The sequence below is a fragment of the Botryllus schlosseri genome, chromosome 5 (assembly GCF_051294905.1).
Source record: "Botryllus schlosseri isolate E-star chromosome 5, Bs_hap1, whole genome shotgun sequence".
Taxonomy (NCBI): Eukaryota; Metazoa; Chordata; class Ascidiacea; order Stolidobranchia; family Styelidae; genus Botryllus; species Botryllus schlosseri.
The window spans coordinates 18,023,317-18,298,978 of record NC_137240.1 but is presented as its reverse complement, the minus strand read 5'-3'; the positions used below and the strand labels follow the sequence as shown (position 1 = coordinate 18,298,978).

At 39.6% G+C, this 275,662-nt stretch overlaps 7 protein-coding genes and 2 long non-coding RNA genes across 17 annotated transcripts in view; 8 read left to right on the top strand and 1 right to left on the bottom strand.

Moving 5' to 3' along the window:
• The first annotated feature begins 15,979 nt into the window (after positions 1–15,979).
• On the top strand, positions 15,980–32,936 carry LOC145439307 (uncharacterized). The gene is made up of 9 exons (XM_080316814.1): positions 15,980–16,382; positions 16,851–16,929; positions 19,690–19,818; positions 20,957–21,055; positions 21,245–21,361; positions 24,091–24,245; positions 24,491–24,629; positions 32,101–32,283; positions 32,793–32,936. Exons 1-9 carry the CDS (start codon positions 16,173–16,175, stop codon positions 32,795–32,797), a joined length of 1,116 nt encoding a protein of 371 aa, XP_080172940.1. The 5' UTR covers positions 15,980–16,172; the 3' UTR covers positions 32,798–32,936.
• A 6,885-nt stretch (positions 32,937–39,821) lies between these two features.
• LOC145439304 (microfibril-associated glycoprotein 4-like) lies at positions 39,822–54,354 on the top strand. Its single transcript, XM_080316805.1, has 9 exons — positions 39,822–40,055; positions 43,304–43,429; positions 46,071–46,136; positions 46,211–46,276; positions 46,516–46,602; positions 46,669–46,820; positions 49,944–50,040; positions 50,517–50,616; positions 53,105–54,354. The coding sequence occupies exons 1-9, from the start codon at positions 39,938–39,940 to the stop codon at positions 53,424–53,426; spliced, it is 1,134 nt and encodes a 377-aa protein (XP_080172931.1). The 5' UTR covers positions 39,822–39,937; the 3' UTR covers positions 53,427–54,354.
• A 6,062-nt stretch (positions 54,355–60,416) lies between these two features.
• LOC145439306 (contactin-associated protein 1-like) lies at positions 60,417–168,945 on the top strand. Of its 8 annotated transcripts, none has more exons than XM_080316810.1 (9): positions 60,417–60,669; positions 63,387–63,465; positions 66,507–66,635; positions 81,275–81,370; positions 159,603–159,719; positions 166,783–166,937; positions 168,338–168,476; positions 168,555–168,737; positions 168,823–168,945. In XM_080316810.1, the coding sequence occupies exons 1-9, from the start codon at positions 60,445–60,447 to the stop codon at positions 168,825–168,827; spliced, it is 1,128 nt and encodes a 375-aa protein (XP_080172936.1). In that variant the 5' UTR covers positions 60,417–60,444; the 3' UTR covers positions 168,828–168,945. The 8 variants fall into 8 exon arrangements, with proteins under 8 accessions (XP_080172936.1, XP_080172932.1, XP_080172934.1 ...); XM_080316806.1 differs by having other exon boundaries at positions 168,555–168,752; XM_080316808.1 differs by lacking the exon at positions 159,603–159,719 and adding an exon at positions 81,868–81,984 and having other exon boundaries at positions 168,555–168,752.
• On the top strand, positions 112,629–120,796 carry LOC145439312 (uncharacterized). Its single transcript, XR_013915138.1, has 2 exons — positions 112,629–114,987; positions 120,595–120,796. It is a non-coding gene; the product is annotated as an uncharacterized LOC145439312 (long non-coding RNA).
• Positions 139,454–140,661, bottom strand: LOC145439299 (uncharacterized). The gene is made up of 2 exons (XR_013915134.1): positions 140,491–140,661; positions 139,454–140,115 (listed from the first exon to the last, which is right to left on the bottom strand). It is a non-coding gene; the product is annotated as an uncharacterized LOC145439299 (long non-coding RNA).
• A 14,822-nt stretch (positions 168,946–183,767) lies between the features above and the next one.
• On the top strand, positions 183,768–201,103 carry LOC145439310 (contactin-associated protein-like 5). Its single transcript, XM_080316816.1, has 7 exons — positions 183,768–183,854; positions 185,255–185,390; positions 188,777–188,872; positions 191,491–191,607; positions 194,158–194,312; positions 194,571–194,703; positions 200,360–201,103. The coding sequence occupies exons 2-7, from the start codon at positions 185,321–185,323 to the stop codon at positions 200,584–200,586; spliced, it is 798 nt and encodes a 265-aa protein (XP_080172942.1). The 5' UTR covers positions 183,768–183,854; positions 185,255–185,320; the 3' UTR covers positions 200,587–201,103.
• A 4,855-nt stretch (positions 201,104–205,958) lies between these two features.
• Positions 205,959–209,024, top strand: LOC145439311 (uncharacterized). The gene is made up of 4 exons (XM_080316817.1): positions 205,959–206,177; positions 206,352–206,444; positions 206,623–206,840; positions 206,921–209,024. The coding sequence occupies exons 1-4, from the start codon at positions 205,973–205,975 to the stop codon at positions 207,113–207,115; spliced, it is 711 nt and encodes a 236-aa protein (XP_080172943.1). The 5' UTR covers positions 205,959–205,972; the 3' UTR covers positions 207,116–209,024.
• A 35,841-nt stretch (positions 209,025–244,865) lies between these two features.
• On the top strand, positions 244,866–264,813 carry LOC145439302 (uncharacterized). The gene is made up of 11 exons (XM_080316803.1): positions 244,866–246,158; positions 246,460–246,585; positions 255,400–255,465; positions 255,539–255,604; positions 255,732–255,818; positions 257,468–257,596; positions 261,718–261,813; positions 262,378–262,494; positions 263,079–263,233; positions 264,201–264,339; positions 264,420–264,813. Exons 1-11 carry the CDS (start codon positions 246,023–246,025, stop codon positions 264,608–264,610), a joined length of 1,308 nt encoding a protein of 435 aa, XP_080172929.1. The 5' UTR covers positions 244,866–246,022; the 3' UTR covers positions 264,611–264,813.
• Positions 264,814–275,346: 10,533 nt separating this feature from the next.
• Positions 275,347–275,662, top strand: part of LOC145439297 (uncharacterized) — a 6,836-nt gene continuing 6,520 nt past the window's right edge. The window contains exon 1 of one of the 2 annotated variants that reach the window (XM_080316799.1): positions 275,347–275,662. This exon is cut by the window's right edge and continues 80 nt beyond it. In XM_080316799.1, coding sequence (XP_080172925.1) covers positions 275,538–275,662 — 125 coding nt within the window. In that variant the 5' untranslated portion in view covers positions 275,347–275,537. The other variant, XM_080316798.1, reaches the window with a different exon arrangement.

The following is a 275,662-nucleotide window of genomic DNA, read 5'->3' as shown; positions in this document are numbered from 1 at the left end:
AGTTTTTGACCGTATGTCTCATAGGTCCCATGGTCGTGTGCCTTTGGACCCACCTGTGGGGGACCGATGACACGTTCGAGCAACAAATTTCAAACGTTCATAAATATTTTTTAAAAAGGCGGATATTCATGTAAATGTCCGCGATAGTTAGAGCTTGTATCAAAGTGTTGAGACAGCAAAAGATCCGCTATTCTCGGCTGAAGATTTGAGGGCCAGAGATCATTTTGCAATTTTTGATCCATCGGTACCACATCTCCCCTACTTAAATTTATGCATTTGAAGTAAAGCGATTGGTATATATTCTGGTAAGACTATTTGTTAGTTCAAGCAGTACTATTTGTCTGTTGTGGAGCCTGATTTTCTATGGAAGATATGACTGAAGCAGCCGGGACCCGCAAGGATCAGGATATACTGTCTGCTGGTTTGGGTGCTTGCGTGCCGCTATAAAACAAATGTCGCTGAGCACATCGGAAGTATCTTTTGGGAGAACCTGCCATCAAGACTAAGCAAAGCAGTGCACTTTATTGTTGCCTTATACAATGCCGATTTTATTAGCACTACTTCGCAACTGCGATTGAAGTGGATTTGGCAAATCACACGCGATTTTGATGAATAGTTGATGTCACATATGTGCGCTATTTAGCGAACTAAGGGAAGTAACTATCAAATAACTCTTAGAGCAGCTCAAACGCAGTGACAAGATCGGTCATCCTATACCCAGAGGTGGTCAACGTGGTCATTGTAGGGAACCGAGTAGAAGTAATGCCTTAATTTTAATTTATACTCCTGTACAAGTAGCACTAATTACTTCCAGGACATGTCCAAAGTACTTCAAGTGGAAGTAGAAATGAATTTCTGAAAAGTAGTCAAAAAATTCGTTACATGAAGTGGATTTGGTTGAGGGTCACTTAGTTTTAGAAATTGATGCCATGTGACAACTGTAAACATTGCATGTTGCATCTTCTTGATCAACGCAACAGGGTGGTGACACCACGAATAGGTGCAATTTTCAAAAATTAATTTTCTTACCGTGGTACTGGGGCTATTTTGCCCAGTTTTTATGACAACCTCACGCTTGAATGGGATGCAATCATGCGCCAAAGCTACTTTCTAGTTGACAAAATCCCAAACCTGACTAAAAAGTACTACCTAAAAAGTGTCAAGTAGAAGTGGAAGTAACCTAAACTCATAATGAAGCTAGTACTCAGGTAAAATAGTACTTCGTTGCTGACCCCCTCTGTGTATTGGTTCAACCAACTCAGAAACATCCTCTACAGACGACTAACATTGTTTCTTTTGCATTGACTCCGTAATATTCTGAACTTATGGTATTCTTTGATTCATTGAATTTACAAATAAACTTGCAAAGAAGTGCAATTTATTAATTTTTGTGCATTCGATACCCAGAGCATAAGAAATAGTTGAAGAAAAATGCATGTTAACCTTATCAAGTTCAATAACTGCCGAGAATCTTATGCCTATGTATTTTCCTCTACCTCCATAGCCACCTGTCTAGACATATTCATAGCATCCACGGAAGAGCGCTTGTCTTGCTTTACACAAATGAAATATCATTTTCAAAGCATACATCAACATCGGGAAAGAAGTTCAGGACAGTTAGTCAGTGGTCAGATCATCTGCTGACATTTTCTGTTGGCATGAAACCACGCTGCCTTCTACCGCATGACCGAATTTTATGTGGTGATAATAATTGGCTCCATGCTGAATTCTTGACGAGGGCATCATCAATTTCTTAGTTGCCTATGTTCGGCTGTCTTGGGATAATCCATCAGATCATTAATTCGTATACATGTGGTATAGCCATGTCTTGAAACTCAAGATATTTGCACTGTGCCATAGAGTGAAGTAATCCAATCCAGGCAATCAATCAGGTAATCCAGGCCTCGGGACAGTTTGTTGCACCCTCAATGGAGCTGATGATCATTTTTCGTCGGGTAGTGGCACTTGGCAGCATGACAGAATGATCAATAACTTGTAATATAGGTGTAGAGGTCTAAATATTTTGAATTGTTTAACTGAGAAGCCATACAATAGCATAGGATGTTTAATATATATATGGTATGTAGCACATTGCATGAATTCATAACACATCAACGTACTGGCACTGGCAGTCATTGTCTCTAGGCTTAAAAATAGCAGTATCCTATATATATTGCAATCGATATCTATCATCAAAATGCTGCAATGATTACCAACTACCACTACAATACAACTATAGTATAGTATACTATCCACACCTAACTTAATGCTGCAATAAACATCACGCAGTCAATGTCCTGCAATGTCGAATTTTGTGTCATAAAATCATATTTGACTACCAAATAACGGCTACAATGTCGATCATTTTGACGCAAGGAGTTTACATAGTTCATGAATCAAAGACATCCAACATATTATAATCCTTGCGCATTTCCATGACACTTGCGTTTTATATAAAACGTTTACAGCCCGAAAACGATAATATACTGTATCCGAAATAAGGCTACGAACGACGGATTTCTGCGTAATTCTGACGATATCATTCTATGTGCTTTGTACAGGATTGACATCTAGCACAGGTAAATCTCTGATGACTTCTACAACAAATTTCCGAAACGTTTACAACCAGAAATCAACAGTACACTATGCGATATTTAGCATTGAAGCAGGTGCGCGAGAAAGTAGCTTGCTAACCAATTTGTGGTTGCTATGCGTATCTAGTCACGTGATCGAAGTCCTGCAAACGGCCTATTTCATCCATAGGTTCATTTTGGCTTTACCCAATTTCTCTATTGGTAGGACTTGAAATTATCTGCAGTGCACTGAAATCAATCTTATGTCCCAGGAACTTCGAGGCAGCTTGCGCCACTATATCAAATACGTTAGCGCTTCCCTCTCTAAGAGGCGGAAAGCGTCGCCTGCACTATTTCGGCAACGAGGGCCAAAATACTGATCGGGTCAAGCTGGTTTGTCTGGCCGAGACCAGGGTCGTCCGCAGGGGGAGGGGGATGACGGCCTCGGGTGTTGTGGAGTGGTCAGATGACGTCCCCTTGAAGTAACGTAAATCCCCGTCATTCGGGGCGGATGTGATAAATCGGTCTGCGGATTTTGTTCACACTGCTATTCCCTTCTCGTGACACTTTTTGTGCATAAGATACCCGACTCGGGGTGGCTCCGATAACGGACTGGGAGCGCACGTGTTTTTTCGCCTCAGGGAAAGATAAGGTTGACGTCTCTTTCAAAATCTGTATTTTTGCTTCCTCGTTATATGCGGGACAGCCACCGTAAGCGACACTATGCAATTGGTTGCAATTTATGCACTTTCTTTCGTTAGGGCATGCCTCATATTTGTGCTCCTTGCTACCGCACTTTGAACAACTAGTTTTTCCGCGACAAGATTGTGCAACGTGTCCATATCTGTTGCAACTGAAACACCTGGTTGGCGGAGGATTATACCGCTTGAGGGAAGCGAAGATATCCAAAGGTAAGATGATTTGGAACCTCTTTACAACTGAAGCCGACGAGGACTGAGAGACTATATTCACCAGTCCTGTTTTTGATCTCATTTTCAATCGTTTCAGGAGTACGACGCTTGCCTCTGACATACTAGCTAGTAGCTCTTCCTCTGAGATTTCCAGAGGGACACATTTGATTACGCATCTGCTTACATACGCTTTGTGCTCAGCGAGTGGCGTGATCTTCACTGGGATACTAGTTTTGGTTACCGAATCTTGAATACTGTCACACGATAGCAATTTCTTGATTTGTTTTTGATTATGACACGTTCCCTTCAACACCCCTGATCGCAGAGGTTTGGTACTTTCGTAGTTGCCTCCGTACGCTGACGACCTCCGCACTCGACGACGGTCTGAAAGCAACTGGGCTTGGTGTATAAAGTAGTCGCCTGTCATCAAAAACATTTTGTATGCAGATTCATTTCCTCTGGCAGATGAAATGCATAATAGACGAACTTATATTCAGGGGTAATTTCATCTATTATCCACAATAGCGCATTATGTACAGCTCATATTATCAGCTACTCTTGACAGTCTTTCCTTTTCACCGATTGCTATGACACTTCAGTCCCATTCTTTATCAGGAATGAGTATTTAAATTTATTTGCTGACAGTGTTTTCTCGCTGCCACACATGTTAGATAGATTAGGTCCGTCATTACTTGGATTCATTGTGAAACTATATATAGCCTCTAATATAGTTTTTTTTCTAAATATTCATCCGCAACGACGGTACTCAGGTTGAAAAGGTCGAAAAACACTGACTCAACTAATCATTGGTGCACAATATGGAGTTGTATTTAATTAAGGCGTTTCGAATAACATATTGGTTGAGTCACTGGATCGGAATTGTACATCATATATTTCACTGTATTACCCATGCTGCAGCCTAATTCACTAATACGCAACGTTGTAGTATAAATTCAACTCCTGTCATCCAAATTCTTTTGTATACAGGTGTGTCGGTTGTCGTAGATAAGTTGCAGATTTTACTGTGATTTTTATAGGAAAATTACCAAATGTACGCAAATTACCAAATGCAATTAAGAGCGTTTTCCTTACCGCCATTTTGATGACAGTTCAGTGCTATTCCGCATTGCAAAAGAGAAATCTTCATTTCTATGCTAACAGAATTTTCGGGTTGTCATGATATGCAATCCACTATATTGTTTCATCAGTAATGTCAGCTGCATGCACTTATTCCTTACATTTTCAATGTTAGCGATATTTCGAACGTACATAGTTGGCGAGTAAAGGCCCCCTGCATATCTGGTCTGATATTCGACGACCTAGAATTATGTCACATACCGATTATAAAAACATATACGTCAGTGACATTATTGAAGAAACTTTCCAACGTCGGACCTCACTAAAAGAAACGTGTCCAAACAATAATACACGCAACATATATATGTTGAAATAAACCCGAATATTTTCGGTTGGTGGCACTCGTCTGGATTATATATTCCATATTCAGATCCAGCTATATAAATGGACTATTTTGTGAATTGCACATATACTCTAGCCTATTCCACTCCTACACAATATTGGAGTATAAAGTTATCGTTTGTTATAAAAATCATTCACTATGCAGATTTGTCTCATCTAGCACAGTGGTTTTTAACCGGGGGTCCGCTAAACCTCTAAATTTGAACAATGATTGTTAACCTAAATGGTATTTTTATAAATTAGGAATACCACAAGCCAGTTTCGCTTCATAGCTGCTAAAATTCTACGACTCACATCAACAGAATGATCATCTGATATGAATTACCCTACTGTGCAAACTCATTTGAATTGCCAATATAGTTACTGATACAAACATCTTTCTGTTTAGAGATGTTTTGTTGCGGTTAGCGGAGAAAATAATTGAAAAGTTGGAGTAGCAAGGTCAATCAGGTTGATTCGAAATGTTTGCAAAACATTTTGGATTTGAAGTTGTCATTCACAGCATATTAATGAACGTTTGAAATATAAATTCCTGAAGTTTTTTCGTAATTGACCAAATTAAGGATTGAAACAATCCATTTTCTGCATGATATAGCCCAGTGGTTCTTAACCTTTTTTCTTCCAGCGTCCCCTTTCAAAAATCATCGTGCTCCAGCGCCCCCCCCAACTTCATATTGTAAGGAATGTAATAAAGACAATGAGTATGAGGGAGGGCCGTAACAGCACTTGGTCAACCCCAAAAAAACGATTGCCTTGCGCACCCATAGCGTGATAAACCGAACTTCTGAGGGCTTCGCCCCCACGAATCCCATATCGTGATTTTGATGGTCAGCAAAGTTTGTGTGGCCTGGTCGCCCTAGGTACCAAAATTTTCTATAATGCATGAATGAATAGGTGGTAATTACATACATAAGTCGTTATAAACTTTTTATCCTCTCAGCCCACGTTATCAGATTTACCAGTAGCTCTGAGTGAGCTGTTGTATAGGAAAATAAAGGGCACGTAATTAATAATTAAACATATTCGGGCGTGCCCGCAGGTACAATTATTCGTTACCAGGGCCGTAACAGCACTTCGTCAGCTCCTACCCAAACAAAAAACGTTGGTCCTGGGCCCCCATCGGGTGATAAACCAAACTTCCGGTTACTTCACTCCCAGACCCCCATTAGGCTGTCCGCTATTTGCTGATAGCCTATTAGGTATCTACATTGGGTGTCCATTTACTGAGGCAGCAATTCTCGCCTAGTCGCGTGAAGTGGGAAAAATTTCACTAATTAATGATTGAATTGGTCAATATCATCGGGAATTGCATGTAAATTGAGATCAATTTTTATTTTCTCTCTGCTCACGTAAACACATTTACCGATAGAGCTGAGTGAGGTGCAATGTTCCCTCTAAGCTGCGCACGTGCGCAGTGCTGACACGGTCTCTGCGCACATAAAATCTACGTTGCGCACAACAAATCCGGAGTTATTACCTTTTTTTAATCGTTACGCACTGTTGTCCAAGGGTCAGCGCAGTGAGTTGTTGAGTGTGCGCAGACTCATCAAAACTAAAAGCGAACATTGTGAGGTTTCTTGGAAACTGTAGGGCCCGGTACTAATAATTAAACATATTCGGGGGGGGGGGGGCGAACCCGTTGGTATGACTTCGTTGCATGATGTTATTTCGTGACCCCCTGTCTGCAATATCCAAAAATATAGAATCGCTCAACGGGGATATCGCCCAACAGGAATATCCCTGTCGCCCAGTCGTACTAAACTAAAAGACGCACACGATTTCAGATTGGTATTTCTTCACTGGCATATAATTTTTCCCTGCCAGATGGAATTCGTCTTCTGGGGTTCAGATTGCCAAGACAGGAACATTCGGTGTCAGTCATTTAGGCGCCCCTGGACAATTAAACCTATATGTATTTTGAAGGCTATATGTAACGAAGTTTTCGGTGTTAATTTGCTCTGAATTCTCATTAAGGATATGTCCTATCACCACATCATCTACTGCGAAGCCATTTTCTCTAGCGCCCCCCATACCGCCCCCCTGAGCCCAGCGCCCCCCATACCGCCCCCCTGAGCCCAGCGCCCCCCATATCGCCCCCTGAGCGATTCCGCCCCCCTTCAAAATCGCCAGCGCCCCCTGGGGGGCGCTGGGGGCAAGGTTAAGAACCACTGTATAGCCTATATACAACTTCTATTCCAGAATAACTTCAAAAGGAGCAGCTGGATAAAATGACTAGGCTGGACGTGTTGTGTTCATTGAAATAAATCCGTTTCTCAAATTTCGTGAGCCATATATTTTGCGATCACACTCAAATATGTCGTCGGAAGCGTCGCGTTATTTTTATATTCGGATCCTGCTATATTTGTAAAAATAGATTTTCGGCAATTGGTCATATTGAGTCGGGGGCTTGGATTTTTAAGGCGTTACCACATATTTCAAGAAATACAGCTGCCGAATTCACTTTGAAATATTATAATTCTGCCCAATTTTTACATTTGGTAAGATGTTATTACAAAGAAGATCATCTTGTTGCTCTTTGTTGCTCTTTGTTGCTCTTTGTTGCACCAGAAAGATGACGGTTGCACGATAGTTGAGCTAAATTTGAACTACAACTTGAGGGGTATGCAGGGGTCTGTGACGGCTCAGAAGGGGCCCACGACGACAAAAAAGTTGAGAACCTCTGCTCTAGTAGATGAGTTGCATATAGTTGATCTTCTGCTAATAAGAAAATCCATCTATTCGCAAGAGAGCATATGTACAGCTAGATATTTCAGCTTCGCAGTGATGTCATGTTCTGATTGCTATGACACTTCAGTCCCATTCCGTATGAGGAATGAGAATCCACATTTATTTGCTGACAGAATTTTCCACTGGTCTACAATTATCGGGATTCATTGTGAAACTATGAGTTTCTAACAAAATATTTTTATAGATATTCATCCGCACACATCGATGTCATAAATATATATTTAGCAAATTTATATACTCCATTATTCCACGATCAGGTGCATGTGATGTCTCAAGACGACGTTCAAGAAGTATATATAGGTGAAAATGAAGAAGTGACTTCCCAACGTCGACCGAAATTACAAGATGCGATTCCAAGATATACAGGACTAGTCGTGAAAGCTCTTGTTTAAAACATGTTTTTTATTGTTTTTTAAAGCCATGACGTCACTATTATTCAATTGTGACTTCATAGCGGATTGGCACTGACAATTTAAAATATAGGGTAAATGTGGCTCCTTTGACGAAATATCAACGTACAAAAGCTGTTGAACCGACATTTTTAGGGTTCCAACCATCCCATATCGTGTGCGTCGGCAATGACGGGTGGTAATCGTCCGTAGGCTGATACAAAATTTGTTTGGAAAGTATTTACATTGATGCACTGTATATACTGTTTGAAAAAACACATTTTTTTAAATGGCCTTCGTTTAAACACCGTTTAAAACATGTTTTAAACAACCATTTGACTTAAATGCAACCCCATAGATAGACATATACAATAAAAATATATATAATCTTTATCATATTTGTATATACGTTCCATCGCAACTCGCTAGGTGCACCTGTTCTGAAAATTAAAAAGAGATTCACCGGAAATATCGCCACTGATCTTGTTTGTTAGTAGGGTTATTCATTAGTGTTTTTCGACTGCATTGGTCATTTACACCAGGCCGATATTCGTTATTTTGATTCCGTAGCTGCCAGGGATGGTGTGAACCTCTGAAAGATTCGTGTGAACGCGAACCTTTTTGAAAGGTTCTGTGTGTCTAACGTGAACCTAGTGACGTCATAATGCTAAATCTAACCCTACATTTCAGTGAAGGGATAGCCTATATTTATGTACACGATACCTAGCGACGACTCAGGCCACATAATGCCATTATGCTGAAGTACAAATTGACATTTTAAACGTCCGCAAATGTATCAACTGGGACAATCAAATGGTGTAATAATCCCATAAATTCAATATATCTCGTCGAATACAGTCGAATCCGCCTAATCCGTCATGTCTGACGAACGCGATATCAAATTGGAGTAAATCACGTTCGTCAGCGCGTCTACTGTCTACTAGTGATGAGCGGAGTCTGCTTTTCGAGACTCCGAGTCCCTCCGACAACTTTGGTCTCTGAGGCAAAGTCCCTCCGACTCCGGGGATCTCAATCCCAGACTCCGAGATAACCCGAAGAATCTTGTCCAGTCCCCGAAATATATTCAGACCATTGTCGAAGAATCCCAATCGATGTTTTCGATAGCCTGTCTGATATTCATACCAGTTATTTTAGTATCCGTGAATTGCCGAACAGTCGCAACATTACTTCTGAGAGTCAAGTTCTCTCCAACAAAATGGACAGTCAAGCTAATAGAACTGCGACCCTTTAGATCGGTCCACATATCTGTGGTGATGCCAGCCAGCCCATAACACTTGATAGCAACTCTTAGTTCCTCTGACAGCTACTGCTTCAAAGATGAAGCCTCCTCATCGAACTTACGTTTCACCGTAAATCTGGATGGCAAAACGTCTTCTGCACAACACCCCGGCAAACCGGCACTTCTTCGGTATTCTCCACCCGGCGATCAGTGTTCCCTATGATCACCTTCTCCTTTGATTACTCGCTTACTTGCATTTCAACTGCGATCAATTCTTCTTACAAGCTTCGATATGTCTTCGAAGATGCGACGTACCACTTGTCAACTTGTGATGCTTTAGCTGAACATTGCAATTTTGACATCTCGTAAACCCAGTATACTGGCCGTTATTATCATGCAGCATCAGAGTGAAATCCTTCCACACGTCACTCTTTTTTGCGTCTTAGTGAGTAACCCACTTGACGTCGACGGTGCTTCAGCCATTATATTAAAACGACGAAGGAAGACCAGTCAGTTCGAACTAACTACCACTAACACCACTGAAATCGACGATCACATCACAGGTTTCAGTAAATTAAGTTCCGCATCGCCATGAAACTATGGAATGTGACATTCTATAATGAAACCATAGTGTCCTATATCGTGTCGACACAAGCAAATCGCACGGTTCAAAGAAATTGTATCACGTCACAGTTTCCATTTGGCTACAGGCAATTTGACGGTGATTTTTGACCGACTTGCCGAGCATTAAATTTGATGAATCGGGTATCAATCGAAAGCTGACGCTGTACTGCTTGCGAAAATATAAATTTTATTCCACTCATGGCCCTGGAACCCCCACAATCAGCCCCAAATTATTCATTGTCGAGTAGATTGGCAGTGTGACGCAACAATGCTGTCTGGCGAAGCGAGAGACTAGCTCAAGAGCAAGGATGCGGCCGAGCGGCGAGAGTGGGATCAGCTGACGTCGCGGCAATAGCAATGTACAACCGCGCCACAGAGAAACGCTGCGCTGTTGATACTTTTTCTATGCTCTTCGGTACAAGCGAGCACACACCAGCCTTTCCTTGACTTGTAAGGGTATAACTGGGTCCACAGAATGTATTAGGGCCCTACCAATTTTCGCGCAATATCCTTCAGCTGATAGAGATATGTAGGCTACGTCTAAGTAGTCTACATTAAATATGTCAGATTATTATGATATCGATTGCCTTATCCCGCTTGTTGAGTAGCGCTCCAGAGACATGCCGCGTTGTTGATGGCGGGTGTCGATACTTTCCATAGTCGCTTTTATGGTCAAGTATGAGCAAGGAGCATTGAGCATGAGCATACCGTACATTACAAGCTTTTATTTGATCCGTCTGGGTAGGACTTGGTCCGCGAATGCAGCAGGTAAAATGTCGAATGTTGAATAAAGTTTAACAGCAGGAGTGTCGAATTAAACTGGTATCGATGTCCGGATTCAATCCGTTACCAGAAATCTTGCGGGCCATACCTGCCAAATGATTCCAAAATGTTACCACCAAATTCATACCTTTGTTTTTCACTGGAATATATCTGATATCACTATAAACGTTGACGTTGGAATTTGGTTTAGCATTTTTCAATCACCAAACAGTTTTTTTGAATGCCGGGGACCTTTTGCGTCAAAAGTAATACAGTGGTATCACAGATATTTGAATTATATTCATTCTGTAGCCTGTATTTATATTCGTAATGTAACTTACGTAAAACGGATTTGCATTATTTTTTCGCATCTGTGAATAACTGAATGTCCATTGTCCATTCGGCCCAACAGAGTTTGCACTTTTATGCCTTCTCGGAATTTGGTGTCAAGGTCACCGACGTGGTGCTTATGGGGACTAGAAGAGTGAAAACTCAACACTGTAGTTGTATTACTACAATATGATATATTTGCATTATCTAAATTTGCTGTCTTGAGTGAATCTTATTACTTAAAAGTATATTTTCCTACTAGAAATATCTCTATCAGCTGAAGGATATTGCGCGAAAATTGATAGGGACCAAATACATTCTGTGGACCCAGTTCTACCCTTACAAGTCAAGGAAAGGCTGGTGTGTGCTCGCTTTTAGCGAAGCGCCTATAGAAAGTATCAACAGCGCCACGCATCTCTGGAGCCCTACGCAACAAGCGGGACGAAGCGCATAGAAAAAGTATCAACAGCGCAGCGTTTCTCTGTGGCGCGGTTGTACATTGCTATTGCCGCGACGTCAGCTGATCCCACTCTCGCCGCTCGGCCGCATCCTTGCTCTTGAGCTAGTCTCTCGCTTCGCCAGACAGCATTGTTGCGTCACACTGCCAATCTACTCGACAATGAATAATTTGGGGCTGATTGTGGGGGTTCCAGGGCCATGAGTGGAATAAAATTTATATTTTCGCAAGCAGTACAGCGTCAGCTTTCGATTGATACCCGATTCATCAAATTTAATGCTCGGCAAGTCGGTCAAAAATCACCGTCAAATTGCCTGTAGCCAAATGGAAACTGTGACGTGATACAATTTCATTGAACCGTGCGATTTGCTTGTGTCGACACCATATAGGACACTATGATGAAACAGTTGATGGAACTGCACTGCACTAAACATACATGATGCATCACTGACGCACCGATCGACGCTCCTTGAAGTTGACTAAATGACTAGTGACTTCCAATTTTGAAGCTGATACATGATATCTGGAATTTGGAGTCTGAGACAGATCAGCAGCAGAAACTTGATTGCGGTGCTGATTTTTCATATCACATCAAAGTCATTTCTCAATCAAACCAAACATTACATGACGAAAATTCAGAAGAGTTCTGGATGACTGACTACGTCAATCAATATTGAAGGAAGCGTAGTTGAGTTGATGCGAGCACAGCAAAGCAGACGGTTGTAGTTGTTTAGTGTGGATGTTCAGAAATTCGGAATATTCTGTTTTTACAGGGTAAGATCAGCTTACCTTAGTGATTTATGTATTGTTGAAATCTTTAAAGCGGGCTTAGATGCTGGTATGCCTCTGTGAGCGGATCTTACTAGCGAAAATTCGTCGCAATGTCATTAAATCATGTAACACATTGCATAAGTTATTATTGTTTCCATCCAGATACTTGCTTGTTATTGTATGTATATTTCTCACAGATATAAAGGTAATATTGATGTAACACTTATTATCGATATCTCTCACTGCAAATTGCAAGTACGATGAAAGTTGCGAAAAGTAATCACAAAAGTGGTATCGGATATTATCTTGTTTCAACTGATACCAACGTTGGGAATACATTTTCACAAAATGGACCTATTACTATATTGAATGTCATCAGGATAATGGGATATATTCCGTTATGATCATCAACTTGCTGGAAGAATCAGGGTAGCCAAAGGCTGTACCATAGGGAAGCCCCGCTGTATGTTGCTGATTGTAAATGTTTCGCACAATTACTGGGGTAGCATGAAAATTAGTCACGAAACAAATACGCAAGGAGGAATATGATGTGACTATAGAAGACTGTAATGACAGCAACGTGGAAGATTCTGGAGATCTTATCTCATAATATGGTGACATTCAGCAGTGGATTCAAAGACTGCATCTCATTGCAGGGAGAAAATGATGCGCTGCGAACGATATTGGGTGTCTTCAAGTTTGTGAACTACAGACACTGCTCAGCGGAAATGCCTTGCTAGATCACTAGGTTACTCTCCAGTCCCCAATTGCAGTGCAGATGGCTGATTTTTATGCACTTGTAAATCATTTTTGCATGTTACCGGTCATATTACAACTTTACAAGGTGTCAACTGTCTGTGTTTTGGTTTGTAATCAATAGTGTCTTCTGGTCAAAGCTATCGAAAGATATCGGGGGCAAAACTAACAATACTCCGGAAAACTCCGGAAAAATATCTGTTGTAAACTCCGACTCCACTCCGGGTATCACAAAATTGGCAAAACTCCGCTCCGACTCCACTCCGACTCCGCTCCGGTGCTCATCACTGCTGTCTACTGAGATTGCGAGATAGGTATCGCCTCCTCCTAACTAAATAAAGACTGCGTGAACATTGGTTCATATATCAAGAAGCTCATGATGAAAAATTGTGATGTAGGTATACAACATGGTCAGAATGAAGCAACACGGCGTGTCAAGTGTGAACAGCAGTGTACGCACAAGTTCAATGTTGCTGTTGCGCGTTCTGTCTCCATTCTTTGCAAGCTACTTAGTTAGGAAGGACAGACACTTTCTACCCGCGAATGTGGGAAAGAGTAGTTCAATACGACTATGCACTGAAATGCGTCCGTAGGCGACATGAGTAATCTAAATGCGGCCATAAATAACGACGACAAGGTTGGCCACCCCTGAGATATATATAAGAATATAGGCTATGTGATATCAAATTATATCATTGGTTAATCAATTACAGTCAGTTGGAATCTGATCAAGGATATCAAATCATATTTATTTGGTGAATTGCCATCGGAGCGGTTTTGGTTCAATTTCGCCTAGCCTTCGTGAACCAGACAACGCCACCAATAGATTTGGGTATATTCTGGATATTGGTCATCGAAAATCTACTCTAACAGCTGAACGCATCGATGTCACGTAAATCGCGGAAGTTCATGAAACTAACGCAGACTATTATTCTGGTTTGGAGACGTACTCTAACTTTTCAAATCCGAATATGTGGAAAAGTGACGGCTACAAACGACGGACAAAGATTACAAGTGTAGTTTCACGTTCAAATTAAGCTTAATAATTAATTCAGAATATTCACGGCGGATATATTCTATAATACCAGCGGTTTCAGCAAATTTTAGTACGCTCATTAATATCATGAATCACTCAATACGACAGTTTCTGTCCATCAAACGCTTTTCCAATAATATTGTTTATGCAATTCCCGCTGATGGATTTATCTCATCTTATCTTATCTTAAGTCATATGATTTGAACAAACGATCAAATCAGATGATCACGACCTTTCCATAGTAATTTCGTACGACGATCACGAAGCTTATTAGGCAGTTACACCCCTACGGGATTCGTTCCACTATGTGGAGATCAATAGAAGATCATGTATTGCGGTTGTATATCGTATATGTCTCGATTTGACTATACGTTTCTGCATTGCGTGTATATCGCTGGCACTCGCCGACAATCGAAACCGTTTTGCGACAGAATATCGTATGTTATGTACTTGCGACGCGAAGTGATGTACAGGGCGGAAAAAGAGCCTCCATACTAACTGAGATGAGCCAGGTTGATGATGGTTTATTGAAATTGCATGAAGATCGATTGCATACCTACATCTAGGGTTGCATTTAAAACAAAAATCAATTTAAAACAAACCTTTTTAAAACAAGGCCTTAATTTAAAACATGTTTTTATTGTTTTTGTTTGTTTGTTTTTTAAGGCCATGACGTCGAGAATATCAATAGCGACGTCATAGTGGATTGACATTGACAATTAAAAAATAGGATAAATGTAGCTTCTTTGACGAAATATCTGTACTATTAATGTTGAAACGACTATTTTGAGAGTTCCAACCATCCCATATCGATATACGTCGGCTACATCGGGTGATAATTGTCCGTAGGCTCATACAACATGTTTTTTTGGAAAGTTGACACAATGATGGCAAAATTTTACAACTTCAAAAAAAAACATTAAAAAAAAGGACTTCTGTTTAAAACACTGTTTAAAACATGTTTTTAACAAAGTCTTTCAAAACACCGTTTGTTTCAAATGCGACCCTACTTGCATCCAAGTAGGTTGTTATTCGCATTTCGTTCCACAGTATAAGCAGTGACTAATCCCGACTACGTAATCAGTCATAATTATCAGGTACTGAGATAGATGACCATAAATGATGAATCCTGCCGCACCGCGTACACAGCGGAGTAGGACTACTTCTGCAAATTAATCATCATTTTAATGTTGACGTATTCACGAGGCATGAAGTGTCTGAGCTGCCTAAAAATTATTCCACTTGCAGAATTGGTTAGATCGAGCAAAGGACTTTATTAAAAAAAAAACTATTGTATAACCCATCTTCGATTCATCGAGGAGAATGGTAAAACATGATACTTCAATTACCAATCCGCTTATGCCTCATGGTGGTCTATTGCTGATTATTTTGCAGGCATGAACACAATGGTGGTGACGTTGGTTCAATATAGATACACCTCTGATTCTGTCGAGTTTGAATAAAAACTAGAATAAAGTTTAAAAGCACTTATGTATTTCTGAGAACGTTTAGAAACGAACTTTCACGTTCGTAAGAAACTTTTATTTAGATTAAACTAAAATAACTTGGTTGTGGAAGATGAAACATCATTACAAAAAACTAAATCTTTAGAGAGAAAATTATTCAAGTTAAGAAAGGTCTAAATTCATTGTGCAATAAATTCATATCGTTTAATGTCCGATTCAAGCTCGGCCTGATTTCATTTCAAAATATCGCCCGGCCTAACCAGACTACCAGATCTGGAGGTTTGATCAGACCAGATATTTTAGTTTATGTGTTATGCTATTTTAGCAGATTAAAAACGAGTTATTGATTCATATTGATGGCACAGGAAATTTATTGAAATTGTACCAGAGACTGCATTATGATAGTCCGATGACTATCTGTCACAATAAAAAGGCAGGTTTTAGCTTCAGATCAGGTTGACTGGATGAATTATATGCATCTTTTCACGCCGGATAGATAATATATTCTCTAAATTTGACTTAAATGGGAGAATCGGAGGCTATAGTGAGTAAACATTATACTCGATCATTCACAGTTGAGTTTGTTCACGGTTACTTAATCCTGAGTTTCAAATCATTTGCGAGGATTAAATGGATCTCCTATTAAAAAGTAACGTTTTGTTTCTTGTCATGGCGGCGGTTTCTGCGCAGACCGTTCACTCGATAAAGGGCTCTGATTCAAACTCTTGCAACGTCGTAAACGTCCATTTCGAAAACAACGGGGATGCTTCCGACGCCACCGCTAACATGAAGATCGGACCACCAGGCAAGCGTGGTCCCATTGGACCAATAGGCCAACAGGTTTGTTTGTTTGTTTGGGGTATTAATTATGTTTGTCGACTACAATGGTCATTTACACCAGTCCAAATTTCTGCATTTTTGATTACGTATCTGCCGACTTGCAGGACGGCCCACTTCTAGGCTTTTTGTAAGACACCGCTTACGCGGATGAGATAGTGAGGAGAAGCCTAGATAAATTTCCAACACTTGAGTAGGAATTCTGGAGTCGACCTGGGTCGGACTCTAACCTGCAACCTATTGGTGGTGGATTACGATTATACCACTGTGCTATCTCGACACCAGATATGTGCTATGTGCCGCGTGGAGTTAGGTCTTCATGGCTCGCTATTTTGCTTGCCAATTTTAATGACTTTCCACAGCGTGCCACTTAGTCACGTTAGTATTTTCCATAGAGATATATCACAGAATAAATACTTATGTTGATGAGATGGTTGGTTACACACCAATCACTCAGTTTTCTGATTATAGGGGATCAAAGGGGACCAAGGTCCCCGGGGGCCTTCAATTGATGTGACGTCGTTTGAAGCGGCAGTGCTCAATGCAGTGGGTGAGTAATGATGCCTTCATCGCTTGCCAATAATTGAAGATTTTGACTGCCTGCTATTTTGAGCTTTTCGTTTGATCATTTAACTTTCATATTTCTGCTTTACTGCTCACTTGAGATATCCACAATGAACAACTAAACTACTAAGCAGCAAAAGTAACCATCCTTCGCTATTAGTCCGTGGTCTATACTCTGCACAATATTTGTGCCAGACTGTGTTTGAGTCATTTCCTCATGATTTGGGGGCGCTGATTCAAGGACTTACTAGAGTAGTCATGCTTTCAGCCTATTTCCGGTTCCACAGCAGATTTTCGGCCAAATTATGTACTTGAAAAGTATAAAGTAGTTTTGACATAAAATAGCATCATATTGATGAGTTGAGTTATCATATGGACCACGTCAAATACACATACTGAAACAAAACAACCATAATAAAAGTATGCAACGCCGTAGTGACCAAATATACTTCTTCAACACTTCAGATTTTGGAAATTTTCAGATCCTTCCTTTGCGACTTCACCTCGAAGTAGTCATGGAATTTTCAATTTCTACTTGCAATTGAGCGACGTTTTCCAGTATTACTTCTAGTTCTACTTGTTTAGCAACACTTATTACTTTGACCAACGTGGATGATAGTATAATATTACTGCAAATAATAAATAACCTTGAAATATCAAGTTTACTATAATCCGGACTGCTGGGGTGTTTAATCATGTAACACGAACACAAAGTCTATCAATCATTTAAAAACATCACTGAAAATTTAACAATGCATATTTCCGGCTCTTGAATAGTAGTTTCATATTGAAATGAACCCGGATATTTTCGGCTGACACTCGTCAGGGGTAATTGTCAGCAACTAGTATAGAATTGGAAAGAACATTGTATATCAACAATCGTATCACAAAATATGACGTCACCAGCATGAAATTTCGAGAGCGTTCAATGTACTATTTTAGATAGCACAAAAACTCCTTCTGTTTTTGTTGGTTTACAATGTTCTTTCCAATTCTCTACTAGTTGCTGACAATTACACCTGACGAGTGTCAGCCGATAATATTTGTTTTCATTTCAATATGAATATACTATTAAATTGTATATTAAGGTTCTGCACCTCCGGAAAGCTCTTCAAATTTTTGACCCAGTTTTCCCAGTCGCATATAAACATGGTTATTTGAAGGAGGCCTGACAACCTTGCAGTCCCAATATAAAGTTTATGATTTTATTGTCTAGGCATGATCCCCACTGATGATCAGTGTATTTTAGTGTTTCTAACGCATCCATATCTTTCAATAAAAGCCTTTTCGGGTGTTACAGAATATCATCTGTGGAGTCTAATCGAATTTCTTAGAATCATTACATATTTATTTTTATTGTGACGTAACACGCTCTTAGCGTTCGTTGTGACGAGTCCATATATACTTTTAATATCAGGTCAATAAACCAAAGATTTAATTTTAATGGGTTGTTACATCCAGACTGGAGAGAAATTAACACGTTGAGTACACGCGTCGGAGCACGGTAACCGGATTAAGGATGATGGATACCTCAAGTTATCATGATTTGGTTTTTGGATATAAGCAGACATCATTTATAGTTTTAAAGCAAGCTTATAGGACCACACATTTGGGTCATTTGCGAGTGCTTACATTTTCCCATTTTATAGGCCCATACGAACAATGTAGGCTGATGTTCATTGCCAACAAAGTTTTCGTTTTACTAAATAGCAGGGCGCTATCACAAAAAGCCGACTAAGTCTGCAGGACTGATGTACACAGATAGCGATGAGACTTATGCACACGACCTAAGAACCAAACGCGATGCATAAGCATGATAACTGCTACCAACTAAAAGATTAATGCGTCCACACTCCACATACATTTTCGGAAGCTGAAAAGAGGTCATCAATGATAAAAATATTGAGAACCGTTGGATTAAATTGTACCGAAAACTCAATCATACAGCAGAGGTTTCATCATAATTTATTTCAATAAAAATATTTGATCTCTTGCTATTATACAAACACCAAAATGTTAATAGCATAAGTACAATAGAAGTTTGATTGTAGGAGCATTGTACTCTAAATATGATGTTGTCTCAAAATAAACATTAATTCGGGAAGAAATTTTTGTTCGTAACCAATTTCTTCAGAAAGCCACCATACTGGAACTGCAGCCAAACGAATATTCCAACTATCCCCATTTCACGCCAGTTGAACAAATAGGCTACAGTTCGGTGATGGCGCGACTGCGACTCTCCGCGGCAACCCGTCGCGAAATTGCTGGCATTAGACATCACCAATAGCTATATCTCTCCTACATTACAAAATATCACATTTCGCCACTAGTCCAGGAGTCGTTATCGCCAGATATCGTCCCGGGGTAAAAAGCCTAGTAGCTAAACCCCATTCTCCCTTCATACCTACTTAGCTACATTTCGCCATGCAAGGCGATTTCTGTTTCATTCTAACCATGGGAGTTCTGTAGCTACGATTTCGAATTAACAAGTCACGAAGCACATAACCTCTGTAACGCTGAAAAGTGCGTCATTTCCAACATCAACTACGCTGTGTTGCATAATATACCATGCTAACATTATCTGCGATTTGAAGTGAAGAAGGGAATTGACCTAATATCTAACATGCTTGCACTGTCAAGACGTTATATGCATCATGGAACAGGTCAAGGTGGTAAAAATAAACATTCGATCACTCGACCAACTTCTTCCAGTCGTCATTAAATACGGTACTTTTTGAACGATTAGGCGCACGAAGCTGCTCAGAACTGAGGGACGCTCACGGAATTTCAACAACGGGCTATTATTTGACTAGAAGCAATCCACTACATGCACAGAATGGAGCTTACATTTACTGTGACTTTCGCGTGTATACAGGTAAACCCACATAACAAATAAATCCCTCGGTGCCACGACATATGTAATGTAGGCCTCTCCCACTAAAGAGTTGGTTAGCCATATTTTCCTTGATTATGCTAAAATATGTCAAGAACACGTTTATATATATATATATATGATATGTATAAATGTAGAGCTGGTAAGTGTAGTTATTGATGTTACCTATAAGCACGCGTATAAGTGATGTCGTCTTGTCATGACTCATGACTTTTGATGTCGACTAGTCTAAAAACGTAAGTAGAAAATCTATGATAGTGGTCTGATATTGAGCAAATATCAGCATCCAATATTGGCATGAATTCAAAGATTTTTTAATTGGGTTTTTGGAGCCCTTAAACCTCAGGATACGCTACTGTTTTGACATCATAAAAAGTCTAGTCTCACAGTGACGATATTAATTTCTGCCGTTATGAAAATTTATCAAAAACATGCGGCAATATTATTGAATAAAATGCGAATAAGGTGCCGAATTAGAAATTAATAAAGAGCCATTTTTATCATCAAAAGAGCCATATATGGCTCGCGAGATATAGGCTCCCGACCCCTATGGCCTATGTACCACATTTTTCGCCCACAGTCTCTTCGTATATCATGGGGCCAAAATCTAACGGCCGGGGTAATCCAATTAGGAAATAGATTTTGTAAATCGAGTGTTTACCCATGTCTTCGAATTGCATGCTGATGACGTTTCAATTATGAGATTCTCGTGGGATGAAACGATCTAATTCCTATATTGGCTACTCATATCTAAATGAAGATGCGTGTTCCTTATTCGCTTATTATTATTGTTATAAAATGCTCACCGCAGTTTCTCGTACGTTTCTGTGAAAGGATTAAAATAGTGAAGAACGTCAGCTGTTCCGTCATATTTTCTGCTACACCATAAATTACAATATGCACAACATCAGATCAGTAAAAGAAGTTTTTTAACAAAAAATTGAGAAATTTTGCTTGTGCACTCAGTTAAATTATGTTGGGTTGTTCTCATGTTAAAAGTACCTGGTGGGCCTGTTGCGTACATATTTAGAAGTATAATTTCTGTTGAATGATGTAGGATTGTAGGATCTCTATGCCGTTGATCACTCCAGACAAATATCGAACACGATATACTGCACAGGTGTCTCTACATGCGCAGAATTGACATCCCAGCACAACGTAACTACCTACGGTTACTACCTTCTCGGGAGTTTTCGGAATGAATTTCGGTATTGCCCAGGTAAGCAGAAAAGACATCGTTATTGTTTTGATTTCACTTCGTGATCTTAGAGATCTGTAGTCACTAGGTCCATACCTTTGTTTCCTAATCCAATGTTAGTAAGTTATACCGTGACCACTATGCCTCTAAGGTTTTTTCAGCTACAGCCCACGTGGCCCTATGTGGTTAACGGTTCTTTTCATGCGGTAGACGTCTACACCTGTCATCATCTCGTTGAACGAGACGGAATCACCGAATCCGGATTTTATGAAGTCGGAATACCGGGCAATCTGTTCAAAGTATATTGCAACCTGAACATGGGCGTTGGTAAGTAAATTACATTAGGAATATTTCGAATCAAACATCTTGGTTAAATATGTATACTCAGAGCATTATTCGGTATTGATGATATATATCAAAACTTCCTTGGATCAGCCAGTGCCTTATGCCTTGAAAACGTTCTATTCCAGCTCAGTTTCGATTTGCATCACGTGCTGCAAGTGGCTGTTGGTCTGAAATCAAACTGGATAGAACTGAAGTATTCCCCAATAATGAGATTTTCTTAACACCTAAATGCAGAGGTGCTTCACCATTTTGCTATTCACGGCCGGATTTCGTTTTATTCAACCTTGCATCGCACGGTCACGTGCCAGAAGACATCCACAAAGCATCATCATGACATCAAATACTCATGTTTCATTGGCTACTGTGAGACTTCGCATCGCGGACAGCCCTTGTGTATCATTGTCTACTACCAAAACGTTCATACTAAAAATATTTCTAAAGAATATTTCAAACGCTGTATAATTATGCCATATTTATGTGAATAGTGTGGTAAAATCATCTAATATGGGCCTACGGACGATTTGCACCAAATATAGTCGACGTACACGATAAGTAGGCTAATGGTTGGAACCATCGAATTCGTCGTCGGTTCAGCAGATATAGCAAGCAGATATAGCAAGCAGATATAGGTCATTGTTACGGAATGGGTGTTCTGATGATGATGACCGCCGACCGTAAAATTGCTGCATAACGATGTAGTCCTGGTTAATGATATTTTTGGTCAGTTTATGACAGGGTCGCAAGCCATTTTCGTCAAAGTAGCCAGTTTTACCCTGTATTTTCAATTGTCAATGTCAATCCACTGAGACGTCACAGAGGAATATTAGTGTCGTCATAGCTAAATTAAAAACTTAAAAACACAATAAAAACACGTTTCAAACAAGGGACATGTTTTAAACATGTTTGTTTTAAATGCAACCCTATAACACGCCCATCACGCTGGAGGAAAAGGTCGCCTATGATTCATAGGAAGAGGCAACGGTCATGAATTCTTCTATTGGCAAACATTTGGTGGATACTTCTGTTAGTGCGAAAAATTATTGAGACGACAGATGTCACCTCTTCAGGAGAGGCCGTTCACAATTTCTTTTGTGTGCCTTTAAGTAGATTTTATCAAAATAAAAAACCTTGTTTGTGCCAACAGAATGAGTTTGTGTGTCATCTAAAATAGAACGTTGAGGATAAGTGATTGTTTTGCCCCAATTACTCGAAATTTTATGCCGGTAACGTCGTATTTGGCAGGGTTGTAACCAAGTCACAAAGCTCCGAGTCACAAGTCGATCTCTTTTTTATAGTTTTGACTCAAGTCAAGTCGAGTCATTTACAATTCACCACCGAGTCAAGTCCGAGTCGAAGTCATCGATCAGACGTTCGAGTCCGAGTCATGGTATTATGACTCGAGTCCGAGTCCCGGTCATTGTGTTGACTGCTCAGTTTCCAGTTAAAGTCGTATTAAACCCACTGTTTATAACTCTGTTTGAGGACACCGGGTGTTTCGCATTTATAATATACCAATTTTCCTCACTTTTAGCAGTTTCTGGTCGCATATTCAAGTACCACTACCAATAGAAGATATCCCAACAGGGTGGTTACTTTACTTTTCTTCAAAATTACAATGAAATGTTGGTCTTGGCCGTCTGAGTCTCGAGTCATATGACTTGGTTCGAGTCATGCGCAATGACTCGAGTCCAAGTCGAGTCAATACGCAGATTGAATCGAGTCGACTCGAGTCATTTCCGTATTTTGAAAAAATGACTCGAGTCATCGGAAAATCGTGACTCGATTCTGACTCGAGTCGAGTCATGACTCGTGTCATTACAACCATGGTATTTGGTGATACGATTGTTGATATAGAACAGGGACGGGAAACTTCTTCAGTCTGCAGGACTGATACGAGAAAATTAAGTACTTGGCGGGCCGGATTCCTGAATCAATACATTATTCACTTATTAATTGTATTTATTGTAAACTCTACGTTCAAAGCATTGAGACCGAAAACACTATTCAATGAATTTATTAACGTATTATACTTCAATATAGCACTTGAAGCCCATGATACATCTGTGGTCGATCAATGTTGTCAACACGTTCTTTATATGCTGGCTACATGTTGAACATAGATACCATTGTTAAAGATTGTACGAAATGTTTGCTAGTAAATGTATGCAGACCCTAACAGAACAGGTAGTTTCATAGCCATCTTTTTCGAGTTGACAAACCTGCATTCAATTAGTAAAACATAAATGCACAATACAAAGAAAAAAAAGAACTAAAGATTAACCTACAGTAACCATAATTTGACGTAGGAAGTAAGCAGTGGGTATTTCGGCAGACTGTGGCCGCAGGCCACATTGCAATGTAAGAAGGGAAACTCTTTGTGGGCCGCCCAAAATCCCGTCGCGGGCCGTATGCTGCTCACACCCCTCGCATCCAATGTTATTTTCAATTCTCTACTACTTGCTGACTATTACCTAAGTCGAGAAAAGTGCGGTAACTAAAAACGTCTCTTCAAATATCTATCAATAATGTTGCGCATGCGCACTGCTATGAGTTTCCGCCGAACACATGCTGTAACTGCCCACGCCCTAAATTTCCATATTATAGTGTAATTGCCACCATTTCGAAGGAATTACTAACAATGCCTAACGAGGATATCACATTCAATTAAAAGTTTTTTTAATAAGGGTTATAACCAAGTTATTTTATTTTAGCTGTTACTGAAATCTGGCACAACTCCATGGTCGAGAAGCAGGTAACTACTTGCACCGGAGCAGCTTGCTACTCCCACATACCGCAGTACCATATTGCCATGGACACAATCGTGCAGATTATTAATAATTCTAAAGAGTGTCATCAGTTCATTAAGGTGAGTCAATACACTGTGACATGCAGTGCATCGAGGCAACTTTTGACACACGAAATACCAGTTCGACGTTTATTTACCCACGTGTTTTCGGATTACAGTATTGATTAGATTCATGTTTAAGTATAATATTAACTTGGCAATATTCCGTGTAAGAGCAGCATGATTATTTGGGCGCAATGCATGTATTAATTAGGGGTGGTATGAGTCCGTGGCCAATGAAATCGTCAACACTCGTTGCCATTTAGTACCGATGCCAAGCTACTGTTTTCCTAAACGAAGGAAGTACCATGTACGCTTACTGGTCATCAAGGGATGGTGAAAAAATGCAATATTGGGGAGGCGCTTCATCTAAAAGATCAGGATATTGTGCATGTGGGGAGACAGGTAACTGTCGAGTTACTTCGGCGTCTTTGGTACCTAGTTGAAGTTATGGACTCTCTCGGTGTCATTGGATTTGCAGTACTGTAGATATCCTCCACCGCGTCGTTGTTTCTCACTGACATTTTTTTATACGATGACTAGAATAGCAGCTAAATCTGTATAAGTGCAGGGCAGTGGTTCCTTGGGTGAGCAATATCGTCCCCTTGGAACGATTGAGAGAGACGAGCACTGCGAAAAAATATTAAGTGACCTATTAAGGGAAGAAAGCGTACGAAGTGGCAAAAATTACAACGTTTAGTTAATCATATTTAATGAAACAAGATCAATTTACCATTGATCGACGTTGATATAAATTAGTTCAATGCTTTCTCATCCTATCATGTGTTGGATGAAAATGATAAAATAGGGTAAATTTGCTTCACATCAGTGTTGGGATCAAGTCACTACCTTCGCGTCACGAGTCATCTCGAGTCATTGCAGTTTTTCACTCGAGTCAAGTCAAGTCAATCGACTTTTGAAGGAGACTCGGGTTAAGAGATGTCACTTTATTTTTGGAGGTTATTCGATTCAAAGTCAAGTCACAACTCAAGTCAAGTTCATTTTTTGCAGTGCGAGTCTTAATCAGTTCATTACATTTCGATACCTGTTTGAAAGTTGTCATCATTTAGTTTGAATTGAGGAACGAGAGTCGAATAAACATGTAAAAAGGCGTCGTATCGCTCTCGCATACGTAGACATATAATTATCAATTATCATCAGTCTATAATTATCAACCAAAATAGAGAATAGAATGAATTGAAACTTCAGAATATTGAAAGGAATATATACATGATGGAGTGAAGTAGCCACTGGGGATGGTGTGAACCTCTGAAAGGTTCAGGTTCGTGTGAACTCGAATCTTTTTGAAAGGTTCTGTGTGAATGCAAACGTGAATCTCATGACGTCACGTGACGTCATATTGCTAATTTCAACCCTACATTTCAGTGAGGGGATAGCCTATAATAATATACACGATACCGGGCCACATAATGCCACAATGCTGAAGTACATACCGACGTTTTAAACGTCGCCAAATGGTAAGGAAATCAACTATAGGGAAATCTAATGATATAATAATCCCATAAAATCAATATCTTCCGTCGCTTTGCCAGTACGAAAGAGAAATCGACAAAGTCTGTATGAATTATGACTAAACAAATGTTTTACAACCTTTCTGAGAAGACGATTGTTGAAGATGAAACTTAGTTCGTAGTCAAGAAAGCTCGCCAAATTCAAACTCCAGTAGCCGCGATTAACGGAGTACATAGGCCAGTGACGTGCGGTGAGGTTCATGGCTGGTGAGGCACGGACACCCCCCCCCCCCCCCGCGCCCACACACACACACGCACACAAACACGCACACACGTAAACTACCTGATAAAGAGACCCAAAATGTGAATAACAACAACAACGGGTATAGACGAGCATTTTCTTTGCACACTGATAGCCGTTGCAATTCCACATTCTACAATACATGTAGGACTGGGGGCTATTGTGCTAAATCAGTGGTTCCCAACCTTTTTCGACTCATCGCCCCCTTTTCAAGCTCAAAGCCGATCATCGGTCCCCTGATTCTGTGAACCGAAAATCGGTATACAATCTGTAATCATCGACGGGTTGACTAAAAAAAGATCTAGTTTTCGGCTCGTTGTCTAATATTACACTTTTGCAACAAAACTTCCGTGGGTTGACTAAAAAAAAGGCCATTTCTCCGACTTGACTCCAATATAGCCGTTTTGACGCTTCTTCGCCCCCCTATCACCCTCTTCGCTATTTTCGCCCCATGTCGCCCCCTTTGACTATTTTATTCCCCCTATCCCCCCCTTCGTCATTTTCACCTCCCTTGGCCGCCACGTCACGATATCGCCCACGTTGGGAACCACTGTGCTAAATGGACAAGTTTAGACGGATAATAATTACTATCTCTTCAGGTACCGGTATAAATTATCCGAAGCACATGAAAATAGCATCCTTATTTACGAATATTTTTTCGGTAAAAAGCACTAGATTTGCCGAATTTCGAAGGAAAATACACTAGGACACTAGGTCAAGTCAAAATACACTGGATCTAGTGTAAAAATACTAGGAGTGGCACCACTGACCACAAACAACGGCAACGCAGGCTATGTAAGTATAGCTATCACATGCCACAATTAGGGGTTATAGGTATTGTAGTTGAACACAGCCTAAAGACCACAAATAACGACAATGCAGCCTATTCGAGTATCTGTCACATACCACAATTTAAGGTAGCTATGGATGGAAAATACATAACAGCTATATAAGTAAGGGCATGTATTTGCTCCACATTACGTATTGACCGTCGCTAATGTGTAATTCCTACAAGACTGTTGTATTCCGAAATCGATAGCGTGTTTCACAGTGCTGCGATTGTCCAATTGTTAGCGAATAGTGCATGGGGCAGACTCGTTTGTGTCTCAGCTGGCCATTGTTTCTCTGCGATGGCATTGTCTGTAATAAAGCCGAATGTCACCTTCCTTGGCGATTTTGGAGGGGTTCTGGTGCTCTGATACTGTCAATATTTGGATTTTTGGAATCAGTGTGACTATAGCACTTGATTGATTCCAGTTAATATGAATTCCGAGCTATTTATGATGAAATGCATTGTCGCAGGTGAGGCACGACCCGCCCGTGCCCCACCTCTCCTTACGCGCAGTATCTTTGAGTAATAATTATGCAAAGTGATGGTGTTGTGTGAAAAAAACGTTCAAATTTCGTTATTTATGAACATCGATGTAAAATATTAATATAATCATCTACTTATGGAGGGTTTTCACAATTTTCACCAACTCACCCTGACGACAGGTGAGGCACTGTCTCACCTGCCTCATTGGACCGCGCGTCACTGATATAGGCTGATGTCAACTTCATTTGAGGAAATTTCCGATATTCTTTGAAGATTTAGAGCAATTCCCACGTCTCAGTCATTCATTAATTCATAGCTTTGGCAGTATAGCCTGAAGCTCGGTGCGCTGGGTAGCTGCTGGTAATAACTGCCAAACTGCACTGCCTAAAGACAGACTTAGATGCAATATTGGTTGCCCGGTTTCGGTCTCAATTAGGCTATCCTAAATCAACACAATTTAATTCAACTCCGAAACTGATCAAATTTAGCATGGCAGTACAGAACGACGCCGTGCTCTCTGTAGTCACTACCAGCATATTGATTAGTCTCAGTGCAACCTACCTTGAAATAAAGTGAAATCCTGTTCAATGCTTTTTGCTATTTTCAACAAAGTTTGGGGAAATTTGTCAGAAATGTTAAAGTCTCAACAAATGGTATGCGGATTCAAACTTGGCGTAAGATATACCATATGTATACTATTAGATCTGGGATGGGCAACCTGCGGCCCTAGAAGGTAATTTGTACGGCCGTCGACATCTACTTAAATTAGTGTGTGTTGGCGGCCGTCGAGATGCAAATTGAAATTACGAATTCACTCCCGAATTCCGCGCAGTTCAACATTACTCCATATTTCGATTTTAATATAGTAGCGCCCTTCCCAATTTGAGGCGAAATCGGAATCCTGTGCTCCTAACGAAAGAAATTTGTTTATGGTACATTTGGGCGATTTCAATATTTTTCCACTACCGATACAATCGACAATCCTGATGGGTCAAGAAATAACAGCATTCAACAAAGTGAATGATACCAATAGGCCCACCCGAAGAAGCATTATCATTTTTAACTTGCCCGAAATTTTCGAAAGCACTACGTCCATAAACTCTCCCGGTGAAACTGATCAAATGAGCTGAGAAAGGATAAATATTTGATAGTGATACTTCTACTATTAATTATGGAATTCATAAGTGAATCTGAAAAATCGTTGCGCCCCGCGACAATATCCAATCCCAGCAAGTATTCATAACATTGCCACTCGCGATTTCGGTGCGTACAATAAGCCGTTGTGAAAAGTAGAATGGTCCAGAGTTCATCGGAAATGGATACGGATAGATTGACATAGGTGTTTGCGTCCAGTTAGTTCATTACGGCTATGCCCTGGAATGCGGCCTTGGGCTAAATAAGTGATCGAAATGCGGCCGTGATTAGCAAAAAGGTTGCCTACCAATGCATTGGATGATGTGCTCTTTTTGACATGACGATAAGTGCAGGGGGGTCAGGGGGCGCAATTTTTTTGACCATCGACAAGGGGGGCACATGTCCAACAAGGTTGAGAACCGCTGCCGAACAAGGTGAAGCATTATCAGCAGACTTGTTCATTGTACAAACTACTCCTTTAGTTAGTTGACGGTCAACTAACCAAGTTTTTTTTTAGGTTTTTCTCGTTCTAGTTCTTGTTTCGGAGTTTGTAATTGAGTAGGGGAGATGTGGTACCAATGGATCACTGGGACCCAAAATACTTGAAAAATTAATAATTAATAATAATTCCATGATTACACTCCGTAAATTTGTCTACAATTACATGCTGACAGAATCCTTCCTCACAAACAAAAAAATTCGACCTGTGTGAGTTATGGGGTCTGTGACGAATGATTTACGTTTTAGGGGGTGTAAAGTAAATTTGGATCGACATTTTCATTTTTTTATATCACCTTTCAGACTAACAAACTCGCCATAATTTTTGATGTGAAGTATAGGGTTTGTATCAGGGTATATAATGGCACATATTTTTGGAATCAATACCATCCTCGAGTGGACTATTTTCAAGTCAATTACCATATTTACGGGGTGGGGGACTTATGGTACCATAGCAAAATCAAGCGAAATAGATGGACCAACTAATCACTTAACAACATAAACTCGCCTACATATATATAGGCTGTAAATAATAGTTACCACTGGTGTTTTATCGCTATTACGAGGTATTTGAAAGTCAAAATGTCGATTTGCGGGTAATATGTATGTGGCAATAATTTTCTAAGTTGAGGCGTAAATCAAAACATGATTTTATGCCACCGTTTGAGTTGATATAAATTATTTTATTCTTGAAGGTCGCGACGAAACATTCTTCATTGGCTTGCTGTAGCTTAGCTTATAATACACAACAAAACAAGTCAACAAATTTGAGTTTTTGAGCGTATGTCTCATAGGTCCCATGGTCGTGTGCCTTTGGAGCCACCGGGTGGGGACCGATGACACTTTCGAGCAACACATTTTAAACGTTTATAAATATTTTTTGAAAAGGCGGATATTCATGTAAATGTCCGCGATAGGTAGAGCTTGTATCGAAGTGTTGAGACAGCAAAAGATCTGCTATTCTCTGCTGAAGATTTGAGGGCCAGAGATCATTTTGCAATTTTTGATCCATCGGTACCACATCTCCCCTACTTCTAGTTCTAGTTCTAGTTGCGGATACTCAAAAGTGGGTAGTTCTAGTTGCACATTTAAAATAGATATTAATTGCCGAACAACTAAAAACCACGTGTCGTTGTTTTGCGTGAATCTATAGATACGGGTGTTCTGTTGAAAGATGTTAGTGCGTGCAGCCATTGCTAGCTCAAAGGACACACCACTAACAGTGGCGTTGCCAGCGGATGGGGTTTGGGGGTATGAATCTCTCTCATTTCAAAATCGAAACCCTTTCCTTTTGAAATGTCGATTCTATATCTGAATTTTCCGATGAAATAAAAATTAATGTGTTTCCCAGGAGAATGAAATTCAGTTCAGTACGGTTCTTAATATTTATTGACTTGGGAACCTCCACCACAGAGGAGGGCATATATTTTTCTGAGAATAGAAAGCAGAAAATAAATTGGCGGGCAAAGTTAAAAGTTTGTACTATATTCTGTGGTATGTTAATTTCATATCATTTATATAAATTGGAACCACTGAATTATACGTTGTTACCACAAGCATCTGATTGGATGTGTTACTATTAGGCAATTAGGAAATTACGTACAAAAATAGATTTCATCCTACGTAATAATTCAAAACATTGGTAAACAAGAAACATTGGTAACTGTTTTCGATCACAGCAGCCCCAAACACGTCCTTCTATTGAGACACCAAAATGGATGGAATATTACAGGGAGTCACGACTAGGGCTGGGCAAAATCGAGTACCCGAGTGATTCGATTCTGAGCCACGTATTACGCTTCGAGTTGAGTCGAGTAATCATGTGTCACTCATTATGATGTCACACCATCATGGAATATATTAAAGCTCAAATATGTAACCTTTATGCCACCACAAACAACATAAGGCCTGCTGTCTGACACATTAAATATACTTTGGTATTTTTCGACCATACCGATTTCATTGCACTTTTTGACAATTTTGCGGAATGATCATGACTTTAGAAATGTGTTATTTCGAGTAACGTTCGTAGCTTTGTACTATGTCTGGTATGCTGCGACACGGCCAATGAAGGTTGCAAGGCTTTTCTCAGTAGAAAATAGTATAAAAACTATAACTCTCGTAAGTAAGGTAACTTTCAGTAGAGTGTAGCGTATAATTTCAGTACTCGAAAAAATCGTCTTTACTACTCGATTCAAATCATTAAAATTGATACTCGATTCAGATTCGAGTACTCAACTCATTGTGCCCAGCTCTAGTCACTACATGCCGAGATCTGTGTAGCTTGGTGAAATTGCCATATTGTTTTGATAGTGACGCTGGCTGGTTTTCCGAAATTCGTCTTTTAGCTAGCCTCGGCTGAGTGACTGCTTGTTTATGTCATATTCCCAAACTAAATTAATCCATGTTATGTCGACTTTATTTTAAATCTATATCAGTGGTTCTCAACCTTTTTCACCTCCCGGATCGGTAAAAATTTCAAAAAATATTAGGAGGACCGGTAGATCTTCAAAAATTAAAATAAACCCAAAATGTAAAGTATGCAACCGTTTGTTTGCAAGTATCGTACTCGAGCAGGGGTGACCAACCTTTTTGCTATTCACGGCCGCATTTCAATTACTTATCTGGCCTATACAGCCGCATTCCAGGGAGTATAGTCGTAATGAACTAACTGAACGCCAAATACCCATGTTAAACTGTCCAATGTGTCCATGTCAATTTCTGGTAAAGCCTACTGGCAATAATCTCCTTTTTCATATCGGTCAATGCTTGTGATTGGTGATAGACGGCGTCCGGAGAATTGTTTCAACGATCGGCCATAAAACTTAGTTGAGGACTATACTATGGAACAATGTTTCCTCTAACTTTTCGCGAGTCTGCAGAAACACACCAGCTCATTGCGCGGTCCTTGGACAACAGTGCGTGTGTCCAGTCAATTCAAGCCACATTATTCATTGACAGTATCCCATTTATAGGATTACAGCATTTACATTTCGACACCGTATAATCACACTGCACTGGGAACATTTAATTTTGAACGAAAAATTTCTTGACCTAAATTTTGCACTTGATTTATGCTAATTTTTCTGATTCCAAAAATGATGCTGGTGTTCATCTATCCCGTGAATAAAATCCACAAAATCACCACTGTTACAGGAACATGTGACAACAAACAAAAGAAATGCAACTGCGATAAAAATGCACCACCAATGACGGAAGATGAAGGCTATTTGACCGATAAATCGAAATTACCCGTAAGTGAAATGCGATTCGGTGACACCGACGCATCGAACGAATTCGGATATCACACGCTGGGAAAATTACAATGCACTGGATCAGGTAAGAATGATTCCATGCTTGGACATTGTTGATTGTATGCAATGAGAGATACATCCTTCCAATTTGTGAATTACGTCCATTGTGCAGTTTGATTACAAAAGTTATCATTTGCTGCCGTCGAAGTCATGATTTTCCCTCGGTTTCCCTTTTAAGTTTACTTATCCACAAACCAATCATTCGCGGCAAGCTCAGACTGGCGTTGTAAACATCCGGATCTAGAGTTAATGTCCAAGGAGGTGGTAAGCATACATTTGGCTGCTGGTATAACTCAATTATACGCATGGTCTCGTTTGTACCTCCATGTTACTATAACGAGTATAACTATGACGATATGCACGGTATCCTTATTTCGTGGAAGGCAAGCGAAAAGCAATAATAAGATTCCAAAGAGTCTTCCATTCACGTTCACCATGAACGCATAAGAGTACCCTGGAGTCCATTGATGGGAACCAGATTAGCGGAAGTCGTCGGTGGCCTAAGTTAAAAAGTACGTTTTTTATATCTTTCAGCATAGATCCAGTAAAGAATCAAGCAAGTTGGGTATCTGGGGCTGCAATCGGATAAGAATCTTCTTCTCGCAGTGTTTTCGGGAGACCACGTTCGATAAAATTATGTACAAACTCAATTTGAAGCAATAAAATCATTTCGCGAGATCATGCGTAGATGCTCAATGTCATATAGGTTTGGAGAGAACTCAAATGACAGCACAGTGGGCAATGTCCAAATCTATCTACGTTGGGCTGCATTGGAAAGTGATGGAAGCGATTACTCATACGATATTATATAGATGGGAAGATAATGCAGAATTCTGATAAAGTGTATCTGTCAATTTTTTTATGGCGGTTGGGTTTGCTTAGGAGACAATTTGGCGATGATGCAGTGAGTATTTTGTACCCCCGATCTTGACAGAATGGTTAGATGAAACTCACGTTTAAAATCGATATAGTTCTAACATGCTACATAAATGTATTTTGTTTTAAATTTCTTTTCGCTCGCTTGAACTAGCCTCTTGAGGTGGTAAAAGTAGTTATGAAAGCCATGTTACTAGGAGTACAAGTATTGTATTTCGAATCAGCCCTAAATTACGTCAAGCAGAAGATGAGTTGACTATAATGAACTAATTGAAGGGCGTAAGCAGTTTTGAAAAACAGTCAGAGATACGTTCCAGATAAAGTTGGGAACAGACCTATATACCATCGGTTTAGAGAGAAAGGTTCGTGTTGCTACATACCAGGATATAAACTGTCAAATGCATAAGAATGCAGCCGCATCATGCGATGCAAATAATATATTTGCTGTAGGACAGTGGCTAATAAACTTTTCAAACCAGTTGCCGCATTCCGGAGAATATCCTGGTAGAGTATCATCCCGCATATTCGAAGGCACGTACTAAAGACGACGAAGTTATTAGCGGATACTAAATTAATACTTTGCAATTTAGAAGGTTATGTGAAAATATATTAAAGAATAATGATGTGTTTACAATTAACAGACTTGATCAACTAGATAGTTCTATATTTCTCTTAGACCACATGAGAGCGAAATGCAAATATTATAATTCTAATCTAATAAGTGAAATGTTTCTATGCTATAATTTTAAGTCTGATATAATTTATGCTTTTCCTGAAAATGCATATTTGTCCGCATTTTGCAGCAAGTTAACAAGAATACCCATCTGGCGCAGGGAAATCCAGTGCCAAGCAACCATGGCATTGCTTACACCGTTAAGTCATTAAATCCAATGTGATGAATAATACTCTCTGCGAACATCCTTCCAGTTTCGATCACAAACATAATAGCGGCTTGTCCGACTACGAAGAAGAGAGATTGATAACACCGGTTTGATAACTCTTTCACGCACGCAGCTACCCTACATCAAGAAAATCGAGGGGGATTGCTTCGGACGTAACTAAAGAAAATATATTAGAAGATGAAATGGAAATATATTTTGCATCATAGCGTGAGAGCATGCGGACTGTAATGTTTCGAGTTGCTGGAGAAGTAACAATCGTCTTCCTCATCTCGAAGCTGCTGCTCGAGAGCGCTTTGCCATGACTGCTACACCAGCTTCCCGGAAATAGTTTTCAGCCTAGCAGCAAGGCTGTAAAGTGCGAAATGAGCCAAGCGTGGTGTACAGACGTTAATCAGTCTCATACTCATAAGAATTAACTCTTATTTGATATTAACTAAACTTGAATATATCTGCATTTCCTTCTAATTCGGCTTTTCAATAAAGTTCCGAGTTTTTGAGAATTTGGTTACTTCAATCCTAATCTAATTTGAAAAAAAATATGAGAATATAATTCTAATTCTAATCAAAATTCGGATGAAATCGTGTATAGCTCTAATTCAATTCTAATCTAATCTTCAGAAAATAAAAAACTGTCCAGTTCTAATCCTAATTCTAATGTAATTTGAAAAAGCTGGAATTTTGCTAGTCCACTTCTGCACTAATGCAATACGAGTACAAATATAGTTGAACAAATCGTAAAACTATATCTATGTACCAGAAAGTTTCAACGGTGGTCTGCTGAAACAGAGACCTCTTTTTTTATCAGATTAGACAAGTCCATTTCTGTTATAACGAGAGTTCGTAGACTGGCACGCGTGGACTCGACTATACTCTTAGTTTTAAATTCATTGAAATTTAAACTCGTGTTAGCTCACATGCATGAAATGAAAACGAGAATACACCAGATTGATGTTGTGAGATAGCGTAGTGGTTTAATCCACAGCTACAACACCAATGGGTTTCGGGTTCGAGTACGACCGAGGTCGACTCCATAATTCCTACTCAAGTGTTGGAGGTTTATCTAGGCTCCGTCTCGCCCTCTCATCCGCGTAAGCGGTGTCTTCTAAAAAGCCTAGAAATGGACTGTGCTACAAGTCGGCCGTTACGGAATAAAACTGAAGAATATCAGCCTGGTGTAAATGACCATAGTAGTCGACAAACACCACGAATACCACAAACAAACTAACAAACACCAGATTGATCGAACAAAATCAGGGGGTGATGACGGGCACAGGTGGAATCAGTGATGCCCTTTAACCACAAACAAAAAATAAAAGGTATTCGTGAAGACATGCATGACATTACCGATTTCATGAACTGCGTATTTTCTACACCCTATAGACTATAGCCTCTTTTCACTGTTTCTTAGCCAGGCGGGCGAAACCTCATTTGAGATCATCACGTCGTAAATTTTAACTCATTTACGAGAAGAAGTCGTGAAAGGCTACTTCTATGGCAATAGAAAATGAAGGTGGTAGAACAGTGATTGTTAACCGCTGTTCCAAGGAATAATATGGCATTTCGCGAACGAGATTCAAGGGTTCCGCGGAATTCAAAAGGCACACTCAACTCATAGATATGATTCGTGATTATACGCCGGTCTCAGCCATCACGGATAGCAGGTAATCAGGCCCCATCAGTGGTTGAATTGTGACAGTCGTCGTGGTACGCTGAGGAGGTTGGGTTCGAAATCAAATTTGCGTCTTTAAATCCCTATTATATCCCCAATATTTATAAGCTCATTTGTACTTAAGCAATTGGTTTCACGCACTATCGTTTCAACCGAACAATCCGATGACAGTTTCCAAGGTGAATACTTGTACAGCAGAACATCATAACAGCAGAACAGCAGAAATCACACTTATTTGCAATAACTATTCATCGACATGTTTTCGTTTTGTGTGAAAGTAATATCTTGATGGTGATATTCTTTTAACAAATTGTTGATGAACTAACCTATCTATTTTGTACACCAGTAACCGATAGTAGCCCTACTGTATTAGATGTGTAGTTGGATGAGTATTGTGGTATATTTTTATTATGATGACTCACCGAAAATTTGGAGTTCCGCGAAGGCTTGAAGACAAGAGTAAGTGTTTCGCGGGATTAATAAAGGTTAAGTACCGCTGCCTTCGAAACACGAAAGTAGTTTAAAAACGTACATCTGGTCGATGGGCGGCATAATTCTAAATTCCGGGACATAATCGAAGGTGGATAGTGGATATTATCAAGCTCGCAAGATGGATGTTCCCGAAAAACGGAAAATGACTAATAACGCTACAGGTAGACGCAATTGTCGAAAATATTTTCATGTGCTGTGATACAGGAGCTGTTTCGCATAGTCTTTACAAACAATTGGATCGGTACAGTGACAAAGGAATATCCATCCCTAAACTACTTGGAAGTCACAACAATATTTCGGCTGAAATCGCAATGCTTGCAAAACTTTATGGATTTGAAACTGTCAGTTCCTTTCAAATTAGTAAACATTCACTGTCGCTTGATAATGAATTCCGAAAGAAGTCTCCTAGTATGTCCCGAGGGGCTTGAACTGTAAACAATTCTACGGATTTCATTATCTCCTGCTAGATACATAGGCACTATTCCGGAAGAACTTCAAGATGAGCTACTGGATTGAAATGAATAGGCTAGAGACGACATGTTCTTTAAACATTCGTTGTCTCAATTTTGGTGCTTACCCCGTTATGCGATCTGACATATGACCCAAAGGAACTGTCGGAAGCGATGTGCGTTGTTAAGAATTCACATGGTTCTGTGTAACGAGTAACTTTCGTAGTTTTGATTCGAGGCAAGTCGAGTCATTTTCGATTCACCGCCGAATCTATAGTCGGAGTCAAAGTCATAGTGTTCACTGTTCAATTTTGAGTTCAATTCGGGTTCAACTAACTGCGGTGAAACTCTTGGTTGATATGGCAGGCTTCGGATTCATATTATACTCATTTTTCTTGCTCCTAACATTTTCAATAAAACAGACAGTTTCTGAGTCTGCTTTTCAATTATCTCTGCTAATACACGAGACTTGAATCAAATCATATAACATGTCTCGAGTCACGCGCAATGACTCGAGTACAAGTCGAGTAAATAAACAATTTGACTCAAGTCTAGGTGAGCCATTTGCAGTTTTTAGGAAATTGACCCGAGTCAAGTTTAGCCGACGAAAAATACTGACTTGAGTCGAGTCATGACTGAAGTCATTACAACCCTGTCTCCAATCCGGATCGAAACAGCACTTCGTCATCCTCCTCTCCAATAAAGAAACGTTGGTCTTGGGCACCGCGTAGGATGATCTACCAACCTTATGTGAGAAAGGTTCTATGTGAACGTGAACTTGAACACTAAACTATGACGTCATACTGCTACTTTTAACTCAACATTTCCGTAGCGAAATATATAATATTGTACACCAGGTATTCCCAACCTTTTTATGATCGCGATTCCAAATTGCGACTTGAGAATATTCCGCGACACCTCTCTCAATTTGGCACGCGGCAAACTTGCAAGAAAGTTTCCTAAAAGTCTATTCACGTGTTAATGCGATGGCCATGCCTGTTTATGCAAACATATCTTCGACTGAAACGATATTTAATTGTTGACAAACATACTCACCTTTCGTCGTTTTTAAAGCACTATCTCTCGGTTACCGATTTTTATTTCCGTCAAAACGAAAAAAAACATGTTGATATACCCATTCAGGTGCAAATGAAAGTAAAATTTCGATTGATCTAATCATGGAATGGGATTTGAAAGAAGACATTCAAAACATTTCGCGAGACCATAATTTTAAAAATCTGGATTTTTCCTATATCAATGAGCATTTCTTCTTCTGCAAAACGGATTCTTGATTTATGACAATATCCTCATAATTTTCGGCAAGATTTCTTGGTGATGAGTTGATTTGAAACGAATCAAAAGAATTTTATCCAGATTTAGCTGCCCAAGTATGATATCTATAGCCTCATAAAAAGTAGAGGGAATTTTCTTTTATATAGACATTTCAGTAATAATTCAGTAATAAACCATCATTTACTGAAATAAGTCTGATTGTTATCGCTATATTAAGATAACGGTATATTACGAGAGACGGTTAAGAAGGCCGTTTGGATGATTTAGTCAAGGACAGTGTTTCTAAGTCAGCCGGTTGTTTTCCTTTTTTCCGGGAGTCGGGAAGATGTTGGACCTAATCAGCTTCCAAAATAGGTGATGAGTAAGTCTGAGCAAAGGTGGTGACCTTTTTTGATAATAAGCAGCTTATCAAATTTTGAACTGGACCACGGAACATTTTCCAATCCATAAAGGTGTCGCGACCATAAAATGTTTGTCACCACCGGATGTGCAGCCTGCTGGCGCCGACCGTCATTTCGGCTCATAAATAGTCTTATTCGTGCGACATGAACATGACTTAATGACGCACAATTACGATCGCGGCGATTTCGAAGACATCATCCTCCACCAGCTCTACCGCAAACTCCCAAACTTGGGCGGAGAGAGGATCGAAATTTTCTAGTAATATGGAATAACGAATATTATTGAAAGAATTCATTCACAAAATTTAACAACCATAGATGCATATAAAACCAGATGCATATAGTAAGCCCCACAGAAGTTGCATCGATTACCCTATGGTGGGATCATGATCACTTGATCAGTGTTTCTCGGGCGGGTGGAGGCTGATAAAATGTTATTTCAATCCTGGTTACAACACACAACCACATAAATGCAGCGACCTAATATCATAGCACGGCTGTCAAACACACGACTAGCGGGCCGGAAACGGCGCGTCAGACGATTTCATCCGGCCCATGAAGAAATCTGTTACAGACCAAATGAGAATACAGTACAGCAATCACCAGAGCTCACATTAAAGATGGCCCAATTCAGGACCTTTGTTCCACTCTCGGATACAGTTGATAGGCAAAGCTTTAATAGAGTGACGTCATATTGATGGGCGATATGTTCATTTCACACCTCATTTTAAACTCCGCTAGTGGGCGCTAAAGAGGATCTGAAACTCGTCCAAAAAATATGGTAACCCAATGCTAAATAGAATTATCATAAGAAATATCGCCCCGGGGTAACATGGTGAATCTATAGTGGAAACATCATGAAGGCTACAGCAACGAACAATCATCAAACAAACATACATCGGTAGGCTGAATCAGAGCTGTGCATGTACATAAGTCACTAAACTCACTATGCTTATGACGAAATAGGAAACAAGGATTACAGGCTACATGTCGAGCATAGGAGTAATTGTGACACCGTTTATAATGATGCTATCTTTGTAAGGAATGACTCTACCGCTTATCGGTGCAAACGTTATGAGACGGATTTGAGGGCGTATCGAATGACTTTAATACTTGCGTCACAGAAACAGAATTGTGCATCATACATTTCTCATTGAGTAGCTAAATTAACAGTGTTTTGCCATATTGCCCATGCGATAGCTCAATTCACTCCTACGCACCGTTGTAGTATAAATTAAAGGCCTGTCGTCAAAATATTTTTGAATGCAGATGTGTTTACTCTCTTGCATATGGTTGGTGTGATATTTGTAGGTAAACTCGTATGTACGCAAAACCGCTTGTCTACAACTGAAATTAGCAGCTACGCTTAACAGTGTTTCCTATATTTCCATTGTGGTGAGTGGTGACACTTCAGTATCGAGAAAGAGAAATCCTTATTTTTCTGCCTACCAAAGTTTTTGGCTGTCATGACACGCAATTCTATTTTTCTGTCCTATATATATAGCAACTATACTCACGTATCTTATGTATAGTACTAACGTGCTTTCAAAAATAAATAGTTGGTAAGTATATCGAAACTGGCATTCCACGACCGAGCATGATGTCGCAGGAATATGATAAACACATATATCAGGGTGACGATATCGCCATAAAAGAAGCGGATCTAAGCAATTCGGGACAAGTCGTGAAAGCAGCGTCAACTTGGAATGGTCAAGGTAACTGCATTTCACAACGGTATACTGACAACCGATGCATGCAGAAATAGAGGCAATAGAGACAGTCTTTCCAGTATTCGTTTGCCGTGTTAATTGTGAGATCATCATGTTGCAATATCAAATACACAGCCGACCAGTATCTGTAACACTGCGGCCAACACAATGAGGAACAAATAACTGCAAAGTTATTTCAGTATTTTATGTGGATACGTATGCGTAAACGTCTTCAACGAGGATAGTTCTAATAGCCTAAGACTTTGTGATATTACTGTATTATGATTTAGAAATGTCTTCATCGTTTACAAATAACGATTAAATTTAGTTTCTGATATTTATGGTACCACGGAGGCGTCTTATCAAGCGCATAAGGCTCACATATGAGATTTCAGTTGAAATAGGCCCATGGGGTATATCTCCATAACTAGAGCCCACTTGAAACAACTATAAGATCATATGTGGAACCAGCACACTTCAGAACCCAGGAAAGCATTGTTAAATTTTCTACCTATATGTGACCAGTGTAACTAACTTCAGTAAAGTAGGCTATACGTATATTCGATGCTGAATATTTCCATATCTATATCAATACTACACTGTAAAAAATAAAAACCTCGATTTACCGCGAAATGTTTGGAAGCACGGTAGCCAGACATTTCGTGGTAATCTAACATTACCGTTAGTCAATTTAAATTTAACTTACACTCGTCCGGTAATCTCACTTTACACGCCAGACTGTAATGTTACAGTCACCTCCGGTATATCTAATCTACATGTTCTCCTGTACATTTGCGATCGAGGCTGTCATTTTACCGCCTACCTACCTACATGCTGTTCCTGTAAATCAGGATTACATACCAGCTTGTAAATTCACGTACATCCATACCTATCGCAAAGCAACCCGATGCAAAAATATCGCAACATTTTCTTCACATCCACAAAACGACATTGGAATAAACTGTATATTCATTCATGATATCACGATGAAGTGGTTATCGATGGAAAAATATTGCTGCTGGAGGTCTAATTCTTCTTTGGGAGACATGCAGTAACACGAGTGGTCTCAAGAAAACGTGAATTAATTCCACCACCGGCCAAACTTCCAATTGTTTCTTTTTCTCGTTCTCATTCCTTCTGTGTAAGTAGTATCTTGCAGTTCCACTAAAAAGAATTCGTGCGTAAGTAGCTATATAAAGCAAAGTTCCTAACCTGGACAGAGGACATGACATTATAAAGACTAAGACAAATAGGCTAACAAAAATATAACATGTTTTGAAGTACCGGTACTAGCACATTGTGTGATGACGGCTCCGCCTTTTACATGACATAGCAGAGATTCATGACTTTATCTCTGTATTGAAGCAAAAGGTTCCTAAGTTAAGGTGGCATGTGTGGCAAACAAATCCAGCAGTGGATGAAAACATATCTATGCTGTGGCCCGAAAATGACATTACCAAGCCAACAGTTTCAACTCCTCCGCAGCGGAGTATATGTGGTCACTATATAAGTCGACAAATATCCCAAAATAGAACAGAGAATGCGGCGAATGAAATATATCAATCATGAAATCTAAGTCATCGAGGGCTGGTGTACATAGTCAGATATTCACGGTAACAAATACTATGTAGTGCTGTATTGCCTTTTAAGATGCGTATGCCATTCAGCATTCCTAGGAATCTTCAACGATCGTGTTCACTTTCTTCAAGCACAAGCTTCGCTCCACCCTTTGCTCAAATCTCACTAATGGCCACTGGCCAGACGACACTCGAACGATTTCGAAATAAATGGTATTCATCCGCTGACACATAACACCAATAATATTTACTGGCCACGTTATAATGTTTGATCTGGGTCTTTTTTTCCATACAGAAACATTTATCATTGCATCTAGTCCCTTTTTTCATCTAATTTCGTATAAATTGATGTATATTCCATGTGTTGTTCACTACTTACTGTACTTACCTAACCAGACGCTGCTTGTGATGTCACAGTTGTGCGTTGGTTGTTTACTACGAATCTCAGAAAAAGCAGTCACCTAATGTAACCTATTACAGGTCGCCTTGTCCGCCATTAACAAATGGTTAGCTGAGCATGCGGTGCTGATATTTCTAGTTTCCCCGAGCAATATTATACATCCTGAACTAATTTTTTAACTTATCAGCCTTATCCGTGACAACGAATGTAACCAGCGAGACTGGCCGTACAGCCATTGCCTTATAATATAATATGGCTACGGTGTACCACATTAGCTACGATCGTCAGTTATTTCTTGTACCCTACTAAGCTTAAATTGATACTAGGGCCAACAATTTCGGTATGACAGACCCCAGTCTCGCAAACGAGGTTCAATCAGGTCAAATCACCTCTATAGAATGATATATCAGTAACATTCAGTTCTACGTATACATTGGCTGCAGCGATTTTGAAGCTAATCAATTTTGCCAATAGCCCGGTAAACTGCAGTAACGAGTAACTGTCAGTAATTTTGCGAAGAAATTCTGGTAACTTACTTTACAGCTATATTAAGGTAATATTACATATCAAAATGTAAAATGACAAGCTACGCACAGTAATTGACTGTGACCGATAATTTGTGGTAAAATTTACAGAGATTTCCCAGTAAATCTACCAGATTTTTTACAGTGTACCAAAGGAAGCTTAAACTGGATTATTAGTAGAAAAACTAATTTTGCTATCACACTTAATTACAATATACAATATGATCACATGCAACGTTTAGCAATATGACAACTTAGTTTACATTATTGGTATCAGTTCGATTTAAATATAAAAAAATATTGGTATGGATGGGGACGAGCACAAGTTATACTCTTTTCCCTAATGTTAAATTTTGACATCGTGACATCACCATTTCAGAAGCGTCGGTAGTAAATTATGAATTCATTAGATTTGCCTACGACATCCTGACAATTCCTATCTGAATTACAGTACTTCTGATGTTCACTGCAATTACCCATGTGTGGGCTTGGGTATAATATAAGCCAGTTTATTTCCGAATGTTTCCAATCTATCATTGAGAAAATAACATCTATAGTTCTTATAGTACTTTATCGGCTCAACTAATATATGCATTAATTTCTATCTTAACACAGTATGATATCAATACTTTGAAGCAATCGTCCGCATGCAACTGCAGTTTAAAACTCGTCTTGAACGCATCCCTCCATAAGCGAATGTTATGAATTCAGGAACTTATTGTCGACAACGATATTCACATTGTGTTTTGGCAGATATCACCAGGATCAACAACAAATTCAAAGTCATCTTCTCAATAGTGGCCGTCCTCCTCGTTGCGATATTGGTCTTATTCGGAATGCTAGTACTCTGGAGTTCCCAATCCAACATTCAGGATAATGGTATCTAAAACGAATTTGGTGTTTTTCTGCATATGAATTAGTGTTTTTCGTTATTTGGGCTGTGAAAGTCGTTTATTATGATGAATGGATGTAATCATTTTCTGATATAGCTGTCACAATGCGATGGAGCATGATCCAAGAGTAATCAATGGTTTCTGCTCGAACGCGATTGCTCATGTCGCTGCAGTTTCATAATATGCTATGTTTGGTATGGTTCAGGACACTTTCCAATTATACACTTGTCAACAGCACATTTGATTTTGGGACGAATGTGGACAATGCTGGCTAATTCGGGGGCGCTGAGCACGAATATCCACTAGAAATTTGTTGATTAGTTCTAGTTTTCAAGTTATCGCACCATGTCAAAATGTGCTGACCATATCCACTTACTATAGTAGGCTATGATGCCATGTGAGAGGTCGGACTCAAACATTTTTTAGTCCGTTCGATCACAAATGTCATATTTATTAGACGGTTCCAGTACTAAAAGTCATTGATTGAAATCGGTGACGCTAAACGATTTGCTGATATAACGAACATAGTGTGAGACGGTTCCATGGAGCTGGTGCGAACCGGCAGAATCTGACCTCCCGCTTTCGGAGTTAATCATGGGATCGCAAGTCCCGCTATTGGAGTTTGACATATCACCATGCACACACCGTTTAGCATTGCTCTTGAACGCGGGTACATGTGCACCATAGGGTGGTATGCGGATTCAAACTTGGCGTAAGACATATTACATGTATACTATTATATCAGAGATGGTCATCCTCCAGCCGTATGACGAATTTGTTTGGCCGTTGTTACGTAATTCAATTAGTATGTGTTGGCGGCCCGTCGACATTCAAATTGAATTTACGAATTGACTCCCGAATTTATGCAAGATTTTAATTAATCTTGAAATTAACTTGGCACTAACCGCGTTTCAATGCTACTTCATTTTGCGATTTTACTGTAGTAGCGCTCTTGGCACTTTGAGCTCCACAATACAGATGCAAACTGCTTAGAAATACGGTGCACCCATATGTAAATACCAACTTGGAATCGTAGGATCTTTACGAAATGCATTTGTGCATGGATCTGAAGACGTTCTTTTGCTTTGCGTGACCATGGCGGATCCCAGTAACGTTTCATGACAAGAACACTCGAGATTTCGGTGCGTATAGTAGGCCGGTAGGAAAAGTAGATTTTCCCGCAAATGGACATGGGCACTGGTCAGTTTAACATGCATATTTGGCGCCCAGTTACTTCATTACGATTATGCCCTGGAAGGCGGCCGTAGGTTACATAAGTAATCGAAATGCGACCGTGAATAGCAAAAAGGTTGGCAACCGCTGGTCTTAGCAGATGCTTTCACAAAATATTTATTAAGCAAATATTCCAATTCATTTCAATATTTCAACCTTTAGTTTATAGTGGATCTACCACAGTCATTCAAGATTTGATTGATATGCAATCGAATTTCAGTATGGAAATATTATTTAAATATACAACATATACTGAATTTCGGGTGCGCTTGCTAATTGCACCAAACATTCCGTGCGGATTGATGCTAACACGTCATTTATGCTACGAGAGGTTTTTCTTGTTTGTGTGATATCCCGGAAGAAACATTCAATGGCACACATCGATTCATTGATGGCGGGCGTATTTTATTATTATTCGTTCTTCGCAAAGTGCTTCAAGACAAATGCATTAGCAGCACTGCGTAGGCTCACTAGTGCGTGAGCCGCAGGTTTTTTGTTGTTACTGGGTGACGACCCGTCGTACGCCCAACGTCGCGGCAGTGCAACTATACAAGGTGCGGTACAAATTAGTCTGCCGCTTAGATTGTTGACCTAATAATAGGTCAACTGGAGAGCAGTAAGACAACGGGCAGTCAAATTTGTTGACCGACCATGCAGTATGAATTGTGAAGTTACTGCGTTCAACGTATAGTGCAGAGCAAATAACCAGTACGGTATGCATTTTTCATGTATTTTCCATACGCAACTTCGATAGTTGATACATATTGTATTTTCTTACGTATAGCCTGCGTGTGTGTGATTTAATTTCAAATTTCTACTATCCGTGTGGTATCTATAGTCAGCTATAGCTGAAGCTGCTGACAATCGTTCCGTAAATGCTAGGAGTTCAAGCGGTTCATAGTTTGGTTATATGATAAATAGCCTACTTTAAGATGTCTTCTTTCCATCAGCCATATTTTTTCTAACAAAATCAAGGTATCGACTATGTAACTCAAAAGAGGCCAAATTTTCGGTACTGAACCGCAGACCAACCAAAACCACGAAAAGGTGAACTACGGAGCCGTAGGTCAGACTTTGCGGAGCACTGCCGTATTCGGTACTTACATCATGACTGAATAGAGAATTAAATTTAACTGGATTGAACTGGAGTTCATTGAATCATTTTACTACCAAATTTCCAGTATCATAACCATGCAACTCGGTCTCATGTGTAAGATTGTTGATTTATGATATATCAATTGATTAAATTAGTATGAGACCACTCTTATCGAAAAGAGTGTGTATTCACACCTGTATATACCACCTATAATATACGTGTGTTAATATACACCCATCTTACATGAAACTAGAATAAGCCTCTAATTTTTGCTGAATTCGTGATCTTTGTAATACAGAGCTGAAAGAGCTGATAGCTGGAGAGAGGGGAATACGCGAAAGAAATCTCATCAAAAGTATAGCAGGTAAATAACTTTATCTTCCTGGAATCTAACCTCATGGAGGGATTTATCCCTAACATTATATTTGTCGCAAATAGAGCTGAGAAATGAATCCAGGAATGAGACAAGGACATCGGAGCGTAATCTCATAGCCATTATGGAAGGTATGCACATATTTGGTTTGTAGTGTAGGTCCAGTACTATTCTTCAATATCAATTCATCTGATGTTATCCATCCGACTAAAGACACCAATTATATATGTTTTACAATGGCGACATATGAGAAAACCCTGGATTTCAAACACAAGTCCTGATGAATCATACCATAATGTTTTGGATCAAACAATGTATTGCGCGTAATGTTGAATTTTCAATACGATGTGGTGTTTCTAACGTTGCCCAGATGCTATATCGTCATTGAACCAGAGTGGATATGAGTTGACGAACATCGTCAAAGATTACAAAATGGAACTTGACATGTTGCGTAGAGGTGTGTTGGTTATTACACATCACGTAAATTATATATATTTATTATATGCGTTTTGATGGTATTTAGAGTTCAATAAACGGAGTGTGACAGACTGTAGCAAAGTAGATCCATCTAACTACAAATCCGGTAACCAAAGTCGAGGAGTTTTTGAAATTTATGTGTCTGGACAACAAATCGACGCATTTTGTGATCTTACTACAAATTCTGGTAACTGGACAGTGAGTATAAGCTTTCGAAATGACGACAATAGGATTGACATTTCAATTCACTGCTAATCGTTGATGATTTATTATAGTGCGAGCTCCGGCTCCGTTTTATTCGATTTCGATTTTAATGTAAACGTTACACATAGTGATGTTTATCCCCGCTGTAGGCCTAGTGAGTTACGGACTATAAATAATATAGAATGTTTTATATATTAAAGCTGTTAAACGAACTTCTAACTGCCAATAACGAATTCACCGACTGGAACATATTAATAAATAAACCAAGGGTATAGTATCTAGGATTTCATTTAAAACAAACACTGTTTTAAATAAATGCAATTTAGAAAAAGAACTTTTTTCAAATGTTGTATAGTTAAGCAATAATTGTATAAATACTTTCTATTAAACAAGTAGTATGAGCATAAGGACGATTTGCACCCAATTTAGTCGACGCATACGATATGGAATGCCTGGAACCCGCGAAATCGTCGTCGGTTCAACAGTTATAGCAAATCGATATAATGGGTGTTCTGATGATGATGATCGCCGACCGTAAAATGCTGCATGAAGAGGTAGACCCGGTTAAAGATATTTGAGGTCTGTTATTGGCCTCGGTCGAAAGCCTTTTTCGTCGAAGGAGTCACACTTACACTATATTTTTGATTGTCAATATCAATCAACTGTGACGTCACCATTATAGATTCGTCGCGTCATGGCTAAAAAAACATGTTTCTAGAAAAAAGCCATGTTTTAAACATGTTTGTTTTCAATTGACTCTGGTTTTAAATGCAACCCTAGGTGTAGCTGTCCATAAAGAAGGGGTGAGCAAATTGTTCAGCTCGTGGGCCGCACTATAAAAAATTGGGAAACGAAGCCAAAATTCAATATATACAATCATGTTACCTATAAATACGCTTCTACAATATATAAATATCAAAATTTAAATACTGCTACACCAGCGGTGACCAACCTGCGACCGCAGCACAATAATTGTGCGGCCTTCAACACATAATTAAATTAGCGTGTATTGGCGACCTTCAACATGCAATTTGGATTTGCGAATTTTAAGTCAACTTGGATATTTTCTTCCCTTTTCGCGCGATTTTGTCCGTATTGGTCTTTCGATTTTAATACAGTCTTGTCCTTACAATCTGAGCATTCACTGTACAAATGTGAACCGCAGAGGAAAATCACGCCCCTCGCCAAGAAACAACAATTTGGAATCGTGCGCATCTCATACATGAAGTGTTTTTCTGTTACTTTTGGAACATTCCAATATATATTTTGAATATTCCGACAATCCTGAAGGGAGGTAAATAAATCCCAATATGAAGAAAAGTATCTAATACCAATCCGAAGATTAATCGTGATTAATTTTGGGCCCACAATTATCGAAGCTTTACCGGTTTATTTCAACACCTGGCCTGAGAAAAGATAAATATGTGATAGAAATATATGTGACTAGCATTATCATCGACGAAATTGATTCATAAAGGTGAAAATATATTGGTGCCTTGCGCGAGTAGACGGCTATTTCCGGTAACTTTTCAGATCTCCAACATTCGCGATTTCGGTGCTTAAGTAAGTCTGAGGAGGTGCTACTATTAACAACTTTCATGCGCAAGTTTCACAAGTAAACAGTGATGACAAAGAAACTGCATGGGATGTCTGCGATGCGAAGTCCCCCAGTAACCAATTACCAGCGATATTTAGCGTTCAGCAGACCCATTACTACTGTTCCCTTGTATACAGCAGTTCGCTATATACGTAATCGGAATGCGGCCGCGAATAGCGAGAAGATTGAACACCCTTGCGCTACACATGCATGGAATGAATCGATGTTTCAAACTCGCAAGTTGGTTTTTTCGAGTGCAGCACTAAAAGTAATAAACTTGCTTGCGTTGCCAATCTAAAATCACACTTGGTGTGAATGAAGCCAATACGTTTCTCTTTCTGTGATGCCTAGCAATTGAAAACTTTCAAAATGCATCAGCCACGAGGTTGGGTGATTGTGCCACCAATAAAATAAAAAAATATACCTGGGTAATAATATACAACCGATCAGTATCATGTTGAAATATCATAGGAAAAAGTTTTGATCAAGTACCCACAGTAATTTGATTTACAGTAGGCTACGCATTTTACCAATATTTTATACCGTTTCTTGAGGCTTTCGCGGGCCGCACAAAATGGTGCTGCGGGCAGCGTGCATCCCACTGGCCGTAGTTTTCCCACCCCTGGCACCCCTGGTGTACGGTAGTCGACTAGAAAGGTCTCTAATAGTAAAGCTCAGGATAACGCATCAGAAATTGCCCTAAAGCTTTTTCCTCGTGACACATGTCGCATTGACGAGAATATTTACAGTTAGGCCTAATTCCAATCAACTGAGTTGCTGGTAGAATAAGTGCAAACCTCGATAAATCTGAAGATTTCATTCACGAACGAGCCTTGACATATATAGGTTTTAACTGGTGAACATTTTAGTGGAATGAAATGTAGTTCCTGTAATCTCAGCATCGCGGTTCTAATCCCGGTTCATCATCCCGGTGCTGGGATGAGGGTTTCTTGCAAGCCAAATAAAGGTGATGTCAGATCTAAAGCAATGACGCCTACGAGCTACTCCAAGTAGGCTATATAACATTATTATCGGTAAGACCCATGTTACGAAAGGCACCAAGCGCATTTTATTGTCGACAACATGGTATTCTGCAGAGAGGCGCTTGGAAAAAACTCTTGGTGAATTATTCTACCATTGGGTTCAAGAATAGAATATCTATTAATGTTACTAAATATGCGCACAATTACACATAGTTATGTATGTAGGCTACGTACGTTTTAACCTACATGAATGTAGTCAAGATAGTAAACGAGCTCAAAGGTGACCATCCAGATTTAGGGTGAAGGTCTTGTGATCCCTTCATAGTCTCGAATGGCACAACTACAATTTGATATAATTGCGTTTTGGAGAACTGCGTACTTCGTCTTTTGTCCTTATGTACTTACGGGAAAGTGGTGTGGTGTACCGCCGCAAGGTGTACGTACGACGCTCTTGTAAATGACAAGAAATGGGTGATCTAGGAATTAAATGTCATATTATTTCCCTATTGAGGCGAATTGGTAGCTGCATTTTTCTAGGTTATTCAAAGGCGGACGGATGGAAGCGTGGACTTCTTTCGCAATCATGCTGAATATGTCGTAGGATTTGGGAGTGTTGTCAGAGAATACTGGATAGGTATAACATATAACTCTACGATACGTTTTGTTGAATTAATCAACGGACCACCGTCAAATATTTTGACTAATTTGTAAGATTTTGTGACTTGAACGAGTCACACTAATATTTCGGACAAATCGTAAGAGTGACTGCTTATTTGAGTTTTATGTAACAATATTATTTGTTCTGGTGAATTTGCATCATTTCTTATGTAATTTTTTCTTTGTTCAAATATCAGTCACCCGGAACACATGAGAATTATAGCCATGTCTATGCCTCTGTACTTCAAGAAATCATAAAATACTGAAAACAATTTAAGTATTTGGTTAAAAAATTAACACGGACAATGTGGGACAAAGTTGCGAATTCTTGTCGCGGCACGTGAGTTGGTGACCACTTGCCTACGTCCATGTGCTTCCTGCGTCTTTGATCTACGCGTGACTTGTATATAGATCTCGATCACTCTCATTTCGACCATTTTATTTGAACTATAGGACTGCAGAACCTTTACAATATTTTACAATCGTCTGAAAATTTCGAATTACGTATCGACATGGAAAATTGGGAGGGCGTGAAGAAATTTGCGAAGTACTCGTAAGTATGAAAAAGAATAGATGAAGACAACAATATCCACGCGTTCGGATATACAAACAGTTTGTGGTAAAGACATCGTGGGGTGTATGTATTTGTAAAATTATCGCCCATAATCGAATCTTCCAAGGTGTAGGCCTATAACGTATCTTAGTTCAAATATTGACACTTTCCATGTTCTGTCGCTCGTCGTACCCTGCCGACACAAATAAAAACAAGTCACTATAGAAGATCCAAATTAGTCATATTCATCCATGCTCAAATTGAACATAAAGGCTCATACTTGCAATACCCAAATTTCGAATGAAATGAATTCAGTTTAATAGTACAGAGGTTGTCAACCATTGGGCGACAGGAGCATTTGAAGTGGGCCACAGAGCGGTTTAGAAAATTTTAGATTTAGTGAAAGTTTCGTCATATTTGTTATGTTATTCTCTCAGAACATATATTCATATTATAGAATTATACGTAAGCTACATCAATCTTTTCAGTAGACTATGATGAGGCTTTGTGACATGTATGGAGTCACAATGTACAATTTGAAAATGACGGGGCGTGTTTCCACAACGCACTCCACTCCACGACTGTAAGCACTCCAAAGAACAATAACAAAAGTTGAGGTTTTCAGTAGGAATATTTACAAGCAAATAGTCCCTCAAGACAACACATGTCGAACATGTTGGCCGCATTTTAACAAGCCAACGACGGTGTTGAGATTTTTCTCCATAGTCACCATTAGGAAAAAGTCGGTGATATCGACGCGAAATTTCGAGAAGGAAAAAAGTGCACACTCTGTTCAGAGTTTCTGAAGATGAACCAATTAACAGCGTGTAGTTGTAGGCGAAAACGCCAATGAGGAACCGTTCTATATGTAAGTTATATGGATAAACGAATAATGATATAATAATAAAGAAGCAAATTCGTGTATCCGCTTTTACCGCTATATCTCATGTAGTTCTCATAATCCATACGCATGCGCACGGCCAACGTCACATCACTACTAAAACATAGAGACCATAGAGATATTCCCAATTACACCCCCAATAGGACCTCTGTTTTCGTGGTTTATAACTGTATTCAATCTGCCAATCATCGCATTTTTGCGATTTCCGTTGTTTATGAATAAAGGTATTGATAGAATTGAGTCCCGATGATCCGCAATATAGCCTACTGCATAGCACTAATACGCATAGACTTGATAATATAGCATTCCAGTAAAACAATAAAGGAATGAATTTGGAAGTAGCATTTTTAAATCGTTTGGCTCGCCCGGCCCTCAAGCGATCAAAAGGTTTCAATCAGGCCCGCGACCCAGGCTGAGTTCAACATCCCTGATCTATGGTATTGCAGCCAAAGGTAGGTCAATGTTTCTTCATTGTAATATATTATTATTTATCAGGGGCTTCTTCACGCCCGGTTTATATGGAGATGTCTGTCACAAATGTGATGTAAATCCATTCCGCAACTACTTTCCACTTGACGATTTGCAGTTCAGCTGTGATCATCTTTCAAGAAAAAGGAAATAGAAATACGCTAATAGTTTGTACACAAGCGTACAGTAGCTTTTGGTATAGTTGTCTGCCAAATCCTACACAAAGGATGCCGTGTCTATAGTATCACGGATACAGTGATTTTTAACTTCGTATAAGGATACAGCCGGACCAATACAACGTTCTGCAAACATGGCCTGGATGGTATTTCGCAATAAGTTTATAGGCATACCAAATCGGACGGACAACATAATGCTACTTTTAGGCATCGAATTACTTATTGGCAAGACGACCGCTCGAGCTATCCAAAGTTAAACACACGAAGGAAATTATATAGATTGATATAACATCGTAAATTGTCTACTAGCATGTTCCCAACACAGAACTCAAGTCCCGTTATACTCACAAAGTCCTATAACGCGTTAGGTATGCTACTCATCACCCGCGCTTATTCGTTCGTTTGTGGACTCAATTGATGTGCGTTATATGTGGTTGCTGCCTTATCTCTCTCTTACACTCACAGATACGGCCTACGAAATATAACCCAATTAGGTAAATAACAGGACAAGCCATCGCGGATCGATTACTGTCTCACTTCTTTACAATGGTGAAGTAGAATATCGAGAATTTGTAGTTCAAGAAGCTGAATGATCCAGCGTGAATTCAACTCCGCCGGTTAGAAGCTAGAGCTGGACAAAAAGTTGACTGGAGAATTATGCGCGAATTATAGTTTTGTAATACAGAACTTCGCGGATAGCGATGTTTATGACGCAGACACTTGACGTTTTCTCTCCAATCCTACGTTTTACGGTATATCAATTTCATAGGTAAAATGCTCCCAAAATCATCGTTAATTCGTTGAGGGTTTTGTAATCGCGATTGTCCGTTTCTCTCGAATCGTGACGGCAAATATGATTACGCAGTGCGGTAGTTGATTTCCAATGCCGCTCGTACACCCAAGTCAGTCTATATATCTATTCAACTCCGTGTAAATATTTCAGAAAATTTGATATCGGCCCGCCTCAAAATGATTACGTCCTCAGTGTGTCCGGGTACTCCGGTACGGCAGGAGATTCGTTAATTGGACACCACGGATTCAAATTTTCTACGAAGGATCACGACGTCGACACTCATTCGTCTTTAAACTGTGCAAATGCCTACAAGGGTGCGTGGTGGTACTCGACGTGTCACAGCTCCAATTTAAACGGACGCTACTACAAAGGAGCGCACTCCTCGTTAGCGGACGGAGTTAACTGGCACTCGTGGACTGGATGGCACTATTCCCTTAAATTTGTTGAAATGAAAATTAAACCATTGAGATAAACGATCAACTCTTGAAAAACATATATCCGTTTTCTAATGTATACGTACACATACTACTAGCTCTTGAAAATAATATAAGCATTTGGTGTTGTGTATGTATAGGCCTAGTACAAGCTCTTCTAAGCCATTATGTCTTTTGCAGTGTTTATTTAGGCCTACTACTAACTTGTGCAAATCATATCTGCCTTTTGTTTCGTATATATTTAGACCTCTACTACCATCTCTTGAAAATCCCATCTTTTTTTGTCATGTAAATGTAGCCCTACTGCTACTACTGAACTAATATAATGTTGCATGACAATAACGGCTTCTGTGATACTGATGTCCAAAATGATGAGTTCATCATGAGATCGCTCACTCGTAGTCACTTAAGTTCACTTCGGTACTCTGGCGAACATGAGTGTCTGGGGCTGACCTGGATAACTAGAAAATTTTCAGCTTTTCCAAATTAGATTAACATTAGAATTAGAGATACACAGTTGTTTCCAAATTAGAGTATAATTAAAATTAGAGCTACACATTCTTTTCAAAATTAGATTAGAATTAGAATTACCAAATTCAGAAAACTTGGAAATTGAATGAAATTATTTCTGAGAAAGAAATACGGCAAAAATCAAGTTCGGTTCATATTAAATCACAGTGCATTCGGATAAGCATAAGAATGGTTCTGTTCTGTTTGTGATCAAAAGTAGAAGGTTGTTTGCAGACTACAAACTTCTATGCTAGCAAGGCTGCTATTCGCCACAATAACTACTATGACTGTACGGTGCAAGTAATGCGATGGCGACTTGAATTATCTGCGCCAGAGGGATATTCTTTTCTTGTTAATTAGTTGCAGAATGCCGCGCACAAGAAGGCCTTTTCCGGAAAACAAAAAAGTAGATTATCATCGAAATTACAGTGTGGAAACATTTAACAAAGTAGTTTAGATTTACAATTAGAAATAGAGCATAGAAACCTTTCACAAATTAGATTAACATTAGAGTATACTGGCATATTGCTCTAATTTAATGAAATTACACAACTAGAATTATCCAGTTATCCAAGTTTGGTATGTGGCAGTCAGCGAGGGAATGTTTGACTGATACTTGCTGCTCACAAACAGTCCGACCTGAATGCCTCCTATTCTAAGGGTGGAGCCCAATTTCTCTGCTGAGTGGCGATTCTCTACTCAGCAACGATTTCGTTACTCAACTCACGCCAAAAAGTATACTCACACTCAAATGCGTCCAGATCGGCACTCAAATCTAAATCAGCGCACCACCAGACTTAAGTGTCAATTTTCACGGTCGAGCAGCTAACTGCAGGCAACACCCGCCAATACCGGAGTACCGGTATTGTCGTAATAGGTACACTATTTCGTGATGTAAGGTTCTGCTGAGCGAATGACATCAGTGGCGCTTGGACGGATGTTGTGTTTGTAATTGTATTTGTAATTATCTTCTGTACCCTTTCGACTTCTTGTCGTACGGCATCTCGGTATACCGGAATGGTAACTTCTGCAGTTTCAATGCGCTAGCATCCCCGCCGTCGCCGTTCTTACGGGGACAAAAAAGCCCAGAAAACGACCCGACGAAAGAAAGCACTCACAAGGAATGGAAAAAACTAGAAAGGGCCGTGGCTTCAAAAAGATCAACATCGAAAAGAACTGTGACATCGAGCACTCTAGGCCGAGCCGCCGAGGTGGATCTCAGTATAAAAAAAAACGATCGCAACTGTGTGTCGTTCGATATCCTCATATCTGTTCATTACATCGCATTGTGTCTTATCGCATTCTACATTGTGTGTGACTTGTTCAGATGAAAAATATAACTTAACGCTTATTGTTAATATCACGCATGCTCTTTCCACAATTAAATAGACGACGCATCTTGAACAGACCCCTAGCATGAACCTTGATCAGCTGATCGAGTTCCTACATGGTAATATCGGTATTGGGATGGAGACGCTATACCTTCAAGCCAATTTAGACGATAGCAGCAATAAGCTACTGGAAACAAGAAATACTGAATATTTAAGGGAGAAAATGTCGGGTGGGTCTGGATATTTCGGGAAGTTAAATGGTATAGGGGCAAAATGAATGGTTCAAAGAGAATTGGAAAGAAATCCTGAAAATATGTTAATTTTTCAATTTGTTTTCACGATATAGATGCATTTTTTGTTCTTTCAGGTCTGCACTTACGTGATCGCCTGCTGTGAAACTTATGTTCATAAATTTCGAATGGGTTTGTAGCGTCTTGTAAATATACTTCTGTGGGGCATAGGAACGTTCCGGGTATCTTCAAGGATTTATATATTTCTATTGAGTCATCTTCAAAGAGTGTAGATCAGCTGAGGCTATTCATTGCATTGAGATAAATCAGTGAGAACTGCGTCTACTTTGTAGGTCAGTGACGAAATAGGGACGACAGCGTCGTGTTGTCATGACAAAATCGTTCACGCGTGTCCGGTCGAAGGCGAAAAAAAATCTGGCAACGCTATCTCGGAAAACGACGTCAGGAAATCGATACTTAACTGAGCAGAGAGAATTGGCGCGCACTCAACGCTGAGTACCAATCGATTTGTAGTTGAGTGGAGATTCGCATTTAAGCAGTACTTAGTTGAGGAGAAGGATTGGGCTCCACCCTCAATAAGGGGTGGGCAAGTCGGAAATGCCCCCTTTGTAGATGGGTGAGAATTGTCAATTGAGTTATTGATGACAATATGCAATTGAATAATATGTTCATATTGAAATGAATCAGAATAATTCGGATTACACTGGTTAGAGGGGTTGTTGTTTGTGGTATTCATGGTGTTTGTCGACTGGTCAATTTTATTTATCTTTATTTCGCAACTGCCAACTTGTAGCATGGCCAACTTCTAGATTCTTATAAGACACCGAGTACAGTGATGAGATGGCGAGGAGGAGCCTAGATAAACCTTCATCACTTAGGTGATAGGAAGTCTGGAGTCGATCTCGGTCGGACTCGAACCCGCAATCCGTTGGTGATGCAGCTGTGGATTATACCACTATAGGCTATCTCGCCGCACTATTTAGCGGTATTCATCAGCAAGTAGAGAATTTATGATTGCAATTGCTGATTGCTTAGCGTATCAAAAGTTGTATTACCAATTATGACGTCACCGTAATCAAAAGTCGCATGCCACATTCAAGGTGGCCCTTGACACTTTTAGTTCAATCAATATCACTATGAATATGAACATACAATATATTATCTCGTGTTCAGGCCTTGTCGTAGACAGCAATGCGTTTTGAAATGTTCAATGTATTAGAGAGGTGCGTGGTCGACATGTCAGTCTTGCGTACTTGCACTCTTATTCGTTCGTGCTTTCTTTCGCGCGTCTATATTCGGGTCGCTGCTGTCGACATTGTTTCAATCACCCAGATTCTGGGCTTTTCAAGACACTCTGAATGCTGCGGGATTTTTGGTGAAAAGCTCGGATGGTGGATGTCATTGTGAGTGTAGCCCTAATGTAAGTCAGTTGAAAAATCCGGTTCTCTACATTTTCCATTTGTAGGAGGCGTATACACAGGCACCTTATAGCCCACTTTATTGTGAATATATTGCATTTAACTCCCAGCCGTGCTGTAAGCAGGCAGCAGAGATTCGGATACGGACGCATTGAAGCGTGCGAGATTATGATATAAGAATGCGCGTTAATAGAGGCGTCAAGGAATTTCATCAAGTCGAACACCGAATGAACAGTACACATTTAACGTCGTGGAGTACAACCCCTTAGCATCCTGAAACGCAGCAGCTACCAATCATACAATTCTAAATCAGTTTATAATCAATTACATGGTACTGAGATAGCAGACACCTGTTCGAAAAGTGATTTATCCTGCCTCGTACATAGCAATACACTGCTCCGAATGAAGCACCAGAACACTATGTCTGCATTGTAAGCAAAGCGCGCAGTGACGCACCGTCCTCATCACAATAGAGAAAGAACACGCTCCTTCAAGATTCAGCAGGTTACAGGTTATTTATATCGAATCGAGCAGCGTCATCACGTCGATTGTGAGGTTGTTTTCGAACAGCAGCATAACGACCTTTGATGACGGAATTTAAATGAAGTAGCAAGACTATTGAGGAGTTAGACATTAGCATGATCATTAGCCTATTCCGATGTACATGAATGATATATATATATTATATATATATATATATAGAGAGAGAGAGAGACAGAGAGTGAGAAATGCCAAGGTTTGCATCACAATTCGATATAAAAAGATATATTAATATTACAATGTCATATTGGTCTCAAGATTTAGTTAATACGATGCAGCATGAGCGTAAGGTATATACTTGTACTAGAATTCCGTGACTGGTATACGATAAAAATACAATGGATGTCATAGTTATATCAGTAGTTACGGTACACCGACTACCTTCCCCGTTGGTGGACCTAGTATGAATAAATGGAATATTTGACATGCTAGATCAATGGCGGTAATTTTCCAGAAATTGTTTGATATCACAAATTCCAGTGACTTTTCTAGGAAGAATTAAGGAACTTACTACTAAAAGCATGACGCCCTGAAGAAAACACCTTAAATAGTGAAAACCAGCTATGTCACAAGGGAATCATAGTTTCAGCACCCAAAGAAAAGACATTTTTTCGGTCAGTAAAACGAAAGTAGAACTGTTACGTTTGAGCTTGATGATGTTTTACATTTCCCCGGTAGTTGCAGACAAAAGTCACAAATCGAAAGAATAGCGAAATTGAAAAAACAGTCACAAAAAACTTGAGACAGAAAAATTTGAGACAGATTCTTGCATGTAGAAAGGTGCAGATATTAAAGAGACCGTCGATTGCAATAGCAATCAAGAAGGTCGGGCTGGTTGGGCAAGTTGTTGGAAAGCCTGTTTAAACTGGCAATTCAGCATGTGTGATAGCTACAGTATTTTTTTAATTAATACAACGTCTCGCTTAAAAGTCTCGTTAGAAGTACAAGTAATGCGAAAGGGGAAATTTGAGCATTTCTGAGCGTCCCCGGAGGACCATTCCATTTTATTGAGAAAAGAGGACAAATCCCCCCTCCCCCAAAAGAGGAAATATGGTAGGCCTAGTTGACGTATACTTTGCTTGTTAAGACAGGGTAGCCTACCCAACCAGGCCCCGCAGGAGACAGAATGGCTTGAGGAATTCTCTTTCGCAATGAACGGACTCGACATTAATACCATAACTCCAATGTAGAGAGCTATAGACGATATCCGTCATTACCGAATCGTACTTGTCAAGTTACGTTGCATATACATATCTAGCTTGATACCGATAACGGTCTACAAAGGCACCATGCGAGAAATGATTTTCACACGACTACATGACAAATTTTCCGTAAAGCAACATATTATTTACACAAAGCATTGCTTTTTGGTTTCGGTGGTGACTTTTCTTCGCGATATAACGACTCTGTCCGTCAGTTGTTAATCGGATCGCTTTGTTTTCAAAACCACCAGCATTTTGGTAAAAAAATTTCACCTGAAAATGATTGTTTAACGTCAACCACAGTGAACGGAATTATATGGCTGTTTATTGTTTATATAGCTTATGACAGCCGCAAACACTAGAAAAATGTAAATCTCTCTGTAGTAGCCTATGCTTGTCTCAAATCAGATAGGCTAACACGTTAAGTTAAAACAGTATTATACGTATATATTATATATACAAGATCAATCAGTAGTATATAATGTATGATGGTTAGGCAATATGGCATAGATATCAAGATGGCGTGTATATGTGTGGGTGTCGCAAAGCTTTATTCGAGACGGCCTCCCACATATATTTGCAAGCTGTATGAATGCAGATTATGCTTCAATACAGGAGGAAAACAGAAGACATGTCAAGGGAGATTTATAGGCTTCAGTAGCGCAATGTCTGCCAGTTTACTTAGCTGTGTTATGACGGCCGAATGCCGATTTGGCCTCTCTCTAATCTCGAATCCACTGAAATAACATACCAGCGTCAAACGAACTCAAAATAAACTCGCCTTCTCTCGTCTGACAATACAATGCAGCGGGCAGGCACACGTAACCAATAGAGCAAGGACATTAACTTGAACCTTACCACAATATTATATCTCTGGTATTTCAAACTCAAGTGTATATAGGGTTCGATTCTGCTGTTTGGTGAATGATGCCTGTCCGCACGATAACAGAGTCAAATTCACGGGCTATGAGATACTCTTTTTTATCAAATATGGAACGACAATGAGATCGAGTCAATAAGCTCAGTGATTACTGTGAATTGAATATGATGGGGGGATAATTTGCAATATCTGTAGCTCTGTAGTATCGGCGATAAAATGTCACCGCCGAATACTTTGAGGATTGAGAAGTCGATCAGTATCTAGATTTTCAGAATCGTTACAGTTACATTCAATTAATGTCAATTTTATTAAATTATAAGCTATTCAAGAGGAATTGCGTTATCAATGGTGAGGCTCGTCTGTGCCTTACCTCTCGATTCGCGCTTTATTTCCGTACAATAAATATGCAAATTGTGTGATTTTGAAAGAAAAATGTTTGAAATCTTGTCATTCATGAACATCGATAGAAAATACCAATAGTGATTGAAGGTTTCACAATTATCGTTCACTCATCTTTGCGATAGGGGAGGTACTGCCTCATTTGCCTTCCCTGACCCGACGTCACTGATGTATCACAGCTTGGAGTGGACTGTTGCAGTGACCATGCTAACTCCAACTGCGCACGTGATCACGGGTTCTCGCATTTAAAAGTAGCATCACGACAAGCCTACGTTCTCGTAACTCAAGTTTCGTAAGCTCAAATAAGGAACCGAGCATGATTAATACGAGTTTTTACAGAAAAAATGTGGCGCACATGAATTTCCCATTGAGGCGTAACAGTTGATTGGCATGTACGGCTCTTTATGAGTAAAAATGGAAAAATATGGCCAATATGGCTCTTCAGGCAGTAATGGTTTCCGACCCCTGCTGTAGGCCTAATTGAATAATAATTTTGTCATATTTAGTGCTACTCATATATCCGTGATGCAACTGTTGTATATAAAAAGCGCTTTGTGGCTTCTTAGTCTACTGGCCGTTGTATGTGCTCAAACCGTGCGTTCCGTGAGAGGGGCGAATGACAATTCGTGCAATGTCGTGAATTTTCACTTTAGCGGCAGCGATGAATCTGTGGATGAGTCAGCTGGTGCAAATGCTGGTCCTCCGGGCAAACGTGGACCTGGTGGGCCTCCTGGGATCGCAGGTCAGAAAGTAAGTGGATATGGTTCTCGAACTCAAGTGTATAACGGTCACTCTCATTAGCGGATAACATTTATTATCGTATCTCATGAATAGTCCCAACCATGCCTGAAAAAAACCTAAATAGGCTATATCAGTCACGCATCAGACATGGGGTAATCGCGATTAGTAATCGTAATCGATTACGACGATTACAGCATTTTGAAGTAATCGTAATCGCAATCGATTACATTCGAAAAAAATCCGAAGTAATCGTAATCGTAATCGACTACTTCCCATATCTAATCGATTTTTTTGTGAAAGAACGATTACTTTTTGTTTGTACAAGGACTATGGCATAAACTGAATATTCGTGAACAAGAATGAGATAATATACCACGTTAGCGAAAGCACAAACGTCTGTTTTCAAACGCCACTGACTCATTATTACGTCAGAAGTATTAGCTCCGCTCGTCATTGCGTATGAAGTATCCACACATAGTAAACAGACATGCGATGGACATTGTAGTGTGCTTGTAAGAACACCCCCCGTGGTGTATATCAGGTTATCAATACACTACAGAAGCCCCTACCTCGCAGCAGGATATTGATCACCACTCTGCCTATAGTTTCAAATAGTAACTTTTCTATTGATGTTCGGTTGTGCTTAGTTAAACGCAGTTTACCGTTGCTGCTTGGCGAGTAGGTGGCCTACGTACGCACGTGCACCCGATGAAGATTCGGAATTTTGTACTCGTCGAATAAAACATTGCAGTTTCCACAACGAAGCATTACAAATAAACAGCTGCTGATATATATCGTAACCGAGCCGTGCTCGTAACACTCGTAACAGCAGCTCGCAGTATATGTATTAAGTTGAAGGCAGAATTTTTATGTTCACTATATCTTATTCTCATATAACTATACTTGAAACGGGCGTCAATCGTTATTTCACAGTTCGTTACTTAGCATTTGGACCTGCCGCCATAACCATCCGCTTATATAGCCTGACATGTTAGCGTGGGTTGTAGCTAGAATCACCAATTCAGCCAAAACAGCAATTCGTCCCCCTGTCCAACCGTTGGTCAATTTTCAAAACTGAATTTAATCAATAATATTGGTAATTGCATTATATTACTATTCATTTATAACCTCTCTCAGCCCCGAGTGTCAGATTTACCTGTAGAGCTGGGGCACGTAATTCATAATCATAGCATCTCGTATGTTGTTATAATTACTTTATTGTATATTGTTAATTCGCGACCTCCAGTCTGTTGTATAATCAAAAGATATTGTACTCGCCCAAACGTAGCAGACTAAAAGAAAATCTTTTGTGAGACGCACACACAAATTGTCATGGCTTTATTCCTTTGTGGATGCGCCGGGTGGCATTTGCATTGTGGGCCCAGATTGGAAGGACAGGAGTTATTAGTCACGCCCACCCAGCGCGGCTATTGACAATGGACGAATACCGTAAGTTTCGGCCAAGGTATTTCTTTGGTATCACATCCCGTGGAGTTGCGTGTTGGCCGAAACTGCATGCATGTCTTTTGGTGTGTTGTGGGATCGTGGCGCGGTAATGACCGGCTCCGAAATGCCTGTTCCCATAAAATAGCCAATGCATGTTTTTTCTTGAGGGGAAGAGGTATGCATTTCAAACCCAGCTATCTACTGGAGCAGGGGTAACCAACCGTTTTGAAACAAAAAGCTACTTCTTTTGTAGTGTGTACTGATTATTGCGACGACCGACGGGTTGCCACTTACTCCCGCCGTTTATCCGTGTTCCGTTGGATTTCTCCACTTAGAGTAAGACAATCAGAGCACTGGGCCGGGTTTCCGCCCCTTACCAAGAACAAAAAAACGCTCACTCGCCGGGACTCACACCAGCTCCTCCGGGCTCAGTTGCGTTGCTGGAGTGCGCGCCGAAGCGCCAATCTCCGCGTCGAGACTCGGGAATATTAACTATAGATTCCCATTGAGCCGCCGCGTGGGCGAAGACAAGCAATGCCCCTAGCGACTGCGCTCGTATCTTCTCTGGGGTCGGCCGACCCATGTTCAACTGCTGCTCATATGAAACCAGCTTCAACTTTCAAATCTCTCATTTGGATATTTGCTACAGCGACCGCGGGCGACTCATTTGGTCCGCGTTGGTGACCCCTGTACTAGAGACATTTGAATCGCAAAGCTCGAAAAACATTTTTAAGAATTAATTAAATTCTCGAAAATACTCTATAATTTATGTTGGTTTACGAAATACTTTTGAGTCCCCTTCGAGCACGCTCCCCACCCTATTAGGGAATTTGGGGTGCGGCAGGTAAAGACCTGGCGATAATGCAAATCGTTGGATGCGATAAATCATCCACTATAAAGTTGGGCAATTGGTATATTATGACGTAATAAGCAAATGACGCATGATGTATGAAGAGAGTTGATATCTCATTAAGCCTTTTCATCGCAATCCTTGTATTGTCTTCCAATGTATCATTTAAGATTATAGTCCTAAGAAGCAAAACAAATGTAATCGTGAGTAATCGTGATTACTTTTCCAAAGCAATCGTAATCGTAATCGACTACTTCCTGATTTTGCGGTAAACGTAATCGTAATCGTAATCGCGTGATTCCGAAGTAATCGTAATCGCAATCGATTACATTCATAAAGTAATCACCCCATGTCTGTCACGCATGTCTTGTAGGTTGTCCAAATCTTTATGTTTGTGAAAGTTCGTAAACATCAGCGTCTTCAATTGCAGGGAATGAAAGGAGAAGAAGGGGAGCGAGGACCGTCTGTAAACCTGGTTTCCTTGAAATCGGAGATAGTCAGCATATTAGGTAACTGAAACCACCTAAACATAGGAGGTTTAGTATAGACCGTGTAATGTAAACACCTAATTTATACAATAGGATGTCGTATAGACTTATACTGATGTGAACAACAAGCTTGTAGTGTGAATGTTTTCATGGCGCAAGTTCAGAATTAATACGATTTAGACCAGTCGTTCCTAACCTATATTCCTGCAGCGCTCCTTTCGAAAATGGTTTGGTACCCCCATCTTTTAAGAAGGTAGTAAAAACAAGGGATAGGAGTTCGAAGGCCGGTCTGTCTTGTCGACATGGGACTTCAGTATTGGAAATAGCTTGAATCGCGCCAGAGGACCACTCGACTAATTAACGCTGTAATAATTGTATGTGCTGTTTCCGGAATCAAATCAATGTTGTTATAACCAAAATCGGGTACGAGCTCGTACCATCTGGTTTGTGCCCTGTGTACACATCTCGAATTCGCCTCTGAGATTGGCAAAACGGGGACCTTAATTAGGGTTACCATACGTCCTCTTATTTGAGATTATGTCCTCTTTATTGAGAATTCTGGACAAATTTACGGCCAAATTCGACTGAGATGCCGTAATTGTTCATTTGGACGGGAGGGGGATGAAAAAATGCGGTTTCGGTCCCGGTTACACAACACACAGCCACGTACTCCTGAACTGAATCGTGACCACCTCTGGTCTATAAGCAAAGCTTCGCTAGTGTGACGTCGTATTGACATACAGTGGGCTCATAACTCATTTTGAAATCAACTAGGGGTGCTAAAGAGTGTCCGGAATTTTGGTCACAGAAATATGGTAACACTACCCGAGCTAGCGTGACGGAAGTGTGATTACCGTAGAATTAGCGATCAAAAAGTATGCGCAATTCATTTTACATGAATTTTTATAAACCACTGCCTTCATAGAAACATTATGCAAACCATGTCGGTGTATATTTCACGCCTAGCGCAACGAAAAATTTCGAGTTTTGACATACTTATTCGAATGTTATTTTGCTATGAGAAGTCATGGATATATAGAACTGTTGGTTGTTATCTATATAATCATATGTTCTTACTGCATCCTCTACTGCGACTCCATTTTTCTTCAGCGCCCTCCCCCATACTGCCCCCTGGGCCTATCGCCTTCCATATCGCCATCTGAGCGTTTCTGCCCCCTTCCAAATCCAAATCGACCGTAGGGGGCGCTGGCAACCAGGTTAAGAAACACTGATTTTGATCAGTGGTTCCCAACTTGTGCGATATCGCCCCCCGTTGGCGATTCTGAGAAACAAGGGGGCCAAAATACCAAAGGGGGTGACTGGGGGACCATAGGAAACAAAATGTTAGAACATCCAGTGAGATACAACACTTTCAAAAATGCACGTGAAGATGGCTTATTCTCAATATGACGGGGAAAGGTCAACTCAACGGCAAGTAGACACGGAAACCGGTTTTCCGAGCACTTACCACCTCGAAAAAGGTCCTTTTTTAGTAAATTATCTGGCAATCAGAGTTAGGTTAATAAATTCCTATTTTATATGTCCTATTTTTCGGATCCGTAAATATAGCGGACGAAAATTTGTGTCGAGATTGATAAGGGGGCGATGAGTCAAAAAGGCTGGGAACCACTTATTTAGACCATGGAATATGGACGAATGAAGTATTGCGCTGCAGTAATCGCTTTGACATATTTATCCAAATACACGAACATACAATTATGACGCATTTTTTGTATAAATTATGCTCGTTAAGTGGTCACACATACAACGATTTTACATTGGTGGTTTTCCCTCTGTGAACAAGTAGAGTCTGGTCAATTTTTTCCGAAAACTTCAAACTTAATGTACAAGTCTTAATCATCCTGGGAGTAGGTGTCGATGTCACGACTAGTTACGGATTGTGACTCGAGTAAAAACTCAATATTACCTTCGAATGGTCATAATCTGGCACATGAACATTTAGGAAAATTGATGTCTCAAGGGATCATCTACAACGGGGACGCATTTGTCAGAAATACCACTTTTTCATAGGAATGTGCAGGATAATATGACCATTTTATCATTTACTCACCATATATTTGACGACTGCTGTAAAGTGTGGCAAGACGCTCCCCCTAGCAATTATAGAATTTGACGATCACGATGACACCTCAATTTATCTTTCGCGTCTAATTGGTGTCATGTTTTCGTCTTTCTATCTCACGTAAATAAAGCGAGGCAAACGGCAACTAAGGTTTTGATGCTTTTACGAAGAGATCAGTAATTTGATGTAGCGCTAAAGAACACTTCCCGCACCGTCTACAGTCTGTGGACCAGCGTTTGCCGACCACTGGGCAAAGAAACTTCAACTTACCGAATTACAGCAATATCTCGAATCTTCAACAAAAAGTCATTTCCTAAAATACAGTATAATAAGGGAACTATGTATAAATTTGTAAGAATATTTCCAAATGCTTCACAGTAATAACAGCAAGCAAAGCAAAGTATATCTCATCATCGCCAATCAAAACATATCCATCCATTGTGTACAATTGTGATTGAAAAATAATGAAATTTCTTCAAGTCGAAGAAACCGTTAATATTTGAGTCATTCTGACCGCATTGTTCCATACCTCTGCTGCAAAGCGTAAACTATGATGCTATGCTGCAAACATGAAATAGCAAGGAAATTGAGCCTGGAATATGTTTGATCTGAAACGATAAAATTCTACTAAAATTCATTATTTTTTAAAACGTTCAGAGGGATGAACCTGGTAAAGTTTTATTTTCGTGGCTGCGAAGTATGATCACTTTGATCAGCTTTCGCTTACCAAATGCGAACACATTGCTTTGGCTCATCTCATTCTCAAAGATTGCGTCACTTTGTACCATTTTTCCTGTCGGTTAACAGATACTTCAATGGGTACAGGCAATGAACTCCGTATATCATTATTCATTAATCACATTTTTCGAAAGCATACCTATGGATAATAATTTTGAGGCACCGACTCTCCATAGCGTTTCGGGAATAAATGTATAGTTAACCGTAATTTAACTTCTGAAATATAGTATTGTATCAATAGGTGCTAGAAACTGCTCACAGCTGAGGGACGATCATGGGATTTCAACAACAGGTTACTATTTGATGAGAAGCAACTACTACGGAGGGAATCAGGCGTCGTACGTTTACTGTGATTTTAAACAGTATACAGGTATACATTATAAGTATTTGCAATATGCTCGTACATTAGTAACGGTGTTTCGTTGAACACTGGGGATTCGTTAAGCCGATCCCAGGAGTTCCCCGGAGGTCAAGACACACACTCAACTCATATATATGTTATGTTGTTGTATGCCAGCCTTTGCCATCATTGGTTGGAGATAATTATTCCCGATCAGTAAGTCGAATTGTGACTGATGTGGAGCTAGTGGGGATACGTGGTGTGCAGTGACGTACGCAGAGAAGGTCGGGGTTCGAAATCGAAATCTCGTCCTTCTGAAATTTCAATTCTATCACCAATATTTATTAGCTCATTTGTAATTAGGCAATTGATATTCACGCTCTTCCGTTTCGGCCGAACAATAGGATGACACTTTTCGAGGTGAAGCCTCGCATTTGTCGACTGGTATAAGAATAGAATAGCGGAAGTATAACACTGATTTGTCATAAATGATAATTATAATGTTCCGCGAAGTCTTGCTGATTAGCTTCGGTGTCTTTCTTACTCTTGCTGATTAGTAAAGGTTAAAAAAACACTGCTCTCGAAATATTTGGCATTGACACCACGTATTGGTACATAATGTACGAGAGTGTAGCTTCAATGATGGACATATTATACATTGATTCAAGGTTGGTTCGAAGTTAATATATTATGGAATAGTATCTTGATCAGACATGGGGTAATCGCGGTTAGTAATCGTAATCGATTACGACGATTACAGCATTTTCAAGTAATCGTAATCGCAATCGATTACATTCGAAAAAAATCCAAAGTAATCGTAATCGTAATCGACTACTTCACCTATATAATCGATTTCTTTGTGAAAGAACGATTACTTTTTATTTGTACAATGAATATGACATTACCGAACATTCGTGAACAAGGAAGAGATGTTATACAAGGTTATTGATAGCGCAAACGGTTGATTTTCAAACGCCACTGCTCATTATTACGCCAGAAGTATTAGCTTTGCTCGTCCTTGCGTAAGAAGTATCAACACGTAGTAAATATATATTCTATGTACATTGTTGTGTGATTGTTAGAACAGTGTAAGCCAGGGGTGGGCAAACTACGGCCCGCGGGCCGCATGCGGCCCGCAACACCGTTCTGTGCGGCCCGCGAGAGTCTAAAGAAACTTTTTTTAAAATATTGATAAAATGCGTACTAAAAATCGTAATAATGAAGGGACTTGATTAAAGTATTTCTTAGTTTATTTCACCATGATAATTCTAGGACAGTGGTTCTTGAACTGGAGAGCGTGAACGCATCAGAAGTGGGCCGCGAAGCTGAGCTGACTTGAAAAAATTTTTCGCGCTCCGCGCAATTTACCAACAATTTCATAATTGTTGCTCTGTATTTAGTCTGAATTTCACATTTTAAAATCTCTCATCCATAGTCGTCACCTTCCATGCCATCAAACTATCCGTTAGGTTTGCTAGCAACCTAGTTTCGTTTTGTGATATGACGTTAAGGGGGCGCGAAATCTTTCACCATTATAAGTTGGGGGGCGTGTCTTAAAAAGTTCGATAACCACTGTTCCAAGGTATATACTTCATATATTATTTTTTATGTTAAATTTCTGGCGCGACAGCCCGATCTTAAGGCCCACACAGTTTGGAAGGTATGAACTGCTAAAGATCACAGAAATCCTAAACGATATTGACATAATTCGGATCACGAGTGGGATTTCAGATCGGCCACTCCAGTTTCAATTATTTCAGTGATGCGCTTACCAAAACCGATTCGCTAGTGTCTTAGGTAGATTCGTTCTCTGTATGCGTAGAATTGGGCATTTATATTTCATCTACACATAGTAAAAGCGTGTTTGAAGCTAACATAGTTATGATTCTGTGAGCATTGTGTATCCTTTGTTCTATCATACATTAGCTCCGGCTCCAGCTCCGGAGTCGCATTATTACCACTGCTCCGGCTCCGACTCTGAAAACTATCGAAGGTGTCTGTCTATATCAGGGGCGCTGGGCAACCCGCGACCTGCGGACCATATGTAGCCCGCGAGAAGGTTTCAAGTAGCCCGCGAGCAAATTTCCCATTATATTATCGAAATTCTGTTATCTTATCGAAATTGAATTGTTCAGATTGTGAACTTGCTAGGCCAACCAAAAATATATTTAGTATTGCCGCGACACTTGGGATGATGATGACTAAAATATCAGTACCGACGCATTGGCAGATCCAGGGTCAAGCAGTCACATTTTTAGTAAATCGTCGTACATTACAATAAACTAAAAAAGTAGTACAATTTTTCTTCATGCTTCGCATGTTTAATTGTCACACGATTTCTTTCTCTGTAGCCTAACCCCACCTGAAAATGAAAAAAATGCCTGACTTAGCCGATTGAGTCTATAGCTATATTCGCAATTACGAGAGAAAGTATTTTCGCGTTTACGGTCGCAGAAAGATTGTCGACGATGAAATGTAGGCACAAAATGATTGTCGTATATTAGCGGAAATCTTCGATATCGAGATGTCCAGATGCCTAATAGTCCTGTCCTTGCAAACTGATCCCAGCGGGCGGTATACAGTCGACCCGCAATATACCCAAATAATTATAATATATTTACTTGGAAAATTTTACGCGCCTGGTGCGGCTAGTGGGCAACGCACTCGTTCGTCAATTTCATGTGGCCCTTTAGCCGAAAAGGTTGGCCTCCTATGCTCTATATAGATTACTAATTTACCTGTTGGTTAGTTATCTATGGTGATCTAGAGCAGTGGTTCCCAACCTTTTTCGACTCATAGCCCCCTTTTGAAGCTCCACACCGATCATCGCCCCCCAAATATTGGGAACCGAAAAACAGCACTTCGTCAGCCCCCCCCCCTAAAAAAAAAACGCTGGTCTTCGGCCCCATAGGGTGATAAACCAAACCCTAGACCCCCTCAGCCAGTGGGCTATTTGTCGCTACATATCAGCTATACCTTGTTTCATGTACTGTTTGGCGAGTCACCGTATTTCGTCTAAACGCGCGAAGCGCGACAAATTTATATAATTCATGTTTGAATCGGTCAATATGGTCGATGTGGTATGTTGGAAAAGGTAGGACCCCTAAATATGAATTAAACATCTTCGGGCAGAATCGTTGTTATATTGACTTCTTTACATAATGCTATTTTGTGACATCCTATATCTGCAATGTCAGAAAATATGGAAATCGTCAAAACGTACCAAACTAAAAGACGCACATGGTTCCCTATTGGTATTTCTTTACTGGCAAATAATTTTTTCCTTGCGGGATGGCATTTGTCCTGTAGGGTAAGGTCGCCAGGACAGGAACATTCGATGCCAGCCATTGAGGCGCCTATGGACAATTAAACATATTTGTATATATATCGAAGTTTTCGGTCAGCACAAGGGCATTCTTCTTCGGCCAAGGTCTTCTCGCTGCTGATCGTTCTGGCACACTTCTCGGAGTCGCATGTTACATGGCCTCTAACTTCATATATCTTGATGCGTCGTGGCGCAGTAATGGCCGACGCCGAAGTCTCCTATTTCCATAAATCATGCGTAGTTTTGTTGGGTGACGGGGCCCCCAACATAAAGATACATGAGACTATGAAATCGCGCACAGGAATTTCTAAAAAAATACTCTATCATTCATGTTAATTCATGAAATAATTTTGGGCTTCCTTCGTTTTCGGGCCCCCCACTCCCATTTGGATGGTCTGGGGTGTGGTAGTTACGGTCCCAACTCCAATATAGCTGTTTTAACGCGCCATCGCCCCCTTATCACCCCCTTCGTTGGTTTCGCCCCCTACCGCCCCCTTCATCCGTTTTCGCCCCCCTATCGCCCCCTTCGTTATTTTCGCCCCCCTACACCGCCAAATCGCCCACGTTGGGAACCACTGATCTAGAGTCTGTCCGCCGTTAGTATCATCGGATACAGCAACGAAGACATAGGTGCCGCCGTGCCGGCTTGTGACGACATAATGAATACTTGTTAATTGTCCATAACATCATAGTTGCACTGGAACGCACTTTACTCTGTGCCATTGCTGTGTACAGCATTAAAATTCTGATGCGGCGTTTTAACACTGGCACTGTACTCGTTAACATTAAGCCATACAGCTCAATTCAATCTTTAAATGTGCGATTATTATTCAACTGTAACTGCAGTAAGAGCAATATGGGCGGATATAACGACGTGATCAATAGAAATTCGTTTTGTACCAAATGGCCAATGGTTTGACGTTCGATATTGGTGCACTCGTTACCAGTCCATCCGGTGTCGAACAAGTTTATCGGAATATAATATTTTCCTGAATCGAATAATCGAATTAAACACTGCACCATGCTCAATGCACATTGCGCCATGCCTATAACGAATTAAACTATGCAGTATGCACATTGCACATTTACAAGTTTACGAAACAGATGATTACAAATTGGAAATCGCGTATCAAATCAGTAATTTGTCTCCAACATAAAATACCATGGGGTTTTGAGCTACTCCTCGGCCATCCCTATTTACGCTCGAAAATCTTTACTGGAGTGAATGACGATAATGCGCAGTATTGAATTCCAAATGGCATGCATAATTGCATACTCAATAACACTGTCCAATTTCGCAGCCCGATCACGAAAGAACGAATATTTGCTCATCCAATTCAAAGCAACGATGAGATGGAATTTCTCGGCTCGTGCTCGTCATATCGACATGTGGAACGAAATCACGTTTTTATTAGGGATGGTGTGAACCTCTGAAAGGTTCAGGTTCGTGTGAACGCGAACGTGAACCTCATGACGTCACGTGACGTCATATTGCTAATTTCAACCCTATATTTCAATCATGTGATTGCCTTATTAGCCTATATTAATGTACTGTACATCGTACACCTCGGGCGGGCAACATACGGCCCGCGGGCCGGATCCGGCCCGCGAAGGGATTTTGTCGGGCCCGCGGACAGTTTTCCGTCTTACATGATAATGTGGCCCGCAGCACCTGTCTGCCGAGATTCCCCACTACTTGCTTACTATGTCAAATTTTGTGACTGTATGTTATTATATACGTGAATTCGCAGCGTGCGAGAGTGGAGCTTACGCATAAGTTCGTTGAAGCGAGAAGACTTGCATTATCGGCATTTACGATGTACTCAGCCCTAATGTCGTTTGTGGTAATCATGGTGTTTGTCGATTAAACTGATCATTTACACCGGGCTGATATATCATATTTTTCAATCCGTAACCGCCGACTTGCAGCACGGCACACTTCTAGGCTTTCGTAAAACACCGCTTATGTCAGGGGTCGCCAACTCAAAACGGGCCGCGGGCCACTTTTCAAATTTCGTGGAGGACGGGGCCGCATGAATTCAATATCGAGATTAATTAAACCACACAGTTGAACAACGACGCTATCTGGTCACCTACTCAATCCTAATAAATTAATATCTTGGTAAATTTGGGGTACCGGGCTTATCGAACGCGTTGAAATCTTAATTAGGAATTGCACCGTGTGTTCATTGATCAGCTGGAAGCAGACATGACGACGCCTGTATGACAATGCTATTCTCAAATCCACATTGTCTTCGTCGTTATCGGCGAGAAATGGTTTTGAAGTGACATTGCTGTCGTTGAAATACATTCAACAACTACGATTTATTCCTTGTATACGTGGATAAATGGGCGAATAATGCATCGATTCAGCAATCCGGCCCGCCAAGAAATTAATTTTCCTATATCCGGCCCGCCGACTGGAGAAGTTGCCCGCCCCTGATGTACACGATACCTAGCGACGACTCGGGCCACAGAATGACACAGTGCTGAAGTACATATTCACGTTTTAATCACATTCAATCAATATCTATTCCGTCGCTTTGCCAACAATTTCGACGACGACTTGCCATAGGGAATATAAGCTGACACCTTAACGGTCTAGGTCTGACCAGACAATGTATTCGACGTCTGAGTATTGCTACACGGATATTGAGCAGAGTGTAAAACGGGTTTCTATACTTGCTGCCGATATTACCCCATTAACAAGTTATACAGCAGTAGCCAATACCCCAATCGCACGGATTTGGTTTTTATGATACAGTATACATATGAAGTCAAGATTGACCCCGTACGCCTGCTATATTTTTTCATCAGAAAACGATATCAATCTCATTGATTGGTTGAATAATCATCATTCGGTGACTACCTACATGCAGTATATTTCGCTCTTGATGTTATGTGATTGCGGGTCAAGCTCACAGCAAAGAGCCACTAAATATTCACAAACGGCAAGCTGGATATTTCGAGCAAACTTTGGTAACAATGCAAGTATAAAATTTTTGAGATTGCATAGAGTGGCCCGCAGTTGAAATGCAATAAATTTGAACCAAAGATGTTATAATGAAGTGAAAATTGCAATATATGAAAAGGGTTCACAGTGCAGAACCTATCCAGGTTCGGTGTGAACGCGAACCTTAAAATTTTCGAGGTTCACACACAGAACGCGAACGCGAACCTCACGTTCACAACATCCCTAGTTTTTATCCTCTCTCCCATTTCGCGTAATACATAGTGATCATTATATATTCGAACCGTATACAATTGGCCAACAAGGTTGTGCTGATGATGAAATTGCGGGTATGCCGAATACCCACAATATTCACAGGCATCTTTCGCATACCAGGTTTCGGCACTAATGTATGAAAATTGAACATTGAACATGCGACTGCTCTGCTGTTAAATCCCCAGGAACGTGGTTAGTCGGAAAAGGTAGCGCGAAAGAGGAAACGATTCTTAATTTCGCGAAGGCCTGCTGTTGAATTATGTGAACTCAGCAGAAATGGTTGTTGCATATATAATAGCATCTTATGAAATATACGTCGGAGCCGGAGCTACCCCTCAAATAACTGGCTCCAGCTCCGGCTGAATTTTATGTAGAGCTCCGGCTCCGGCTCCAGCTCCGTTAATATTGCACGGCTCCGGGGCTCCGGCTCCAAAGCCCTGGTCCTGGAACTGAACCAAAAGTGAAATTAGTAAATCTATGAACAGATCGCTGCTCACAGATTTAAATTTCAATCCTGTTCTAAGAATGGGGACAACCGACTTTCATCTCTGTAGTTTTGACAAATTGGTTATTGAGGTCGACCAGCCTATGAAATCTCGCCATTATCTTTCGGACGCGTGTACGATATCATCAAAGCAATGTTTGTTTTGTTTTAAGTAAGCAGATATATTATCTCCATGTCCTCACTATATAATCAAATACCAATATTGCGTTTTGGTTTATGATCCCAATTTTATATAGTGCGGCCCGCGAGTGGATTCAGATGTTGGATGCGGCCCACGAGCTCAAAAGTTTGCCCAACCCTGGTGTAAGCCATATTGTATATCAGGTTATCAATACACTTCAGACGCCACTACCTCGCAGCAAGATAATAATCACCACTCTGCCTAGTTTCTAATAGTAACTTATGTATTGATGTTTCGTTATGCTTAGTTAAACGCAGTTTGACCGTTGCTGCTTGGCGAGCAGTAGGCCTATCTATGTAGTATACGTACGTATTGTACGTAAACCGAACAAAGATTTGAAATTTTGTACTCAAATGAAACATTACGATGGTTAAAATCAACAGCTGCTGATATATATCGTAACCGACCCGTTCTTTGCTGTTTCTCATAACGGCAGCTTTCAGTATCTGTATTAAGTGTAAAGTAGAATTTTAAGTTCACTTTATCTTATTCTCATATGGCTCTACTTGAAACGGGCGCCAATCGCTATTTCATAGTTCTTCACTCGAGATTTATACCTGTCGCCATGGCCATCCGCTTATACACCATGTTAACGTAAACTGTAGGTACAATCAGGACCAAAACAGCAATTCGTCCCCCACTCCCAACGTTGGTATTGGTAGGGTTGTAACCAAGTCACAATGTTCCGAGTCATAAGTCAATCGCACTTTCATTGTTTTGACTCGAGTCAAATCGAGTCATTTCCAATTCAACCCCGAGTCAAGTCCTAGTCCAAGTGAGCTAGTATATGGACGAGTCCGAGTCATAGTGTTTGACTGGCATACGGTGCCAAGTCGTTATGTTCACAGATCAGTTTTCAGATCTATCCGGTTGAACCCCCTTTTTCAACTCTGCTAGAGTGATATAGAATGGCTCGTATACATAATATAGTAATTTTCATCAGTTTTCACCGTTTACGGTCCTATCTCCAAGTATCAGGACTGATAGACGAAATACAAATTATGTGGTAACTTTACTATTCTTCGAAGTTACGTGGAATGTCTGTCTTGGCCGTTCTAGTCTCGAGTCATATGACTTGGTTCGAGTCATGCAAAATGACTCTAGTACAAGTCGAGTCAATACAAAAATTGACTCGAGTCGAGTCAATTTACGCATTTGAAAAAATGACTCGAGTCAATTCTAGTCACCAAAACATCGCGACTCGAGTCAAATCATGACTCGAGATATTACAATCCTGGGTATTGGGGCCCCATGGGGTGGTCAATTTTCAAGTTGATGACTGAATTTCGTCAATAATATTGGTAATTACATTATGTTGCTATTCATTCAGATTTACCGGTAGAGCTGGGGGCACGTAATTCATAATTATAGCATCTGGTATGTTGTTATAATTACTTTATTGTATGTTGTTGATTCGTGACCTCCCGTTTTTTTATGTAATCAAAAGATACTGTAGTCGCCCAAACGTAGCAGACTAAAAATAAAGTTTCGTGAGACGCACACACAAATTGTCATGTCTTCATTCCTCTGTGAGTACCCCGGGTGGCACTTGCATCATTGGGGCTCAGATTGGAAGGAACGGACTATTCGTCACGCCCACAGAGCACGGCTACTGACAACGGACACATACCAAAAGTTTTGGCACGAAGGTCATTCTTTGGTAGCACACTTTGTGGAGTTGCATGATGGCCGAAATTACATACGTCTTTTGATGTGTCGTGGCGGAGCAATAACCGCCACCGAAATGCCTATTCCTATAAATTATGCTTGCTTTTTTTCTTGAGGGGGAGAGGTAAGCACTTCAAAATCAAACTATTTAGAGATGTTAAATCCCGAAGCTCGAAAAAAATTTTCAAGGTAATTAACTCTCTTGAAAATACACTATAATAATTTATGTTGATTTACGAAATACTTTTGAGTCCCCTTAGAGCTCGCTCCCGGTCCTATTGGGAAGTTTGAGGTGTGGCAATTACGGACCTGGCAAGAATGCAAATCGTTGGGTGCGACGAATAGTCCTGCATAGAGTTGGGAAATGGGTACATTATGACGTAACAAGCAAATGACGTGAGATTTATAAAGAAAGTTGCTATCTCATTAGACCTTTTCATCGCAAGCCTTATATTGTCTTCCGATATCTCTTCTAAAATTAGTTCCAAGAAGCAAAACAAATGTAATCGTGAGTAATCGTGATTACTTTTGAAATGTAATCGTAATCGTAATCGACTACTTCCTGATTTTGCTGTAATCGTAATCGTAATCGTAATCGCGGGATTCACAAGTAATCGTAATCGCAATCGAATACATTCGTGAAGTAATCACGCCATGTCTGATCTTGATGTTATTAAACCCAAATGTTTTCGGCTGACAATATCAAGAGTAATCGTCGTCCACTGAAAGATGATTTAAAAGAATTGTACAGTGTACAACAAAAAATCAATCTTCAAATATGACGTCACCGGAGTGAAAACTCGAATAATGGAGGCGAACAGATGCATTGGGTGTCGCACAATTTCACATGATGCTATATACTTAGTATCGGTGAGTCACGCTTATTGGTGTGATTTACCACTTGTAAGGTATTACTAGCTATAGTTCATGTGACAACTGTAGATGCGGCTCTAGTATATATTGATGGCGTCATTAATTGGGTTTCGACTGCATCATTGTCTAATAGCCTAATTCAGGTGGACCACTTATAGATAGACAGATATATCCATTCATTGTATTTGTCACACCGGTGAATATCTGGTACGGACCAGGATGACTAGCGAGGTCTCAGTACACTGTCACAACTTTCCGTTTTAAAAATATCCGGTTGGCCACTTCTTCAAGTTTTGTTCGACATTTAAAAATAATTATGTCTTTGTGACACAATAGTGATGACTGAATGAGGTATAGTCGACTCAGCTTCATTCGAACATACTGCTTCCGCTCGCGTTTGGCCGAATCAGCCGAATCAGCCGAATCAACGGCTTTGTCCGAATTAAGGGAGAAAAACATCGTTCTTTCCTCGTTGACAGCGCATTGAAATACTGTTATGCTGCGTAATAAATGAATTACAATCGCGATATACTGAAGGCACAGATCGCACAACCTTCAGGCAAGTTCATTTGTACAGTATTCCGATACCAATCGATTCAACAAATATACTGTATTACTGTGTAACACACACGTTTTTTTAGGTTTTAAAAAGTACTGTAATTCTTCAAACAAAGTACTAATAATCTATGCTGTAAGGTTAAAAACTACATTTTCACTTGTTGAAAGTACGACACGAAACAGTAGCATTTATAGCAAGAAGTAGGGATTATGTGAACCTCTGAAAGGTTCAGGTTCATGTGAGCACGAACCTTTTTGAAAGATTCTGTGTGAACGTGAACCACATGACATAACGTGATGTAATATTGCCAAGTCCAACCCTACCTATCAGTGAATTGATATATTAATGTACGTACACAATACGCTACCTAGCGACAACTCGGGCCATATTATGCCACAATGGTGAAGTATATACTGACGTTTTAACCGTCGCCAAATGTATCAACTGGATCATCAAATGATAACATAATCTAGAATTGCCATATTTTTATGATTCTAATTCCGGACATTCGGTATCGCTCACTAGCGGATTCCAAAATGTGTTATGAGCGCATTGTCTGTCAATATGACGTCACACAAGCAAAGCTTTTGCCTATAGACCAGAGGTGGTCACTTTCCCGTTCAGGAGTATGTGGTTGTGTTTGGTAAGCTGTAACCACTAGCGAGGACTGACACCATATTTTTCAGTCCCCTCCCGACCAAATAAACACTGTTCCTGAGCCCACCATAGGGAAATCGATGCAGCTTCTAGGAGGCTTGCTATATGTATCTAGTCGTTAAATTTTTTGAATGAATTCTGTCAATAAAATTGGTTCTTTTTTATATTACTATATAGTTTTAATCCTCTCTCCGCCCACCTATCAGAATTAGCGGTATAGCAGGTGGAGGGTGATGACTTCGATAATGCAGGGAGCGTAATTGTATATCATTTAGTCATGTTCATGTCACACTGATAAGATTATTTATCAGTCTAATGTCGGTGCGCACTGCACCACTGAGCTATATAAATACCACGCATCCGATGGTTTCCAGCCTCTTATGGGCGCGACGTCATGTCCAAAGAGAAAATGTTTCATAGCCCACCTCAACATGCTGATTCGTACATCTGAGTATTGGTACATGGATATTGAGCAGATTGTAAAACGGATTCTATACTTGCTACCGATATCACCCCATTCACAAGTTATACCACAATTGCCAACACCCCAATCACACGGATTTTGTTTTCATGATACCATTAAAAATATAAAATCAAGAAGAACCCCAAACGCCTACTACAGTTTTTAGATTAGACAACTATGTATATTTTACATAAATTTCATTGATTGGTTGAATAAGCATAATTCACTGACTGCCTACCGTATTTCACTCTTGATGTTGTATGATTGCGGTTCAAGCTCATAGCGGAGCGCATAAAAATTCATTAACAGAAACTTGGATATTTCTAGCAAACTTTTGTAACTAAGAAAGTAAAATTTTATAAATTGTCAAGAAGCATGCTCGTTTAGTGCTGACTTTTTATGCTGCCAGCGCCATGCACAGAGTGGCCCGCAGTTAAAATGCAAAGAATTTCAATGATAAATGTTATAACGACGTGGGAAAATTCAACATATGAAAAAGGTTCACAGTGCAGAACCTACGAAGGTTCGTTTGTGAACGTGAACCTCTAAATTTCCTCACGTTCACACCATCCCTACATTCTATTTTACAATATGGGCTCAACTGTACCTCAGTAAAAGCGACGACGAATATTATATGAGTTCATGCTCGGATATTCGTTGTTTTATTCATTTTGCGCTTGTACGAACGAATTACTGTTTATTAGGGATGGTGTTAACCTGTGAACGGATCAGGTTCGCGTGAACGCGAACCTTTTTGAATGGTTCTGTGTGAACGCGAACGCGAACGCGAACGTGAACCTCATGACGTCATATTGCTAATTCCAACTCTATATTTCAGTGAAGTGATAGCCTATATTCATGTACACGAAACCTAGCGACAACTCGGGCCACATAATGTCACGTTGCTGAAGTACATATTGACGTTTTAAACGTCGCCAAATGTATCAACGGGGCTATCAAATGATATAATAATCCCATAAAATCAATATCTTCCGTCGCTTTGCCTACAATTTCGACGAGGACTTGAAAGGGAATATAAGCTCACACCTTATCGGTCCAGGCCAGAACGGACAATGTATTCTGCGTCCGAGTATTGCGACTTTGACATTGAACAGAGTGTAAAACGGGTTTCTATACTTGCTGCCGATATTACTCCATTAACAAGTTATACAGCAGCAGCCAACACCCCAATCGCGCAGATTTGGTTTTTATGATACAATAAACATGAAGTCAAGATTGACCCCGCTCACCTGCTAGATTTTTTACATCAGACAACGTTATCGATTCTATTGATTGGTTGAATAAGCACTATTCTCTGACTACATGTAGCGTACTTCGCTCTTGATGTTGTGCCATTTCGAGTCAAGCTCACAGCAGAGAGTCACTGAATATTCACAGATGGAAAGCTGGATATTTCGAGCAAACTTTTGTAACAAATCATGCAAAATTATGGAGATTTTGAAGGTGCATGCTCGTTTAGTGTTGATTTTTTTAGGCTGCCAGTGCCATGCATAGAGTGGCCTGCAGTTGAAATGCAATAAATTTCTAGCAAAGCTGTTATAATGAAGTGAAAATAGTAATATATGAGGAAGGTTCAAAGTGCAGAACCTACCTAGGTTCGTTTGTGAACGCGAACCTCTAAATTTCTGAGGTTCACACACAGAACGCGAACGTGAACCTCACGTTCACACCATCCCTACTGTTTATTGCAAGGGTCGTCTATTATCTTCCGCGACGGGTCAAATAACGAGAAGCAGAGAATATGTTGGCGAGCCTAGTCAAAATTTCAAACTGTATTTTGGATCGAAATTATTTTATTACAAATTTAACACGGTGAAGTACATGAGTAAAACAGGCTGCTCAGTGGCTGCGTTGATATTTGGTAATTGGAAAGTCATGTCCCGTTCCGTTTATACAGCATATGGTTTTGGCATATTCATTACATTCAAATGTAGGTTTTATAGTCTATTTTGTAAGCAGCTTTTCCCGGGCTGGTCAGAATCGCATCAAGGGCCGAATTCGGCCCTCGGTCCGTAAAATGCACAGGTCCGTTTCATCGTGTCATAACCTGACGAAAAGAATTGCGAGTCTGTTTTTGAATTACGTGGAGGACGTTACGTGCTGTTCTTACTTTTTTCAGTTCGCGACCATTTTGGACGAATACCGCGGTTGTCTGGGTGAATCGATGTCCGAAATAAGCGGTTTCAACTGTATTATCATTGAGCATTTCACTACATTAGTTTTTATTAAATTCTGCCGATCGTGTGATCCTCCGTCGATGCCCTTCATTACTATGATTTTTGGATCCTGCTTATGCGGGTAGCGCTACAGGTCGAGTTATCTGCTCTTCTCCACCCGTTACCCCATTTCGTTGGTATTATAAGCAAGTTGTAAGTGACATGCATTTATATACCAGACCTATTGTAAAACGGAAGAGTTACGATGCTTTTTATAAACTTCCTAACCACACTAATAAATATGGTAACAAAATTCAGTAACGCTCATCGTTTGACAGTCATTTGAAACACAGCTGTCTTGTGGCAATGGTGTTTGTATCAGAAAGGTGCATGAATTTTGTCGTAGATGTTACCGGCGAGCTTTCATGTTCAATTCACGAGCCTGTGTACTGGTTAGCAATGCCTCGGAGAGGGCAAATACTTCCCGTATTTAGAATTCGGCTCATCTAATTCACTGATGCTCTTTCGTGACGAGAGTCAGCTAAAACCTTTAGGTGGGATGAATAGCAAAAATAGGGGTGTGCGTTACTTTAATATACAGAGAAACAATATACTTTTCCATAGCTTCATGTATTTCTGTAAAAAGGCCAATTTTTAAAAATCTTCAGACTTACAATAACGTAGTAACATTCGGAAATATTGGTAAACTTATTGCGAGTTTGTAGTTGTTTGAAAAAAATTAAAGGTCAACATTTTGAGTCAACTCCCGAAAGACCCGCTGCACCGTTATTTCAGTACTAATGTTCTATATATCAGTTGAATTTTAACATACGTTTGACAAAGATTAACAAAGAGAGGATATTTGGGCGTCCTCCGTGGACACTTTCAAAAATGTCAAAAAAATGACAAATCCGCTGAAAAGAGAACGTATGTTAACGATATCTATGACCCACTGCAACATAATCACGTGGCCCACTGGCCAGAAATCATCAACTAATTTGCTAGAAATGACATTTTGACGTTTTCAATTCTCAGGTGTGTCAACATGTGCCCATTTAACTTCGAATTATAACATCACGACCTACGGTTATTACCTTCTGGGGAGGTCTACGAGATTCCAGTATTGTCCCGGTATGCAATCTTTTCAAGTACATTCGTTTGTTCAAATGTCAGACTCTTACCATTTTTGGCAATCAACCATTTCACTATAACAGAATCAATAGGGAAGATTACACACATCCACCGTGTTACATACGAGCTGCATATTCCAACAGTGTAGCACCTAGCCATTTGTTATTTGTTTTGAATCTTTGATATAATTATGGACGATTTATTCGATCTTTGTGTGTCGTGCATATGTAATAGTTCCATCCGTACAACTGGATCGTTATAATATCCGTTGAGGAAATTGAAAAAAATATAATTATCATATGCCCCATGTCTTTGGGAATAGAGGTACCCTTCTTACTTTTTGGTATGTTTTCCGCCATACGTTTCGAGTTATCAATATAAAATTCAGCAATAACGTCTGTACATTGGACCTAAGTCGGGAAATGTCAGGAATGCTATGGAAACTTTATTAATATGCATGGACATTGAAAAATTGGTGATTGGGAGTATATTCGCAGATGTATACACATGTCACCAGTTGATGCATCGCGACGGGATCACCAAATCCGGATTTTATCAAGTGGGGGCGCCAGATGATCAATATCCAGTGTATTGCAATCTGTCTCCAGGTTTTGGTGAGTGAGATCTTGGATAGACAATGTCAAAATGAAAGTAGTCGCATGATATTGCCAAGGCATCAAAGTAAATATAATACCGTGAAATTTCACCCACATTCGTGTGATAACAAAGACATGACATGAAATAACATAATTAATTCTATCAGATTTGAATGAAAGTAATTTAGGACGTATGTTAAGAAATTACTTTCAAATTTGATCGTGAGGCCAATACGGAGCAATGGGGTGTAATAAGTAGGGATGGTGTGAACCTCTGAAACGTTCAGGCTCGTGTGAACGTGAACCTTTTTGAAAGGTTCTGTGAGAACGCGAACGTGAACCTCATGACGTCACGTGACGTCATATCGCTAATTTCAGCCATATCTTTCAGCCTAAATTAATGTACCGATACCTAGCGACGACTCAGGCCACATAATGCCACAATGCCGAGGTACATACTGACGTTTCAAACGTCGCTAAATGTATCAACCGAGGCAATCAAATCATATAGTAATCCCATAAAATCAATATCTTCCGACGCTTTGCCGACAATTTCGATGGGGACTTGCCGGGGAATATAAGCTTACGTCTTAAAAGTCTAGGCCAGACCGGACAATGCATTCGGCGTCTGATTATTGCTACATTGATATTGAGCAGATTGTAAAACAGGTTTCTATACTTGCTACTGATATTCCAACAAGTTATACAGCTGTAGCCAACACCTCAATCGCACGGATTTGGTTTTAATGATATAGTAAACCTGCTATATTTGTTACACCAGAAAACGATATCAAACTCATTTATTGGTTGGATAACCATCATTCGCTGACTACATGTAGTGTATTTTGCTCGTGATGTTGTGTGAGTGCGGGACAATATCACAGCAGAGAGTCATTAAATATTCACAAACGGAAAGCTGGATATTTCGAGCAAACTTTTGTAACAAAGCAAGAAAAAATTTTGAGATTGTCAAGGGGCATGCTCGTTTTGAGTTGATTTTTTTTATGCTGCCAGCATCATGCATAGAGTGGCCCGCAGCTGAAATGCAATAAATTCGAACCAACGATGTAATAATGAAGTGAAAATTGTAATATATGAAAAAGGTTCACAGTGTAGAACCTACCAAGGTTCTGTTGTGAACGCGAACCTCTAAATTTCCGAGGTTCACACGCAGAACGCGAACGTGAACCTCGCGTTCACACCATCCCTAGTAATAAGTACCAGCCAGGGCTGTGGAGTTGGTAAATTTTACCACCGACTCCGGCTCCGATTCCACTATTTTCCTCCGACTCCAAAGGTACTATAAATTTATTTCGGAAATGAAATGTTACAGTGACGGCTAAATGACTTTCATATAACCATAGGACATATACAGACATATCATTCAAGATAGCATGGAAAATTGTTTCATTGTGGCACAGCTCGAAATATTCATTCATTAACTAACATGAAGTAATAATTTCAAAATAACCTTTTTTTGTCATATGTTTTAAGTTTTTATAACGTATTAGGCAAGCCACGAATATTCTAATATTTATGAATCATCCAATATTCGTCGGAATATATTCTCATCTGCCCAAGACATACACAAAATGTACAATTGGGAACATACTAGACAAACAATGCGATGTAATGATTAGATAAGAGGATGCCGAACGACCATTTCTGGTCTCTTAGACTGGCACTACGGGATCACTGAATCTAGATTTTATCAAGTTGGGGCACCGGATGATCAATATCAAGTGTATTGCAATCTGTCTCAAGGTTTTGGTGAGTGAGATCATGTGATAAACCATGCTGAAATGAAAGTGGGCGTTGGTGCATGATAATTCCAAGGCATCGAAGTAAATCGAATACCGTAAAACTCAACCCAAATCCGGTTAATACCAAAAGCTAATCGTAATTACTTCAATCAGATTGGGATGAAAGCTGCTTCGAATGTAAGTTAAATGAGTACTGTCAAAACTTAGTGTGAGACCATACGGCAAAATGAGTTTAATAAATAAGAGCTGGATAAAAATAGTATAATGCGAGTAGGCTGTCATATTTGAAGCGATTGTAATCAGGTTTAATAGTTTCTGATTTCGTTCGATCTCTTTGGGCACCTTTATTACCATTTTGGAAAATGAAATATCTGATCAGACTTGACATAAAGTTATCAGATGAACGTAGTGAACATAATCGTAGGACGCGCTCGACTTTGCTTTATATTTAAGTGGAAATCGTTCCAAGTCTAGACTATAACATTGGATCGTATTTTTCCGAATTCTAAGATAGCAGATGTTAATCGAAACACAATAATTGCAACCTCATATCGGTGTTCTTCTAGCTTTTTAGAATCGAGGCACATTTCATTAACTTTGAACTTGTTAAACAACAAACCAAGCTTTATCAATAAAAATTTCACTCAAAAACAGCGGTCAGCGTTCTGCTAAGACAAGAAAAATGTACGCATATTTGACACAATTGTATGCGTTTAAAAGCCCAAATTATATGCAAGTTCGTGAATTTAGATATTGTATTAAAGTGATGAGAAACTTATTTTAGTGCAGGATTGGGATCTATAACTTTTTATATGTAATTTTGAAAAATGTTGATTCACACATTCACATTCAGCATGTCACGTGGTTAGTAAATATATACTGTAGACCGTGGTTTTAGAGTAATTTTGATGAGAAACCAATTGCGATAGATAATATAAAAAGAAAATTCATGGTTTGGGCATGGAATTAGGAAATGTGTTTGAAAAGAAAAATCCGGAATATTATTTGGATATTGATTTGGATAATGGCATCTGTAGTACGAAATATATTCAAGCTCTGCATTTGAATTTAACATGTTTTTGAATTTGAACATGGCCTTTGGAATGATTAAACAAATAAATTCACAATCTGTAATTGCAGTTCAATTACGGATCATGATTTGAATTTGGTGTGCCCACAACCTGTAATGTGTGTTCAATTTCAGATTGAACATATTTTTTCATAGTGTCTCATAAGCTACTGCTACTGTTGAATCAATAATAATCACCAGTACCACAAACGCAGTTGTTTATTATTTTGGCATGGCGAGCTAACTATACTACTGTACTACTGATCTAAAAGACTAGTGATGACATATAGACCAACGAAGTTCATTGTTAATCTGACGTGGTAATTACAGTGGATCGTTCGTCAATTACTTTTGTAACGTCATTGATGATGAGCGATTGATTGTGCTAGACAGCATCCTTAAGTGTTGCCTCTTTTTCGTTATTGTTCACGTGCTGTTTTGCTGTCTGACTATTCATTGTTTTCCGCTGCTGTGCGAGGAAATTGCGTTGTTGCTTAGACAATAAATCAGCTCACTCTTGGTTGTTGTAGCGTGTCTGCTGTTAGAATTCAAAATTATTTTGTCGTAAAATAAAATTTAGTCACGTTCACTGATCGTTAACTCTTTTTGTGACGGTATACGCGAAACTGCATGTACAACTATTGCAATATCCTAATTATCACGCAGACTACAGATCGAAACCCACTGGCATATATCGTGTTCAAGAGTTGCTTATCGGTTGTGTGTGCTGGAAATGGATTGTTTTCAGTATTCATGGTGATGCGACTTTAGCGATCATTTCACATCAATCCGATGTTCTTCATTATGATACCTGAGCTGCCAGCTTTTAGCACTTTATTTCTAGATTTTTATTGGTCACTTACTTGTCGCTTCATAAATATTAATGAAAACATCAACTACATCGGTTTTCATCATAATAATAATGTTGGGGGGGGGGGCGAACATATTGCTTACGTTGCACGGCTGCAACACCAATGGGTTGCGGGTTGGAGTCCGACTGAGGTCGACTACAGAATCCCTGTCTATAATTATTGGATGCTGATCTAGGCTCATCGTCACCATCTGGTTCGTGTAAACGGGAACCTTTTTGAAATGTTCTATCTGAACGCGAACGCAGACACGAACCTATGACGTCACGTAACGCCATATTACTAATTCCTATCGTAGACCAACGCCAGATAGTGTTTGCAATATCTAGCGACGACTCAGGCCACATCCTGCCATATTGCTGAAGTACATGCTGACTGTTTAAGCATCACCACACGTATCGACTGGGACATTCAAATGCCACAATAAGTCCATAAAATCTATCTTCTGTCGTTTTGACAATAATTGCGGCTGGGACTCGCAAGGGTATATAAGCTTACGCCTTAGTGGTCGAGGTAATCCTGGAAATTTAATTCCAAGGGTCTCAAAGTATTTTTATATTGATATTATCCATAGTGCAAAAATCGGTTCATATACAGAAAATACCAAGTTATACAGTAGCCAACTGTAACAGTTACTTTAGACCAGGGGTTCTCAACCTGGGGGGCACGGGAGGCTCTCAGGGGGGGCGCGAGAAATTTTTGTCAATTTTGTCAATGCCTGTATAAATTGTGACTAAACATGTGTATCACAATCATTCTGAAGAGAGACGATTATTGAGGATTAAACTTAATTCGTATTCTAGAAAGCTTGCCAAACTCAAACTCCAGCAGTCGCGCTCAATGGAGTATAGGCTGACTTCAATTTCATTTGAGCAAATTTTTGATATTCTTTGAAGATTTAGTGAAATTCCTACGTGCAAGTCATTCATTCCTTTATAGCAAGGGTCGGAAAACTACGGCCCGCGGGCCGGATCCGGCCCGCCAAGCGAAATCGTCCGGCCCGCGACATAATAATTAGTTATCACAAGAATACGGCCCACCTTTTCATAATGAGTTTCAATCTGCAGTGCGGCACTGCATGAAAAAATGCGGCATTTCTACGATATAATAGTAGCCTACATCGTATTAGTCTATTGTTACGCCATAAAACGAAGGTGGTTGAAGTAGGAGATGGAGATAGACTAGACTGGATCAGTGCTTATCAATCGGGTGTATATCGCAACCGAAGGTGTTCCATACTTTTTTAAACGGTTTACCACTCTAACGGGGTGTGACAATAAAGGTGTTCTTACTTTGCCTCAAAAACGCTTGGAACATCTCAGACGCAATGACGGAATCTCAAATTGTTCAATTATAGATAACTAGCCTCCGTATGTTAGTTAGCCTGTCTATAGTTTAATTTTCCACAAGGCATTGTGTGCCAAGACAAAAAACCTGAATAGTGTTTTGGCCACAATGGTGAAAACTGTTAATATTATTTTTGTCTCAATAACTGAATCAGTTACGCCAGATATTACTAGATGCATAGAAACAATATGGTGATGTCGTGCAGTCCTATATCTGTCATGTTCGCTCATTGAGTCGAGCAGCTATGCTTACACGAGGGTATGAACTGAGAAATGAAATAGCAACTTTCCTCGAAAACACAAATATCGCCGACTCATAATCTTGTAATCGAAAATGGGTATCTCATCTTGCTTTCCTGATACATTTAACGTCACATCTGAACAAATTGAATTTGCAACTCCAGGGGAAAAACAACTAAATACATGAGATGTTGAGGCACATTCAAAACAAATCTGTGACTCTGGAAATGTCAACAGTACAAAGAAAATTATGCTCACTTTCCTATACTGGAGGAGAGAGAACCTAGTACTAACACTACATTTGTAACTGTGATACAAAATTTAACTACTGAATATTCACCCGCTTTGCCGACATTCCTTCTCTACAAAATGAGTTCTGACTATTCAGTACTCTGTTTAACCGTTTGGCGCCGGCGTGGGTATTTTTACCCATTGCCGTTAGAGGGAAGAGTACTGTATCAGAACCACTATATATTCCGTTCTAATCGTGCTAGGTCGTTGCTGTTTATTTCTACGGATAGATATTGTTTGTGCAAGTTCATTGATACCATAATATTTGATATATATTATATCTAAGACGTCGAAATCTGATATCAAATACCGTAGATAAATATGTTGCAAAATACACTCTTTCGGCAACGCGCGCGTCATTGACCACTCTCACATAACGTACTGTATGTTTTGTTCTAGCCGTCTTAGAGCATAGTTGTTTCTTTCTGTGAAAAGCTAGTGTCCATACAAGTTCAGACATATCTTCGTATCTGATATTAGTTACATATAAGGTGTTCAAAATCTATGTGATAGGCGCGTGACAAAGATATCCGCCGACCGCATCATTTCGCGGAAACGTGCGTTCCCGATACCCGTCATATACCCTGTCGTATATTTGGTTTTATTAGTCATAGCCAGTTGTTGTAGTTTGTTTCTATGAATAGTGCTTGTCAGCTTCTGATTTTCTTGCTAAAACAACGATACTAGTTATGTCTGCATCGCTCAAGGTTGCATTTGAAAACCGGGAAGAGAATTCTTGCAGCCTACCGTACCAGCTTCAAGCAGATGGATGAATACTGGTCACATAACGGGATATGTATCGAGTTCTAATAGTGATATACCTTCATAGATTGTGTCTGTGAATAGTTGTTGCCTATACGATTCTAAATAATGTCTTATAGTCAAGTATAATTCGGGCTAAATACAATATTACTCAGCGCATATACCTACGCAAAAGTGTTCATCTGGATATACAAAGAGCTGTCGTGTAACGATATATATCTTTTGTTGTAGTAATGAAAGGCATTTGCGGATTGTCTCTTTCAATAGAACTAGCCAATCTCCACCTTCAAGGCTAAAATAAACAACATTAGTTATGCCTATGTCACCCCAAGGCCGCTTCTAAAAATCGTGAAGAGAATTCCTGCAGACTACCACACTAGTGTCAAACGCAGGGACGAATATCCGTAACATAATGTGTTATATCCTGAATTTTATCGGTAGTAGACATTCTTAGATTGTTTCTGTGGAGAGTACATGCCCATAACATTATATCTACATCAGACTAACAGCTAATAGTGATGTATATATCGCAACAAGACCAATTCTACACGCTGTGTATTCCCCGCAAACGTGTGTATCATGTTTGTATGAAGTGCTACCACCTAACGTCATAAACCTTACGTAGTAGTAAGATATGCGTTTGTGGTTTGTCCTTATGGTTAGGTCTTGACAATCTCCGTTTATCAATACTAAAGTGACCCATTTACGTACTCTATAAGCTTTGTAAATGCCCTGGAAGGCTACGCTACCTAATAAATACACGCGCGTCACTCGCTCACTCGCCGATGACTCATTCACTCTGCGGTCTGGCGCGTGTTTATTGTGCAAACCCTCAGAACTGTATCTATTGGATAATGGCGATATTAGGGCGTATTAGATCGACTGAGCCATCTCCATGATCATGATTTCCTCGCCGATATGATTCACAAGAAGCCTATGTCACCAGATATCCATGTTAAGGTTTATAAACAGTACAGTAAATGTAATACGTTTCTCATCAACGAATTCTCGGCTTGCTCTCGATATAAGTGGCCAGACACAGTGCTCGAAATGATTTGAGTGGCGCAATCGGATCCGCGTTGAAGTTCTGAATCCAACGACACCTTGTTTAAGGTGTTCGAATCCCATTAAGGTACAGTTTTTCGATTTTGAAAATTGAAGTAAAATTTTTCGAAAATTGCAGCCGGCGCCAATCGGTTAATGCGGACGCCAATACCATTGCCTGAAAATTTCAAATGGGCCTTTCTGAAATGCGATGCAGTTGAATTGAATGACAAATTTCATACAAAGAGCATATCGCTGCATGACATTGACAAAGAGTACGTTCTTGAAATTGGTCTTTATCCCAGCTTGACCAGCAATGCAAAAGAAATTGCATCAAATTTTGGAAGCACGGACGCATGTGAACAATAGTTGTGAACAATGAAATTCACGAAGAGTAAGCTAAGATCACGTATTTCTGACGTCCATTTTGAATAGGGTCTGATTCTTGTTTCATCTGACTTGTTACCAGAAGTTGAAAACCTTTCATAGAGCAAGCTGCGTCAATTGTCACAAGTATTCTGTGTTGTTAAAGTGTAAATACATGTGTCTTATGATTGGTATGATTGAGATTGCAGCAATGTAGGATAATATACCGAAGTGAGCGTACAATATAGTACTAAGAAAAATTCCGGCTCGCCAAGAAGTTGTACACCCGAAAAATGGCCCGCGACTAGCAAAAGGTTGCCGACCCCTGCTTTATAGCTTTGGCAGTAGCCTAAATCTCCGTGTGCTAGGTAGCTGTTGTTGTTAGCTGGCGAACTGCACTGCCTAAGACAGACTTAGATGCAATATAGGTTGCCCGGTTTCGCCCTCAATTTGGCTATAAATCAACACAATTCAATTCATTTCCAAAACTGATCAAATTTGGCATCGCAGCACACAACGACGCGGTGCTCTCTGTAGTCACTACCAGCATCAGGGATTAGTCTCAGTACAACCTGCCTTGAATTTAATTGATGTGCTTTTCAATGATTTTTTGTTGTTGTTATTTTCAAACAAGTTTGGGGAAGTTTGTCAGCAATGTAAAAGACTAAACAACTGGAATGCGGATTCAAAATTGGCGTAAAATATACCTTATGTATACTATTAGGTCAGGGGTGGGCAGCCCGTACGGCCGGATGCGGCCGTAGAAGGGAATTTGTGCGGCCGTCGACGCCTAATTCAATTGGTATGTGTTGGCAGCCGTAGACATGAAAATTGCAATTACGAATTCACTCATGAATTTTCGAGAGATTTTATTTAATCTTGAAATTTTCTTCGCGCTCCGCGCAATTCAACGAGACTTCATTTTTCGATTTTAATGCAGTAGCGCCCTTCTTAATTGGAGCAGGAATGGGAATCCTCAAGAAATAACAATTCATTGGCGGCTCTGAAAAATTTTCGCGCTCCGCGCGACAATATGCACTCCCAGCAACAATTCATAACATTGCCACTCGCGATTTCGGTGCGTACAATAGGCCGTTGTGAAAAGTAGAATAGTACGGAGTTCACCGGGAATGGATATGGACAGTACACCATAGGTATTTTGCGTCCAGATCGTTCATTGCGGCTATGCCCTGGAATGCGGCCTTACGCTACATAAGTTATCGAAATGCGGTCATGATTAGCAGGAAGGTTGCCCACCTCTGTATTAGATGATGTGCTCTTTTTGACATGACGATAAATGTAAGGGGGGGTCAGGGGGCCCGATTTTTTGACCATCGCCAAGGAGGGCGCGTGTCAAAAAAAGGTTGAGAATCGCTGCTTTAGACGATTGGAGTCGATTGTAGACTGCTACATTAATGTAAGTCTGCTCAGCGGTCATGATGCTAACACGTCTCTCTTGGCATCTTTATATCAGTCATTGAACGGTTTATGATATTTAATGAAAACGGTTAACAATAATTTAACTCGCTCTAAACGAAAACAATATAAACAAATTAAAGACAATCCTTCGGAAACCACACATTTCCTGGGCCCAACACCGAAAACATGTGCGGGGAAAACCCCGGCACGTGACTGCAGTTATTCACCCGCTACACCAACACCCCAATCGGTTTTTATTATACTATAAACCAGTGATTATTAACCCGCCGAACACTTACGATAATCTTCAAGCTTCGCCAAACGCCAACGTTTTGCTTAGGTATAAGAAAAAATATACCACAATACACATCCAATACAGCATGGAACATCGGTTAAGAATCCCTGCAATGAATAATTGAGATAGTAGCGGCATTTCAAAAATACAACTCGGCAACTGATCGCGCCGAATCGCCTGCCACCAATTATGACTTGTCATCACAAACCATAGGTATGAGTTTTGCGTGTCTTGACCTTCTGTGGAACCCCTGAGACTGACTCGTGGAATCCCTGGTGTTCCGTGGAACACCGGTTGAGAACAACTGCTACAAACATATATAGATCCCGTACGCCTACTGGATTTTTACTATATAGACAACTATAGACAACTAAAACTACATTCTTTAAATCAATGTCGTGATATAAATAATATGCCTAATTCGCTGGCTAACTACAGGTACTGTATTTCGTTCTTGGTGTTGCGTGATTGCAGGTTATGTTCACACCCGAAAATCACTAAATATTTACAAACAGAAAGCTCAATATTTCGAGCAATCTTTTCCCACAAAGTGAATATATTTTGAAATTCGCAAGGCTGCCATGTAGGGATCGCGTGAACATGAGGTTCACGTTTGCGGTATGTGTGTGAGCCTCGGAAATTTAGAGGTTCACGTTCACAAACGAACCTTGGTAAGTTCTGCACTGGGAACCATTTTCATATGTTACATTTTTCACGTCGTTATAACAACTTTAGTTGAAATTATTGCATTTCAACTGCGGGCTACACCATGCATGGCGCTGGCAGCATAAAAAATAATCACTAAACGAGCATGCTCCTTGACAATCTGAAAAAATTTACCTGCTTTGTTACAAAAGTTTGCTCGAAATATCCAGCTTTCTGCTTGTGAATATTTAGTGACTCGCTGCTGTGAGCTTCACAATCCGCAATCTCACAACATCATGAGTGAAATTCACTACATGAGTATTCTGAGAATGATGCTTATTCAACGAATCAATGAAATTGATATCGTTGTCTGATGTAAAAAATCTAGCACGCGTACCGGCTCCATCTCATCCGCTATAAACTCTGCTCAATTTCAAGCAACACCCAGACGCCGAATACATGGTCCGGTCTGGCCTAAACCGTTAAGGCGTAAGCTTATATTCCCTGACAAGTCCTCGTCGAAATTGTTGGCGGAGCGATGGAAGATATTGATTTTATGGGATTGTTGCATCTTTAGATTGCTTCAGTTGATACATTTGGCGACGTTTAAAAAATCAGTATGTACTTCAACATTGTCGCCATTGTGGCCCGATTCGTCACTAGGTATCGTGTACGTTAATATATATCACTTCACTTAAATGTAAGGTAGAAAATAGCAATATGAAGTCACGTGACGTCATGAGGTTTGCGTCCGCGCTCACACAGAACCTTTCAAAAAGGTTCTTTTTCACATGAACCGGAACCTTTCAGAGGTTCACACCATAACTACTGCCATGTAATGCAGAGAACGTTCCGAAGCTGACATTTATATAATTTAAACCAGAGATGTTATAAAGACATCTGAGAATAATTTTAATGAATGAAACAGGTTCACAGGGTAGAACATACCACGGTTCCTTTGCGCACACGAACCTTTAAATTTCTGAGGTTCACGCACAGACCGTAAATGTGAACCTCACGTTCACACCATCCCTACTAAGCAGCGTTGTACTTACCCCTAAAACGAAAGTAGGTCTTGCTATAAGTCAACATATTATGATTTATAACATAGATCGGCCTGGTGTGAAATAGTTACATCTATCAATGTACTTAGAATGCCGAAATCAAACAACTTAACGCGAATACGCTGCTAATCCATTATATCAAAGGTGGAAAATTATTTTTCTCCGCGAGCCAAATGAGAAGCAGAAATGTGTTGGCGGGCCAAGTCAGAAATTTTAGAATTTCCAGCGTATTGATTTTATTTCTAAATTGGGAGCAGTGAATTACACGAATTGGTACTCAGTGGATGTGTTTATATTGGGGAATGATAAAGTGACGGTTAATTACCCAAAAAAAATATTTATTTGCCGTCATATTTTGAGCCAATATTACACATGAAACATTTTAAAGTCTCTCTAAACCCCTATCCGCGTTTTTCTATCAATATATTAAAATGTATTTGGATTGGCCGAAACAACCTTTCGTCATCCCCCCAAACGTTGGTCTTCCCCCCCCCCCCGTAGAGTTATAAACCAAGGTCCTGGGGGCTTCGCCCCTAGATGAGCCCCCATCAAGATGCACGATATGTCTTGTTCGCACTAATTGGTAACGTTTACGCCCTAATCGCGCGAAGCGCAGAATTTTTTTATGACTGATGATTCAATCGGTCAATAATATTGGGAGTTGCATACATATTGCCATATTTTTCAACCTCTCTCAGCCCACGTAGTGCCCTACTCAGTTTTACCGCTAGAGATGAGTGAGGTACTGTCTTGGAAATATTCGGGAGGGCCAGTTGGTTTAATTACTTCGTTACATGTTGTTATTTCGTGACCTCCCGTCTGCTATGTGAAAAATATTGAAATCGCCAAAGCGTACCAAACTAGAAGACGCACACAATTCCCAATTGGTATTTCTTCACTGGCATATATTGCCTATGGAGAATTGGACATCGTGGTTTTCGGTCAACATAAGAGTAGTCCTTTTCGGCCAAGGTTTTCTCGCTCTCGAGCTTTTTCCCCTTTACTTAGTTAAGTTGATCAGCAGTTGCAATTGCAGTGCCTTCTCGGAATGCCGTGTTGGCCCGAACTTTATATATCTTGGTGCGTCGTGGCGCGGCAATGTCTGACACCGAAATGGCCAATTCTATAAACCATTGATCTCCGAATCGCGCCCAGCGCGAGTAAAATTTGAAGGAAGTTGCTTAAATTTTCAAAAAATACCCTATAATTTATGTTCATTCACGAAATAATTTTGGGCGCCCGTCGAGCTCGCCACCCAACTGGGGGAGTTACGGTCCTCATAAGGATAATATATAGCTTATTGTCCTGGTAGCAGGTATCCGAGACGTGTGCACTGTGCAGCTTGCCGAAATGACCTCGTTGTTTAGCCATGGTTGCAGTTATTAACCATCTTTGAATTTCAACTTTCGGCTTTCTTTTTTGACATCCATTATGGGTGGTGATATATTCATAGAAATTATGAGCACTGACTCACTTGTTTAACGAATTATGGATTTGGATACACATCACGTAACAATTTGAAACTAATGTGACAATGGCAAAAAAGAAGGTTTGGTGACTTCGTGTGACTTTAATTCTAACGGCATAATTTGCTACATTGACTTTACTTTGATTCTGGATGAGGCATGTGATGCACGTGTACGACTGTACAGTGTACGTATAGGCTGCGTAATCACGGTATGTTAATGAACAGGCTTGATAGTAAACGAATTTCCGGCTCAGTTTATACTTCCCATGATTTTAGTCCACGCAGCAACACTAAAAAGTAGGTTTGATATTTTAAATTTCAAGCAACCTTTGGCGGGCCGCACTTTGCCCAGGCCTGTATTATATCGACTATAGGCTGCGAATGTTCGACACGCGATCATTCAGTCAATTACCTCTATCCGCCCTCGACTTGGTAATTAGCCGCCCTGAGATTCAAAGCACCTATTGTTGCGCATCATCGCAATCGCTCAATATTTCAGCCGTCACGGAAATCTTGCACGATTCCATGCCAGAAAAGGATGCTACCGGTTGTGAAAGCGAAGGCTGCTACTCACATCGACCTCAGTACTCCATAAGTATGGATAAAATTGTCGCGATTGTGAACAATTCCACGGAGTGCCAACAATTCATCAAGGTACAATCAATATGTTTCAGTATGGATTTGCGATCTGTATTGATGGTATGATATAATCAGTGGTTCTTAACCTTTTTTCTTCCAGCACCCCCTTTCAAAAATTATCGTGCTCCAGCGCCCCCACCTCATATTGCCAGAACTGTAATAAAGACAATGGGTGGGAGGGAGAGAGCCATAAAGACACTTCGTCAGCCCCCCTAAAGGAACGATTATCTTAGGCACCCATAGCGTGATAAACCAAAATCATGAGGGCTTCGCCCCCTAGAACCACATATAGCGTGATTTCGTGCGACGACATGCGACGACATGATAATTCGGCACGAGCGATTTAAGCACCTAGGGAAATTAGACTTATATACATCGAAGTTTACGCTCAACATAAGGACAATCCTCTTCGGCTAAGGTTTTCTCGCTGGCGATCTTTTTGGCACACTTCTTGGAGTCCCATATTCACCGGAACTTCGCATGTCTTCGCGCATCGTGGCGTGGTAATGCCCGACGCCGAAATGCATCTTTCTATTTTCTATGATTATGCGTATTCTTCCGTGGGGGAGACGTCAGAACATGATGTTTAATTTTTATGTTCATTCACCGAAATAATTTAGGGCACCCTTCGAATTAACTGATTGGGGGTTTGGGTTGCAGCAGTGTCGGTCTTGGTAAGAGGTCAAAGTTCAGTCGGTCTTTTTGGAACTTGGGTATTGGAAATATTTCGCGCTTTAATAGCGCTCGAGAATTAGTCGACTATATTTAACCATATAATAATTGTACCCAGTTATTAATTTTAACATGAATGTATTCCAAACAAAGCAACTCATATTACACAACGTTCATGTGAGGTTGTGAACCACAACACGAGATAGTATCATCCTTTATGATACGATGAAGAAATATTCTGACGATTTAATTTTGTAGCTCTCAATTACAAGTATATTTTGTTATTCATTTCGTGCACAAAGCTTCAAAACTTATTTTATGTACAAGGGGCTCTCACTATCAAGCGTGATATACAAGGCCTCATTCTTCGATTTCCACACGCTGTGCGATGCGGGATATAATACCTAATGCGAAACATTTTGTTGAAAATGACCCTAGCAAGCGTGACGGCAGTGTTTTACATAACGGGAAATTGGCGATGTAAAAGTAGCCTACGCGCAATTCAATTTTTATGAATAATAATAACCCCCTACATTTATGAAAACATATGTAGCAAACAGCGTCGCCTAACGTGACCACAAATTCCGGGATTTGACATGTTTTGTGGAATGTTAATTTGTTCTGAATTCTCATTAAGGATATGTCCTACTACCACATCATCCACGGCGAAGCGATTTTTCTTCAGCGCCCCTTATCGCCCCCCCGAGTCCAGCGCCCACCATATCGCCCCCTGAGCGTTTCCGCCACCTTCAAAATCGCCAGCGCCGCTTGGAGGCAAGGTTAAGAACCACTGATATAAATAAATGTTCTGTGACTGTGAAATTTCCTCGATACATGCCGATGACGTCATATTTTGTGAATCGATTTTTGATGTACAGTTTTCTTTCCAATTCTCTATGTTAGTTGCTGACGATAACCCCTCCTCACGCATATTAGCCGCAAATATTCGGGTTCATTTCAGTATGAATATATACTATTCAATCATATAATGTTATATCTAAATTCTCTGTCAATCTACATGAAGTTTATATGGAAATAAATATAAGATATACAGGTAATCTTACACATGTATTGGTAGTATAAGAAGCTTGTTTTATTCTTATGATATCGAAACAAAATATATCAGATAATTCCCAACATTTACTTCGCATTTTTACAAATTATTCATACAAAAGATCTCAGATAATTTCAATAATTTGCTTGGCATATTTACAAATTATGCATACAAAAATAAATATAACGCCTGTAGTCAGCATCATATCTCCGTAGGGAAAGCAGTTGCTTCTGCTGGTTCATTATCGCGCTTAAACCGAGTCGCCGGTACTAGTTCTATTTCAGTAACAGTCCCAAGCCCAGATAATTCGGTAACTGTTCAGTATAGTAGACATCAGACGCACAACCTATAATGCAGATAACTCATTCCAGTCGTCAACGAGCATAACGGAGTTAAAACGGAACACGATTCAATAAAATACGGTAGTATACATGACTCGAAAGATTACAACAACAGTCTTCATTATCCAGTTCAGATGCCTGTCTGCAATGTTGATCAATTCCATCGGCAATCCCTACGGATACTGGTTATCAAGGGAAGGCGAAAAAATGAAATACTGGGGAGGTGCTTCTTCGAGAAGACCTGGATACTGTGCTTGTGGCGAAGCGGGTATGACAATAGTAGACTATAAATGTATTCATCATTCCATATCTACCATCGTACTCATAAAAACTCTTGATAAAATAGGAATTTGTGACAATAAGTCGAAGAAATGCAACTGCGATAAAAATTCAGCTCCAATGACATCCGACGAAGGGTATTTGACGGATAAATCTAAATTACCGGTATCCAAAATTCGTCTTGGTGATATGGGTGACGCATCCGAGAAAGGTTATCACACATTGGGAAAATTGGAATGTTTCGGGGCAGGTGAGTGATCTTACTGTTTTAAGGTCAGCTCTAATTACAATTATCTAAACACTGACTAGAATTAGATGGGGAATTCTTTTAACAGCATGAATCAAGTTGCGTGTATGGAGTCGCATCGTCACAATCGTCTCCGATATTCTATGAAGAAATGCAGTTTGCTTCGATTTTCAAAACTAAACATGCATAAAAGCTATATTAATCTGTTATATGTGAGTTGTCTCCGGTGTATAACATATCATAATTGTCGCATCCAGCTGCTGCCTGTTAGACAGACAGAGAGTGAGCAGACAAATATTATAAAGACAGTTATTCGGGTGAAATGTGATAGGAGATATAGTTTTACCAGTGTTGGAATCAAGTCACAAGTCAAGTCACGCAAATTTTCAAAGTGAGTCGAGTCAAATCAATCATCTCAAATTTCCACATTCCAGTCAATTTGAAATCCTCAAATATGTTCCGTTCAAGATCTTTTAGTGTGCGGATTGAGATGAATATGCATAATGTAACCAGAGGTGGTCAGTAACGAAGTACTTCTACTTTTTGAAGTACTTGAAGTAGATTTTTCCGACTCACACTACTTTTTAAGTAGTTACGATTTTAGACTACTTCTACTTCTACTTGACAGTTTTCAGTTTTGTAGGCAAAAATAAGCGTAGAATACCTACTTACTTACTTACTTGTGATCCAACACTCCTACTTCTACTTGAGTAGAAATTCAGGCACTACTTCTACTTCTACTTGAGTAGCGACGGTGACTACTTTGACCACCTCTGAATGTAACCAGCATGGCCATTGGCCAATACTTTTTTTGTGTAGGGGAACACGGTGATGTTTCGCTTCTATATAGCCATGTATTCCCATGGTCAGGGTCATAATATGCCATATTTCGTTCAAACTGGGGCATTGTCTAAGGCGAGCTCGGGCGGATAATCCGAGAATTATCAACGAAAAACTCATTGTCACTCCGCTTCTACTGGTTTCACTACTATATACTTTACTACTATAGTTTTACTAGTTCTACTACAAATTTGTTTTGCATCATCTTTGAAGACAACTCAACAATTTCATGGGGTTTACAGGAATATTAGAATTTTTTTTCCCGAATAAATTAAAATTTTTAATTGGATCTTCGGAGTCTTATACTTGTTAAAATTGAACCAAATTTAGTATGCAACGTTTTCAGGGTAACCTGATAATTTAATCAGTGAATGGCTGTAATCCAGAAAAAAATAGTTTTTTTTAACTGCCATAGTGCACTCTATCCGTAAGGAACTACAAGTCCGGTGTCACGCGATTCATGAGTCATCTGTTTCTCTTAGCACACTATACGCAGTAAAATCGGTATATTTATTGGAATTAAAAATCTGTGAGTAAATTATTTAATGTTATCAAATTGATTTTTGAAAAATTACTTGGTGAGCAACTTGGATCCGCCCCTTCTCCCGCAATAAGTTCAGATTTGTCGTTGGAGCAGAGATAGGTGATGTCTTCGATAATTCTAATTAGGTCTCATGACATTGCCACTCCATGCTCTTGCCACTCCATTATGACATTGCCACTCCATGCTCATGCTCATGCCAATCCATTAAGACTATCTATGACAGGGGTGGGCAAACTTTTGAGCTCGCGGGCCGCATTCAACATCTGAATACATTCGCGGGCCGCACTATATAAAATTGGGATTATAAACCAAAATGCAATATGGGTATTTGATTATATAGTGAGGACAGGGAGATAATATTTGTGCCAAACATTGCTTTTGATGATATCGTATACGCGTCAGAAACATAGTGGCGAGATTGTATAGGCTGGTCGACCTCAATAACCAATTTGTCAAAACTTTCGAGATGAAAGTCGGTTGTCCCGATTCTTAGAACAGGATTTAAATTTAAATCTGTGAGCACTGAGCAGCGATCTGTTCATAGATTTACTAATTCCATTTTTGGTTCAGTTCCAGGACACACAATGCTGACAGCATCATAACCATGTTAGCTTCAAACACGCTTGTACTATGTGTACATAAAATATGAATACCCCAATTCTACGCATACAGAAAACGAATCCACCTAAGACATGTGCTAATCGTTTTTTTTATAAGCATATCACTGAAATAATTAAAACTGGAGTGGCCAATCTGAAATCACACTCGTGAATCAAATTATGTCAATCTCGTATAGGATTTCTGTGGTGTTTAGCAGTTCAAACCTTTCAAACTTCGTGGGCCTTGAAATCGGGCTGTCGCCGCTGCCCCAGAAATTAAACATATAAAATATTATAGGAAGTATTTAACCTTAGAACAGTGGTTCTCAAACTTCTTAAGACACGCCACCCTTACGATGGTGAAAGATTTGGCACCCCCGTATCGTCATATCACAAAACGCAACCAGGATGCTAGCAAACCTAACGGATAGTTTGATGGCATGGAAGGTTACGACTAGGGATGGGCACAATGATTCAAGTACTCGAATCTGAATCGAGCATTAATTTTAATGATTCGAGTCGAGTAGCGAAAGACGATTTTTTCGAGTACTGAAATTATCCGCTTCTCACCACTGAAAGTTAATTTATCAACGAGAATTATAGTTTCAGTACTGTTGGAGCCTTGAAACCTTGATTGGCGGCATCGTAGCATACTAAACATATCGTACAAAGCTACAAAGGTTACTCGACGTAGTCATGATTATAAGTCATGAATATAAGTGGAATGAAATCGGTATGGACAACTAGATAATTCTAGTTGACTAATTTCACTAAATTAGAGCGAAATGCCAGTATAATCTAATTTGTGAAATGTCCGTATTCTCTAATTCTAGTTCTAATCTAATTATTGTTTTCCTGAAAATGCTTCTTTGCACTATTGCAGTGAGTTAACAAGAATATCCCGCTTGCGCAGGGAAATCCAGTGCCAAGCCGCCATCGCCTTTGTTACACCGTGCAGTCATTGTAGATATTATGACGAATAATAGCCTGCCATAGTAGCTTGTAGTCTGCGAACAACATTCTAGTTTCTAAAACTTTACGTTAGTACATCGCCATTCTGACTAACATGGGCGATGCCCACGGTTACCATAAAATAAGTAATATTTTAGTAAAGTAAAAATCGAGCCAAGCTTGGTGTACAGAAGGTAACCATTCTCGTGGTTATGGGAATGCACTGTTGTTGTTGCTTCTTAAACAAAAATATCTGGCGCTTATCGCCCCACGGCCTTTTGCACCACGCACTGTGATTTGATATGAACTGCATTTTGCTGTATTCATTTCCCATATACAATTTCATTCAATTTCCAAGTTTTTGCGAACTAAGTAGCTCTAATTCTATTTCTAGTCTAATTTGGAAAAGGCTTATAGTAGCTCTAATTCTAATTCTAATTCTAATCTAATTTGAAAAAAGCTGTGTAGCTCTAATTCTAATTCTACTCTAATTTGGAAAAACTGTGTAGCTCTAATTCTAATTCTAATCTAGTTTGATAAAACTGTGGAGCTCTTATTCTAATTCTAATCTCATTCAGAAAAGCTGAAAATTTTCTAGTTATCCAAGTCTGGATGGTCGAAAAATACCAAAGTATGTTTTAATTATGAGATGGATAACGGACATTATATTCTTTGTATAGTGGCATAAACGGTACATATTTGAACTTTGACATTATATTATGGCGTCATAATGAGTGGTACTCGAATACTCGACTCGACTCGAAGCATATTGCGTGATTCAGAATCGAATCACTCAGGTGGGCCTACTCGATTTTGCCCAGCCCTAGTTACGACTGTGGATGAGAGATTTTAAAAAATGAAATTCAGACTATATATTCAGAGCAATAACCAAGAATTTAATGTAAATCGGAATTGGATGTAAATTTTTTTAGTTGAGCTCAGCTTCGCACCCCCTTCAGATGCTTTCACGCCACCAAGGGGGGTGCGTCCCCCCAGTTTGAGAACCACTGCCTTAGAATTATCATGGTGAAATATATTAAGAAAAAGTTTAATAAAGTCCCTGCATTATTTCGATTTTGAGTACACATTTTATCAATATTTAAAAAAAGTTTCATTAGACTCTTGCGCGCTGCACAGAACGGTGTTGCGGGCCGCATGCGGCCCTCGGGCCGTAGTTTGCCCATCCCTTATCTATAAGGTTTCGCGGGGTAGCATCGAGTAGCCCCGTTGCCGATAATAACTTTGCAGCATGTAGTCATTTCATTAGGCTACCTCTGGTAAAGATCGTCGCGACCAAAAATATGTTCGAATAACTCACACGTAGAGCCTACCCCACCAAACTATATGATCAGGAACAGAAGGAAGTATATTTTATCCTTGATGCTTTTTGCGGCATAAGCACCGACTCATGATATAGCCTACTGACACACGCTATCTGCATACTGTATATGCATACCATGAGTGCATGATGTGCATATGCGGACGGACAAGGAAGGTACAGATATAGCGGTGTAAGGCGTTACAAGACTCGCACCACCCTTCTTGCTATATCTGGTAATGCTGAGCGCCAAGCGATGAAGCCATGGATACCAGTGTGACTGATCAACTATTTGATTCGACCCGGCTGAGAATTGAACTCACGAATTACAGATCTAGAAGCCGGTCGCTCCACCATTACGTTATCTTACGCTATATGGCTCTTTTTGTGGCACGCACCCGACTTCTAACAGTCATTTCGTCACGCATGCTTTGTTTTCCGCACATCACTACCGCGGGACACGGGACTATAGTCGGTCCCTATACCATTTCGGCACCCTGAAATATCAACATCGAAGGTATATTCGCCAACATGCGGTGGCCATTTTGGTCGAAGGTTTTATCGTCTATCTGTTTAACCACGATCTTAGTGTAGCAGTCAAATATTAATCGACAATTTTTATCTAGGTTATGGACCCAGCGCCGAACGGCTGGCACCTTTCCGCTTCCAGAAGTCACACACCCTTTACTAAAGCATCGCAACGTTCTCTAACGACATCAAGCGATACTAGAAATATGCCGTTTCGTCGTAGTTATTTCTGTACATTGTTCCAGTGTTGGGATCAAATCACTACCTTCGAGTCACAAGTCATCTCGAGGCATTGCACATTTTGACTCGAGTCAAGTCAAGTCACTCGATTATTTGGAGGTGACTCGAGTCAAGTCAAGTCACGAGTCAAATCACAATTCGAGTCAAATCACAATTCAAGTCAAGTTGGACTTTTGAATTACGAGGCATGATTGAAAGTCATTGCATTTTATTAGCTGTTTCAAACACAGATTGTTCGCTAATCATTGTGACTGAAAATTATGTAAGCAACTGTATATAGTCACTCTGATTATTATCAGTCAATAAAAAGCAGGGGTCTCGGACTTGAATGTGCTCGCCGGTCCATTTCCTGGTTTATGATGGCGCCGCGGGTCGCCGCACCAATTGGGGCATTCCATGTGTTTCCAGGTTAGCCTTATTTGACGGGACATTTTATGAATACTTGAATAAAATTGTTGTTGTAAATTTTTCCCGACTTTGTGGTTGGTTAACTAAAAAAAGTCGTCACTTTCGTTCTAACCACGAATTTCCTATTTAGCGTCATTTATGCCCATTGTCACTCGGATCTGTCAAATACGGTAGCTCTAAAAGCTGTAAAGAAGGACGAATTCCGAAAAAGGAGGACATTTTCAAAAACCCTAAAAAGGAGGACAAGTCCTCCTAAAGGATTTGTCGTATGGTAACCCTAGGGACGTATGGTAACCCTAAGTTATAAAGCGATTTTTAGTTTATAAAATCTGAAATATACTATGTGGCAGTTAAATATTGTCGAATAGGCTACTACAATATCCAAAATGCCGACGGGGGCTGCACAAAATGATCTCAAGCATCGCATGCCTACTGATATAGAGGATAGCATACGAAACCTCAATGTTGATCCAAATTAATATGATGCAATAGATCAATGGTTCTTAACCTTGCCACCAGCGCCCCCGAAGGGGCGCTGGCGAATTTGAAGGGGGCGGAAACGCTCAGGGGGCGATATGGGGGGCGCTGGGCTCAGGGGGGCGATAAGGGGGCGCTGAAGAAAAATGGCTTCGCCGTATATTATGTGGTAGTAGGACATATCCTTAATTAGTATTCAGAACAAATTAACATCCAACAAAACATGGCAAATCCCGAAATTTTTGGTCGCACTGCGTGACGATGTTTGCTACATATGTTTTCATAAATGTAGCGGGATGTTATAATTCATATAAAACGAATTGCGCTTACTTTTAGATCGCCAATTAAATCGTCGAAATATTTCTTCATCGTATCATAAAGGATGATACTATCTCGTGTTGTGGTTTACAACCTCAGATGAACGTTATATCATATGCTTTGTCTGAAATACATTCATGTTAAAATTAATAACTGGGTACAGTACTAAATTCAATGTGAGCAGATATATGCATCCAATTCTCCGTTGACTTACTTATAGTTACACAAAGCACTAAGACAAAATCCAATACCATTAATTTACCCGTATTGCCAATCGCCGATGTGAATTCCGGAGGGTTCAAACCACAGGGTATGAGACTGCGCCCGATTGTTGATATAACAACCTCGATTTGACCATGAATATACCACACACAAATATTATATTGTTTATTATAGTCGAATGGTGCTCGAGCGCGATTGAAGCCAATACCAAAGTCCCAAAAAGGCCGACTGAACTCTGACCTCTTACCAAGACCGAAACTGCTGCTACCCAAACCCTCAATCGGTTAGCTCGAAGTGTGCCCTAAATTATTTCGGTGAATGAACATAAATTGAACAATGAACATCATGTTTTTACGACTCCCCCACGAAGAATACGCATAATTAGAAAAATAGAAATAAACAATTCGGCTTCGGCCATTACCACGCCACGATGCACAAAGGCATATGAAGTTCCGGTGAATATGGGACTCCGAGAAGTGTGTCAAAAGATCGTCAGCGAGAAAACCTTAGCTCAGCGTCGGGAACCTATGGCTCGCGAGCCATATATGGCTCTTTTGGGTATAAGATATGGCTCTTTGCCAAATAAATATTTTTTTACTGAATTGATCAATATTGCAGCAACTTGTTAGTAAATTTTCATAACGACCACAATAATTATTCTCGTGAGCGTATAAACATGTCTTTGAGAGGTAAAGACAACGCCGTCTTCAGGGTTAGGGGCTCGGACAGCCCTTTTCAAAATCCCCAAATTGAAGTTACTGTCGCCCCGGCGACCAATATCACTCGCGAATTCGATGTACCCGACTCGAAATCTTGGATTGCACGATACGTTGATTGATCAAAGAGAATAGCACACATGGTGATGCCCATAAATGACAACGTAGTTATCAAATAAATATACGCACCGTTTTCCTGATCTACGGCGCGAAATGAACTGCCGCGGAAGTGACATTCACAATTACAAACAACGCCATAGCTATCCACGTTCCTAGTTGGTATGTCGCTTTGTGACACCAGCGATGAAATATAGGCATGTAGCGCAACGTTATGTTCTTACCAAATACTTTCAGAATTGAGAAGTCGATCAGTATTTAGATTTTCGGAATCAGTGCAACAGTTACATTGAGTTCACATCAGTTATTATAAACTCTTAGCTATTTACGATGAATTTTGGTATCAATGGCGAAATTTGGCCCGTCTGTGCCTTACCTATCGCATCGTGCTGTATTTTCGAATAATAAATATGCAAGTCGTCTAATTTTGGGAGGAAAATGTTCAAAATTCGGTTATTCATTAACATCGATAGAAAATACCAATAGTAATTTAAATTTTCACAAATTTTGTTCACTCATCGTAGCGACAGGTGACGAACTGCCTTGCTTGGCACCCCTGACCCCATGTCACTGATTTATCACACCTTACATTGGGTATATACGGCTGTAGCGATCATGTTTGGCTCCATTTACGCATGTGATCAATGATCATGGGTTGTCGCATTTAAAAGGAGCATCACGACGAAGCTACGTTCTCGTAACTCAAATTTCGCATGCTTGAATACGGTTACCAGCATGATTAGTAGAAATTCTTACAGAGAAAATGAGGCAGACACGACGAATCCCATGTGCTACCACGACGTCACAAATTTTCAATTGTGACGTAACAGTTGATCGACATGTATGGCTCTTTGGGAGTTAAAATGGAAAAAATTGGGCCAATATAGCTCTTCGGACGAAAAAGGTTCCCGACCACTGCCTTATCTGAATAGGATTGCCCTTATGTTGAGCGTAAACTTCGATGTATCAGTCTCATTGTCCATAGGTGCCTAAATCGCTCGTGACGAATGATCTTGTCGTCACAAACTGCTCCCCACAGGACGAATAACATCCATCAGATAAAATTATTTGCCAATGACGAAATACCAATTTTGAATCACGTGCTTACTTCAATTTAATACGATTATGCGTTTCAATAACTTTTGACTATATAGCGGACAAGAGGTAACAAAATAACGTAGTAACATAGTAACGATTTAATTGTACCAACGGGCACGCCCAAATATGTTCAATTATTAATTACGTGGCCGTCATTTTCCAATGCAACAGCTCACTCAGCGCTACTGGTGAATCTGATTACGTGGGCTGAGAGAATAAAAGTTTATAGTGACATATATATGCAATTATAACCTATTTCATTCATGCATTATAGAAAATTTTGGCTCCTAGGGCAACCAGGTCACATAAACTTTGCTGACCATCGAAATCACGCGACGGGGTTCTTGGTGGCCAAGCCCTCTCATGAGTTTGGTTAATCGCGCTATGACTGCCCAAGACAATCGTTTCTTAGGGGGGCTGACGAAGTGCTCCCTGTTACCCATTGTCTTTATTACAGTCCTTACAATATGAGGTGGGGGGCGCTGGAGCACGATAATTTTTGAAAGGGGGCGCTGGAGGAAAAAAGGTTAAGAACCACTGCAATAGATGAATAGCAGTGGCGGCTCGTCCTATAGGGCAACTGGGGCATTGCCCCACCTAAAATTCTGTTCAATAACAATTTAACCATTTATAGACGCACAGCAATCAGTATATACCGAGATCACGGCGAAACCCGCATTATTCTTGTGCTTTCGCTAACAAATGCCCATACATAGCGAAGTCTCTGCGAAAATCGAATTCTCTTCTGTGTTTTCGCTTTGTGAATGCCTAGCCGGGGCTTGCCCCGGTAGCGCTCATAACAAGCTTTCACTATCTATTCTCTCAAAGCCGCGCACAATAAAGAAACGGTGATTTACTCTCTCCTATTCGTAAAATGGCCGAGCAAGTGGGGCAACTATGCCTGTCGCCCTTAAGGTGTGATGTAACAATCGTATCTATATCTGAACTCGGTTACCGTGATATGCGTTGACTCGACCTTTGCTGGTATATGTCGATTTTGACGGTGTTTCGCACCATGATAATTCTTGAAACTTGGTACGATATGTCGTGAAGGTAGTATTTAGCACTGCTCCAAGTTTCAGGCTTGCTACTCAAAGATAAGGGTGGTAATTTCGTTTCCGAAGTTCAGTGTGTGCTGATCTATCATGTACATTGTACAGCAAACAGATTTTACTCAAAAGCCGGTACTGGTCTCCATTGATTTTGACGATGTTCCATACCGAGATCGGTCATGATATTTGGCACAGTAAGTCTTAATGTTAGTATCGACCGCTGTAATAAGTTTTAAGTTTGTCACTGAACTATGTGGGTGGTAATTTTGTTTCCAAAGTCGGGTGAGAGCTGACTCTTCATTTATCGCTAACAGATTTACGCAAAAGCCGTTATTGGTCTCCATTGATTTTAACGATGTTCCATACCTAGATCTGTCATGAGCTTTTGCACGGTATTTCTTGATTTTAGTATCGAACGCGGTGCCAAGTCTTAAAGTTGACGCTCAATGATTGAGGCAGTTATTTCGTTTTCGAGGTCGAGTATGGTAGAGATGCGCGCTGATCTGATACTTAGCCTACCTACATCATTGCGGATCTCACGGAAAAGCCGGTGTCTGTCTGTGCTAATCTAGTCTGCGTTCCATAACGAGATCGGTGATGATATTTCCAATGTTATATCTCGATGATCGCATGAAACAGCTAACTAAGATTCTCGGTTTGCATTCAAATATTCACATAATTTTATGTTCGCCAATGTGCATTTCACTGTGAAATTGTGGCCTTCAAACCATTTGCTTACAATCCCCTGTCAAATGCGATAGCTATTTCATTTTCGATGTCGGCTAACAGCTGATCATTCGATCAGCCTATTCCTCGATCTATTTTACTCAAAGTTCGGTGTTCGTCTGTTTGTATTGATTTTGACAGTGTACCATGCCGGAATGGGTTATGAGATTGCGAATGCTACTTCTCGATGATTTCATGTAACAGTATGCTAAGTTTACGGCTTTCATTCATGTATTTATTGATTAATATATTTTCCAACGGCGATTTGGCAGCAGACAGTAAGCCGTATGTGTTGCGTCACAATCTCCAGTTTCAAGGCCAAAATGTACTATGTTGTTCCGAGACCGAAGTTCCGAGGCTGCTGTCCTTAGTTCTTCAAAGACCATTCAAATTGATGTTCTGGATTCAATATGACAGGCCCAATCTATGAGATAACAATTGCGTATGTGTCCGAAGTCTGGTCAAGTCAAGTGCGAACATGAATCGTATTGAATCTTTGCTCCGTACGTAGGCTAGTTTACGCAGTTGCCTTTAGAGCGAAAATTAAAGGTCTAGAAGACTACTCCTTGTCGCTTCGACATATTCCTGTCTTTTCATTGTATCGCATTTTCGTGGTGTATTGAACTGATAAAATTGCTAATAAACCAATGATGATGATGATAGAAATTGTCCAGTCCATTGATCCAATCGTACGCCGGATACCTCCGCTTTGGTTGCCTATCACCTGGTCGTAACTCGTAACCACCAGCTCAGTGGTCGTAACACACCAGGATCGTGTACGAAACACTTTCGGACGGCCTATCGATTTGCGTAATCTCTAACTCTACCATGAAATCATAACGCATGCTACTAAGGATGACCTGATAATTGATTCGTGGCATAGGGACGATTCTTACTTCACGTACATTATGTAAAATAATCCTTTGATTAAAAAAAAATGAATAAAACATTTGTTACCACACTTCAAGTCACGGCTCACCGGCAAACCTCTCGCGGCACCTACGTTAAAATCACTGTTGTCGGGAAATTCATGTGACCATCATATTAAAGTTACTTTTTTACGTTGGAAAACGCCATTGTGACGTCATGTTGATAAAAGTCGCTCGCAGCCCTTGCCCCACCACCCGATATTGTCACGAGCCGCCACTGATGAATAGACTACCAACCTGCGCAAGTGCTCATCCACGAGATACAATTCAAGCCGCATCCAGCGTAATATAAACGTACGAACTATGTTCGTTCGATTTATATCAGTCACGAGTGTAGGTTAAGGTGAGCAATGTGAAGAATCTATAGAACAGAAATAGGCTACATAGCTAGTGGATTACTTTACTCCCAGTTTACGACAACATAGGCTGTAATCTTTTCTCACTTTGTTTGCGATCAATTCATTTGTGATATAACAATAATGGAGGCTTATTGAAACGCACAATATTGAATCCAACATTCCTAACAATATACAAGCTATACAGCTATTTAATCAAGACCGATTATACTTGATGAGTGCTCCGAGTCTCGAGTCAATCCTCATATTTGAAACGCCGTGTCAAGTCTAGTTAAACCAGCGGTTCCCAACCTGTGGGTCGCGACCCCAACTGGGGTCGCCTGACAATTTGCCTGGGGTCACCTGAGGCCTTCTGAAAAGTTTAGAATTTCATTAGTTTAGAAATTTAGAAAGTTAACTCTTAAAGGTCAACTGCATCTTCATGACAACTTTGCGGAATCATGTTCAGAATTTTTTTTCATGACGAAATTATACCGACTTTCCGTGTTTCAACTCAATCGGAAATTGCCGTAATTTTGACTGAAAGTTCCAATATTGGCATGTTTACAGAAAAGGCAGAATGTGCATTGTGACGTCAAGTGAATGACACATATTATCAACACCGGTCACAGCGGCTGTTTGTGTTCTCGCAGTTTTTATTCTAGCTAGTCAGTAATGGCCGAGGTTTCCATTGTAACGGATTTGCCAAGTGATATTGAGACTGAGTCTGAGTACTCCGATGTCGAATGTGAGTATAGTTTTTGCACGTACTTACAAAATTACCGTTAAAATGCCGGATTGGTTCAGGTGTTGATGCGCTCGATCCCACGTCAGTGGAAGCCCTTGCAGCTTCATAATAATGATTGGTCATGAACACTGAACAGCCTAGCTTGCTCAGCGCAAGCCGCTCGTCGAGACTACATGAAATACAGTTGTATATATAGTATGTAGTGTAATAGCTCGTTTCAGTCATGCATCTTGATAAGTTTGTGCTGTAAGTGGGTTCCGAGAGTTACTGACAGAAATAAAGTGTATCACAGTTGATAGCCAAGGCAAGCCAGTGTAGGCTTACTATTGAATTCCCGGCATCAACCATAGGTAGCCTACGATAGCTAGCTAGCTATTTTGTAAAATTTCAGATTTCCCATGATGAATCGAGAGACAAGTATTAGGCCTAGGAAAAGAAAATATTGTGAGGAATTTTTGAAGTATGGATTTACTTTCATAGTTGACGCAGGAATTGAACAGCCACAATGTGTCATTTGCAACACAATTATGTCAGCCGAATCGATGAAGCCCAACAAAATGAAACGCCATTTTGACGCTAAGCATCCAAACTTTGCGGGCAAGGATGTCCAGTATTTTAAGAACAAAGCTGATTGTGTCAAAAAAAACAGGCTGGATTCTGGCGGCAAGTACCCACAGCAAAATGTGGCAGCCATTGAAGCTTCATATTTGGTGGCTCTCAGAATCGCCAAAGCCAAGAAACCTCACACCATTGCCGAGGAGTTGCTGCTGCCAGCAACCAAAGACGTTGTTCGAGTTATGCTTGGAGCTGAATATGTTAACAAACTGAATACAATATCCTTGTCTAATAACACCGTCAGTAGAAGAATAGACGACATGTCTGCTGATATTATGGAGCAAGCAATCCAGGAAATGAAATCAGCTCCACTTGGAATATTTAGTATCCAGCTTGATGAATCAACAGATGTGGCAAACTGTTCTCAGTTACTGGTTTACGTGAGGTACATTTATGAAGGTGATTTCAAAGATGAGTTTCTTTTTTGCAAACCACTTGAAACGACAACTACTGCACGCGATGTCTTTGACACAGTTGGATCATTTCTGCAAAATCATGGCATTCCTTGGGAAAATGTTTGTGGTGTTTGCACAGACGGTGCTCCAGCAATGCTGGGATGTAGGTCTGGATTTCAACGTTTGGTAATCAATGCATCAACGAAAGCCATCGGAACTCACTGTATGATTCATCGACAAGTGTTAGCAACGAAGACTTTGCCACAAGAATTCCAAGATACAATGAAAAGCGTTGTAAGTGTCGTGAATTTTGTAAAAGCTAGTGCTTTAAACAGCCGCCTATTTTCAAAAGTTTGCAGTGAGTTGGATGCATCCAATAATGTTCTGTTATTTCACACTAGTGTGAGATGGTTGTCCAGAAGCAAAGTTTTGAAACGTGTTTTTGATCTTCGTGATGAATTGAAAACATTTTTTAATCAAAAATCTAAACCACAGTTTGAAGCACTTTTCGGCGACAAAAACCAACTTCACAAAATTGCTTACTTGGTTGACATCTTTGCAATCTTAAATGAGTTAAATTTGTCTCTCCAAGGACCAAATGCAACATGCCTAGATTTGTCGGAAAAGATCCGAGCATTCAAGTTGAAACTTCAACTTTGGCAAAAAAAATTGGATGAAAATAGAATTTACATGTTGCCGAACTTATCTGCTTTCTTTGAGGAAAATGATATTGAACAGGAAACAATGAATAGAACAATACTTTCTGTCAAAGAACACTTCAAAATTCTTGAAGAAGAAATTTCAAGATATTTTCCTAATTTACCTGACACACCATTTGCACTTGCTAGAAGCCCATTCACCATCAGAGTTGAAGATGTTCCTGAGAATGCACAAGAGGAGTTCATTGAACTCATTACCAGTGATGCAGCACAAACTGATTTTTCTTCATTGTCAGTTACCAAATTTTGGATCAAGAGTTTGCAGTCATATCCCGTTCTGTCTGAGATCGCATTGCGCCTGATTCTTCCTTTTCCAACAACATACCTTTGTGAAACAGGCTTTTCAAGCTTGTTGGTTATCAAATCTAAATACAGGAGCAGACTTGATGCAGAAGATGATCTGCGTTGTGCTCTTGCAAAGACTGCTCCAAGGATTTCAGATCTGGCTAAAAAGAAGCAAGCACAGCCTTCTCACTGAACAAATTGTTGTGTTGATAAGTTGATTTGTTGTGTTGTTTATTTATTAAGAAGTCAAATTTAATACATAGCCTAGTAGCCTACTAGTTAGCTCCAAAAGTGCAGTGAAGGAGGATCAACTCAACTAATTTTATCCTTGGGGTCACCGCAACTTGGCAAATGTTATAAAAGGGTCACGGCACCAAAAAGGTTGGGAACCGCTGAGTTAAACGAAAAAGCTGAGTCGAGTCAAGTAATGACTCGAACCATACCATTACTGCATTTGCGTATTTATAGAGAATAGTGAGTGATCACGCTAAAAGTCATCTCATCGCATATATTAACGTTCATTTACGGGGATTCGGCCAAAAATTTAAAATCTTGATATAAAATGGATTTAGCACAATGATGAAATATTTGCCGAAATAATGAGATAAACAAAACGAGGCTTTGATACTTGAATTATCATAAAGACCTCGTCAAAATACATCATTTTTATCCAATGCTCAAGTTTCGGTCAGTTTAGGAAACCACCGCGACAACGAAAATAAACAATGCAAGGGCACAATGCGTTACAACCAATGTACATGAGAGTGTATCTAAGAAACAAGTAGGCAAAGTCGATCAATCATAGATCATGTCCAGCCGGTACATTCATACTGCCCGACATATCAGTGTGATTGCGTTATAGTGCCCTGTTATACGTCTTATAATGGGCAAAATAAACATACATCATCCAGTCTCATTCGATTATGTTGCATTTGAAACAAAATGTATTTGAAGTAAACATGATTGTATGGTTGTAGTCGAAACAACCGTGGCTGTATTTGTTTTCCTTTTGTTTTACCAGGGATTTCTTACGGACAATCAATAGCATTTTTATTTGCACAGTGCTGCGCGCGAGTGCGAGGCGTGACATGATTGAGAGCTTCTTGTATTCAAGAAATGTTTCCAATCGGGGATTTCACCGAGAGAAGTTGCCGACCGACTGAGTTGCATAGAGTAACAACAGCGAGACCTTACGCACATTCTCGTCAATGTTTCCCACAAATAGGTCAACCTGTGAATAGATGCTGTATGTTGGGCATTTGACGATGATATTCGGGTAGGATGACCTCGTATTCAAGTATGATAAGGGCGGATAATTTTCCAGACAGGCTGAAATGATGTCCAACTTTACCGCGATTTAAAACCACCTCCGCAGTTCTGGGTACAGTTCTTACAGTTTAAAAATGGAATTTCCAACTGTTGGGTGTTTAATGACAAGGGGATTTCTGATATTCAGGTAACGGCATGTACTGATCGAACCGTGACGTCACAAAGTTCGACGACATCGTTTGATTATTGCTGGTGTTTTAATATGACATATCAAGTTTTGAAAACATGATACATGGCGCACGTACAACTAACTCCATATATAGTGAACTTCGTTTTCGGATAAATATGTGGTGATGAGTAAATTCGACAAAGGCTTATGTTTTAAACATTCGATAACTAAAGACTAATAATAAAGCAAGTGAGCAACCATTGCCAACATCCATAAAATATATTCCCATTGCAAACCCTCTTAAACTACCGTTCGGACCCAGTTTAGAAACCACCGGTCTATCTTGACGGCCTTTTGTATAAGTTCATCCGGGACTTTCACGCGATGACGCATATTGCTGCAATAAAAACGATAACGGTCGATGAAAGTGGGCTAGATTCAATCGGTACATCTTCAACGCAACATCAGAACGATGAAAGGAGTAATCTGCTAGAAATATTGATTACGCGATGAAGTTCTCCTTTATAGAGCTTACAACTGCAATATATCTATGTTTCATTCTCATTTTATTCAATATTTTGAGTGCGTGAAAGAAGGTTAAGAACAGTTTGTTCAGCGTAACGATAATTACATATCCGTCATTCATTATCGCAAGCCTGCGCTGCGACGAAAAGACGTGATTTAATAGTCGAAAAGTCGATCAATCAGACACCAACGTCAACCTATCGCTACTAATGAAAAGTCAATACCGTTGATGATATGCAGGAACACCAGTACAGTACGTGCGACATGATGGTAACTAAGTTTATTTTTGCTTCGCGCATCACATAATTTCGGAATTCTTGCCTTACCAATCAATTACGAATTCGCCGCGCATCTCCTATGGTGATACAAGAGACATTTCGTTCATGCCATTCTGGGCGCTAGTTCGACAGCTGTGTGTGGCTACCGTGGTCGCGTATTGTGCATCGTTCCACTCTTACCGTCTTGTTATAACGCAAGTGTTCATGCTATAGCCTCTTTTGCGCGTCTATCTTACGCAAATAATGTTCAATTGTGCAGTGATGGACCCTTCAACACATTTGGATAGTGTGATTACATTCGACTGCACGTAGATTGTTTCAAGTGTCTGTGGATACTAATTTGAAGAGCAACTGCGACCTCAATAGTAATATCTATGGAATTGCGATTGTAATGCGTCAATAGTTGAATGATTTTCTAAATTTTATATTTGTACTTGGCTGTAAGATACATGTATCAGTCCTCTCGTAAACTTGCAATCTAATTCAATAATCATCAGCACACACAAACGTGTATCTTATTTTTAATATCCATAAACTCTCTGGAATAAGTAGTTAGCAAGTATATACTCTGCTATTCGACGACCGGGCATGATGTCGCAGGACGACGATCAACACATATACGAGCGTTACGAAGAATCAACTTTCCATCGTCAAGCAGCACCAAGGGTGACGTATCCACAAACTTCAGGACAAGTCGTGAAAGCGACGACAACTAGGAAAGATGAAGGTGAATAAATTTCACCATTGTAATCTGTTATTCGATGCATATCGGGAATAATGCAATAAAGACATTTCTCCGAGTATACGTTTGCGATGTGGAAGAACAACATTAATATGTGGCGACATAAGACATGCATCTTCATATATAATAAACTTCGAAGGGCGTTCGCATATTTTAAACCATAAATGTCTTATCGTATCATTGGAAGATTTAGTTGGATTAGCTGATTGCAACATTTCATTTTCACACTTTATTTGAATATATTCGTCATGCAGTCTGACCTCATACGAAATTTACCTATATAGCAATGCTGATCAAGTCATTTTTATCGGTTTGGCTCATGTGGAATCATATAATGGTGTACAACTAGTCGCGCAGAAAGTACACCCGTCCCATATTTCCGATTTTGGCACCGTTAACTCACAATTTCCGAAGTATCAGAAGTAAATATCAAGATCATTACATATTCACTTTCGTCAGTTTATATCAGGGGTGTGCAATCTTTTTGATAAGCGGACCAGGTAGGACTAACGTGTACGGAGGTGTATTTTTTTGAAAACACCAATGACGAATTGCGTAGCAGTCCAATAACAGCGCAACTAATGCCGAATCAGCAAGTATGGGCACAGGTAGGGTTGCATTTAAAGCCAACGGTGTTTTAAACTGTGTTTCAAATGAAAGCCTTTTAAAAAAGATTGTATTTTTTTAAGTTGTAAAATTATGCCATAATTGTGTAAATACTTTTCAAAAAACATGTTGTATGAGCCTACGGACAATTAGCCCCCGATATAGCCGACGTATATCGATATGGGACGGTAAAACCCTCAAAATAGTCGGTTCAACATTGATAGTACAGATATTTCATCAAATGAGCTATGTTTATCCTATATTTTCAATTGTCAATGTCAATCCACTATGACGTCACAATTGAATATTCGTGACGTCATGGCTTAAAAAACACAATAAAAAACACAATAAAAAACATATTTTAAATTAGGGCTTGTTTTAAAGATGTTTGTTTCAAATGCAACCCTAGGCTATGGATAACTAACATACGGTAGGTTAGGTCGGTTAGGTCGGTTAGTTATCTATATCTAGGCATACGCATAGGAAGAGAGTAGTTTGCAAACGCTGCAGATGAACGGTAGGAACGCAGAACGAGGTCGACCACAAACTTTCTTGATCGATAACGCTGACGTCCTAGTAGTTCATAAAAATAATATTTACTAATAACTCCAGGCATATCACGCGAATACATATTTCAGGTGATCGAAATCTCGTGAAAAATATCAAATCAGCGACGTACTTATACAAAATCCCTTTATTATGTACTACGGAGCAGAACGCCGTGTCGACTTGATCCTACAACGAACTTGTTGACAGACTGCATTAATATGGTATACCCATACCGCCTTGTAACTATCAAAGATCATATAAATAAGCACATGGCAAATATTGTTTCAAAATAAACTTGAGTAGCTAAAATTGCATCGAATTGTAGAAGTATATCTAAATATATGCATGACTAACTATATAACGAAATGCAGTCTTGACTGAAACGAAATGACACACTTTCGGTACAGCTCATCAAAGTTCCCCCACTCAATAGATCGAACTACCAGCACTTAAAGTTCAATGAATTCTGCGAAAATGTATTTGAAAGATTTCAATAGAACTGCTTTACAAGTGTCTAGTGGATTTAGTATAACAGGAAGTTCTAAAGTGTCAATAGGTCTAATGCAAGCATAGTGATTAGTGCGCGATTTCCTAGGTTGGGCATACTCGGACCGGACAATACTTGGTACGTATAGCAATATATTAGAGAGGATCATCTGATAGAGTGAGAAAACATAATATTCGAATCAACAGTCGTACAATATGCAAGATAATAACTCACATTAGGCGTCACTCATGTGCCGGACTGCTTGGGATGATTTCGACCGATGAATCCTTTCAAATATAGTTATAGGGGAAGCGAGTGGCGCAGTTGGTAAAACACTGCAGTCACGAAACCAATGGAAGTGGATTAGAATCCCGGTTATCACCATCTTCTGCGTGTTGGAGCTCCTCATCTCCGATACCACTGCTATCGTAGTGTATCGAAAGGTCCAGACTGAAAGTCGGCAGCGGCGATCACGATGGGGTCGCATGGAAGTGAGAGAGACTGACGTCTGAGTGAGAGAAAGATTGAAAGTCGTCCTCAAGATTACGAAAAGCAAAGACATTTGAACATTACAAAAATTCGTGCCGTGGCGCACGAAGCCTGAAAAAGGCGATAAACGCCACTGTAAATGTGCCAATAATTAGAATATTAGAAATATAGTAGCCGATTTCCAGTGACAATCTGATACAAATAAGATTAATGTTTATCTTGCATCCTCCATCAAAATATATCAAAGACTATAACAAAATAATAGCTCTCTATGAAACAATTTGACGTACATTTGGTACATCACTTCGACATTTGCCTATTCAATAAATAGAACCAATCCCATTATGTTTCTATTTCGCGAAATATTAATTTAATTGTTATGAAAATAAATGCTGATACAAGCGCTTCATACTAGTATATTGAAAACCGCACAATTTCAATGGTTGGGCTGCTCAGACTAGAAAGCTTTGGAACATTGGATTTGTTCTTTGACGGATATGCAAAAATATAATATTCGATTCGACATAGCCAACATTAGACGTTATTCTAATGCCAGAGTGGTGGTGATAATATCGACTGCACATGAATAGTAGACATGTTCATGCATAGCTTAAATATTCTTCGTGAATGGGTTACTCTTTTCTTGCAATCTTTGCAATTCAAGAGGCATTCGAATACAAGCTGTCTCATACTATATTCCATTTTCAATATACCTTGCATTTTGAGAATACTGATGATTCTAAATTTATAAGATACTAAAATCTATAGCATTCTAGTTAACGCAGGAATAGATCCTGAAGCGGTGTATGTATGTATAAGGTGGGATAAGTATAAGAAAAATATTTTCAGACTATAGAAATACAATATCTGGGACGGATGGTGAAAATAACTATATCAAAATTCGTTTACGTTGACCGAGTTGCAATATATGATTTATGGCGTGGAGTTTGATTGCAAATTTTCCTTCAAGAATTTTTTCAACTTCAACTTCAAAATTGTCAAATGCATCTTGCTAAAGGATACAAAAACGTATTTATGCTACAATGCGATATGAAACATTGCATCGTTTTGCTTCCACGGATATGGGAGATTACAATGGCAATGCCAAAACTGCCTGAATTAAAACCTGAAAAATGCCAATCAGCAATTTTTGGTATATTTGGCATTTGTCAAAAATAACACGGCCTGGCTATATGGCTTGTTTACGGCATTTGTACATTGATATAATGTTTTTAATAATCGGTCGTTATATAAATCATCTAGTACTACTTGATATCAATTATGATAGTGTGGTGTAGCCTTATTTATCTTGATATAATATTAGTACCCGTACACTAATTTATCAATATCAAGGTAAAGGTCTTTGAATAAATGTGTTTAATTGCATTCTAGGGAATATTCACAGATTGTCTTTGACACGTGTTATTTTCTTGCTAACAGTCTCCAATTTTTTCAGCATCATCGGCATGAATATCCCTCTTGAATATGCTTTACCTTGCTAAATGTAGTAGTAATTTAAAGGTAATTACTAATCAGTAATCACTAATGCATTAAATTCTGCGGGAGATTAACCGTCACTGCATTGTCAAATTAAAATTATCAATACTCATTTTGTCCACTGCAGGATCTATGCTGCTTTGATGTTAAACTCTGCATGCGGCAAGGTGGTGAACTAGCGATTCTTCGTATAACTTGATATAACTGTAGGCCCAATTTCCTTGTCGGATGATGGCATAATTTTGAAAATCAAGTTTCATTTGGGGTTTACCACTAGCGAAGTGGTTCCCGACCTTTCCTTATTCAAATACTGTTGGATTTACCACTATTTTATCGAACATTTTGGTAGCCTACGCACGAGTAATGCCATGTTGCGGTTGTCTAATTTTGTGTAAAACTGCAGTGTTAATGTGTAATGAGTGTCTCAGATATCATGCAACAATACAGTGGTAAATATCACTAAACAAGCTAATGCAAAATCCACCGAAACATTCAAGCAGCTGGCAGTGCCATGTACGACAGCATGGGTGTCAGACATACTGCCCGCGGGCCGCATTCGGCCCGCCAAACGATTTCATCCGATTCTGAGTAGATGAAAATGCGTGTACTAACCAGGACATTTCTAACCAATGAAATACCTCCATTAAATAATATCCCACAATGTCATATGTAGAGTATTTCATAGGCATAGGACGCATTATAACCATCCGAGAGCGGTGTGGTGGTTTTATCATCAGGATCAAGTCGCTAATATTGACACCCATTTCCGAGATAAGGCAAAAAGGTTCGTCGATTACGCCGTTTTTGATAATGCGAAAAGCTGCGTCACTGTCCGTATTCCGAATGAATTTCGCGTCTTTCTGAAGAAAACGATATAAGGAAACGGCTTTATTCGTGAAATTAGGAATAAACGGTCAATTTATTGACTTTGCTCAGGAATGCCTGTAGCTGGCAAACATCCTGACGTTCAGGCAATTGTTTGATTGCTTCAACGGATTCCACGGATCCGAATGGAGGCGTGAGTTCGAATCCCACTTCTTCCGCCAATAGTAATGTTCTAATCTTCTTAGAATAAAACTCGTACGGCGATTTTGCAATATGAAATCAATGTATTGACAGCAGAACAACATTAAGACAGAAGATCACGATCCTGAGTTGGCCTACAGGTAAACGAAATGCAGGTAGATGACAGAATACAAGGTGTAAATACAACGAAAGGAACGCGAGGAAATAATGATTGGTGGAAATTACTAGTCCCATAGAAATCGAGTTAAACGACACCAAACGTAAGTGCACGAACATAACACAAAGTTCATAGTTTTATGGAAAAAATGGTCCCAAAACTAGATGTTCACAGAAGCAAAAACACCAATGCGAAGCCGATCGGTTACATTGAAGAATAGTTCACAGAAATATCATTCAAATATCTGTGGTCGCACTGCTGCATCACTTCTAATTCAAAAGGTCACAGGCCTTTAAGAGAAACCCGAATCGCGATTTAATAATCCGTCCGCGTTTACAATTGAATGTCTTAATTGTATTCCTCAAAACGCATACGCAGGATCGACGCCAGTATACGACTAAAACAAAGGGAGCAGCCACTGTTTTTGCAGTTTGTGAATAACCGTATTCACCTACCCAGTCATCGTATTATTGCCAATTCCATTGTTTGCGAATGATGGTGCAGCTAGAATAGAACCCCCATGATACGTAATATAATGTACTATACTATTGTGTATAAAGGCTTGATAATAAAATATTTTAATAAAATACAAGGGCATGGATTTGTAGGTAAAATTTTGAAATCATTTGACTGCTGCGGCCAGCGAGCGATATGAAAGTTTAAATCCGACCCCGGACGCAAGTTGAGTTTGACACCTCTGTAGGCTACTACAGGCAATCTTATGAGTTAGATATACAAACTCTAATATTTATTGAAATTTATTCACATTCTGTTTTTCCAGATATCACCAAGATTAATTCCAAAGTCAAAGTCCTCTACTACGTGGTGGCGTTGCTCGTCATTGCGATATTGGCCGTTTTCGGAGTGCTAGCTTACTGGATTTCGCGATCGAACGTTCAGGATACCGGTATATGCTGACTGATTGTGGTGTTGTTGAGCATGAAAATAAATATTTATGGTTATATTGAATATGACAGTCGTTTACGATCCAGTGTTGGGATCGAGTCACTATCTTCGAGTCACAAGTCATTTCGAGTCATTACACATTTTGACTCGAGTCATGTCAAGTCAATTGATTTTCGAAGGTGACTCGAGTCAAGTCAAGTCAGTCGATTTTTGGAGGTGACTCGAGTCAAGTCGAGTCAAGTCAAGTCAAGTCACGAGTCAAGTCACAATTCAAGTCAAATTGCCTTTTGAGGTATGAGGCATGATTACGTCATTGTATTTTCTAGCTGTCTGAAATACAGATTAAGTGGTCATTGATTTTGAACCGATTAAGGGATATAGAGTTAAATATACACGCAAGTGACGCGCTGTATCGCTCACATACAAATAGAACTAATAAACTACGTAAGTAATTGCAGAGCCTCAGTTTATAGTTACCAGTCAAAATAGAGAATAGAGAAAAGAATTGATAAGATGTAATACATTACCCTTTTGCAAATTGATAGGATACGATTCGAGCCTGCGCTAATGGTTAAGGACTATATAAATTATTTTCAAATTCAATTTCAATAAAGCAAGAGGTTAGGTTGTTAAGTTAAGAGAACAGAACAGGAATAGACATTTTGGTATTAAATTACTTTTCTATACTATAGTTAAGACAACGTAGGCGGTAAGCTTCGATCACGTCGTTTGCGATCAATGTATTTGTGAGAGGACAATGGAGGCTCAGTAAAACGCACGATCATTGAATGATTGGTCGCTCTCACGGGTTACACCAGCGTTGAGCGAGCAATCCGAACATACGCATTGACTTTTATCGACACCGATTACTTGATGACTTGAAATTGACTCGTGAATTTTGCACCGAGTTACGAGTCAATTCACATTTCTGATACGCCGAGTCAAGTCAAGTCAAGTCATTTTAGCAAAGTGACTCGAGTCAAGTCAAGTCATACGAAAAAATGACTCGAGTCATCCCAACACTGTTACGATCACGCATAGACTTATTCATTCTGATATAGCTATTGAAATGAGGGATAGGAGCTTTATCAAAGAATTACTTCTGTTACCACTGTAGCTTACTGTCTTAAAATCTAATGGAATGTAGAAAATGCTGGATTGCAAATACACCGCTTGAAGAATCATGTCATGAGTCGACCAAGAATTATGATATTGAGCCTAATGATAAATCGCCAATACTTATTCCAAATCATTTGTAAAGGTGCTGCATCTTTCTTGAATCAAAGTGGATATGATCTGACGGATATCGTCAGAGATATCAAAAAAGATATTGTCATGCTGCGAAGAGGTGTGTGTGCACTTAGGCTACATAGCATACACTTATAGAATAGTCACCTGATAGGCGGTTGTCACAGTTAAATAATCGGTCACATTATTTGAGCAGTTGACTCTCAAATTCGTATATATAGTCTGCTCTAGTCCACGAAAGTTATTGATCATGAGTTGATCGCCGACCACCGAGCTGAGAGACGTCGAAATCACCGAATCTCAGCAACATCTCGATTTCTCAACAATAAGTCATTTCCTAAAATAAAGTATAATAAAGGAACTGTAGAAATCTGTAAGGATATTCCCATATGCTTCACAGTAATAACACTAAGCCTCGCAAGTACAGCCCGAACAGTAATAAAGTTGCTCGTGTTGCCAATCTCAAATCGCACTCGTGGTCCAAATTTAGTCATTCACGGTTCACTTTCTGTAACGTTTAGAAATCGAGACCTTTCAAAATGCATGGGCCGCGAAGTCGAACTATCGCGCCATCCATAAATTAAAAAAATACAATATGGTTAGAATATACCTTATCATTATGATGTTTAAGTATACATTAAGAAAGTTTAATCAAGTACTTACATTAATATGATTTTATCAATTTATCAATATTTTACAACGTTTCTCGAGGCTTTCGCAGGCCACGCAAAACAGGGTTGCGTGCCGCATGCGGCCCGTGGGTCCTAGTTTCCCACCCTGATTTATAGGGGCATGTCAGGGGCGCTGATTCCAAAAATGTCCTTACTTTTGCCGAATTGGCTTTATTTTTTGAGATATTGCTTCCTCCTACATATGCCATGAAAAATAGTATGTTTGTGGGTAACATGGGATATCTCGCGAAGGAAGTGAATATGGACTTAGATGAGTTCATATCATCAACTTTCTAGTGCTAACACGTGTGTTGTAGCGCATTGATAAATCAATAGTTTGTTTTATTCTGGAAATTATAATTTAGAGACTACTTTTCGGACAGATTACGTTAATTGCGTCTTCTCCTCCCGCCTGATTTAGGCTACAGAAAGATTCAAATGACACTTATCTCATCACAGATGATCATTGGACTCAATTTTAACACGCTTTCCGACTCTTTTTAATATTAGATACTGTCCCTTGATTACATTTTCACAAATTTCAGTTCATTTGTGTTTTAAGTATGCAATGAAAATGAGTGATGTAGCGAGACAGAGAAAGTGTCGTAATGGCCTAGATTTGTTTTGCTACATATGTTACGAGAACACGTTGAACATGAAGCGATTCCATATGTGAAATGTCACCAAGTGCACTTACAAAGAGTACTTTGGTGTGACGTTGGGAGATCCAGATCGATTCGGTCACCGCAAATGGTCCGACAGCATCAGGCTGAAACTTCGCGCTTATAGACTCAAGGTAAAGTCTAAATCAGGGGTAGCCAACTCAAAACGAGTCGCGGGCCACTTTTCAAATTTGTGCTGTAGCAAATGCATTAACCCCAAAATCCTAAACATTATTACGACCAACATCATTTACTCGAGATCAGCTAAACAACAAATGTATATTGAGTTGGGTTGAGGCGACAAAAAGAAAGTATGGGGATAACGCAGACGAACGTTCACGAACGTTTTAGGATCAAGAATAAGCATGTGCATAAATGTTCGGTATCATCTCTTCTCCTTTAAACCTTCTAAATGTGAGTGAGTAACGAGATGGAAGGTTTCCTCTATGAATCAAATAAATGGAAGAGAGATATCAAGTTAGGGGGGATGCTCACATTATGACTGATTACTGCCATCTGCATATATTGCGAATCTGTCCCCATGAAAATCGTACAAGAGGACTTTCCTTCAGATGACTTCAAACTAATTTGAGTTAATAACAGAAGTGGCATCTAAGAACTTCACTATCCCGACATTGATTTATTTCTACGAGAAGATTCGAATGCTGCTTGGTTAAGAAAAATATCGCTTGCTTACTTATTTCGTCTATGTTTACAAATTATCGCGTTTTTCTAAGCTCAGTCATACTTGGTTCGTGAATACCGAATTACTGCTATTTGTTGTTCACTTCAAGCTCATTTGTCGATACAGGAAGCTTATTGTCACAAATTACAATATAATATGAGAATCACATGAAAATACGAACAAATGGAGTATTTTTGTGTTCGATATGTGGAAAAGAATAGATTTATGCAGCACACTTTCGTTCCACCGATCTAAGTGTGTTTTACATTTCTCATATTCCGGTGGTTCAGTACAGACTGACCTACCAAAACATTTAATATAGGCTGTTTGGATGAAATGTATCCTAGGTTGAATTAAATATTAAAAATATTAAAATTAGTGAACATTCGTTTGAAATAGAAATTTATGAAGTATATTCCTAATTTGTCCCAACTCCCAATGCAGGTACTGAAACCTCGCCACGAAATCAATTTTCTCCTGTGATATATACATGACCGTAACGGCCGCACCACAAACCCCCCAATGGGGAGGGGCCCGAGTTCGAAGGGGACATAATATTATTTCGTAAATTAGCATAGATAATATAGTACCTTATATATTTATAAAACTTTATTCACCTTTTCTTCGCGCTTCGCGCCATTTACTATTGCTATAGCTATCATGATGTTAATATGGATACCCCCTCCCCCCAAAAAACGCATAATATTTAGAGATGAGCATTTCCACGACGGCCATAACCGCTTCACGAATCACGATACACCAAAACGCTGCCAAATTACGTTTCGGCAAACATGCGAATGCGAAGTCTGTCGTCAAAATGCTCGGCGGCTAGGAAGCCTTGACTCAAAAGAGCCGCCTTATGTTGTCCGAAACCGATATATATATATGTGTCGAATTTTTCCCTGTCCATAAGCGCCTAAATGGATGGCGCACATTAACCTTGTTTTTTGAAATCCGAGCCTCACCTTACTAATGCCACAAGTGGAGAAAAATTAAGCGCCCCGAGTTCGGCTGATGTATTGTGTGAAAAGATAACATTTAACTAAAATTAATCATTATTTAAAACGGTCAGAGTGATGAACCGGGTAAAGTTTTATTTTTGAGGTTGCGAAGTTCAAACTAATCAGGTTCGCGTACCAAACGCAAATACACTGCTTATTGGCTCGCCCTATTCTCACTGATGACGTCACTTTGTACCCTTATTCATGTCAGCTAAGAGATAGGCTAATTCACGGAGCTTCACGCAATCAACACTATAAGTCATTAATCATTAATCACATTTTCCGAAAGCATAACTGTGAGTTGTAATCCAGCTTCCCCCCGCCTTGCAGGCTACATGCACTGATCCATATTTTTAGATGTGAGACATACCCTTGTATCAAACGGTGCACGACACTGCTCACAGTTGAGGGACAATCATGGGGTTACAACAGCGGGATACTATTTATTGAGAAGCAACCACTATGGAGGAAATCAGGCGTCGTACGTTTACTGTGATTTTAAACAGTATGCAGGTATAGATTATAATTATTTGCGATATGCTAGTTCCGTAGTTCTTAAGCGGTGTTTTGTTTGACGCTATAGAGGTTCCTTGGGCCAGTCTCAGAATATCTCTGTAGGTCAAGGCACACACTTAATGCGGACATGTGTTTTGTTGTGATTTGCAAGTATTGGCCATCATTGGTTAGCAGTGTCATCTCGAGTCACTACACGTGATTCTGAATCGAATCACTCAGGTACTCGATTTTGCTCTGCCCTAGTCATTGTACATTTTGACCTCGAATCTAGTCAAGTCAAAGGATTTTCGAAGTATTAGGGATGATTCCAGGTCATTAAATTTACTAGATGCTTGGAAAACAGATTGATTAGCCATTTATATTTTGAATCAAGTAACGAATATAAAATTATATGTAGGCCTACATTCAAAAGGGCATAGAATTTCTAATAGAACTGCGGGTATCAGTATAGATTCAGTTTTTTGAATATCAGCCCAAATATAGGATCGAATACCCCGAGAAGTTACAACAAATTGATGATGCAATACAGTAAACGCACTACACACCCGTGAGATACAATTTAAGCTTGATCCGGTTGACAAGTAATATAAAGACATAAACTGTATTGGCTCGATGTAAATCATAGATGGTTGATAAAGGTGAGCACTGCGATATGTCAGCACTGAGCAGTCTAAGGGTTAGAGGTACATTGCTATAAGATTAATATACTACTAGTAAGGCAACGTAAGCTGTAAGCCAGTGGGTATTAAACTTTTTTGGACACCCCCACTTTATGATGGTGAAAAATTTCGCGCGCCCCTTATCGTCATATCACAAAATGCAAGGAGACTGCTAGTGATTCCAACGCATGGTTAAATGGCATGCGCTTCTTGTAATAAAAACGAATGTCCACGCAGTCTTGCTTCCTTTATGATATTGCGGTACGTTGAGCATAACAGCATGCCAACCTATATTGTTTCATGTGACCGTTTATGATTCACAATGAGTAGACAATGGGCAGTCTACAAAGGTAAGCCTATAAGGTTGGATACAAGCTGTAAAATGTCAGCTGATAACTTCAACGACAGTGCAAACATCTACAATAAAACGAAATGCAGGTTGCAAAACAATTTCGACTTTGTAAACAATTTTGACAATTTTTTGACCTAACGCTACAATTTTTACTAATGTTCACTTACTTTGACTTACTTTACTTCGCCCTAGGCATAACCTAACGATGGAAGCTTTTTACCTGTAATTTTTATTTTTTGCGTCCGCCAACATCTTGGACAAATTCCGCAATTCTCTGTGTTATCGGATGACCGAATTAAGCGGATTCACCTGGATTATTATTGAGTATTTCATTACCGTTACATTAGTTTTTAATGTATGAGCGACTTTTGCCGGTCTTGTGATACTCCGTCGATGTCCTTTATTGCGATGGTTTTGGATCCCGCTGATAAGGGTATAGCGCCACCACGCTATCGCTAAAACTTATAAGTCAAAGGATGGATTTTTCAATAGTACGGGTGCTTGTACTTGAATATCATGCAATTATGTCTTATCCACTCCCAGCATACGTGATTACTGATCAGTAGGGCAATATTTTGACATGTCAAAAAAAGCCAAAATTAGGTCAAAATTGTAGCGTTAGGTCAACAAAAGTCAAATTGTAAAGAAATTCGAAAATTTTTTACAACCTGCATTTCGTTTGCATAGTAGATTTTCCACTGTCGGAGAACTTATCATTTGACATTTTACAGCTTGTAGCCAACTTTATAGGCCTACCGTTGTGGACGGCCCATTGTCTAGTCATTATGAATCATAACCATTCAATTAAAACAAATAGGTTGACATGGTGTTATGCTCAACGTACCGCAATATCCGGGACTGGAACTGGAACTGGACTGCGTGGGCATTGCATGATTCTTACATCAAGAAGCGCATTCTGAAAAACTGTGATGTAGACACCACTGTCAGAATGAAGCAACACGTTGTGTCACCAGCAGTGTACTTTCTACCCGAGAATGTGAGAATGTATCTTTCGTTGTACCACAACAGATTTTAATTATTTCTACCATAGGGCATGACGTAACTACTGGAATTCATCGTAGGGTCCGATTTCCTTAAAATCAAGTTTTTTCATGACAAACTTTGTCAGTTTTTGAGTCAAAAAATTTTTTTAGGCCGAACTACTTCTCAAGGACAAACAGCTCACTGCTAGGTATTTTATAAGACACCGCTTGCACTGATGGTATGGCGAGGAGGGGTCTAGCTCTAGATAAACCTCAAACACTTAGTTTGGAATTCTGGAGTCGACCTTGGTTGGACTCGAACCCACATCCCATTAGTGATGTAGGTGTGGATCGTGCCGTTACACTATCTCACCTTTTCAAATCAGGTTGTATTTGTCTTTATGTGCAGCTCAGATTTTTTGTGCTCAGACACCGTGCCAGCCGTGCGCACTTGCGCAGCTTAGAGGGAACAGTATTCGTATCCCTCCTAACAATATGGTGACCTGAATCAGTAGCGCTCATCGATTGAGAGTCACTTGAAACACAGCTGGCATGTGGTCATGGTGTTTGTATCAGAAATGTGCCCGAATTTACCGGTTGCTGTTGACTGCGAGTGCAATTCAGGAGCCGACGTGCTGGTTATCAATGCCTCTGAGCGGGCAATTACTTTCTATATTTAGAATTGGACTCATCGTATTCACTGATGGTATATCGTGGTGAGAGTTAGCTGGCAACCTTGAGGTGGGATGAATAGAAAGTAGGGGTAGGCACTGTGCTTTTTCTCAAATATTCAGACAAACAATACCAAACCTTTCCAAAACAGCCCGTTTCCAGCACAGATGATGCCAAATATCTCGGGGTTTTATTGGACTCGGACATGTCCTGGAAGAGTCATATTCAGTCCCTAGACTCTAAATTATCCCCGAAGTGCGGCCTGTTCTGCATTGGACGCTTTATACCAGCCTGAGTTCTTCTGATACTCTTTAAATCCTTAATCCAATCGAAGTTACAATATGGCATCATGTGTTGGGGGGCTGCCAATAAAACTACACTCGAGCCACTGCAAAAACTACAACATAAGGTACTCCGTATCATAGCTAGAACCCCACAGGGGCCTGGATGTCGATCCAACAAGTCGCTGCTGAAGAGATTCGGTGTCCTAAACATAGAGGATATGCGGATACTAGGAATCGTCAAGTTTACGTATCAGTTCCACTGCGGTCGCTGCCCCGAATATTTCAATGACTTCTTTACGTCGGAATCAAAAGCGCACATGTACAACACACGCGCGTCCACGTCGTCCAAATATCATATGATCGGCCGGAAAGATCATCGCTCCATCAAATATGCCGGACCTGATGTGTGGAACAGTATCCCGCCGGCTGGCTATCCGACAGTCGACGAGCATGTCCACATTCGAGTCTAAATACATGCAATTACTTGTAAATGCCTACTAGTCCATCCTCAAAATTACCGGGCCACGACTGACCTATCGATCTCGCCTTCCATGGCATGCCACCCCATTTTTGTCGCTTGCTTTTTTCTATACTATCGTCTTTACTTTTATTCAGTGTGCATGCCTCCTCTTTACATCGCCTAGGCCAAGGTCGGTGTCCGATTTCATAGACTACTCCATGTCGCTTCGACACCTTCCTAACTTTCATTGTATCGCATTTCTGTGGTGTACTGGACTGATATAATTGCTAATAAACCAATGACGATGATGATAACACAGGGCAAAAATTTTAAACGGACAATTTGTTGACTTTGATTATGCACTTCATTCAGGATAATTATGGCGTGCTGATTCCAAAAATGCCACTGGTTTTCTTCTATCACGTCAACTTTTCGCTCTACGACGTATGCCCAAAATACGCAAATTTTCACGAATATAGCCATATTACTTTTCCATATCATATAAAAATCCACATTTTTACCATATAATAAGTTATATAGTCAAGAGCTCGATTGATCTATGTAGGAAAAAGGCACTGGTATTGATCTAGGATTCTAGGCCTATGCTTTCACCAAGTTTTGGTTAGAGGATCATCCGAGAATATTTAACACACATATTTGATGCAAACTGCAGGATATGGCAAGAAAAATAAACATGACATTTACTATCAGCTATAGGTCTAATGCCCCATTCAGCTACCAGTTTAAACCTGAAACTCCTATACGCTCGATAATTTGGATCAAGATGGAGATATTAGGGATAGCTAGCCAAATGATGAAGATTTTGAAATCGAATTTGATTCAGAACGTAGAATAGTCCATCCATAGGCGCCGAGTTACGGGGTGGCGGCCACCCCATGCAAAATGCTTAAACGCCCGCCGTCTAATTTGACAATTAGGGAGTCAGTGATATCGCGTAAATGCCGACCATTTACCATTAGCCGATGCGCGTGACAATAATTGAATACTCAGCTTCTTCGGCGACGACGAACTAGTGCTTAAAACACCCAATAAAGTGTAATCCGTGATTTGTAATCACTATAATAATCATACAATCGAAGCGACATCGTTGACGGCGTCGATTTCGACACGCTTGCGCCGAGAAACACCATCTCCTCTCTTGACCAGATGAACGAATTCACGTTTTACTTCTCTCAATTAAGTTGTATTTGCGCGCATATTCGTTTACAAAATAATTCTTGAGTTAGTTACTTGATAGTCTTTTTAATTGGAGCGCGATCGCGAAATAGGAAAGTGGGTTTGTGTATGCCTTTAAGAGAAAGTAAATCCTGCGCAAAGTGCGCATACTCATTACTCTAATAAGGCTTTTCTAACTTTTATCTGGAAATGCAGTAATGCAGCTTAAACGTCGTTATAATGAACAAACAATTGTCGCGATGTCAGACTCGGAACCTTATGGTGCTGTACGCAAGCTGAGGAATTACTGATTAGATGCGCGCATTTACGTTTGCTATCATCTGTAGGCTACTAATCTTGTCTGCTTTATAAACTCCTATTCCCTCGATGTCACTGGGTAGTATTTGATCTGTTATTAATACTGCTCATTGTGCAGTGCACGTCTTTGAATTACCAGCGCGTTGTCGGTATTAAAACCATAGCTGCGTAGCCAGGGAGTTTCTCATTTATAACTAGAAATCCCGTCCTTTTGAAATGCCAATTCACTAATTCCTATTATCGATGCTGCGTAGGCTACTGCAAATTAGCGAGAATCATGTGTATGCGAAATTGGTCATCGATATCTCATGTGCAGTGTACTCTCGTCGGTGGTTTGATTTAGCGCGTCCGCATGCAGGCCTGTTACCGTTCGCAGAAACACTTTCGCCAAACAGTAACAATCTCTGAGTGCAATATTGTTTGTGTTTATGTATCTTTTTGATTAAAACTTATGCCCGCGTCTAAACAAATTGTGCTCGTTGCCATTGTCGAATCTGGGCATTTAGGTATGACTAGCGCAAGCGCACCCTGTAATTGTTATTATTGCGGGTTTGCGGCATGTCTGCAATTTCGTTATCAGGGCAACCTTGCCGGCCGATTGTACAGTCCGATAAAATTGATCACTACTATGTATTTCGCACAGCGCACTGATGATGATTTCAGCAAACTAACGATCCTTAGTACAAATTCGACCTCATCGTTAGAAACGTAGATTTCATAGCGCGGTCTGAGAAACACTATCTCCTATCGCGATTTGACGACCAAACATACGTTCACCTTCTACAAATAAAAGTGCATTATTTGCATCGACGAGGGCCGCGAGCCGCGTTCAAAATATTTTGTGAAGCATTTTTGTTATAAATCTTCTCGAAGCGCAAAGTTGAACGGTGTTTTATTGTGTGTTCCTGCCAGTTGGAATTTATTCCATGCAGTGCCCATAATATTACTCAAATTATGCTTTGCGAGCGTAAATCGAGAAATGCAGCAATGCAGTCAAAATCCATGTTTTAATCATAGCCTCTATGATTAAAACTAACTAAGTAAAAACCCATAGTGTTGGCGGTCAGCGATAATTCTAATTACTGATTTACCGCGCGCGTTTCTGGTTCCCAAACTTTTTCGGTGTGAGGGCCAAATTTAGAATTTCAGAGTACGGATACTACGGCTATGAAACGGACCCAAACAGTCATCATGGCTATTTCGGAGTAGTTTTATTGCCCTGGCGAGATTTCAAAACTGTACACTGTTTACCGCTACTTATCTGCTGCATTGGATGTCCGTTGAGTGAATCACCTTTTCTCGCCTAAACGCGCGAAGCGCGACAAATTTCTTTAGTCTCATGACTGAATCGGTCAATATGATCGGGAATTGCATGTATTGCTATCAATTTTCATCAGACTGTCTCTGTTCACGTAATCTGATTTACCGGTAGAGATGAGTGACGTGAGTAGTATGAGTAATGTGCGGAATGTGCGCATGCAAGGATTATAATAAACAAACAAGAATTATCAATATAATAAGTATTGAAAGAAATACCTCATTCTCAGTTTTGCAGCAATACTCGAGGGGAATTCCCTTCTGACTGTGCGGCAATAAAAAAGGGGGATTGACGCTAGAGAGAAAACGAACAAAGAATCTGGATTGACCTTTGTACTCAGACATGAGACTTGAGTCATTCTACTTGTACTTTTCCACTCGCCTCCTGATTCTACATCGCCTGATCTCTGGACACGAAACTTGTGTATTTTCGTACACGACGGGGCTTGATAATAGTTGCCTGCCCAGACCTGTTGTTCCGTGGTCCAATTTCGTGGCTTGGGGACAATAGTCCGTCAAACCACCCTGGTTGACTTGTCGTTCCGCGGTTGAATCAATATCGTGTACGGTGGGTCATAGGAATAATTGCCGGTCGTGACGTCAGTATAGTTTTCTCCTAATCCGTGAGATCCTGGTGCGTGTTTTAGATGTCAATAGGCTCGGCTGTACAAAATGACGCTTGTCTGTCTCATACTGTCGTACTTGACCCCTTTGATTTGTTGTCGACACAGAGAGTAACGAGAAAGGTTCTGTTATGGTTATAAATATGCGTGTCATATCGAGAACAACAAGGAATGTCGTATAGTGGAAATGTGTATTAGGCGCCCCGGCATAGATCAGCTTAAATAAAGCAACATTGTGAGTATAATAAGTATTTAAAGAAATAGCCGATTCTCAATTTGGCTTACATCAACGTGTTAACTTCCGATATTACGTACCTAGTAATTGGTGCAAGCAACAACTGCCGTTCCACACCTTTACCGCGTCCTGGCGTCTTCAGGACAGACAGTCCCAACCAAACAATGTATTTATGATGGGTTCTTTTACTGCTTCACGTCTGGTCAAGCCTAATCATGCCGGTGTCCGTAAATGATGTACAATTTACCGCGACATATTATTTTTGTATCCTGTACATGATGTACAACTTGAATCGATCAGTTGGCGAACTAATGCTTTACCCGTACGTACGATATATATATCGCGAGCTCACCACGCACTTGTCGTTCGAGAGCGACTCATTTCGCTATAGACAATCAGTTGTGTTCGCGTGTACACTTGTTATGCCAACACCAATATCATACTAAGGATATATTGCATCGGCAGCCACGCACTGTCGCTTGAAGTCGACTAATTTCCCTGCAGACCATCAGTTGCGTTCGTGTGTGCCGTAAAATATCCTCAACACATGTTATGCCAACACCTCCAAGCATATTTGCAGCACCCTACTACGGATAGATTGATTCGGCGGAGTGTTACCGTCAGAGAATTGCTGTGTCACCCCTTCTAGCCTCGCATTTCCCGTTCGAACTCGGTAACTGTGAGTACGATGTCAGATTCAATTGTACAGTGACGAATCGGGGTAGCTCGCTTCATCGGGGATCAGTGGACTGACCTTATTTGGCTGAAACGCGCTCGTTTTCGGTGCTGCAATAATGGGGGGATGAATTGTGTCAGATCATACGTGATGCAATCTAGCCTACATTCGGTGAGGTGCAAAGATGAGTGAGAGATTTCGAAATCTGACTCCACTCCGACTCGGGTTGCCAATTCAAAGTCCAAAAAATCCGGCTAGCACGTAAAGTCCCGTTATTTCCACATGTTGTGAGGGCAAAATATAGCATGAATCCGGCTCTCAAGGCCATTTGGCTGCATCCAGCCCGGCGATAGCTCGCTCCACCGGCGATCAGCTGACTGACCTTATTTTGCTCAGTTTCGGTGGTGTAATAATGGGGGATGAATTGTGACAGATCATACGTGATGCAATCTAGTCTACCTTTGGTGCGGTGTAAAGATGAGTGAGATATTTCGAAATCCGAATCCCCCCGCCCCCGACTGAGGCGGCCAAATTGGGGTTAACCCCGGCCGGTACGTAAAGTCCTGTTACTTCCGCATATAGCGAGCGCGCAAATCAGCTGTGATCAATCGAGCGTGACACAATCGATGTCAGTCATCAACCCGCCTGTTTGACAAAACTCTCGTTTTCAGGTTGACAGCAACACATTTCGATACATTTGATGTCCCCATCGATCCTCCCATTTTAATGGGGTTACCATACGGCCTCATTCAAGGGAGCATATGTCCTCCTTTTCCCAGATATGTCACCCAATTCGCCCAAATGTACTCTCTTTCTGTCAATTTGTACTCCTTGTTAGCTTAACATATCCAACAAACACCACGAGTAACGCAAAATGTGGGTCTAGATTACAAAAGTCGGGTATTTACGTGGCGGAAAAATGACGCTATGATGGTATTGTGCAGGCTATTACGTGGATACGGGGGCCTGTGTAAACATGGGAATAGTAAAATCGCCCAAAACTACCGTTACATGAAAAAAGATCGAGCGCACTCGACCATGTCGGGGTATACCCACCTTAGTACAGCCAAATGATCCCATGTCGTACCGAGAATAGCCGGGGCGGTGGTACATCATTCTCACAAGATGTACTTTGGAATGCGTGTGAAATCGTCATCGTCCGCTACTCGACTAAAGCAGAATATAGCTTTGAAGTACTCGAATAGAAGTAGTTTTAAAAGAAATGTCGGTATCGTGAAATCGCTTTCTATCCTAATTATAAAGAGTAGGTCCCCATAAAACTATCGAGCCAAAATACAGTTTCGAAGCGATCCAGTAATTTGTAAATCTTATGGGTTGCACGGTGTGCTAATTGATTAGAGAGAAGCAGACACGGCGGTGCCTGTATAACAAGGCTGTTCTCAAATCCACATTGTCTTCGTTATTATCGGGGAGATATGGCTTTGCAGTGACATTGCGGTCGTTAAAATATATTGGTTAAATACGATTTATTCCTCATATATGGGGATCAATGGGTGAATAATGTATCGATTCAGCAATTCGGCCCGCCAAGTACTTAATTTTCTTATATCCGACCCTCCGACCGAAGGTGTTGCCCGCCCCTTGTATAACACATATGTAAATGGTACAATAGCGACAGCTAACGGTTGTCAATCATCCATAAAAATACAGCTAACCAGTAATACAGCCCTCAAGGATAAACTAGGAATATCTGTGTGAGTCGCCTCGATTGACCCATGCGGCAAGTTTAGACACGAAAGTATTTTGAGGTGTGATATAATCCTAGTAATTGTACTGTTTTTTCCACGCACACATACCACAATCGAAAACGGGGTTCGTCCGTCTGATTTCCAGCGTTTGCCTCGAACAAAAGTATCGGGTATAAGTGACCACGGGTCTACGCCAAGTCTCCCCACCGCTTTCGAGTAGGTATTCGGAAAGACCGAATCGTGATCACCTCCATACAAGGCACAATAGTTCTGCGTGCAGCGAAACTTTGTAGTGACCTTTTTTGCGGGTTGTGTATGTGTTGTTAGTGCAATCGTGTTTAGCACCACAAGAATGTAGTAATTTGAGGATGAATAAAATCTTACCCCACAACAATACCAGCTTTAGCCCCTCGACGACTCCGACGGTATGTATTTATGTAGATTTCATATTATTATGAATAGCTAATCAACCACAAGATACTGTTACGTGCCATCCCCTTTTGGGAGGGTTGTTCGTATTGTAACATGATGATCTGGAGCTATGTCCTTTTACACTAGCTCTAAAAGGGTAGGGGAATTCGTTAGTGATACAACCGTCTGACGCTGGGGTATTCGATAAAATAACTCTGTTTTACAACGGAAACGATGATCACACTGCTCTCATCACTTGTCGTACGAGCGCTTGTAATTTCGGTGTGATGTGCGCAAATCAGCTGTGATCACTCGAGTGTGACTCTATCGAAGTCAGTCCTATCAGCTGCTTGAGAAAACTCGTATATTCAGTAAGGTTGACGGCAATGCGATAAATTTGATGCCCCCATTGATACTAATGGAGGTTGCCGTACGTCCTCCCTCTCTAGGAAAATATCCTCCGTACAAATGTTGTGTTAATTTATCCTCCGTTTCAGCTTAAAATACCCAAAAGACGATGAGTAACGCGAAATGAGGACCTACGAGAGACGGGTAGGGTCTATCTTGCTGTTTTGCATAATCCTGTTATTCAAATGTAAGATTTTGGTGTAGGTCTGATTGATAACTTTATAAAAGTGAAGTAAACTCATTACAAAGCTACTTTCTGCTTTTTTGAAGTCAAACTCCTAAAGAGTAAGCCATTTCACCTGAAACGGTTGAGGAGTAAGTTAAAACGACTTGAGTATATAGCACAAGTACCGAGTACTCGAATCAGTAGCGTGACACCATTACTCACCTAAGTCCACAACTCACAAACCGAAGAAATAATATACAGATATGGAAATAACCAACGGTATTTTCCGCTGACACGTTTCAAATTCAGTACAACTCGACAGTCAAGTCCATCTGGCTGCGGCTTGCAATTTGAAAGAGTTTGAAAAACCGGGGGTGGTACCTAAAAAACGTGGTATTGTTTTGTGTATTTCAGTGAAGCAAATTCAATTTAAATCTCAAACCACTTTACCCTGTGCCCGACCTCATTAAAAATCGATTAAAACCTGATCACCACCTGCGTAATCAACCCGTTGTGTTTAAAATGGTATACCATGTTGGTATCGATCGTATATTAATTTTGCGATTTGCGTCGATCTGCTGTCAAACAGATATATTTTTACCCACCCTCGAAATATACAGTATTACCGCGTTGTCGATATTACGGGTCTGTGGTTAGACAATACAGATTAGCGACACCCCAGACTGATCAATAGTGGGATACTCAAGCCCGTAAAACTCTCATTATCCTGTGAAATTATGCGACGTGTTTGGCGCCGCGACGTTGTCTTTGTAGATCGCCTTGAAATCTTAATTAAGGATTGCAGCGTGTGTTGATTGATGAGAGAGAAGCGGAGATGGCAGCTTCATGTTTATGACAATGCTGTTCCCAAATCCACATTGTTTTCCTCATTATCGGCGAGAAATGGTTTTGAAGTGACATTGCTCTCGTTAAAATACATTCATTAAACACGATTTATTCCTTGTATAAGTGGATGAATGGGCCAATAATGTATCGATTCAGCAATCCGGCCCGCCAAGTATTAATTTTCCCATATCCGGCCCGCCGACTGACAAGTATATTAACATGACAAGTATATTAACATGAATCCTATAAACACGAATCTTATAAGAAAAGTTTAAGATGCAAACATGCGTGATGGAGTTACTTCTCAATCAGTGTTTTCATCGAACGTTTCGTTCTGCGTATTGAAGAGTATTCTACATAACTGCTGAATTCTGCGTACAATAGCGTGTGAATTTGGATCGCCACGCCGACTCCATTTCCATGACAAAAAGTGAGTATTGAGTATAGAATGCATTTCTCTTCTGATGTAAGTGTTATATTTCTCGCTAACTTTATATTTCACGTTAACTTTATATTGTTCCCAATTAATTTCAAATAATTCAACTAGATACTTTCTAAATATTGATAAATCGTATTTAAACGCTGTTTGAGAGAGCATATAGTTACGATAACATCTGTATTTTCGTTTTATTGATTCTTTTTAAAATCCAGTGTGTGGCCTATGATAAAGCTAAATCTTGATGAAGCAACCTATCATGCTGCATTTTTGTTTTGAAATTTACTGGAATTGTGTATCATATCCAAACGTGTGTGTACTGTGCATGTAGTTACCAATTTGGCACTACATCGCTGCATTGTTTTTCAGCCACTACAAACAATCGAGACGTCAAGATAGCTGGGAACTCACTCCAATGAATTTGCCGTCGAGCTGTTCAATGCATGACCGATAAGTGCATGCGGACTGCGGAGGCTTCATTATAACCAGACGCAAATGTGAATATCACTCCCTAGTCTGCCATAATGAGCAACGATGATGACGTTATACGCTATGATCTCTTCAATATCAGTCAGTCAATACATGTAATGTTGCCCTTGCCTTGCCTTGAACTGACGGGGGTCGTAATTGATACCCGAATCTGACTGCTTCTTACCGTGATTTATTATAAGGAAACTAAAATATCTGTACTGGTGGAAATTATTAGTTAGTGCAACGTATATAATGTAGGATTTTGGGCTGTAAGCCTATACTGAGCGTTGTAACCGACGCATTGTGCGAATTCGATCCTCTGGGTATTTAAAGCTGATACCATAATATGTTTGATAAGTGTTTGATTTGACGCTCTCCTACCGCAGCATTGTGACGTTATGAAATGACAAAACAAGTCAACTAATTTACTACTTGCACTTGGCTGCTTTCCAATCCTATGTTGCCACATTTCAGCCTGATCATCATTATTTGTTTATGTTAGCTTTTGCAGAGTCATTTCATCCGTGTATGTGATGACGAGTAAACCAGCTCGATTTTTCGATCAACACTGCTGCATGGTATGAGAGGATGACATGAGCTACTTAGTTGAATTTAATGTCAAACGTACGCTTGATTGATATCACGCGTTTTCAACTCAGATATGTGTTTCTGGTGACGATGATAGGGTGATTACAATAATTTATGGAATTGCAACAAACTTACGAAGGTATGGAAAGCTGTTTGAGGTCACATGGTCCGTTGGACCTTACGTATATTTGGAAAATTACGACGAGATATATTGTTATTTATTATGCTAGTTGGTGTTGTTCTCCTGTCTCTAGCAACGAAATTGTTGTGGATGTGGAGAGGGGATGATTACACCCGCGGCCATATTAGGTCATATTTTATATTCATCGGCTTTGACTACTGCGTTCTGAGCAATATATTATCCTTGTATAGGTAAAAGTCATAAATCCAGGGACTGTTACATAGCATCTCGCCTCACATTGATACAATTAAGAATCCTATATCTATTCGGTGATCGCCACTTTGACCGAATGTAGCACTTTTGACCTATGCAGTCTACATTCTGATGCGACCACGTGGACCTGGTAAAATGTCTGTAAATTAATGATTGATTAGGTCAATAATATTGATAATTGCGTGTATATTGCTATAAATTTTGTATCCTCTCAGTCCGATTTTACGAATCCGTGAAAAACTTGAGCTATCTGACAATGAAATTGCCGAATGTCAATACATGGATTGCTATAACTTAGCTGAGCAACGATATCAAATGATACAGTTATGGATTCGTAAAATCGGACTGAGAGGATACAAGGATACCTATATACAAGGATAATATATTGCTCAGAACGCAGTAGTCAAAGCCGATGAATACAAAATATGACCTAATATGGCCGCGGGTGTAATCATCCCCTCTCCACATCCACAACAATTTCGTTGCTAGAGACAGGAGAACAACACCAACTAGCATAATAAATAACAATATATCTCGTCGTAATTTTCCAAATATACGTAAGGTCCAACGGACCATGTGACCTCAAACAGCTTTCCATACCTTCGTAAGTTTGTTGCAATTCCATAAATTATTGTAATCACCCTATCATCGTCACCAGAAACACATATCTGAGTTGAAAACGCGTGATATCAATCAAGCGTACGTTTGACATTAAATTCAACTAAGTAGCTCATGTCATCCTCTCATACCATGCAGCAGTGTTGATCGAAAAATCGAGCTGGTTTACTCGTCATCACATACACGGATAAAATGACTCTGCAAAAGCTAACATAAACAAATAATGATGATCAGGCTGAAATGTGGCAACATAGGATTGGAAAGCAGCCAAGTGCAAGTAGTAAATTAGTTGACTTGTTTTGTCATTTCATAACGTCACAATGCTGCGGTAGGAGAGCGTCAAATCAAACACTTATCAAACATATTATGGTATCAGCTTTAAATACCCAGAGGATCGAATTCGCACAATGCGTCGGTTACAACGCTCAGTATAGGCTTACAGCCCAAAATCCTACATTATATACGTTGCACTAACTAATAATTTCCACCAGTACAGATATTTTAGTTTCCTTATAATAAATCACGGTAAGAAGCAGTCAGATTCGGGTATCAATTACGACCCCCGTCAGTTCGAGGCAAGGCAAGGGCAACATTACATGTATTGACTGACTGATATTGAAGAGATCATAGCGTATAACGTCATCATCGTTGCTCATTATGGCAGACTAGGGAGTGATATTCACATTTGCGTCTGGTTATAATGAAGCCTCCGCAGTCCGCATGCACTTATCGGTCATGCATTGAACAGCTCGACGGCAAATTCATTGGAGTGAGTTCCCAGCTATCTTGACGTCTCGATTGTTTGTAGTGGCTGAAAAACAATGCAGCGATGTAGTGCCAAATTGGTAACTACATGCACAGTACACACACGTTTGGATATGATACACGATTCCAGTAAATTTCAAAACAAAAATGCAGCATGATAGGTTGCTTCATCAAGATTTAGCTTTATCATAGGCCACACACTGGATTTTAAAAAGAATCAATAAAACGAAAATACAGATGTTATCGTAACTATATGCTCTCTCAAACAGCGTTTAAATACGATTTATCAATATTTAGAAAGTATCTAGTTGAATTATTTGAAATTAATTGGGAACAATATAAAGTTAACGTGAAATATAAAGTTAGCGAGAAATATAACACTTACATCAGAAGAGAAATGCATTCTATACTCAATACTCACTTTTTGTCATGGAAATGGAGTCGGCGTGGCGATCCAAATTCACACGCTATTGTACGCAGAATTCAGCAGTTATGTAGAATACTCTTCAATACGCAGAACGAAACGTTCGATGAAAACACTGATTGAGAAGTAACTCCATCACGCATGTTTGCATCTTAAACTTTTCTTATAAGATTCGTGTTTATAGGATTCATGTTAATATACTTGTCATGTTAATATACTTGTCAGTCGGCGGGCCGGATATGGGAAAATTAATACTTGGCGGGCCGGATTGCTGAATCGATACATTATTGGCCCATTCATCCACTTATACAAGGAATAAATCGTGTTTAATGAATGTATTTTAACGAGAGCAATGTCACTTCAAAACCATTTCTCGCCGATAATGAGGAAAACAATGTGGATTTGGGAACAGCATTGTCATAAACATGAAGCTGCCATCTCCGCTTCTCTCTCATCAATCAACACACGCTGCAATCCTTAATTAAGATTTCAAGGCGATCTACAAAGACAACGTCGCGGCGCCAAACACGTCGCATAATTTCACAGGATAATGAGAGTTTTACGGGCTTGAGTATCCCACTATTGATCAGTCTGGGGTGTCGCTAATCTGTATTGTCTAACCACAGACCCGTAATATCGACAACGCGGTAATACTGTATATTTCGAGGGTGGGTAAAAATATATCTGTTTGACAGCAGATCGACGCAAATCGCAAAATTAATATACGATCGATACCAACATGGTATACCATTTTAAACACAACGGGTTGATTACGCAGGTGGTGATCAGGTTTTAATCGATTTTTAATGAGGTCGGGCACAGGGTAAAGTGGTTTGAGATTTAAATTGAATTTGCTTCACTGAAATACACAAAACAATACCACGTTTTTTAGGTACCACCCCCGGTTTTTCAAACTCTTTCAAATTGCAAGCCGCAGCCAGATGGACTTGACTGTCGAGTTGTACTGAATTTGAAACGTGTCAGCGGAAAATACCGTTGGTTATTTCCATATCTGTATATTATTTCTTCGGTTTGTGAGTTGTGGACTTAGGTGAGTAATGGTGTCACGCTACTGATTCGAGTACTCGGTACTTGTGCTATATACTCAAGTCGTTTTAACTTACTCCTCAACCGTTTCAGGTGAAATGGCTTACTCTTTAGGAGTTTGACTTCAAAAAAGCAGAAAGTAGCTTTGTAATGAGTTTACTTCACTTTTATAAAGTTATCAATCAGACCTACACCAAAATCTTACATTTGAATAACAGGATTATGCAAAACAGCAAGATAGACCCTACCCGTCTCTCGTAGGTCCTCATTTCGCGTTACTCATCGTCTTTTGGGTATTTTAAGCTGAAACGGAGGATAAATTAACACAACATTTGTACGGAGGATATTTTCCTAGAGAGGGAGGACGTACGGCAACCTCCATTAGTATCAATGGGGGCATCAAATTTATCGCATTGCCGTCAACCTTACTGAATATACGAGTTTTCTCAAGCAGCTGATAGGACTGACTTCGATAGAGTCACACTCGAGTGATCACAGCTGATTTGCGCACATCACACCGAAATTACAAGCGCTCGTACGACAAGTGATGAGAGCAGTGTGATCATCGTTTCCGTTGTAAAACAGAGTTATTTTATCGAATACCCCAGCGTCAGACGGTTGTATCACTAACGAATTCCCCTACCCTTTTAGAGCTAGTGTAAAAGGACATAGCTCCAGATCATCATGTTACAATACGAACAACCCTCCCAAAAGGGGATGGCACGTAACAGTATCTTGTGGTTGATTAGCTATTCATAATAATATGAAATCTACATAAATACATACCGTCGGAGTCGTCGAGGGGCTAAAGCTGGTATTGTTGTGGGGTAAGATTTTATTCATCCTCAAATTACTACATTCTTGTGGTGCTAAACACGATTGCACTAACAACACATACACAACCCGCAAAAAAGGTCACTACAAAGTTTCGCTGCACGCAGAACTATTGTGCCTTGTATGGAGGTGATCACGATTCGGTCTTTCCGAATACCTACTCGAAAGCGGTGGGGAGACTTGGCGTAGACCCGTGGTCACTTATACCCGATACTTTTGTTCGAGGCAAACGCTGGAAATCAGACGGACGAACCCCGTTTTCGATTGTGGTATGTGTGCGTGGAAAAATACAGTACAATTACTAGGATTATATCACACCTCAAAATACTTTCGTGTCTAAACTTGCCGCATGGGTCAATCGAGGCGACTCACACAGATATTCCTAGTTTATCCTTGAGGGCTGTATTACTGGTTAGCTGTATTTTTATGGATGATTGACAACCGTTAGCTGTCGCTATTGTACCATTTACATATGTGTTATACAAGGGGCGGGCAACACCTTCGGTCGGAGGGTCGGATATAAGAAAATTAAGTACTTGGCGGGCCGAATTGCTGAATCGATACATTATTCACCCATTGATCCCCATATATGAGGAATAAATCGTATTTAACCAATATATTTTAACGACCGCAATGTCACTGCAAAGCCATATCTCCCCGATAATAACGAAGACAATGTGGATTTGAGAACAGCCTTGTTATACAGGCACCGCCGTGTCTGCTTCTCTCTAATCAATTAGCACACCGTGCAACCCATAAGATTTACAAATTACCGGATCGCTTCGAAACTGTATTTTGGCTCGATAGTTTTATGGGGACCTACTCTTTATAATTAGGATAGAAAGCGATTTCACGATACCGACATTTCTTTTAAAACTACTTCTATTCGAGTACTTCAAAGCTATATTCTGCTTTAGTCGAGTAGCGGACGATGACGATTTCACACGCATTCCAAAGTACATCTTGTGAGAATGATGTACCACCGCCCCGGCTATTCTCGGTACGACATGGGATCATTTGGCTGTACTAAGGTGGGTATACCCCGACATGGTCGAGTGCGCTCGATCTTTTTTCATGTAACGGTAGTTTTGGGCGATTTTACTATTCCCATGTTTACACAGGCCCCCGTATCCACGTAATAGCCTGCACAATACCATCATAGCGTCATTTTTCCGCCACGTAAATACCCGACTTTTGTAATCTAGACCCACATTTTGCGTTACTCGTGGTGTTTGTTGGATATGTTAAGCTAACAAGGAGTACAAATTGACAGAAAGAGAGTACATTTGGGCGAATTGGGTGACATATCTGGGAAAAGGAGGACATATGCTCCCTTGAATGAGGCCGTATGGTAACCCCATTAAAATGGGAGGATCGATGGGGACATCAAATGTATCGAAATGTGTTGCTGTCAACCTGAAAACGAGAGTTTTGTCAAACAGGCGGGTTGATGACTGACATCGATTGTGTCACGCTCGATTGATCACAGCTGATTTGCGCGCTCGCTATATGCGGAAGTAACAGGACTTTACGTACCGGCCGGGGTTAACCCCAATTTGGCCGCCTCAGTCGGGGGCGGGGGGATTCGGATTTCGAAATATCTCACTCATCTTTACACCGCACCAAAGGTAGACTAGATTGCATCACGTATGATCTGTCACAATTCATCCCCCATTATTACACCACCGAAACTGAGCAAAATAAGGTCAGTCAGCTGATCGCCGGTGGAGCGAGCTATCGCCGGGCTGGATGCAGCCAAATGGCCTTGAGAGCCGGATTCATGCTATATTTTGCCCTCACAACATGTGGAAATAACGGGACTTTACGTGCTAGCCGGATTTTTTGGACTTTGAATTGGCAACCCGAGTCGGAGTGGAGTCAGATTTCGAAATCTCTCACTCATCTTTGCACCTCACCGAATGTAGGCTAGATTGCATCACGTATGATCTGACACAATTCATCCCCCCATTATTGCAGCACCGAAAACGAGCGCGTTTCAGCCAAATAAGGTCAGTCCACTGATCCCCGATGAAGCGAGCTACCCCGATTCGTCACTGTACAATTGAATCTGACATCGTACTCACAGTTACCGAGTTCGAACGGGAAATGCGAGGCTAGAAGGGGTGACACAGCAATTCTCTGACGGTAACACTCCGCCGAATCAATCTATCCGTAGTAGGGTGCTGCAAATATGCTTGGAGGTGTTGGCATAACATGTGTTGAGGATATTTTACGGCACACACGAACGCAACTGATGGTCTGCAGGGAAATTAGTCGACTTCAAGCGACAGTGCGTGGCTGCCGATGCAATATATCCTTAGTATGATATTGGTGTTGGCATAACAAGTGTACACGCGAACACAACTGATTGTCTATAGCGAAATGAGTCGCTCTCGAACGACAAGTGCGTGGTGAGCTCGCGATATATATATATCGTACGTACGGGTAAAGCATTAGTTCGCCAACTGATCGATTCAAGTTGTACATCATGTACAGGATACAAAAATAATATGTCGCGGTAAATTGTACATCATTTACGGACACCGGCATGATTAGGCTTGACCAGACGTGAAGCAGTAAAAGAACCCATCATAAATACATTGTTTGGTTGGGACTGTCTGTCCTGAAGACGCCAGGACGCGGTAAAGGTGTGGAACGGCAGTTGTTGCTTGCACCAATTACTAGGTACGTAATATCGGAAGTTAACACGTTGATGTAAGCCAAATTGAGAATCGGCTATTTCTTTAAATACTTATTATACTCACAATGTTGCTTTATTTAAGCTGATCTATGCCGGGGCGCCTAATACACATTTCCACTATACGACATTCCTTGTTGTTCTCGATATGACACGCATATTTATAACCATAACAGAACCTTTCTCGTTACTCTCTGTGTCGACAACAAATCAAAGGGGTCAAGTACGACAGTATGAGACAGACAAGCGTCATTTTGTACAGCCGAGCCTATTGACATCTAAAACACGCACCAGGATCTCACGGATTAGGAGAAAACTATACTGACGTCACGACCGGCAATTATTCCTATGACCCACCGTACACGATATTGATTCAACCGCGGAACGACAAGTCAACCAGGGTGGTTTGACGGACTATTGTCCCCAAGCCACAAAATTGGACCACGGAACAACAGGTCTGGGCAGGCAACTATTATCAAGCCCCGTCGTGTACGAAAATACACAAGTTTCGTGTCCAGAGATCAGGCGATGTAGAATCAGGAGGCGAGTGGAAAAGTACAAGTAGAATGACTCAAGTCTCATGTCTGAGTACAAAGGTCAATCCAGATTCTTTGTTCGTTTTCTCTCTAGCGTCAATCCCCCTTTTTTATTGCCGCACAGTCAGAAGGGAATTCCCTTCGAGTATTGCTGCAAAACTGAGAATGAGGTATTTCTTTCAATACTTATTATATTGATAATTCTTGTTTGTTTATTATAATCCTTGCATGCGCACATTCCGCACATTACTCATACTACTGACGTGTGTTTGAAAAGGTATAGGCCGCCTCAATAGTAATTAAACATCTGCAGCGGTATACCCGTTGGCAGCAACGTAACTGCACTTCTTCAGGACCCCGGGCTCCCATAGGGTGATAACCTGACCCCGCATCACGTTGTTCGCTTTTGCCACAAAATTATACTGTTTAGTGAGACAGCGCGACGCGCGAATATTTCGATAATTCCTGATAAAATCGGTGAATAAGATCGGGAATTGCATTGTTGTCCTCTTTGCCCACATAATCAGATTTACCGGTAGAGTTGAGTGAGAGGTGTCTTTGAAACTACTGACCCCGTAAAATTAAACATCTTCGGGCGGGCGGACCCCTAGGTATGACTTCTTTACGTGATGGTATTTCCGAACCTACTATCTGCTATATCAAAAAATGTAGAATTGCCCAAACCTACTAAACTGAAAGACCACACGATTTCAGATTGGCATTTCTTCACTGGCATATAATTTTCTTTCCTGCGGGATGGTATTTGTCTTGTGAGGTACAGATTGCCAAGACAAGAACATTCGGCGCCAGTCATTTAGGCACCTATATGGACAATTAAACCTATATGTATTTTGTTTATATAACGAAGTTTTTGATGTTTCGAAGTTTTTTGTCAGTATAAAGCAGTCCTTTACGGCCAAGGCTTTCTCGCCGCCGATCGTTCTGACACACTTCTTGGAGTCACATGTTACATGGCCTGAAACTTTATATGTCTTGGTGCGTTGTGTTGCGGTCATGGCCAACGCTGATATACCCATTTCTATAAATCTTGCGTATTTTTTCTTGGGGAAGAGTACCCAATAATCAAAATGTGTGGCGAATCGAAATCGCACCTAGTGCGAAAATTTTTGAAAAAGTTGCATAAATTTTCAAAAAATACTCTGTAATTTATGCTAATTCACGAAATAATTTTGGGCCCCCTTCGAGCTCGGCCCCCCTCAATTGGGGGGTTTGGGGTGCGGCAGTTACGGCCCTGACTTGTGACTTTGTTGTTGTGACTTTACTACAATTCTATAATTAAAAACTACAGAGGCCAAGCCGAGCAAGAGTATTTTATAAATATAAATTTTATTTATAGTCATAACTCGATTTCTTAATATATTTTTGGGGCCGCAAGAAGGCTATCTGGGGAATCACTGTTCTTGACTGTCTTTCGTATGACACTGATAATGCGACTTGTTGAATTGCAACTGTATATTAGCATCAGAATGGTCATTTCAAAAGGACGGGGTTTTGCGATTCAAAAGGGGGGTTTCGACACCCCTCCGGTTACGCACCTGCCGCCACCCCATGCAAAAATAAAAGTCGACGCCTATGAGTCCATCAACACAAGTTATTGATCTGACATAACCTTTGGGACTTGGAATAGAAATCTTCGGAACTTTTACCATCTTTATGAAGTGAGAAAAGATTACTTGGCAAGGTAGAGAAGGTATCTCACTTTCGATCAGGAGAAACAGCCTTTTCTTCGTAGGCCTACTTTCGGTAACTTTGTTTATTGCCGTGATACTGGCATTCACATGATACCGTTACCATAGATTACTGGAGGAGTTAGGAATCCCGATTTATTAGTCAAGTGAATGGAAAATGCCTATAGGTAGCTCAAAAAGGATCGTAAACTATGCCACTCTCCAAAATGGCAAAGTCTTAGGTGCAGTAACAATTGCACACTCAGTAAGTCTTGGTGAATAATACAGAAACATTAGGAGTAATACGGAAACAATGAATTGTTGCAATATCACGAGCACGATTGGATCATATGTGTCAGCTTGAAATATTGTGTTTTCTAGTGCTCAGACAATAAGGATGCACATGTAACCCTGATGCACATGTGTCACTTCCATATCTTTATGTCGGACAGCAGACATTCAAAATAGCTAAAATATCTAAATAATTTCCTTACGATGGACAAGGAGAAAATGTTCCCCAACATCTGAAGATGATAGGGGTAAGATACCAGAGTAGATTGGAGCATACATATGTTAGCAGACAATTGCTCGAGTATCGAACTAGACAACCAATATAATTATAGTTTATTAGCGTAAATTTGGACCCTGAAACTCAAACTTTATTTGTCCTGTAGAAGCAATATCAGTTTAAATCAACCAAATAAAGCAATGCAAATGTTTATTTGAAGTCTATTGATTGACTTTCGACAGATTTTGGTTATTTAAACGTTTTATACAATAAACAGAAAATAATAAAAATAGTGCTATTATGTGGGTTATGAGACAATGTGGTGGGTGCCTAACCCAAAAAAATGACGTGATAGAGAAAAACTGAAGTCATTTTTGAATTAGCGCCCAAAAGTTAGTCTAAATCAATTGTCTGATCAAAGTCAACAAAAATAGTGTTGAGCAGTGTAATGTGCTCTGTCGTCGCCGCACGTTCTTCTAGGTCCGCGGCTCGGTTAAAACAAAGTTAACACGCCAGCGCACGCCTTTATCGGGAATATCTAAAATCTTGACGGTGTTTGCTTAAAGCTAACTAAAAGCGACTGCCCCTCGGACGGTGACCAAAAGGCGACTGCTCATCGGAGTGCAGCACAACAAGAGGTAGCCAATCATGCGAATCAACGAGGATAATAATCAAATCGGGGTAATCGTTGAGTAATCAATGAGCGGTGCGCCACAAGGGCCATCCTAGTTGGTAAAACCTTTAGAATATTATGGATACTACAGTCAACGATTAAACTACTAAGTGAAGGACTCTACCAGCATGAACTGGTAGTTATTACAGACTAAGATTCGCATACTATAGTACTATAGTACAATTCTAGTGGTCTATCGACGAACGAAGGTGAGGTGGGTGTGATGGTAAAGCTATAAACGACAAAATGATTCGTTTAGCGATAAATATACAATAGCAAATGTGAAAAGTTCGATAGACACGCTTTGTACGACATACAAAGAGATGAATAAGCCTACAGCGAAACTAATACAAGTGATGACGGAAAAATGAACGAGTATAACACTAAATATCCATTTAAATACTGGTCACAACACAAAATCATTCAAGTGACGTGTGGTACGAATAACACGGCCGCTGGCATACAAAAGGTATCAGCCCATCGGTTGAGGCGTCATGCGGATAATGATCCGTTTGTAGAACGGTGAAACACTTATCAGTGCATTCTAAACCTTAAGGATTGGACCTGAATAAATCCGGATCAAGTGATCTACGGTTAATATCACCGCAAAAACATGTGAGTATAATTGTATAATCGATTGGGACATGTAATTTTCATTTCGAATGAAAGTTATCTGGGATCTAGCCCAGAGAAAAATGCGTTTCGATTCGTCGGCGTGACCGAAATTATCGATGTCTATAATCAGAGGTGGTCAAAGGAAAGAAAAGGAAGAAAAGGACGTAGTTTATTTTTGTCCTTAATGTTTTTGCGGCATATAGGGGAGATGTGGTACCGATGGATCACTGGGACCGAAAATACTATGAAAATTCTCTATGATAATTCCATGATTACACTCCGTGAACTTGTCTACAATTGCATGCTGGCAAAATCTTTCCTCACATACAAAAAAATTCGACGTGCGCGAGCTATGGGGTCTCTCACGGATGTTTTTTGTTTTGGGGGGTGTAAACTAAATTTAGATCGACATATACATTTTTTTGTAACCTTCAACACGAACAAACCAGCAATCGTTTTTATTGTGAAGTCTAGTGCTTGTATCAGGCTATATAATGGAACCTATTATTTTTTTCAGTTCTTTCCTTGAGTGGAATTTTTTTCGATTCATGTACAAAATGAATAGGGGGGGGGACCGATGATACAATAGCCAAATCAAGCAAAATAATCAAGCATACTAATCATGAAACAAATGAAACATGACTACGTACAGAAAATCTTTATGTAATAATTGAATATGATGTTTTATCGCTATAACGAGGTCTTTGGAAGTCACACTGTCGATTTTCGGGCGAAAGGTATGTACCCTCAAATTTATAAGTCCGAGCCTAAATCGAAACGTGATTTTATGACAACATTTGAGTCAATATTTAATCTATTTTTCGATGGTTGCTGTAGCTTAGATTATAATGCTGAGCAAAAAAAGTTTTCACATCTGAGTTTTTCAGGGTATATGTGTCATAGGTCCTCGGGTCGTGTGCCATTGGACCCAGCGGGTGGGGAGCGATGACACGATCGAGCAACAAATTTTAAACGTCCATAAATATTTTTTGAAAAGACGGATATTCATGTATATGTGCGCGATAGGTAGAGCTTGTATCAAAGTGCTGAGCCAGCAAAAGATCTGCTGTTTTCGGCTGAACATTTTGGGGCCAGCGAACATTTTCCAATTTTTGATCCATCGGTACCACATCTCCCCTACACCGACTCATGATACACATACACACGATCTGCGCATATGCATACCATGAGTGCATGATGTGCATATGCCGCTGGACAATGAAGTGCAGATATATCCTTACGGCTTTCTAAGTCATGCAACACCCCTCCATGCTATCCCGGTAATGCATGAGCGCCAAGCAGGGAAGCCATGGATACCAGTGTTACTAATCAGGTCTTTGGTCTGACCCGGCCGGGAATCGAATCCACGACCTACCGACGCTTAACCATCACGCTATCTTGACGGTAAAGTAGTCAAGAAAGCTACTCGAGGAGAAGTATAAGTAGCGAAGAAAAAAATCTACTCAAGTACGAGTAGAAGTACTTATTCCATAGGCAATACGGAGAAGCTGAATAGGACACGGTGTAAACATTTTGCGCGATTAGTAAACGTTGATAAAAATATGGTGGTTCGTAAAAATGCCATATTGTTTAGCTTTATTTCCAGAAGTTGGAGGCATTACTACACTTGCTTTTATACTTCAAAATGTATGTTATCCAAACAACAGAACTGATATTAATTAAATCTCAAAGTGTATGATATTGGGGATTGAAAGTGCAATATAAATACTACTTCAAAAAGAGGAAAATGTATTTCATGTCTTTAGTCCAGAAAGTTTCAAAGTTGGTATGCTCAAGCAGCTCTAAAACTAAAAAAATGTCCGAATTCCCTTTTCCAGATTAGAAAACGCCATGGACTGCTAGATTACGATATGATATGTAAATGCTAGATTGCTAAACATCATTTTCGAGCGATATATACTGTGATGAAATATTTCATATGGGCGAAGGGCGACAATGCGGTGTGAACGGAATCACGCCAACCCGCTATCTAAATTATATTCACCGATACTTTCGTGAAATCATACTGGTTACTAGGGTTGAGACTTCGGGATCAAATTTGAAATCCCGGGATCGGGTTTTCCACGATATTTTCGCTTCTCAATCCCGATATTTCCTGGGAATAGCAAAATAGTAAAATGCACATACATACAAGCTACATAAACTATATTTATTCCTTGTAATATTGACGCAAAACACGTGATCATCAAGAGCAGTGATTCCCAACCGTGGCTCAAAGGTAGCCTTATTGCGGCTCTGAGTGACCACTAAATATGCCACAAAATATAATGGACGACAGTTGTTGTTTATTTCTATGTACAGTTATAGGCAATTTCTGTATATGAATGCTCAAATGAGGGATAATAGTTATGTCTGAAGCCGTCCCAAGCCGCATCTGAATACAGGGAAACAGAATTCTTGCATACGAACGTCAAACGCAAGGATAAATACCAGTCAGACAACGATATATCTTGAGTTCTGCTGATCGTAGACCTTTATATATCGTCTATGGGAAGTGTAAAGTTCGACACAATTTTACTAACATCAAAATAACGGCTCATAGTCAAGTATAAATTGCAATAAATCCAATATTATTCAGCGAATAATCCCCAGCAAACTTGTGTATCAAGTGCTGGAATTATGTAGAGCTAGCACATAACAACAAAATAGTATGTCATAGTAATGATGTGCATTTTCCATTTATTTCAATGTATAGCACTTTCCAATCTGTGTCTATTAATGCTAAAATAACTGATACAGAATCTTCAGAAGTATATTATGCGCTGTTCATGTGCATGCTTTTGAGTGAGCTAGATGGTGAGATTTACAGGTAGGTTATCAGCTACCTTTAAATTTTCGATATAAGTAGGCTATATAGCATACTCGAGAGTGTTTTAATGCGGCTCCAAATGTATACTCTGAAGTTTGAAATGGAGCTCCGACATCCAAAATGGTTAGGAACCACTGATCAAGAGTATCATCGCTTTGGCGGTTTCGTAATTAGTTAGCGAAATATCATTAAAATATGAGTGGAAGACGCCAGACCTAGGCAATTTTCGAAAAGGGGCGCTGAAGGAAAAAAAGGGTTAAAAACAATGTTTTAGACAATCAGTCCAGTTTGTGTCACTGCTTTATTACCAAAAAAATGAGATATGGCGCTACGTCAGCCCTGCTAGATGATGTTTACGAATCCCGAGATTTCATTGGGGTTAACCCCGGGATCGGGATTGCTTCAAATCCCGGGATTTCCCGGGGTCCCAACGCTACTGGTTACTCCGTATCCACTGAGCGCGAAGCACGACGAAAATTCTGGCTTTACTCAACTTTCATGAAAATTAAATGTTGATACTCCGTGAAAAAAGCCCCTAAATTCCTCACGCTATCTTCCTTATTGGAGGAATAAAATGAAAATAGCGAGAATTAAGTAAGTAGATCACAAAATATTACGACTTGAGATCTACTTGAGTAAGTACCAGAAGTAGAGTAAAGCTACTTGAGTACTTCGAAAAAGTAGAAGTACTTCGTTACTGACCACCTCTGTCTATAATTACTACTAGAAATGGGATTGACCAATTAACGAAGTTATTGATGTAATTGGAAGTGTCATACACATTACGAAAGCTCTGATGGCGAGAACATATAATTAATCGAGGTACTTGAGAAATGAATGATTTTGGAATTGCGGGACTGCAAGCGTTGTCTAATCAAGTGTCACGCAAGTAGATTTATGGGCTGCGAAAACTTTTGGGCATAAGAGAAAATGTCATAATTCGCCAACATAGGTGTTGTCAAAGTTAGTACCACCACATCGTGTGATGATCAACCTCACAACAGTTTTGGGATATGTGATGTCTAGTAGTGACTGATTGCGTAAAATAACGATAAGCATTAGGCATGACATGCATAAGAATTCATTAGAGTTAACTGAAAAACGGTCAATACACATGGAACAAATAAATGAATATGTAGAATGTCTATTAACATTACGGGACGGAATTCTTCGACAAGGAGAAGTTAGGAGAAGTTAGGAGAAGTCTAGTAGATTCTCGGAAGCGTGAGCGGGTAATGTAGAGCAGAAAGTCGAAAGCGTCTGCCACATAATTATGATATGATGAGCGTTTTCCTCCGGCACAGGTCTATTAAGGTGATAGGTTGGTTGTAAGTCATCTGGTACCTCGACAAGATTAAGTGAAGGGTGATCTGCGTCCGAGCGCATTTCCTGCTGTTTCTGTCGACGTCGAGGTGATTCGATTCGATCCATGGTCCCATCAGGAATAATGGTTCCATTGGTTGCGTAGAGTTTCGTTCGGCTCATCTTTCATTCTGCATTTGGAATGCGTAGTGAGACTGCAGTTATAGCTGCCTTAGTATCTAGTATCTACGTAGAAAAACAAGTATGTCGGTCTAGGGCAGGAGTGGGCAAACTTTTGAGCTCGCGGGTCACATTCAACATCTGAATCTATCCGCTGGTCGCACTATATAAAATTGGGATTATAAATCAAAACGCAATATCGGTATTTGATTATATAGTGAGGACATGAAGATAATATATATGATTATTTAAAACAAACCAAACAATGCAGTGATGATATTGTATACACGCGTCAGAAACAGTGGCGAGATTTCATAGGCTGGTCGACCTCAATAACCAATTTGTGAAAACTATAGAGATGAAAGTCGGTTGTCTCGATTCTTAGAACAGGATTAAAATGTAAATCTGTGAGCAGCGATCCGTTCATAGATTTACTAATTCCACTTTTGGTTCAGTTTCTGGACACGCAATGCTAACAGCATTATAACCATGTTCGCTTCAAACACGCTTGGACTATGTGTAGATAAAATATAAATACCCTAGTTCGACTCGTACAGAGAAAGAATCTACCTGAGACACGCGCGAATCGTTTCTATAAGCGCATTACTGAAATAATTAAAAGTGAAGTGGCCAATCTGAAATCACACTCGTGATCCGAATTATGTCAATCTCGTTTAGGATTTTTGTGATGTTTAACAATTGAAACCTTTCCAACTGCGTGGGCCTTAAGATCGGGCTGTCGTGCCAGAAAGTAAAACATAAAAGAATAATATAGGTAGTATTTACCTTAGAACAGGTGTTCTCAAACTTTTCAAGACACGCCCCCCCTCCCCCCCTTATGATGGTGAAAGATTTGTCGACCCGCTTACCTAACGGATAGTTTGATGGCTTGGAAGGCCACGACTGTGGATATGAGACGTTTTAAATTTTAATTTCATAAATTCAGACGAAATACAGAGCAATTGGATGGATATCGCGCGGATCGCGAAAGAATTTTCCGTTGAGCTCAACTTCACGCCCCCTTGAGTCTTGCCTGGACGAACTGTCAGCGGTATGGCGTGCTCCATCAAAATCATACTGACAGAGATACTCGAATCAATTCCGCTCACGCAGCAGTACAATGCGTGTTGAGTGGCATCGAGTCGAAGCGTCGTACTCAAAGCAATTATAGTTTAGGCGAGGTCTGCAATTCCGTGTGATTGAAATCCCGCACTCACGAAGACAAACTCAACGATTCAAATGTGACCAGTTCAAATCAAGTTTTAGCGTATCGCCAGTCAATCGCTTTCTATCATCGATCCTGGCCGAGCTTACGGCATCACAGTAGTCCCGTCTACCGCGTTGCATTGCCAGAATCACGTCGGCTGGAATATCACGTCGGGGTCACCAAAATATGGCGTGCTCTGATCGTGGGCGCGCTATAAAGTCTGCTCATGACACCAATGGCCACATTAGTGGATTTGCATCACTCAGTGAATCATACGTAACAAAACCTGAGCAAAAATAGCCGCCATCCACATATTCAGATGTGTCTAAAGATTCTCGAACTGTTTCAATTTTTCGCTTTGTGACAGAGGAAATGCGTTGAGATCGGGGCTTTGGAGCAGCTGTAAATGTTGAATTGGTTCAACTCCGGCTCCGGAGCTTTCTTCTATCATACATTAGATCCGTGTCCAGCTCAGGAGCCGCATTTATTACCACTGATCCGGGTCCGGCTGCGGCTCCGGCTATGAAAACTATCGAATGGGACTGTATATGGGGATCCCATATTTACGCTCGAAATTCCTTACTGGAGTAAATGACGATCATGCGCAGTAATGAATTCCAAATCCCATGCATAGTTGCATACACAATAACACTGTTCAATTTCGCGGCCCGATCAAAAAACTATCAAGAAAGAACGAGTATTTGCTCATCCGACTCATAACAACGATGGGATGGAATTTCTCGGCGCGGGATCGTCATACCGACATGCGGAACGAAATCACGTTTTCATCCTCTGTCCAATTTCGCGTAATACATAGTGATCATTATTTTCGAACCGTACAATTAGACAACAAGGTTGTGTTGATGATGAAATTGCGGGCATGCCGATTACCCACACTTTTCACATGCCTATCTAGCATACCGAGGTTCGGCGCTCATGAATGAAAATTGAACATGGAACATATGAATGCTCTGCTGTTAAATCCCAAGGAACGTGGTTAATCGGGAAAGGTAGTGCCTAAGAAGCAAAGATTCCTAATTTCGCGAAGGCCTGCTGTTGAATTATGTGAATCAGCAGATATGGTTTTTGCATATATAATATACATTTTAATAATATATTCATAGTAAAATATATTAAAACCTGAAGCTTTTCGAGCTGACACTTTTCAAGGGCAATCGTCAGCAAATGGAGAATTTCAAAAACATGCATCTAGCTACATTGCATACAACCAATTATGACGTCATAGAAACAAACAACATGGAATACAGGCAAACCGCGAGCGCAGCTAGTGGCCAATTTTTAGATTCACTAAAAATTCCTTCTGCTGACACAAGCGCGGTCGGTGGATTTTAATATAAGTCGATTCCAGTGCAGACAGATTGAAATTAGTGCGGCCTCTACCTAATATAGAAAATCTTTCATCGCGATAGTTTTTAGCGCAAGTTGCATTCTCAGCCAAATGCTTGCCGATGGCAGAGTTCATAGCCATGGCCTGATTACGTTCTAGTAATCGCAGATCAGTTACGGCTGCGTCTTCGCGAGAGTCCAATGTACGTGATCTAATAACGCTCGGAACATGTTGTTTGATGCGTTCCTGCAAGCGCTGAGTTGTTCTTCCCACGTACCGACAATCACAGTGGCACTTGAAATCATAGACTATATTGCTTTGTTGAGAAGCCGGAAGAACATCTTTGCGCGTTGCAGGAAGCAATTGTTTGGTGGTAAACACAACATTAGTTTTTACGTTATCGTAACAGCGATTTACAGCAGAAATCAATTGTTTTTCAAACCGGGAAGTGATTGGGCCCAGCCACGGTAAATGTATCTATACATTTTCTTCAGACCGTGTTTTGTGATTTGTTGGGATTGAAATTACTGAATTTTCTGTCCACAGGACTCTTGATGATGTGTTCGGGGTACCCGTTATCGATTAGAATTTTGCGGATATATTCTAGCTCCGCGTTTAATTTTACATCCGAATAAATCATCAAGGCTCTGTGCACCAACGTGCCAATCAAATTTAGTTTACGGCGATTCGGGCTAAAAGAATTCCAGCGTATATAATGCCCTGTAAACGTTGGCTTCCGGTAAACCGAAGTGACAAAGCTAATACCCTGTTTTTCCACTAGAACGTCTAAGAATGGTAACGAGTTAGCACGCTCTTTTGCAAATGTGAATTTTAAAGACGAGTGTAGAGAATTCATGTTATCAAAGAAGTCATCGAACTCCGTCTCATTTTGACAGATAACGAAGGTGTCGTCGACATAGCGACGGTACATGAATGGAGGCTTGGTTTTATCGGACGCGAAAAGTCTGTTTTCATGGAATCCCACAAATATATTGGCTAAAATCGGGCCAAGAGGGCTACCTATAGCTACACAGTCGGTTTGCATGTAGATGGTATCGTTAAAACTAAACTCAACAGAGCAAGTAGCCGTATTAAGTAGGGTTACCATACGTCCTCTTTTAAGAGGATTTGTCCTATTTTTTGACTTTTTTGAAAGTGTCCTCGGAGGACGCCCTTTTGTCCTCTTTTTTGAGATTATGTCCTCTTTTTTGAAAATTTAGGTCAGATTTTGAGCAAATTGCGAGTGATATGCCGTAAATTAGGACGCAAGTGACGCTCCGGCGGGTATTTCGGAGTGAAAAACGGTGATATTAGGTCTTAACGGAAAAAAGACCTTTTTTTTTTAGTCAACCGATCACAAAGTGGGAAAAATTTTCACCGGTTTTTGTAAATTCTTCCCTGGTTTTGCAAGGCTCAAATTTCTGAAAATGTGTCCTTATTTTATATTTCCAAAATATGGTAAGCCTAGTATTAAGAAGTTCAACGAACACTTTACGCGAGAAGGAAGGTGGTGCTAAATCACCACCACCATATAGCGCGTCCGCACAGATATCAATGGTCTCCTTCAGCGGCACGTTCGTGAAGAGGCTAACGATATCATAAGAACCGAGGAACATATTCGAGTTTGGAAGGTCGGTGGTTTTCATCTCGTGCGCGAATGTAAACGAATCAGCGACGCAATGCGAATCATACATGGAACGCACTGGTTCCAAAATACCGATAAGCCACTTCGCGAGCTTGTGCTGCGCCGATCCAATCATAAAAAGAATTGGTCGAACGGGCACGTTGGTTTTATGAGTTTTTGGCAGTCCATACATACGTGGCCTCTGTGCCCCGACCGGTCTGATGGAGGCGTAGACCTCAGGTGTTATGGAGCCGTTTTTCTTGAGGCTGAATAGTCGGAAATGATGGATAATTAGGTCATTCAAGTTGCATACCTCTGCTGTATAGCTTAAAATGATGCTATGCTGCAAACATGCTACAGCAAGGCGATTTAGCCTGGTTTTCTGTCTGAGAAGATGAAATTTAACTCAAATTCATTATTATCTAAAACGCTTAGTTTAATTTTCATGGTTTCGAAGTTCAAAATGATAAGCTTTTTGTACCAAACGCGAACACACTGCTTATTGGCTCACCCTACTATCGCTGATGACGTCACTTTGAGAGAGATAGGCTAACTCACGTTGTTTCGGGCAATGAACACCATATATCACTAATCACCTCTTCCGAAATAATAACTGTGAGTTATAATTCGGCTTCCCACCGCTTTGCAGGAATAAATGTAATGATCTATAATTTTAGGGGTGAAACATACTCTTGTTTCAAAAGGTGTTCGAAACTGCTCACAGTTGAGGGACGATCATGGGATTACAACAGCAGGTTACTATTTGATGAGAAGCAACTACTATGGAGGGAATCAGGCGTCGTACGTTTACTGTGATTTTAAACATTATGCAGGTATAGATTTTAATTATTTGCAATATGCTATTTCAGTAGATCATAACCGGTCTTTAATTGAACGCAAGGGGTTCCCTGAGGTAGTCTCAGAAGTTCCCTGGAGGTCAGGGCACACACTTAACTCGGACATATGTTTTGTTGTGATACGGCAGTCTTGGCCATCATTGGTTAGCAGTGTCCTCTCCAGTTATTGCACATTTTTACTTGAGTCAAACAAGTCAAACGATTTTCGAAGTTGATTCGAGTCAAGTCAAGTCAAGTCACAATTCAAGTGAATTGAATTTTGGAATTATGAGAAATGATTCAAAGTCATTACATTTTACTAGATGTTTGAAACACAGATTGATTCGCCATTAATATTCTGAATCAAATAACTATAATATCAAAATAAATGTGCATTCAGAAGAGCATAGAACTGCTAATAGAAATGCTAGTATCTGTATCGACTTTTGACGTTATAAAAATTGAATTTGGACAAAATTACGCCGTCATGTATGTAAATTAGACGTTTTCGCACAAGATTTTAGGATTATACTACATTTCTTCATTTCTGGTTGGAACTGTCTGTCCCTACGAAGTAGTTTGGCCTAAAATACTTTTTGGCTTAAAAACTGACAGGTTGTTACACGAAAAAACTTTATTTTTACGAAATCTGGGACTATGAAGAATTCCATAAGTTACATCACGAATGAAAGTAATAAATATAATTTGTGGTATCACAACGAAAGATACTTTCCTACATTCTCGGGTCGAAAGGGGGTGGCCTTACTAGGAGTTGAGAACGTTCAAAAGCAGCTGTAAAGCTGGGCTGTTGAACTAATCCTCCGTACCGGATACGACGCGCCCGACGGTCATCCCGCCCGTGTATAGTCTGTTGGAGACCAAATGAGAATACCAACCCTAGAATCGCCAGAGCTCCAATTAGAAATAATATCCTAGCTAATTCACGACCTATGTTCAAAAATCCACTGTTGTATTCAGTCGAAAAAAAATGCACAACATTGCTAGTTCGGCGTCATGCTGATAGAAAATGTACTTCATACCTCATTAAAAAAAAAACGCTAGCACGCGTTATAGAGTGGCCAGAAAATTATGTATATTCAACATATGTCGGATAATTGTCAGAATCACTATGTAAAGTATATCCATATGGTTGACCATTCACAGATTAGGAGTTTATTCACAGATGTATACACCTGCCACCATTTGGTGCATCGGAATGGCATCACCGAATCCGGATTTTATCACGTTGGGGGCCCAAGCGATCAATATTGGGTGTATTGCATCTTGGACTCAGGTTCTGGTGAGTAAAATATTCGATAGTCAGTACTAAAATGGAATTGGACGTAGGTGGTTGGCAATGCCAAGGCGTAGAAGTGGAAGAGTTACCGCGAAATTCCACCCAAATTCGGACAGCCTAATACTTGAGGCCAATGCTTTTCAACCTTTTAGAGCTCCATTCGCACTTTTTCTGTAAAATTAATTTCATTCGCTCAAACTAATCGAAAATTGTTCTACAGAAACAAGATGAAGATACTTACCAACATTTTGTTCATATGTGCCACAAATTGGCTACTATGTAGCTTAAGCTATCAGGTGTCTCTTTAAAAAGTCAACTTTTTTTGCTCGTTTTGATTTCAAATAATTCACTAAAACCGTTCTCGGCCAAACAAGTTGTTGGGTTTTGTACAAGAACGTCTACTTGGATCGCGAGGTCTTAAAATCTGTTCTTGACTCCCATCCAAAATACAGCGTATTTTTCGCGAGTGAAAAAATGCTTACTGACAGAAATCGTTTTTGAGCGCTGACACGAAGGCCCAGGAGGCTCCAGTTTGACGAAAGGGTGAAAAACCCACATGTTTGTGTTGAGGCTTTTGACGTATGTCTTGGAACACAACGTGCAAAACGATAAAGGAGAGAAGGCACATTACATCTCGCTACTTTATGATACGTTGCTCCAACTTCTGTCACGCGAGCATATGAGACGAGCGAATAAACTCACGATACTGTGTTTTCTACTGTTTAACTCAATCTAACTTGAGAATTCATAACAGTTTAATAACGGTAACGAGCATTATAGACTACCACCAACATTTGAGTTGTTGTTGCATCTCGCGACCCGAGCCTTACCCATGAAAAGGAATTCATTTTTAGTATTACAGTTCTATGCTACGGTTTTACGGACATGCATGACATAAAGAACGCCCACACCAGAATTCTACCCAACACAGATCTATAAAACATGTCTGACGCACGCGATTTCAATTAAGAGCAAATTAAATTCCTCTTCGTGCGTGTCGCAGTTGTACTACTGTCTACTCAGATTGCAAGAGCGGTACTTTTCCGTGCCGGCAACAGAATATATCCATATCGAATTTTTTAGCCCTCCAGCATCGGTCATTCTCCAGCCTGAGACTGATATACCACATGTCTGCCTCTGCACCTGCATCCAAACCTGGCTATTGGTTACGTTATAATTAGAGTGCGAAAATATTAATTCACTACTGCTTGTGAGAGCTACTTTAGGGGTGCGTCGTAAGTTAAACAAGATTTTACAATTGCGTCGCCACTACAAAAGTTACACTGACCCTAAATTTCCTATTAGGTTTGGTTGAATTATTCCACGACAGAAAAATTAACAATTAGTCACGATTTTCATTCGCACTTGATCCGTATTTTCATTCGCTCTATTCGCACCACCTTTATCATTCGCACTGCAATTTTTTTCCTTCGCACAAGTGCGGACCGTCACACAGGTTGAAAAGCACTGCTAGAGGCTAATCTTAATTACCTCTATCAGATTTGGATGAAAGCTGCTTCGAACGTAAGTTAAGTGAGTACTTTCAAACGTTAGTGTGAGGCCACACAGCGAAATGAGTTAAACCAGTGGTTCTCAGCCTATTTGACCTCGCGGCACACTTTGAAAATGAAAAATAGTTCGCGACCCACAAGCACAGTGTTTCTGAACTCTTTTGGCTTACGGCACAGGCAAACTACCAGAATGCGTATAGCAGCAACCATAGTCTTACAGAAGTGGTCACTGACGAAGTACTTCTACCTTTTCGGAGCACTCAAGTAGGCTTTTCTATTCTTGAGTTTTCCTTTATCTCTGCGGACATCTCACAAATACGTCTACGAATGGTATCATTAGACATGGGAATCGTTTTCAATTCTTGCCAAACATTTTTTACGATTTTACTGCAGGCCGGAAGAAGAACTTCCTCCGCTTCCGTGTGAGGTTTTGAATTATCAGCTATTACCTCTGATTCCACATACTTGCATGGCCTGCCGAGATCTCGTTTAAACTTCAGGTTGAGCTCAATTTCATAAGATTGGCTTGACAATAAAGTCTGCCACTACCGCATTGTCGATGTAATTAACCGTCGCATCGAAGAGTCCAATCACGATCGCCACTAACAAATACAGAGGCGTAGAGGTGTATTTATACATAGATGCCAAACGCATTTCCACGCAGATCGTGTCATAGCACCTGTGAGGATAGTATACCACTATAGTGTTACTGGCAGCCACCCGCAGTTCAATTGTAGTTCCAACAAACCGGAATAATATACCTCAGCAGCGGGGAAATTTGTAACTGATATATTTTGATCAACTTTACTTCGCTATTGTAGAATTTGTCGCCTGCAACATAACGTTGCGCCCTGAGCCTACATTTTACCTGCAGTGCTGGCACGCTACCTAACAGTCGCAATGTGAATGGCTATGTTGGCAGTTCTAATTTATAAACGTGAACATCACTTCTAAATGATTTCCATTCTCGATGGTGAGAATGCCTTCCTACAGGTAATGTATTTCGTTCTTGTTGTTGTGTGATTGCGGGTTATGTTCACACCAGAAAATAACTAAATATTTCAGCAGAAAGCTGAATATTTCAAGCAATGTTTTCCCACAAAGTAAATATTTTTTTTTAAAATTGGCGAGGTGTGTACTCGTTTAGCGATGAATACTTTTCATGCTGCCATGTAGGGATGGTGTGAACGTGAGGTTCACGTTAGCGTTCTGTGTGTGAACCTCGGAAAGTTAGAGGTACACGTTCACAAACGCACCTTGGTAGGTTCTGCACTGTGAACCGTTTTCATGTATTACAATTTTCACGTCCTTATAACAACTTTGGTTGAAATTTATTGCATTTTAACTGCGGGCCACTCTATGCATGGAGCTGGCATCATAGAAAATCAGCACTAAACTAGCATGCGCCTCACCAATCTGATAAAGTTTAGCTGCTTTGTTACAAAAGTTTGCTCGAAATATCCAGCTTTCTGTTTGTGAATATTTAGTGACTCTCTGCTGTGAGCTCGACCCGCAATCATACAACATCAAGAGCGAAATACTCTACATGTAGGTATAGTCAGTGGATGATGCTTATTCAACCAATCAATGGAATTGATATCCATGTCAGATGGAAAAATGTAGCACGCATACGGGCTCCGTTTCGATTTCATATGTTTATTGTATCATAAAATCCATATCCGTGCGATTGGGTCGTTGACTACTGCTGCATTACTTGTTAATGGGGTAAAGTCCGCTATACACTCTGATCAATATCAACGTAGCACCACCCAAACGCCGAATACATTGTCCGGTCTGGCCTATAGACCGTTAAGGAAAGGACGTAGTTTATTTTTGTCCTTGATGTTTTTGCGGCATATACACCGACTCATGATACACATACACGCGATCTGCGCATATGCATACCATGAGTACATGATGTGCATATGCCGCTGGACAAGGAAGTGCAGATATAGCCTTTACAGCTTTCTAAGTCATGCACCACCCCTCCATGCTATCCCAGTAATGCATGAGCGCCAAGCAGGGAAGCCACGGATACCAGTGTTACTAATCAGGTCTTTGGTCTGACCCCGGCCCGGAATCGAACCCACGACCTACCGATCAAGAAGCGGGACGCTTAACCATTACGCTATCTTGTCGGTGTGTCGGTTAAGGCGTGAGCTTATATTCCCTGACAAGTCCTCGTCGAAATTGTTGGCATACCGACGGAAGATATTGATTTTATGTGATTATTACAGCCTTTGATTGCTTCAGTTGATACATTTGGCGACGTTTAAAAAATCAGTATGTACTTCAGTATTGTCACCATTGTGGCATTATGTGGCCCGAGTCGTCACTAGGTATCGTGTACATCAATATATATAACTTCGCTTGAATGTATGGTAAGAAATAGCAATATGACGTCACGTGACGTCATGAGGTTCACGTTCGCGTTCACACAGAACCTTTCAAAAAGGTTAGCGTTCATATGAACCGGAACCTTCCAGAGGTCCACACCATCACTACTGTCATGTAATGCAGAGAGTGTCCCGAAGCTAACATTTATATAATTTCAACCAAAGATGTTATAAAGACATGCAAGAATAATTTTAATAAATTAAAAAGGTTCACATGGTAGAACGTACCACGGTTCATTTGCGCACGCGAACCTTTAAATTTCTGAGGTTCACACACAGACCATGAATGTGAACCTCACGTTCACACCATCCCTACTAAGTGGCGTTGTACTTACCCCTAAAACGAAAGTAAGTCTTGCTATAAGTCAACATATTATAATTTATAAAATAGATCGGCCTGGTGTGAAATAGTTACATATATCAATGTACTTAGAATGCCGAAATCAAACAAATTAACGCGATTATGCTGCTAATCCATTATATCAATGGTGGGAAATTATTTTTCTCCGCGGGAAATTATTTTTCTCCGCGGGTCAAATGAGAAGCAGAAATATGTTGGCGGGCCAAGTCAGAAATTTTAGAATATCCAGCGTATTGATTTTATTTCTAAATTGAGAGCAGTGAATTACACGAATTGGTGCTCAGTGGATGTGTTGATATTGGGGAATGACGAGGTGACGGTTAATTACCCAAAAAATATTTATTTGCCGTCATATTTTGAATCAATGTTAAACATGATACATTTTAAAGTCTCTCTAAACCCCTATCCGCGCTTTTCTATCAATACACTAAAATGTATTTGGATTGGCCGAAACAACCCTTCGTCATCCCTCCAAACGTTGGTCTTGCCCCCCCCCCCACCCCCGTAGAGTTCTAAACCAAGGTCCTGGGGGCTTCGCGCTCATATCAGCCCCCATCGAGATGCACGATATGTATTTTTCACACTAACTGGCAACGTTTATGCCCTAATCGCGCGAAGCGCAGAATTTTTTCATGATTCATGATTCAATTGGTCAATAATATTGGGAATTGCATACATATTGCCATATTTTTTAACCTCTCTCAGCCCACGTAGTGGCCTACTCAGTTTCACCGCTAGAGCTGAGTGAGGTACTGTCTTGGAAATATTCGGGAGGGCTCGTTGGTTTAATTACTTCGTTACATGTTGTTATTTCTTGACCTTCCGTCTGCTATGTGAAAAATATTGAAATCGCCAAAGCGTACCAAACTAAAAGACGCACACGATTCCCAATTGGTATTTCTTCACTGGCATATATTGCCTATGGACAATTGGACATCGTGGTTTTCGGACAACATAAGAGTAGTCCTTTTAGGCCAAGGTTTTCTCGCTGTCGAGCTTTTTCCCCTTTACTTAGTTAAGTTGATCAGCAGTTGCAATTGCAGTGCCTTCTCGGAATGCCGTGTTGGCCCAAACTTCATATATCTTGGTGCGTTCATTCACGAAATAATTTTGGGCGCCCGTCGTGCTCGCCACCCAACTGGGGGGTTTGGGGCACGGGAGTTACGGTCCTGAGGATAATATGTAGCTTATTGTCCTGGTAGCTGGTATCCGAGACGTGTGCACTGTGCAGCTTGCCGAAATGACCTCGTTGTTTAGCCAAGGTTGCAGTTATTAACCATCTTTGAATTTCAACGTTCGGCTTTCTTTTTTTGACATCCTTTATGGGTGGTGATATATTCATAGAAATTATGAGCACTGATTCACTTGTTTAACGAATTATGGATTTGGAAACACATCACGTAACAATTTGAAACTAATGTGACAATGGCAAAAAAGAAGGTTTGGTGACTTCGTGTGACTTTAATTCTAACGGCATAATTTGCTACATTGACTTTACTTTGAATCTGGATCAGGCATGTGATGTACGTATCAGACTTGGACAACTAGAAAATTTTCAACTTTTCTGAATTAGATTAGAATTAGAATTAGATCTCCACAGTTTTTTTTTCAAACTAGAATAGAATTAGAATTAGAGCTGCACAGTTTTTCCAAATTAGATTAGAATTAGAATTAGAGCTACACAGCTTTTTTCAAATTAGATTAGAATTAGAATTAGAGCTACTAAGCTTTATCCGGATTAGATTAGAATTAGAATTAGAGCTATACTTAGTTCGCAAAAACTTGGAAATTGAATGAAATTGTATATGGGAAATGAATACAGCAAAATGCAGTTCACATCAAATCACAGTGCGTGGTGCAAAATGCCTTGAGGCGATACGCGCCACATATTTTTGTTTGATAAACAACAACAACAACAGTGCATGAGAATGGTTAACTTCTGTACACCAAGCTTGGCGCGATTTTTACTATACTTTAATAAAATATTACTTCTTTTATGATAACCGTGGGCATCGCCCATGCTAGTCAGAATGGCTACGTACTAACGTAAAGTTTTAGAAACTAGAATGTTGTTCGCAGACTACAAGCTACTCTAGCAGGCTATATTCGTCATAATATCTACTACGACTGCACGGTGTAAGTAAGGCGATGGCGGCTTGGCACTGGATTTCCCTGCGCAAGCGGGATATTCTTTTTAAATCACTGCAATAGTGCGATATGCCTCGGACAAAGAGGCATTTTCAGGAAAACAATAATTAGATTAGAACTAGAATTAGAGAATACGGACATTTCACAAATTAGATTAGAATTAGAATTAGAGCATAAGAACATTTCACAAATTAGATTAGAATTAGAATTAGAGTATGGAAGCATTTCACAAATTAGATTAGAATTAGATTACTGGCATTTCGCTCTAATTTAGTGAAATTAGACAACTAGAATTATCTAGTTGTCCAAGTCTGGTACGTATTGGCTGCGTAATCGCGGTATGTTAATGAACAGGCTTGATAGTAAACGAATTTCCGGCTCAGTTTATACTTCCTATGGTTTTAGTCCACTCAGCAACACTAAAAAGTAGGTTTGATATTTTAAATTTCAAGCAACCTTTGGCGGGCCGCACAGAATCGCTCCGCGGGCCGCACTTTGCCCAGGCGTGCATTATATCAACTATAGGCTGCGAATGTTCGACACGCGATCATTCAGTCAATTACCTCTATCCGCCCTCGACTGGGCAATTAGCCGCCCTGGGATTCAAAGCACCTTTTGTTGCGCATCATCGCAATCGCTCAATATTTCAGCCGTCACGGAAATCTGGCACGATTCCATGCCAGAAAAGGATGCGACCGGTTGTGAAAGCCAAGCCTGCTACTCACATCGACCTCAGTACTCCATAAGTATGGATAAAATTGTCGCGATTGTGAACAATTCCACGGAATGCCAACAATTCATCAAGGTACAATCAATATGCTTCACTATGGCTTTGTAATCTGTATTGCTGGTATAATATAAAGATGAAGGTCATGTGACTGTGAATTTCCCTCGATACATGCCGGTGACGTCATATTTTGTGAATCGATTGTTGTTACACAATATTCTTTCCAATTCTCTACCTTGGTTGCTGAGGACTGTCAGCCACAAATATTCGGGTTCATTTCAATATGAATATACCATATATACTATACAATATACTACCGTAAGCACCGAATTTTGCAAGTTGACGACCTATATCGCTTCGAAGTATCAAAAGTCATTCACAAATATTTTTCCAATAGTTTGCCTCCCGTGTTTGATGACTTTTTCATGCCTGCTAAAAATGTCCACTCCCATTACACGAGATCCTCGTCTAAAGGAAATATCTACTTACCCCCACCCAATAGCAACTTAACTAAGAGGTCCATCGACTACTCGGGACCTATCATCTGGAATGCATTGCCACCACATATCCGTGAATTGCCCTATAATAGATTCAAAAGGGCCCTACTTGATCACCTCTTATCGTTACACTAACACTGTTGCCCTACCTCGCCCAGACATTGCTTCATTGATCATTTGCTACCATCGTTTAATTTTTCTTCTATTTTATTTTTTTAACTACTGTAACTTTTTTTACAGCCAGACTGTTTAGAGTCAAGTGTACCTGTTTGATGCTGGTGTGATCAGACTAGATGACCCTCACGGTCTTATCGATCATTCCTATCTAATACCGAATACTGTGCATGCATATTTTCTGTACCACCACCACTGCCGTGTGTTATGTATTTTGGTTTGATGAAAAATAAAGACTCTCTCTCTCTCTCTCTCTCATATAATGTTATATCTAATTTATCTGTCAATCTACAAAAAGTTGGTATGGAAATAGATTTAAGATATACAGGTAATCTTAAACATGTATTGGTAGCACAAGAAGCTTGTTTTATTCTTATGATATCGAAACAAAAGATCTCAAATAATTCCAAAAATTTACTTCTCATACCTACAAATTATGTATGCAAAACATCTCAGATATTTCCAAAAATTTTATTCGCATATTTACGAATTATGTATACAACGATAAATATAACGCCTCTAGTCAGCATCATATCTCCGTAGTAGGAGCAGGCCCTAGTTTAATTGCCGCTGGTTCGTTATCGCGTTTAAACCGAGTTACGGGTACTAGTTCTATTTCGGTAACAGTCTCGGGCCCTAATAATTCGGTAACTGTTCGATATAGAAGAGATCAATCGCACAACCTATAATGCAGATAACTCATTCCAGTCGTCAACGAGCATAACGGAATTAGAACGGAACACGATTTAATAAAATACGGTAGTAAACATGACTCGAAAGAATACAACAAGAGTCTTCATTATCCAGTTCAGATGCCTGTCTGCAAGGTTGATCGATTCCATTGGCAAACCCCACGGATACTGGTTATCAAGGGAAGGCGAAATAATGAAATACTGGGGAGGTGCTTCTTCGAAAAGACCTGGATACTGTGCTTGTGGCGAAGCGGGTATGAGAATAGTAGACTATAAATGTATTCATCATTCCATATCTACGATCGTACTCATAAAGACTCTTGATAAAACAGGAATTTGCGAAGATAAGTCGACGAAATGCAACTGCAATAAAAATTCAGCTCCAATGACTTCCGACGAGGGGTATTTGACGGATAAATCTAAATTACCAGTATCCGAAATTCGTCTCGGTGATATGGGTGACACATCGGAAAAAGGTTATCACACATTGGGAAAATTGGAATGTTTCGGGGCGGGTGAGTGATCTTACCGTATCAGGGTCAGCTCTAATAACAATTATCTAAACACTGACCGGAATTTGATGGAGAATTCTTTTTACAGCGTGAATCAAGTTGCGTGTATGGAGTCGCGTCGTCACAATCGTCTGCAATAGTCTATGAGGAAATGCAGCCTGCTTTGATTTTCAAAACTAAAGATGCATAAAATCTATATTAATCTGTGTAAGTTGTCTCCGGTGTATAACATATCATTATTGTAGCATCCGGCTGCTACCAGTTAGTCAGACAGAGAGTGAGAAGACGAATATCATAAAGACATTTCTTCGGTATGAAATATGATAGGAAATATAGTTTTACCAGTCTTGAAATCAAGTCACCAGTTAAGTAATGCAAATTTTCAAAGCGAGTCGAGTCGAGTCAATCATCTCAAATTTCCACAATCCCAGTCAATTTGAAATCCCCCGATATGTTCCATTTAAGATGTTTAAGTGTGCGGATTAAGATGAACAATGAACATGCACAATGTCACCAGCACGGCCAATGCTTTTTATGGGTAGGGGAACGCAGTGATGTTTCACCTCTATATATCCATGTATTCTCATATGGTCATGGTCATATGCCACATTCGGTTTAAACTTGGGCATTCTCTTAGGCGAGCTCGAACGGATAATCCGAGAATTATCAACGAAGAACTCATTATACCCCCACTTCTACTAGTTTTACTCAGAGGTGGTCAAAGTAATCAAAAAAGCTACTCAAGTAGAAGTAGAAGTAGCGACGAAAAAAATCTACTCGAGTACGAGTAGAAGTACTTCCTCCATAAGCAACCTAAAACTACTTGAAGTAGAAGTAGAATTGACTGACTTCAAAAGTACTAAAGTAAGTAGGTAGTTGTGAAAACGATCCTAATTCGTTCACATGGATTGTAAAAAGGTGCAAATTGAGCTATGCGAAAGGCGACGAGCTTGATTCATATTGATGCATACCAGCAGGTATTCAATTTTCGATAGCATAAGCATTCGTCCACATCATTGGATGAAAATGATAGTATTGATATGGAAATGCCACACTAATCCTCTGTTTTCTCGAACAGCAAGTTTCAGAAAATATCATAGTATGGCGCCATTCCCCATATTAAAAGGCTCGTAGATAAGTCGACGAGAAATACTGAGAAGTTGTATAGCATACGGTGTAAACACTTTGCGCGATTAGTAAACGTTGATAAAAAATACGGTGGACCGTAAAAATGCCATATTGTGTAGCTTTATTTCCGGAAATTAAAGGCATTACTACATTTGGTTTTATGCTTCAACATGTATTTTATCCATACAAATGAACTGATATTAGTTATAACTCAAAGTATATGATACTGGGAATTGAAAGTGAAACATAAATACTACTTCTGAAAGTGGAATATGTATTTCATGCCTATCGTCCTGAAAGTTTCAAAGGTGGTATGCTAAAACAGCTTTAAAACTAACAAAAAAGTCAGAGTCCACTTTTCCCGGTAAGGACGTGCCATGGACATGCTAGATTACGATATATGACAAGTATATGCTAGGTTGCGAAACATCAGATTCAAACGTTATGATGAGCCATATATACTGTGATGAATTATTTCATATGGGCGACGGCCGACAATGTGCTGTGAACGGAACCACGCCAACCCGCTACCTAAATTATATTCATCGATACTTTCGTACTTTGTGAAATCATACTGACCACGCTGTATCCACTGCGCGCGAAGCGCGACGAAAATTCTGAGCTTTACCAACTTTTATGAAAATTAAATGTTGATAATCCATGAAAACAGCCCCAAAATTCCTCAGACTATCTTCCTGATTGGAAGATTGAACTACTTCTACTTGACAAACTGAAAATAGCGAAAAGTAAGTAAGTAGATCACAAAATATTACGAAGTAGAAGTAGAAGTAGCCAAAAATCAGATCTACTTGAGTAAGTATCACAAGTAGAAGAAAACTACTTGAGTACTTCGAAAAAGTAGAAGTACTTCGTTACTGACCACCTCTGGTTTTACTTCTAGTGCTATACTTTACTACTAGTTTTACTAGTTCTACTGCAAATTTGATTTGCATCATCTTTGAAGACAACTCAACAATTTCATGGGGTTTACAGAAATATTTGAATTTTTTTCCCCTAATAAATTAAAAATTTTAATTGGATCTGGAGTCTTATACTTGTTAGAATTGAACCAAATTTGGTATGCAGCGTTTTTATGATAACCTGACAATTGAATCAGTGAATGGCTGGAATCCAGAAAAAAAGTTATTTTTGAACCGTCCTAGTGCACTCCATCCGTAGGGAACTAAGTCCAGTATCACGTGATTCATGGGTTATCTGTTTCTGCAAGCACACTATACGCACTAAAATCTTAATAATTATTCGAATTAAAATCTGTGAGTAAATTGTTTTATGTTATCGAATTTATTTTTAAAAATTCATTTGTGAGCAACTTGGATCCGCCCCATCTACGGCAATATGTTCAGATTGATCGTTGGAGCAGATGTAGGTGATGTCTTCGATAATTCTAATTAGGTCTCAGGACATTGCCATTCCATGCTCATGCCACTCCATTAAGACTATCCACAAGGTCTCGCGGGGTAGCATCTAATATAGGCCCGATGCCAATAATAACTCTGGTAAAGATCGCGGCGCCCAAAAATATGTTCGAACCACTCACACGTACCACACCAAATTATATGAATAGGAGCACAAAGAAGTATATTTTAGTCCTTGATGTTTTTTGCGGCATAAACACCGACTCATGATGTACTGTGCATACACACGGTATGTGCATACCGAATATGCATACGATGAGTGCATGATGTGCATATGCGGCCGGACAAGGAAGGTACAGATATAGCGTTGTACACCGGTATAAGTCTTGCACCACCGCTTCTTGCTATATCCGGTAATGCTGAGCGTCAAGCGAGGAAGCCATGGATACCAGTGTGACTATTCAGGTATTTGACTTGACCCGGCTGAGAATCGAACTCACCAACTACAGATCCGGTCGCTCCACCATTACGCTATCTTACGCTATATAGCTCTTATTGTGACACACACGCGACTTTTAACAGTCATTTCATCACGCACGCTTTATTTTCCGCACACCACTACCGCGGGACACATGACTATAGTCGGTCCCTATACCATTTCGGCACCCTGAGATATCAACATCGAAGGTATTCGCCAACATGCGGTGGCCATTTTGGTCCGAAGTTTTATCGTTTATCTTTTTAGCCACGATCTTAGTGTAGCAGTCAAATATCAATTGAGAATTTATATCTTTGTTAGACCCAGCGCCGAACGGCTGCCCCCTTCCCGCTCCCGCAAGTTACAGCATTTACAAAAGCATCGCAACGTTCTCTTGCGACCTCAAGCGATTCTATAGAAATATGCCGTTTCGTCCTATGCTAACACAGTCACAGTCATTTCTGTACATTGTGCCAGTGTTAGGATCAAATCACTATACCTTCGAGTCACAGGTCATCTCGAGTCATTGCACATTTTGACTCGAGTCAAGTCGAGTCAGTCGATTATGTTGAGGTGACTCGAGTCAAGTCAAGTCACGAGTCAAATCACAATTCAAGTCAAGTTGGACTTTTGAATTACGAGGCATGATTGAAAGCCATTGCATTTTACTAGCTGTTTCAAACACAGATTGTTCGCCAATCATTGTAAATCAGGAACGAATATAGAGGTAAATATATATGCAAAAAGGCATTGTATCGCTCACGCATAAGACTGAAAATTACGTAAGCAACTGTATATAGTCACTCTGATTATTATCGGTCAATCGAAAGCAGGGGTCTTGGACTCAAAAGTGCCAGCCGGTAAATTTCCTGGTTTATGATGGCGCCGCGGGTCGCCGCACCAATAGAGGCATTCCATGTGTTTCCAGGTTAGCCTTATTTGACGTGACTTTATATGAATATTTGAATAAAATTGATGTTATAAATTTTTTGCGGTTGGTTGACTAAAAAAAGTCGTCACTTTCGTTCGAACCACGAATTTCCTATTTAGCGTCAGTTATGGCTATTGTCACTCGGATAGTTGAATTGGACGAACCTGCGCAAGTGCTCATCCACGAGATGCAATTCAAGCCACATCCACCGTAATATAAACGTACGAACTATGTTCGTCCGATTTATATCAGTCACTAGTGTAGGTTAGGGTGAGCAATGTGAAGAATCTATAGAGCAGAAATAGGGTACATAGCTAGTAGATTACTTTACTCCTAGTTTACGACAACATAAGCTGTAATCTTTGCTCACTTCGTTTGCGATCAATTGATTTGTGTTATAACAATAATGGAGGCTTAGTGAAACGCACAATATTGAATCCAACAATCCTTACAATATACAAGTTACAGCGATTTACTCAACACCGATTATACTTGATGAGTGCTCCGAGTCTCGAGTCAATCCTCATTTTTGAAACGCCGAGTCAAATCTAGTTATACGAAAAAGCTGAGTCGAGTCAAGTGATGACTCGAACCATACCAATACTGCATTTGCGTGTTTATAGAAAACAGGGTTGTAATGACTCGAGTCATGACTCGACTCGAGTCAGACTCGAGTCACGATTTTCGGATGAATCGACTCGACTCGAGTCATTTTCTCAAAATACGGAAATGACTCGACTCGACTCGAGTCAATCTGTCAATTGACTCGACTTGGACTCGAGTCATTGCGCATGACTCGAAGCAAGTCATTGACTCGAGATTCAGACGGCCAAGACCGACCTTTCATTGTAATTTCGAAGCCAACACACTATTGGGATTTCGTTTGTTGGTACTGGTGCTTGAAAATGCGACCAGAAACTGCTAAAAGTGAGGAAAATTGATATATTATAAATTCGAACCATTCAATATCACCGAACAGAGTTAAAAAAGTGGGTTTAGGAAGACTTTAACTGAAAACTGAGCAGTCAACACAATGACTTGGACTCGGACTCGAGTCATAATACCATGACTCGGACTCGATCCTCTGTTCGCTGACTTGGACTCGGACTTGACTCGGTGGGAATTGAAAATGACTCGACTTGACTCGAGTCAAAAATATAAAAGTGAGATTGACTTGTGACTCGGAGCCTTGTGACTTGGTTACAACCCTGATAGAAAATAGTGAGTGATGAAAATCGAAGTCATCTCATCGTAATTATTAACGTTCATTTACGAGGAATCGGCCAAAAATATGAAATCTTTATATAAAATGGATTTAGCACAATGATGAGATATTTGCCGAAATAATGAGATAAACAAAACGAGGCTTTCCATCTTGAATTATCAAAAAGACCTCGTCAAAATACATTATTGCTATCCAATGCTCAAGTTTTGGTCAGTTTAGGAAACCACTGAGACAACGCAAATAAACAATGCGAGTCACAATGCGTTACAATCAATGTAGGGGAGATGTGGTACCGATGGATCAAAAATTGAAAAAATTATCGCTGGCCCCGAAATGTTCAGCCGAAAACAGCAGATCTTTTGCTGGCTCAGCACTTTGAAACAAGCTCTACCTATCGCGCACATATACATGAATATTCGTCTTTTCAAAAAATATTTATGGGCGTTCAAAATTTGTTGCTCGAACGTGTCATCGGTCCCCACCCGGTGGGTCCAATGACACACGACCCGGGAACCTATGACACATATACCCTGAAAAACTCAGATGTGACTACTTTTCTTGCTCAGTATTATAATCTAAGCTACAGCAAGCCAAAGAAGAATGTTTGGTCGCAACTGTCAAAAAATAGAATAAATATTAACTCAATTGTAGTCATAAAATCACGTTTCGATTTAGGCTCGGACTTATAAATTTTAGGGTACATACATATTGCCCGAAAATCGACAGTGTGACTTCCAAATACCTCGTTATAGCGATAACACATCATATGCAATTATTACATAAAAATTTTCTGTACGTAGGCATGTTTCATATGTTTCATGATTAGTATGCTCGATTATTTGCTTGATTTGGCTATTGTATCATCGGTCCCCACCCTACGAATTTTATACATGAATCGAAAAAAGTCCACTCAAGGAAAGTACTGAACAAGATAATAGGTGCCATTATATAGCCTGGTACAAGCCCTACACTTCACAATAAAAATGATTGCTGGTTTGTTCGTGTTGACGGTTTCAAAGAAAAATGTATATGTCGATCTAAATTTAGTTTACACCCCCCAAAATAAAAAACATCTGTGAGAGACCCCATAGCTCGCGCATGTCGATTTTTTTTATGTGAGGAAAGATTTTGCCAGCATGCAATTGTAGACAAGTTCACGGAGTGTAATAATGGAATTATCATAGAGAATTTTCAAAGTATTTTCGGTCCCGGTGATCCATCGGCACCACATCTCCCCTACATGAGAGTGTATCTAAAGACCAACTAGGCAAAGTCGATCAATCATAGATCATGGCCTGCCGGTATGGTTGAATTTGAAACAACCGTGGCTGTATTTGTTTTCCTTTTGTTTTAGCAATGATTTCTTGCGGACAATCAATAGCATGTTTATTTGCACAGTGCTGCGCGCGAGTGCGCGGCGTGAAATGCTCGAGAGCTTCTTGTATTCCAGAAATATTTTCAATCGGGGATTTCACCGAGAGTAGTTGCCGATCGACTGAGTTGCATAGAGCAACAACAGCGTGACCTTACGCATATTCTCGTCAATGTTTCCCACAAATAGGTCACCCTGTGAATAGATGCTGTATTTTGGGCATTTGACGATGATATTCGGGTAGGATGACCTCGTAAGTAGTAGTATAGATCGCTCGCATGACGCCATTGGGGCTTATGGGCATGGTGCCGAGAAACCGGGGGTGGCATGGTGACCCTTATGTCTTATGGCGGGGGGTGGCATGGTGCCATTGTGTCTTATGGGTGCGGTGACATGGTTACATTTTCAGGTATAGGCTGCGGCGGCATGGTGCCGTGAAAACTCGTGGTGGCGTGGTTACCTTTTCAGGTATAGGCGCGGCGACATGGTGACTCTTCAGGTATAGACTGTTGATGATTTGAATAACGTCGTGGGTATAGGCTGCGGCGGCATGTTGTTGAATATGTATCAAGTGAATAGTCACGTGATCGATCCTTACATAATGTGTATATTCCAAATTATTATATATGACCGATTCGAGTTAATCCTAACGTTTACGGTGAATGCGACTTCAATATATCGTTATTCTTATGGGCGCGGCGGTGATTCGTACTTTCGGGTAAGGCGGTGATTCGTACTTTCGGGTATAGGCCGCGGGCGGCATGTCGTACTTTCAGGAAAAAAGGTGTGAAATAGTTTGCTAAATCTAGGGATCACTCGCGTGGTAATTAGTTTACCACAGAACCGGCGCAGACGGCGATTCGAATACCAGCAATAGCCGCGTTCGCAAACTAACACTTCAAAAACGTGTGAAATATTTGTAAAATCCTACGAGCGCCCACAAGATAACACATGAGACATAGCCATCTCTCGTGTTTTGGTGTTACAGAGGTAGGAATCACAAACAAGTAATATTTTGGTAATTAGTTTGTCACAGAACCGGCGTGCACGGTGATTCCAATACCAACAATAACCGCGTTCACAAACTAGCACTTCAAAAAGGTGTGAAATAGGTTGCAAATCCCGCTATCGCTGACAAGATAGAACCTCAGACATAGCGATCACTTGTGACTTGCTGTTACATACATTCCAATCGTCACAATGTAATATTTTGATAATCAGTATGGCACAGAACTGGATTTCACTGGTAAAATTTAATAAACATTTCGGTTTGGCTCGTGTGGAATAGTATAATGGAGTAACACTGGTCGCGCAGAAAGCACACTCGTCCCATATTTCCGATTTTGGCACCGTGAACTCACAATTTCCGAAGTATCAGAAGTAAATATTAAGATCAATACATATTCGCTTTCGTCAGTTTATATCAGGGGTGTGCAACCTTTTTGATAAGCGGACCAGATTGGACTTACGCGCTGGCGTTTAAAACAGACATCTACGTAGGTGTATTTTTTGAAAACACCAAAGACGAATTGCGTAGCAGTAAAACACCAGCACAACTAATGCCGAAGCAGCAAGTATGGGTACAGGCATGGCAAGAGAGTAGTTTGTAAACGCTGCAGACAAGTGGTAGGAACGCAGAACGCGCTCGACCACAAACTTTATACCCATCTGCCATCAGTGATCAGGCAGGATATGATCGACAACGCACACGTTATAGTCGTTCATATAAATAATATTGACTGATAACTGCAGGCATATCGCGCGAATCAAAATTTCATGTAATCGAAATCTCGTGAAAAATATTCAAGTGTCAAGTCAGCGACATACTTATACGAAATCCCTTTATTTACTACTACCAAGCAGGACCCCACGTCGACTTGATCCTACCCCGAGACATGTTGGCAGACAGCATTCATATAGTATACGACTAACGCCTTGTAATTATCAAAAGATCATGTAAATAAGCACATTGCAAATATTATTTCAATATAAACTTGAGTAGCTAAAATTTCATCGAATTGTAGAAGTGCATCTAAATATATGCATGACTAACTATAACAAAATGCAGTCTTTATTAAAACGAATCGATACACATTCGGTACAGCTCCTCAAAATTCTCCCATTCAATAGATCGAACTACTATAGCACTTAAAGTTCAATGAATTCTGCGTAAAATGTATTTCAAAGATTTCAAAAGAACTGTTTTACAAGCGTCTAGTGGATTTAGTATAGCAGGAAGTTCTAAGTGTCAATAGGTCTAATGCCAGCATAGTGCTTAGTGCGCAATGTCTTAAGTTTAGCATAATCAGACCAGAAGAATTTAATATGACAATATTTGGTACGTGTAGCACTATGTGGGAGAGGATCATCTGATGGAGTAAAAACATAATATTCGAATTAACAGTCGTACAATATGCAAGATAATAACCCCCATTAGGCGTCATTCATGTGCCGGACTGCTTGGGACGATTTCCACAGATGAATCCTTTCAAATATAGTAATAATAACGAAACCAATGAAAGCGGATTCGAATCCCGGTTCTGACCATCTTCAACGTGTTGGAGCTCCTCATCGCTGATATCACTGCTACTGTAGTGTATTGAAATGTCCAGACTGAAAGTCGGCAGCGAAGATCACGATGGGGAATCCTGGGAGCGAGAGAGACTGAGGTATGAATGAGAGAACGAGTGAAAGTCCTCCACAAGATTACGAAATACAAAGACATCTGAACATACAAAAATTCGTGTCGTGGTGCGCGAAGCCTTAAAAAAGCGATGAACGCCACTGTAAATGTGCCGATAATAACAATAATAATATTTATATAGTAGTAGATTTTCAGTGACAATCTGATACAAATGAGATTACTGTTTGTCTTGTATCCTCCATCACAATACGTCAATGACTATAACAAAATGATAGCTCTCTATGAAGCATTTTGACGTGTATTCGGTACAGCACATACACATTTGCCTATTCAATAGATCAAACCAAAAGCCATTATATTTGAATATTGCAAATATAAATTTAATTGTTATGAAAATAAATGCTGATTCAAGCGTCACATGCTAGTATACTGAAGACCGCTCAATTTCTAATGTTGGGCTGCTCAGTGTTGAAATCTTTTGGCAAAATATTATATTTGGAACATTGGAGTGAGTCCTTTGACGGATAAGCAAAAATAGAATTCGAATCGACATAATCAACATTATAGGCGTCATTCTGATGCCAGTGTGGCAGTAATTAGGGATGGTGTGAACGTGAGGTTCACGTTCGCGTTCTGTGTGTGAACCTCGGAAATTAATCACAAACTAATCTTGGTAGGTTCTGCAGTGTGAAATGTTTTCCATATACTACAATTTTTACTCCATTAAAGCATCTTTGGTTGAAATGTATTACATTTGAACTGCGGGCCACTATATGCATTGCGCTGGCAACATAAAAAATCAGCACTAAACGAGCATGCACCTTGACAATCTCAAAAAATTACTTTCTTCGTTACAAAAGTTTGCTTGAGTATTTAGTAGCTCTCTACGGTGAGCTTGACCCGCAATCACATAACATCAAGAGCGAAATACACTACATGTAGGTAGTCAGCGACGGGTTCAACAACGTATCTATGCTACAATGCGAGAAGAAACCTGACATCGTTTCTCTTCCACGGATATAGGAGTATAGCCTATATAATCAAATGGAAAAATCCTGTAAAACTCTTACAATGTCAGACTATGGGATTTCCTTACGACATGGATACATAGATACAATGTTTTTATCATTCGGACATTATATAAATCATCTAGCACTACTTGATATCAATTAAGATAGTGGGATGCAGAGTTGGATCAATTACAATATTTTAATTCAATTACAATTACAATTACAATTACTTCCTTGCATGTTTCAATTACATTACAATTACAATCACTCAATGCTAAAAATATCAATTTACAATTGCAATTACTTTTAAGCAGGTAATTGATTCAGTATAAAGAGGTGTTCTCTGACAACCGTAGTGACATAATTACCAACAATGTCAAGCTATTCACGTTTCATTCCTGATATGTAGAATACCTTTTAATTAAAAAAAACTCGAACGTATTCGAACTATTCCTAATCTTGAGTACTGAAAACTACAAGCACAGAAAAATGTTTCAAGCGACTGTTAAGAATCAAAGGTTTGAGGGACTAACAGCGAATAGGCTATAGGACAGTCAATGAAATTTAATCAAACGATTAGGCTACTCATAGCTGAGTCAGGATAACGAAATGTAATTGGTAAGTCGTCAGCGATAAGGATGATACCGATAAGGTGCGTAAAATTAAAATAAATGCAAAAAAGAAAGCTCCTGATAACTAAGAATTACAATATTTTGGTTTGCATCTCCATTTTCACTTGCTCGGAAACTGTTAGATTGCATTTGATGAACATTATGGTGCGAAAAGTTTCTGGTCCCACTAAATTTGGCCAAGATTGGAAGTAAGATTGGGTTAACATTTCTACAAATGCGTGATCAAGTTTGATGAAGCCTTGGTTGGAAACTTGAATTTTTTTTGCTATTGTTGCAACAAGCCTCGGAACTGGTCTGAGATTTAAAAAAAATTGACCGTGGTGTTGGAAATGGTTCAGCACAGGTTTCAGAAGAGTTTATTTGCTGTTCATTTATTTTTGAAATATTAAGATTTAGCTCAGCCCACTGGTTCTCGAATTTTTTTAGACACGTCCTCCTTTGTGACAGTGAATATTTCGTGCTCCCCTTTTCGTCATAGCACACAATGAAACCAAAAAGTTAGCAATCCTTGCATATAGTTTGATGGTATGGAATGTTATGACCGTTGATGAGAGAATTCTCCAATACGAAATTCAGACTATACACCGAGCAATAACCATGAAACGGAGGTTAATCGGGCCAAGCGCGGGAAAGATTTCAGTTCACTGGAGCGCCATGCTCCGTCCAGATGCTTTCACGCCGCCCAAGGGGGCACGCGCCCAGTTTGAGAACCACTGGTTTAGCCTATATGGTAATTCACAAAGTTTTTTGTTGCTACTGAAGTATGGGAAACAGTTTAGCGTGGCTGAATTATCTAGTTAGAACGCAGCACGAATAGAACACCGATGTAAATAGGCTAATTATTACATGTGGTGATTGTTTACTAAGGCCCTAAGGCCCCTCGTCGCCATCCTAGTTCGTACCGTATTTTCACTGGTGCGACGAATAAATGATTGATTAATTGTTTATTTTCTGTTGTGATTGTCAGGTTTCAATGAAAAAGTAATTGAGATTGTAATTGAGCAACATTTTGATCAAATTACAATTACAATTACAATTACACAAAATAGAAATCCATCAATTACAATTACAATTACAATTACATGAAAAAAATGTAATAAATTGCATTCAGCTCAATTACAAATTACAATTGATCCAACTCTGGTGTGATGTAGCCTTATTGATCTTGGAATAATTCTGCTACAGTATCTCCGGGCGTTCTCGAACATTTATAGTGGCGCCCTTACAAAAAAATTGCTCTGAAGTCTGTCGACCTAATCAATATTTACCATGTAGAAACATAGTGACAAGGAGGGTCTTTGAATAAATGGAAAATCTAAGGTAATCCGGAAGAAAACTATCGATTCGTGATTGACGTAGACCACGATCACACCACCCTGTATAAGTTTGATTGTGTGTACTAACACTGCGAGATGGTGTGACGATGGTCAGCGTTGATTTGATTTCGCAGATTAACTGTACCTACATTCTCAAATTGTAATTACCAATACTCAATTTGCCCACTACAGGATCTATGCTGCGTTGATAAATTGTGTCGCGATAAACTCTGAGTGCGGCCTAGCCTTAGTTTACGCCAAGGTGGTAGATTAACGATTTATCCCATAATTTTGAAAATTAAATTTCATTCGTCATTCATAACCTTTCCCTGTTCAAATACTGTAGCATTTAACAATATCAACGAACAGTTAGCAGCCTACGCACGAGTCATTCTATGTTGTGGATGTCTAATTTTGTGAAGCAATTCCGAGTAGATGAAAAATACGTGTACTACCAAGTACATTTCTTCAATGTGTTGGGATTTTTAGTGAGAAATACCTCCATTCAATAATATCACACAATAGCAAATGTAGAGTATAGGGATAGGCCACATTATAGCCATCCGACAGCGATGTTGTGCTTATATAATAAGGATTAAGTCGCTAACATTGACACCCAATTACGATAGAAGATAAGAAAAGTTTTTGGAGAGATTATAGTTTTATATAAAAAATAGACCCAAAACTGGATATTCACAGAAGCGAAAACGCCAATTCAAAAGCGATAGGTTACGTTGGAAATATAATACGTACAGCGAAATATCATTCAAATATCTGTGGTTGTACCGCTGCATCACTTCTTGAATAAAATTTATTCACATTTTGTTTTCTAGATATCTCCAAGATTAATTCCAAAGTCAAAGTTCTTTTCTACGTGGTGGCCTTTCTCGTTATTGCGATATTGGCGCTTTTCGGAGTGGTAGTTTACTGGACTTCGCGACCGAACATTCAGGATAACGGTATCCGCTGACAGATTTTGGTGTTGTTGAGCATGAAAATATGGGTTTATGGATATTTGGAATACGTTAGTCGTTTACGATCACGTATAGGACATTCATTCTGGTATATCTATCAAACTGAGATGCAGCGTAATTCTAGAGAAGGGGTGGACTTAGTTCATGTGCGAGCTGCATATGAAAAATCTTAGTTTTAAAAGACCCACAATACAAAAATACTAAATTATTCCATCACAGTGAAATGTAGGATATCGAATGAAGTTTATTATTGTGTGGTGATACGGTGCATCTCCACCTTGGCTGCAAGGTGTTTGAATTAGGCTGATATGACATCAAAGCGTTGCGGATCAGTTCCTTCAAGTGCTGAAAGCAGTTAAGGAAGATTTACCTCGGTTATCTTATTACTCCGTAAATCTGTCTTAGTTGGGCTACTATAGTGACTACTATAGTTTTAGTGTTTTGTTTGGTAATGACGTTTCAAGCTAAGCTTTTTGTAATTATTGAGTGAATCCTGACGGATAAGGCACAGTGATTTACCCTTATTATCACTGAATGCAAACTATTCCTTCCATTCTGTTCCAAAAGTCCTGTTTTCTTGTTAATACTTTCCTTTCCTGCAAATATCGCTCAACGACATTTTCTGACTGGATGATCCACGGGAGTCGCGAAGGATCGTATCACTGCGCCTTGTGTTATATTTTTGATTGCAATTCCATTCATCAAAACTGACTCCCAATCCCCCTTTCGCATAGCTAAACTCTGTAGTTATTGATAGTCTTTCAGTGTTGGAATGACTCGAGTCATGACTTGACTTGAGTCAGAATCGAGTCACCTTTTTCGTATGCCTTTACTTGATTCGAGTAACTTTGCAAAAATGACTTGACTTGTCTTGGCGTTTCAAAAATGTGGATTCGTAACTCGGAGCAAAATTTACGAGTCAATTTCAAGTCATCAAGTAATCAGCGTCGACTAAATCGCTCTGTCTTTTCTATGTTTTCGATACGCTGGTGGACACATTTTATTCAGTCAATGGTTTTGCGTGTCACTGAACCTTCATTGTTCTATCACAGATGAATTGACCACACCACAAACGAAGTGATTGGAGCTTATAGCGTAGATTGACGTTAAATAGAAAGAAAGCAAAATAATAGCAAAGTATCCGTCTCTGTTCTATGGCTGGTGCCCGGTGCTCACCTTAACCAAAACACTTGTATGATTCAAATTGAATTCGAATATAGTTTATATTACTCGCCAGCTATTGGTGGAGGGTTAAATTGTATATGATTGTATTATCCCATATGTAATTGGGTAGTGCTTCATATCAACTTGTTTTAACTGTCTGAGGATTCGTATACTATTTTCCATTTGGTCGGATAATTACAGTTACTTACGTGGTTAGGCAAATCTACGCATGCGTGAGATCTGTAACGCCATTTTGCATGCCTATTTAATTGTATATTCTGTCCTCGATTTAAAATAAATGGCGAATGCAATGACTTAATGATACGTCGTACATGGAAAAGACAAGTTTACTTGACTTGCAACTTAACTCGTGACTTGACTTGACTTGACTTGACTCGACTCGACTCGACTCGAGTGGCCTCCAAAATTCTAGTGACTTGACTTGACTTGACTTGACTCGAGTCACCATACAAAATCTATTGACTTGACCCGATTCAAAATTTGCAATGAATCGATGTGACTTGAGACTCGGAGGCAGTGACAAGAACCCAACACTGGCGTCCGGTACATAATCTCATTGTCGCTTCGATGGGAGCTTTATCAAACAATTACTTCTGGTAAAGTCTAGAGCTTACTGTCTTGCAATACAACGGAATGTAGAAAATGCTGGATTGCAAATATGCCACTTGAATAATCTTGAGTCGACCAAGAATATTTTTACAAATAAATAGCTTTGAGCCTAATAATAAATCGTCAATGCTGATTCCAAATCAATTCTATAGGTGCTGCATCGTCATTGAATCAAAGTGGATATGATCTGATGAATATCGCCAAAGATGACAAAAAAAGAGATCGTCATGTTGCGAAGAGGTGAGTGTGTGTTTGGATAGCATAAACTCATAGAATATTCACCTGATTGGCGGTTGTCACAGCTCAATAATCCATCACATTATTTGAGCAATTGAGTCCTAAATGTTCTAGTCTAAGAAAGTGCTATTGATCATGCTATTGGTCAATTAGAATATTTAATTAGCGTTCAAATATTCGAGCAGTTATATACCAACATATACAATGCAGAGGATGGTAATTTTGCGGTCATACGAAGAAGAATATAGGATCAGTGAGCCATATCGAATGTAGAATACTCAATCATATTATCACAACATATTATGCTATTCCAAGGTTAATGTCATATAGGTTCCATCGTGGAACGCACCACTGACTAATTCTACTTATACAAGGTCTACATCGACTGCATTATACGTTGAACAGGCGGAAAAAAATCAGAAAATATACATAGCAGAATAGCAACATTTGAGAAGACATTAAATCAGAGTATTCGACTCTGTTGCAAAACCTTGCCGCGGACCATGTCACATATGCCCACTAAACGCTAAATGATTTTGTTAAATAAACAATAACGACGACCACATAATATGCCTACCTACGAATGTAGCATTTATTGTAAACGGCATTATCAGCGCTTCACCGACACGTCACAGAGCATTATCTCTGCCGTTTTATATATGTTTTGCAGAAGAATGGAAAGTTCTGATAAGATTTTTGCGGTTAGATATGTATAGGCGATTGCATTCATGGCTCGCTGCTCCTGTAATCATCAATCTAAACAGCGAATTTGTGGACCGGTGCCGGGAACGTCAGATATATTCCAAAATGCCCGATAATTGGAAAGAAATTTCAGAACTCTCTTAGATATTCAAAACGTATTTTGGGACGCTCCCCAGCATGATATGGAGTCCTTGTTTACCATCGACATATCCACTTCACAATGCTGCAACTGTTGTGTAAAACTGTTCCAAAGTAGCCTAAAACTAGTTCATGTCCAGCACATGGAAAAGCTAAAAATATTATTACAGAATCATAGGATATTTGATTGTATAATAGAATATAAATTTTACTGGTCTGCTCTACTGGAAATGTTAAGAATCACAAGTCTAAGCGTGATGAACCCAGCTAGGTCATTTTTGTGGTTTATTTTCGTAATTTGCGATGACTTACTTTGGCTTACCAAACGCGAACCCACTACTTATGCGGTCACGTCATCTTTACAAATGACATAATCTCCTGCCTCTTTCTTGTCAGTCTGGAGATACTTCAAGGGCTTTTAAGCACTGAACAGCATACATTATCAATTACATTTTGAAAGCATACATATAGCATGTAATTTCGAAACTCTGTTTTTTCGTCGCTTAGAATGAATCGATGTACCATTCCGCATATTTTGGCGCTGAAATGTCTTGTTTCAAAAGGTCCTCGAAGCTGTTCAGAGTTCAGAGTTAAGAGACGATCATGAGATTTCAACTTCAGGTTACTATATGCTGAGTCGCAACTACCACAAAGCAGATGAGACGTCGTACGTTTACTGCGATTTTAAACAGTATGCAGGTATAGTTCATAATTATTTGAAATAGACAAAAATATTTGGCATTGGCCTTACACGTAGTGACACCTAGTTCACGCAATTATAGCCCGTAGAGCAATGTCAATTGATTTAAATGTTGTTCGCAATTAACATGTTGCTTTCGGTTCCAACCAATGTCACTGACCAATATGCTCAATTGCTTATTGCTCATTGTAGGTAGATCGTAACGTTGCCGTTTGATCACATGTCATGATTATCGTGCATCTGTCAAATGACTGCATAGAACAGTGGATCCCAAAGGGGGTGGAATTCCCCCCTTTGGTGGAATTTTGCTTTAGTGTTGTAACATATTTAGCAAATTTTTCATGTTCGAACTGTCAAGTAGTCCACTAGTTATTTACGAGCTTATATTACTTTTGGCTGCTGTTGCTTTGCTGGAAGTATGCTCAGATGCTATTTGAAATCTCTCGTTTACGTACAAATTCCGCTTTATTTTTTAAACTAGCCTACTTGAGATGTGCTAAATTTGCTCTTCACGAGACAATTTTGTTGGGCCCACGACGGCCTCTCAACCAAATTTCTCCTTAGAGGGCAACGTCGTACCGAACCTATCACAACGAGGCCTCTATAGTCAATGAATTTATCTTATTTGTAAGTCAACATTTTTCAGATAGTGACAAAACATTCTTGAAATTAACCCGAATATTTTCGGCCAACACTCGTCTGGGGTAATCGTCTGCAACTAGCAGAGGGTGGAAAATAACATCGTATACCTACAATCGTATATCACAAAATGTGACGTCACCAGCATGGAATTTCGAAAACGAGAGTGTGCAATGTACTATTTTTAGATGGTACACGGACTCTTTTTGTTGACACAGCCTTGGCTGGTGTATTTTGATAAAGGTCGACTCCGAGGCATACAAATGAAAGTGCGAACGGCCCCTGCCAACGACACGAAATCTGTCGTCTCTATAATTTTTTGCACATGCGGGATTATCCAACAGATGTTTGCCAATGGCAGAATTTATGGCCGTTGCTTGCAGAGCATCCAGCTTGAGCGGATGAGTCAAAGGTGAGATTTTCACCGAGCGTGATGCGTGTCTCCTAATAAATCTAGGGATGTACGCGTGATGTACAGAATTAAGTAAAACTGAAATCGCGATTCTTATAGGACGGTATTTTCTTAGTATCGCTTGAAGCCGTATAGATGCATCAGTCTAGAGTTGCGCAGTAGGTTACTGCGAGATCATTAGGCACGTGCATATCCACACTAGGACACATCACGACATATTAACTGGTAGCGAAACCTGCGCCTCTTTGAAGTGTGCTCCCAGAAATATCGACGCTGATAACACCTATAGAATCTAAAATGACCGACACATGTTTACCGAAAATGTTGATATTGATATGACGGCGCGGCTCTGAAATGACGGCGACCAATAGTCGGGCCCGTGAAATAAGGGCCCCGCGGCGCAAATGTGACCCTAAGAGGTGGGCCCCGCTGCACAAATGTGACCCTAAGAGGGAAACGCATCACCCAGTCAAGAAATGCGAATTTGAAATCTTTCGAGTAGCCAAGCGACAATCTTTACCGGAGTTCACGAAATAACAATATGCTTCAACAAAGTAATGTGGACCCATCCGAATCTTTATTATTAGTCTTAACTGTGGGTGTCCAAAGTATTTCAAGACACTATACTTCCATCAACTCTAGCAGGAAATCTGTTCAAGTGTATGCTATGTACGAAAGTACCAATAATCGACCAATTCAACCCATAAACCTTGAAAAAATTTCGTGCGACCAGTAAATTGATGCATACTGATTTCCACAGCAGTTATATTAGCGATTTGTGCATGGTAAGCAGACAAACAAAAATGAATAAGTTTTGCGTTCGCCGTTACCTAACACGCCCACATCTGCGAATCACGTGACACCCTGATACAGTGTATGTCTGAAAGGAAGTATGGGGAGTCTGCGAAGTGAAGCGCTCCAGAACCCGTGTTGATTGCGACCAAGGCCATTGTTCTTTCGATATCGACAAATTGTTGTTACGGCCCTGCTTAAAACAAACACTCTGTAGCGTCCTTCTTATTCTTCAGTCAACAGGTGTTAGCGCAGGAAAAACGATATTTTTTTATCATCGGGTTTATTTCTCCTAGGGGGGATTTTGGCTTAAATTTCAGCCAAAGGAGTCCAAGAGATGAAAAAGGTTGGGAACCACTGGCATGGAATAATAATAACCCTTTACCACACTAATCGAAACAAGAGAATTTGCGAATGCATGGATTACCAGACCTGTTTTATGCTCTAGTCCAGGGGTTCTCAACCTGGGGGCGCGGAAGGCTCTCAGGGGGGCGAGAAATTTGTTTGTCAATTTTGTCAATGTCTGTATAAATTGTGACTAAATATGTGTTTCACAACCATTCTGAAGACACGATTATTGAAGATTAAACTCAATTCGTATTCTAGAAAGCTTGCCAAACTCAAACTCCAGCAGTCGCGCTCACCGGAGTATAGGCTAACTTCAACTTCATTTGTGCAAATTTTTTATATTCTTTGAAGATTTAGTGAAATTCGTATACGTGCAAGTCATTCAATACTTTATTGCTTTGGCAGTAGCCTAAATCTCTGTGCGCTAGGTAACTGTTCTTGATAGCTGGTGAACTGCACTGCCTAAGACAGACTTAGATGCAATATAGGTTGCCGATTTCGCCCTCAATTTGGCTATAAATCAACACAATTTATTTCATTTACAAAACTGATCAAATTTAGCATGGCAGGACAGAACGAAGCCGTGCTCTCTGTAGTCACTACCGGCATCAGGATTAGTCTCAGTGCAACCTACCTTGAAATTAATTGATGTGCTTTTCAATGTTTTTTTTTGTTATTTTCAAACAAGTTTGGGGAAGTTTGTCAGCAATGCAAAAGACTAAAAAACTGGAATGCGGATTCAAAATTGGCTTAAGATATACCTTATGTATACCATTAGATCAGGGGTGGGAAGCCCGTACGGCCGCATGCCCAATGAATTCATCGGCGATTGGACATTTCTATTCCAGAGGTTCTTAACCAGGGTACGTAGACCCCTTCGGGGTACGGAGCACCACATCATGGGATACGAGATGCATTGTGGAAATAGGCCTATATGCTGTGTAATATTTTCTTGACCAATTTATTCAACTGGAAAATGGTCTTCGCGCTACGTGCGATTTTATTTGTATTGTGTGATATTATGTGTATTTTATGTTCCAATGATGGGACACAAAACTAATCTTTTTACCTATCTCCTTATTTTCCAAATAGCTCTCCAGTCCGCTTCAAAATTTCTCTGTAGCCCAAAGGATAAGAACGATGCCCTTGGCTATAACGAATTAAAATAAAATAAAATAACTTTCCTTTACTCAGGTGTGTCAACATGTGAGAATTTAACTTCGAACTATTACATCACGATCTACGGGTACTATCTCCTGGGAAATTCCACCAGATTCCAGTATTGTCCCGGTATGGAATCGCTTAAACTACATTCATATGTTCAAATTGCAGACTCGTACCATTATAACAAACGATGACTTCACCAAACCAATGAGGAATTTATTCTAGTTTCACACAAATTGTCTGTTATTTTATATCCGTGACCAACATCTTCTATGCTAGATAACTATTTATAAGGCTCCGCAATCCGCATACTCGGAATTCGAATCATTTCGGAGAAGTTAAGGTAAATTCTACAATATCTTTTGGCAATAGTCGCGAGGTCCGTTGCCATGGACAGGGACATGAAGCTCATTTTAATATCCATGCCCTAAAGATTTGTCGATTACTCCTACCGCCACCATAGGGTGGTTCCACTCAAGGTATTTCCTTGTGTATAGTATTATACTCTTTATTCACAGTAAAACTGGTAAATACACACATAATCCGGGGAGCAACCTGCCCCCAAAGGGAAATGGCGAGATTGGAGTAAATTTTAAAATTTCAGTAATACATTCAAATTGTTATTCCTATGCAATACATGGAGAAGTCAGATTACAGAATTGCAGCAGATGAAGAATTGGCAAGGGTTACAGAGCAGAGGTAGAGATGATTGAAGATGAAGACTCGAAATTACAGAAATTATGCTGTGATTCACAAGTGTAATTTTAGTCCAGTGGTGCATTCAAGGCCTTCCGAAGTATGTGCACAGTGCCCAATAATGTGATCTTTTGGATCATGTCGAATCGAACGTTACCCGGAATCTGTTGGATATGTCTCATGAGTTTTTTGCTGACGACCCCTGTAGCGCCAATGACTATCGGTACAATGTTTATTTTGCATCGCCACATTTTCTCGCATTCCATTTTTAGGTCTGCGTATCAGAGGTGGTCAGTACCGAAGTACTTTTACTTTTTCGAAATACTCAAGTATTTTCCCGCTACTTTTGGTATTTACTCAAGTACATCTGGTTTCCGCTACTTCTACTTCTACTTACTAATTTTTTGTAAACTACTTACTAACTTTTCGCTATTTTCAGTTTTTCTAGTAGAAGTAGTTTCATTAGTTAATCAGGAAGATAGCCTGAGGAATTTCGGGGCTGTTTTCACGGAGTATCAACATTTAATTTTCATAAAAGTTGAGTAAAGTCAAAAATTATCGTCGCGCTTCGCGCTGAGTGGATACGGAGTAGTCAGTATGATTTCACGAAATTATCGGTTAAAATAATTTGGGTAGCGGGTTGGCGTGGTTCCGCTCACACATTGTCGCCCTTTGCCCATATGGAATATTTCAACACAGTATATATGGCTCATCATAACGCTTGAAACTGATGTTTCGCAATCTTAGCATTTACTTATCATATCGTAATCTAGCAGTCCATGGCGTGTCCTAATCTGGAAAAGTGAACTCTGACTTGTTTGGTTTTAGACCTGTTTTAGCATGCCACCTTTGAAACTTTCTTTCTTTAAACGTGAAATACACATTCCGCTTTTAGAAGTAGTATTTAGCCTATTTGTCACTTTCAATTCCCAGTATCATATACTCTCAGCTCTCAGCTCTAATCAATATCAGTTATTTTGTCTCGATAACATGCCATGTTGAACCATAAAAGCAAGTGTAGTGATGCCTTTTAATTTCCGGAAATAAAGCTACACAATATGGCATTTTCACGATCCACCATATTTTTTATTCACGTTTACTAATCGTGCCAAGTGCTGAGATCCTATACAACTTCTCCGTATTGCTGCTCTTTGACTACACCACGGGCCTTATAATATGGGGGAGGGCGGCATACCATGATATTTTCTGAAACGATTTCTAGTTCGATTAAACGGATGATTAGTATCGCATTTCCATATCAATACTATCATCTTCACCCCATGATGTGGACGAGAATGCTTATGCTGTCGAAAATTGAATACCTCCTGGTATACATCAATATGAATCAGGCTCGGCACCTTTCGCATTGCTCAATTTGCACCTTTTGACAATCCATCCGTGTAAACGAATTACGATCGTTTTCACACTACTTTCTTACTTGAGTAGATTTTGAAGTCATTCAATTCTACTTCTACTTCAAGTAGTTTTAGGTTGCTTATGGAAGAAGTACTTCTACTCGTACTTAATTAGATTTTTTTTCATCGCTACTTCCACTTCTACTTAAGTAGCTTTCTTGACTTCTTTGACCACCTCTGCTGCGTATTTCCATTGTTTTTCTGATTCTTTTTGCAGTATATTGTGATCAGCTGGTACAGCCAGTATTATTATTATTATAGGACACAACAGTGGTGCTTTTAGCCAGGTTAAGGCTTTGTGCTCCCCGACATTACAATTACACGAACAATACAATGAATGGCGTTTCTTCGGGTCTTTGACGTTCTCCCACTCTCTCATGCAGTCTCTGGCACGCTCGCTTTATTATAGTTTCTTTGCTGTACTTTGTCATTCTTCTTGCACTCTCTCAATCTCTTTCAGGCACGCTTCATCAGTTCATCATCGTCTCTGTTGCTACCGAATTATAGCTCGGCTCATTGTAGTTGGGCTTTTTTATAATCAGTACAATACCACTGTTACATGTCTAAAGTCACAGCGGCCCATTCCCCATATATTGTTCTGCACGTGATTGATGGTTTCTTTTCACGCTATAGACGTCTACACCTGTCATCATCTCGTTGAACGTGATGGAATCACCGAATCCGGATTTTATGAAGTAGGAATACCGGGTAATCTATCCAAAGTATATTGCAACCTGTTCATGGGCGCTGGTAAGTAAATGACATTTGAAATATTTCGAATCAAGCATATTACATATATATACATATAAAGTTTTCAGGATTGATCACCTATCAAAAATTCCTTGTTTTCAGCCCGTGTCCCGCACAATTTATCCCTTCTTAGCTTCGTTTTGTATCACGTGCTGCAAGTGCCTGTTGGTCGGAAACCAAACTGGATCAAACTGAGGAATTCCCAAATAATGCGATTTGGTTTACCTTCTGTCGCTGGGGTACCCTGCCTTTTAGATCTTGACGGCCGCATTTCGACTACTTCTATATCTTACGATCGCATGCCAGCAAACATTAGCATAGCACCATATACCCATGTTACATTGACTGCTGTGGGACTTCGCGTGTGATTTCTATGCCATCAATGTTAAGCGGGTAGCAAGTTTATTGCAAGCAGCACTTGAGCGAACTGTGGAAAGCACAAACGAACAGCTTTATATATAAAGCGACATGACAATGAGAGTACGTTATGATGACCACAGCTGTGCTACCACATGGTGTCGCTACAGAGCTCCCTCCAGAATCGGGCAATAGGGTCCATCAAACCACTAGGTGTCGCCAGACTTTAGGTGGTAACTGCCGTTGTTACGTACGCGGTTGCCGTTATCAGAAACCTGTAGGTTACTTTCTCGGTCGTGTAAGGGTATTTTATATGGAAATAATGGCCACAACATATTATACGTGGTCCGTGAGCTCGCTATAAATGAACTAAAACTTGAAAACTTCTTGTGCTGAGCTGGTAGCCGATATTTAGTTGATAATTTCACATTCTCACCTAGTTATCAAATCGGCCTTATTTCCTTCCGTAGAAGCTTTCCGAAGCTTTATTTAATTTTATAGCGATCTCACGGTCCCCGTAGAATATGTTGTAGCCATTTTTCCCTATAAAATACCCTTATACGACCGAGAAAGTAACCTACAGGTTTCTGAATACGGCAACCGCGTACGTAACAAAGGCGGTTACAGCCTAAAGTCTGGCGACACCTAGTGGTTTGATGGACCCTATTGAGCTTGGTCAATGGTCATGTATCACGACAACAAAATAAATATCGAAATTGGAACCTATTGGTCGTGTTATTAGTAGGCCTTGGATTTTGACCTAAAAATCAAAATTTTCACATTTTTTTATCCTAAAAACTTTGTTTTGACAAAATTTTGCCATCATGTATGGAAACTAGGTATTTTCGCACATAATGTTAGAATTGTCTTACTTATCTTCATTGATTGTTGGAACTGTCTTTTTTTACGAAGTAGTTTGGCTTGAAAAACTTCTGTGACTTGAAAACTGACATATGTTCACATGAAAAACTTTATTTCAACGCAATCTGGACCTATGGAAAATTCCAGTAGTTACATACCGCATTTTGGAAAATAATCAATTGAAATCAATAAAATTTGTGGAAGTACAGCGAAAGAAACTTTCCTACATTTTCGGGTGAAAAGTGTCTGTCCTTTACTAAGCAGCTTGTCAAGAATGGAGAAAGAACGTTCAACAGCAGCAGATGTTGGCTGGCAGCACTGACGTGCGTACACTGATGGTGACACACCGTGTTGCTTCATTCTGACAACACTGTATACATCACAATTTTTCATCATGAGCTTCTTGATAAAAGAACCAATGCCCGCACAGTCTTGCTTCAGTTAGGATATTACGGTACTTTGAGCATAACACAATGCCCACCTATTTGTTTCATTCGACCGTTTATGATTCAAAATGAGCAGACAATGGGCCGTCTGCAACGGCATGCCTGTAAAGTAGGCTACAAGATGTAAAATCGAAAATGATAAGTTCACATACAGCGCAAACATCTACGATACAAACGAAATGCGTGTTGCAAACTTTGTAAACAATTTTGACAATATTTTGACCAAGCGCTACATTTTTGACTAAATTTTGTCTTTTTTTGACGTGTCAAAATAATCACCCTAGGTATTAGTCATTTTGAGTTAGTCACGAAGATGCAACCAGCAACTTATAAACTAGCCAACTGCGATCAACTCGTACAAGTACGCGAGCCATCGACCAAATCTTTTTTATCTACTTCGATAAGTAGTTTTCATACCTTTATTTCTTATTTCTACTTGCAGCTGTATTTCTCTTTGTCTTTGAAATTCTTTTAATCGTAATTAGGTAGAAATTTAATGCGTTACTTCTACTTCTCCTCGAGCAAGAAGGCACCACCTCTATACATTTGGTGTATCCTGGGAAATACTACATTTGATCATTTCCAAGACGAGGAAGATTTCATAGCCGAAAATATATCGAAAACATCCATATTAGTCTGATTTTGACCATTTCGAAAGATTTACCAAAATTAACTGGATGTCACATGGTAAATTAAATGAAACAATTGCTATATAATTCGGAATATTAGAGCATTCTGTACGCTCAGAAAAGTCATACTCGACATCAATATCACTGATGGTCCGAGACATCACGAGGGCTGCATTCATACTGCGAAATTTTTGGAAATAATTAGGAAACAAGTTATCACAAAAAATTTCAAGACTTTCCGCCATGTCATTTTTCAGCTGTAACTGAAATTTGGCACAACTCCACGGTCGAAAAGCAGGTATCTAAATGTTCCCCCGCAGGTTGCTATTCCCACAGACCACAGTACAATGTCGCCATGGACACAATTGTACAGATAATGGATCATTCCAAACAGTGCCGTCAGTACATCAAGGTAAGAAAATACACTACGACATGCTGTGAATAAGCCATTGAACCTGCCTTCCCCTCAACAATAGCAGCAATTTAGACCTTTGCTTACACGCGTATTTTCTGGTTGCAGTTTTGAATGAAATCATTCGTAAATATTCTATCGACATGCCAGTATTACGTGTAACAGCAGAACGATTATGTTGGTGCAATATAGAATTGTCGTCATTCAAGTTAGGGGTGGTGTGAGCCCCTGAAATCATCAATGCATATTTCCGTTTAGTACCGTTGCAATGGATCTCTGCTATTCGAATCCTTGTATAACGGTTATTGGTTATCACGGGATGGTGAAAAAATGCTATATTGGGGAGGCGCTTCATCTAAAAGATCAGGATATTGTGCATGTGGCGAAACAGGTAACTGTCGGATTAAATCCCCAAGCGTTTACTTCGCTGTCTTGTCTTTGCTACTCACGAATAGGGCTGGGCAAAATCGAGTACCTGAGTGATTCGATTCTGAATCACGTAATATGCTTCGAGTCGAGTCGAGTAATCGAGTATCACTCATTATGACGTCATAATAGGATGTAAGACGTCAAAGTTCAAATATGTGCTGTTTATGCCACCAGAAAGAATATAATGCCTGTTATCCATCTCATAAATGATACTTTGGTATTTTTTAGACCATACCGATTTCATTCCACTTGGTGACAATGTTGTGGGATGATCATGACTTCGGAAATGTGCCACGTCCAGTAACCTTTGTAGCTTTGTACTACATGTTTCGTATGCTATTACGATATCGCCAAAAAAGGTTTCAAGGCTTCAACAGTGAAAATTAGTATCGAAACTATAATTCTCGTTGATAAATTAACTTTCAGTGGTGAGAAGCGTATAATTTCAGTAATCGAAAAATTCGTCTTTTACTACTCGACTCGAATCATTAAAATAAATACTCGATTCAGATTCGAGTACTCGAATCATTCTGCCCAGCCCTACTCACGAACTATCTCGGTTTTACTGAGTGTTCTGTGTTGTTCTGTTTATTTGAACAGAATTCTGCCAGGATCGTACAATAGCTTAATTCGTAAAGTTGTGGACCAGTGGTACCCAAAGTGAGAGATATCGTCCACTGCGGGGGTGATTAATTCAGAGGTGGTCAAAGTAGTCAAGAAGGCTACTCAAGTAAAAGTAGAAGTAGGGACGTAAAAATCTACTCAAGTACGAGTGGAAGTACTTTTGTTAGAAACAACCTAAAACTACTTGAAGTAGAAGTATAATTTCCTGGCTTAAAATCTACTCAAGTAAGTAAGTAGTTTTGAAAACGGTTATCATACGTTCGTATGGACTGTCAAAAGTTGCAAATTGAGCTATACGAAGGGTGCAGAGATCTTGATTCATATTGACACATCAAATGAAGTATCAATTTTCGAGACCATTGGCATCCGCATCATGGGTTGCGCATAAAACGAAGTGGACGATAAGCGAGCCAAACCTTTTACAACTTTCAGTCAATCATAATCAATTTCTAGCTACCATCAATTTATAATTGATAGCTGTTGCTAAGAGAGTGACTTAATGCTATTGATTATACTCATCCCAGCCTGCGAGAGGTGAAAGGATCAAATCGAGTAAAATTGCTTCACGTTATACCAATTGAACGTGTTTATGAATTATATCAACTTAGCAGTAACCAGGGCTGTGGAGTCGGTAAATTTTACCACCGACTCCGGCTCCGACTCCGACTCCACACATTTTCAATATACCGACTCCGACTCCGACTCCTGAGTCTTTAAATGTACCGACTCCGACTCCGACTCCGACTCCTGGGTCTTTAAACGTACCGACTCCGACTCCGACTCCCGACTCCGACTCCAGCATTATTACCAATTTACTTCGAAAATTATATGCCACATTGTCGGTTGAATGACTATAATACAACCATTAAACATATGCGAACATATGATTAACTGTGGCATGCTAAATTGTTTCATTGTGGCACAGCTCGAATTATCCACTATGCAATTACCATGAAATAAAGATTTGCTAAATATCCTCCCTTATTCAAGTTTTTATAACATGGACTCTCTAATATCTTGAAATGTATGAATCATTCAAATATGGCAGATATCCAATCCTGTATAATAAAAATGTAGAAAAAAAATCCAAGTGTAGCTCTTGTGTATGACTCAGCAACTAATAAGGAAATTGAACTTACTAATTTTGTCATTGCACACTGTCCTGATTACAAGCACAAACACTCTTACTATTAATAAAAGACATTGGTCATAAATGGAATTTAGTTAAGTGGTCAAAGACCATAGCCTATGTCTATTCTACATGTACTTAATCAGGTATTCAAGGATTGGGATTCGCAGTCTTTCTTAATCATTTGTTCGACCCAAACAGCTAAGCTACACTACAAATATTTTTAATTTTTTCAAGTGGGAATCATCGTTTGGTCACATTAACATGATTTTTACAATTTTACAAAACCAGCCGATGCATTTTCTCTGTCACAGTATCATGGTATAATTCAAAAAATTGCATCAATTTTGACTGCATCACGAAAACGCATCTTGCGATTTTCTTCCCCTCTGCAACTGAGTTGTAATTTGCAAGTAATGCCTAATTTTATCTATATCAGGGGTGGGCAACTTTTTCGGCGAAAAGGACACCTAAGATTTACGAACCATTGTGCGGGCAACTGGAATGTTGATAACCTTTTTTTAGTCGTCGATATAGGAGCGAACCGAATTAGGTAACATCGCAATCATGCCTTGGTGGCGCGAAACGCGAATTTTTTTTGCAAGATAACGACTGAATTAGGCTATAGCTATATAAATAAATATGTCGCTAACATACATTGGGGGTCGCATCTGTATACCACAGGGCTCATTTGGCAAGGACAGGATTATTCAACGTTTAGACATAACAAAATCGACGGTATCAGTGAACATGCCTCTATCATTTTGTGCAAATGTTTTGTCGACGATCTCGCTGCGAGTGCACAAGCGAAGCCGTATCTCTTAATCGCGAATATAGTTAGACTCAATTCTGTGAATAATATGTATTTATAATTTTCAGAAGGGGGCTCAAATACTGAATGCAACAAATCTAGTGACAACGAATCATGCGAAGTACCGAGAAAAATTTCAAGTCAAATAAATCTGCTATGAAATATTCTACTTCATGGTCATATACGAAGATCTGGGATAAATGTGGCTGACCCCTAGAAAGGTCAATGCGTCAGAACTGTTGTTCTAGTCATCATCAAAATTCGCGGTAATGCTATTCAAATTTTGGTTGACCTTGCAATTGTACCTGATGTCATAAATAATTTCGAGAATTACTTCGCAGGCCACACCTAACCTTCTCGTGTGCCATATTTGGCCTGCGTGCCACGGGCTGGCCGCACCTGATCTGTATGTTTAATAATAACAGTGATTGGTGGTACATAAAAATTCTATTGAAAATTCTTCGAAAGCAAATGTTTTCATGATAGAGAAGTTGGAGTCGGAGTCGGAGTCGAAGTCATAGTCATAGTCATTCTCACATACTCCGACTCCGACTCCAGTCAGTATTTTCCCACCGACTCCGACTCCGACTCCGACTCCAGCTATGATAGTTTTCACGACTCCGACTCCGACTCCATCAAGCGAAAATTACCCCGACTCCGACTTCACCGACTCCGACTCCGACTCCACAGCCCTGGTAGTAACGCATCGTTGAACTGCATGCCAAAGCTGCTATTCATTGAGCAATATCAAGCAAGGAGATATTATCATTTTAGGATCAAAATACTGTTACAGCAGAAATAGTATACACACAATACAACATCAGTCAGTGAAACAAGTTGTTGCGTAAGTTAAGCAAGTCGATAAGACGTACTGGAGAAGAAAAAGTACTTTGCTAGAAGTACTAGAACATGGGTTTCAAACATAGAGCCCGCGGGTCGCATCCGGCCCGCCAGACAATTTTATCCGGCCCTCGAAGGCATTGTAAGAAATGGCTTTATTATCCAGTAGATTCCTGACAAATGTTGAGATTTTCAGTTCGAAGTACTTTCAATAAATAATCCCTGAAGACATACAATGTTGATTATGCTCATAGGCCACATTATAACTAATTCGACAGAGTTATTACGGTTTCACTGTAATGACCATCAGTAATAAGTCGCTATGCTATTGATATCTAATTTCGAGAAGGTGCACACTGTGGGCTCAGAGTTTTGTGAGAAAATGGACCAAATCGTAGTTATTCACAAAAGTGAAAACGCCAGTTATAGACCAGTACATGCAGGATACATGAAGAACATACACAAAAGTTTATTTAAGATATCTGCTGTGTTGAGATGACTCGAGTCAGACTCGAGTCAACTTTTTCGTATGACTTGACTTGACTCGAGTCACTTTTCAAAAATGACTTGACTTATCTCGGCGCTTCAGAAATGTCAATTGACTCATGACTCGGAGCAAAATTTACGAGTCGATTTCAAGTCATCAAGTAAACGGTGTCGATTAAATCACCCTATCTTATCTATGTTGGGATTGTTCGCAATTCGCCGATATCACTTGTGATGGCAACCAGTCATTCACTGATTGTACGTTTCGGTGATTCTCCATTGTCACATCACAAATAAATTGACCGCAAACGAAACTATCACAGCGTATGTTGTCGTAGTAGTATAGATTGATCTAATAGCAACGTCTCTTTGTTCCTTAGACGGCTCAGTGCTCGCATTACGCATTGCTCACCTTTACCAGCCATCTCGTATCATTTAAATCGAACGAACATATGCGTTTTTATTCTCATGGATGTGTAGATGGGTAGTATACTGTACCATATCAATTTGTTTCAACTTTTCAAGGCTTCGTATACGATCCTCTATTTTGGCTGATAATAACATACTGTAGGACGTAGCTATAATCAGTTACTCACATATTTTAGTAGCAGTTCTAAGTGTGCGTGAGTGACACAACGCCTTTTTGCATATATATTTAACTCTATATTCGTTATTTGATTCAAGATGAAAGGCCAATTAATCCGTCTTTCACCCAGTTAGCAAAATGTAATGACTTTGCATCATCACTCATATTTCGAAAATTCAATTTGACTTGAATCGTGACTTGACTCGTGACTTGACATGACTCGATTTGACTCGAGTCACCTGTAAAAAACAAGTGACTTGACTTGCCTCGAGTAACCTTCGAAAATCGATTGACTTGACTTGACTCGAGTCAAAATGTGCAATGACTGGAGATGACTCGTGACTCGAAGGTAGTGACTTGATCCCAACATTGGATATCTGTGGTCTCACTTCATTTTCGCTTATGACTTAATAGCTGCTCGACTTCCAGAAAAACAGAATATCAATATAATGATAATGAACCTAATTTCAACGTCGCTGTTTACTTTGACCAGTATTATCATTACATATCATTTCACGGTCGGCAGTCATCATCATCGGAACATCCATTCCGTACCAATGATGTACATCTACGTGCTATAATTGTCGAACTGACTATGACTTAGAGGGTTCCAAACATTCCATGTCGCATACGTTGACTATATCGGGTACATGTCGATTGCAGGCTCGATCTGCATGTTGTTGAGAAAGTATTTACACAATTGTGGCATAATTATACAACTATTGAAATAAAAACACAATATTTTTAAATTGTCTTATTTTTAAAACACTGTTTACGACATGTGTTATTCAAAGTTTTCTAAAACACAATTTTAAATGCAACCCGACAGGTATTCCATAGTCATACACAGTATAGATTCAATAATACTGAGCACATAACTAGAGCCCCTTGACCATCGTGAGCACGCTGCTGCTTCCGACAAATGCAAGGCAATTTTACACAACAACGAGTAGGGAATATCAGAAGTAATGATATCGACGTCGGGCGGATGCTAAATCATCCACAAATAGATCCATTGACGCCATTTGATGTTTTATTTTCATCTCTCAACCATTACAGGTACATATACCAATATCATCAAAAGTGTTAATTCATGAATTACGTTTTTACATGCTTTGTGAATAAAATCCACAATATTACAGGAAAATGTGAAAATGCACTAAAAAAATGCAACTGCGATAAAAATGGACCACCAATGACACAAGATGAAGGCTATTTGACCGATAAGTTAAAATTACCCGTAAGTGAAATGCGATTCGGTGACACCGACGATTCGAGCGAATTCGGATACCACACGCTGGGAAAATTACAATGCACAGGATCAGGTATTAATAATGCTTCCTGTGCACCGATACGCGGACATCGTTGATTCGTTGATTGTATATGCAATGAGAGTGATATCTTGCTAATTAAGGCAATACGTGCATTGCGGAGTTTGATTACAAAAGTTATTATTCGCTGACCTGTCAAAATCGTGATATTCTATCGGTGTCCCTTAAAATGTACTAGTCCACAAACTAGTCTTTTGCGGCAATCTCATATTGGCGTTCTAAACATCCGGATCTACAGTAAAGTTTCAGTGAGCTAGATTATTTAGCGTACATTTGGTTGCTGGTATATCTCAATTATACGGATGGCCTTATTTATCCGTTTATATGACTATAACGAGTAACTTGGTATTCTTATTGCGTGGAAAGTCAGCGGAAATCGATGAAAAGGTCCTAGAGAGTGTTTAAATCACGTTCACCCTGACAGTAAAAGAATACGCAGGGGTCCAGTAATCGGAACAAATATAGGCTTACCATATTTTGGAAATGTAAAAAGAGGACACTTTTTCAGAAATTTCATACATGCAAAACCGGAGAAGAATTCTCAAAAACATTTTTCCCACTTTGTGATCGGTTTACTAGAAAAAAAAAAAAAGGTCATCTTTTGCGCTCAGAGCTCAAAATACCGTTTTTCTCTCCACATTGTCAGGTGGATGACTAAAAAAAAAAGGTCATCTTTTCGCTTAGAGCTAAAAGCACCGCTTTTCACTCCGAAATACCCGCCGGAGCTTAACTCTTGGGCTAATTTGCGGCATATCACTCGCAATTTCCTCTAAATCTGACCTAAATTTTCAAAAAAGAGGTCAAGATCTCAAAAAAGAGGACAAAAGGGCGTCCTCCGAGGACACTTTCAAAAAAGTCAAAAAAGAGGACAAATCCTCTTAAAAGACGACGTATGGTAAGCCTAAACAAATAAGTCAGTGGTGGATTTCACAGTAATACGTTCGTTTATCTCTTGCAGCAATAATCCCGCAAAGCATCAGGGAAGCTGGAAATGTGCGGCTACAAATGGATAAGATTCTCCTTTGCTTGGCTCTTTACAATTATGTACAAACTCAATTTGAAATAATAAAATCATTTCGCGAGATCATGCGTTTATGCACAGCACAATGCCACGTAGATTCAGAGTGAACTCGAATGACAGCGCAATGTGCAATGTTCTTTTGAATGTGACGGAAGCGATTACTCAAGCGATATCAGAATTATATGAGGAGATATGCAGATTTGTGTTAAAGTGTATTTGTCAACCTCTTGCGGAAGTTAGGTTTACTTACGAGACAATTTCACGATGATTCGGATACTAAAATAACGCGTTCCACAATTAGAAGGTTAATTGAGAATATAATCGACAATAAAATATGTTATAAATAATTGTATTTCCGGAAAATAGAGGCAATAATGCACTTAGGGCAGGGGCGGGCAACATACTGCCAGTGGGCCGGTCTTACATGATAATGCGGCCCGCGGGTCTACATGTATTTTCGACAATGAATATTATCTAAACAAAACCGCGTTCCAGTCTAACTGATGTTTACTTGCAGTCTTTACTAAGGGTTTATACGTCCGAGATACAGCCAGAGTTCAAAGAACTTGCTGAAAACTTTGATCGACCACAGATGTCTCATTGAATTAACAGCTATTAAAGTACATTACGTCAATAAATTAATTGAATACTATTTTGATCCCTACGGTTTAAACTTAAAGTTTACATTGAATTCAATTTATTTCTTGCAGCTGTATAAATTCGCGATTAATGTATCGACTTAGGAATCCGGCCCGCCATGTTCTTCATTTTCCCATATCTGGCACTGCCGACTGGAGAAGTTGCCAGCCCCGGACTAGGGGTATAATAAATACGAATGACTGGCTTAGACAGGGGGCGAAAGGGACCATGCCCAGACCAACAGCGAATTATGCGTAAAATGTGTCGAGGTATTGGCTGATCAAATGATCGGCTGTTAGTCCACACCGGAAACGAAATAGCTCTCGCACTTGACAATGCGGATTGTTAGCAAATGGCTTGAAGGATGTAAGTTCACGGTTAAATCGACATTGGAAAACATAAAATTCATTGAATATTTGATTGCAAACAGAGAAACTTAGTAAACTGTTAAATGAGATCATCGAGATATAACATTCGAGATATCATCACCTATCTCTGTATGGAACACAGCTAAAATTAGCACAGACCAACACCAGATTTTGTGTGAAATCCGCAATGTGGTGGGGAAGTGTCAGATCAGCGCTGGCTCTACTATATAATCGACCTCGATAACGAAATTACTGCCCTAATCATTGGGTGTCAACGTTGAGACTTGGCACAGCGTACGATACTAAAATTAAGACGTACCGTTCAAAACCTCATGACAGATCTAGGTACGGAGCTTTGTTAAAATAAATACAGACCAAGACCGGCTTTTGCGTATAATCTGTTGGCGATTAATGACGAGTCAGATCACACTTGACTTGAGAAACGAAATCACCACCCACATAGTTCAGTGACAAACTTAAAACTTGGCAAAGCGTTCGATACTAAAATTAAGACATACCGTGCAATATCTTATGACCGATCTCGGCATGGAACATCGTCAAAATCAATCGAGACCAATACCGGCTATTTAGTAGGCTATGTGTAGTGGCTATGTAGTAGTAGATAGAATTCGACTCTTAAGAAGTGCGTTTTATAGCACCCAAAAGTAATCAATGATATTGTTATCTTGCCCAAAATCTGCAACCCGCAGAGAAAAACTGCTTTTCCGTGAAGAAGTGTCAAATTTAAATGGCGTGCGGCTCACGCATTTGGTTTTGGATTCACCCTATAGTCAGGTACTTTTGAACCCAGCTCAAGTCAGGAAACTTAATACAATGTATTAGACCCGTGGTTCTCAAACTGAGGGTGCGGCCCCCTTGGTGGCGTGAAAGCATCTGAAGGGGGCGCGAAGCAGCGGTCAGCTGATAACATGGGCTAACACAAAAAGTTGAGTCCCAAAGATATTATAATGGTTTCTCGGTATTTTGGGGCTGCTGAGTCCGACATTCGTTTTTTTGAATTGGCTTTAGATTTTGAGATATCGTTTTTTTTAGGTATTTATTCATTACTTGTTTTATTTAATCGTCGTAAGGTGAATACTTGGAATTACGCGTATTTAGAATATGCTAGCTAGGCGATCTGTGCCTCACCCTGAGTCAGTAGCCGACTGAAAGACAAAAGCTGCCTTGGAACCGGAGCGTGAATAACATTCTACCGTACAAGAAAATAAGAATGACTTCCGTATTTTAGCCCACAATCTGGACTTTTTTACTGCAAAGACAATGGGAAATGGGAGTGCCGCAATATAGACCTCAATAGTAGTGATTATTCATAGACAGTTCGAAAATTTGTTTGAAATGTGTATTGCTACATAATGGTAACAGGTATGCATATCTCCTAATTAGCCACTCAACAAAGCTAAAAGAAGAACACAACTACATTAAAACGGTATTACAAAAAATGAATTATGACTCTCGCCAGTGGTGATTCTGTTGCTTGGCCAGCAAACCGACTACACAAAATACTCATGTTTCGTCTGCTTGTGGGATAGTCGAAAGCGCACTGATCACTGGATGAAGAAAGGGTGGTCACCTAGTGATTCCATGAGAGTAGGTGAAGCTAACGTTATAACTGAACACTTATAGTTGCGAGAGAAATCATCATTCCACCGCTCCACATAAAACTTGGTTTGATGAAGCAAAAAGCCTTGCCTGCAACTAGGCATTGTTTCAACTATGCTTGCAGAACATTTCCTGCTTCGGATCCGCAAACTCATAAAAGCTGTGTCTTTTGCGTACTCCATGACTGACACAGAATCTGCTGCTTGGCAATCGTTTGTTGAAGTCACACGGAACTTTCTAGGTAACCGAAAAGCTGAAAACTACCAAGAATCGGTCGACGATATGCTTACCAACTTGAAAGATTCAGGTGTGAATATGACTAGCAAGATTCACTATCTCTTCTGTCACTTAGATCGTTTTCTTGCAAACCTTGGTGGTCTAAGTGAAGAGCAGGGATAAAATTTTCAAAAGGATATTAAGGTCATGGAAGAGAGTATCAGGGCAAGTGGGATGCACATATGATGGCCGACCAGTGTCTCCAACGTGACAGCTTGCCTGCGTCACATTTAAGAATATCAGGCAAAGGAAAATTTGTAGACACATATTAATTTTTTTGTATTACAGTACAGGCATATGATTGATTAGTGTGCATTTGACAACTCATTAAATGAACTTTGAGCGTTACATAAAGCAGTGTTTGTGCTTTGACGTCACCTGTTTTTGCATTCCAGAAATCTGCTGGTTACGGCTAATATATCCTAGTTTTTTTTTAATATTTGCTTGATTTTCACATGCTCTCTGTGTTAAAGATTACGTCTTTAACGAAATCGAATCAGAAAAAGAAAATACTGTATGCTCAGTTGCACACATTTGAAAAGACAGATAGTGTAGACTCATCGAAGTTGTAGCATACAAAGATAATTTGACCTGTATGTCAAATTTGCGTATTAATAGCACTTTTCGAAACAAAAATACGAAATATCTCAAATACTAAAGTCAATTCGAAAAAAAACTAATGTCATTTTTCGATTCAGCGACATAAGAATTCTATAAAACCGTAATATACGAAGAAAATTTTACCTACGTCAATATTTGCGTATTTTAGCACTTTCCGCAACAATAATATGGAATATCTAAAAAAAATAGAGCAAATTCGAAAAAACTTATGTCATTTTTGGATTCTTCGACATAGTGATATCCTAAAACCGTTGGAACTTCCTTGGCACCAAATGTGTGTTAATTAGTGTACTTTTTTTCGCGCTTGGCGCGATTTATCTCCAATTCATAGTTATTGGTCTATATACACTCCTAATTTCAGAGTTGTGAATTCTCCCATCAACAGTCATAAACTTCCATGCCATTAAACTATCCTTTGGGATTGCCAGCATTCTGGTTGCAGTTTGTGGTTTGACGATAACGGAGGCAGGAATTTTTTTACTATCATAAAGGGGGCGTGTCTAAAAAATGTTTGCAAACCACTGATTTAGAGTAGATACTTTAATTACCGTGATAATATGCATAACGATTTTTCATATCCCCTTTTAACTCAGTTTAGAAATGCGGACATATGGTTGTTCCTACATGTTATTGACGAAACCCAATCGTCAATTCGACACATTAAGGCTGGGCGTATTCACCTACTAAAAGTGTGAATCAATAGGCGTCTGACAGAATCCGACAGCGCCAACAAGCGTTAGAGATGTTTTAATCGAGTCAATACGCGTAGACACCAGTTATCTCAGACAGCGATAACATATATTTAGCACGATCACATGAGAGTTGGTGATCAGATCCTAACAGAATTCATCGAAATTCTGGTCTGGTAATCGTGTCTGCATGCTCATAGCTGCGATTCCTGTATTTTTAATGCGTAACTTTGAGTTCGCAGCAGCTCAAGCTAGGGAACAACATGATTGCATCAAACTGAGAAACGTATACGACTCCATGTGTCAGAGTTGGACAAATCAGAACTCCGAGACTCAGAGCCATGCGGAATCGCAAAATCGCTCTCGAGTATTGACGTCACACAATCCACAGAGATGTGAGTACCTTGGCATTAATGTTGACGAGTAATTTCCCATTATGTAGTGATGGCCTGCCGCGTATACCCTGGTCTAGTTTGATATTGTATTGACAGTAGGATTTTCTAGGAAATTTTGATCTAATTTCGACCCTGCGTACAGGATATTAATTGAGTCATTTCGAAATGATGCAGCCCTGATTGCTGAAAGTATCGCATACGACAAGTTATGGAGCGATGTGATATCATTGCAACAAAGAATCGAAAGATTGGAATTCAGATCCGAAGGTATAAGCGTTCATTCATTGCTCAGCCTGTAGCCCTAATCCTCGAAGAGCAGTTTGATGGATTTTGTCATGTCTCAGACCGATATCCTTTTTTGTATTCCTATGCCGAATTATGGCAGTGTCCATTTCGTAGTGTATCATAGTCGGCATCATATTTGTGAGCGTTGTATTTGTTTCAGGAATATGTCAGTTTTTATACAAGGGCAAGTGCTTCTGGATCGAAGCTCGCTTCGACGGTATAACTTGCGATCAAGCGCGTGATATCTGCAGCGCATATGAGGCCAAGCTGGGTAATGTTTATTCGGAAAATCATTATTACATGCTACTCGGATGGTTACGAGTATTGGCAACCGACGGAAATTTTCAGGCTTGGTTGGGAATGACATACCATCCACAGGTGAGCGAATATTTTTGATTTCGATTTCAAAATTAATAGTATCAAATTCTCGTTCCGTTCCTGCCTCTTCATGGATCAAGTCGAGGTCGGTTTCTCTGACAGACGGTAGTGAAGCGCCCTTCATAAAGTGGCGACCTGGCCACCCTCGTAACGTCGTCACCTCGTCCTGCAGTATGGGTTTGAGAGCTTCTAGGAAATGGAGGAGCCCGAATCAGCATTTGTTTCATGCCTGTGCAAATCGCGAAGAACTTCGAGGGGTGATCTGCGAGAAGTGAACATAAATCCATGTCTGTTTGATAATGGCATCAATTTTCAAACCATTAGAGTCATCCTTCCCATTTCTTAATAAGATCGTTTGTTGTTTTGATAATATTCCATTGATTCTAATGTGTTATAATCTGAAAGCAAACAGCGGATGACTTTTCGCTCGTAAAATTATTCACAAGCTGGTACGCTAGCCTAATCAGGCCTCAATACGTGCAGGCACTAGCGCTCCCAGGGGTGAAGGATTTGTGCAAAGAAGGTCATCATATTCATAACGTCACAGCGTATCGTAACGTCGAATGAATGCACATTTTGAAATTTTTTGCTATGATCAACATATATCTGCTTCAGAGAGGGCATCTATTCGCAAATCATTGTATGAATGTCGTCTTAATCAAGGAAAGTTATGATTGGCATATGTTCCAGCCATAAGCGTGTTATATTCCGTCTGTATTATGTTATTATTGGGGCGATTTTTTTTATATGTCAAAAATAGTCAAAATATTGTCAAAATTTTAGCGTTAGGTCAAAAAATGTCAAAATTGTTTATAAAGTCAAAATGTTTTTGCAACCTGCATTTCATTGGTATCGTAGATGTTTGCACGGTATTGCTATTTTGCAGTTTGTAGCCCGATTTTTCGGCCTAACGTTGTAGACGGTCTATTGTCTGCTCACTGTGAATCATAAATGACCAAATAAATCAAATAGGTTGGCATGGTGTTATAGTCAGAGTACCGCAATATTCTAACTGAAGCAAGTCTGCGTGGGCAATAGGCATTGGCTTATATATCAACAAACGCATGATGAAAAATTGTGATGTAGACAAAATTGTCAGAATGAAGCAACACGGCGTGTCACCAGCAGTGAACTGCACACACAACTTCAGTGTTGGCAGACAACAACTGCTACTGTTGAACGTTATTTCTAAATTTTTGGCAAGCTACTTAGTAATGACATACACTTTCTACACGAGAATGTAAGAAAGTATCTTTCGTTGTACTACGACAAATTTTAATTAGTTCCTCCATAATGCGTGATGTAACTACTGGAATTCTTCATAGGTTCAGATTTAGTTAAAATAAATTGTTTCCATGTAAAAATTAGTCAGATATTAAGTCAATAAAATTTGCTCAGGCCTAACAACTTCGTAAGGACAGACAGTTCCTACCAGAAATGAAGATAAGTAGTACAATTCTAGGATTTTGTGGGAAAACACCTAATTTACATACGTGAGGTCAAAATTTGGTCGAAATTCATTTTTGTTTTTGAAATCAAAATTGTGATTTTTTAGGTCAAAATCTTTCGTTTTTAGGTTAAAAAATGCCCTATTTATCATACATCAACAGCGATTTAATTATTACGAGTATGTACGCCTATGTATTATCTAACAAAAATATTTGACATCAATAAATGAATCCACTCTCAGTTGTAGCTCTCAATCTGTAACCGGTTGGCTACTGATAGGGATTGTTCATGCAAGTTGTATGAATCAAAGCAACGTAATCAACGCAACACGATGCACGACACTAGTTGACAAACAGCTCCAAAATAGTTTTAATAATTTCCGGTACTGGAGTTATCAACATTCTACTTCAATTGGTGTATCGGCGTAGTAGAGTGCAGTATTGACTTCGCAGTTCGCAGGTTACGGACAATCTTCGGCATTCATCGATAATGTGCTCTCTGAAATCGAGAGCACATTATCGCAAGAACTTTCCAATCCATGGTGTCAGATACTTCTTCATCAAACCACACGCTCGAAACAAGAAATTGTCTCCTCGAAATACACCGGAAACTAATACTAAACTATTCCCGATATCATTCGCAACTTTAGAGGTCACGGGTATAGATGAGTCACGTAAGTCGAATTTTTTGTTAGCCGAGAATGTCGAGCTGTCGGTCTTGTCGATCGTGTTGGAAACCGTGAAGGGGAAAGTGAAGTGACTGGGGAGTAAAGGAAACCATCCGCTTTAATACAGGGATTTTCCAACCATAATAAATTGTACAAGCCTAACCTTATCGTAAGACTGAATTCTTTAGCGATATTTGCAGCGACAATGACTGTCTGTCAAATGGTTATAAGTAGGGTTGCATTTCAAACAAAAATCAATTTAAAACAAACATGTTTGAATCATGGCCCTTGTTTATAACATGTTTTTATTGTTTTTAGCCATGAAGTCACGAATATTTACGTGTGACGTCACGAATATTTACTTGTGACGTCACAGTAGCTTGGCCTTGACAATTGAAAATATGGGGTAAATATGACTCCTTCGACGAAAAGGACTTCCATAACTGTCATAAACAAACCAATAATATCTTTACCAAGGACTACGTCGTTATGGAACATTTTTACTGTCGGGGGTCTTCATCATCAGAACACCCATTCCGTACCAATGATCTATATCTTAATGCTAAACCTGTTGAACCGACGACGATTTCGAGGGTTCCAGCCATCCCACCTCGTATACGTCGACTAATCGTCCGTAGGCTCATGCAACATGTTTTATCGAAAGTATTTACACAATTATGGCATAATTAGACAACGTTTGATAAAAACAACATTTTGTTTAAAAAGGCATTTGTTTAAAACACTGTTTAAAACATGTTTTGAACAAAGTGTTTCAAACATCGTTCGTTTCAAATGCAACCGTTGTTAGAAGGGAAAACAGTTTTTTGTCGAAACTGGCTTCGAAGGGCTGGTCTGTGGATATGCTCGGGGATCTGCGTTTCCCAGGACGGCAGCATGGCTGACGTTTACTCTGATGATTACTGTTATGTAGTGATGACAAGCATGAGGCAATTTGTAACATCTGATGGATTTTTCCATGCTTGGATCGGTATGTCGTACGATCGTGACGTGAGTTGTCATGTTTATTTCCAGAGAAGAGGCATTGCCTGGTATTTTAAATGAAGGGTGAGTATTTGTGGTAACCACTGGAAGTTTGACAAAAGAAAACGACTTAATGCTGTGTTCACGACAGACTCTCTGACTCTCAAACACTGGACTATAGCCCACATGTGGGCCATAGACGTATTTGGAGAATTGTAGATTTGGTGAAAGTTTAGTTATATTTGTTATGTTATTCGCTCTAAATATATTCATATTACGAATTATACGGATAGGCTATATCAACCTTTTCAGTCGACTCTGATAAGGGGTAGTGACTCGCATAGAGTCACAATGTAGGCCTACAAGTAGAAAACGGGCTGGGGAAACGGAGTCCTTGCCGTCGGGCTACGCCTATGATGACAACCTACGGCTTACGTTACAGCGACAAAAATAGTTTCGATCAGAGTTGGATCAATTACATTAATTCAGTTCAATTACAATTAAAATTACTCCCTTGTATGTTTCAATTACATTACAATTACAATTATACTCAATGCTAAAAATATCCAATTGCAATTATAATTACAATTACTTTTAAACATGTAATTAAGTACAATTACAATTACAATTACTGTTAAATATGTAATTGATTCGATAGAGAGGTGCTCTTTGACAACCGTAGCGAGGTAATCAGCAACAATCTCAAGCTATTCATGTTTCATTCATGATGCGTAGAATACCCTTTAATTAAAAAATCTTGAACGTATTCTAACTATTCCTAATCATGAGTACTGAAAAACACAAACACAGAAATTATTTTTAAGCGGCTATTAACAAGCAGTAGTTTGAGCGACTGGCAACGACTGAGAGCGAATAGGCTACATGACAGTCGATGAAATGTAATCAAACGAATATACAGAGCTGAGTAAGGCAAATCTAATGTAATTGGTAAGGCGTCAGCGACAAGGATGATACCGATAAGGTGTGTAAAAATAAAATAAATGCAAAAGGAAAGAAGTTCCTGATAACTATGAAGTTTATTTGCTGTTCGTCCATTTTTGAAATATGACAGTGAAATATTTTTTGCCCCCTTATCGTCATATCCCACAATGAAACCAGAATGTTAGCAATCCTAACTGATAGTTTGATGGTATGGAAGGTTATGACTGTTGATGTTGATGAGAGAATTCTCCAATATGAAATTCGGACTATATACAGAGCAATAACTATGAAATGGAGGTAAATCACGCCAAGCGCGAAATAAATTTTCAGTTTACCGGAGCTCCGCGCCGCTCTTCAGATGCTTTCACACCTCCCAAGTGGGCGCACCCCCCAGTTTGAGAACCACTGCTTCAGCCTATATTATAATTCACAAAGTTTTCTGTTGTTCTGAAGTATGGGAAACAGTTTAGCATCGCTGAATTAGTTAACGAGACACGCATAGAACACCCATGTAAATAGGCTAATTATTTTATGTTGTGATTGTCAGGTTTCAATACAATGTAATTGAAATTGTAATTAGTCAAATTTTTTATAAAATTACAATTACAATTACAATTACAAAAAATGAAAATGCTTCAATTACAATTACAATTACATGAAAAAATGTAATTATTACATTCAGCTCAATTACAAAGTACAATTGATCCAAATCTGGTTTCGATTATGTAATAACTGGAAGTTATTGCTGCAGTAACCGATTATATTCCAGCAGGGTCATATGTCGTATTGCGATCAAAAGGTTATGCATTAAACTCAGACTGAGGTGTGTTTAATGTGAATTTACGGTACTTCGACAGGTCGTAATATTGGAACATTAAAAAAGCCATAATTGCAATTTATCATCAAGGAATCGTAATGGATTGCGGATTTGGAGGAGCTCATTAATCTTTGGAGTATGTCTGAAATGTTCGGCCTTGAATTGTTGGACATATTGTAAGAGTTGCATGAACTAATTGTATAATTGGATTGAATGTTCTGACATCGCATTTCAGTACATACAAGAGTCAAGGCATACGCGAAGCTTGCATAATAAAGATTCTTTCTTCGCTTTTCTGTAGTATCCCATTCACCAAAATCACGTTGAGAATTGTGTGAAGCTGGCCTAGAATCGTTTCGCTATTATAGTTATATTTATTCCCCACCATAGTGGAACAAAACCTCCATCACGCAAACCGAGTTCATGGATGCGAGGATTGGATCATTGTTGTATTTCGCGAGGTGCGTGGAACACGGAAGACTATAATGTAAACACGAGTTGTATGGGCTATCAGAACCGCAACTGCTGCTGCACTCCACACTCCCCAATCGGTGGGAGCTCTAAGGACGCACGAGATTATTTCGTTAGTCGTTTTTAAAGGAGATTTATACAACTTGAAAATTTTTCTTCCTGCTCGCCTCGATTTCATGTCATTACATTTTATTATGAACAGTAATATAAATACGCATATCTTAGAGAGGCATATCGGCGACGGTGATAGCCAAAATATTGAGCAGGACTATGACTCTAGGCAAGGGGCGGGCAAACTACGGCTGGCGGGCCGCATGCGGCCCTCAATACCGTTCTGTGCAGCTCGCGAGAGTCTAAAGAAACTTATTAAAAATATTGATGAAATGCGTACTAAATATCGAATTATTGCAGGGACTTGATTAAACTTTTTTCACCATAATAACTCTAAGACAGTTGTTGTCAAACGGAGGGGCAGGCCCTCCATGGGGGTCGTGAAAGCATCTGAAGGGGGCACGAAGCTCAGCTCAACTGAATTTTTTTCGCGCTTCGCGCGATTTACATACTGTCCAGCAAATACCGTGTCTAGCTAATCCCGACATCGATTCTTTAGTCCAGGTATGGCCAATCTGCGGCAGTACAAGGAAAATTATGCGGCCGTCGAAACTTAATTCGATTAGGATGTGTTGGCGGCCGTCAATATGGAAATTGAATTTACGAATTGGCTCCCTAATAAATGAGAGGTTTGTATTAGTTTTGAAATTTCTTCGCTCTTCCCGCGGTTCAATGCGAGTTAATTTTCGATTTTAATATAGTAGTGTCCTTTGTAATCTGAGCCCCACAGTACAGATGCGAACGGTAGAGGAAAACTATTCGCCCCATAAAGAAATACCAATTTGTAATCGTTTTCTCCTCATCATGAAGGAAATTTGTTTCATGTAGGCCTACGTTTGGGCGAATCCAATATATTTTCACTATAGCAACAATTCTGACGGGAGGCCAAGAAATAACAGCATGCAACAAACGGGACAAATAACAATTGGTCCACCCACAGATACCGCACAGAACTAAGATCTTCCCTAAATTTTCGAAGACAACACCTGCATCAACTCTACTGATGAATTTGATCACCAAGAAAGTATGAATATTTGATAGTAATATGTGAAACTATACTAATATTACACTGGTCAACACATATTTTTAGGCATACAAAGTATGAGTGGTTTTGGGGGTTCTGAAGTGCACTGATTCCGAATATGACCTTAGTTTTTTCAAATTGGCTCTTGTTGTGGAGATAACCCATGGGGCTGTTTTGACCAAAATCTCCCATTTTCGCGATAATGACTAGATATAAAATCTGTTTAGTGGTACTATAAAGTTTAGAACTTCAGTCTACTTGTTATTTTTACGCACAGAAGACTATATTAAATCAAAATACAGCAACAGCACCATATTTTGGGGTATTAGATTTATCATAGTTACAGAGTTTCACGGATATCATGTACGTACATAAACTCCAGTCATGTATAGAAGTATTTACCTAGATACTCAATAACGAGGCATAAATTCAATCAGTTTTAGGTCAACCACCTATCACTCTAAATCCGCAAGGTCGTATTGAACACTTCATAACAATTTTTTCTGGGTACAGACACACTTTTTGGGCATATAAACGCATTGGGCCATTATCGTCGCAACGCTTCTGCGTATTTCTCCGTTTACATGTAACACTTCGCCAATGCGGCTTATTTTCAAGAAAATTTATACTTAGTTTATGAATGCGAAATTGATGATAAATTACTATCGGTACGTTTGGAGATCGCATAAAATCATGGTACATGTAAAGTAATATTACTCAAATGACCCAACACTAAGTTTAAGGGTAATATTTCTTTAAAATATACATATTTCCCTGTGACGCAGAGGGGTCACCACCTTCGTTACGGTAGAGCGCGCTCGATTTCAGTTTGGAATTTGAATTGGTGGTTCGTCAGCCTTCAGGCAGAGAGTAGGGTACACGAAAAGACTTGGCGGGATGGATATATTGAAGCAGTTTCTGCTACCTGATGGCAAAAAGGATCATAACATCCATGTACTATATGGTATGGGAATGCGGTAAATGTTATTGAATATATGTAATGTGAGAATAGTCATAAAATGAGCTCGTTTTGACATTGCAGTAAGGTCGTTTGACATAGATGTTTTGGTAGGCTACTGATATCCCTTATTCATATGAATATTCTTTAGATGTTTTGTAGTATATGATTCGTCTGATCTCATTGCTGGATGATCGAGCTTCGAATCTGATAATATACCAGGCTGCGACCAGGTCCAGTACTACAGTACTGATGGGAAGCTGCTATCGAACTAACTTTTTTGACATATAGATAAAGGGATGTTCTCTCTATCCACACTGAAATATCCCTATGTAGGCGATATTGTGGTCCATTGTGGACAAGTACTGCAATGTCAGCCATTGAATGCCTGTATGACAGTCATGCAACGGTTTTGATTGTTTTTCAACTGCAACACATTTTACACTGTACTGTCTATTCCAAGGGTAAGGTGTTAACTAAAGCGATTTTTTGACATGTCAAAATTGTACCGTTAGGCAGTGTTGGGATGACTCGAGTCAACTTCTTAGTATGACTTGACTTGACTCGAGTCACTTTGGGAAAATGACTCGACTTGACTTGACTCGGAGCTTCAGAAATGGGCATTGACTCGTGACTCGGAGTAAAATTTACGAGTCTATTTCAAGTCATCAAGTAAACACGGTCGAATAAATCACTGTATCTTGTGTATGTTCGGATTGTTCGAGATACACCGGTGTCACTTGTGACTGTGAGAGTAACCAGTCATTCACCGATTCTATGTTACACTGATTCTCCATTGTTACATCACATATAAATTGACCGAAAACTAAACGATCACAGCTTACGTTGTCGAAGTAGTAGTAGAAGAGTAATCTAAATAGAAACGTGCCTCTGTTTCTTAGACGGCTCAATGCTTACCTTGCGCAGTGCTCATATTTACCAACCATCTTATATGATTTAAATTGAACAAATATAGATTGTGCGTTTATATTCTCACGGATGCGTAGATGGGTAGTGTAGGCTATTGTACCATATCATTTTGTTTCAACTTCTCGGAGCTTTGCATTAGGTTCTATATTTTGGATGATATTAACTGACTGTATCATGTAGCTGTACAACTCCCATATTTTATTAGCAGTTATACGTGTGCGGGAGGGACACAGCATCTTTTTACATGTATATTTAGCTAGATATTCGTTATTTGATTCAAGATAAATGATCAATTAATCTGTCTTTCACACAGCTAGCAAAATACTGCAATAGGTCAGCACCTTCTTACGCATCCAGAGTGTGCAAAATCGTATACGGTAACGATAACAGATTTTCAATTCTTGCTCGTGGACGTAGTCTGTTCTAGGGATGGTGTGAACCTCTGAAAGGTTCGGGTTCGTGTGAACGCGAACGTTTTTGAAAGGTTCTGTGTGAACACGAACGTGAACCTCGTGACGTCATATTGCTAATTCCAACCCTATCTCTCAATGACGTGATAGCCTATATTTAGGCTATGTACACGATACCCAGCGAAGACTCGGGCCACATAATGTCGCATTGCTGAAGTACATATTGGCGTTTTAAACATCGCTAAATGTATCAACCGCGGTTATCAAAGGATATAATAATCTCATAAAATCAATACATTCCATCGCTTTGCCAACAATTTCGACGAGGACTTACAGGGAATATAAGCTTACGCCTTAACGATCTTAGACCGGACAATGTGTCCGGAATCTGAGTATTGCTACATTGATATTGAGCAGAGTGTAAAACGGGTTTCTATACTCGCTACCGATATAATAAACAAGAAGTTATATAGCTATAGCCAGCACCTTAATCGCACGGATTTGGTTTTATTGATACAGTAAAGATATGAAGTCGAGATTGATCCCGTACGCCCGCTCGATTTTTTACATCAGAAAACGATATCAATGTCATTGATTGGTTGAATAAGCATCATTCGCTGACTACGTATATTGCTCGTGATGTTGTGTGATTGCTGGTCAAGCTCACATCAGAGAGTCACTAAATATTCACAAACGGAAAGCTGGATATTTCGAGAAATTTTTGAATACTTTGTTGCGCCGATGGCAGACGATATATATGAACGCAAGACGTTGATGGCTTTCACACCCTATTTGACGTCCACTTGTATGAATATAACTTTATTAGTTACACGAGCTTTTGGCAATTTTTGGTAACAAATAAGCAAGTTCCGGTAAAACTTTTAATGTTGTCAGGGTGCATGCTCGTTTAGTGTTGATTTTTTATGCTGTCAGCGCCATGCATAGAGTGACCCGCAGTTGAAATGCAATAAATTTGATCCAAAGATCTTATAATGAAGTGCAAATTACAATTTACCAAAAAGGTTCACAGTGCAGAACCTACCAAGGTTCTGCTGTGAACGCGAACCACGAAATTTCCGAGGTTCACACACAGAACGCGAACGTGAACCTCACGTTCACAGCATCCCTAGTCTGTTCCATTTAAAATGTATTGACTTTGAATCATCAGTCGTACGTCAAAAACTCAATTTGACTTGAATTGTGACTTGACTCGTGACTTGACTTGACTTGACTCGACTTGACTCGAGTCACCTCCAAAAAACGAGTGACTTGACTTGAACCGAGTCACCTTTGAAAATCGATTGACTTGACTTGACTCGAGTCAAAATCTGCAATGACTCGAGATGACTCGAGACTCGAAGGTAGTGACTTGATCCCAACACTGCCGTTAGGTCAAAAATTGCCAAAATTATTTACAAAATCAAAATTTGTTTTGGCGACTTGCATTTCGTTTGTATCATAGATTTTGCTCTGTCGGTGAACTTATCATTTTACAATTTACATCTTGTAGCCTACTTTATAGTCCTACCGTTGTAGACGGACCGTCGTCTGCTCATTGTGAATCATAAACTGTCAAATGAAACAAATGCTCAACGTAGCCTACTGCACTATCCTAACTGAAGCAAGACTGCGGGGGCAGGGCATTGGTTCTTCTATTAAAAACTGTTTGATGAAAAATTGCGATGTAGACAACTTTGTCATAATGAGAGGGACAGAGAGTGCAGTGTACGCACAACTTCAGTGTTGCCGGTCAACAACTGACGCTGGTTAACGTTCTTTCTTCATTCTTGCCAAGCTACTTAATTAGGACAGACACTTTCTATCCGAAAATGTAGGAAAGTATATTTCGTTGTACTACAACAAAGTTAATTAGGACAGACACTTTCTATCCGAAAATGTAGGAAAGTATATTTCGTTGTACTACAACAAAGTTTTAATTATTTCTACCATAATACGAGATGTAACTAATACTGGAATTCTTCACGGGTCCAGATTTCGATAAAATAAGGTTTTTTCATGTAAAAATTTGTGAGTTTTCGTCCTAAAAGATTTTTTCAGGTCAACCTACTTCGGAAGAACAGACAGCTCCAGCCAGTAATAAAGATATGTACAGGTAGTACAATTCTAACATTATCTGAGAAACACCTAATTTAAGTACATGGGGTCAAAATTAAGTTTTTCATCGTCAAAATATGTGTGAATTTGGATTTTTAGTCAAAATCTTCCCTTTTTAGGTCCAAAAAATCGCCCTAAAATTAGCAAAGCCAAACAAACAATCTTTTCAACAAACCATGGATCACAACGGGTAGTATTTGTTTTGCCCAATCCCCAAATTTGACTTTTCTGAGTTTATTATGATACGGTAACTGAACTAAACTCTATTTTGCAGCTAGTATGTATTGTAATTGGCACCTTTTTGAAATGCATTTGCTGTATGGAATACTGGTAAGCATCACGGTGTTTTGTAAGTGAACTGGTATATCCTTAGAGAATGAATTTGATTCTGTTGCATTCGGTTATCTTCGTGATAAAGGTTTTTATCAATGTTTGCTGATAAAATTTCACTAAAATTGTCAACAATCCAGGAAGTATACTACCTGTGCCAGAGTAAAATTGGTGGTAACGTCATGTGCAACTTTCCATTCCATTACTTAATTGTTCTATGAAAGACACCCTTCTGTCATGCACAACTTATTGTAGAAAACAACAACTGTATCCAGTATGATATCTGCGTGATTACCGAGTAGTTCATTTGTATTGCGAATTTTCGCAACAAATATTTTCTTTTCAATAGTCTTGGATTGATCCTCAAATTCGTCCAACTGATGTCGACTCTTTGAAAAGAGCCCCCTGGGTCTATCGTGCCTGCGCTATCGGACAATGTTGACAGTGACGTTATGAGTCGCTCGTAACGGGTTTTGTGTCGGCACAGTCATCTTATGCGATACCAACCTTTGTCTCAAGAACCCATGGATACAGGTGATTATGTAAGCCTATTTATTCATTTTATATATCACCATTGATTATGTAATTTGCTGGTTTTTGCAGTCCTACTTTTCTCACGAACTATCTCGCAGAGTAGCTTACGGACTATTCGATATGAGCTAAAAAAAAGGCTTCATCTCAACTGTGTACACTGAACACTGAACAGAGATGTAGTTGAACGGAATGAGCTCGTGTATCTTGTACTTTAACTATTGCTTACTGAACTATAATGGGCTAGGTCAGGGGTTCTCAACCTTGGGGGCTAAGCACCTCTCCTGTGCTTCTGTAACCTACCTGTGTGAAATATTTACATTTACTCTGCATAAAATTTACAATTTTCCTTTGGTATTTATTGTATTTTTTAGGAGCAGCATTTGGATTTGACCTGTATAAAAAGAGCAGCCATGGCACGCCACGAATCAAGGACTCATCAAGCCTGGGTTGCGGCTGATGGAAAGAATATGAAAAATGCCCTAATGTGCAGGTAGTATGTACTGCAATTGGCACCTTTTTGAAATGCATTTGTTGTTTAAAATACTGGTAAGCATCGCAGTGTTTCATAAGTAAACTGGTATATCCTTAGATAATGAATTCGATTCTGCTGCATTCGGTTATTTTTATAAATGTTTGCTGGTAAAATTTCACTAAAATGATTACCAATCCAGGAAAGTATGCTACTCGTGCTGGAGTAAAATTGGTGGTAAGGTCACATGCAACTTTCCATTACAATAATTAATTGTTCTATGAAAGACACCCTTTTGTCACATACAATTGTATCCACTCTGATATCTGCGTGAATACTGAATGCTGGTGACGTCATATTTTGTGATACGATTGTTGATGTACAACGTTCTTTTGAGTTCTCTGCTAGTTGCTGACGATTACCCCTGACGAGTCTCAGCCGAAAATATTCGGGCTCGTTTCAATATGCATATACTATTCAATTTTACATTGAAGTTTTGTACCTCGAAGAAGCTGTTCGAATATTGAATAGTTCCCTTGTATTGCAAATTTTTAAAACAAGTACTTTCTTTTCAACAGTCTTGGATTGATCCTCAAATTCATCCAACTGATGTCGACTCTTCGGAAAGACCCCCTGGTGAGGAGTCATCTGAACGGATTTTGTGCCGGTGCAGTCATCTTTTGCGATACATACTTTTGCCGCAAGAACCCATGGAAACATGTGATTATGTAAGTCTATTTATTCATTCCATATACCACCATTGGTTATGTAATGTACTGGTTTTTGCAGTCCTAATTTTCTCAAAAGCTATCTATATATGCGATATGAGCTGAAGAAAAGATTGATCTGTGTACATTGAACATAGGTGTTGTTGAATGTAAAGAGCTGGTGTAACTTGTATTTAAACTATTGCTTACTGAACTATAATTGCACTAGGTGAACATCAAATTGAGATCATTTCCCATGTCGTGCTAATTCCAATTAATTTCGTTGATTAAATTTAATCAGGAAGGAAGGATTTTGAAAGATTGAGAACAGTTACAATTACTGCAATGAAGGAAAAGTATTCAACACCTTCGATAAGATGTCACAAAGTTTTTGTACTAAAGACAATCAATGTGTCCTTTGTCTGATATATTTTCTCGTCTCAATTTAACGCAGCTATAAAATCTTAGAATGAAATTTATATGTAAAGCCTACCGTATGTCATTTATTATAATGGTAATCCGAGCCCATAGGAATAACGATTCTACTATATTTATTGTCGGATCTTGTTTGCAATCAATTACATTTTCAGCAAAACGAGGTTGATGAAGTCAACTTTCTTCTTCTCCAAGCCAAATTGACAGAAAAACGAAAATATTCCAAGACCCAAGCGCATGTCCTATTGAAACAGGTACCGTAATCTTTCTGTTCTGTGGATCATACAAATTTACATAGACCTGAGACGTTCTGCTATAAATTTCATTCTGAGTTAAAGTTCTGCATTCTCACTGTTGCCTGTGCGTCTGAATGTCAATGTAAATGTCAAAATGGCCGAATTGATAAAAACGCAAACCTGATTCAAGATATTTTTATTAGTCGTTATACTAATTTTAGTCGTTCTCAGTTATAAGATTTCACATGTATCCGAGCGCCTTTCCTGCGCTTGTGTAACCTGCATGTGTAAAATATTTATATTTATTTCTGCATAAAATTTTGAATTTTCATTGACATATTCAAAACTTTGGAATTTAATCACATTTTCAAGCTGCACAACTTGGAGTCGACCAGTAGAAAAGAAGCAAACACCATGGCACGCCACGAATCAGAGATTGACAGAGCCTGGATTGCAGCTGATGGAAAGAATATAAAACTGCTTCAGTGAAAATGGAGTATTCAGAAACATTGTTGACGTTTTGAGCTGCTATGCATTGGATTGTCATACCCTAAAGGAGTGGTTCTCAATTCTCAAACTGGAGAAAGCATTTGAAGAAGTGTGAAGCCGCTGTCAACTAAATTCTTTTTCGCACATGGCAGCTTGTAATTATTTCTCTGTGTATGGTCAGAATTTAATATTTGAATATTCTCTCATCAACAACCATTACCGTCACTGCCATCCAACTATCCGTTGGGATTTCTAGCGTTCTGGTTACTTTTTTCAATTTTATGATACGACGATAAGGGGTGTGTTAAATCTTTTGCTATCATAAAAATGTTTAAGAACCACTGCCCTAATGACTTCCAGATTTCAAATTTTGCAGCAGACCGGTAAATAACAACAAAATCTTTTCTGTAAATCTACGAAATTTGTATGGACTCAAAGAAACGATTTCTTTGTTATTTAAACAAAAGTGATTGACATTAACCTGATATAAATACTAGTAATGCAAGCCCTAGAATATTTTTGATACCTGGTTAGCAGGCCCAATTTCATTAAGAGTAAAAAAATACTTATGGTTGTTTATCGTGGTAGTGGTAGTGATACTGATACATACATTGTTTGCTTGTTTGTTTATAATAAAATTAGAAATTTACAAGCCATAATTTGATCAGTTTTAAATAAGTTGTAATGATTTGTGTTGATTATGTTTTCCGCTAACGGATGTAACCAATGAATTTGATTCCATGCCCCTGTCACGAAAGTTTAAGATACTAAATGATATTTTGTTATCACTATCCCTATGCATTCATTTTTCATGATTGAGCGAGTTGCATGATATTTGTAGTGAGTTTGCTCTTAATCATTTGTGATGTTCGTGATTTCATGGACTATTCCGGAAACGGTTTCAACTGCTGATCTGAATTTATCTAACCCTGTCACAGCAGCTATTGGAAATTTCAATGTTTGCACGTATTTAATCACCCAGGTTGGGTATTATAAGCGTCATTTATTCATGAATCAATAAAATCTGATTTTATTTTGAGCCCTGCGTTCCGGTGACTAGTCAACCAGCCACTTTGAGACTGAACACTTTTTAGGTAAACACTTTTAATTTGAACACTTCGCAACACTTCTAGGCGTTCAATTTTTGGATCACGTTTAGTGTTCAATTTTCCGGGTTGAGCAACACTTCAAAACTTAGAGTGTATTGTAAATTTGAAATAATCAGTTGAAATACAATATTATTGATATATTTTAAATCGAATTTTTTTTTTGTACGATCGCCTGTAAGCTATTTAGTGCAGTTTCTCGAAAGGTTCCGGCAACGGTCTGACGTAATATGATCAATGGTTCATCTCATCTGCCCTGGTATCTTTCTATTGTTGTTCTGATGTCTTGTTAGAACATCTCCCCTTGCTAATTAACATGAAGATCGGGAAATATATCAAGATGACTGAACAGGAAGAGAACTTTTATGCTCATGTTGGTTCCAAGTTTTCGATATGCAGATACGAATTTTCGGACCAACTGTTTGTAGTTGCGTGCTTTGTGATCAGCTAAAAAGTTTCATTTACCACATCTTAGGAGTAATTACATGCTGTGAACTCTTCCTAATGTGAAATTGGAATCTTTCATCGGTATTCGAATATACCAGATACCGGATTTAAGCTTCTCGTTTTATAGGGTTATTAGGTATACCCACTTTGTTGACTCAGTGAAAAATTATCCATTTACCAGTCAAAAAAAATTAGACACTTATGAGTATTGTAGTTAAGCCTTTCAAGGACAAATTTTATAGATTTATACTCCTCTTTAATCTTGGTAGAATGACCAATTGATACAGGAGAAGATGAATTTCCGTTTTGGAAAAGTACAATTTTTAGTCTTGACGAACTGCTTTTTTGACAAACAAATATTTCGCATCATGCCATGTTAATATTGATACAATGACTGAGAATGACATGATGGCTCTTCATAGTCAATTAGCCATTTATGCGCAGTATAAAATTAGAAAAAATTACGATTTTCTTCCCGCCAAGTGGAACATTTAGGGGTAAATACAGTAATTTTGGGCTTTTTTAGGGGTATAAATATCTTCTGACAGAGAGCCAATCTGACAAAACTAATGTGATATTCGTAATCAGCAATCTCAAAAACCTCAGAAACGGCTCTCGGATGTTCTGCCTAAAAAAATTTTTTTAATTTTGTTGACCAGTGTTATTGATGGAATTCACTCATGAATATTGAATATGAAAACATGAGTACTCCTCGATTTCCGTGCTCATAGTAACCCGATAGAACTGAATAGATTAGTCCAGAATTCAATGGTAATGAACAATTGGACATGGATAGTCAAATGTGGGTATTTCGCCTCCAGTTAGTTTATTTCGATTATGCACTGGAATGCGGCTGTAGTCAACATAAGTAATCAAAGTGCGGCCGTGAATAGCAAAAAGGCTGACCTCCCCTGCTTTGGTTACTGGGGACTGTTGTCATGTATCGTGCGCAGCTCATAGTTCAAAATAAATTGAAAATGATGATCATGAGATGTTTTTTGATGTATTTTTATTTGTTCAATAAACTATTATTTCTTTTGTGGTAACTATAAGCTAGAATTACCAGACGTTCTTTAAGAGCATACGTCCTCCTTTTCCAGGTTTTTGAAAATGTCCTCCGAGGACGCCTAAATGTACTTCTTTTTAGCAATGCGTCCTCCATTACAGTTTTTACAGCTAAGATAATGGAGAGATGAGAGTGAAAATGGGCATAAATGACGCTAAATAGGAAATTCATGGTTCGATCGAAAGTGAAGACCTTTTTTTTGGTCAACACCTCTAATTAAAAGTGAAGAGTGTGTAAATTGGGTGTCGGAAAATAGTGATGGCCTTTTATTTTCTTCAATTACCGCAGGAAATTTCGCAGCAAGAATGGCGAAATCAGGTGTTTTGAGTTTTGATCAGCTAATTTTTCTGAGTTGGTAAAGGGGTCCTACTTTCCCGATTCCAAAATATGGTAACCCGACTATATGCCCGTCGCCCATGTTAGAGAGCACAGCGTTTTAATGACGTAGAGTTATCAAAACGTTGTTGTTAAACTGCTTCGCCTATTTTTATTTCGATTTTGAAGATATGCGGGCCGCGGCCTCTACGAATTTTGAAAAGTGGCCGGCGATCCGTTTTGAGTTGGCGACCCCTCAGTGTAGAGGTATGTTCCACAGCTGCTACACCAATGGCTTGCGGGTTAGAGTCCGACCAAGGCCGACTCCAGAATTACCATACCTAAGTGATGGAGGTTGATCTAGGCTAGGGCTGCCATACGTCCGGAATTTCTCAGACATGTTCGGGAAACTGCGTCCGGGAGGAATTTCTAAAATATGCCTAAATATCCGGAATTTTTAAAGTTTGAAATAAGCTCATAAATATTTCCTAAATCAACATAAACAATATTATTTAGGGCAGACTTATGCTACATGAAATTTTTCTTCGCACTGCTCGCGATTTAGTGTCATATATATTGGTTTTGATATGGGGGCTACAACCCTCGCAAAAATAACTTTCATTTACTAGAATATGTCTAATTTTAATCGCAATTACGAGATAACGGTATATTCATAGAGTCAGTTCAGGCCGTTTGGATACTTTCTATCCTGGGGGTCGTTTTCCTTTATTCTCGGTCTCGCAAATATGTTGAACGTAATCAGCTTCCAAAATAGGCCGTGAGTGAGGTTGGGCATATATGCAAATTTTGGGCTGGACTACGGAACATTTTCAAATTGTAAATTGAGTCGCGGCCATAAAAGGTTGGAAACCACCGGATGTGAGTTGTTTATATAGCTCAGTGGTGCAGTGCGCACCGGCATTAGGCTAATTATTATTGAATGAATATGACTTAATGATGTAACATTATGCCCCTTGCATTTTCGAAGTCATCATCCTCCACCATGCAGTTCTACCCCATATTCTAATCATGTGGGCGGAGAGAGGATCAAAATTCTATAGTAATATATGGAAGAACCAATATTATTGACAAATTTATTGAAATCATTTATTTTCCAGATGCAAATAGAAATCCGGTGCACTTAATAAGCCCCCAGCAGAAGTTGCATCGATTACCATACGGTGGAACCAAGATCAGTGTTTATTGGGCAGGAGGGGGCTGAAAATGTGGCTTCGGCCATGGTTACAATCTACAACACACAACCACATACTCCTGAACCGGATCGTGACCACCTCTAGTCGATAGACAAAGCTTTGCTGGTGTGACGTCATATTGATCGACAATGCGCTCGTACCTCATTTTGCAATCCGCTAGTGGGCGCTAAAGAGATCCCAGAATTTGTGCTACAAAAACATGGTAACCCTAATCTAGGCCCCTACCCGCCACGTGATCCGCGTAACGGTGTCATAAAAAGCCTAGAAGTGGGCCCTGCTACAAGTCGGTCATTTTTCCGGCTCGACTCCAGAAAGTCACACTTTTGTTTAATTCTCCGTTTGTGGACTAAAAAAGAGGTAAATTTTCCGGCTAAGTTCCCGAAATCACCGCAAGACCGTTACTTCATACCGTATCTCAGTCAAATTTTGCCAGAATTCTCAGAAAAGATGTCAAAGACCGACATTTCATTGTAATTTCGAAGAATAGTAAAGTACCAACACAATTAGGATTTCGTCTATTGGTACTGGAACTTGACAATGCGACCCGAAACTGCTAAAAGTGAGGAAAATTAGTATATTAGAAAGGAGAACCATTCGAAATCACCAAACATAGTTATAAAATGTGGGTTTACAAGACTTCAACTGGAAACTGAGCAGTCAACACAACGACTTGGACTCGGACTCGAGTCATGATACCATGGCTCGGACTCGACCCTCTGCTCGCTGACTTGAACTCGGACTTGACTCGGTGATGAGTTGAAAATTACTCGACTTGACTCGAGTCAGAACTATTAAAGTGAGAATTACTTGTGACTCGGAGTTTGGTGATTTGGTTGCAACCCTGATGGTCACCCTATAATAAAACCGGCCGAACGATATCGACATGTTATGACATTTGTGAAAGAACCGACTGACAACAAAATTGAAAACGACCACGGAAGAGCATGATAAATTCACTCACTAAACGCGTGCAGCAACAGGCGTAAGACAGGACGTAACATTGTCGACAACACGTTGGAGATGTCTTCAGCAATACATGTACGCGTAGGTTTATCAACATCGAAGAGTAGCCTAATCATCTCAGTCATCGATGATAACAATGCGATTTGAAAATCTAAATATCACCGGAATCGAACGAAATTTTTCAGATCCCCTATTTTACAATTCATATTCATTCCCATTCCTGCTGCCAGTCTAATAAAACGGCGATTACCAACAGCTGTTTGACATTCCGGTACGAAACAACACTGAGAATCAACGTAAATGACAGACTATTGTGATGGAGTCTGCAACTCTACATGTTCAAAACAGCTTATTGGCTATTTTATTGCAGCTTCATTTTGATCTCTCGTTTCAGCTCAAGTTAGGGAACAACATGATTGCGTCAAACTGAGACACACGATGTGCCAGAGATGAACACAACAGAACCACATTCTTCGAACTAGGCCATCATTCATGAAAGGTCGCTCTATTAATCTCGGGAATAACGTGATGCTGATGCTATCCTCCGCGAATGTGGGGCGGTAGGCATATATGTAGCCTACCTTGGATTTTACTCGACGTGTATTTTCAGTAATAGAAGTATTATGTGGCGTTTGTCATAATTTTGCGTTGTACTGAGGAAGTGGGAGCTTCCGGAAATTTTCGATCGAACTTCAACCGCATTAGCTAATGCCATGTCAGTCCGATAAGGAACTGGTTGCTTGAAGGGTGAGCTACGACAAGTTATCGAGGGATGTGACATCGTAGCAAAAAAAAAATCGCACGATTGTACTTCACATCGGAAGATTTTCACATCAACTTCAATGCTTGAAAAGCAGATGGCCGGATTTCCTCATGGTTTATGACGGTATCGATGTTTCATCAGGTCTGTAATATTCATGGTGTTCCAATAACATTGGTCATTTGACACTTCGCTGATTTCACACCTGCGATTCTGATTCATACCACGGTTCACCAACGCTCTAGGCGCCTGAGACACACTGCAGCTCGGAGACATAATCAACGTTGTAATTTTCATGATATATTCGACGCGAAAAATACCAGAAGCGTGACGTAATAGCGTATTTGTATGTTCTAAGCCAGACCTGGGCAAATCGCAGCCCGCGAAGATATTCTGTGCGGCCCGCGAAAGGTTGCTTGGAATTCACAACATAAAACTTGGTTTTTGAATGACTAAAACCATAGGCGATATCAAACGAACAGGAAATTCGTTTACTTTGAAGCATCTTCTTTAATATGCCACGATTACGCTTCCTACGTACCTCGCATGCGTAATCCAGATTCAAAATAAAGGCAATATGGCAAAGTATAAGCAGCAATTAAAGTCACAGGTAATCACTCATTCCATATTGGTTAGTTCAAACCTGCTTTGTTGCCATCGTCACATTACGCATTATACGACATGTGTTTCAAATTGTTACAAATACGTCTCCAAATCCCAAATTCGTATAACAAGTCATCAGTGCTCGCGATTACTATATGAATCACCATATCTATCACCCATAAAGGATTAACGGGCATGCCAAAGAAAGAAAGCCGAGAACTCCATCCAAAGAAAGTTCAGTTGTTGCTCTGTGTTTGTGTATTTCAGCATTCACTCATCAACAGCCAATACCTTCCATGCCATCAAATTATCTGTTGAGATTGCTAGCATTCTGGCTGCACAATTTAATATTTTGTGATATCATGATAATATTTCGCTATCATACGGGAGGCTTGCCTAAAAAAGTTTGAGAACCACTGTTTTAGAGTCTTATTAAAAGAACGTGGATAGGGGTTTACAGAGAGTTAAAATGTGCCATGTTTAACATTGTTTCGAATCATGACGGCTAATAGACATTTTTTAATTAATCGTCAATTTCTCATTACCTAACATATACACAGTCACTGAGCAGCATTTATTAACAATGTAATTTGGAAATAAAATTAAAATTAGCTGGAGAATATAGCTAAAAAATTTCACTCGGTCCGCCAACGTAGTTTCTAGTTTCTTCTTCTCATTTGGCCCGCGGAGGAAAATAATTGCCCACCCCTGAGTAGTTATATAGATCGCTCATGATGTGCCTGGGGCTCTTATGGGCGCACCCGACCGGTGCCGCGAAACTCGTCCTGAACCGGTGACCCTTTTGACCCCCCCCTTCCACCCGACCGGTGCCTGGGTTGGTATAGGCATCTCTCGACCGGTAACCCTTTTCGGTATAGGGATCACTCAACCGGTGCCTCGAAACTCGTCTTGAACCGGTGACCCTTTTCGGTATATGCATCACGCAACCGGTGCTAGTATAGCCATCTCTCGCGCGGTGTTGAATATGTATCAAATAAATAGTCGTGTGAATGAACCTTTGTTAATGTGTATATCGTAAATTATTATATATGATGTAGTTTAGTCGTGACAAATGACCGATCGTGTTCTAAGTCTTTCCTCGCTATTGATTGCTAGCTGAATAATACTTTCAGATCGGGTTATTCGCACCTTGTATACCGCTGTTTCGCACCTATAGAATAGTCTGCTGTTCACAGTCGCAACAAGAATCACAAGTATACACATTACACATTCATTTATTACTCTGAAATCAAACTCTTCACAAAAGCACGCACAATCGTATCATTCACTTTTTTATCATCCCCAAAATTATTCAAGTATTCCTTGGTTGAAAATCCTTGTGCTCTTTTTATCAAGAATGCTATAGCATGATCTCCGCACACATCCGAAGTTTTACTTTGTAACTGTTTCCCAGTCACGGAAAATTCATCCGGCTCCAGGAATTCGATTATCTGAGGTTTTAGCGGTCCGAAACCTAGTGAATCATGAAAATGAGTATCGTCATCTCTGTACACCCAGTGAGACCCAGACAAACTCGACTCGTCGTAATTAATGGTGATAGCGAATTTTCTGCTAATTGGTTTCTTTGGTAACTGGTCTATCGGATAAGTTTCTAGATATAGACTTTGTGTGTCAGGGTGGTTATAGAGAATATCATTAATCTCAGACAGAGCCGGCGTAGATGGTGATTCCAATACCAACAACATGCTAACACTCCAAATAGGCGTGAAATAGTTTGCAAAACCCCGCAATCGCTGACAACATAATGTCTCGGTCATAGCCATCTTTTGCGACTTGGCGCTACAGGCATCGATCGCTCAAGCGTTGAAATTTTCGTAAGCAGTTTGTCACAGAACTTGATTTTACTCGTAAGATTTAATAAGTGACGAATATTAGACCGTCAGTGTCGGTAACTTGAATAACGATAAATTGTCGCTTATTACTGCTCTAACCCTAATCCTTTGTGAAGTGAACGCTTATTCAAAAAGGTGTGAAATAATTTTCAAATCCTACGACCGCTCACAGGGTAATGCTTCAGAGATAGTAATCACTCATGATTTGGTGTTACAGACATACCGATCGGTCACAAGGTAATATTTAGGTAATTAGTTTGTGACAGAGCCGTCGCAGACAACAATTTGACACTTTCTGGTGGTCGCTATATGTTTGGACACTTCGGAACAGCGGTTGACTTTAGTTGCATGATAAGAATCATGAGAATATTCAAGCAATGTGTCAATTTGTCAACTTGAAATGAAACTCACTACACAAACCAAGTTGATTCGTATTTGAATGTGTTGATCCGGTACAACTCTAATCCTTTGAGAAATCCATTTACCGCGATCTGTTGATTCGTACGTAACCTGATTATTACTGACTCCAACTTCAGTCGCGTCGAATTATTCACACAGTCCACGCCGCTGTTTCACACCTATAGAATCAATACCAACTAACTAAACAAGAATCAAGAAATCGCAAGTATACACATATAATAATTGTATTTATTTCTGAGAAATCAAACGCCTAACAAAAACACGCAACTTATCATTTGGCCAACTCTAGCATTACCAAAAAATCTAGGTATTGTTGATTAAAAACCCTTGAGTCCTTATTATCAAAAATGTTATAGTGTGGCGTCGCAATCCATTCGCGAGATGTTCTATAGGTAAATTGAGGTAATCCAAAATGAAATATCTCGACTTTGACATAGTCTAAATTGAAATAGATTGACAAACATGACTACCAACTTTCCCGCAGCCCCATTTCAATATTATACGCACATTGATTTGAAACAAGTAATGATACCTTACAACTCTATTCGCAATCCGGCTTTTCGTTTGTCAAAGCGACATTTTAACATCTTACCATACTCAAAAGAATTATTCACAACATCACCAAGTGTTAAAAATCTAGTTTTCACTTACTTGATTATATCACTGCAACTCACAAATTTGAATTAATAATAATTATTCACATGACCGATAATTTTTATTCAACTGTAAAGGTCGTTACTATTCTGTAAGACAAAGTATTTACTAATCGATACATATACGACTTGCCATAGCCTATTATATTTTGAGTATACGAGATTTGAATGTCTGAACAATACCTGAGAAATGTCTGGGTACAACGTTTCAACAGGTAGCTGGATCAACTAGACCAAAAGTTTCCATTCGCGGTTTATGTTGACCTGTAGAGCAATGAGATAGCGCCCTCTTGCGGCGTGGTTAACACGAAATCAGTCTTCAACCCGCAGAGACACACCTTGGATTACATTATCTAATCGTATTCGAACTCGAGATTCACACACACACACAGAGTCCCTGTTTACGATTTCAAGCCGGAGTCACTGCTCACGATGTTTAGCTGGAGTCGTTGTGTGGGAGTAGCAACATCGGGCATATTCATCGCCTGAAAGATTGATAACGATGGTGATCGCCAAATACCTTAAACTAGGTGAAACACTGCGGTCTCGGCGAAAAAGTTCACAGGTTATGACCAAGAATACGCGGGGGTTGAGTGAGTAATTGAACTATGCAACCCGATTTTACTATATATCGAGGTCTGGATCACGATGTAAGTCTACCTGAGAATCCAAACAATCTTGCAAAATCAAGGTGTGAACCCGTGAAAAGGCTGTACTCGTATGAGATTCATTTTCCACAAGTTGGGTGGAGGTCGGTTCATACTAAGACCATGTTACGTCCAAATATGACCGCTTGCCTGTCTCCAAGTCATCTATGCCCACATTGAATGTACAGAGTCGTCGCATGATAAGACTTGAGAACATGAATTTGTTTTCCATGATGTTTGTACACCGGCACATTGTATGTACACCAGAGTTGGATCAATTACATTATTTCAGTTCAATTACAATTACAATTACTTTCATGAATGTTTAAATTACATTACAATTACAATTACTCCATGCTAAAAATATCAAATTACAATTACAATTACAATTACTCCTTGCATGCTTCAATTACATTACAATTACAATTACAATTGCTGCTGTTGAACATGTAATTGAATAATCATAAATTCAACCGTGCTCCTTGACAACCGTAGCGTCGTATTTTTCAACAATTCAAGTCTAGTTCAGATTGTGTAGTAATAAATGCGTTTATGTGCGTACATAGTATGCTATGTAAGATGTCATTGTGACGTAATATAAGCGTGTTTTGTATGCTCGGTAATTATGGCTCACGTATTTGGAAATGTAAAATGTTATTTACCTAATTTCCTATGGGTTAGGATCAAGGATAGGGTGCAGTATGTCGTTGAAAAAGTATTATAATACATGCACGTGTTGGATTTGCGTATATAGTATATAATTAAAGAAATATTATTATTTTTATCGAGGGACGTAGGAATTAGGATGAGAAAAACAAAACCTTGCTTTGTCAGATAAGACGTTATATAATATCCGGTGGTCTGGTTAGTTAGCCAGACGAAATAACGATGCAGCATCGTGATCTGAAATCGTATTGTAGATTGCCAACCCACGGATAGATGCGCAAGATGTGAGTCACGGATGAATGCACCGACAAACGTACTGCAGAGCCGGCTAAAAGCAGCAAACTTTGTAGTCCTAGAGCTGGCGATCCATGCGTCCAAATTTGATGCATCTGGTCTTTATCGGAAGCTATTGATGTACTAATTCCGAAAATACAAATTAAAATCTCGTCAGGGCAATGTAACTGCTCCAAAATAGCCGTTTAAGGCCGACTGTTCTGAAAAGTAATTGTATTTATTTCTGAGAAATCAAACGCCTAACAAAAACACGCAACTTATCACATGGCCAACTCTAGCATTACCAAAAAATCTAGGTATTGTTGATTAAAAACCCTTGAGTCCTTATTATCAAAAATGTTATAGTGTGGCGTCGCAATCCATTCGCGAGATGTTCTATAGGTAAATTGAGGTAATCCAAAATGAAATATCTCGACTTTGACATAGTCTAAATTGAAATAGATTGACAAACATGACTACCAACTTTCCCGCAGCCCCATTTCAATATTATACGCACATTGATTTGAAACAAGTAATGATACCTTACAACTCTATTCGCGATCCGGCTTTTCGTTTGTCAAAGCGACATTTTAACATCTTACCATACTCAAAAGAATTATTCACAACATCACCAAGTGTTAAAAATCTAGTTTTCACTTACTTGATTATATCACTGCAACTCACAAATTTGAATAATAATTATTCACATGACCGATAATTTTTATTCAACTGTAAAGGTCGTTACTATTCTGTAAGACAAAGTATTTACTAATCGATACATATACGACTTGCCATAACCTATTATATTTTGAGTATACGAGATTTGAATGTCTGAACAATACCTGAGAAATAATTTATCACAAGTGAATCCGTATATTACAGCGTAAAAGATATTGGAATGTCAGCAACTCTGTACGGTCAACCCGATCAACTCGTCATGATCATTCCTGAAATCGACACAAACATGACCACCGACTTGAATTAACCACAAAACAGCATCAAGTTTAAATCCACTTGTAGCTTACGGCTTATTCGAATGCTGGTTATGTTTTGTTGTAATTGAGTGTACGGAAATAGTATTACATCTCGACATCTTACCATCTCACCATATTCTAAGAGTCAACCACGAAAACATTGCCAAGTAAATCCGTTTGTAACTTACCCAACCAACTCAACAGTATCCTTATGAAAAGTAGACAAGACTACGCGAGTAATCACCACAATCCGAAATCCATAGCAAGTTCAGTTGTATTCATAGTCCGCCAACTCGTATTTTTTTATTCAACTGTAAAAGTCGTTACTTTTCTGTAACCTAAAGTAATTACTACTCGGTGCGCACAACTTGAGATCAACATAATATGTTTGAAAGTTTGACCAACGTAGTTGGGAATTCATTTCTTACAATCGAACGCGGGCGTTATATTGAAAGTTATAATCACGTAAACATAAGGTTCGACACATTGATTTGACATATGAGATTTTGTAATGCTCGACCACGACTTGATTAATAAATTATTTTGAATCGCCTGAAATAATTGTCGTCATCTAACCAGACTACTGAAAGTCGTTGCCATCACAAAAACAATTTGCATGACGTTTATTAAATGTGTAGTTAGAATTATTTGTAAAACACACACACAATCAGAGAAATTGAAAATCTTCCTAATGTCATTCGTCAAAGTAAATGTCATCACAATACTCAGTCACTAAAAGACCTTACTTGTACGGGATTGAAGCACCGATAATTAACTAGCTAAACCAAGCTCCAAAGAAATTTTACTCACTCGACGGATATGAAACAGCATCGCTTAATCGGTCTATATCGTTTTTCAAAATGCAAATCATATCCACACAGCAGAAATCAATTTTCACTCGCTTGGTAATGAAACCGAAGTCTCCATTTGATATTTTATTTTTGGTCAAATACTTTGCAATGAACACATTTGAGTGGCTGAGCTTTACATCATCAAGCTGTCATCTGTAAATCAAGATTACATCCAACTTGTAACTGTATCGTTTAACTACCGGGTTGCATCAGTTTGCTATTTTTTTTTCATTTAGTGACTGCTGAACATACCAAACGATTCACATTCACTTACGAAATACTGTGTTGATCGTAATTTCCATCATCGTGATAATCGCAGTACATTTGTTTCGAGTTCATAACAACCGACTACTTCTCTATGACATGACGAATGTTTGAAAAGTTAAGCTTAGAAGATTGGTGCATCTCGCGAAAAATAATATACCACTCATATTGATACTGTTACTCCATTGACCGGTATTTTCAAACGAGTCGATTTTCAACCGTGCAAAATTTATTACTTGAGTTGTCCCGCTTACTATATTTAAATGTAAACTCACCCGTCTTTCAACAACAAACAATGATAAAAAAGCACACAAGTTAACACAACAAGTTTTACTTTTGTAGGACACTAATTATTATTCCACACATCTCATTTCATACTAAGTGTATATGAAAGATATTCATGGTACACGAATATATTCGCTCATGCTACGAACATACGCAATGATTGGTGACGCTTTCACCCTATTTCGATTTAGTGTAACAAAAACAACAACAACAATTTTCACTCTCTTGACTTATGAAAACAACAGACGAACCTTCATTCAATATTTTGTTTTTGTCAACTAGTTACTTTTTCATGAGACCCCCACTACTCTTACAAAAGTACGAAAGATATTTACATCACACAAAGTAATCAACTTTACTCGATATTCTCACATTACGAAACTAAAGAATGGTTGGTTTTACTCTACAAACTGTTTCGGTACCTCAAGACCTTTATTGTCTGAATGGTTGTTCATGTGTCTTAAGAACCGAATAGTTCAACACAGCTCTAGTATTAACAGAAACACCAGAGTTGTTTACACAAAAGTTTGTATGTGTACAGTATGCGAATACCATGTGTAAGTCAGCACAATTGCGGCATCCATCCTAGTTTAGTTAACACAATTTACGACACCGAGGTCACCTCATCTTTCGTAAAACAACAAACCAACCAAGGCTTCAGGATATGTCCATGTCATAGCAATAAATCAGCTACTCCAACAACAGAGTACATATATTTTCTAGTTACGGTACTTACATCTACTTTGCTAACGAAAAGTGCTGAGTCATCACATGGTTGTCCTCACAACAATACAACTAAAACATACTAGTATACAAAATGGTCGTTATAGTTTGCACACTAACGTTACATCGTACAAGTAACAAGTCTTGAGGGTCGAGTTATTGAAAAAAAAACTTTAAAGTGTTTCTCCTGCACCAATTCGTTATCTTGACGAAGGCGTATATTGTAATACCATGATCGATTTGCATTCGTTGGTCACAAACTGTCACTACTCTAAATAATTATTTTCCACTCAAAATCATACTTGTCACCATTCGTTTTCATCAAGCACCAGTTCAAGAAACCTGCTACGACATGAATAGTTATTTTTATGTTGTGTAAATAGGTAATAATAAATTTTAGTAACACTATATCAACATCATCGAGTTGTGCGAATAGATTTACACGTGGTTTTAATCGAAGTACACATCCCGGTCTAATGTAGAGTCATCTCTATTGTACAGCAACTCGGTAATCGAAATACATTAAAATTTAAACAGCGATCTTGTTTCGTCACGTGAAAAATATGTTCACTATCGCGATACTCTGCACATGACGTGCAAATCCTTTTCACACTCGTAATAGTATACCAACAGCTACCGGCGACAACGTTTAACAACACCAACGACACTAAACATACGATACCTACCCAAGTAAAATTACCATTTTCAGCTGGAGGTCTGCCGTTTCCTAGAGTAACAAAACCCTTTTCCTTTGGAAATCTATTTTTCCCCTGGGTAACAAACCTTTTTCACGTGGAAATATATTTCTTCCCCGGGTAACAAACCTTTTTCACTTGAAAATATATTTTTTTCATGAGCAACAAACCATTTTCACTTTGTAGTCCGTCGTTTACCCGAGTAAAAATGTCATTTTCCTTTTGAGATCCGGCGTTTACCCAGTGTAACTATACATTTTCACTTGGAAAAATACTTTTACCTAGAGTAACTAATCATTTTCTCCTGGGTAACAAACCCTTTTCGTCTTGAAACTATCATTTAACTGAGTACCAATACCGTTTCACTTGGAAATCTATCTGGTCTGGTTAGTTAGCCAGACGAAATAACGATGCAGCATCGTGATCTGAAATCGTATTGTAGATTGCCAACCCACGGATAGATGCGCAAGATGTGAGTCACGGATGAATGCACCGACAAAGGTACTGCAGAGCCGGCTAAAAGCAGCAAACTTTGTAGTCCTAGAGCTGGCGATCCATGCGTCCAAATTTGATGCATCTGGTCTTTATCGGAAGCTATTGATGTACTAATTCCGAAAATACAAATTAAAATCTCGTCAGGGCAATGTAACTGCTCCAAAATAGCCGTTTAAGGCCGACTGTTCTGAAAAGTGAGAGCGCTGCAGCAGCATGACCACAACAATTACCAATTACGCCCAGAACAATGCCGATTCCCAGACTTTCACGACTATTTTGGGATGGTACCATTGCCTGGAAATATACTTTTATTGCGGAATCAGTGCGACACTAGCTTTCGATTAGGACCATACATATCAAATTTCGACGCTTGGATCGCCAGCTATGGGACTATCAATTCTGCTGCTTTTAGCCGGCTCAGCAGTTCGCTTCTCGGCGTATTCAATCGTAAGTCACGTGTTGCGAATCCATCCGTTAGTTAGTAATCTAAAAATTGTATACAATGGCAGCCGAGGCCAGCATAGCAGTAAAAATAAAAAAAACTTTGCCCGCAAGGGCGCAGTCAAGGGCTTCCGCGAATGGATCCAACAAATTCCTTGTCGACATTAGAGAATGCATTATAAGTCAATTATTTTATGTTGTGCTTGTCAGGTCTCAATAGCAATTTAATGTAATTGAAATTGTAATTGAGCAAAATTTTTGTCAAATTACAATTACAATTACAATTACACAAAATAAAAATGCCTTAATTACAATTACATTACAATTACATTGAAAAATGTAATTAAATACATTCAATTACAATTACAAATTACAATTGACCCAACTCTGAAGTACACCTCGTTTACGCGAATACTTGTGAACAATCGTGACGTACTTGATGAGGTGTGTGCATTGGTATTTTTCATGGAGACAAAACACGGTCTGTAACTTGAATATTGGTCGTTGGTTCATGAGTGAATATCCGGATCAGGCCCCCACACACTTTCTCATATTAGTGATCCGGTTTCAGCTGACTGGAGCGACATGTATTGACCAGTAAAGACACAATATAGTAAACAGGCCTGAGGAAACCCGGAGTTGTTAGCGCGATGGGGAACATAAATTCATCCGTTTTCCGAACACCATTATCCGTGTATCAACCAGTTACCAAAGTCGAGGAGGTGTTTTATTCAGACATTTTGACTCTGGAAAATCCAAAGCACGAACCCGGACATCACGGACATATCGGAAACCCCTTTATTCGCCAATTCCGAGAACATACATGTCGATGTACAACAGCACATTGTTATTGTATGTGAGTAACCAATGATTTTGATGGGATGCATCAGAGCAAGTGGATATTTGATTAGACAAATGTATCGGAGTCGTTGTTGGTGTATATTTTGTCGCTGTCTGTTGTAACAATATACAAAAAATATCAAATTGACCGGTGTGGTTGTCAGTTTTCAAAACGAAAATGATATTGTTACCCAGGGAGAAGATAGATTTCCAAGTGAAACGGTATTGGTACTCAGTTAAATGATAGTTTCAAGACGAAAAGGGTTTGTTACCCAGGAGAAAATGATTAGTTACTCTAGGTAAAAGTATTTTTCCAAGTGGAAATGTATAGTTACACTGGGTAAACGCCGGATCTCAAAAGGAAAATGACATTTTTACTCGGGTAAACGACGGACTACAAAGTGAAAATGGTTTGTTGCTCATGAAAAAAATATATTTTCAAGTGAAAAAGGTTTGTTACCCGGGGAAGAAATATATTTCCACGTGAAAAAGGTTTGTTACCCAGGGGAAAAATAGATTTCCAAAGGAAAAGGGTTTTGTTACTCTAGGAAACGGCAGACCTCCAGCTGAAAATGGTAATTTTACTTGGGTAGGTATCGTATGTTTAGTGTCGTTGGTGTTGTTAAACGTTGTCGCCGGTAGCTGTTGGTATACTATTACGAGTGTGAAAAGGATTTGCACGTCATGTGCAGAGTATCGCGATAGTGAACATATTTTTCACGTGACGAAACAAGATCGCTGTTTAAATTTTAATGTATTTCGATTACCGAGTTGCTGTACAATAGAGATGACTCTACATTAGACCGGGATGTGTACTTCGATTAAAACCACGTGTAAATCTATTCGCACAACTCGATGATGTTGATATAGTGTTACTAAAATTTATTATTACCTATTTACACAACATAAAAATAACTATTCATGTCGTAGCAGGTTTCTTGAACTCGTGCTTGATGAAAACGAATGGTGACAAGTATGATTTTGAGTGGAAAATAATTATTTAGAGTAGTGACAGTTTGTGACCAACGAATGCAAATCGATCATGGTATTACAATATACGCCTTCGTCAAGATAACGAATTGGTGCAGGAGAAACACTTTAAAGTTTTTTTTTCAATAACTCGACCCTCAAGACTTGTTACTAGTACGATGTAACGTTAGTGTGCAAACTATAACGACCATTTTGTATACTAGTATGTTTTAGTTGTATTGTTGTGAGGACAACCATGTGATGACTCAGCACTTTTCGTTAGCAAAGTAGATGTAAGTACCGTAACTAGAAAATATATGTACTCTGTTGTTGGAGTAGCTGATTTATTGCTATGACATGGACATATCCTGAAGCCTTGGTTGGTTTGTTGTTTTACGAAAGATGAGGTGACCTCGGTGTCGTAAATTGTGTTAACTAAACTCGGATGGATGCCACAATTGTGCTGGACTTACACATGGTATTCGCATACTGTACACATACAAACTTTTGTGTAAACAGCTCTGGTGTTTCTGTTAATACTAGAGCTGTGTTGAACTATTCGGTTCTTAAGACACATGAACAACCATTCAGACAATAAAGGTCTTGAGGTACCGAAACAGTTTGTAGAGTCAAACCAACCATTCTTTAGTTTCGTAATGTGAGAATATCGAGTAAAGTTGATTACTTTGTGTGATGTAAATATCTTTCGTACTTTTGTAAGAGTAGTGGGGGTCTCATGAAAAAGTAACTAGTTGACAAAAACAAAATATTGAATGAAGGTTCGTCTGTTGTTTTCATAAGTCAAGAGAGTGAAAATTATTGTTGTTGTTTTTGTTACACTAAATCGAAATAGTGTGAAGGCGTCACCAATCATTGCGTATGTTCGTAGCATGAGCGAATATATTCGTGTACCATGAATATCTTTCATATACACTTAGTATGAAATGAGATGTGTGGAATAATAATTAGTGTCCTACAAAAGTAAAACTTGTTGTGTTAACTTGTGTGCTTTTTTTATCATTGTTTGTTGTTGAAAGACGGGTGAGTTTACATTTAAATATAGTAAGCGGGACAACTCAAGTAATAAATTTTGCACGGTTGAAAATCGACTCGTTTGAAAATACCGGTCAATGGAGTAACAGTATCAATATGAGTGGTATATTATTTTTCGCGAGATGCACCAATCTTCTAAGCTTAACTTTTCAAACATTCGTCATGTCATAGAGAAGTAGTCGGTTGTTATGAACTCGAAACAAATGTACTGCGATTATCACGATGATGGAAATTACGATCAACACAGTATTTCGTAAGTGAATGTGAATCGTTTGGTATGTTCAGCAGTCACTAAATGAAAAAAAAATAGCAAACTGATGCAACCCGGTAGTTAAACGATACAGTTACAAGTTGGATGTAATCTTGATTTACAGATGACAGCTTGATGATGTAAAGCTCAGCCACTCAAATGTGTTCATTGCAAAGTATTTGACCAAAAATAAAATATCAAATTGAGACTTCGGTTTCATTACCAAGCGAGTGAAAATTGATTTCTGCTGTGTGGATATGATTTGCATTTAGAAAAACGATATAGACCGATTAAGCGATGCTGTTTCATATCCGTCGAGTGAGTAAAATTTCTTTGGAGCTTGGTTTAGCTAGTTAATTATCGGTGCTTCAATCCCGTACAAGTAAGGTCTTTTAGTGACTGAGTATTGTGATGACATATACTTTGACGAATGACATTAGGAAGATTTTCAATTTCTCTGATTGTGTGTGTGTTTTACAAATAATTCTAACTATAGGACACATTTAATAAACGTCATGCAAATTGTTTTTGTGATGGCAACGACTTTCAGTAGTCTGGTTAGATGACGACAATTATTTCAGGCGATTCAAAATAATTTATTAATCAAGTCGTGGTCGAGCATTACAAAATCTCATATGTCAAATCAATGTGTCGAACCTTATGTTTACATGATTATAACTTTCAATATAACGCCCGCGTTCGATTGTAAGAAATGAATTCCCAACTACGTTGGTCAAACTTTCAAACATATTATGTTGATCTCAAGTTGTGCGCACCGAGTAGTAATTACTTTAGGTTACAGAAAAGTAACGACTTTTACAGTTGAATAAAAAAATACGAGTTGGCGGACTATGAATACAACTGAACTTGCTATGGATTTCGGATTGTGGTGATTACTCGCGTAGTCTTGTCTACTTTTCATAAGGATACTGTTGAGTTGGTTGGGTAAGTTACAAACGGATTTACTTGGCAATGTTTTCGTGGTTGACTCTTAGAATATGGTGAGATGGTAAGATGTCGAGATGTAATACTATTTCCGTACACTCAATTACAACAAAACATAACCAGCATTCGAATAAGCCGTAAGCTACAAGTGGATTTAAACTTGATGCTGTTTTGTGGTTAATTCAAGTCGGTGGTCATGTTTGTGTCGATTTCAGGAATGATCATGACGAGTTGATCGGGTTGACCGTACAGAGTTGCTGACATTCCAATATATTTTACGCTGTAATATATGGATTCACTTGTGATAAATTATTTCTCAGGTATTGTTCAGACATTCAAATCTCGTATACTCAAAATGTAATAGGTTATGGCAAGTCGTATATGTACCGATTAGTAAATACTTTGTCTTACAGAATAGTAACGACCTTTACAGTTGAATAAAAATTATCGGTCATGTGAATAATTATTATTAATTCAAATTTGTGAGTTGCAGTGATATAATCAAGTAAGTGAAAACTAGATTTTTAACACTTGGTGATGTTGTGAATAATTCTTTTGAGTATGGTAAGATGTTAAAATGTCGCTTTGACAAACGAAAAGCCGGATCGCGAATAGAGTTGTATGGTATCATTACTTGTTTCAAATCAATGTGCGTATAATATTGAAATGGGGCTGCGGGAAAGTTGGTAGTCATGTTTGTCAATCTATTTCAATTTAGACTATGTCAAAGTCGAGATATTTCATTTTGGATTACCTCAATTTACCTATAGAACATCTCGCGAATGGATTGCGACGCCACACTATAACATTTTTGATAATAAGGACTCAAGGGTTTTTAATCAACAATACCTAGATTTTTTGGTAATGCTAGAGTTGGCCAAATGATAAGTTGCGTGTTTTTGTTAGGCGTTTGATTTCTCAGAAATAAATACAATTATTATATGTGTATACTTGCGATTTCTTGATTCTTGTTTAGTTAGTTGGTATTGATTCTATAGGTGTGAAACAGCGGCGTGGACTGTGTGAATAATTCGACGCGACTGAAGTTGGAGTCAGTAATAATCAGGTTACGTACGAATCAACAGATCGCGGTAAATGGATTTCTCAAAGGATTAGAGTTGTACCGGATCAACACATTCAAATACGAATCAACTTGGTTTGTGTAGTGAGTTTCATTTCAAGTTGACAAATTGACACATTGCTTGAATATTCTCATGATTCTTATCATGCAACTAAAGTCAACCGCTGTTCCGAAGTGTCCAAACATATAGCGACCACCAGAAAGTGTCAAATTGTTGTCTGCGACGGCTCTGTGACAAACTAATTACCGAAATATTACCTTGTGACCGATCGGTATGTCTGTAACACCAAATCATGAGTGATTACTATCTCTGAAGCATTACCCTGTGAGCGGTCGTAGGATTTGAAAATTATTTCACACCTTTTTGAATAAGCGTTCACTTCACAAAGGATTAGGGTTAGAGCAGTAATAAGCGACAATTTATCGTTATTCAAGTTACCGACACTGACGGTCTAATATTCGTCACTTATTAAATCTTACGAGTAAAATCAAGTTCTGTGACAAACTGCTTACGAAAATTTCAACGCTTGAGCGATCGATGCCTGTAGCGCCAAGTCGCAAAAGATGGCTATGACCGAGACATTATGTTGTCAGCGATTGCGGGGTTTTGCAAACTATTTCACGCCTATTTGGAGTGTTAGCATGTTGTTGGTATTGGAATCACCATCTACGCCGGCTCTGTCTGAGATTAATGATATTCTCTATAACCACCCTGACACACAAAGTCTATATCTAGAAACTTATCCGATAGACCAGTTACCAAAGAAACCAATTAGCAGAAAATTCGCTATCACCATTAATTACGACGAGTCGAGTTTGTCTGGGTCTCACTGGGTGTACAGAGATGACGATACTCATTTTCATGATTCACTAGGTTTCGGACCGCTAAAACCTCAGATAATCGAATTCCTGGAGCCGGATGAATTTTCCGTGACTGGGAAACAGTTACAAAGTAAAACTTCGGATGTGTGCGGAGATCATGCTATAGCATTCTTGATAAAAAGAGCACAAGGATTTTCAACCAAGGAATACTTGAATAATTTTGGGGATGATAAAAACAGCGGCGTGGAATGTGTGAATAATTCGACGCGACTGAAGTTGGAGTCAGTAATAATCAGGTTACGTACGAATCAACAGATCGCGGTAAATGGATTTCTCAAAGGATTAGAGTTGTACCGGATCAACACATTCAAATACGAATCAACTTGGTTTGTGTAGTGAGTTTCATTTCAAGTTGACAAATTGACACATTGCTTGAATATTCTCATGATTCTTATCATGCAACTAAAGTCAACCGCTGTTCCGAAGTGTCCAAACATATAGCGACCACCAGAAAGTGTCAAATTGTTGGTTTTTTAAATCACCGTCTGCGACGGCTCTGTGACAAACTAATTATCGAAATATTACCTTGTGACCGATCGGTATGTCTGTAACACCAAATCATGAGTGATTACTATCTCTGAAGCATTACCCTGTGAGCGGTCGTAGGATTTGAAAATTATTTCACATCTTTTTGAATAAGCGTTCACTTCACAAAGGATTAGGGTTAGAGCAGTAATAAGCGACAATTTATCGTTATTCAAGTTACCGACACTGACGGTCTAATATTCGTCACTTATTAAATCTTACGAGTAAAATCAAGTTCTGTGACAAACTGCTTACGAAAATTTCAACGCTTGAGCGATCGATGCCTGTAGCGCCAAGTCGCAAAAGATGGCTATGACCGAGACATTATGTTGTCAGCGATTGCGGGGTTTTGCAAACTATTTCACGCCTATTTGGAGTGAGATTAATGATATTCTCTATAACCACCCTGACACACAAAGTCTATATCTAGAAACTTATCCGATAGACCAGTTACCAAAGAAACCAATTAGCAGAAAATTCGCTATCACCATTAATTACGACGAGTCGAGTTTGTCTGGGTCTCACTGGGTGTACAGAGATGACGATACTCATTTTCATGATTCACTAGGTTTCGGACCGCTAAAACCTCAGATAATCGAATTCCTGGAGCCGGATGAATTTTCCGTGACTGGGAAACAGTTACAAAGTAAAACTTCGGATGTGTGCGGAGATCATGCTATAGCATTCTTGATAAAAAGAGCACAAGGATTTTCAACCAAGGAATACTTGAATAATTTTGGGGATGATAAAAAAGTGAATGATACGATTGTGCGTGCTTTTGTGAAGAGTTTGATTTCAGAGTAATAAATGAATGTGTAATGTGTATACTTGTGATTCTTGTTGCGACTGTGAACAGCAGACTATTCTATAGGTGCGAAACAGCGGTATACAAGGTGCGAATAATCCGATCTGAAAGTATTATTCAGCTAGCAATCAATAGCGAGGAAAGACTTAGAACACGATCGGTCATTTGTCACGACTAAACTACATCATATATAATAATTTACGATATACACATTAACAAAGGTTCATTCACACGACTATTTATTTGATACATATTCAACACCGCGCGAGAGATGGCTATACTAGCACCGGTTGAGTGATGCATATACCGAAAAGGGTCACCGGTTCAAGACGAGTTTCGAGGCACCGGTTGAGTGATCCCTATACCGAAAAGGGTTACCGGTCGAGAGATGCCTATACCAACCCAGGCACCGGTCGGGTGGAAGGGGGGGTCAAAAGGGTCACCGGTTCAGGACGAGTTTCGCAGCACCGGTCGGATGCGCCCATAAGAGCCCCAGGCACATCATGAGCGATCTATATAACTACTCCCCTGTTCTAAGCAGTGATTCTTAACCTGGGCTCCAGCGCCTCCAGGGGGCGATTGGGATTGCAAAGGGAGCGGAAACGCTCGGGGCGGTATGGGGGCGTTTAAGAAAAATAACGTAGCAGTGGATGCATGATGTAGTAGGGACTTATGGTTATATAGTATAAGAATTGTTTATCTATCCCTGAGCACCGTGCCCTTTATGCACTAAAGCTGATTTGAAGCTTTTTTACCAAAACGACTAACGAAATATACTTGTATTTGACAGCTACAAAATAGTCAAAATATTTCATCATCGTATGATAAAGGATGATACTGGTTAGTGATTTGACCCACAACCTCACATGAACGTAGAGCGAAATGGTATGAGCGCGTACCCGAAGGTTGTTATAAAACCTTGAGGCTTGACTTGATCCCGAATATAGTACATACAGTTATTATATCAGTAATTAGTCGAGTCGTCCTCGGGCGCGATTCAAGTGAGGAATATTCCAATAGTAAAGTCCCTCCTGGACTTCGACATTGTTTTTGCTGCAGTTCTTATGCCAGGGTGGCTCACCGGACCTATAAGCAAATTTTGAAAGGGGGCACCGAAGGAGAAAATATTAAGAACACCATTCTACAGCTTCGACGCCAGTGTGTTTGAGTTCAAGTCCGACTGAGCTCCACTCCACAAGCAAAAGCCTATAATGAAATTGGACCTGCCGTGCTACAAGGAATATTAAGTAAACAATAGCAACACACACAGGATCAAAATTAGTTAGTTCGACAATGAGTAATCGAAGTTATGTCACATTAATCAGGCGATTACAGGACAGCGTATCGCTTGGGTCATTGTGTTTATTGCAATGAAGGAAACAAGGATATTTGTTCTCGTGTTTGAGTAATTTTGACTCCATTCATAAGAATTCTTTGTTTTAGAGATCATCTTAATGAATTACAATATACCGTCATCACTGCAAAATGTTATGAGTCGTATTCACGAAAATTGTTACGTCACCGAAACTGAACTATGCAACCTATATCCATCATCGACATGCAGCTAAAGATTTTAGATATATTGCACATGCTGTGGCCTGCACTCCTACGCTAAGCAAGGGTATAAATAAAACGGCTTGAAGTAAACGCAGTTTGTATGCAGATGTGTTTTTTCAAGTCGATGAGTTGCGAAAATTGATGTTATGTTTATAGATAAAATTATCAATACAAAAGCGCATATAGATTTCACAAATGTAATTATGAACTATTCTTGACAGTCTTGACTTTTTCCATTCTAGCGACACTTCAATTTCATTCCGTATTGAAAAGAGAACGGCTTGATTATTGGTTGATAGTTACTGCTATCGTGAAAGACCGATGTAATAGGCTCCTAATTAATTCATTATGACGCTATGGGAATTTAGTAGGTGGTTTTGTATATATAAAAATCCGCACGCATGTACCATGTTCATATTGTTTAATAAATGTCGATAGTAAATTGGTAATAGGTATATATAGTTTGTTATTTGGCGCTCAGACATCATGTCTCAGGAGTATGATCAACACATATACGACGGTGACTATGATGTGGCATGTCAAAGCCGACCGGCACCCAAAGAGACGTGTCCAAGCAGTTTAGGAAAAATCGTGAAAGCGAGATCAACTTGGACGGATGAAGGTAACAAAATTTCACTCTGGAGTCATGCAATTCACAATTACAAATTAAGGTGCATGACTGGAATAGGTACTCAAATATAAGCCAGCAAATTTATTGCCAAATGTTTTCATCGTCTTATCGGAAGAAAAGAATAGCTTTAATTACCGATTTTGCACAGCATTAGTAAAGATACCTTAAACGATAAACGCAAGATGGCATACAGCCAAGTTGCCACATTGATTTGAATAGTATCCCTTGGCAGTTGATTCTATAAATTCGACAACTGCCTGTCGAAAATGATATTGACAATATGTTTTGACAGATGTCACCAAGATCGCTACTAAAGACAAAGTTGTCTTTTCAATGGTCGCCGTGCTCTTCATTGCAACATTGGCGTTATTCGTACTACTAGTTTCCTTGGATTCGCGATCGAACATTCAGGATAACGGTATGATGGACGATTTTGGTCGTTTATAATCACAAATAGAAATATGCATTCGCTGATATCGCTATCCCAATGTGATGTAGGTTAATTCTCGAAGAATGTAGCCAGTGATTATTGAATCAATACTCATGTCGCTTCAGTTTCATAATGTCCAAAGTGTGGTATGGTTCTGGACATTGTCCTATTATTGCTCCGAAGGCGGCATTGTCTAATAATCGGGCGTACTTCTATTCAACTTTCCAGATTTTCTGTATTATTTGGCATTACTTCCCTACGATGCAGGGCCGGTACATGTGAGCTTATGACATGAATGGGTAGGGTTGCGTTTAAAACAAAAATCCATTTAAAACAAACATGCTCAAAACTTGACCCTTGTTTAAAATATATTTTTATTATTTTTTAAAGCAATTGCTTCACTAATATTCAATTGTGACGTCATAGTGAATTAACATTGGCAATCGAAAATATGATGTAAATAGAGCTCCTTTTACGAAATAGGCTTCCAACCCCTATCATATACGTACTAAAAAATATCTTTAACCAGGACTACATCCTCATGCAGCATTTTTACGGTCGGCGGTCATCATCATCAAAACATGCATTCCGTACCAATGATCTATATCAGGGCAGTCACGGCCGCATTTTGACTATACTCATGTAGCCCACGGCCGCATTCCTCCAGGGCATAGTCGTAATGAAATAACTGGACGCCAAATGCTCATGTTAAAGTGTCTGCGACTGATCTATTAAATCATATAGTCTTAATATACGCACCAACTTCGCAAGTGGTCACTTGTCATGTTACGGGGTTGTTCAAAGTTGCGCGAAACGCGACAATTTTTTCCGATTCACTTATGAATTTCGTCATTAATATTAGTAGTTTTACATAATATTTCTCATCCCATGTGATCAGATTCACCGGTAGAGTTGATGAAGGGGATGTTTTCGAAGATTCAGAGCAAGTTATAAATGATGATGCATCTTCGGGTGGCCCAATTATATTATTAGTCACTTTGTTGCATGCTGTTCTTTGCATTTCTTGACATTCAATCAGGATGGTCAGTATAGTGAGTAACACACGATTTCGAGTTGGTATTTCTATATGAGATGCAACATTTTCCTTTGCTGTTCGCATCTATGCTATGGGGCTCTCATTGCAAAGGGCGCTACTATATTAACATCGAAAAATTAGGTCACATTGAATCGCGCGCAGCGCGAAGAAAATTTCAAGCTTAATCAAAATCTCTCAAGAAATCGGAAGTCAATTCGTAAATTTAAATTCAATGTCAACGGCCGCCAACACATGCTAATTGAATTACGCGTCCACGGCGGCACAAATTTCCTTCTACGGCCGCAGGTTGACCATCCCTGATTTATATAGCTGTATATACTGCGGCTCCAAGGAAGCCTTCTTGCGGCTCTGATTGACCTCTAATTATACCAAAAAATATATAATAGACGACAGTTGCTGTTTGTTTCTATGAATAGCTATAGGCGATTTCTGTATATGAATGCTAAAATGAGGGATATTTGTTATGTCTAAAGTCGCCCAAGGCCGCTTCTGAAAACTGGAAAGAGAATTCTTGCAGACTGGTATCAAACGCATGGATGGATATGCCCGTTAGACAAGGATTTATCTTGAGTGCTGCTGGTCATAGACCTTTATATATCGTCTCTGCGAAGAGTAAATTTCGGCAAAATTTTACTAACATCAAAATAAAGGCTCATATACAAGTAGAAATTGCAATAAGTCCAACATTGCTCAGCGTATAATTCCCCGCAAAAGTATGCATCAAGTGTAGGAATTTAGGAAGAGCTATCACATCACGACATAATAGTACTTGCCGATTTGCTTGTATCAATGCCATAATAACCGATGTAGAATTTATAGAAGTCCATGTGCAATATGTGCATGCTTTTGAATTAGCTGGATGGCTAGAGCACAGGTAGGTAGGCTAGTTACCTTTATGTTTTTGGAAGTACTCAAGTAGTTTTCCTCTACTTCTGGTACTTACTCTAGTAGATCTGATTTTCTCTACTTCTACTTCGAAATATTTTGTGATCTACTTACTTATTTTTCGCTATTTTCAGTTGGTCAAGTAGAAGTAGTTTAATCCCCCAATACGAAAGATAGCCTGAGGAATTTCGGGACTGTTTTCACGGAGTACCAACATTTAATATTCATAAAAGTCAAGTAAAGTCCAAAACTTTTGTTGCGCATCGCGCATAGTAGTTATGGAGTGACAAATATGTCTTCACGAAAGTATCAGTGAATATAATTTAGGTACAGAATTGCTTGGTTCCGCCCACACCGCATTGTCACTCATATCAAATATTTCATCACAGTAAATAAGGCCCACCATAACGTTTAAAACTAGCGTTTAGCAATCTAGCAATTACCTATCATATCGTAATCTAGCAGCCCATGACGTGTCCTGCTAATATGGAAAATCTTGCTTTTTTGAACGTTACACCTGTTTTAACGGATCACCTTTGAATCTTTATGAACAAAAGACATGTAATATATTTTCCGCTTATTCGAAGCGGTATTTGTATTTCACTTTCAATTCCGAGTATCATACTTTGAGTTCTAATTACGTTCAGTTCTTTTGTCTGCAGAACATATGTTGAAGCATAAACGCAACTGTAGTAATGCTATACACTGAATATAAATTTGACGATCCACAATATTTTTTATTAACGTGTACTAATCGCGCAAAGTGTTGAGATCGTATCCGAGACAACTTCTCCGTATTGCTCTTCGCCTAAACTTGGGGCCTTATAATATGGGGTCGGGCGCCATATCACGATGTTCTCTAAAACGTGGTCTACTAGTAAACAAAGGGTTAGTATCGCATTTCCATATAAATACTATAATTTGCATCCCATTATGGGAAAGAATGCTTATTCTGTCGATAATTGTTATCTCATGGGATGCATCAATACGAATCAAGTTCTCTGCACGTTCCGCATAGCTCAATTTGCAGCCTTTGGCGGTCCATGCGAACGAATTAAGACTGTTTTCAAACTACTTACTTACTTGAGTAGATTTAAAGTCGGTCAATTCTACTTCTACTTCAAGTAGTTTAGGTGACTTATGGATGAAGTACTTCTACTCGTACTTCAGTAGATTTTTCCGTCGCTACTTCTACTTCTACTTGAGTAGCTTTCTTTACTACTTTGACCACCTCTGCTAATAACATAGTGTGCAACTTGCCCTATATTTCCGAAGACACTACCTCCATCAACTTCACGAGTGAATCTGATCACATGGGCTGATAAAGGATAAATATTTGATTGCAATATGTGAATATAATAATAATAATGACGAAATTTATTTGTGAATCTGAAAAAATTTTCGCGCTTGGCGCGACCACAATGTTTGCCAGTAAACATTCAAAACATCAGTGGCGTCTCATCCTATAGGGCAACTGGGGCATTGCCCACCTAAAATTCTGTTCAATAACAATTTAACCATTTATAGACGCACAGCGCTCAATATATACCGAGATCACAGCGAAACCCGCGTTCTTCTTGTGCTTTCGCTTGCAAACGCCCATACATAGCGAAGTCTCTGCGAAAATCGAATTCTCTTCTGTGTTTTCGCTTTGTGAATGCCTAGCCGGGGCTTGCCCCGGTAGCGCTCATAACAAGCTTTCACTATCTATTCTCTCAAAGCCGCGCACAATAAAGAAACGGTGATTTACTCTCTCCTATTCGTAAAATGGCCGAGCAACCGGGGCAAATATGCCTACTCGCCCCTAAGGTGTGATGTAACAATCGTATCTATATCTGAACTCGGTTACCGTAATATGCGTTGAGTCGACCTTTGCTGGTATAGGTCGATTTTGACGGTGTTTCGCACCATGATAATTCTTGAAACTTGGTATGATATGTCGTGAAGGTAGTATTTAACACTGCTCCAAGTTTTAGGCTTGCTACTTAAAGATAATGGTAGTAATTCCGTTTCCGAAGTTCAGTGTGTGCTGATCTATCATGTACATAGCAGTGTTGGGATGATTCGAGTCATGACTTGACTCGAGTCAGACTCGAGTCACTTTTTTGTATGACTTGACTTGACTCGAGTCACTTTGATCAAATGACTTGACTTGACTTGACTCGGCGTATCAGAAATGTGGATTGACTCGTGACTCGGAGCAAAATTCACGAGTCAATTTCAAGTCATCAAGTAATCGGTGTCGATAAAAATCACTATCTTGCATGTGTTCGGATTATTCGCGCAACGCTGGTGTAACCCGTGAGAGCGACCAATCATTCAATCATCGTGCGTTTTACTGAGCCTCCATTGTTCTCTCACAAATATATTGATCGCAAACGAAGTGATCGAAGCTTACAGCCTACGCTGTCGTAAACTATAGTATAGTAAAGTAATTTAATAGCAAAATTTCTATTTCTGTTCTGCGTTCTTAACTTGACCAAACCTCTTGTTTTGTTGGAATTGAATTCGAAAATAGTTTACATAGTGCTCAACCATTGGCGTAGGGTCGAATTGTATCATAACAATATGCAAAAGGGTAATGTATTGCATCTTATCAATTCGTTTCTTTATTTTGGTTGGTAACTATAAACTGAGGCTGTGCAATTACTTACGTAGTTTATTAGTTCTACTAATATGTGAGCGATACAGCGCCTTACTTGGGTGTATATTTAACTCTATATTCTTTCATCGGTTCAAAATCAATGACCACTCAATCTGTATTTCAGACAGCTAGCAAAATACAATGACGTAATCACGCCTCATACCTCAAAAATTCAATTTGACTTGAATTGTGACTTGACTCGTGACTTGACTTGACTTGACTCGACTTGACTCGAGTCACCTCCAAAAATCGACTGACTTGACTTGACTCGAGTCACCTTCGAAAATCGATCGACTTGACTTGACTCGAGTCAAAATGTGCAATGACTCGAAATGACTCGTGACTCGAAGGTAGTGACTTGATCCCAACACTGGTACATAGTACAGCAAACGGATCTTACTCAAAAGCCGGTATTGGTCTCCATTGATTTTGACGATGTTCTATACCGAGATCGGTCATGACATTTGGCACGGTAAGTGTTAGTATCGACCGATGTAACAAGTTTTAAGTTTGTCACTGAACTATGTGGGTGGTAATTTCGTTTCCAAAGTCGAGTAAGAGCTGACTCTTCATTTATCGCCAACAAATTTACGCAAAAGCCGTTATTGGTCTCTATTGATTTTAACGATGTTCCATACCTAGATATGTCATGAGCTTTCACACGGTATGTCTTGATTTTAGTATCGAACGCGGTGCCAAGTCTTAAAGTTGACACTCAATGATTGAGGCAGTTATTTCGTTTTCGAGGTCGAGTATGGTAGAGATGCGCGCTGATCTGATACTTAGCCTACCTACGTCATTGCGGATCTCACGCAAAAGCCGGTGTCGGTCTGTGCTAATCTATAGTCTGCGTTCCATAACGAGATCGGTGATGATATTTCCAATGGTATATCTCGATGATCGCATGAAACAGCTAACCAAGATTCTCGGTTTGCATTCAAGTATTCGCATAATTTTATGTTCGCCAATGTCCATTTCACTGTGAAATTGTGGCCTTCAAACCATTTGCTTACAATCCCCTGTCAATTGCGATAGCTATTTCATTTTCGATGTCGGCTAACAGCTGATCATTCGATCAGCCTATTCCTCGATCTATTTTACTCAAAGTTCGGTGTTCGTCTGTTTGCATTGATTTTGACAGTGTACCATACCGGAATGGGTTATGAGATTACGTATGCTACTTCTCGATGATTTCTTGTAACAGTATACTAAGTTACGGCTTTTATTCATGTACTTATATATTAATATATTTTCCAACGGCGATTTCGCAGCAGACTTATAGACAGTGAGCCGTATGTGTTGTGTCACAGTCTCCAGTTTCAAGGCCAAAATGTCCTACGTTGTTCCGAGACCGAAGTTCCGAGGCTGCTGTCCTTAGTTCTTCAAAGACCATTCAAATTGATCTTCTGGATTCAATATGACAGGCCCAATCTATGAGATAACAATTGCGTATGTGTCCGAACTCGTTGACCTTTCCAGTTAGGCTTACGCAATCTCTCGAGTTCTAGTCATTGGAATTAGTCAGGTCAAGTCAAGTGCGAACATGAATCGCATTGAATCTTTATTCCGTACGTAGTTTACGCAGTTGCCTTTAGAGCGAAAATGAGAGGTCTAGAAGTTGTCCAGTCTATTGATCCAATCGTACGCCGGGTGCCTCCGCTTTGGTTGCCTATTATCACCTGGTCGTAACCAGAGATGGCCACAGTCCGGTTCAGGAGCAGGAGCAGGATTTCAATGTTTTTTTACCTGGCCGGACTGGATCCGGATTTCGAATTTTGGGTGACGGTCGGATTTTAGGGTCTATCGATTTGCGTAATCTATAACTTTACCATGAAATCAAAACGCATGCTACTAAGGATGACCTGATACTTGATTCGTGGCATAGGGACGATTCTTAGTTCACGTACATTTTTTAAAATAATCCTTTGATTAAAAATAAATGAATAAAACATTTGTTACCACACTTCAAGTCACGGCTCACCGGCAAACCTCTCGCGGCACCTACGTTAAAATCACTGTTGTCGGGAAATTCATGTGACCATCATAAAGTTACTTTTTTACGTTGGAAAACGCCATTGTGACGTCATGTTGATAAAAGTCGCTCGCAGCCCTTGCCCCACCACCCGATATTGTCACGAGCCGCCACTGCAAAACATGGCCACTCATGATTTCGGTGTGTATAGTGAGCCGATATCAGAAAGTAGATTATAGTCTGGACTTCAACGGAAATGGACATTAAAGGTTTAATATGGGTATTTGACGCCCAATTAGTTGATTAGGGCTGATCCACATGAATGCAGACGTAGGTTACATAAGTAATCGAAAGGTTGCCCACCCTTGATTAAGAGTAATGCAGAAACATTGAATCATTGCAATATCACGAGCACGATTGGATCATATGTGTCAGCTTCGAAATATTATGTTTTCTAGTGGTCAGACAGTAAGATTGCGCTTGTAACCCTGATACACATGTGTCACTGCCATATGTTTATGTCGGACAGCAGACATTCAAAAAAGCTAAAATATCCAAATAGTTTCCCTATAAACCTTGACATAGTCAGAGATGGACAAGGAGAAAATGTTCCCCAACATCTTTAGATGACGGGGGTAAGATACCAGAGTAGATTGGAGCTAACATATGTTAGCTGACTATTGCTCGAGTATCAAAATATACAGCCTGCAGAATTATAGGTTAGTAGCGTAAATTTGGACCCTGAAACTCGCACTTTATTTGTCATGTAGAAGAAATATCAGTTTAAATCAACCAAATAAAGCAGGTAAATGTTTGTTTGTAGTCTATTGATTTACTTTCGACTGCTTGTAGTTTTCGAAACGTTGTATACAATAAGCACAAAATATTAATAATAGTGTTATTATGTGGGTTATGAGACAATGTGATGGGTGCCAAACCCAAAAAATTGATGTGATAGAGAAACACCGAAGTCATTTTTGAATTCAGCGCCCAAAAGTTAGTCAAAATCAATTTTCTGATCAAAGTCAACAAAAATAGTGTTGACCAGAGTTATTGTTCGCGCGCTCGCTATTCCGCGTGTTCTTCACACTTATACGGTCGTCTGCTATTCCCACTCGCAACTTCATCACGACATTTCAGCTTATCATAATAGCAGTTTATTCACATATTAATTTGAAACAAGGATTCAAACCGTGCAACTCTATCCGCAATCTGGTTAGTTTTGTCGCAATTGAGTTTCTTATCTTATTGGCATTGCGTTCCAACATTTCGAGTAAATCAGTGAAATATCACCCGCGACGTAACCATACAGTGTATGTATGAAAAGTAGGCAATATTACACGAAGATATACAATCAATGCAATCTATTGTCGGAATATTATTCGCGATTTCTTACGATTCACAAACCTATTCATTGTGCGATTTAACGCGAGTGTGCAAAGGATAACGAGCATATTTATTTTCATACGGAAATTTATTACGCCGTCGTCGCGCGATCTTACGTAAAGAAAACCACAGTCACCGCTCATCGGTTCAGCCAATTGCTCAATGTGCCGGCAAGAAGAGAGTGTCGCCCATTATTTATTGACGTGTCGAAATTATAGACACCAGAGTAGGGTTCTCGAGGACACGTGTCGGAGGAAGAATATCGCTCCCACCGTAACAAACTTTTTGACTGACACGCATATTTTTCCATACGTTGTGGAGTTCGTTCTTGCAACAAAGCCATATATTTGAGTTTATATTTTGTAATGTAATACCCACCCCTAGATGTTAAATGACTTTTTGAATATGGCGTACAAAACCACTTGCGGTATAATCGCCAATCAAATAATAATCAACAACAACAACAACCGCTCACCGGTCTGTCAATGCCATCGCAATAATCTAGTCATTCCCACAAAATAGTACATAGGTTTTCGACTGACGTCTCGCAAATCCAACACACACTGACACAAAACAATCTACTTTACCAATGGCAAGTGGTGAGTTATCACATGATTCAATCCTCAGATCATAACAGCTAGAAGATACTTCTGTGTGAAAATTAAAATGTCCCTTGTTTTTCTGTCCGACACCGTTTAAAATCCCATAAACGAAATGTTAAACTTTCGTACTGTTCTGACAAGGGTATTCTAACGGCTGTGTTTTGGTGAGATGTGACTCATTTCCATATATTCGATTAAATTTCATCACTCACCATTTCCTCACCGTTTGGTTGAATTTATCATATATCCAATACAGAGCTGAAGGAATTGCTAGCTGAAGAGACGCGAACACAGGAAAGAGATCTCATCGATAGCGTAGCAGGTATGCAGTTCATTTTCCCGGACTCCTACCTCCCGCTGACATTTATCGCTAACATAATAATCATCACTAATAGAGCTGAAAAGTGAATCTCGGAATGCGTCTAGGGAATTGGAGCGTAATCTCGTCGGCATGGTGGAAGGTACACATATATTCTATTTGGGCTGTAGGGTATAGGATTGATTTTATCCGTCGATGCCAATTATATTGTTATTCATTCCACTAAACTAAATTTCCAATACAGAGCCCTTTTGAAAACACTTTTCCAGGTGCTACATCGTCTTTGAACCAAAGTGGATATGAAATAATGAATAACGTCAAAGATAACATGAGAGAAATGGACATATTACGGAGAGGTATGTTGATTTTAACACATAACATTATATCAATATAATATTATCAGGGCTGTAAGTAGGCTACTCACGTCATGACTCGACTCGAGTCATTTTCTTAAAAATGTAGAATGACTCGCATTATAAATGTGAGGACTGTGAATGCACCCAGGAGTTTCACAAAAGTGTGTTAAGCGAGATTTGAACTCGATTCTGGTCAGTGGACATTATGACTTGGACTCGGTCTTGAGTCTCAACACTGTGACTCGGACTCGACTTTTTGCACCCCAACCATAGGAGACGGACTTGATTCGGTGTTGAGTTGACTCGAGTCATAACAAAAAAAGAAATTTTATTGACTTGTGACCCGGAACCATTTACTTGGTTACAATCTTGAATATTATGCTTGGTGGGGGTCTTCAGATCCTAATTATATATCACGGTATGGATGATTAATGTAAATCCAAACTTTTATCAAATGTTCTCAGTGTACACGAATGCGATCACGAACATATCAAAATCGCTTTTTGCGTTGCGAACTGCCTCTTATCTGAATCATATATTACCGGAGTTGTAGTCATTGCTCTGAGTATGCCTACGCTTGCTGTCGTTCTAAAACTGACACTCATGACAAAATGGATTGATCCTATAACAACTTGGTGGTAAAAGTTTAATTATTCTGTGTTGGTTTTTGGCGCATAAAAGCCATCGCATCCATACTATTGCTCAGTGGACCCGCTGACGCCAGGATCAGTAATGCACTACCGGACCCCAATATACTTTGCATTTGGATCAGAATAAGCTCACTGCGTTGCATGACATCTGAAGCACGACTCCGGAGAATCACCATCATTGTTGGTTTTACTAGTTTTGTTTAAATTTTATGGTTGAATTCCTTTTCTTGCATCCACCTTGATGACATGTGTGATAGGAAGTTAAAATTCAAGGAATTCTGAGGAATAATGCTGATATTTCACAATAATGTACACGGAGTAGCATCTACCAAGGTTCTTTTGCGATCATGAATCTCAGAAGTACCAATTTTCGCATACCAAACACGAATGGAAACCGAGTGTTCGCATCGTCCCAATATCACAGTATTTATGCAATGGACTCTATCATCCGGATTTAGCCTACCCCATAAAGGAGATATTATAGTAGGCTACCGAAGGTGACATTGCCAACGTAAGATATTTAAAAATTGCAACCGTTGAACATCTACATAAACAATATTGAAAATATTACTTTTTGTGTTATAGTATAAGAGACATACAGAGTCGCCGGACAATAGTATAGCTTATGCAACCGAAATAATCATGTCAGCTGAGTGCACGCCTTCATTGAACAAATCACTGTCTAGGAGCTGATTGTGGCGAGACTTATCAATACAGTGCTCGCTCTGATTACATGCAACGACCACAGATAGCTGGACGAAAAATCGCCCCGGATCATAGCATAAATTTTGTAATGCGTATGTAATATGCATGTACAAACACAGCATATGCCTGTTTCAGTTTATCTTCGTCTTCTTGAGCGTATCACCATAAAGCATAAAGCATTAATCTCCAGGACACGATTTGGATCTCCAAATCTTCACCGCTTTGCAAGCAATAATTGTAATGACCCGCATGTTTTAAGTGCTGGAATATAGTATTTTAGTCTTGTATCTATAGGTACCGGAAACTGCTCTGAGTTGAGGGACTCTCATGGGATTACCGAAGCAGGTTACTATATGATGAGAGGCAACTACTACGAAGCAAATCAGGCGATATACATATACTGTGATTTTAAACAATATGCAGGTAGATTATCAATAATTGCAATAGGTCAACAGTACTTTACAGTACCTGAAATTCCAACCAATTTATAAAAAATTTCCAATGTAATATACCTTGTAAAATGTCACAATTAACATAGTGCTTCATGGATTCCAGTCAATAAGTACCGCGCATTTTCCATCCAAACTTTGTCCAAGTTCATGCAATGGCTATTGAGGAACCCTCAAAGAAATGAAATGATATCAAGTTTGCAAGTCCAAACGCGGTAACCTGCTATAATGCATCAATCGTACGAGCGTATATTGATTCTGAGATTGCATATTGATGTGTTCGGTTGTAGAAATGGACGGTACTGGCACAGTTCCGTCCTTCCAATCTGATAAATGTTTATAGAACTGCGTTGCGCACAACTGTCGTCCGCGCGTTCTCTTCATCACGCCGTAGTATAATAATATTAAAATGCATTCATTTTGGCGTGTAGCGCTTAGGTCGCATTACGCCACTAAACTAAAATTTTGGTCGGGGCCTAAAATGTTTAAAAACTACTGCTCTATTGCGTAGACATTGTAATTCTAATGATTCGAGTTGAGCAGTAAGAGATGAGTTTCCCGAGTACTAAAATTATACGCTCCTTGTCGCTAAGAATTATTCTATCCATGATAATTATAATTTCGAATCATTTTTCACTCTAGAAGCCTTAAAACCTCGATTGGCCGCATTGCAGCATACGTCACATGTAGGCTAGTACAATCTACAAAGCGATCTACGTTAGTGTAAATGACATATATATGAATTGTATATTGGGACCTTCCAGATCTTTCTTATTTATCAACCCCATAATTTTAAAAATAGCTGTTTGACCCGTATCGGAAGGCTCTTGCGACCGACAAGCCGGGAAGCAATTGATAACACTGGTCAAAAAAATGAAAAAAAATTGTTGGCAGCACATCTGAGAGCCGTTTCTGGGGTTTTCGAGGTCGGTGATTACGAATATCACATTAGTTTTGTCAGATTGGCTCTTGTTGTGAAGATATCTATACCCCTAAAAAGCCTAAAATTACTTGAGTACTACCCTTGAATAATTCACTTGATAGGAAGAAAATCGTTGTTTCTTTCTAATTTTATACTGCGCATAAATAGATAATTGACTATGAAGAGCACTCATGTCGGTCTCAGTCATTATATCAATATTACCATAACCTGGTGCAAAATATTTGTTTGCCAAAAAAGCAGTTTCTCAAGCCTAAAAATTGTACTTTTGCACAAGGGAAATGCATATTCCCCTGTATCAATTGGTCATTCTACCAAAATTGAAGAGGAAGGTAAAGCTGTAAAATTTGTTCTTGAAAAGCTTAATTACAATACTCACATGCGTCTCATTTATTTTGGCTTGAAAATGGATAATTTTTCGCTGAGTCACAAAGTGGGTATACCTATAGTTAGGGCTGGGCAAAATCGAGTACCTGAGTGATTCGATTCTGAATCACATAATATGCCTCGAGTCGAATCGAGTAACCGAGTATCACTCATTATAACGTCATTACTAAATGTAATATGTCAAAGTTCAAATATGTACCTTTTATGCGACCACAAACAATACAATGCCTGTTATCCATCACAATTAAAGATACTTTGGTATTTTTTAGCCATACCTTTTTAATTGGTGACAATGTTGTGGGACGATCATGACTTCGGAAATGTGCTGTTTCCAGTAACGTTCGTAGCGTTGTACTATATGTGTTCGACCTGTTCGTATGCTACGATACGGCGAATCATGGTTTCAAGGCTTCAAAAGTGACAATTAGTATCAAAACTATAATTCTCGTTATTAAATTATCTTTCAGTTGCGAGTAGGGTATAGTTTCAGTACTCGACAAAATCGTCCTTTGCTACTCGACTCGAATCATTAAAATTATTACTCGATTCAGATTTGAGTACTCAATCCAGATTCAAGTACTCGAATCATTGTGCCCACCCCTACCTATAGTAGCCTATCCCTATCCAACGAGAAGCTTAAATCTGGTATCCTTGATGGATTCAGATTCGAATCAGGATGAAAGATTCTAATTTTCATATTAGGAAGGAGTTCACAGCATGGAATTTATCCTAAGATGTAGTGAATAAAACTTTTTAAATGACCACAAAGCACCCAACTACAAACAGTTGGTCCGAAAATTCGTATCTGCCTATGGAAAACTTGGAACAAGTATGAGCATAGAAGTTCTCTTCCTGTTCAGCCATCTGGATAAATTTCCTAATGATCTTGTTGATTAGCAAGAGCAGAGGTTCTACCAAGTCATCAAAAAAACAAAAGAAAGATATTAGGGCAGATGGGATGAACATATTATGGCAGACCTTTGCTGGAACATTTCGAGTAACTGCACTAAAATGCTTACAGGCGAAAATCGTACAAAAATCGATTGTGCATTAAAATAAATGAATAATATTATATTGCAACTGAATATTTCAAATTCACAAGAAGTGGTTGGCGTAAAACTGATTGAATTAATCCCACGTTATTTGAGTAACTAGGTAAATAGGCTACTTATATACATGGCGTGAGTTTATTTACGTACATGATATCCGTGAAAGTCTATAACAGGGGTTCTCAGCCGTTCTTTGCCCGTGGCCCATTTTCCCGTTTGAAAATGTTCTGTGGCCCACCTCTTATACTAGAGTCATAGTCCCGTCCAAGGCATGGTCATCGCTGGCGCCGATATGCCTATTTCTCTAAAATCTGCGCATTTTTCTCTTACTGATCATTACAAATGTAGACCTTCAGAGTAATGAAATCGCGCAAAGCGCGACGTAAATTTTCAAGTTGAATAAATCTCCTCCAACAAACAAACGACCAAAGAAATTTGGGCCCCTTTGAGCTCCCCCAAATTGGGGGTTTTGAGTGCGGCAGGTACCGTCCTGGTAGATCGTATAACTCTTGTGTACATTAATATGGCCGCTGTTCCACTCATGTTGCGAAACCCAATAATCTAATTCCGGCATCAACTGTGTGATTGCGGTTTTACTTCCACTGTAGTGCAGATTGGGGCTGGACAGTTTCAAACAATTATTTGGTAAAAGGGATACTGCACAGACGTGGAGAAAGAATATTTCAATATTCAAGCTGTACAACGTACATATAGTATATCCAGTATCTACCTGAGTGCGCTGTCAGAACATTCAATCCGATTGTATAATCATTTCATGTGACTTTTCCATTATGTACAATGATTTCAAGGCCGGAAATTTCAAACCGACTCCAAACATTAATGCGCGTACTGCTCTAAATCCTCAATACATTACGCTTGGTTGCGGTGGTGCCGTATACTTCGATAGGAAGTTGAATTGATAATAAATTGCGATTATGGCTATTTTTATATTACAATAATACGACCTGCAAAGGTACCGTAAATCTACCTCAACTACACTTCTGTACGAGTCTAATGCACACCCCTTTCAACGGCATACGGCCCTGCTGGAATACTTGATCACTTCAGCACTTACTTCAAGTTAATATATAATCGAAATTATTTTCGTTGCCGTTAGCCGTAGGTTGTCGTAGCCGGGGGATAAAAGCATCCGTTTCCCCTCCCATTTTCGACTCCATACGTGCCATTACGTCCCATCAAAGTCGGATGAAAAACGTCAGGTAGCCTACGTTTAATTTGATAATACGAATCTATTTTTGAGCGAATAACATAACAAATGCACCCAAATTTTCACTAGTTCTACAATATTCCAAACAGCTCTGTGGCCCACCTCAAATGGTCCTGTGGCCCACCCTTTGAGAACCCCTGGTCTATAACTATGATAAATCTAATACCCCTAAATGCAGTTCTATTGCTGTATTTTGATTTAAAATAGTGTTCTGTGTGTAAAAATAACAAGTAGATTGAATTTCTAAACTTGATAGTATGACTGAGCCGATTTTCTATCCAGCGAATACATCTAAAATAGGAGATTTTGGTCAAAATAGCCCCATGGGTTATCTCCAAAACAAGAGCCAATTTGAAAAAACTATAAGGTTATATTCGGAATCAGTGCCCTTCAGAACCCCCAAAACCACTCTTGCTTCGTCTGCCTAAAATATGTGTTGACCAGTGTAATAATTGAATAGAAATAATATTGTTTTACGTTTTTATCACAAGGTGTGTCAACATGTGCACAGTTAACTTCAAACTACAACATCGTGACCTACGGGTATTACCTTCTGGGGACATCTAGGAGATTCCAGTATTGTCCCGGTATGGAATTTGTTGAATTATATTCAAATGTTCATATTACATATTGGCACCTTATTGCAATCAACAATTTCATCACACCATAATTGCAATCAATCAAGGGACACGCTTATTGCGGAAAATTTTAAATACATGCTCGAGCAATGTGTGACTAGGAATCTCAAATTTGAATGTTACCTTCGATATAGTTATGAACGTTCTGTTCAAATAAATACATGTGATGTTTGAGGATTGGGGTCAGTTTTACAGATCACGTTATACACTTGGATCGTCTGGAGATACATTGGGAAATTGAACCCAATGCTACGTTATGTACCCTGATGTCCTTAGGAGCAATGCTAAAATAGGCCGGCGTATTTTGGTAGCACATGCACGCAGTTTGATGAGGATTATGTCTCGAAGATATAGCGAAAAGGCCAACTGTTACAGCTTTCGAGTTCTTGCAATGGGAAGTTCAGCGCGATAACAACGTATTTATTATATTGCGTATGTCGGATAATTGTCATGAATCCTACGAAATCTATCTTCGTATAGATAAACCTTTATTGATTGAAAGCTAAATCACAGATGCATACACCTGTCACGATTTGGTGCGTCGAGACGGAATCACCGAATCCGGTTTTTATCAAGTTGGGACGCCTGACGATCAATATCAGGTGTATTGCAATTTATCTCCAGGTTTTGGTGAGTGATATATACGACAAAGCATACTATTACTATTGTAATACAACTCAGATTGTGGTGATTACCGCCTGTTCAGACCTTGTGCGCCATGACAATGCATTTGATGAAGTTATTTGATTCGGTATCATGGACGACTTTCATGCTAACCATCTCTCGCTCTTCTGTTACTCTTGCTTTCTTCCATTCAACACATTGCGTCACTCGCTTCCTCGATAAACCATCAAACTGAAGGCGGGTCTATGTCTATGAATGATCCAAGCAAAGTAAAATTGAAAGTAATACCATAAGATTTTACCCGCGATTGAGTGATACGGGTCGGTGATTAGGCTCGTGACATGGGGCACACGGGGTGTTGTCTCATAGTCAACGGTTTAAGATTTTTAAATAACAATAACTTCATTGTGTTAAATCACCACTGATACCAAACCAATAAGAACCCGATAATGGGGCTCATCAAATAAATTGATTCTCCGCCAATGCCCCACTCAAGATTGAATCAGTCAATAAGCTCGATTGTCTCGTAGTCACTGCTCGCCATCGAAGCAGTTTTTGTTGCGCCTCGTCATAGTCCCACAATTTTTCAGCCGTCACGGAAATCTGGCACGACTCCATGGTTGAAAAGGAGGCTGCCCGTTGTGAGAGCCATGGCTGCTACTCACATCGGCCTCAGTACTCCATAAGTTTGGATAAAATTGTCAAGACCGTGAATAATTCCAGAGAATGCAAGCAATTCATCAAGGTACAATGAATCTATCACACTTTGGATTTGCAATCTGTACGTATGTTATAATGATATGAAGAATTACGGTATAGCTTTGAAATCCTTCTGTGTAGCCTTCACAACGTGGTCAATGTCAATTCCCCGTCACTCTACATATATTTTCTGTCGAAGATAATATGTATAGTGAAATAAGAATTGGTAATATAAAGCGCTGGATTTATCCGTATGGTATCGGAAAAAAATGCTGAACCACAGACCACATATTCTACGACGAGTATACCTCACGCAACAAATTTTATATGCAGAGATGTAGTATAATTCCGTCAATCAGCCGTCATTCATAAGTTAGTGGTCTTGCGATCTGACATCGTTGGTCCAAATGCCATCAGATGCTTATCAAACTAAAACCGAGCAACTATACGAGCGCAAACCATTCCAGCACCTGTCCCAATCATGGACAAATAGATAAGGTAGCGGCAGGAAGGACATCCGGTGCAAAAGCCTCCGCCCGACTTTAATGTAGATCTCTAGTCCGTTGTGGCATTTCCTACATGCGAAAAGTCGTATGTCGACCAAGGATATATATTAAAATACCGTGTAAAGAATATTATTCGGAATATTGTAACTAGGGAGACTTTTTTGACCGGCGGAAGGTTTTGACCTCAAAATCAAAATTTTGACATTTTTTGACACTAGAAAACTGAACTTTGACCAAATTCTCACCTCATGTATTTAAATAGGTGTTTTCCCACATAATGTTAGAATTGGACTAATTATCATCGTGTCTGGTTGGAACTGTCTGTCCTTTCGAAGTAGTTTGGCCTGAAATAACATTCTTCACTTGAAAACTGACAACTTTTCACGTGAAAATTTTGACTTCGTAAATATATTGACAATTGTTTGACCTAACGCTATGTCAAAATTTTGACTTATTTTGACATGTCAAAAAATAGCTCTAATCATAACGTCATGTGTCACCATCCAGTTCAGGTGCCTGTCTACTGTTTTGCTCTACGAGATTGGAAATCCCGTTGGATACTGGTTGTCAAGAAGTGGCGAGAAAATGGAATATTGGGGAGGGGCTTCTTCAAAGAGACCTGGATTTTGTGCTTGTGGCGAAGCGGGTGAGAAATCTTCGAATATAAGTTGTATTGATGCTTCCATTTCTACCATCGGATAAACAAAATGCCAATTCATAATACAGGAATTTGCGAGGGCAAGTCGACGAAATGCAATTGCGATAAAAATTCAGCTCCAGTGACATCCGACGAGGGATATCTGACAGATAAGTCTAAATTGCCTGTCTCCGAAATGCGTTTCGGTGATATGGGGGAAGACGGGGAGAAAGGATGGCACACATTGGGGAAATTGGAATGTTTCGGGGCAGCTGACTGATAGGCATTATGGTCACTTCTCATTACAATGGGCTAAGCATTGACTGTAATTTCAGCGGTTAACCGCGCATACTTTGACATTGTAAATCAAGCTGCGTGTATGGAATATCATTGTCATAATCGACTCCAGTATTCAGTCAGGAGATGCAGTTAACTTCTGCTCGCAATATCAAATATTTCTACCATCAACATGAATCTGAAGTATGCGAATGTTTGTGCATAACCGAATACCAACAGGGTATCCAGATCAGTTGCAGTCAGCTAGATGCAGGCATTTCTATCTAGCAAGTTATTCGCCAGGAGATATGATGGTAAACTAAATTTTTACCAACTTCGTCAGGAAGTCACTATACCTTTGAATCACAATTAATCTGAGGGAGGCGCGAAGCCGCCTGAGAGAAATTAGGTTTCTTGAACTCGGTGCTGAAGTGCAGAAGCTTTCCAAGTTTAAACAACGGAAATATCACGAATTATAGCCTGATACTAATACGATTTGAAATGACATGGTTGCAACGTACCATCCATACAACGACGCTGGATTGCGACTAATCCCGGACCTTGCACCGAACATGTCTTTGAATTAGGAGTAACTGGTAATTGCGTGTAGGTGTTAGGTGATGCTTCTATGGTCTGTCTGTCTGTCAAGCATCTGTGCAGACCGTGTAGTAAGACACAACGTTATGAAGAAATGAAATATTTACTTATAAGGTCACGCGTAATGACATGTGTAACATGCGTTTTGGATCTTAGAATTGAGGATTTAAATCGAAGTGGTAGGGAACGGGGCCACGCCATTGGTTTTTGACAGTGTTGGGATCGTGTCACTACCGTCGAGTCACGAGCCACTCGATTTTTGGAGTAAACTCGAGTCAAGTCAAGTCAAGTAACGAGTCAACGCACTAGTCGAGTCACTACTCCAGTCATCCCAACACTGTTTTTTGGCTTATGGTCAGATATACGCTACAGCCAAGTCAAAGTCAGTAGATAGAAGGTATTAGACACTAAATTGCTAAAATATGTATATGCTACGCCCTACCATTGAACATGATTATTTTTCACAAATTATCAAAATATATTTTTCTTGCTCCGTGCGATTTACATCCATCTGATAAATTACCACCCTGTGTATTAGGGCGGAGTGGATCGACTCTGGTCCGACTCCGATCATGTTCTTCAATTCTCTTGACCGACTCCGATTCGACTCCGAGGCTGGATTCTTGAAATGAGCAATATCCGATCCGAACAACTCCGATAGCAATCAACTGCGAGTAACTATTCCTATTCAACCACATAAACATTGTCTTATACGACGCGGGTTCAGGTTATATTGCACAAAAGGAATCTTGACACACTGACACAGGTTGTTTTTGAGAACTGAAATAAAACAATAGGACACTAAAAAGTTCGCAGGTTGTTATTGAATATTAATTGAAACAAACCAAACAATAAATTAAAAACTTTACGACCAAGCAAGCCCAACTTTTATCTGAAGTGATTATACCATCCTGGACTTAGCAAGCGGTTTATTTCCGTGGACTATTCGATGTAACTATTGATTCCAGGGCGAAGAGGACAAGGCTGCCCCTTTATTTGCAACGGAATTGCCACTTGTACTAAATAGTAGGGATGGTGTGAACCTCTGAAAGGTTCAGGTTCGTGTGAACGCGAACCTTTTTGAAAGGTTCTGTGTGAACACGAACGTGAACCTCATGACGTCACGTGACGTCATATTGCTAATTCCAACCCTATCTTTCAATGAAGTGATACCCTACTAATGTACACGATACCTAGTGACGACTCGGGCTATACATAATGCCACAATGGCGAAGTACATATTGGTGTTTTAAACGTCGCTGAGTGCGGAGATAATTAAGTTAGCTGATTCGGGAGAATGCTAATCGTGTGATTAAATACTGCTAATCGCGACGCATGAAGGGGAAAAGGGTTACGCCTTACGCGCGATGGTTAGTCGCGGTGTCCCGAGTTTTCAATCAAGTGGCGTTATCTGTTACATCATAATGCGAAAATGCGTTATATATTGGCTGCTAGTTGGTGAATAAAACTAGAGATCCCACAATCTCCATACTGAAACAGCAGGCTGCTAACGACGATACTGCCACTGTAATAGGTAGAATTATCATCATCGCGAAATGAAAGTCGTGACCAATTAGTACGGTACAGCTAAGAAACGGATATCGCTTTGCAATGGCGGGTAGTCCTACATAATTCGTTGATTGTTTAGTGAAGCCATAACCTAGGAGACAATCGGCACGGTCATTATCGGGAATAATTAGACGTAGGAATGGTACGCAGTTTCTATAGATAACTAGAAATCTATAGTTGTTCCAGTTTGTTGAATCATGAGATTAACACTAACTTTATGCGCCGCGATCAACCGGTTTCCTTAATCCTGGGTTGATAAATCCTGACGAACGCGCTAATCGACTTTATTGCTAATCCAACTTTATTATCTTTGCCCTAAATGTATCAACTGAGGCAATTAAAGGATATAATACTCCCATAAAATCAATATTTTAGGTCGCTTTGCCAACAATTTCGACGAGTACTTACCAGTGAACATAAACTTACGCCATAACGGTCGAGACCAGACCGGACAATGTATTCGGCGTCAGAGTATCGCTACATTGATATTGAGCTGAATGTAAAACAGGTTTCTATATACTTGCTACAAAAGTTGTACACTATACAGCAGTGGCCAACACCTCAATCGCACGGATTTGGTTTCAATGATGCAGTAAAGATACGAAGTCAAGATTGACCCCGCACGCCTGCTAGATTTTTTTTCATCAGAAAACGATATCAATTTCATTGATTGGTTGAATAAGAATCATTCGCTTACTGCGTATTTTGCTCGTGATGTTTTTGATGGCGGGGAAAACTCACAACAGAGAGTCACAAACGGAAACCTGGATGTTTCGAGCAAACTTTTGTAACAAAGCAAGTAAAACATATGAGATTGTCAAGGTGCATGCTCGTTTAGTGTTGATTTTTAATGCTGCCAACGCCATGCATGGAGTGCCCCGCAGTTGAAATGCAATAAATATGAACCAAAGATGTTGTAACGAAGTGAAAATTGTAATATATGAAAAAGGTTCACAGTGTAGAACCTACCAAGGTTCTGTTGTGAACGCGAACCTCTAAATTTCCGAGGTTCACACACAGAACGCGAACGTGAACCTCGCGTTCACACCATCCCTACTAAATAGTCACTCACTGGCAGCATTAGATGCTGGTATTGAAGGAAAACTCAATGTCGATCAATGGCACTGCTTTGCCTATCGATTGTATACAGGATTAGATTTTTTAAACTATAGATCCTGAATTGGGCCATCTCGAGCTCAGGTGATTTTTAGGTTCGGTATTCTCATTTCGTTTGCCACAGACTTCTTCACGGAACAGATGAAAGAGTCTAGTCCGCCGGCCGTGTGTTTAACAGCCCTGCTATACTGTTGGATCGGTGTGTTGTAGCAAGGACCGTAAACAACGCTTTTAGGCCAACTGTCGCCCCCAAAACACTCGTTTGGGGTGACCAATGCAACTTCTGGTTGGGTTACTATGTGCATCTGGTTGTTAAATTTTGTGAATGAATTCTGTCAATAATATTGGCTTTTCCATGTATCAGTATAAAATTTTTATCCTTTCTCAGCCCACGTGGTCAAAGTTAGCTGTAGAGCTGGTGGAGATGATGAGATGACTTTCAAAATGCAGGGAAAGTAATTGTAAATTGCTAATTCATGTTCATGTCACACGGATATGACTGCATACGAGCCTAAATGCCGATCCGCAACGGCAGGTTGCTCATCCGGTGGTTTCCAACCTTTTATGGTCGCGACTGCATTAAATGTGGCCCACCTCAAAATATGGTAAGCTGTTTAGATTACTAAACTAAAGGTCAGCATGCACCTTTGTGCAGACTTCTTACTCACGGTCTATGTCGAAAGTCGAGTTAAACATCTTTGCGATGTCCAGAAAAGGTCAAACGACGCCAAGCTTCAGCACCACTATATTTGATTAAAGCATCCAACGGCTTCACCGACACTAGGAATATACAGCTCTCTTATAATTTCGATTGGAATCAGTCTTATTACAGTAAATGATAGTTATCCTAATTTATTTTTATTGTAGTTTTAGAGAGGTCAGGTGTATCCAGATATGATACTAAATCGCGCGCAGCGCGAAGAAAACTTTCAACTGGCATAAATCTCCCCCAAAATATGATATGGTTTATGTTGATTTATGAAAAAAATTTCAGTTCCCTTCAAGCCTTCAAAATTCTGGACATTTAAGCATGTTTCAGCATTTCCTTCCGGACGCAGTATAAACAGTGAAATTACGGACGTATGGCAGCCCTTACTTTGGCATTAGCCTACTTTGCAACGGAGCAGATCTTTTTGTTTCTCACAAAAGATGACATCGCATAGATTGCCCTGATGCTGTATTTTGGGATACAATGCATCTATCTTTAATATGGGTGCATAAATGTGATGTGCCACTGATCTTTCTGTCGTTTGAATGTGCCACCATGACACTAGCGACACAAAACAAATACAGAATAATTATCTTCAAAGGTGCGATTCAGCAAGGTAAAATTGTTCCATACTTCACTTTTATTTTATTTATTTTATTGCCCTTGATATCCTCGACGTTCAGTTTCTCTTCTGAATAGAGAGCTCTTACTTTCTTTGATAACACAGATCATTACACTGCACACCGAAAGTAGAATATCGGAGGGAAAATCCCTAGTTAGAAAATGAGTGTTGTGATGACTGCACAGAATTCGGTACGGCGCGGTGACTCCTTGAATTAATAAATATGGCTCGTTTATTTTCGCACAGGCTTGGCGGTTACCGGCGTGTGGTTGGTAGTTATTTAGTTACAAAAGTCATGCTTAACCAAACCGATTCTAGCCGTATCAAATAAGTACTGATCCGGCTCCTATCTGGCTCCGGCAGTATCAGAAAAAGTTCTGATACGGCACAGGCCAAAAATGAAAAAGTTCGGCAGTATATCCAATCCGGCTCCGGTCCATGCTCCGCCCTACTGTGTATAGTCCGAATTTCATATTGGAGAGGTCTCCGGAACGTCATAACCTTAAATTCTATCACACTCTGCGTTGGGATCGCAAATACATTTTTTGCTCTTTTCAGTTGTTTTTTAATGTGGCGATAAGTGGGGCACGAACTTTTCCACTATCATCAAGGGGCGTGTCTAAGAAAGTTTGAGAACCACTACTCTAGAGTCTTGTGTATTCTAACTCAACAACTGACTTACTAAACAGCGTGCTCAGTAACTTATCGCCAAATTCTGGTAAATCCTCTTTGCAATGCCGCATGTAACCAAAGATATATTCAGACATAGTGATATACGCAGGGATACCGGTTTGCGGAGACTCAAATAGTTTCATACAAACGAAACTAACTTATTAAATTCAGGGTTGTAATAAATCGAGTCATTTTTCATTGACTCGACTTGAGTTGGTTCATTTTCCAGAAATGAAGATGACTCGACTTGTGCTCGAGTCATGTCCTGATCAAGACAGCTTATTTGACTCGATTCATGCATCGTGTATCAGTACCGACACTTGACAAATATGCCAAGAAATTTCACTTATCTTGGCACTTTTCACTTCACTTATCTTATTGAATAAACATGTTAAGAGTGTGAAAATTGAGTATATTATGAATACCAGGCCTTCGATATCACCAGGAGTGAGCTGAACCTGAATTGATCACGATAATAAACAGTTGACGATATGACTAAGATTCTGACTCAAATTTCAACATTGTGGCTCGGACTCGGCAATTTGCTCCCTGACTTGAACTCGGACATGACTCAGCGGTGAGTTGAAATGTCTCGAGTGAAAACTAGGATTTACTGCATGAAGCTGCATTTTTACTGCATTTTATGCATGAAGTAGTCATTTTATATTGCCAGCCATGGCAGTCTGGAGCTGCTGATGAAATGAACCTTATCGTTAACGTAAATGAAATCCAGTTTTATATGTATTAGCATTGATGGCGTGGACAATCCGAAGAGCGGTTTGGAGGTTCAAACTGCTTTACTATGTAGAACAGTGGTTTTTAATCGGTGTGCAATGGAACCATTAATATAGATCGATAGATATAGAATATTAGATCCCTTCAATGTTGACTCAGCTTCACGAGTCATTTCATCTTACTCAGACTTCTAGCCCGAGTAAAGTAAAGTCATGTTAGAGTTGTTGACCAGGTCAAATAATGGCTCGGGTCATCTCAAGACTGATATCACTGGTCAACACAAATTTTGTTGACTTTGATCAGACAATTGATTTTGACTGACTTTTGGGCGCTGCATTCAAAAATGACTTCGTCTTTCTCCAGGGTCGTAACCAAGTCACACGGTTCCGAGTCACGAGTCAATCTTACTTTTGTGGTTTTGACTCGAGTCAAGTCGAGTCATTTTCAATTCATCGCCGAGTCGAGTCCGAATCCAAGTCATCGTTTCAAGGGCCAAGTCCGAGTCATGGTGTTATGACTCGAGTCCGAGTCCAAGTCCAAGTCACAGTATCGAAGTCATGTTCAACTTATGTTTTCAAACCTGCTTGGGTGATATCGAATTCCTTGCTTGCCAAACATGCTTATTTTGTCCCAATCAGAGTCTTGGCACATGTTTATTTAGACAGATAACGGACAGTTCCTGGCCGCATTTACCGATGCTACAAATAGACGAGACAGGCCGCCAATATGATAACATTACTAATCTTAGAACTTTTATTAAAATATCAGTCTTTTCAGTCTGATCCATCACAAATACAAACATTCAGTTTTTATTACGAGCACATCGACGACAGCTTACAAATAGCTTATAGAGAACCAACGAATTCACGTCTACCAGCTGATATAGAATCAACAGATGCATGTTTATGCAGAGGTACAGTTTTTCTTTCACATTATCAGGTGGTTGACTAAAAAAAGGTCAACTTTCCTGCTCAGTTCCCAAAATAGCCGCCGGAGCGTTACTTCAGTGCTAATTTACTGTGTCTTAGTCGAATTTGCCCTAAATTTAACAAAAATTCTCAGAAAAAGAGGGCAAAATCGCAAAAACGAGGCTACTTCTTAAAATTGCTAGATTGCCTAAAAAAACTTTTTTGGCTCAATTACAACCAGTAGAAAGCAATGCTTTGAGAGGAAATTTTGGATCAATTGCAAATAGAGATTTTGTAATTTTACCGGCTGCCTCATGATATTGTTAGATTGTGTGAAATATGATTCATAGCAAATTTGGCTCAATTCCAACTAGAAGAAGCGAAGTTATTAGAGTGGAATATTTTGGATATGAAAAAATAGTCGGCTTACTACTAGATTGTAATTATATTATATGAAAGAATTTCTCACTAAAAATACCCCATTTATTTTCAAATCCAAAATTTTCTCCTCTCATATCATTGATTCTATACGTTTTAAAATTAGGCCAGATTCAGTGTTCTTTTTATTCAACATAACAATTTTATCAAGTAGCCACCCAGTAAAATAAAAATAAGTCATGTTTGAACAGCCCTATTGTACAAACATTAGCCATTCATTATTACTCACCTGCACAATGCACATACCTAACAAAACGTCAAATGGACGGAGGGTATTGTGTGTTCTCACAGACAGCAGATCAAATCAATGAGGTAGCCTACACTTCAAAAATACTAAAGTGGAAAGGAGATCCTCAGATATGCTAAAGCGGCATGACCTTAGAATACATCCACATCTACTGAATACACGTTCCACTGGTTCACTAGATGCAGGTATTGACAAGCATTTTTGAACCACACTTAAGAGCATTGGTAACTCATTCTTTCTAGTCGCCCAAAAATATAAAGAATCATCGCCTTTAAATCTACACATGAGCTTATCAGTCTCCTCCAAGTACTTGACCATCTGAGTCATTTCATTGGCTCTAATTGAACTTTGCTTCGACTGTTTGCTTGTATAATTGAAAAGTCTTGAGTACTTTGATTGCGGATGAACTATTACCTCTTCATCACTCGATGATTTTGTACAATGCATTGCTACTATGTACCATTGTCTGTTGTTTTCCCGGCGGCATATCTGATATAAGAAGAGTGCAACGAAAGCAGTGGTGACAAATAGCGATGTCGGCAGAATTCGTCAGATGCGTTGATCTAGACATTACGATTCGCAAATTTCTTCATCTACAAGTCATATATAATAAGCCGAGTCAATGACTTGGGTCGAGTCATGCGTAATGACTCCCATTTCAAGAAAATGACTCGAGTCAAGTCGAGTCCCAAAAAAATCGTGACTCGAGTCATTACAACCCTGTCTTTCTCTATCACGTCATGTTTTTGGGTTATGCACCCACCACATTGTCTCATAACCCACATAATATCACTACTTTTAATATTTTGTGTTTAGTGCATCAAACGTTTAAAAAACCACAAGCAGTCGAAAGTAATTCAACAGACTTCAAATAAACATTTGCACTGCTTTATTTGATTGATTTAAACTAACATTGCTTCTACCGGACAGTGCGAGTTTCAGGGTCCAAATTTAGGCTTATAACATATAATTTTGTAGGTTGTCTAGTTTGATACTCGAGAAATAGTCAGCTAACATATGTAAGCTTCAATCTATTCTGGTAACTTGCTCCCATCATCTTCAGATGTTAGGAGACATTTTCTCCTTGCCCATATCTGATTATGTCAAGGTTTTTAGGGAATTATTCTGACATTGTAACTTTTTTGAATGTCTGCTTTCCGACACAAACATATGGCAGTGACGCATGTGTGTCAGGGTTTCATGTGCAATGTGCATTCTTATTGTCTGACCACCAAGAAAACACAATATTTTAAAGCTGACACATATGATCCAATCGTGCTCGTGATATTGCAACAATTCAATGTTTCTGTAATATACTCAATGTTTCTGTATAATTCACGAAGACTAACTGAGTGTGCAATTGTTACTGCCACAATTAAGGATCCTTTTTGGGCTACCTAGAGGCGTTTGCCATTCACTTAAACTCTAAATCGGTATTCCTAACTCCTCCAGTAATCCATGGTAACGGTATCATGCCAATGCCAGTATCATGGCAATACTCGAAGCTACCGAAAGTAGGCCTACGAAAAGAGTCCGTTTCTCCTGATCGAAAATGAGATACCTTCTCTACTTTGCCAAGTAATCTTTTCTCACTTCGTAAGGATGTTAAAAGTTCCTAAGATTCCTTCTATTCCAAGTCCCAAAGCTTATGTCAAATCAATAATTCGTGTTGATGGACTACTCTGCGTTCTGAATCAACTTCGATTTCAAAATCTTCATCATTAGGTCTGCTATCCCTAAGATCTTCATCTTTATTCAAATTATCGAGCGTATAGGTGTTTTAGGTCACACTGGATAAGCTGAATGGGGCATTGGACCTATAGCTGATAGTAAATGCCATGTTTAGTTTTCTTGCCGCAGATCAATCATATATCATGGACCAAAAATATGGAATGACATTCCTTTAGCCATGAGGGAAATGTCTTTTTCAGCCTTTTGTCGCGAATTTAAATCTCATTTACTCTTGTCATATTGAAGTTAGTTAGATTTGCATTGTAATTGCCGTATATTGGATTAGATAATCTTATGTTGCCAAATTGTTTCTTTTTCATAATTTGAACTGACAACTCCGTACATTTATCCATCTTCTATTTATTTTTTGTTTTCATTGCATTTCATTCTTTAGTTTACTTCTTTATTATTGTTGCCTGTTACTCTGTTGTTGTTCCAACTTACCACTGTTCTACCTGTTTTTAATTTATTCTTGACGCGAGACTCTATTAAAAGACGATTTTTGTACTCCATCGCTGCAGCTGACTAGATGGTCCCTAAGGAACCGTATCGCTGCAACATGTATTTTGTTTTTGAATGTAATTTTTTGCTCAATAAAAACTGTCTCTCTGTCATATCCTACAGTCTGCATCAATTATGTGAGTGAAATATCCTCGGATGATTGCATCCTCTAACCAAAAACGGGCGAAAGCAACGGCCTGGATGAATACCAGTGCCTTTTTTCTACACAATTCAATCGAGCATTTGGCTTTATATGATGAAAGATTTTTATATGATATGGACCAACACCATGAATATACCAAAACAATGCTCACAAAGCTCGTGCCATGTGTGCTTCTAATTCCAAATAATCGATTAACAGATATTTGACATATAGTAAATATCTACATTCAGTCTCATTGATAAAAGACAAAACTATTTGCATCGGGTATTGTTATCCATGTATATCGAAAAGCACAATTTGAAATGTGTTGGTACTTGACCAGGAATATCAGAAGTTTATCCGGTTTCGATAGGTTTAAATGAAAATTGCTAGGCCATTACGCAAATTCGAGAATTTATTTGATAATTGCAAATTCTATACCTAAATGTGTGTGTGCTTGTGTCATTAAAAGACTTAGACAACTAGAATATATTCCGTTTTCCAAATTAGCTAAGAAGGAGAATTAGAGCTACACAATATTTCCAAATTAGGGGAGAGTCAAAATTAGAGCATATAAACATTCCACAAATTAGATTACTGGCATTTCGCTCAAGTTTAATCTTATCATACCACCATATAACTTCTAGTTATTCAAGTCTTGTCGATAATGCAAAAGCGGCGGGTGAAAAGGAGTAGGCTGCACGACTTTCGGTGACAAATGGCTCACACAATTTTAATGATTTCCGGTACCTGTGTTATCAAGCTTCTACTTCATTTGGGGTATAGGCGCCGTAACGTGCAGTATAGGCTTCGATCGGTGTCGAGAGTTCCGGATAAGATCCTCCTTTCATCGATGATACGCGATCTGTAATCTAATGGTGACGATTTAGCTATCTGTGAAAGGACGATTGTTAGCGCCGTGCCCACAATCACCAGCGAGAGCAATGAAGTGTTTCGAATACGTCACCCTGTTGCTGGTGGCACAAGCGCACGCGCTTTCCAATCCATGGTGCCAGAGACTCCGCAATGCTCACCAAGCTGCATGTTCGGAACAGGAAATTCTCTCGTC

Bases quoted from the DNA above. Each gene is read 5' to 3' on its own strand.
- LOC145439307 (XM_080316814.1), top strand. From the start codon at position 16,173: ATGGATCTCCTATTAAAAAGTAACGTTTTGTTTCTTGTCATGGCGGCG. The intron at 16,383-16,850 runs GTTTGTTTGTTT...TTCTGATTATAG, and splicing joins TTGGACCAATAGGCCAACAG to GGGATCAAAGGGGACCAAGG. The intron at 19,819-20,956 runs GTAAACCCACAT...TATACTGCACAG, and splicing joins TGACTTTCGCGTGTATACAG to GTGTCTCTACATGCGCAGAA.
- LOC145439304 (XM_080316805.1), top strand. From the start codon at position 39,938: ATGATGTCGCAGGAATATGATAAACACATATATCAGGGTGACGATATC. The intron at 46,277-46,515 runs GTATGCACATAT...AACGTTGCCCAG, and splicing joins TCTCATAGCCATTATGGAAG to ATGCTATATCGTCATTGAAC. The intron at 50,041-50,516 runs GTATAACATATA...TTTGAACTATAG, and splicing joins TGTCAGAGAATACTGGATAG to GACTGCAGAACCTTTACAAT.
- LOC145439306 (XM_080316806.1), top strand. From the start codon at position 60,445: ATGCAACTGTTGTATATAAAAAGCGCTTTGTGGCTTCTTAGTCTACTG. The intron at 66,636-81,274 runs GTATACATTATA...TTCAATTCTCAG, and splicing joins TGATTTTAAACAGTATACAG to GTGTGTCAACATGTGCCCAT. The intron at 81,371-159,602 runs GTATGCAATCTT...GTTTATTCACAG, and splicing joins GAGATTCCAGTATTGTCCCG to ATGTATACACCTGCCACCAT.
- LOC145439310 (XM_080316816.1), top strand. From the start codon at position 185,321: ATGCTGAGTCGCAACTACCACAAAGCAGATGAGACGTCGTACGTTTAC. The intron at 188,873-191,490 runs GTATGGAATCGC...TTCACGCTATAG, and splicing joins CAGATTCCAGTATTGTCCCG to ACGTCTACACCTGTCATCAT. The intron at 194,313-194,570 runs GTAAGAAAATAC...ATTTCCGTTTAG, and splicing joins AGTGCCGTCAGTACATCAAG to TACCGTTGCAATGGATCTCT.
- LOC145439311 (XM_080316817.1), top strand. From the start codon at position 205,973: ATGCTCATAGCTGCGATTCCTGTATTTTTAATGCGTAACTTTGAGTTC. The intron at 206,445-206,622 runs GTATAAGCGTTC...TATTTGTTTCAG, and splicing joins ATTGGAATTCAGATCCGAAG to GAATATGTCAGTTTTTATAC. The intron at 206,841-206,920 runs GTGAGCGAATAT...TCATGGATCAAG, and splicing joins GAATGACATACCATCCACAG to TCGAGGTCGGTTTCTCTGAC.
- LOC145439302 (XM_080316803.1), top strand. From the start codon at position 246,023: ATGTCTCAGGAGTATGATCAACACATATACGACGGTGACTATGATGTG. The intron at 255,466-255,538 runs GTATGCAGTTCA...CATCACTAATAG, and splicing joins TCTCATCGATAGCGTAGCAG to AGCTGAAAAGTGAATCTCGG. The intron at 255,605-255,731 runs GTACACATATAT...ACACTTTTCCAG, and splicing joins TCTCGTCGGCATGGTGGAAG to GTGCTACATCGTCTTTGAAC.